Raw genomic sequence first — 288358 nt, 5'->3', positions numbered from 1 at the left:
CAAAACATTCTTGACAGGATAATGACTTGTATATAATCCAAAATAAATAAGAGTTAAAAAATGAGCCTTTAGTTAGGGTTCAAGTTCCCTCCTCTGCACAGGGGGAATCTCGAGCCATCTCCACTGCGGTCTCCCATTTTTCTCCAGCCGCAGTGGAGACGTCGGTCCCAGCATCTGGCTCAGGCAAATACTCTGCATATGGCTGCTGCTGTTCTTCCAGGCTCTGCCATTATAGCTAGTACTGGTCAGCAGCGAGGACTCGCTTCTGGGACTAAGTCCTGCTTTCTCCCTTCTGAGCATGCCCAAAGGAAGACCTCTCGTTGGAGGTCAGGGGTCACACGCTCAGGTCCTGAAGCAACTCCCATTGGTCCTCTAGGAAGGTCATAAAGTTGCTGCAACTATAAAAGGTTTGCATGGCCGCACGGCCATGCGCTAGTATCAAACTTTATCATGAGCTTTGCGCCAGTGTGGTCATGTATGCTTGTGGTCAGGGCCTGGCTGAAATAAGCCACTAGAATACCAGGACCTCCGGTGAGGAGTTAGTTTGCATGCATTCAGGGCCCGGCTGAAATAAGCCACTAGAATACCGGCACCTCCGGTGAGGAATTGTTTGTGTGCTTCTCTGACTGCATGACCACTGACTGCTATCAGCTCAGCAGTTAGCTGTGTACTCCTGTGAGCTTAGCAGGACACAGTGCTTTTCTATCACGGTGACTCTGTGAAGTAACAGAGCTTGCTTATCCCGCCATATAGTGCCATTTGCTAGCAGCAGGTTCTCCTCCTGCATGGTGGACCCCGGGCTGCGAACGCACCAATAATAACATCTATATTTACTCTGTGCATTCCGCCAGCCCTAACACCTTTACACCTTGAGCTATGTTCACACGTATTAATTTTGCTGCATTTTTGCATTGCTTTCAAATGTGAGAAAAACATTCTACAGGAAATATAATTTTAGCATTTTAATACCTTTGTCTGTCCAGGCATTGTGAGACATGATCAGACACATCCTGTTTAATTTAAGAAGAAGGGACTCTGAAAGTCACAAAAAAAATTTTCTCAGGGCCATTTGGAAGCCAGCCAGCCCTCACTAAGCATTTTTGGAGGGCCAGCAGACGGCTATGCAAAGCATATATTGCTACTTTAATAAAATGTATTCAACTGAGGAGGGCAAATTTTCTTCTTCATATTAATACTGTAAAGTTTGAAACTTGGAGGGCCAGCAGGCAGCCCTCACAATTTATAGAGAGACAGCAAGTGGCCCTCACTAATTTTAGAGGGCTAGCAGGCGTCTTGTGGACAGATGAGACCAAGAAAGAGTTTTTTGGTATAACACATCATCCTACTGTTTACTTTAAGTGGAATGAGGCCTACAAATAAAATCACACAGTAGCTACAGTGAAATATGGTGGAGGTTCAAAGATATTTTGTGGTTGTTTTGCTGCCTCTGGCACTGGTTGCTTTGACTGTGTGCAAGGCATCATAAAATGTGAAGATTCCCAAAGGATTTTGGGTCACAATGTAGTGCCCAGGGTCTGAAAGCTGGGTTTGCACCCTATGTTATGAGTCTTCCAGCAGACAATGACCCAAAACATATTTAAAGAAGCACCCAGAAATAGATGGAAACAAAACACTCGAGAGTTCAGAAGTGGTCATTCCAGCTCCAGTAGCGTAAGGTGCCCCACCACTACCTCTTACATACAGATGCTAGAGATAAACTGTGAATGGACACATTAAATCAGTAAATTTTGCCTACTTTGATATATTTCTGAGTATAGAACACTAAAAACTCGAATCGGTCAATGAGTCCATGGAACATAGCAATAGGATGGCTTAGAATTTATAAGGAAATAATTACTGACTAGATGCCTGTCATACGCTATACCTACTGCAATACCTCACCATAAACAAATTGTAGATAAGAGAGGAATTGTTGTAGAATATAGAAGGGATTTGAACTGACCCTGAAAAGATTTTTTGTTGTAGGTGACAGACGCCAACTCTGGAGGAACGCAAGTAACACAGGCAGCTTTGATGAAGTTCTAAGTACAGATCACTGTAAAAACCATGAATCGATCAATGAGTCCATGGAACACAGCAACAGCAAGGCTTAGAATTTATAAGGCAATAATTACTGACTAAACACCTGTCATATGCTATACCTTCTGCCACACATCACTGTAGATGAAGTGCAGAAAAGAGCGGTGTTATTATAACAGAATAGAATCTATTTGAATTAGCCCTGAAAAATTGATCAGTTTCATGTAGCAGTATTAAAGACTGTTATTTCATATACCCTGCTGGGAAATATAGAGGAGCATTTCACATCTACTCAGACTGATATGGAGGAGACCAGGATCTTCTGTACTTTCAGTACAATCTCTTCTCTCCCAGCTGTGTGAGAACTCCCTATGTGACAACCACTTGACATCGCACAACAAGACACTGGATCATAAACTAACAGAACCCACCGGCTTTTTTTGGTTTAAAAATATTTTCCCTCAACTAAAAGGTGGATCCTCAGGAAAGCATTTTTTACCACTAATAAGCAGTGTTCCTCCTAAACTGGTAAAGCGTATGCACTAAATGCAAAGGATGCCAAAAATTAGAAGGCACTCCAATACCCCTTTGAAGAGTTGTAGCGGAGGGCCTCAGAAAACATTTTTTTTTCCATTATTAAGGAATGGGTATCCTAGTATGGTAATGCCCATGCAGTAAGTGCATTGGCTGAAAAACATTTAACCCTGGGGGGTATATATATACATAAAAGAATGTTTGAGACAGGCCTCTAAAAATTATAAATGCAGGCACCATAAACAACCTTAAAAAATTAATAGCAAGGGTAGTATGACCACCCTGTTGATTTGTTGGTGGAGGAGGACGACACAAAAAAGACAAAATCCTCACCCGCTTCCAGCACTTGTGATACCTACATCTCCCAGTTCCACCTCTGCCTCTCTGAGCCAAAACAGTTACCTGATCACAACTCTAGACTATAGACAAGGATTTAGCTGATGATTGCAGGGGTAAAATTATCTTTCTTTCATACTTTGCTATTTTGTAGGGCATAAGGATATTAGCAAGATTGGTCAGCCTCTCACAAAGAGCAGCTTGCATTCCAGTAAAATAAGCTCATCCATTCATTAAATGGGAGTCATCATCAGAAAATGATCTATTGTGTAAATCAGGTTTTTGTGCTGAATGTATTATTAAAAAAGATGGTATGTTTATTTTTCATTTCACAATCTTTTTAAAAAAATTGTAATTTTGCAATTTTCGCATTGTCCATTGGGGCTTTTTTATAGACTCATACTTCCTGTCCTTTTAGTAAGAGTTTACAGAAGTTTTCTTCTCAGCAGAGGCAGAATTACAATGACACCTGCATACATATATGATAACACTGATGTTACACTTGACCCTGCTCCCTCTCCCTTCACAATGATCTTTGCACAGAATCATAAGATACTTTGACACAAAATATAGTATAGGCATCTTCCCATTGCCGTTCTGTACTTGTGTTGTTTCTTGAAACAAAAGATTAGTCTAAAAAAAACCTGAGTGGCCAGTGTGCAAACTACAAGAATTCACACTGTATTGTTAATACATATTGTAATATGCAAAACAATCAAACAAATATTATTAAAAAAAAATAGAAAATACATTTAATACAAAAACATGATTTAATCAATAACTAATTTTTTTATGATGGTGTCCGTTGAAATGGTTGGCTATCCATATCCATAGCTGACATTTAGCACTGCATTCCCCCTACTTAAGAATAATTCCCTTGTAATGTAGTGGTGGTGGAGTGCATAACCCTAAAATGATGGTAATTCCTTATTTTAATCAATATTTTCTCAAGGTTACTCATTGTTGAATGCATGGGGTATTCTACACCAGTGCAATCGGGCCGATGTAGAGTGCACTTCCTAAATTCCATAGTTTGTTTTAAGGGGTAATTCAAGAGTATTTTATTCTTTTCTCACCGGGCTAAGAGATAACAGGCAAGTAGTTGTTAACTACCTGCTTGTTATGTCTGTCACTGTCTCAGAGCAATCACACTCTGATCCAGTCAGTGATTACACTGCTTTATATCATCAGATTAGCTCCTACTCTTCAGGCTGCTGTGTACATGGGGCGTGACTGCCAGCATCATGCTGATTGACAGCCGGCTCCCCGTAGTTATGCAGCAGTAGATTATGTCAATCAACATGATATTCGCAATAACACCCCATAAGTAGAGTACAGCAGAATAGGAGCAGTGGTCTATCAATGTGTCATCACCGGAAGCCACAAAATTGCTGGCAGGAGCACTCTTTGACCTGACTGTACCTGCAAAGAACAGCCCCGGATAAGACAGGCAGGTAGGTAGCAACTACCTGCCTGTAAGTTCTTAGGCCCATAAGGGAAATGAAAAATAGTCCAGGAAAATTCCTTTAAGTAGTGGGATGCTGCAAATTTTTGTTCTCCAATGCAAAATACTAAAGTACCTACTGCATGATGGCATCCAGGTTTCATTTGTACTCCCAAAGTCTTAAAGAAAAAGAAAATTAGAAAAATTCACAAAGATAAAACTTCCATTCTTTGGTTTTCCCTGTGAAAGGGAACCAAAGGAAAGTTAAAAGTCCTTCCATCCTTCCTTAACGGTTAATAACTGCTCTAATAGCGAGTTCGAGTAAATAAAGTAAACCTTTTAAAATAGAAAATATAATTGCTACTATTTCCATGATCTTGGAAGTAAAGACATTTTTGAGCCATTCAATAATCTTGGCCTCTTTACATGTTGCAGTCATAACCTCACTAGTTAAAACCTCTTATTACTTCGGCTCTGTTTAACATCCATATATTTCCCTTTCATTTGTGTATTCATTGCTCACAGTCCATTCGCTGTTTGGATCGTGCTAGTCTATAAAAAATGTCCTCAAACGCTAAGATTCCCTGAAACATTTACAACCTCGTTCCAGCAAATCTGTAATACTATTTGCATGGAAATCCCAACAACAAATCACCTTTAGAAACAGAGTCCTACCTTCATGTCAAGCTCATTTCATCTTGTTCTGCTTTTCCAGCTCTGAAGATTGAGACACTTTCAGAGATAGTTTCTTAAATTTATGGCCAGGCCTAAGAAAAGTCAACTAAACTTCTACTACATTGTAGACCTTTCGGAAGGAAAATAAATCATGGATTAGTGGTAAAGGTTGGGTAGAATCTTTTCTGGCTCTGCAAGGAGTCATTAAGCTTCCCTCAAGGGTGTTTTACTCTAAATTCTGTACTCTGTCAAGAGTTAAGGGGGAATACTGACAAAACAGGCAAGCATTGGAGATTGGCATCCACTGGCCACCCATGAGCTTTGGGTAAATCTTTGCTAGGTCCAGTGCTGTACTATCACATCTCATAGGCTCGAATACAAGTCCCCTCTGTGGAATATGTCAACTGCATAGAAATAAATTATAATTATTATTATTTTCCTATTTATGATTTGCAGATTAGCTCTCCTTCTGATGGAAGAACAGAGTCTTTCTAGTACCATCTATAGATAGCTAACTTCTAAGTCAATGTCCAACCTATCAAAGAGCCTTGAAACATGACTAGGGATACTAGCTAAACCATACTCAATAAAAAATGCCATAGAAAGACCCATATTACAGTGATCATATTGTAGCAGATACCAGTTGTACTCAGGTGCCCTACACACCCTATATGTGAATACAATAAAATAAGTAAAACCCAATAAGTGAATACAAGTTTAAACCTGTGACTCCCAGTTCACAGTCAACTATTGTTCTTCAATATAATAGTGTTATCGACAATGTTTTTCATTTCGAAGAACAAAAAAATAAACTCTTGTAGCTAGTGAGTAGAAAAATTAAGGGATCATTCTTCAAAAATGGTTGATTCAAAACAGCGGAAAATTATTATTGTTGTTTAGTGGCAAATTTGTTGCTATTGTTAGTTGTTTAATTTATGGTTACAACCATGGGCTCAAAAGCAGAGAAGAGGTTAATGACTGCATCTCTAGTGGTCTAGGGAAGTCAACTGATAAATGTCAGTAAAAGGCTATGTTCTCTCTACCAGTATTTGGTCAGTATTTCACATCAGTATTTGTAAGCCAAAACCAGGAGTGGGTGATAAATACAGAAGTGGTGACGTGTTTCTATTATACTTTTTCTCTGATAGTTCATCTCCTGGTTTTTGCTTACAGATACTGATGTTTTTGCTTGCAAATACCTATAAATACATCTTCTCTACCTGATCTATCTATCACAATAAATGAAATCACACTTTCCCCTGTCCTAGAAATCCGCTGCCTCGGAGTAACCCTTGATTCTGCCCTGTCCTTCAAACCGCACATCCAAGCTCTCTCCACCTCCTGTTGGCTCCAGCTCAATAATATTTGCAGAATCCATCCTTTTCTCAACCCTCAATCTACTAAAATTCTTGTGCATGCCCTAATCATCTCCCATCTCTACTGCAACATCCTCCTCTGCGGCCTACCTTCTAACACTCTCGCACCCCTCCAGTCCGTCCTTAACTCTACTGCCCAACTAATTCATCTCTCTCCTCTATACTGCTCCACTTCTCCCCTCTGTAAGTCCCTTCATTGGCTCCCAATTCCCAGTTCAAACTACTAACACTGACCTACAAAGCCATCCATAACCTGTCTTTCCTGTATGTTTCCAAAATAATTTCACAATATCTTCCCTAACGTAATCTCCGGTCCTCCCAAGGTCTCTGTTTCTCCTCCACACTTATTCATTCCTCAGTCAATCACCTCCAATACTTCTCCCGAATATCCCCCATCTTCTGGAAATCTGTGCCCCAACACATCAAATTATCCACCATATTCGGATCCTTCAGAGGGAACTTGAAAACCCATCTCTTCAAGAAAGCTTAAAGCCTGCGATGACCACCCTGCCACCCCAACACCACCGGAGCTGCTGCATCCCCCAACCTGCTGTCTCCTTCCCCATAATCTTGTAGAATGTAAGACCGCAAGGGCAGGGTCCTCTCCCCTCTGTTCCAGTCTGTAATTGTTAGTTTGCTTTCTGTAAGTTATATCTGTATTTTGTATGTAACCCCTTCTCTTTTTCAGCACCATGGAATTAATGGTGCAATATAAATAATAATAATAATAATAATAATGTAAAATACTGACCAAATACTGATAGTCTGACCATAGCATAACTAATGTCTTAGAACATTATCTGCAGTTAATATCTGTATCTCTAGTGGTCTTAAACAGAGAAAGATTTAACCCCTTCATGACCCAGCCTATTTTGACCTTAATGACCTGGCCGTTTTTTGCAATTCTGACCAGTGTCCCTTTATGAGGTAATAACTCAGGAACGCTTTAACAGATCCTAGCGGTTCTGAGACTGTTTTTTCCTGACATATTGGGCTTCATGACAGCGGTAAATTCAGGTCAATAGTTTTTGCATTTATTTTTGAAAAAAATGGAAATTTGGCTAAAATTTTGAAAATTTTGCAATTTTCAAATTTTGAATTTTTATTCTGTTAAACGAGAGAGTTATGTGACACAAAATAGTTAACAAATAACATTACCCACATGTCTACTTTACATCAGCACAATTTTGGAAACAACATTTTTTTTGCTAGGAAGTTATAAGGGTTAAAATTTGACCAGCGATTTCTCATTTTTACAAGAAAATTTACAAAACCATTTTTTTTAGAGACCACCTCACATTTGAAGTCAGTTTGAGGGGTCTATATGGCTGAAAATACCCCAAATTGAAACCATTCTAAAAACTGCACCCCTCAAGGTGCTCAAAACCACATTCAAGAAGTTTATTAACCCTTCAGGTGCTTCACAGCAGCAGAAGCAACATGGAAGGCAAAAATGAACATTTAACTTTTTAGTCACAAAAATGATCTTTTAGCAACAATTTTTTATTTTCCCAAGAGTAAAAAGAGAAACTGGACCATAAAAGTTGTTGTACAATTTGTCCTGAGTATGCCGATACCCAATATGTGGGCGCACGACAGGGCTCGGAAGGGAAGGAGCACCATTTGATAGAGTTGAGCGACTTTTACTTTTTTAGGATCGAGTAGGGTTTCGCGAAACCCGGCTTTATCAAAAGTCGGGTCGGGTGAAATCGGCCGATTATTGCGAAAAGTCGGGGGCCGACTGAAACACGAAACCCAATGCAAGTCAATGGGGAATCAAAGTCGGCAGTGAGTGAAGGACAGGAAAACACCTAGAGTGCCCATTTTAATGCCAAAAACATCAATTCTTATTACTTAAGCTTGTCAATCTTAATTTACTTTATAATAATAGTTACGCATTGAAAACAGGGGGTCATTTGGCAAAAGTTGTGGGGGGTAGGGCTGGCTCAAGATTTTCTTGGGCCCAGGAAACGCGGAATACGTCACGGCGGTGGAGCAGGGAGAGGTAAGTATTTCAACTTTGCAAGTGCTGTGATCCTGAGCAAGCAGGGTGGCCTACTAGTTGGCACTGGCACTGGGCCACTCATAGTACGGTGGTGTGTTTGATGGTGGGTGGCACCTCCCACTGCCAGAGACACTTTTGCGTACTATGAGGGGCCCTGTGGCAGTGCCAACGAGTATGCCCCCCCACCTGATGAAGGAACCTGCACTTTCATCTGCACCTTCCTCTTTGTCCCCGTGAAAGGTGGTATAGTATGCGGGAAGGGGAACCTGACTTTCAGCAGGGTCAGATTCTGGCTGTGTAGAGTGCAAGGGGAATGTAGTGGTCTGAGTTAATGTACCAGCAGACTCATCTAGCAGTGGCTGGGCAATGGGCAGGATGAGGCGGAAACACAGATATAGGCCCAAAATAAAAAAGTAGGCTAAAAGCAGTTAAAAATTGGTAACAGGAGTACACAGGCGGCATAGCTTTGTTCAGTGGAGGACAACTGTAAGGACTGGCTGACACAGTTACTAGGCCCAAATAAGTAAGTAGGCTAAATGCAGTTCAAAATTGGTAACAGGAGTACACAGGCGGCATTGCTTTGTTCAGTGGAGGACAACTGTAAGGAGTGGCACAGACAGACACAGGTAGTAGGGCTAAAATAAAAAAGTAGGCTAAATGCAGTTCAAAATTTGTAACAGGAGTACACAGAAGGCATAGCTTTGTTCAGTGGAGGACAACTGTAAGGACTGGCTGACACAGTTACTAGGCCCAAATAAGTAAGTAGGCTAAATGCAGTTCAAAATTGGTAACAGGATTACACAGGCGGCATTGCTTTGTTCAGCGGAGGACAACTGTAAGGAGTGGCGCAGACAGACACAGGTAGTAGGCCTAAAATAAAAAAGTAGGCTAAATGCAGTTCAAAATTGGTAACAGGAGTACACAGGCGGCATTGCTTTGTTCAGTGGAGGACAACTGTAAAGAGTGGCGCAGACAGACACACGTAGTAGGCCTAAAATAAAAAAGTAGGCTAAATGCCGTTCAAAATTGGTAATAGGAGTACACAGGCGGAATAGCTTTGTTCAGTGGAGGACAACTGTAAGGACTGGCTGACACAGTTACTAGGCCCAAATAAGTAAGTAGGCTAAATGTCTGCCAAAAAAAGTTCCTAAATAAACAGGTGGCATAGCTAGGTACAGGGGTGGGCTCCTCTGCTTAGTAGCAGACAGTGGTAGTTGGCGCAAAGTATTAACTGGTCTAAATGGAGGCCAGGGCCCCTGTATATTTTTACTATCATCTATCATTTCAACAAATTTGTATTGGCAGTGCCATTGAAGGATTTAACTGCACAGACTACACAGTGGTGGAGCAGGGAGAGGTAAGTTTTGCAAGTGATAGAGCACTGTTCGAGCTGGGGGGGAACACTCTCTCGTGGGCGGCGGTACTGGCACAGGGCCCCTCATATTACGACAATGTGTCTGAAGTTGGTTGTGCACCACCACCATCAGAGACACTTCATTGTACTATGAGGGACCCTGTGCCAGTGCCGTCGCCCAAGAGTGGGCACACCCACCTGTCGAGGCAAATGGCACTCGCACGGGAGCTTGCGCTGGGTGGGGACCACGGCCCTGTGGGGGGAGTCAGCCCATTTAGGGTGGTATAAAAATGGCCTATGGTGGACATTCAGCAGCTGCAAATGGAGGAATTGGAGCAGACATTTTTCAGGCAAGCTATGTGTCAGCAGGGGAAGGTGGGGCAAAATAATTTGAAATCCATGATTGGTTCATTTTAATGAAGGTTAGATCATCAACATTTCGGGTAGTCAGACGAGTCCTTTTTTCGGTCAGTATTGAACCAGCAGCACTGAAGACTCTTTCTGATAGCACACTAGCAGCTGGGCAAGCGAGCTCCTGTAATGCATATTCTGCCAATTCAGGCCAGGTGTCTATTTTAGATGGCCAATAATCAAAGGGGAATGACCTGTGAGGGAGAACATCGATAAGGGAGGAAATATAGTTTGTAACCATACTGGACAAAGGCTGTCTCCTGTCACTTTGAATCAATGCAGCAGTACCTGTCGTGTCTGCGGTCATTGCCAAATCACTCCACAACCTGGTCATAAAACCCCTCTGTCCAATGCCACTTCGGATTTGAGCACCTCTAACACCTCTGCCATGTTGCCCCCTACGGCTCGTGTGAGAACCATCACCGCCACTGTGTGCTGGGAATGCCTGAACCAAACGGTCTACAAGAGCTGCTTGTTTGGTAGCCAATATTTGGTCAAGGTTCTCATGTGGCATGATATTTAGTAATTTTCCTTTATATCGTGGATCCAGGAGGCAGGCCAACCAGTGATCGTCATCGGTCGTCATTTTGATAATGCGGAGGTCCCTTTTTAGGATACGCAAGGCATACTCAGCCATGTGGGCCTATGTTCCAGGTGTCAATTCACTGCTTGTGCTGGGTTGAGGAGCACTTTTTTGCAAATCAACATCACTTGTGTCCCGCAAAAACCCTGTACCTGACCTTGCAACGCCACCAGTTTCTATTGCCCCCTGAGAAGCATTCTCCTCCCATAAATATTCATCCCCATCATCCTCCTCCTCTTCGTCCACCACCTTGTCCAGGAGAGTTCCCTGAGCAGACAATGGATGACTGTCATCAAGGCTTCCCTCCTCCTCGGCTGCAGATGCCTGCTCCTTAATGTGCGTCAAACTTTGCATCAGCAGACGCATTAGTGGGATGCTCATGCTTATGATGGCATCGTCTGCACTTACCAGCCGTGTGCATTCCTCAAAACACTGAAGGACTTGACAGAGGTCTTGTAGCTTCGACCACTGCACACCAGACAACTCCATGTCTGCCATCCAACTGCCTGCCCATACATGTGTATCCTCCCACAAATACATTACAGCACGCCTCTGTTTGCACAGCCTCTGAAGCATGTGCAGTGTGGAGTTCCACCTTGTTGCAATGTCGATTATTAGGCGGTGCTGGGGAAGCTTCAGCGATCGCTGATGGTTCAGCATACGGCTGGAGTGTACGGGCGACCGGCTGATGCGTGAGCAAAGTCTTTGCACCTTCAGGAGCAGGGCTGGTAACCCCAGATAATTTTTCAGGAAGCACTGCACCACCAGGTTCAAGGTGTGAGCCAGGCAAGGTATGTGTTTCAGTTCTGAAAGGGCTATGGCAGCCATAAAATTCCTTCCATTATCACTGACTACCTTGCCTGCCTCAAGATGTACACTGCCAAGCCATGACTGAGTTTCATGCTGCAAGAACTCTGCCAGAACTTCCGCGGTGTGTCTTTTGTCGCCCAAACACTTAATTTCCAACACAGCCTGCTGACGCTTACCACTAGCTGTTCCATAATGGGACACCTCGTGTGCAACACTGGCAGCTGCGGATGGAGTGGTCGTGCGACTGCGCTCTGTGGACGAGCTTTCGCTTCTACTGGAGGAGGCGGAGGAGGAGGAGGAGGGGTGGCGAACACCTACAACCAACTGTTTCCTAGACCGTGGGTGTTGTGAATTCCGCTCTTGGGCTCCCTCTGGTGGTTATAAGTAGCATTTTTGTGAGTTCTGCTCTTGGGCTCCACTCTTGGTTTTGAGTGGTATGGCTGCTTCTTGGATTTAGCATCAGCAGCTGTTTTCACTGATCGTCTTTCTGGCTCTGCTATATTAGTCTGGCCTTTTCCCTAATTCAATGCCAGTTGCCAATTGTTGAGCTTGGAGTCATGGCTCTCTGAGGATTTCCCTGTCACTCTGACCATTTCAACAAAGCTAAGTCCTTGCTTGTCTTTTTGCAGTTCACTTGTTGTGGACTTTGTTGTTTCGCACTTTCTATGTTTTGCTCACTTGTTCAGCTTATCAGTATGTATCTAGTCAGCTAAGCTGGAAGCTCTGGGCAGCAGAGTTTGCCCTCCACACCTTTAGTCAGGTGTGGAGATTTTTGCATTTCTCTGCGGTGGACTTTTTCTAGTTTTTTTTACTGACCGCACAGTGTTCTGTCCTGTACTAATTCTTTCTAGCTAGTAGTGGCCTCTTTTGCTAAATCTTGTTTCATACTACGTATGTCATTTCCTTCTCCTCTCACAGTCATTATTTGTGGGGGGCTGTCCTATCCTTTGGGGATTTTCTCTGAGGCAAGATAGCTTTCCTGCTTCTACCTTTAGGGGTAGCTAGATCTCCGGCTGTGACGAGGTGTCCAGGGAGTGACAGGAACATCCCACGGCTACTGCTAGTGTCTGTGTTAAGATCAGGAACTGCGGTCAGTATAGTTACCACCTGCCCAGAGCTAGTCGCATGTCGCTCCTTAATCACCAGACCATAACAGTACAACTGGCCAAAAATGAGCTGAATGCATCTCAAAAGAAGGAAAAGAAAAAGAGTTCTGAGCCATTTTTTTTTTCTTTAGTCTGTTTTGTCTTTTTCCTTCCTCTTAATCTCTGGGTGATTCAGGATTTGGATGTGGGCATGGATGTTCAGGGGTTGTTTTCTCATGTGGATCAGCTTGCTGCAAGAGTACAGAGTATTCAAGATTATGTTGTTCAGACTCCGGCCTTAGAGCCTAGCATTCCTACTCCAGATTTGTTTTATGGGGATAGATCTAAGTTTTTGAACTTTAAAAATAACTGCAAATTGTTTTTTGCTCTGAAACCCCGTTCCTCTGGTGACCCCATTCAGCAAGTAAAAATAGTTATTCCTCTGCTGCGTGGTGACCCTCAGGACTGGGCATTCTCCCCTGAGTCAGGGGATCCGGCATTGCTTAATGTAGATGCATTTTTTCAATCGCTTGGATTATTGTATGACGAACCTAACTCTGTAGAGCATGCTGAGAAAACACTGTTGGCCCTGTGTCAGGGTCAGGAAGCGGCAGAATTATACTGCCAGAAATTTAGAAAATGGTCTGTGCTCACTAAATGGAATGAGGACGCTCTGGCAGCAATTTTCAGAAAGGGTCTTCCTGAAGCTCTTAAAGATGTTATGGTGGGGTTCCCCACGCCTGTTGGTTTGAGCGAATCTATGTCTCTGGCCATTCAGATTGATCGGCGCCTGCGCGAACGCAAAGTGGTGCACCATATGGCAGCGTCCTCGGAGCAGAGTCCTGAGCCTAAGCAATGTGATAGGATTTTGACTAGAGCGGAACAGAGGGGATACAGACATCAGAATGGGCTGTGTTTTTACTGTGGGGATTCTGCTCATGCTATTTCTGATTGCCGTAAGCGTATTAAGAGGGTCGCTAGATCTGTTACCATTAGTACTGTGCAGCCTAAGTTTCTCCTGTCTGTGACCCTGATTTGCTCATTGTCATCTTTTTCTGTCATGGCATTTGTGGATTCGGGCGCTGCTCTGAACCTAATGGACTTAGAATTCGCTAGGCGCTGTGGTTTTTCTTTGCAGCCATTGTAGAGTCCCATACCCTTAAGGGGTATTGATGCTACACCGTTGGCCAAGAATAAACCTCAGTATTGGACTCAGCTGACTATGTGCATGGCTCCAGCACATCAGGAAGATTGACGTTTTCTGGTGTTGCATAATTTACATGATGTTGTTGTACTGGGTTTTCCATGGTTACAAGTACACAATCCAGTGTTGGACTGGAAATCAATGTCTGTGACTAGTTTGGGTTGTCAAGTGGTACATAGTGACGTTCCTTTAATGTCAATTTCCTCTTCCCCCTCTTCTGATGTTCCTGAATTTTTGTCAGATTTCCAGGATGTATTTGATGAGCCCAAGTCCAGTTCCCTTCCTCCACATAGGGACTGTGATTGTGCTATTGACTTGATTCCTGGCTGTAAGTTCCCTAAGGGCCGACTTTTCAACCTGTCTGTGCCTGAACATACCGCCATGCGGAGCTATGTAAAGGAGTCTTTAGAGAAGGGGCATATTCGGCCGTCTTCGTCACCATTGGGAGCGGGATTCTTTTTTGTTGCCAAGAAGGATGGCTCCTTGAGACCCTGTATTGATTATCGCCTTCTTAATAAGATCACGGTCAAATTCCAATACCCTTTACCTTTGCTCTCTGATTTGTTTGTTCGGATTAAGGGGGCTAGTTGGTTTACCAAGATTGACCTTCGAGGGGAATATAATCTTGTTCGTATTAAACAGGGTGACGAATGGAAAACTGCATTTAATACGCCCGAAGGCCATTTTGAATACCTGGTGATGCCTTTCGGGCTTTCTAATGCTCCTTCTGTATTTCAGTCCTTTATGCATGATATTTTCCGCAATTATCTTGACAAATTCTTGATTGTGTATTTGGATGATATTTTGATTTTTTCCAATGATTGGGAGTCTCATGTGAAGCAGGTCAGGATGGTATTCCAGATCCTTCGTGATAATGCTCTATTTGTGAAGGGGTCTAAGTGCCTATTTGGAGTTCAGAAGGTCTCTTTTTTGGGGTTTATTTTTTCTCCTTCGTCTATCGAAATGGATCCTGTTAAGGTCCAAGCCATTCATGACTGGATTCAACCTACATCTGTGAAGAGCCTTCAGAAATTTTTGGGCTTTGCTAATTTTTATCGCCGTTTCATTGCCAATTTCTCTAGTGTGGTTAAACCCCTGACCGATTTGACGAAGAAAGGCACTGATGTGACTAATTGGTCCTCTGAGGCTGTTGAGGCCTTTCAGGAGCTTAAACGCCGATTTACTTCTGCCCCTGTCTTGCGTCAGTTGGATGTTTCTCTTCCTTTTCAGGTTGAGGTTGACGCTTCTGAGATTGGGGCAGGGGCCGTTTTGTCACAGAGGAATTCTGATGGTTCCTTGATGAAGCCATGTGCCTTCTTTTCCCGTAAGTTTTTGCCTGCGGAACGCAATTATGATGTCGGCAATCGGGAGTTGTTGGCTATGAAGTGGGCATTTGAGGAGTGGCGACATTGGCTTGAGGGAGCCAAGCACCGCATTGTGGTCTTGACCGATCATAAGAATCTGATTTACCTCGAGTCGGCCAAGCGGCTGAACCCTAGACAGGCTCGGTGGTCCCTGTTTTTCTCCCGTTTTGATTTTGTGGTCTCATATCTTCCAGGATCTAAGAATGTTAAAGCGGATGCCCTCTCTAGGAGTTTTTTGCCTGATTCTCCTGGAGTCCTTGAGCCGGTTGGCATTCTTAGGGAAGGGGTGATTCTGTCTTCTATCTCCCCTGATTTGCGGCGGGCGCTTCAGGAATTTCAGGCTGATAAACCTGACCGCTGTCCTGTGGGGAAGCTGTTTGTTCCTGATAGATGGACAAGTAAGGTAATTTCTGAGGTCCATTGTTCTGTGTTGGCCGGTCATCCTGGGATTTTTGTTACCAGAGATTTGGTTGCTAGGTCCTTTTGGTGGCCTTCCTTGTCGCGGGATGTGCGTTCTTTTGTGCAGTCCTATGGGACTTGTGCCCGGGCTAAGCCTTGCTGTTCCCACGCTAGTGGGTTGCTTTTGCCTTTGCCTGACCCCGGAGAGGCCTTGGACGCATATTTCCATGGATTTTATTTCGGATCTACCTGTGTCCCAGAGGATGTCTGTTATCTGGGTGGTTTGTGACCGGTTCTCTAAAATGGTCCATTTGGTACCTTTGCCTAAATTGCCTTCCTCCTCTGATTTGGTTCCATTATTTTTTCAGCATGTGGTTCGTTTGCATGGCATTCCAGAGAATATTGTGTCTGACAGAGGTTCCCAGTTTGTTTCCAGGTTTTGGCGGGCCTTTTGTGCTAAGATGGGCATTAATTTGGCTTTTTCTTCGGCGTTCCATCCTCCGACAAATGGCCAAACTGAGCGAACTAACCAAACCTTGGAAACCTATTTGAGATGCTTTATGTCTGCTGATCAGGATGATTGGGTGGCTTTCTTGCCGTTGGCCGAGTTTGCCCTTAATAATCGGGCCAGATCGGCTACTTTGGTTTCGCCTTTCTTTTGTAATTTTGGTTTCCATCCTCATTTTTCTTCAGGGCAGGTTGAGCCTTCTGATTGTCCTGGTGTGGATTCTGTGATGGACAGGTTGCAGCAGTTTTGGACTCATGTGGTAGACAATTTGACGTTGTCTCAGGAAAAGGCTCAGCGGTTTGCTAACCGCTGTCGGTGTGTTGGTCCTCGACTTCATGTGGGGGATTTGGTCTGGTTATCCTCTCGTCATGTTCCTATGAAGGTTTCTTCCCCTAAGTTCAAGCCTCGGTTTATTGGTCCTTATAAGATTTCTGAGATTATCAATCCAGTGTCTTTTCGTTTGGCCCTTCCAGCCTCTTTTGCCATCCACAATGTTTTCCATAGATCTTTTTTGCGGAGATATGTGGTACCCGTTGTTCCATCTGTTGATCCTCCTGCCCCGGTGCTGGTTGAGGGGGAGTTGGAATATGTGGTTGAGAAAACTTTGGATTCTCGTTTTTCGAGGCGGAGGCTTCAGTATCTTGTCAAGTGGAAGGGTTATGGCCAGGAGGATAATTCTTGGGTGGTTGCCTCCGATGTCCATGCCGCCGATTTGGTTCGTGCTTTTCATTTGGCTCGTCCTGATCGGCCTGGGGGCTCTGGTGAGGGTTCGGTGACCCCTCCTCAAGGGGGGGGTACTGTTGTGAATTCCGCTCTTGGGCTCCCTCCAGTGGTTATAAGTAGCATTTTTGTGAGTTCTGCTCTTGGGCTCCCTCCTGTGGTTTTGAGTGGTATGGCTGCTTCTTGGATTTAGCATCAGCAGCTGTTTTCACTGATCGTCTTTCTGGCTCTGCTATATTTGTCTGGCCTTTTCCCTAATTCAATGCCAGTTGCCAATTGTTGAGCTTGGAGTCATGGCTCTCTGAGGATTTCCCTGTCACTCTGACCATTTCAGCAAAGCTAAGTCCTTGCTTGTCTTTTTGCAGTTCACTTGTTGTGGACTTTGTTGTTTCGCACTTTCTATGTTTTGCTCATTTGTCCAGCTTATCAGTATGTATCTAGTCAGCTAAGCTGGAAGCTCTGGGCAGCAGAGTTTGCCCTCCACACCTTTAGTCAGGGGTGGAGATTTTTGCATTTCTCTCCGGTGGACTTTTTCTAGTTTTTTTTACTGACCGCACAGTGTTCTGTCCTGTACTAATTCTTTCAAGCTAGTAGTGGCCTCCTTTGCTAAATCTTGTTTCATACTACGTATGTCATTTCCTTCTCCTCTCACAGTCATTATTTGTGGGGGGCTGTCCTATCCTTTGGGGATTTTCTCTGAGGCAAGATAGCTTTCCTGCTTCTACCTTTAGGGGTAGCTAGATCTCCAGCTGTGACGAGGTGTCCAGGGAGTGACAGGAACATCCCACGGCTACTGCTAGTGTCTGTGTTAAGATCAGGAACTGCGGTCAGTATAGTTACCACCTGCCCAGAGCTAGTCGCATGTCGCTCCTTAATCACCAGACCATAACACGTGGGCTAGGCAGAACTGTCCCACTATGGCTGTCCCCTGTGGACCCTACATCCACCACATTAACCCAGTGCGCCGTGATGGACACGTAACATCCCTAGCCATGCCTACTGGTCCATGCATCTGTTGTGATGTGCCCCTTTCTACTGACTGATTGCCTGAGTGCATGGACAATGCGGTCTTTTACATGCTGGTGGAGGGCTGGGATGGCTTTTCACGCAAAGAAGTGTCGACTGGGTAGGTCATAGCGTGGTACTGCGTAGGCTATCAGGGCTTTTAAAGCTTCGCTTTCAACTAACCAGTAGGGAATCATCTCTAACGAGATTAATCTAGCAATGTGGGCGTTCAAACCCTGTGTACACGGATGAGAAGATGAGTACTTTCTTTTCCTAACGAGAGTCTCTTGTAGGGTGAGCTGGACTGGAGAGCTGCATATGGTGGAACTAGCGGGGGTGGTGGTGGACATTGCAGATTGAGAGAGGGTTGGTGATGGTATTCTTGATGTTGGCCTACATACAGTGTTTCCTACCAAGAACATTGTGATTCCCTCACTGCTTTTGCCTTGCGAAGATACCTCCACATTTTCTGCTGGTGGTGTCCTAACCGGTGGGCTTACAGTGAGGGAAGCAATGTAGCGTTGCTGACTACCTTCATTCTGAGCAGGTGCACCAACGTTACGGGATGTTTGGTAGTTAGTCCAGGCTTGCAAGTGCATGCTGGTTAAATGTCTGCACATGCACATTGTATTTAAATTTTGGAGATTCTTCCCTCTGCGAAAGGTCTTTGAGCATTTCTTACAGATAAATTTTGACTGATCATTCGGATCTTGGTTAAAAAATTGCCAAACTGCACTCCTCCTACTATGGATAACATTTTCAGGCATTGCAGGCTGTTTTACTTTCACTGGATGGCCACGCTGTCCTAAAACTGTTTTTGTTTTTGACAAACGTGTTTGGCCTTATACGGGCCTGCCAGATGACAGCTGTTGCGAAGTAGATGGCTGCTGTGGATCATCCTCCTCCGCTTCTGAGCTACTGGCAGCGGCACCCTCTTCCCCCAATGGCTGCCAATCTGGGTCAACAACTGGGTCATCTATCACCTCCTCTTCAATGTCATGTGCACCTTCCTCTGCGTCACCGTGTAAGGTGCTGTAGCATTCGGGAGGGAGGCACCATAGTCTCATCAGGGTCAGATTCTGGCTCAGTACACTGCGAGGGCAATGTAGTGATCTGAGTGAATGGAACAGCATAATAATGTAGCTGAGGCTGTGCATCTGTGCACTCCATGTCCGATTCATCTTTTAATGGGCTGTTAACAATTTCCCTTTCTAACCCAGGCACGGTATGTGTAAATAGCTCCATGGAGTAAACTGTAGTGTCGCCTGCCGCATCCATCAGTTTTGCTTTTGGTGAAGGACACAAGGAAGCAACTTGTTCCTGACCGGGAGCATCCACTGACGACTCGCTGCTTTTATATTTCGAACTTTTGGAAGAGGAGGCGAAAGAGCTAAAGGCTGAGTCAGCAATGAAAGCCAAAACTTGTTCCTGCTGCTCCGGCTTTAAAAGCAGTTTTCAAACTCCCAGATAAAGGGAGCCTTCGAGGCCTTGTGTAGCCAGACGATAACGCTGGCTCAACAATTCGAGTCTTAGGTGCTATTTTGCTTTTCCCACTACCACCAGATGCTCCACCACCACCATCATTACCAGCTACAATGTAAATGGCAGAACGTGGCAGGCAGATATACGACAAACACAACTGATGCAGATCCACTTAGGGGCAATTTAAATCTCACTTTATTATGTGGGAGACTGCTGCAAAAAACCAGGCCCGCAGTATTACACTACACAATGTAAGTGGCAGAATGTGGCAGGCAGATATACGACAAACAGAACTGACGCAGATCCCCTTAGGGGCAATTTAAATCTCCCTATATTATGTGGGAGACTGCTGCAAAAAAACAGGCCCGCTGTATTACACTACACAATGTAAGTGGCAGAACGTGGAAGGCAGATATACAACAAACAGAACTGACGCAGATCCACTTAGGGGCAATTTAAATCTCCCTTTATTATGTGGGAGACTGCTGCAAAAAACCAGGACCGCTGTATTACACTACACAATGTAAGTGGCAGAACGTGGCAGGCAGATATACAACAAACAGAACTGACGCAGATCCCCTTAGGGGCAATTTAAATGTCCCTATATTATGTGGGAGACTGCTGCAAAAAACCAGGCCCGCTGTATTATACTACACAATGTAAGTGGCAGAACGTGGCAGGCAGATATATGACAAACAGAACTGACGCTGATCCACTTAGGGGCAATTTAAATCTCCCTATATTATGTGGGAGACTGCTGCAAAAAACCAGGCCTGCTGTATTACACTACACAATGTAAGTGGCAGAAAGTGGCAGGCAGATATACGACAAACAGAACTGACGCAGATCCACTTAGGGGCAATTTAAATCTCGCTTTATTATGTGGGAGACTGCTGCAAAAACGAGGCCCGCTGTATTATACTACACAATGTAAGTGGCAGAACGTGGCAGGCAGATATACGAAAAACAGGGAAATAGTTAACAGCCCATTACAAGATGAATCGGACATGGAGTGCACAGATGCACAGCCACACCTAGATTATTATGCTGTTCCATTGACTCAGATCACTACATTGCCCTCGCAGTGTACTGAGCCAGAATCTGACCCTGATGAGACTATGGTGCCCCGTCCCGAACGCTATAGCACCTTACACGGTGACACAGAGGACGGTGCACAGGACATTGAAGAGGAGGTGATAGATGACCCAGTTGTTGACCCAGATTGGCAGCCATTGGGGTAACAGAGTGCCGCTGGCAGTAGCTCTGAAGCGGAGGAGGATGATCCGCAGCAGGCATCAACATCGCAGCAGCTTTCATCTGGCAGGCCCGTATCAGGCCCAAAACGTGTGTCTAAAACAAAAACAGTTTTAGGACAGCGTGGCCATCCGTTGAAAGTAGCACAGCGTGCAATGCCTGAAAAGGTATCCGTTGAAAGTAGCACAGCGTGCAATGCCTGAAAAGGTATTCGATAGTAGGAAGAGTGCAGTCTGGCAATTTTTTAACCAAGATCCGAATGATCAGCTCAAAGTTATCCATAAGAAATGCTCAAAGACCTTTAGCAGAGGGAAGAATTCCCTAAATTTAAATACAACGTGCATGTGTAGACATTTAACCAGCATGCACTTCAAGCCTGGACTAACTACCAAACATCCCGTAACATTGGTGCACCCACTCAGTTTGACGGTAGTCAGCAACGCTACATTGCTTCCCTCAATGTAAGTCCACCGTTTAGGACACCACCTGCAGCAAATGCGGAGGTATCTTTCCAAGGCCAAAGCAGTCAGGGAATGACCAGGTTCTTGGTAGGAAACACTGTATGTAGGCCAACATCCAGAATACCATCACCAACCCTCTCTCAATCTGCCATGTCCACCTCCACCCCCGCTAGTTCCACCATATGCAGCTCTCCAGTCCAGCTCACCCTACAAGAGACTCTCATTAGGAAAAGGAAGTACTCATCCTCTCATCCGCGTACACAGGGTTTGAACGCCCACATTGCTAGACTCATCTCATTAGAGATAATGCACTACCGGTTGGTTGAAAGCGAAGATTTCAAAGCCCTGATGGCCTACGCAGTACCACGCTATGACCTACTCAGTCGACACTTCTTTGCGAGAAAAGCCATCCCAGCCCTCCACCAGCATGTCAAAGACCGCATTGTCCATGCACTCAGGCAATCAGTCAGTAGAAAGGGGCACCTCACAACAGATGCATGGACCAGTAGGTATGGCCAGGGATGTTATGTGTCCATCATGGCACACTGGGTTAATGTGGTGGATGCAGGGTCCACAGGGGACAGCCATAGTGGGACAGTTCTGCCTAGCCCACGGTCTAGGAAATAGTTGGCTGTAGGCATTCGCCACCCCTCCTCCTCCTCCTCCTCCAGCAGAAGTGAAAGCTCATCCACAGAGGGCAGTTGCACGACCACTCCATCCACAGCTGCCAGTGTTGCACACGAGGTGTCCCATTATGGAACAGCTAGTGGTAAGCGTCAGAAGGCTGTGTTGGAAATGAAGTGTTTGGGTGACAAGAGACACACCACGGAAGTTCTGGCAGAGTTCTTGCAGCAAGAAACTCAGTCATGGCTGGGCAGTGTACATCTTGAGGCAGGCAAGGTAGTCAGTGATAACAGAAGGAATTTTATGGCTGCCATAGCCCTTTCAGAACTGAAACACATACCTTGCCTGGCTCACACCTTGAACCTGGTGGTGCAGTGCTTCCTGAAAAGTTATCCGGGGTTACCAGCCCTGCTCGTGAAGGTGCGAAGACTTTGCTCGCACATCCGCCGGTCGCCCGTACACTCCAGCCGTATGCAGAACCATCAGCGATGTTTGAAGCTTCCCCAGCACCGCCTAATAATTGATGTTGCAACAAGGTGGAACTCCACACTGCACATGCTTCAGAGGCTGTGCGAACAGAGGCGTGCTGTAATGTATTTGTGGGAGGATACACATACACGGGCAGGCAGTTGGATGGCAGACATGGAGTTGTCAGGTGTGCAGTGGTCGAAGCTACTGGACCTCTGTAAATTCCTTCAGTGTTTTGAGGAATGCACACGGCTGGTAAGTGCAGACGACGCCATCATAAGCATGAGCATCCCACTAATGTATCTGCTGATGCAAAGTTTGACGCACATTAAGGAGCAGGCGTCTGCAGCCGAGGATGAGGGAAGCCTTGATGACAGTCAGCCATTGTCTGCTCAGGGAACTCTCCTGGACGAGGTGGCGGACGAAGAGGAGGAGAAGGAGGAGGATGATGGGGATGAATATTTATGTGAGGAGGAAGCTTATCAGGGGGCAATAGAAACTGGTGGCGTTGCAAGGTCAGGTACAGGGCTTTTGCGGGAGACAAGTGATGTTGATTTGCCAGAAAGTGCTCCTCAACCCAGCACAAGCAGTGAATTGACACCTGGAACATTGGCCCACATGGCTGATTATGCCTTGCATATCCTAAAAAGGGACCCCCGCATTATCAAAATGATGACTGATGACGATTACTGGTTGGCCTGCCTCCTGGATCCACGCTATAAAGGGAAATTGCTAAATATCATGCCACATGAGAACCTTGAGCAAATATTGGCTACCAAACAAGCAACTCTTGTAGACCGTTTGGTTCAGGCATTCCCAGCACACAGTGGCGGTGATGGTTCTCACACGACCTGCAGGGGGCAACATGGCAGAGGTGTTAGAGGTGCACAAATCAGAAGTGGCGTTGGACAGAGAGGTTTTATGACCAAATTGTGGAGTGATTTCGCAATGACCGCAGACACCACAGGTACTGCTGCATCAATTCAAAGTGACAGGAGACAACATTTGTCCAGTATGGTTACGAACTATTTTTCCTCCCTTATCGATGTTCTCCCTCACACGTCATTCCCCTTTGATTACTGGGCATCTAAAATAGACACCTGGCCTGAATTGGCAGAATATGCATTACAGGAGCTTGCTTGCCCATCTGATAGTGTGCTATCAGAAAGAGTCTTCAGTGCTGCTGGTTCAATACTGACCGAAAAAAGGACTCGTCTGGCTACCCAAAATGTTGATGATCTAACCTTCATTAAAATGAACCAATCATGGATTTCTAATTATTTTGCCCCTCCTTCCCCTGCTGACTAGTGTTGAGCATTCCGATACCACAAGTATCGGGTATCGGCCGATACTTGCGGTATCGGAATTCCGATACCAAGATCCGATACTTTTGTGGTATCGGGAATCGGAATCGGAAGTTTCCAGTGTATGCTTCCCAGGGTCTGAAAGAGAGGAAACTCTCCTTCAGGCCCTGGGATCCATATGAATGTGTAAAATAAAGAATTAAAATAAAAAATATTGATATACTCACCTGTCCGGAGGCCCCTGGACATCACCGCTGGTAACCGGCAGCCTTCTTTGTTTAAAATGAGCGCGTTCAGCACCTTGCATGACGTCACGGCTTCTGATTGGTCGCGTGCCGCTCATGTGACCGCCACGCGACCAATCACAAGCCGCGACGTCATCCCTCAGGTCCTAAATTCCCTTCTAGGAATTTAGGACCTGAGGGATGACGTCACGGCTTCTGATTGGTCGCGTGGCGGTCACATGAGCGGCACGCGACCAATCAGAAGCCGTGACGTCATGGAAGGTGCTGAACGCGCTCATTTTAAGCAAAGAAGGCTGCCGGTTCACAGCGGTAAGGTCCAGGCTGCGTCGGAGAGGTGAGATTATCAATATTTTTTATTTTAATTCTTTATTTTACACATTAATATGGATCCCAGGGCCTGAAGGAGAGTTTCCTCTCCTTCAGACCCTGGGAACCATCAGGGATACCTTCCGATACTTGAGTCCCATTGACTTGTATTGGTATCAGGTATCGGTATCGGATCAGATCCGATACTTTGCCGGTATCGGCCGATACTTTCCGATACCGATACTTTCAAGTATCGGACGGTATCGCTCAACACTACTGCTGACACGTAGCTTGCCTGAAAAATGTCTTGCTTTTGGCCTCCTCTTACTGACTGCTCAAATTCCTCCATTTGCAGCTGCTGAATGTCCACCATAGGCCATTTTTTTACCTCCATAAATGGGCTGACTCCCCCCACAGGGCCATTGTCACCACCTAGCGCAAGTACCCGTGTGAGTGCCGTTTGCCTGGACAGGTGGGTGTGCCCACTCTTGGGCGACGGCACTGGCACAGGGTCCCTCATACTACAATGAAGTGTCTCTGACGGTGGTGGTGCACAACCAACGTCAGACACACCGTCGTAATATGAGGGGCCCTGGGCCAGTACCGCCGCCCACAAGAGAATGTCCCACCCCAGCTCGAACAGTGCTCTACCACTTGCAAAACGTACCTCTCCCGGCTCCACCACTGTGTAGTCTGTGCTGTTAAATCCTTCAATGGCACTGCCAATAAAAATGTGTTGAAATGATAGATGATAGTAAAAATATTCAGGGGCCCTGGCCTCCATTTAGACCAGTTAATACTTTGCGCCAACTACCACTGTCTGCTACTCAGCAGAGGAGGACACCCCTGTACATAGCTATGCCACCTGTTTATTTATGAAAATGTGTTTGGCAGACATTTACCTCACTTTATGATTTTGGCCTACTAACTGTGTCATCCACTCCTTACAATCGTCCTCCACTGAACAAACCATTGCCGCCTGTGTACCCCTGTAACCTATTTTGCACTGCATAGAGCCTACTTTTTTTATTTTAGGCCTACAAAGTCTGTCTGCGCCACTCCTTACAATCGTCCTCCGCTGAAAAAAACAATGCCGCCTGTGTACCCCTGTAACCTATTTTACACTGCATAGAGCCTACTTTTTTATTTTAGGCCTACAAAGTCTGTCTGCGCCACTCTGAGTCCTTACAATCGTCCTCCACTGAACAAACCATTGCCGCCTGTGTACCCCTGTAACCTATTTTGCACTGCATAGAGCCTACTTTTTTAATTTAGGCCTACAAACTCTGTCTGCGCCACTCCTTACAATCGTCCTCCGCTGAAAAAAACAATGCCGCCTGTGTACCCCTGTAACCTATTTTACACTACATAAAGCCTACTTTTTTATTTTAGGCCTACAAAGTCTGTCTGCGCCACTCTGAGTCCTTACAATCGTCCTCCGCTGAACAAACCATTGCCGCCTGCGTACCCCTGTAATCTATTTTGCACTGCATAGAGCCTACTTTTATAATTTAGGCCTACAAAGTCTGTCTGCGCCGCTACTTACAATAGATTGTCTTCCGCTGAACAAACCAATGCCGCCTGTGTACCCCTGTAACCTATTTTACACTGCATAGAGCCTACTTTTTTATTTTAGGCCTACAAAGTCTGTGTGCGCCACTCTTTACAATCGTCCTCCGCTGAACAAACCAATGCCGCCTGTGTACCCCTGTAACCTATTTTGCACTGCATAGAGCCTACTTTTTTATTTTAGGCCTACAAAGTCTGTCTGCTGTTGTGAATTCCGTCTGGGCTCCCTCTGGTGGCCTTTAGCGATACTGCAGGTCTGTAGCAGGGCTCAGCTGCCTCATTTCGTGCTATGCTGGTCCCTATTTAATTCCACCTGGACCTTCACTTGTTGCCTGCTGTCGTTGTACTCAGTACTGGTTCTGACCTCTCCTGGATTTTCCTTGTGACCTGTCTCCTGCTGGAGAAGCTAAGTCTTGCTAGTTCTTTTGCTCATTGTTTCCTTGAAAATGTTTCTCAGTATATGATGAGTTCAGTCCAGCTTGCTTATATGTGATTTTTCGCTTGCTGGTAGCTCTGGGGTGCAGAGTGCGCCTCTCACATCGTGAGTCGGTGTGGAGGTTCTTGCACTTTCTGCGTGGATTGTTTTTGTACTGACCGCACAGACTCCTTGCTATCTTCTGTCTATTTAGTCTTAGCGGGCCTCATTTGCTTAAACCTGTTTTTCATTCCTACGTTTGTATTTTCCCCTTAACTCACCGTTATTATTTGTGGGGGGCTGTCTAAACTTTGGGGTTATTTCTCGGAGGCAAGTGAGGCTTGCCTTCTCTCTAGGGGTAGTTAGTTTCTCGGGCTGTGAAGAGGCGTCTAGGTTTTTAGGTAACGCTCCACGGCTGCCTTTAGTGTGTGTGGATAGGATCAGGATTGCGGTCGGTATAGTTCCCACATCCCCGGAGCTTGTCCTAATATTCAGGTTTACCTATCAGGTCAGTTTGGTGATCCTACCACCGGATCATAACAGTCTGCGCCATTCTGAGTCCTTACAATCATCCTTCGCTGAACAACTCAATGCCGCCTGTGTACCCCTGTAAACTATTTTGCACTGCATAGAGCCTTCTTTTTTATTTTAGGCCTACAAAGTCTGTCTGCGCCATGCCTTACAATCGTCCTCTGCTGAACAAACCAATGCCACCTGTGTACCCCTGTAACCTAGTTTACACTGCATAGAGCCTACTTTTTTATTTTAGGCCTACAAAGTCTGTCTGCGCCACTCCTTACAATCGTCCTCCTCTGAACAAACCAATGCCGCCTGTGTACCCCTGTAACCTATTTTGCACTGCATAGAGCCTACTTTTTTATTTTAGGCCTACAAAGTCTGTCTGCGCCACTCTGAGTCCTTACAATTGTCCTCCACTGAACAAACCAATGCCGCCTGTGTACCCCTGTAACCTATTTTGCACTGCATAGAGCCTACTTTTTTATTTTAGGCCTACAAAGTCTGTCTGCGCCACTCTGAGACCTTCAATAGTCCTCCGCTGAACAAACCAATGCCACCTGTGTACCCCTGTAACCTATTTTGCACTGCATAGAGCCTACTTTTTTATTTTAGGCCTACAAAGTCTGTCTGCGCCACTCCTTACAATTGTCCTCCGCTGAACAAGCCAATGCCGCCTGTGTACCCCTGTAACCTATTTTACACTGCATAGAGCCTACTTTTTTATTTTAGGCCTACAAAGTCTGTCTGCGCCACTCTGAGTCCTTACAATCTTCCTCCGCTGAACAAACCAATGCCGCCTGTGTACCCCTGTAACGTATTTTGCACTGCATAGAGCCTACTTTTTTATTTTAGACCTACAAAGTCTGTCTGCGCCACTCCTTACAATCGTCCTCCGCGGAACAAACCAATGCCGCCTGTGTACCCCTGTAACCTATTTTGCACTGCATAGAGCCTACTTTTTTATTTTAGGCCTACAAAGTCTGTCTGCGCCACTCCTTACAATCGTCCTCCGCTGAACAAACCAATGCCGCCTGTGTACCCCTGTAACCAATTTTGCACTGCATTGAGCCAACTGTTTTATTTTAGGCCTACTACCTGTGTCTGTCTGTGCCACTCAATACAGCTGTCTCCACTGAACAAAGCTGAACTTCAATTTTCAGGCTTTCAGCCTATAGGAAATTTTAAACTGCATTTGGCCAACTTGTTTGGTTGGGCCTACTAACGGTGTCTGCTGCTCCTTGCTTTTCTCCTCCACTGAACAAAGCTGAGCTTCAATTTTCAGGATTTCAGCCTACGTATATCAGATATTAAACTGCATTTGGCCTATTTGGTTGGGCCTACTAACGGTGTCTGCTGCTCCTTGCTTTTCTCCTCCACTGAACAAAGCTGAGCTTCGATTTTCAGGCTTTCAGTCTATAGGAAATTTTAAACTGCATTTGGCCTACTTGTTTGGTTGGGCCTACTAACGGTGTCTGCCGCTCCTTGTTGTTCTCCTCCACTGAACAAAGCTGAGCTTCAATTTTCAGGCTTTCAGCCTATAGGAAATTTTAAACTGCATTTGGCCTACTTGTTTGGTTGGGCCTACTAACGGTGTCTGCCGCTCCTTGTTGTTCTCCTCCACTGAACAAAGCTGAGCTTCAATTTTCAGGCTTTCAGCCTATAGGAAATTTTAAACTGCATTTGGCCTCCTTGTTTGGTTGGGCCTACTAACGGTGTCTGCTGCTCCTTGTTGTTCTCCTCCACTGAACAAAGCTGAGCTTCAATTTTCAGGCTTTCAGCCTATAGGAAATTTTAAACTGCATTTGGCCTACTTGTTTGGTTGGGCCTACTAACGGTGTCTGCCGCTCCTTGTTGTTCTCCTCCACTGAACAAAGCTGAGCTTCAATTTTCAGGCTTTCAGCCTATAGGAAATTTTAAACTGCATTTGGCCTACTTGTTTGGTTGGGCCTACTAACGGTGTCTGCTGCTCCTTGCTTTTCTCCTCCACTGAACAAAGCTGAGCTTCAAATTTCAGGCTTTCAGCCTATATCAGATATTAAACTGCATTTGGCCTACTTGTTTGGTTGGGCCTACTAACGGTGTCTGCTGCTCTTTGCTTTTCTCCTCCACTGAACAAAGCTGAGCTTCAATTTTCAGTCTTTCAGCCTATAGGAAATTTTAAACTGCATTTGGCCTGCTTGTTTGGTTGGGCCTACTAACGGTGTCTGCCGCTCATTACAGTTTTCCTCCACTGAACAAAGCAATGCTGCCTGTTTAGTCCTGTTACCAATTTTGAACTGCATTTAGCCTACTTTATTTTTTGGGCCTATATCTGTGTTTCCTTTTCATCCAGCCCATTGCCCAGCCACTGCTAGATGAGTCTGCTGGTACATTGACCAGACCACTACATTCCCCTTGCACTGTACACAGCCAGTATCTGACCCTGCTGAAAGTTTGTTTCCCCTTCCCGCATACTATACCACCTTACACGGGGACAAAGAGGAAGGTGCAGATGAAAGTGCAGGTTCCTTCATCAGGTGGGGGGGCATACTCGTTGGCGATGTCAATGGCACAGGGCCCCTCACAGTATGCAAAAGTGTCTCTGCCGGTGGGAGGCGCCCCCGCCGTCAAACACAACGCCGTACTTTAAGGGGCCCTGTGCCAGTGCCAATGCGAACGAGTGGGCCACCCTGCTTGCTCAGGATCACAGCACTTGCAAAGTTGAAATACTTACCTCTCCCTGCTCCACCGCCGTGACGTAGTCTGCGTTTCCAGGGCCCACGAAAAACTTGAGCCAGCCCTACCCCCCCACAACTTCAGCCAAATGACCCCCAATTTTCAATGCCTAACTATTATTATAAGGTAAATTAAGATTGACAAGCTTAAGTAACAAGAATGGATGTTTTCGGCATTAAAATGGGCACTGTAGGTGTTTTCCTGTCCTCCACTCACTGCCGACTTTGCTTCCCCATTGACTTGCATTGGGTTTCGTGTTTCAGTCGGATCCCCGACTTTTCGCAATAATCGGCCGATTTCACCCAACCCGACTTTTGACAAAGTCGCGTTTCGCGAAACCCGACTCGATCCTAAAAAAGTAAAAGTCGCTCAGCTCTACTGAGATATATCCACTTTGTGAGAATTTGAATCTCACTTTTTTGGGGGGAGACAACCCAAACTCAGGCCCAGTGTATTTTACAACGCAATGTGAGTGGCAGCAAGTGGCTGGCTTAAACACGAAAAACTAAGAGGACTGAGGTATATCCATTTTGTGAGAATTTGAATCTCACTTTTTTTTGGGGGGAGACTGAACCACAACTCAGGCCCAGTGTATTTTACAACGCAATGTGAGTGGCAGCAAGTGGCTGGCTGATACACGACAAACTGAGAGGACTGAGGTATATCCATTTTGTGAGAATTTGAATCTCACTTTTTTGGGGGGGAGACTGAACCCAAACTCAGGCCCAGTGTATAACACAACACAATGTAAGTGGCAGAACGTGGCTGGCTGATATACGACAAACTAACAGAACTGATGTATATCCACTTTGTGATAATTTGAATCTCCCTTTTTTGGGGGGGAGACTGAACCAAAACTCAGGCCCAGTGTATAAAACAACACAATGTAAGTGGCAGAAAGTGGCTGGAAGATATATGAAAAAATACAAGGACTGTAGTACAATTTCAATCTCCCTACAATGATCTCAGGACAAGTATGGCAGAAACAAAAAGGACTGCTGCACACAAAAGTGTGGACAAATAAAGAAGATAACTGCAGAAAGGAGCAACAGGATTTTTGCTTTTAAAAAAGCAGTTGGTTTGCACAGCAGCGGTGCAAACAGCAATGCAGCTATCAGGGAGCCTTATAAGGCAGCCTAATAAGCTACAGAGCTGATGCACAAAGATATAGCCTCCACTGTCCCTGCAAAACAAAGGTGGTGTTGGACAGTGGAAATCGCTACAGCACAAGCGGTTTGGGGGTTAATCTTCCCTCCATAACTATAGCCCTTCTTCTGACGAAGCTGCAGCAATCTCTCCCTATGCTAAGATCGGCAGAAGTAAGATGGCAGTCGGCGTGCACGCCCCTTTATACCCCCTGTGACGCCGCAGGAAGCAAGCCAATTGCTGTCATGCCCTTCTCTAAGATGGTGGGACCGAGACCTACGTCATCACGCTGCCCACACTCAGCATCCTCCTTCATTGAGAAATGGCGCTGAATGCTTCATACAAAACGTGACTTTGGCGCGCAGATCGCCGACCGCATGGCCGATCCCACACTAGGAAACCCGACTTTGCTGAAAGTCGGCGATTTTTGAATTTGTCCGATCTGTTTCGCTCAACCCTATCATTTGACTTTTTCAATGAAAAATTGGCTCCAATCTTTTAACACCATGTTGCATTTTGAGAGCCTAAACATTGGAGCTCCCCCACAAGTGACCCGATTTTGGAAACTAGACCCCCCAATGAGCTTATCTAGATGCATAGTGAGCACTTTGAACCCCCAGGTGCTTCACAAATTGATCCGTAAATGTGAAAAAGTACTTTTTTTTCACAAAAAATTTCTTTTAGCCTCAATTTTTTTCATTTTCACATTGGCAACAGGATAAAATGGATCCTAAAATGTGTTGGGCAATTTCTCCTGAGTACACCAATACCTCATATGTGGTCACAAACCACTGTTTGTGCACATGGCAAGGCTCGGAAGAGAAGGAGCGCCATTTGACTTTTGAATGAAAAATTAGCTCCAATCGTTAGTGGACACCATGTCGCGTTTGGAGAGCCCCTGTGTGCCTAAACATTGGAGCTCCCCCACTTGTGACCCCATTTTGGAAACTAGACCTCCCATGGAACTAATCTAGATATGTGGTGACCACTTTAATCCCCCAAGTGCTTCACAGAAGTTTATAACGCAGAACCGTGAAAATAAAAAATCATTTTTCTTTCCTCAAAAATTATTTTTTAGCCCGCAATTTTTTATTTTCACAAGAGTAACAGGAGAAATTGGACCCAAAAAGTTGTTATCGAGTTTGTCTTGAGTATGATGGTACCCCATATGTGGGGGGGAACCACTGTTTTGGCACACGTCGGGGCTCGGAAGGGAAGTAATGACGTTTTGGAATGCAGACTTTGATGGAATGGTCTGCAGGCATCACTTTGTGTTTGCAGGGACCCTGATGTGCCTAAACAGTAGAAACCCCCCACAAGTGACCCCATTTTGGAAACTAGACCCCCCAAGGAACTTATCTAGATATGTGGTGAGCACTTTGAACCCCCAAGTGCTTCACAGAAGTTTACAACGCAGAGCCGTGAAAATAAAAAATCATTTTTCTTTCCTCAAAAATGATGTTTTAGCAAGCAATTTTTTATTTTCACAAGGATAACTGGAAAAATTGGAACCCAATATTTGTTGCCCCGTTGGTCCTGAGTATGTTGGTACCCAATATGTCGGGGAAAACCACTGTTTGGGCACACGTCGGGGCTCGGAAGTGAAAGTAGTGAAGTTTTGAAATGCAGGCTTTGATGGAATGGTCTGCGGGCGTCATATTGCTTTTACAGAGCCCCTGATGTCCCTAAACAGTAGAAATCCCCCACAAGTGACCCCATTTTGGAAACTAGACCCCCCAGGAAACTTATCTAGATATGTGGTGAGCATTTTGAACCCCCAAGTGCTTCACAGCAGTTTATAGCGCAGAGCCGTGAAAATAAAAAATAATTTTTCTTTCCTCAAAAATTATGTTTTAGCAAGCAATTTTTTATTTTCACAAGGGTAACAGGAGAAATTGGACCACAATATTTGTTGCCCAGTTTGTCTTGAGTACGCTGATACCCCATATGTGGGGGTAAACCACTGTTTGGGCACACGTCGGGGCTCGGAAGGGAAGGGAAGTAGTGACGTTTTGAAATGCAAACTTTAATGGAATGGTCTGCACGCGTCACGTTGGGTTTGCAGAGCCCCTGATGTGCCTAAACAGTAGAAACCCCCCACAAGTGACCCAATTTTGGAAACTAGACCCCCCAAGAAACTTATCTAGATGTGTGGTGAGCACTTTGAACCCCCAAGTGCTTCACAGAAGTTTATAACGCAGAGCCGTGAAAATAAAAAATAATTTTTCATTCCTCAAAAATTATTTTAGCAAGCAATTTTTTTTTTTTGCAAGGGTAACAGGAGAAATTGGACCCCAAAAGTTGTTGCCCAGTTTGTCCTGAGTATGCTGGTACCCTATATGTGGGGGTAAACCACTGATTGGGCGCACGTCGGGGCTCGGAAGGGAGCATTATTTGACTTTTTGAACGCAAGATTGGCTGGAATCAATGGTGGCGCCATGTTGCGTTTGGAGACCCCTGATGTGCCTAAACAGTGGAAACCCCTTTAATTCTAACTCCAACACTAACCCCAACACACCCCTAACCCTAATCCCAACTCTAGCCATAACCCTAATCACAACCCTAACACACTCCTAACCACAACCCTAACCCCAACACACCCCTAACCCTAATCCCAACCCTAACCCTAATCCTAACCCTAATCCCAACCCTAACCACAACCCTAACCCCAACACACCCCTAATCCTAACCATAACCCTAACCACAAGCCTAATCTTAACCCTATTTCTAACCCTAGCCCTAATTCCAACCCTAACTCTAATTCCAACCCTAACCCTAAGGCTATGTGGCCACGTTGTGGATTCGTGTGAGATTTTTCCGCACCATTTTTGAAAAATCCGCAGGTAAAAGGCACTGCATTTTACCTGCGGATTTACTGCAGATTTCCAGTGTTTTTGTGCAGATTTCACCTGCAGATTCCTATTGAGGAACAGGTGTAAAACGCTGCAGAATCCGCACAAAGAATTTACATGCTGTGGAAAATACAACGCAGCGTTTCCGCGCGGTATTTTCCGCACTATGGGCACAGCGGATTTGGTTGTCCATAGGTTTACATGGTACTGAAAACCTGATGGAAAACTGCTACGAATCTGCAGTGGCCAATCCGCTGCGGATCTGCAGGCAAATCCGCACCATGTGCACATAGCCTAATTCTAACCCTTACCCTAGTTCTAACCCTAATTCTAACCCTAGCTCTAACCCTAGCCCTAACCCTAGCCCTAACCCTAACCCTAACCCTAGCCCTAACCCTAACCCTAGCCCTAACCCTAGTTCTAACCCTAACCATAGTGGAAAAATAAAATTAAATATATTTTCTTTATTTTATTATTTTCCCTACCTATGGGGGTGATAAAGGGGGGTTCATTTACTATTTTTTAATTTTGATCACTGTGATAGGTTTTATCACAGTGATCAATATGTACCTGGAACGAATCTGCCGGCCCGCCATTTTGGAAGATGGCAGCACCCATGGAGAAGACGGACGGACACCAGGAGGCCCGGTAAGTATGAGGGGGTGGGATCACAGCACAGGGGGGTGGATTGGAGCACGGGGGGTGGACAGGAGCGGACCACAGTACGGGACAGAACGGAGGACTGGGGAGGAGATCGGTGGCAGTAGTGGGGGGCAGATCAGGGTTTCCAGCCATGGCCGATGATATTGCAGCATCGGCCATGGCTGGAATGTAATATTTCACCACTTTTCATAGGTGAAATATTACAAATTGCTCTGATTGGCTGTTTCACTTTCAACAGCCAATCAGAGTGATCGCAGCCACAGGGGGGGCGAAGCCACCCCCCCTGGGCTGAAGTACCACTCCCCCCTGTCCCTGCAGATCGGGTGAAATTGGAGTTAACCCTTTCACCCGATCTGCAGGGACGCGATCCCTCCATGATGCCACATAGGCGTCACAGGTCGGATTGGCACCGACTTTCATGACGCCTACATAGCGTCACAGGTCAGGAAGGGGTTAATACTAGATACATAGTGTCCTGAGTTACTTGTCCCTCCAGTTGTGTACCATAAGCAAGTTGGCTGAGAGTGAGACAGTCTCCCAGCCTCACAGACTGCTCCCCATGACATACATGTTACATACTCTGCTTCCAGTGACCTTTTCTCTCATAAAGACTGTTTGCTAATTGACCTTCTCTCACAGCTTTATATACCTTTCTATACCTTCTCATATACTGTAGATTACTGTCAACACTCCTCCTCAAATGCAACTTATATTAATACCTCTCTTGCTTATTCAGATTGTTCCTTATGGCCTCTTCTGTCACATAGATTATTTATAATGCTTCCTTCTTACAGAGTCTGCTCCTGTTTTCCCCTTTAACAAACTGCTCCCATGCCCTCTCCTCTCACATATTACTCTCAATACGCCCTTCTCTAACAAACTTTTTCCTTTACCCTTCACTTTTCCCTTCTGTAAGACGCTACTCTCTATACCCTATTTCTATCAGACTACCCCCTTACAATTTACATAACAGACTGCCCCATACCACCGGTTTAAAAGACTGCCCCCATACCATCTGTCTGACAAACCGCCCCCCATTCCACATGTCTAACAGACTGCTGCACATAATGCCTGTCTAACAGACTGCTCCCCATGTCCTTTTCTGTCACATATCGCTCTCGATACTCCCTTCTCTAACAGAGAGCTCCCAAAACTCCCTCCAACATATTGTGCCCCATACCCTCTCTCCAATAGACTAATCGCCATACCACCTCTAACAGACTTATCCCCACACCCCCTCTCGATCAGACTGCTCCTGATATGCCCTTTCTTACAGACTAATACTCACACCCCCTCTCGGTCAGTCTGCTCCCGATATGCTCATTCTAACAAACTAATCCCCACAACCCCTCTAACAGACTAAACTTCATACCTCCTCTCCAATAGGCTGAGTGAGTGGAAATAGATTAGTCCCTTGCAAATGCCCCCACTTTGTGCGGGGGGAAGTATGATGACTTTCCTTAACATATCAGAAAAATTTGATTCCTTTCTCATTTATCAGCAACTTCTTCCTCTGCGTCCTGAACTTGCTATCCACTCGGAAAAAATGAGCTCAAATACATCTTGCTTAGACACTCTGGTAATGTGACACAGCCCATTATATTTTATGTATAGGGGAGCTGGAAGAAGGAATATGGAGCAGGGAGAGGAAACAGGAAGAGGAAGACAGAAAAATCAAGGTCAACTTTCTAACAAGTTTTTTTCCTCACTGCTTATTCATATCCAGGTATCCAGGACTCAGGAGAGATCATAGGAGCTTGTCTCCAACCATCAGCTCAGAGTGAATTGCAAAGTAGAGATGGAGCCAAAAAAAGGGAAAATTGGTGAAAATGTGGGATGCTACTCATAATGGCCAGATATTGTCTTTTTCCTGATCTACATACATAAGACAGCTTATTGAGAAAAGTTACTTGAAAGTGTGGTTCACTTTTTAAATTATTAAGTGCTTTTCAGGGGCTAATACATTTATTATTTAATTTATTATTTTTTATTCATTTAGCTTACTTATATAGTGTAATTAATTCTGCTGCACTTTACAAACATCTTCATTACTATCCCCATTGGCGCTTACAATCTATATTCCCTATCAGTATTGTCCGGACAACCCCTTTAAAACATTCACATATCCTATTTCAGAATACAACAGCTAAATAACAAACTCTTTCTGCCACATCTGTTTGCAACAAGTGTATGCTTACAAGAAACATTTTTTTTATTTGTGCAACTGTACCTGGTAAACAGTCATATATCGCAACATTTTTGTGTTCTACTATGTTTAAATGAGAAAATTTAGCAGACACCTTCCATAAAACGGCTAAACTCACCAAAACAAGCTATGGGACTTGTGCTGTTAATTAAAGCACTGTTCTGGTAGAGCTTACTGACAAAAACCAGAGGCCTGTATGCCAGCCAAAAAATGGATACTGTAAAAAGTCTGAAAAGGATTTCCAGAATTTACCAGCCAATTTATAGTCTTACACAACCGCCTTTCATTACCTGCAAAAATGTAATATAGCGGAGGAGTCAAAGGAGTAAAAAAAATCTTGATATACTGTTTTGTCATTGTTAAAAGTATAAAAATAGTATAAATATTTAAAGAATAGTAACTCAAAATGAATGAAGAATCAGTTAGAAACCAAAATGATCAGATATTATTTGCTACAAATTAATGTATTGCTCCATCTTGTGCTTGAATTAGTTTGGTACCAAGATTACTTGGTTTACAAATACAATTGTGTTCTGTGAGCACGACGTGTCTGTGCAGATTTTTTTTTCTGAATGTGAACACATCACTGCAGCAACAAGAGATCTTATGCATCTAGTGAGATTCGGTGAAAATATAAAGTTGTAGAACTTTTCAAGATTAAAGTGTATTATTTTCTGCAGGTTTTTTATACTTTCATATAGAGTTTAGAATCAAATGTTGTGTAACATAAAAAGGAAACACATGATCAAATCATAACTTCACATATTACGGTGTAGGAGAATTATTCATTGATTTTTGACATCCATAATAAGTCACCAATTGTCTTATTTTCCCAAGAAGGGAAAGTGCACAGGTTTAACAAATTTTGGGTTTACAAGAGCATGTAGACCCAATATTGTCCTTCGCAGGTAACTTTACCTTGTGCTAAGCATTAACCTGAATATATTTGGACCATATCTTATAAGAGGATAATAACTTAACTCCTTCACCCCCAAGGGTGGTTTGCACGTTAATGACCAGGCCAATTTTTACAATTCTGACCACTGTCCCTTTATGAGGTTATAACTCTAGAACGCTTCAACGGATCCTGGTAATTCTGACACTGTTTTCTCGTGACATATTGTACTTCATGATAGTGGTAAAAATTCTTTGATATTACCTGCGTTTATTTGAGAAAAAAACGGAAATTTGGCAAAAATTTTGAAAATGTCGCAATTTTTCAACTTTGAATTTATATGCAATTAAATCACAGTGATATGTCACACAAAATACTTAATAAGTAACATTTCCCACAAGCCTACTTTACATCAGCACAATTTTGGAACCAAAATTTTTTTTTTAGGGAGTTATAAGGGTTAAAAGTTGACCAGCAATTTCTCATTTTTACAACACCATTTTTTTTTAGGGACCGCATCTCATTTGAAGTCATTTTGAGGGGTCTATATGATAGAAAATACCCAAGTGTTACACCATTCTAAAAACTGCACCCCTCAAGGTGCTCAAAACCACATTCAAGAAGTTTATTAACCCTTCAGGTGTTTCACAGGAATTTTTGGAATGTTTAAGTAAAAATGAACATTTAACTTTTTTTCACACAAAATTTACATCAGCTCCAATTTGTTTTATTTTACCAAGGGTAACAGGAGAAAATGGACCCCAAAAGATGTTGTACAATTTGTCCTCAGTACGCCGATACCCCATATGTGGGGGTAAACCACTGTTTGGGCGCATGACAGAGCTCGGAAGCGAAGGAGTGCCATTTGACTTTTCAATGCAAAATTGACTGGAATTGAGATGGGACGCCATGTTGCGTTTGGAAAGCCCCTGATGTGCCTAAACATTGAAACCCCCCACAAGTGACACCATTTTGGAAAGTAGACCCCCTAAGGAGCTTATCTAGAGGTGTGGTGAGCACTTTGACTCACCAAGTGCTTCACAGAAGTTTATAATGCAGAACCGTAAAAATAAAAAATCATAATTTTTCACAAAAATTATTTTTTCGCCCCCAATTTTTTATTTTCCCAAGGGTAAGAGAAGAAATTGGACCCCAAAAGTTGTTGTACAATTTGTCCTAAGTACGCTGATACCCCATATGTGGGGGTACACCACTGTTTGGGCGCATGGGAGAGCTCGGAAGGGAAGGAGCGCCGTTTGACTTTTCACTGCAAAATTGACAGGAATTGAGATGGGACACCATGTTGCTTTTGAAGAGCCACTGGTGTGCCTAAACATTGAAACCCCCCACAAGTGACACCATTTTGGAAAGTAGACCCCCTAAGGAACTTATCTAGAGGTGTAGTGAGCACTTTGACCCACCAAGTGCTTCACAGAAGTTTATAATGCAGAGCCGTAAAAATAAAACAAAAATTTTTCCCACAAAAATTATTTTTTAGCCCCCAGTTTTGTATTTTCCCGAGGGTAACAGGAGAAATTGGACCCCAAAAGTTGTTGTCCAATTTGTCCTGAGTACGCTGATACCCCATATGTGGGGGGAACCACTGTTTGGGCGCATGGGAGGGCTCAGAAGGGATGGAGCGCCATTTGGAATGCAGACTTAGATGGAATGGTCTGCAGGCATCACATTGCGTTTGCAGAGGCCCTAATGTACCTAAACAGTAGAAACCCCCACAAGTGACACCATTTTGGAAAGTAGACCCCCTAAAGAACTCATTTAGATGTGTTGTGAGAGTTTTGAACTCTCAAGTGTTTCACTACAATTTATAACGCAGAGCCGTGCAAATAAAAAATATTTTATTTTCCACAAAAATTATTTTTTAGCCCCAGTTTTGTTTTTTCCCAAGGGTAACAGGAGAAATTGGACCCCAAAAGTTGTTGTCCAATTTGTCTTGAGTACGCTGATACCCCATATGTGGGGGGGAACCACCGTTTGGGCGCATGGGAGGGCTCGGAAGGGAAGGAGCGCCATTTCGAATGCAGACTTAGATGGAATGGTCTGCAGGCATCACATTGCATTTGCAGAGGCCCTAATGTACCTAAACAGTAGAAACCCCCACAAGTGACACCATTTTGGAAAGTAGACCCCCTAAGGAACTCATTTAGATGTGTTGTGAGAGTTTTGAACTCTCAAGTGTTTCACTACAGTTTATAACGCAGAGCCGTGCAAATAAAAAATATTTTTTTTCCACAAAAATTATTTTTTAGCCCCCAGTTTTGTATTTTCCCAAGGGTAACAGGAGAAATTGGACTCCAAAAGTTGTTCTCCAATGTGTTTCGAGTACGCTGATACCCCTTATGTTGGGGTAAACCCCTGTTTGGGCGCACGGGAGAGCTCGGAAGGGAAGGAGCACTGTTTTACTTTTTCAACGCAGAATTGGCTGAAATTGAGATCGGACGCCATGTCGCGTTTGGAGAGCCCCTGATGTGCATAAACAGTGGAAACCTCCCAATTATAATTGAAACCCTAATCCAAACACACCCCTAACCCTAATCCCAACGGTAACCCTAACCACACCTCTAACCCAGACACACCCCTAACCCTAATCCCAACCCTATTCCCAAACCCTAACCCTAACTTTAGCCCCAACCCTAACCCTAACTTTAGCCCCAACCCTAACTGTAGCCTTAACCCTAGCCCCAACCCTAGCCCCAACCCTAACCCTAACCCTAGCCCCAACCCTAACCCTAACCCTAACCCTAACCCTAACCCTAGCTCTAACCCTAACCCTAGCCCTAACCCTAGCCCTAACCCTAGCCCTAACCCTAACCCTAGCCCTAACCCTAGCCCTAACCCTAGCCCTAACCCTAGCCCTAGCCCTAACCCTAGCCCTAACGGGAAAATGGAAATAAATAAATTTTTAAAATTTTTGAATTTTTCCCTAATTAAGCGGGTGATGAAGGGGGGTTTGATTTACTTTTATAGCGGCTTTTTTAGCGGATTTTTATGATTGGCAGCCGTCACACACTGAAAGACGCTTTTTATTGCAAAAAATATTTTTTGCGTTACCACATATTGAGAGCTATAATTTTTCCATATTTGAGTCCACAGAGTCATGTGAGGTCTTGTTTTTTGTGGGATGATTTGACGTTTTTATTGGTAACATGTTCGGGCATGGGAGATTTTTTTATAGCTTTTTATTCTGTTTTTTGTGAGGCAGAATGACCAAAAACCAGCTATTCATAAATTTATTTTGGGGGGAGGAGTTTATACCGTTCCGCATTTGGTAATATTGATAAAGCAGTTTTATTCTTCGGGTCAGTTCGATTACAACGATACCTCATGTATATCATTTTTTTATGTTTTGGCGCTTTTATACGATAAAAACTATTTTATAGAAAAAATAATTATTTTGGCATCGCTTTATTCTGAGGACTATAACTTTTTAATTTTTTTGCTGATGATGCTGTATCATGGCTCTTTTTTGCGGGACAAGATGACGTTTTCAGCGGTACCATGGTTATTTATGTCCATCTTTTTGATCACGTGTTATTCCACTTTTTGTTTGGCAGTATGAGAATAAAGCATTGTTTTTTACCTCGTTTTTTTTTTAAATTTATTTACGGTGTTCACTGAAGGGGTTAACTAGTGATATAGTTTTATAGGTGGGGTCGTTACAGACACGGCGATACTAAATATGTGTACTTTTATTGTTTGATTTTTTTTTATTTAGATAAAGAAATGTATCTATGGGAATAATATTTTTTTTTTCTTTATTTAGGATTTTTTTTTTCTTTTTTTTTACACATGTGGGAATTTTTTTTCTTACTTTTTTACTTTGTCCCAGGGGGGGACATCACAGATCGATGATCTGACAGTTTGCACAGCACTCTGTCAGATCACTGATCTGACATACAGCGCCTGCACAGCACCCGGAAGTAATCCCTGCAGGACCCGGATGCAGCCCCGCGGCCATTTTGGATCCGGGGCCTGCAGGGATAGGAGGTAAGAGACCCTCGCAGCAACGCGATCACATAGCGTTGCTCCGGGGGTCTCAGGGAAGCCCGCAGGGTGCCCCCTCCCTGCGCGATGCTTCTCTGTACCGCAGGCACACCGCGATCAAGTTTGATCGTGGTGTGCCAGGGGTTAATGTGCCGGGGGCGGTCCGTGACTGCTCCTGGCACATAGTGCCGGATGTCAGCTGAGATAGTCAGCTGACACCCAGCCGCGATCGGCCGCGCTCCCCTGTGAGCGCGGCCGATCGCATATGACGTACTTGTTATGACCCCAATGGCAGAGGGTCTCAAAAGTACATACCAAGTCTGCAAACACAAAAAAACAGCTCATAGGGCAGTGGTAACTGGGCTGACCATATATCTAATCCTAGCACCACAAATAGCAGCAGCCGGGGAACGTGCCTACGTTGGTTCTAGACGTCTCGTGCCAGCCGGAGAACTAACTAACCCTAGAAGGGAAAAGATAGACCTTTCTTGCCTCCAGAGAAAAGACCCCAAAAGTTGGATACAAGCCCCCAACAAATAATAACGGTGAGGTAAGGAGAAAAGACAAACGTAAGAATGAACTAGATATTTAGCAAAGAGAGGCCCACTGACTAATAGCAGAATATAGTAAGATGACTTATATGGTCAGCAAAAACCCTATCAAAATTTCCACGCTGGATATTCAAGAACCCCCGAACCGTCTAACGGCCCGGGGGGAGAACACCAGCCCCCTAGAGCTTCCAGCAAAATCAGGAATCACATTTAGTACAAGCTGGACAAAAATAAGAGCAAAGCAAAAAAAAACAAAAAACAAGGAAGCAGGACTTAGCTTAATTTTGCAAGATCCAAGACCAGCAGACAGGAGCAAACAGAAAGGAACTGATTACAACGATGCCAGGCACTGGACTGAGAAACCAGGAAGTTTATATAGCAACACCCCTGGACTAACGACCCAGGTGGGTGCCAAACTGAGGAAAGACAATCCCAGAGTCATATCACTAATGGCCACAAGAGGGAGCCAAAAAAGTCTAATTCACAACAGTACCCCCCCTTTAAGGAGGGGTCACCGAACCCTCACCAAGACCACCAGGGCGATCAGGATGAGCAGCGTGAAAGGCACGAACTAAATCGGCCGCATGCACATCAGAGGCAACCACCCAGGAATTATGCTCCTGACCATAGCCCTTCCACTTGACCAGATACTGAAGCCTCCGCCTGGAGAGACGAGAATCCAAGATCTTCTCCACCACGTACTCCAACTCACCCTCAACCAACACCGGAGCAGGAGGCTCAACAGAAGGAACCACAGGTACAACGTACCGCCGCAACAAAGACCTATGGAACACGTTGTGAATGGCAAACGACACCGGAAGATCCAAGCGAAAGGACACAGGATTAAGGATTTCCAATATCTTGTAAGGACCGATGAAGCGAGGCTTAAATTTAGGAGAGGAGACCTTCATAGGAACAAATCGAGAAGACAGCCATACCAAATCCCCAACACGAAGTCGGGGACCCACACCGCGGCTGCAGTTGGCAAAACGCTGAGCCTTCTCCTGTGACAACTTCAAGTTGTCCACCACATGATTCCAGATCCGCTGCAACCTATCCACCACGGAATCTACCCCAGGACAGTCAGAAGGCTCCACATGTCCCGAGGAAAAACGAGGATGGAAACCAGAGTTGCAAAAAAATGGCGAAACCAAAGTAGCGGAACTAGCCCGATTATTAAGGGCAAACTCAGCCAACGGCAAGAAGGTCACCCAATCATCCTGATCTGCAGAAACAAAACACCTCAAATAAGCCTCCAGAGTCTGATTAGTTCGCTCCGTTTGTCCATTAGTCTGAGGATGAAAGGCAGACGAAAATGACAAATCAATGCCCATCTTAGCACAAAAGGATCGCCAGAACCTGGAAACAAACTGGGATCCTCTGTCAGACACAATATTCTCAGGAATGCCGTGTAAACGAACCACATTCTGAAAGAACAAAGGAACCAGATCGGAAGAGGAAGGCAGCTTAGGCAAAGATACCAAATGGACCATCTTGGAAAAGCGATCACATACCACCCAGATGACAGACATGCCCTGAGACACCGGAAGATCTGAAATGAAATCCATGGAAATGTGTGTCCAAGGCCTCTTCGGGACAGGCAAGGGCAAGAGCAACCCGCTGGCACGAGAACAGCAAGGCTTAGCTCGAGCACAAGTCCCACAGGACTGCACAAATGACCGCACATCCCGTGACAAGGAAGGCCACCAAAAGGACCTAGCCACCAGATCTCTGGTGCCAAAAATTCACGGATGCCCTGCCAACACCGAGGAATGAACCTCGGAAATGACTCTGCTGGTCCACTTATCAGGAACAAACAGTCTGTCAGGTGGACAAGAGTCAGGTCTACCAGCCTGAAATCTCTGCAACACACGTCGCAAATCCGGAGAAATGGCTGACAGGATAACTCCCTCTTTGAGAATACCAACTGGTTCTGCGACTCCAGGAGAGTCAGGCACAAAGCTCCTTGAAAGAGCATCAGCCTTCACATTCTTTGAACCTGGTAAATACGAGACCACAAAGTCAAAACGGGAGAAAAACAATGACCAGCGGGCCTGTCTAGGATTCAGGCGTTTAGCAGACTCGAGATACATCAGATTTTTGTGATCAGTCAAGACCACCACACGATGCTTAGCACCCTCGAGCCAATGACGCCACTCCTCAAATGCCCACTTCATGGCTAACAACTCCCGATTGCCAACATCATAATTCCGCTCAGCAGGCGAAAACTTCCTAGAGAAAAAAGCACATGGTCGCATTACAGAGCAACCAGGGCTTCTCTGCGACAAAACGGCCCCTGCCCCAATCTTAGAAGCATCCACTTCAACCTGAAAGGGAGGTGAGACATCAGGCTGGCACAAAACAGGCGCCGAAGTAAACCGGCGCTTCAACTCTTGAAAGGCTTCCACGGCTGCAGGAGCCCAGTTAGCAACATCAGAACCTTTCTTGGTCAGATCCGTCAAAGGTTTAACAACGCTAGAAAAATTAGCGATAAAACGACGGTAGAAGTTAGCAAAACCCAAGAACTTCTGAAGACTCTTAACTGACGTGGGTTGAGTCCAATCATGAATAGCTTGGACCTTGACTGGGTCCATCTCCACTGCAGAAGGGGAAAAAATAAAACCCAAAAAGGGAACCTTCTGTACTCCAAAGAGACACTTTGAGCCCTTAACAAACAAAGCATTCTCACGCAAAACCTGAAACACCATCTTGACCTGCTCTACATGCGAGTCCCAATCATCAGAAAAAACCAGAATATCATCCAGATAAATAATCATAAATTTATCCAGATACTTCTGGAAAATATCATGCATAAAGGACTGAAACACTGAAGGAGCATTAGAGAGCCCGAAAGGCATCACCAAGTACTCAAAATGACCTTCGGGCGTATTAAATGCAGTTTTCCATTCATCTCCTTGCTTAATGCGCACAAGGTTGTACGCACCACGAAGATCTATCTTGGTGAACCACTTGGCACCTTTAATCCGGGCAAACAAGTCCGACAACAGAGGCAAAGGATACTGAAATTTAACAGTGATTTTATTCAGAAGCCGATAGTCAATACAAGGTCTCAAAGATCCGTCCTTCTTGGCCACAAAAAAGAATCCCGCACCAAGAGGGGAAGAGGATGGACGGATATGCCCCTTCTCCAGAGATTCCTTGATATACGAACGCATTGCGGTATGCTCAGGTACAGACAGATTAAATAATCTTCCCTTAGGAAATTTACTACCTGGAATCAAATCTATAGCGCAGTCACAGTCCCTATGAGGAGGAAGAGCACTGGACCTGGACTCGCTGAATACATCCTGGTAATCGGACAAATACTCAGGAACTTCCGAAGGAGTAGAGGAAGCAATAGACACCGGCGGGGAATCACCATGAATTCCCTGACAGCCCCAACTTGACACAGACATTGCCTTCCAATCCAAGACTGGATTATGGGTCTGTAACCATGGCAGACCCAAAACAACCAAATCATGCATTTTATGCAGAACAAGAAAACGAATCACCTCCCGATGTTCAGGAGTCATGCACATGGTTACCTGTGTCCAAAACTGCGGTTTATTTTCCGCCAATGGCGTAGCATCAATACCTCTAAGAGGGATAGGATTTACCAACGGCTCAAGAACAAAACCACAGCGCTTGGCAAACGACAGATCCATAAGACTCAGGGCAGCACCTGAATCAACAAACGCCATAACAGAGTAGGAGGACAATGAGCAAATTAAAGTCACAGATAAAATAAATTTAGGTTGTAAATTACCAATGGCGACAGGACTAACAACCCTAGTTAGGCGTTTAGAGCATGCTGATATAACATGTGTAGAATCACCACAGTAAAAACACAACCCATTCTGACGTCTATGATTTTTCCGTTCATTTCTAGTCTGAATTCTACCACATTGCATTAAATCAGGTGTTTGTTCAGACAACACCACCAGAGGATTCGCGGCTTTGCGCTCCCGCAAACGCCGGTCAATTTGAATAGCCAGCGCCATGGAATCATTCAGACCTGTAGGAATGGAGAAACCCACCATCACATTCTTAATGGCTTCAGAAAGGCCATTTCTGAAATTTGCGGCCAGAGCACACTCATTCCACTGAGTAAGCACGGACCATTTCCGAAATTTTTGGCAATACACTTCAGCTTCATCCTGACCCTGAGAAATAGCCAGCAAGGCTTTTTCTGCCTGAATTTCAAGATTGGGTTCCTCGTAAAGCAATCCGAGCGCCAGAAAAAACGCATCAATATTTGCCAATGCCGGATCTCCTGGCGCTAGCAAGAAGGCCCAATCCTGAGGGTCGCCCCGTAAGAAAGAGATAACAATTTTTACTTGCTGAGCTGAGTCTCCAGATGAACGGGGTCTCAGAGATAGAAACAATTTACAATTATTCCTGAAATTCCTAAACTTAAATCGGTCTCCAGAGAACAGTTCAGGAATAGGTATTTTAGGTTCAGACATTGGACTACTGGTAACAAAATCTTGTATGCCCTGCACACGAGCAGCAAGCTGATCCACACTTGTAATCAAAGTCTGGACATTCATGTCTGCAGCAAGCACAAGCCACTCAGAGGTAAAGGGGAGGAAAAAAGAGAGGAAAGAAAAAAAAAAAAAAACTCAGACTTTCCTTTCTTGTAATCCCACTTCTGCAATGCATTAAACATTCAAACTTGGCCTGGCATACTGTTATGACCCCAATGGCAGAGGGTCTCAAAAGTACATACCAAGTCTGCAAACACAAAAAACCAGCTCATAGGGCAGTGGTAACTGGGCTGACCATATATCTAATCCTAGCACCACAAATAGCAGCAGCCGGGGAACGTGCCTACGTTGGTTCTAGACGTCTCGCGCCAGCCTGAGAACTAACTAACCCTAGAAGGGAAAAGATAGACCTTTCTTGCCTCCAGAGAAAAGACCCCAAAAGTTGGATACAAGCCCCCAACAAATAATAACGGTGAGGTAAGGAGAAAAGACAAACGTAAGAATGAACTAGATATTTAGCAAAGAGAGGCCCACTGACTAATAGCAGAATATAGTAAGATGACTTATATGGTCAGCAAAAACCCTATCAAAATTTCCACGCTGGATATTCAAGAACCCCCGAACCGTCTAACGGCCCGGGGGGAGAACACCAGCCCCCTAGAGCTTCCAGCAAAATCAGGAATCACATTTAGTACAAGCTGGACAAAAATAAGAGCAAAGCAAAAAAAAACAAAAAACAAGGAAGCAGGACTTAGCTTAATTTTGCAAGATCCAAGACCAGCAGACAGGAGCAAACAGAAAGGAACTGATTACAACGATGCCAGGCACTGGACTGAGAAACCAGGAAGTTTATATAGCAACACCCCTGGACTAACGACCCAGGTGGGTGCCAAACTGAGGAAAGACAATCCCAGAGTCATATCACTAGTGGCCACAAGAGGGAGCCAAAAAAGTCTAATTCACAACAGTACTATCCCGTCACTAGGAATTAAGTCCCAGGTCACCTTGAAGGGATAGTACGTCTGCTGGACGTACTCTTCCGTCCTTGGGAATTTTGGCCCACCCCACATGGGCGGAATAGTATGTCCAATGGCAGAAAGGGGTTAAAGGGAACCGGTCATCAGTTTTGGCCGATATAAGTTATGACCATAATCTTTCAGGGTTGATATACGGCATTCTAGAATGCTGTATATCATCCGTGAAAGGTGGTGGCCATAACTTATATTGGCCAAAACTAGTGTTGAGCGATACCTTCCGATATTCGAAAGTATCGGTATCGGATTGGATCAGCCGATACCGGCAAAATATCGGATCTCGCCGATACCGATACCCGATACCAATACAAGTCAATGGGACACAAATATCGGAAGGTATCCTGGATGGTTCCCAGGGTCTGAAGGAGAGGAGACTCTCCTTCAGGCCCTGGGATCCATATTCATGTAAAAAATAAAGAATAAAAATAAAAAATATGGATATACTCACCCCTCCGGCGGCCCCTGGACCTTAGCGATGTAACCGGCAGCCTCCGTTCCTAAGAATGCAGAGTGAAGGACCTTCGATGACGTCGTGGCTTGTGATTGGTCGCGTGACCACTCATGTGACCGCTCACGCGACCAATCACAAGCCGCGACGTCATCGCAGGTCCTAAACTCACTGCATTCTTAGGAACGGAGGCTGCCGGTTACATCGCTAAGGTCCAGGGTCCGCCGGAGGGGTGAGTATATCTATATTTTTATTTTAATTCTTTATTTTTTACATGAATATGGATCCCAGGGCCTGAAGGAGAGTCTCCTCTCCTCCAGACCCTGGGAACCATACACTGGGAACTTCCGATTCCGATTTCCGATATCACAAAAATATCGGAACTCGGTATCGGAATTCCGATACAGCAAATATCGGTCGATACCCGATACTTGCGGTATCGGAATGCTCAACACTAGCCAAAACTGATGACAGGTTTCCTTTAGAGATAAATCCTGTCTATATAAACCATTATGGCCTTCCAACCTCCCGGAAATGGGACCACCCTTTACAAGCTAAAGTGGAGATTTTTTTCCCATTATTAAGGAGTGGGTATCCTAGGTTGGTAATGCACATGCAGTATGTGCTCTGTGGAACATCATAAACAGAAATGTAAACAGCTCTTCGGAGTGTCCAAGTGTGGGATCACTTGTTTCCGAGTACTTGGCATGGTGAGAGGAAGGAGAATCAGGGTGAGGATTATGTGGTCCAGAATCACGGCATTTGAGACTGGACTGTGTGGAAGACTGAGTGGTGCTAGCAAACGAACTGGATACATTATCTGCTATCCATCTAACAACCTTTTCACAGTAGTCTGGCTTCAAGAGTGGTGTTCTGTGCACCCCTATAAAGTGGGACAGGAAACTAGGATGACATGATGTGTGTTTGTTGTGCTCCTGCAGCAGGCACAGTTTCATGTTAGAAAAGAAAAAAACTTGTTCCAGCTCGATATTCGTAAAATTCAAACTTGGTACTTTATTGATCCATTAAAAACAAGTTTTTTTTCTTTCCTCACATGTGACTATGTGAATCAACACGGAGTTCCGTGCACCTGCGGTAGTTGTTCGGTGAGCTGGCTTTATTTATTTGTCTATGTTTCAACAGTTTCATGTTGCCCACAGCCTCGGCCTCTGTGCTCACCAACAGCTTCACATCGACTTCCCTGTCCTTTACCAGGATTAGTATCACAGGAAAATGTACCCACCTCAGATGGACTTGTTACCGTGCATGAGCAATATAGCGATGAAATTGTTAACCAACCAAGTCTATCTGTATGCTTTTGATGCACAACTTGTGCAGTATAAATTCCGTATAATATTTCCCTGCTTAAAAACCTTTGCAGGAATACTATCGCAGGAAATTTGTCCACCACAGATAGAATGGTTACAGTGCAAGAGCAATATAGCAATGGTAGTGTAACCAACAAAGTATGGCTGTACGCTTTTGATGCACAACTGGTGGGGTATAAATGATGTATAATATGTTCCTGCTATGGGGCTACCATTTTATTTTGCATTCTCACATGGGTAATCATTGGTAAGATGACCGTGTCATGACTTAATCTCACTTTCACTTTATTTATGTATGTGGCTCCCTTTTGTATACTTTGGCATTGGAACAATATACATCATACCACCTACATAATTTTGAATTACTCTTAATATGGAGACTACTTGATGTACAGTGGGTACGGAAAGTATTCAGACCCCTTTAAATTTTTCACTCTTTGTTTCATTGCAGCCATTTGGTAAATTCAAAAAAGTTCATTTTTTTCTCATTAATGTACACTCTGCAACCCATCTTGACTGAAAAAAACAGAAATGTAAAATTTTTGCAAATTTATTAAAAAAGGAAAACTGAAATATCACATGGTCATAAGTATTCAGACCCTTTGCTCAGTATTGAGTAGAAGCACCTTTTGAGCTAGTACAGCCATGAGTCTCCTTGGGAATGATGCAACAATTTTTTCACTCCTGGATTTGGGGATCCTCTGTCATTCTTCCTTGCAGATCCTCTCCAGTTTCATCAGGTTGGATGGTGAGTGTTGGTGGACAGCCATTTTCAGGTCTCTCCAGAGATGCTTAATTGGGTTAAGGTCAGAGCTCTGGCTGGGCCAGTCAAGAATGGTCACAGAGTTGTTCTTAAGCCACTCCTTTGCTATTTTAGCTGTGTGCTTAGGGTCATTGTCTTGTTGGAAGGTGAACCTTGGGCCAAGTCTGAGGTCCAGTGCACTCTGGAAGAAGTTTTCATCCATGATATCTTTGTACTTGGCCACATTCATGTTTCCTTCAATGGCAAATAGTCATCCTGTCCCTGAAGCTGAAAATCACCCCCATAGCATGATGCTGCCACCACCATGTTTCACTGTTGGGATTTTATTGGGCAGGTGATGAGCAGTGCTTGGGTTTCTCCACACATACTGCTTAGAATTGTCACCAAAAAGGTCTATCTTCATCTCATCAGACCAGGGAATCTTGTTTCTTATAGTCTAAGAGTCCTTCATGTGTTTTTTAGCAAGCTCTATGTGGGCTTTCATATGTCTTGCACTGAGGAGAGGCTTCTGTAGGGCCATTCTGCCATAAAGGCCCGACTAGTGGAGGGCTGCAGTGATAGTTGACTTTGTGAAACTTTCTTCCATCTCCCTACTGTACCTCTGGAGCTCAGCCACAGTGATCTTGGGGTTCTTCTTTACCTCTCTCACCAAGGCTCTTCTCCTATGATTGCTCAGTTTGGCTGGACAGCCAGGTCTAGGAAGACTTCTGTTGGTCCCAAACTTCTTCCATTTAAGGATTACGGAGGCCACTGTGCTCTTAGGAACATTGAGTACTGCATAAATTATTTTGTAACTTTTGCCAGATCTGTGCCTTGCCACAATTTTGTCTCTGAGCTCCTTGGCCAGTTCCTTTGACCTCATGATTGTCATTTGGTCTGACATGCACTGTGAGCTGTGAGGTCTTATATAGACAGGTGTGTGCCTTTCCAAATCAAGTCCTATCAGTTTAATTAAACACAGCTGGACTCCAATGAAGGAGTAAAACCATCTCAAGGAGGATCACAAGGAAATGGACAGCATGTGACTTAAATATGAGTGTCTGAGCAAAGGGTCTGAATACTTATGACCATGTGATATTTCAGTTCTTCTTTTTTATAACATTTGCAAAACAATTCTACATTTCTGGGTTTTTTTCAGTCAAGATGGGGCGCAGAGTGTACATTAATGAGAAAAAAATGAACCCTTTTGAATTTACTAAATGGCTGCAATGAAACAAAGAGTGAAAAATGTAAAAGGGTCTGAATACTTTCCATACCCACTGTATGTGTAGAGTAACTAATACAGTAATTAAACTTCTAAATAGGTCATTATTGTGTGATGCTATCTGTTATTCTTATGGAGACATGCTTGTATTGTGGACACTATTTTTACCAATGTGGCTATTTCTTGAAATACCATAAATTGATTACCTACCTCTTTAATATGCTTTTGGTTTGGATGTTTTTGATTAGGCTTTTGGTATGACTTGCAGCAAAAAGGATGTGCTATTAACCCTATCCTGTCCTACTTTATCCTTTGAGCACAATCTCTCCTTAAGTGCTGCTATCAGCAGTATGAATATTGATTATAATTAGCCCAAATAAGAGCTGTTATTACAATTGAAAGAAATATTACTCTGTCCCTTGCTCAGCAGTGCAGCACCTCTCCCTGTTCTGCTAGTGTCCGTTGGTACACTGTGCCGAGCATGGCATCACGGATCTTATTAAGACCCGATATACAAATTAGATCAGGCGCACAACACTAATTAATGCAATTTGAGGGAGGTGCAAAGAGCTGGTAGTAAATGGAAATCTATTAAAGAACAAAAAGGAAAGAACTACGGTAATGCCTGCATACTACACCACACAAGTATAATGTAAAAAACTTTATTGGCACACAATAGCAAAAAACATAAAACATAAGTAAAACCATATGGGAACCCCACTCATAGACCCCCTACAGAAAAACATGCATATATGTAGGATGCCACAAGATCAATCAAATAAATACAAAACACATAAGTGCATAATAATACAAAAAACATATATATATATCCAATGCACCCAAGACAATATAGAAATATGAAAATATGGTGGACAGCCCCAAATGACACTGGACAAGCTAAGGGCAGGATATAACACCGGCTGGTAGGAAATTCCTACATGAGTATGACCTAAATAGCGAAGGTGCCCAGACCTGGCCAAAAATGCTGCAAATGCATATAGATGAAAGTAGCCAAAAAAAGTAAATAACAGCCACAATAATTATGTGGTCAAAGAGGATCTCAAATAAAGGCAAACAATCACAGTGTTGAAAATCAAGCTTGCCAGAATGAAACGGAGCGTCCAACCTAGGGGGGAAACAAAACAAGAAGGAAAAAAGGAGTGGGGCGCCCCTGAAGAAGCCCAACGCGTATCGCCATAACCTGTACGGCTTCGTCAGCGGAAGTGAAGTCTTATAAAGACCCGATGAAGCTATGCGACCAACCGATTACAGAAATGCCACAACCATGATGTCTATGGCATTACAGTAACTGGCAAATAATGAAAAGAGCAACTTCTGTGCATGCAAAAAACACTGGAGAGATGCCTGTTTGAGCCTGAAGACCCATTCCAAGGTGAAGAAGGAGAAAGAAGATGCTCACGTGACAGGTGAGTGGTGAGGTAGGCATTATTACTTGTTTTTTAATATTTCATGGGCCCTGTACAGTTCAGTAAATTGAGGCCTCACCTTGCAGTTATATTGCTGATTAAACAGGGAACGAACTGCAAAAATTCCATATTCTGGATTATATTCATTTGTATAACATTCAAGTACAATTCAATTCCACTTGAATAAATTAGTTAAAAGGCTTGTCCACTAGGGTTGAGCGAAACGGATTGGACAAATTAAAAAATCGCCGACTTTCGGCAAAGTCGAGTTTCATGAAACCCGACCCGATCTTAGTGTGGGATCGTCCGTGATGTCGGCGATCTCCGCGCCAAAGTCGCGTTTCATATGACGCTTTCACCACCATTTTTCAGCCAATGAAGGAGGACGCAGAGTGTGGGCAGCGTGATGACATAGGTCTTGGTCCCCACCATCTTAGAGAAGGGCATGACAGTGATTGGCTTGCTTTCTGCGGCATCACAGGGGGTATAAAGGGGCGTGCACGCCGACCGCCATCTTACTTCTGCCGATCTTAGCATAGGGAGAGGTTGCTGCAGCTTCATCCGAAGAAGGGATATAGTTAGGGAGGGAAGATTAACCCCCAAACTGCTTGTGCTGTAGCGATTTCCACTGTCCAACACCACCTTTTTTTGCAGGGACAGTGGAGGCTATATTTTTGTGCATCAGCTCTGTAGCTATTAGGCTGCCTTATAAGGCTCCCTGATAGCTGCATTGCTGTTTGCACCACTGCTGTGCAAACCAACTGCTTTTTTAAAAGCAAAAATCCTGTTGCTCCTTTCTGCACAGTTATCTTGTTTATTTGTCCACAGTGCACTTTTGTGTGCAGCAGTCCTTTTTATTGCTGCCATACTTGTCCTGAGATCATTGTAGGGAGATTGAAATTGTACTACAGTCCTTGTATTTTTTCATTTATCTTCCAGCCACTTTCTGCCACTTACATTGTGCTGTTTTATACACTGGGCCTGAGTTTTGGTTCAGTCTCCAAAAAAAAAAATTGAGATTCAAATACTCACAAAGTGGTTATACTTCAGTCCTGTTAGTTTGTCGTATATCAGCCAGCCACTTTCTGCCACTTACATTGTGTTGTTTTATACATTGGGCCTGAGTTTTGGTTCAGTCTCCCCCCAAAAAAAGGAAGATTCAAATTCTCACAAAGTGGCTATACTACAGTCCTGTTAGTTTGTCGTATATCAGCCAGCCACTTTCTGCCACTTACATTGTGTTGAAAACAAAAAGACCTTTAGGACAATTTGGTATATGATAAATATAAATATCGGTGACCGCAAGCCTATATATCCCGGCCACCACAGGCATTAGCCATGGAAACACTCCACCCAGATATGTTTAACAAAAAGAAGAAAATTTGGAGTGACAAAATCCACCAAGGTTGCTAAAATCCAGAAAAGTTTATTTTAATAAACAATTACATATATGGCACTTTAAAATATATATAACATCATAAAAAAGGACCTAAGCTATATTGAAGCAGAGACTCAGATGCAGCACCACATGCGGACCGACCAAACACCACGGTAAGAGACAACAATTAAAAATAAGTGAATAAAGTGCTTGTGCAATGAAACAATTAATACTTTAGCGTGCTAATACCAGGGATAGCCATAAAAGAAGTCATGATGACTATCAATACCAAGCTATGCTATCAATGCCCTCCCATGGTAAGCATACATGAAAGTTCAATAAAGTGATTAGTTCTCACCCATTCCGTGTCAGGTCGGCCGCACATGTACCCCTACGCGCGTTTCGCGTGGGCTTCTTCAAGGGGGGGCTGTGATGGTGTGAGTACGTCCCTATCTCTTTTATATATATCCGGACTCCCCGTCCAGCTGTAATGGATCTCTCTAAGCGGCGCATGACCAATCAACTCTCCCTGATACAACAATCTAAAAATAAGCAAAAAGTGTATATATATATATATATATATATATATATATATATATATATATATATAAAAAATAATAATAACTCCCAAAATTACAAAGTGCTGCAATCATATAGTGATAATAATAATATGTCAAAAGTGCAATTACTACAATAAATATCATACATAATCGTGATCATTGGATGCAATTGTTAATCTTGTTTTCTCCACTGCAGAATTTCATCTTGGGCAACCATACAGTTTATCATCCCATCATAGAGAGTCCATACCGGAGAAGTTCAGATACCCTTATTGATAGCGAATAACTTACTAAAATGAAAGGACACAAAACACACATATTAAAAATCCAATATTATTTACTTTAAAAATTTATAAAAAGGAGGAAAAACTTAATTGTTCATTTAAACCCGCCGGAGCCACTGTTCCCAGGACAGTGATCCAACGACACTCTTTTTGTGTAAGAAGTCTTATGGCATCACCTCCTCTCACCCCCATGTGAACTCGGTCAATCCCAAAAATCTTTAGACTAGCCGGATTGCAGTTATGTTTTAATTTAAAGTGTCGTGGCAATGACTTAAGGCTTCCCACATCCTCTATGTCATGGGCATCCCTTATATCCCTCACGTGCTCTCGTGTTCGCACTCGTAGTTCACGTGAGGTCAGACCTACATAAACCTTATTACAACCACATCTCGCGTAGTATACTACGTGGGTTGTTGTACAGGTAATATACTCATTGATATTAAAACTTTTTTGGCCTTCCACTGACATAAAGGATGTTGCCCGAACATGGTTCTTACATCCCATACAATTCTGGCATGGAAAGAATCCTCTCCTCTTTTTGTCATTACCAAACATGCCAGGTGGTTTAGCAACATAGTGGCTTTTCACAAGCATATCCTTTAAATTCCGGCTTCTCCGGGCTGTCATCAGTGGTTCCACTGGTAATTCCCTACCCAAAGTGGAATCAGTCCTTAATACTGGCCAATGTTTTTGGAGGATAGTTCTCATAGTTCCCCAATGTTGATTTAATGTAGAAATAAACCTTACTCCTACATTGCTTGATTTCTCCCTATTTTGTGGACAGAGAAGTTGCCCCCTCTCAGACCTCTTAGCTCTTGAATATCCTCTTCTTATACTACGCCCACTATAACCTCGGGCCCTAAACCTGTGCCTAAGATCAGACGCCTGCTCCTCAAATAATTCATCTGAGGAGCATATCCTGCGGGCCCGTAAAAATTGCCCCACTGGAATTGCCTTAATGGTCGAATCCAAATGTGCAGAGGATGCATGCAACAATGTATTAACTGATGTTTCTTTACGATATAAGTCTGTCATAATCAAACCATCCCTCTGCACCTGTGTCTGAAGAAAAAAACGATCTTTAAAAGTAAAAAAGTTGTGGATGAGGATGAATCGCAACAAGTCCAATACCAATTCCCTTAGGTCAGCATCCATATTGCTTGACTCTAAATAAAATTCTATGGCCCTAATACCATCATCGTGGCAGATGCTGGTATATAATGCTTCTACGTCTGCTACTACGAGATGCATGTCTGGTTCCAAAAATAAGCCGTCCATGCGCCTCAGTACGTCCGTGGTGTCCCTGACATAGGAGGGCAATGTCTCCACTTGGGGCTTAAGGTAATGCTCAATGAATTTACATATTGGGTCACAGAGCCCCCCTATGCCAGACACAATCGGACGCCCCGGAGGTGAAATTGGATCCTTGTGGACCTTAGGCAACAGGTAGAATGTAGGTACCACGGGGCATTTAACCATCAGTCCATCCAGGATTTTTTTGGAAATTATCCCTCTCTCCAATGCAATCTCCAAAATTGACCTAAGAGTACTATTATAAGAGACAAGTGGATTAGCTGGCAATTGAATATATGTATCCTTATTCCTAAGTTGCTTAAAAGCCTCTTTTTCGTATTTTTGTACAGGCCAAATCACCACGTTCCCCCCTTGTCAGCTGCTTTGATGACCACATCATCAATTTGATTCAACTCATTCAGCGCTTTCCGCTGTCCATGAGTAAGATTATCTCTTCTAACATTATTTTCAATCTTTTTAAAGTCCTCAGTTACTAAACGTGTAAATATCTCAACTTGAGGACAGCATGACAAGGGGGGAAACGTGATAGACCTTAAGGTGATTGGAGGCAAAAACGTACCTCTAACACCTGTCTCAGATTCTTTCTCCAGCTCTTCCAATGCCTTTAATGCCTCTTGTTCAGTTGTTATATCATCCATCGCAGTAGGCGATTTTGAGTGTAACTTTTTTAGGACCAATTTTCGAGAAAACAAATGCAAGTCCTTCACGGCTGTAAAGAAATTAAAATTATTACATGGAGAGAAGGATAATCCAAGTTCAAGAACCTCAATCTGGGCCTCAGTGAGGACATGTGAAGACAGATTAATTACCTGAAGCGTATTTGTTCTTGCCTTTTTATCACTGGACGGAGATGAGGGGGTCTTACGCTTTTGATTGTGTCTAAAACCCCCCGAACGGTGACCTCTTTGAAATTCCTTTCTATCCCACATGGGTCTGGTATGATCACCATTTTGGGGTCTTTCATCAATGGAAGAAACTGATGAAAGGGAGACAGATCTTGTCCTTGATCGTGGTCTCGACCTCTGACCACTCTTACTCCATTTATAAACCCGACCATTCTGTAGGTCCGCCAAATCCCGTTGGTACTTTTTAGTCTTATTGGACACAATCTCCTTCTCCCACTTCTGTGATTCTCCATCAAGCTCATTTTTATATTTCAACACTTCCTCTGGGGTAAGCTGTCTATTCATCTCATCCTGAATATTTTTAAGTTCACCATCTATTTCATCCATTTTTGTCTGGTTAGATACAGTTAATAACTCCATGAACCTTTTAGAACAAGATGAAGCAGCTTCTTCCCATGACTCTATAAAATCCTCCTCATTGACAGGAAAAGAGGGAAATACCTGCACCCTCAGGCCCCTTGGAATTAAACCACAAGCAATATATTTTTCTAGGAATGCCTTGTTCCACCAAAGGCGGGCTCTCTTCAGCAGTAATTCTTTAAACCTCTTAAAAAGTTCTCCCCCATTATTGGATTTAAAATCACTATTGACACCTGGACCCTCCTCAAACACTTTATCCAATTGTGTGCGCCACGCCTTTTCGCGCTCGCGGAAATCCATCTGTCCACAGGACACAGCTGTGAAAAACACAGAATATAGCAGAAAACAAAAAGACCTTTAGGACAATTTGGTATATGATAAATATAAATATCGGTGACCGCAAGCCTATATATCCCGGCCACCACAGGCATTAGCCATGGAAACACTCCACCCAGATATGTTTAACAAAAAGAAGAAAATTTGGAGTGACAAAATCCACCAAGGTTGCTAAAATCCAGAAAAGTTTATTTTAATAAACAATTACATATATGGCACTTTAAAATATATATAACATCATAAAAAAGGACCTAAGCTATATTGAAGCAGAGACTCAGATGCAGCACCACATGCGGACCGACCAAACACCACGGTAAGAGACAACAATTAAAAATAAGTGAATAAAGTGCTCGTGCAATGAAACAATTAATACTTTAGCGTGCTAATACCAGGGATAGCCATAAAAGAAGTCATGATGACTATCAATACAAAGCTATGCTATCAATGCCCTCCCATGGTAAGCATACATGAAAGTTCAATAAAGTGATTAGTTCTCACCCATTCCGTGTCAGGTCGGCCGCACATGTACCCCTACGCGCGTTTCGCGTGGGCTTCTTCAAGGGGGGGGGCTGTGATGGTGTGAGTACGTCCCTATCTCTTTTATATATATCCGGACTCCCCGTCCAGCTGTAATGGATCTCTCTAAGCGGCGCATGTCTTCCGCATCCGCGCCCGGAGTTCGCGTCACAGTAAGGCGCCAAGATGGCGGTGCGGGTCACCGGACCTAGCCGGAGAACGTCACTGACCCGCACACGTCATCGTACTGCGCCAAAACAACGCGCCGGGAATTCCCGTGCAGTTGACATGCGCACAAGAGACGTCAGAGTAAGTATACCAATTAAATCCTGCTGCGGATCCACCACTATTTCTATTGCATCCTATCTCTTATTATGTGAAACAACCTTACAACAACAGAAGGGGAAAGAAGACCAATCAACTCTCCCTGATACAACAATCTAAAAATAAGCAAAAAGTGTATATATATATATATATATATATATATATATATATATATATATATAAAAAATAATAATAACTCCCAAAATTACAAAGTGCTGCAATCATATAGTGATAATAATAATATGTCAAAAGTGCAATTACTACAATAAATATCATACATAATCGTGATCATTGGATGCAATTGTTAATCTTGGTTTAAATGAACAATTAAGTTTTTCCTCCTTTTTATAAATATTTAAAGTAAATAATATTGGATTTTTAATATGTGTGTTTTGTGTCCTTTCATTTTAGTAAGTTATTCGCTATCAATAAGGGTATCTGAACTTCTCCGGTATGGACTCTCTATGATGGGATGATAAACTGTATGGTTGCCCAAGATGAAATTCTGCAGTGGAGAAAACAAGATTAACAATTGCATCCAATGATCACGATTATGTATGATATTTATTGTAGTAATTGCACTTTTGACATATTATTATTATCACTATATGATTGCAGCACTTTGTAATTTTGGGAGTTATTATTATTTTATATATATATATATATATATATATATATATATATATATATATATATATATATATATATATATATACACTTTTTGCTTATTTTTAGATTGTTGTATCAGGGAGAGTTGATTGGTCTTCTTTCCCCTTCTGTTGTTGTAAGGTTGTTTCACATAATAAGAGATAGGATGCAATAGAAATAGTGGTGGATCCGCAGCAGGATTTAATTGGTATACTTACTCTGACGTCTCTTGTGCGCATGTCAACTGCACGGGAATTCCCGGCGCGTTGTTTTGGCGCAGTACGATGACGTGTGCGGGTCAGTGACGTTCTCCGGCTAGGTCCGGTGACCCGCACCGCCATCTTGGTGCCTTACTGTGACGCGAACTCGGGGCCCGGATGCGGAAGACATGCGCCGCTTAGAGAGATCCATTACAGCTGGACGGGGAGTCCGGATATATATAAAAGAGATAGGGACGTATTCACACCATCACAGCCCCCCCCTTGAAGAAGCCCACGCGAAACGCGCGTAGGGGTACATGTGCGGCCGACCTGACACGGAATGGGTGAGAACTAATCACTTTATTGAACTTTCATGTATGCTTACCATGGGAGGGCATTGATAGCATAGCTTGGTATTGATAGTCATCATGACTTCTTTTATGGCTATCCCTGGTATTAGCACGCTAAAGTATTAATTGTTTCATTGCACGAGCACTTTATTCACTTATTTTTAATTGTTGTCTCTTACCGTGGTGTTTGGTCGGTCCGCATGTGGTGCTGCATCTGAGTCTCTGCTTCAATATAGCTTAGGTCCTTTTTTATGATGTTATATATATTTTAAAGTGCCATATATGTAATTGTTTATTAAAATAAACTTTTCTGGATTTTAGCAACCTTGGTGGATTTTGTCACTCCAAATTTTCTTCTTTTTGTTAAACACTTACATTGTGTTGTTTTATGCACTGGGCCTGAGTTTTGGTTCAGTCTCCCCCCAAAAAAGGGAGATTTAAATTCTCAACAAGTTCATATACACCTTCTACCTTGTTTTACAGTACCATATAATGGTTGTTATTTTGGTAAGATTTTCCAAATAATGAGGAAGTCTGGTGGAAGAGCCCATGGCTGGTCATTGACAGCTGGTACTGATGGTGGTGGTGGTGGTGGTGCGTCTGATGGTAGTGGGAAAAGCACAATAGCACCTAAGGCTAGAGGTTGAGCCAGCATCATCATCTGGCTACACAAGGCCTCGAAGGCTCCCTTATCTGGGAGTAGGAAAACAGCTTTTAAAGCCGGAGCAGCAGGAAAAATTTGTGGCTTTCCTTGCTGACTCAGCCTCTAGCTCTTTCGCCTCCTCTTCAGAAAGTTCCAAATATAAAAGCAGCGAGTCGTCAGTGGATGCTCCCGGTCAGGAACAAGACGTTTCCTTGTGTCCTTCACCCAAACCAAAAGTGAAGGATGCGTCAGGCGACACTACAGGTTACTCTATGGAGGTCTTTACACATACGGTGCCTGGGTTAGAAAGGGAAATTGTTAACTGCCCATTACAAGATGAATCGGACATGGAGTGCACTGATGCACAGCCACAGCTAAATTATTATGCTGTTCCATTGACTCAGATCACTACATTGCCCTTGCAGTGTACTGAGCCTGAATCTAACCCTGATGAGACTATGGTGTCCCGTCCCGAACGCTATAGCACCTTACACGGTGACACAGAGGAAGGTGCACAAGACATTGAAGAGGAGGTTATAGATGACCCAGTTGTTGACCCAGATTGGCAGCCATTGGGGGAAGATGGTGCCACTGCCAGTAGCTCAGAAGCGGAGGAGGAGGATCTGCAGCAGCCATCTACATCGCAACAGCTGTCATCTGGCAGGACCGTATCAGGCCAAAAACGTTTGTCAAAAACAAAAACAGTTTTAGGACAGCGTGGCCATCCAGTGAAAGTAGCACAGCGTGCAATGCCTGAAAAGGTATTCCATAGTAGGAAGAGTGCAGTGTGGCAATTTTTTAACCAAGATCCGAATGATCAGTCAAAAGTTACCTGTAAGAAATGCTCAAAGACCTTTAGCAGAGGGAAGAATCTTCAAAATTTAAAAACAACATGCATGCTTAGACATTTAACCAGCATGCACTTGCAAGCCTGGACTAACTACCAAACGTCCTGTACCATTGGTGCACCTGCTAAGAATGAAGGTAGTCAGCAATGCTACATTGCTTCCCTCACTCTAAGCCCACCGGTTAGGACACCACCAGCAGCAAATGTGGAGGTATCGTCGCAAGGCCAAAGCAGTCAGGGAATCACAAGGTTATTGGTAGGAAACACTGTATGTAGGCCAACATCAAGAATACCATCACCAACCCTCTGTCAATCCTCCATGTCCACCATAACCACTGCTAGTTCCACCATATGCAGCTCTCCAGTCCAGCTCACCCTACAAGAGACTCTCCTTAGGAAAAGAAAGTACTCATCCTCTCATCCGTGTACACAGGGTTTGAACACCCACATTGCTATACTAATCTCGTTAGAGATGATGCCCTACCGGTTAGTTGAATGCGAAGCTTTCAAAGCCCTAATGGCCTACGCAGTACCACGCTATGACATACCCAGTCGACAATTCTTTGCGAGAAAAGCCATCCCAGCCCTTCACCAGCATGTCAAAGACCGCATTGTCTATGCACTAAGGCAATCAGTCAGGGGAAAGGTGCATCTCACAACAGATGCATAGACCATGGCTAGGGACGTTACATGTCCATCACGGCGCACTGGGTTAATGTGGTGGATGCAGGGTCCACAGGGGACAGCCATAGTGGGACAGTTCTGCCTAGCCCACGGTCTAGGAAATAGTTGGCTGTAGGCATTCGCCACCCCTCCTCCTCCTCCTCCAGTAGGGAAAGCTCATCCACAGAGCGCAGTCGCACGACCACTCCATCCACAACTGTCAGTGTTGCACACGAGGTGTCCCATTATCGAACAGCTAGTGGTAAGCGTCAGCAGGCTGTGTTACAAATGAAGTGTTTGGGCAACAACAGACACACCGCGGAAGTACTGGCCGAGTACTTGCAGCAAGAAACTAAGTCATGGCTGGGCAATGTACATCTTGAGGCAGACAAGGTAGTCAGTGATAACAGAAGGAATTTTATGGCTGCCATAGCCCTTTCAGAACTGAAACACATACCTTGCCTGGCTCACACCTTGAACCTGGTGGTGCAGTGCTTCCTGAAAAATTATCCGGGGTTACCAGCCCTGCTCCTGAAGGAGCGAAGACTTTGCTCGCACATCCGCCGGTCGACCGTACACTCCAGCCGTATGCTGAACCATGAGCGATCGCTGAATCTTCCCCAGCACCACCTAATAATCGACTTTGAAACAAGGTGGAACTCCACACTGCACATGGTTCAGAGGCTGTGCGAACAGAGGCATGCTGTAATTAATTTGTGGGAGGATACACATACACGGGCAGGCACTTGGATGGCAGACATAGAGTTGTCTGGTGTGCAGTGGTCGAAGCTACAAGACCTCTGTCAAGTCCTTCAGTGTTTTGAGGAATGCACACGGCTGGTAAGTGCAGACGACGCCATCATAAGCATGAGCATCCCACTAATGCTTCTGCTGATGCAAAGTTTGACGCACATTAAGGAGCAGGCGTCTGCAGCTGAAGAGGAGGGAAGCCTTGATGACAGTCAGTCATTGTCTGCTCAGGGAACTGTCCTGGACAAGGTGGCGGATGAAGAGGAGGAGGAGGAGGATGATGGGGATGAATATTTATGGGAGGAGGATGCTTCTCAGGGGGCAATAGAAACTGGTGGCGTTACAAGGTCAGGTACTGGGTTTTTGCGGGACACAAGTGATGCGATTTGAAAGAAAGTGCTCCTCAACCCAGCACAAGCAGTGAATTGACACCTGGAACATTGGCCCACATGGCTGAGTATGCCTTGCATATCCTAAAAAGGGACCCCCGCATTATGAAAATGATGACTGATGACTAGTGTTGAGCATTCCAATACCGCAAGTATCAGGTATCGACCGATATTTGCTGTATCGTAATTCCGATACCGAGTTCCGATATTTGTGTGATATCGGAAATCGGAATCGGAAGTTCCCAGGGAATTTAGGACCTGAGGGATGACGTCGCAGCTTGTGATTGGTTGCGTGGCGGTCACATGAGCGGCACGCGACCAATCAGAAGCCGTGATGTCATGGAAGGTGCTGAGCGCGCTCATTTTAAACAAAGAAGGCTGCCGGTTACCAGCGGTGATGTCCAGGGGCCTCCGGACAGGTGAGTATATCAATATTTTTTATTTTAATTCTTTATTTTACACATTCATATGGATCCCAGGGCCTGAAGGAGAGTTTCCTCTCCTTCAGACCCTGGGAACCATACACTGGAAACTTCTGATTCCGATTCCCAATACTACAAAAGTATCGGATCTCGGTATCGGAATTCCGATACCGCAAGTATCGGCCGATACCCGATACTTGCGGTATCGGAATGCTCAACACTGATTACAGGAGCTCGCTTTCCCTGCTGCTAGTGTGCTATCAGAAAGAGTCTTCAGTGCTGCTGGTTCAATACTGACCGAAAAAAGGACACGTCTGGCTACCAGAAATATTGATGATCTAACCTTCATTAAAATGAACCAATCGTGGATTTCAAATTATTTGGCCTTACCTTCCCCTGCTGACATGTAGCTTACCTGAAAAATGTTTTGCTTTTGGCCTTCTCTTACTGACTGCTCCAATTCCTCCATTTGCAGCTGCTGAATGTCCACCATAGGCCATTTTTATATCTCCCTAAATGGGCTGACTCCCCCCACAGGGCCGTGGTCACCACCTGGCGCAAGCACCCGTGCGAGTGCTGTTTGCCTGGACAGGTGGGTGTGCCCACTCTTGGGCGACGGCACTGGCACAGGGTCCCTCATAGTACAATGAAGTGTCTCTGACGGTGGTGGTGCACAACCAACATCACACACACTGTCGTAATATGAGGGGCCCTGTGCCAGTACCGCCGCCCACGAGAGAGTGTTCCCCCCCAGCTCCAACAGTGCTCTACCACTTGCAATTCTTACCTCTCCATGCTCCACCACTGTGTAGTCTGGGCTGTAAAATCCTTCAATGGCACTGCCAATAAAAATGTGTTGAAATGATAGATGATAGTTAAAATATACACTGGCCCTGGCCTCCATTTAGACCAGTTAATACTTTGCGCCTAATACCACAGTTTGCTACTCAGCAGAGGAGCCCCCCCCTGTACCTAGCTATGCCACCTGTTTATTTATGAACAATTTTTTGATAGACATTTAGCCCACTTTATTATTTGGGCCTACTAACTGTGTCTGCCACTCATTACAGTTGTCCTCCACTGAACAAAGCAATGCCGCCTGTTTAGTCCTGTTACATTTGAACTGCATTTAGCCCACTTTATTATTTGGGCCTACTAACTGTGTCTGCCACTCATTACAGTTGTCCTCCACTGAACAAAGCAATGCCGCCTGTTTAGTCCTGTTACCACATTTCAACTGCATTTAGCCCACTTTATTATTTGGGCCTACTAACTGTGTCTGCCGCTGATTACAGTTGTCCTCCACTAAACAAAGCAATGCCGCCTGTTTAGTCCTGTTACCAATTTTGAACTGTATTTAGCCTACTTTATTATTTGGGACTACAAACTGTGTCTTCCACTCATTACAGTTGTCCTCCACTGAACAAAGCAATGCCGCCTGTTTAGTCCTGTTACCAATTTTGAACTGCATTTAGCCTACTTTATTATTTGGGACTACTAACTGTGTCTGCCACTCATTATAGTTGTCCTCCACTGAACAATGCAATGCCGCCTGTTTAGTCCTGTTACCACATTTGAACTGCATTTAGCCCACTTTATTATTTGTGCCTACTAACTGTGTCTGCCACTCATTACAGTTGTCCTCCACTGAACAAAGCAATGCCGCTGTCAGGACTCTGAACATTTTTTACCTTTTGTGCATTACTCACCTTTTCCAAGATGGAGTCTTTGGTCTCATGTGCACTGTGTCTCCTGCTATAAAACTCCAACCCAGCCTTCAGTCTGTGCAAGAGTATTCTGCCTTGCATCCAGCTCCTGACCTCTGATTACTCCCTGGCTATACACCTGCTCCTGTGAACCTGTGTGGTTATCCTGCTACTCTGCTCTGAGTTCCTGCTGCATACACCAGTTCCAGTAATCCTCCTTCATCTGCTGCTCGTATTTACTTCCATCTGCATTTGCTGGTCATGTAAGCTGTTGCTGCTTTGTAATAACCTGAGACTATTAACCAGGCCTCCCTGGTTGAGCTAAGATATGATTTGAACTGCCTAATAAGCATATCTATCTGTGCCTGGACTAAGACAAGGATTTATTCGTGTCAAGTATCCTCAAGAATAACTGTGCTTCATAGATATTCTGCTTGATTGAATTTTCCTCTGAAGTTTCCTATAGACTGCTAAGCTGCATTTATTATTTGCACCAAGTGTTGTGGACTTGAGTTTCTCACTGCACCTGTTTGAATCACCTTGTAATAACATAGACTTTACCACTTATAAAACTGTGTCCTGTAGTTGTCTTGTTCCATACAAAGAGTCTCCTGAGTTATCCCCTATAGCTATTACAGGATACTCTAGCCTAAAAAAAAAGGAGACTGCTGGAACAATGACTGCAGAAAGCATATTAGAGCAGGTGTTTTCCATAATTAGATCACTGCAGAAAGATGTGGAAGGTCTGAAAAAGAAGTTTGGAAGCTTTGAACACAATCAACAAGTGTTTGGACAAACTTTGCAGGACTTGAGCAACCGCATGGCAGCCCAGGAAAACAAACTTGCTGGCATAGAGTCCCAGTATGGACGAGCTTTTCAGGACATAAGCACGCAAATAGCTGCACAAGTGACTTTACCCTCTGGGCAACCGCCACCAGCGGGCCCACCTAAGTTGCCCCCATTCAGATTTAATGGTGATCGCGACAAGTTTCGTGGCTTTGTGAATCAGTGCATGCTATATTTTGATGTGAATGCTGACCGTTTTCCTACTGATAGATCCAAAGTATTGTGTGTAATAATGCTACTGACCTCACGAGCGCTCGCCTGGGCGAATACGATGATTGAGTCTCGTGACCCACGGTTAAATGACTTGGATGATTTCTTGGCCGCTATGGCATTAATGTTTGATGACACTAATCGCCGTGCAACCGCTGAATCTGCTTTGTTGTCTTTACGCCAGGCTAAACGTTCTGTTATTGAGTATGCCACTGAATTCAGGAGATTGGCGGTAGATACCAAATGGGACAGTTATGCACAGTTGTCTATTTTTAAAAGGGGTCTGTCTAGAATTGTAAAAGATGAACTTGCCCGTTCTGAGTCACTACAAGAGCTAGAGACATTTATACAGCATTGTGTGCACATAGACATTCGCCTTACTGAATGTAGGCAGGAGAAATTTGCTGCATATAACCGTGTTTCTAACTTTTCCCTTCCTTCCAAAGAGCCTGCAGGTAAAACCTGTCGGGAGGTGGAGGAGGCGCCCATGCAAATTGATTCCGTTCAGAGGCGTGAGATCAATGAGCGCCGGGAGCATCGCCTGCGTGAAAGTCTGTTTCTACTGCAGCCAGTCTGACCACTTCTTGATCAATTGTCCTAAGTGTCCTAGACGGCCTAACAGGGTGCTAGCAGCAGTAGGGGAGTATGACAACTGTGATGATGAATCTGACATCTCTGAATGTAGCCTGCCTTTAAACGCTGTATTCCATTCACTTTCTATGACTTCACCCCCCAAGGAGCTGAAGGAAAAGAACTCTCACTGTTCTCTCCCTATTAAGATCCTGTGTTCAGGACAGTGGATTTCCAGTTCAGCTATGATTGACTCTGGTGCAGGTGGCAATTTCATGGATATCGCATTTGCCAAGGAACATGGTATTAAAACTCAGCAAAGAGCCTCTCCAATTACCATGGAAACAGTGGATGGGTCACCTTTAATCTCTGGGCCTGTGGATCAGGAGACCGTACCCCTTGAAATTTTGTTGGAGCCTAAGCATCAGGAGCAACTTTATTTCTTGCTAATTTCTTCTCCTCATTTTCCTGTGATTTTAGGCATTCCTTGGTTGCGTTCTCAGAACCCAATTATCAACTGGGAGACCAAGGGGATTATCTTCCCAACAAGGAGCAACTCAGCGTTAACAGAAGCTGTCCCTGAGTCCACGGCTACGGAACCACATGTACAGGTATTTTCTTTACCTCCAGTTTATAAAGAGTTCTCTGACATCTGTGGCAAGAAGAATGCAGATCAGCTTCCTCCACACAGGCATTATGACTGTCCCATTGAGCTGCTTCCCGTGGCAGCCATTCCTTTTGGTAACGTATACCCTTTGGCGGCACCTGAGCTTCAAGCCTTAAAAGAGTATATTGATGAAAATCTGGCCAAAGGCTTCATACGTCCTTCTTCCTCAACAGCAGGGGCACCTATCTTTTTTGTAAAGAAGAAGGATGGGACCCTGAGACCCTGTGTTGACTATTGAGAACTCAATAAGGTAACCGTACGAAACCGTTACCCTTTGCCTCTGATTCCCGAATTACTGGAAAGAGTCCGCCATGCTAAGGTGTTCTCTAAACTGGATCTTCATGGGGCTTATAATTTGGTGCGTATTCGTCCAGGGGATGAGTGGAAGACAGCATTCAGATGCCGGTATGGACACTTTGAATCTCTTGTGATGCCCTTTGGGCTTTGTAACGCCCCTGCAACATTTCAACACCTTGCTAATGACATTTTCAGAGATTTGTTGGACCAGTTTGTAGTGATCTCTTTGGACGATATACTCATCTTTTCTGACTCTCTACAGGAACATGAAGGACATGTCAATACTGCTTTAAGACGTCTGAAAGAGAACCATCTGTATATTAAGCCGGAGAAATGCGAGTTCCATCATTCTGAGATACAGTTCATAGGTTATATCATCTCTCCCCAGGGGCTGAACATGGAATCTGGTAAGATTCAGGCTATCCTTGACTGGCCGGTACCCAAGAACGTTAAGGAGGTCCAACGTTTTATTGAATTTGCAAATTTCTACAGACGCTTCATTCGAAATTTTTCTGATATTGTCCGTCCCATTTCTTCCTTGACAAAGAAGGAAAAGCCCTTTAAGTGGTCATCACAGGCTCAAGAAGCTTTTGATCAGCTTAAGATCTGTTTCACATCAGCACCACTGTTGATACACCCAGATCCAACACTTCCTTTCATTGTGGAGGTGGACGCTTCTGATAATGCTTTGGGGGCTATTCTCTCCCAAAGAACTGGAGAGAAGGGTCTGCTACATCCTTGTGCTTTCTTTTCCCGTAGACTAACCTCAGCAGAGAAGAATTACGACGTGGGAGACAAGGAATTGCTTTCTATTATTGGGACTTTCAAAGAATGGAGGCATCATCTGCAAGGAGCTGCACAACAGATCATAGTGCTAACTGACCATCGAAATCTAGAGTTCCTTAGATCTGCTAGATGTCTTTCTCCTCGTCAGGCTCGTTGGAACTTATTTTTAAATCAATTTAACTTTGTTATCTCGTACCGTCCAGGTTCTCGTAATGGGAAGGCTGATGCTTTATCCCGAATCCATGCTGCGGATTCCGTACCTGGAGCCCCGTCCAAGACCATTCTATCTGATGCCAATTTAATCGGAGTTATCCACGATCAGGACTTGTGGAAGGAGTGCAGGGAGGCCTATGAAGGTGATGTATTTCTGGCCAACCCACCTGTGGATATTAATCTTGTCTTTAAGGGTGGCATGTGGTTCAGAGATCGACGTATCTACGTCCTGTAGGTCGTCCGTTTGCAGATCCTCAAGTTGGTACATGACTCCAAGTTGGCTGGTCACAGGGGGGTACAGAAGACACAAGAGTTCCTGAGCCAATTCTTCTGGTGGCCAACTTGCCTGAAGGATACCAATGACTATGTTCTCTCTTGCGAGGTATGTGCCCGTTACAAGACTCCTCATGTGGCACCTTTGGATCTTCTACAACCATTACTTGTTCTGTCCCGCCCTTGGGGGTCTATATCAATAGACTTTATTGTGGAGCTGCCTACATCGGGGGGCATGAATACAATCATGGTGGTAGTTGATCGCCTGACTAAAGATGCTCATTTTGTTCCATGCACCGGCCTCCCCTCAGCTAAAGATACAGTGAACTTGGTTATACAGAATGTCTTTCGGTTGCACGGGGTTCCGGATGAGATCATCTCTGACGGTGGAATACAGTTCACTTCAAGATTCTGGAAGGGGTTTTGCTCTGCACTCAATATTAATGTCTGTCTCTCTTCTGCTTACCATCCCCAGACAAATGGTCAGACTGAGCGTACAAACCAGACGCTGGAACAATATCTAAGATGTTATGTCAGTAGTGTTGAGCATTCCGATACCGCAAGTATCGGGTATCGGCCGATACTTAGCGGTATCGGAATTCCGATACTGAGATCTGATACTTGCCGCGTATCGGATACCGGAATCGGAAGTTAAAAGGATTCAAACTGCACAAATTTGCACGAATTCAGCCAATGAGAATGATTCCAAGTGTGGGCACATCCTGTTCAGCATGGAGGGCATGAAACTACTGGCAAGGCTGTGATTGGCTGCTGAAATGATGTCATGCTGCAGTTTAAAAGTCTCTGGCGCCATTTTGCGCTCACTCTGCTGTGAATTCAGTTAGTGACAGGACGCTGTTTGCTGACTGAGGGCCAGTTTAGAGATAGCGATTTGCTTCATTGTTCTTTTCCAAGGCTAATTTAGCAACCGCTGTGTTCACCTACTAATCACCTTGCTTTTGCCTTGCAGCGCTGTTTTCACAGCGATCTGCAAGGTCTGTGTGTGTGTGTGTGTGAGTGCAGCCCACTCTCTAGTCTGTGTGCAGCCAATAGGCCATAGCTGGTTGTATTCAGTTCAGGGAGGGTGGTTCATTGCCTCATACTGTTCTATTTTTTTATTTTTTTTTTCAAGTAGTGTAGTCTGCTGCACATTTTTTCAAAAAATTCCTATTAGTGTCTTTCCACCCTTATCCAGGTAACTTGTGGAAAAACACTACATAGGATAACGTAGAGGAGGGTTTTTGGGCCTTGCAGCGCCGTTTACGGCTGTCTGCACGGTCTCCGTGTGACTTCAGCTCGCCCTGTAGTCTGTGAGCAGCCATAGCCTGGTTGTATCCAGCTCAGGGTTCTTCACTGCGTCATACCGTAAAATCAATTTTCCTTTTGTTTTAAGTAGTGCAGGCTGCTGCACATTTTTTTAAAAAACTCCTATTAGTGTCTTTCCACCTGTATCCAGCTAACTTGTGGAAAAACACTACATAGGATAAAGTAGAGGAGGGTTTTTGGGCCTTGCAGCGCCGTTTACGGCTGTCTGCACGGTCTCCGTGTGACTGCAGCTCGCCCTGTAGTCTGTGAGCAGCCATAGCCTGTTTGTATCCAGCTCAGGGTTCTTCACTGCGTCATACCGTAAAATCAATTTTCCTTTTGTTTTAAGTAGTGCAGGCTGCTGCACATTTTTTTAAAAAATTCCTATTAGTGTCTTTCCACCCGTATCCAGCTAACTTGTGGAAAAACACTACATAGGATAAAGTAGAGGAGGGTTTTTGGGCCTTGCAGCGCCGTTTACGGCTGTCTGCACGGTCTCCGTGTGACTGCAGCTCACCCTGTAGTCTGTGAGCAGCCATAGCCTGGTTGTATCCAGCTCAGGGTTCTTCACTGCGTCATACCGTAAAATCAATTTTACCTTTGTTTTAAGTAATGCAGGCTGCTGCACATTTTTTCAAAAAATTCCTATTAGTGTCTTTCCACCCGTATCCAGCTAACTTGTGGAAAAACACTACATAGGATAACGTAGAGGAGGGGTTTTGGGCCTTGCAGCGCCGTTTACGGCTGTCTGCACGGTCTCCGTGTGAGTGCAGCTCTCTCTGTTGTCAGTTCAGCCCCCCAAAAATAAATAAATAATAAAGTTCACCAAACACACCACTTTACATTTCTGTAGGCCACATTAGCTCATATTAAAGTCTAGTCCACACTTTAGAAAATTAGTGTTTCTTATACCTGTTAGGACTCGGAGCTGTTCAGGAATAAGCACACAAAGCCGTTAGTACTTTTCTGCTTATCTTTATCAGTCAACCAAGATGAAGAAGGCAGGGAGTAAGGCACGTGGGCGTGGGCGCGGAGCAGGGAGAGGACGTGGGGATTCTGTGCCTGCTGCGGGCACCGGTGACTCCTCAGCACCCAGTTTCACCAGGGAACAGTCCTTCATGCGCAGCTTTGTCACAGAGCGCCGTACACCGCTGCTGCGTGAAGAACAAATTGAAACCGTTGTCGGATGGATGGCAGCTAACGCATCGACTTCAATTAGTGCCACATCCTCTCAGACACAGAGCACTGGAGAGCAGCCATCTGTCTCTTCACCACCTGCCAAATTGCCCAGGCAGACAGAGAGCCCAGGACAGGAGCCGTCTCTACTTCTGTTCTCTGAATCTCTTGGCTTGGAAACAGGGGGCCAGCCAAGCAGCATTGGAGAAATGGAAGAAGAGGCAGGGTGCAGTGATGCCCAACCGCTTTTTCTCTCTTCCTCTGAAGAGTAGGGTGGGCCAGTGCCTCCAGTCACCACATCGCAGGACACATCCGCTGATGACACTCAGTTGCCACTTGCTGGTGCGTGCTCTGCTGCTGAGACTACCCAGGAGGAGCAGTTGGTGGCAGAGGGTAGTGTAGATGATGAGGTCCTTGACCCATCTTGGCGTGAGGGACAGGTGGTGGGAGCAGCTCTGAGGAAGAGATTCCCCGAATGGGCCAAAGAGGCAGAGGGAGGGGGAAGACTGCGGATCCTGCAGCCTCCGCTTTGGCACCCGTTCGGAGCATGTCTCTTCCAAAAGCCAAAAAGGGCACTCCCAAGACTTGCAGTGCCTGGTCCTTTTTTGACACAGTTGCAGATGACATTTGCTATGTCAAATGCAAGGTATGTCATCACAAAGTCAAAAGAGGTCGAAATGTCAGCAACCTCAATACCTCCAACATGTGGAAACATGTGCGGACCAGGCACCTGGCGGAGTTAGAAAAACACACTGAAGAGCTAGGCCAACCAACAGCGGCAGCTACCACCTCTTCAGCTCGTGTTGCCTCTTCCTCCAGCTCACACGCAGCTGGTTCGGCTTCCTCCCAGGATCGCCGTGGAAGAACCTCTGGCCCTGTTGTCCAGAGACCCACTGTAATTCCACCCGCAGCACCACGTTCCCAGTCATCCACACTCTCCCAGCCCAGTCTACAGCCATCGGTAGTACAGGCATGGGAGAAAAGGCGGCCTTTCTCGTCAAACCACCCACGAGCACAGGCCCTGACTGCAGGCATTGCCAAACTTCTGTCACTGGAAATGCTGTCATTCAGGCTGGTGGAGACTGACAGCTTCCGTGACTTGATGTCATTGGCAGTCCCACAGTACAATGTGCCCAGCCGCTTTTACTTCAGCAGGCAAGCTGTCCCTGCCCTGCACAAGCATGTGGAGGGACACATAAAACACGCGCTACTGAACGCCGTCAGTAGCAAGGTCCACCTCACCACCGATGCGTGGACCAGTCAACATGGACAGGGGTGATACCTTTCCCTCACTGCCCATTGGGTTAATATTGTTGAGCCGGGTACAGATCGTGCGAGTGGCGCAGGACGTGTCCTGCCCACTCCAAGGATTGCAGGAATCCATTCTGTACGCATTGACTCCTCCTCTTACACAAGTTCCTCAGAATCATCGCTGCAGGAGCCGTCACAGTCCACCTCCACATGGACCCATGATGAACGTTTACCTGTTACGACCGACATGAGCACAGCCGTGGCCAAACGTCAACAGGCCGTCTTGAAATTAATTTCTTTGGGGAATCGAAGCCACACAGCGCAGGAGCTCTGGAATGCCATCAAGCAGGAGAGCGATGTGTGGTTTGTGCCAGCGAATCTCCAGCCAGGCATGGTAGTGTGTGATAATGGCTGAAATCTGGTGGCAGCTCTGGGCCTCGGCAACGTCACTCACATCCCATGTCTGGCACATGTGCTCAATTTGGTCGTGCAGAGTTTTTTGAGGGACTATCCGGATCTTGATGCACTGGCGCAAAGAAGTCGCACTCAGTGCCATTCAGACTTCACAACCACAGAGTGGGCCACTATGAAGGACGTCTGCCAGGTTTTGCGTCCCTTCGGTTATTCCACGTGGATGGCGAGTGCAGATGATGCACTAGTCAGGATGACTGTCCCCCTTATCTGCCTGCTTATAAAATCACTGCAAGCGCTAAGGGATGATGTTGTGGAAGAGGTGGAGGATGAGGATTCACCATTTCCATCATCTTCTGGACAGTCAGCCCCACGTGGTTCCTCACAAACGCGTAGGCAGGGGACACTTTGTGAGGAGGATGAGGAGGAGTCAATGGAGGAGGAAGACATCCGTCCAGAGGAGGGAGTTACACAATTGTCCAGTACTCAGTGTGTACAGCGAGGGTGGGGTGATGACGAGCGGGCAGAGATCACGCCTCCAGCAGGGGACAGCGTTTCTTGGCCAGTTGGCAGTCTGCAGCACATGGTGGATTACATGCTGCAGTGCCTGAGAAACGACCGCCGCATCGCCCACATTCTCAACATGTCTGATTATTGGGTGTTCACCCTCCTCGATCCTCGCTACCGGGACAACGTAGAAAGCCTCATCACACCGTTGAACCGGGAGCGAAAAATGCGGGAGTACCAAGACACACTGGTGAATTCCATCATCTTCTCCATTCCAACTGAGAGAAGTGCTGCTAGTGCATTACAAAGCAGCTCAGTGCGTCCAGGCAGTGGAGGAGGCTCTGCACAAAGAGGGAGCAGAAGCAGTGCCTCTGCCCAAGGCAAGACCAGTATGGCCCAACTGTGGCACAGTTTTGTGTGCCCGCCACAAAAGTCTACACCATCACAGACGGCTCCAGTCAGCAGGAGGCAACGGTTCCATCAGATGGTGACAGACTACATGTCTTGCCCTCTTGCTGTACTCCCAGACGGCTCTTCCCCTTTCAAGTTTTGGGTCTCAAAGCTGGATACATGGCCAGAGCTAAGCCAGTATGCATTGGAGGTGCTGGCTTGCCCTGCGGCTAGTGTATTATCGGAACGCATCTTTAGTGCTGCAGGTGGTGTACTAACTGACCGTCGCATGCGACTATCCTCCGATAACGTTGACCGGCTTACTTTCCTGAAAATGAACAAGGCCTGGATCTCGCAGGAATTTGCCACTCCCCTTCCTGATTAAATAATTAGGTGACTGTCTACAGTATCCAGGTCTCCTGTTGTGTTCATCTTTCTACCACCTGAACTTAAATTCCTGGGCTCCAACACCGCCAGTTGAGGCTCAGAAGTGCCGTCTGCACAGTCAAAACATACGACCCAGTGTTATTGGGTTTCAGTAACGTCAGCTGATCCCCAGCTGTGTAGCCGGCAATGTGTCATGCGACCGCCACGCTGACACAACAACTGAAATGTAAGGGAATCTGTCCCCCCCCCCCAAGGCGTTTGTTACTGAAAGAGCCACCTTGTGCAGCAGTAATGCTGCACAAGGAAAAGGTAGCTATTTTTGTTTTGCTCCTTGCACGCGCAAAGCTTAACACTTATAAAATGTGTCCACTGATACCGTAAAACCGTCCCGGAGGTGGGACTTTCCTTCGTAATGTGACGCAGCACAGCCGTCATTCTTACCCCCCCGGCGAAGTGCGCCGGCTCCTCAGCGTTGTTTGATTCTGTCTCGAAGCCTGCGCTGTTATGTTATCCCTTGGCCAGGCACACTTAGCTCTGCCCGTCTTCTGACATCATTTGGTGTCAGGCTGGCTGCGCCTGTGCGGCCGCACTGGCCGAGATCCTGCCTCGCAGTGTCTTCTGATTTAATCCCACTGCAGGCCTGAGATCCATGGACATGCGCAGTGCATATCTGAACCTCCGCCTCTCACTGATCCCTAATAGCATGCCACGGCCGTGACGCCGCACAGTCTGAAGAAGCCGTAGGGAGGGGAGTGAGAGGCGAGGATATGCACTGCGCATGGCCACGGATCCCAGGCCCGCGGTTGGATTATATTAGATGACACTGCGAGGCGGGCTCTCGGCCAGCGCGTCCGCACAGGCGCAGCCAGACTGACACCAAATGATGTCAGAAGATGGGCAGCGCTAAGTGTGCCTGGCCAAGTGATAACATAACAGCGCAGGCTCTGGGACAACAACGCTGAGAAGCCGACGCACGGTGCCAAGGGGGTAGGAATGACGGCTGTGCTGCATCATATTACGAAGGAAAGTCCCACCTCTGGGACGGTCTCACGGTATCAGGGGACACATTTTATAATATGTGTTTAGTTCTGTGTTTGCAAGGAGCATAATGAAAATAGCCACCTTTTCCTTTTGCATCCTTTGTGCTGCACAAGCTGGCTCTTTCAGCTACAAACGCCTTGGGGGGGGGGTTAAAGGTTCCCTTTCGACTTTCTCCAATCGGGCTTCGGCCTACACTGTGTTCCTCTGCTCCTCCTGCTGTCCCTGGGCTCCAACACTGCTAGTTGTTGTCTGGAAGTGCTGTCCACACAGTCAACAGTCGCTCCTCTGTTATTGGGGTTCAGTAACGTCAGCTGTTCCCCAGCTGTGTGTGTGGCAATCCCTCCTATCTCCTCCACCTCCTCCTCCTCCTCCTGCTGTCCCTGGGCTCCAACACCGCTAGTTGTTGTCTGGAAGTGCTGTCCGCACAGTCAACAGTCGCTCCTCTGTTATTGGGGTTCAGTAACGTCAGCTGTTCCCCAGCTGTGTGTGTGGCAATCCCTCCTATCTCCTCCACCTCCTCCTCCTCCTCCTGCTGTCCCTGGGCTCCAACACCGCTAGTTGTTGTCTGGAAGTGCTGTCCGCACAGTCAACAGTCGCTCCTCTGTTATTGGGGTTCAGTAACGTCAGCTGTTCCCCAGCTGTGTGTGTGGCAATCCCTCCTATCTCCTCCACCTCCTCCTCCTCTTCCTGCTGTCCCTGGGCTCCAACACCGCTAGTTGTTGTCTGGAAGTGCTGTCCGCACAGTCAACAGTCGCTCCTCTGTTATTGGGGTTCAGTAACGTCAGCTGTTCCCCAGCTGTGTGTGTGGCAATCCCTCCTATCTTCTCCACCTCCTCCTCCTCCTGCTGTCCCTGGGCTCCAACACCGCTAGTTGTTGTCTGGAAGTGCTGTCCGCACAGTCAACAGTCGCTCCTCTGTTATTGGGGTTCAGTAACGTCAGCTGTTCCCCAGCTGTGTGTGTGGCAATCCCTCCTATCTCCTCCACCTCCTCCTCCTCCTCCTGCTGTCCCTGGGCTCCAACACCGCTAGTTGTTGTCTGGAAGTGCTGTCCGCACAGAGCCAAACACCTTGCCAATGTGTTAGTGGGGTTCAGTAATGCCTGCTGCTCCCCTGCTGTGTAGCCGGCAACGTGTCCTGCAACAGCCACGCAGACACAACAACTTAAATTTAAGGGAACCTGGAAGCCACCCCCCCCCCAGGCGTTTGTTACTGAAAGAGCCACCTTGTGCAGCAGTAATAATGATGCAAAAGGGAAAAGTGGCTCTTTTTGTGGTGCTCCTTGCACACGCTGAACTTGACACTTATGAAATGTGTCCCCTCACACCGTTAAACCGTCCAGTCGGAGGGACTTTCCTTTGTCATGTGACGCAGCACAGCTGTCATTCTTACCCCCTTAGCGCCGTGCGCCGCCTCCTCAGCGTTGTTTGAATCTGTCCCAGAGCCTGCGCTGTTATGTTAGCCCTTGTCCATGCACACACTTTGCGCTGCCCATCTTCTGACATCATTTGGTGTCAGGCTGGCTGCGCCTGTGCGGCCGCGCTGGACGAGATCCCGCCTCGTAGTGTCTTCTGATTTAATCCCACTGCGGGCCTGTGATCCATGGACATGCGCAGTGCATATCTTAACCTCCGCCTCTCTCTCATCTCCCTCAGCCTTCTTCAGACTGTGCGCCGTCAGCTGATCCCTAATAGCATGCCACGGCCATGACGCCGCACAGTCTGACGAAGCTGGAAGGAGGGGAGTGAGAGGCAAGGATATGCACTGCGCATGCCCATGGACCACAGGTCCGCAGAGTGATTACATTAGATGACACAGCGAGGCGGGATCTTGGCCAGCGCAGCCGCACAGGCGCAGCCAGCCTGACACCAAAGGATGTCAGAAGATGGGCAGCGCAAAATGTGTGCATGGACAAGGGCTAACATAACAGCGCAGGCTCCAGGACAGATTCAAACAACGCTGAGGAGGCAGCGCACGGCGCCAAGGTGGTAAGAATGACAGCTTTGCTGCGTCACATGACAAAGGAAAGTCCCTCCGACCGGACGATTTAACGGTGTGAGGGGACACATTTCATAAGTGTCAAGTTCAGCGTTTGCAAGGACCATAATTAAAAGAGCTAGGTTTACCTTTTCCAGCATTAGTGCTGTACAATATGGCTCTTTCAGCTACAAACCCCTGGGGGGGGGTTAAAGGTTCCCTTTCAACTTGCTCCAGTGCAGGCTTCGGCCTACACTATGCTCCTCCTGCTGACCCTGGGCTCTAACACCGCCAGTTGGCGCCCAGATGTGCTAGCTGCACAGAGAAAAACACCAGCCAATGTGTCAGTGGGGTTCAGCAATGCCAGCTGTACCCCTGCTGTGTAGCCGGCAACGTGTCCTGCAACTGCAACGCAGACACAACAGACCTAAAGCTGCCGCCAGTGCAGGCTTCGGCCTACACTCTGCTTCCTCTACTCCTCCTGCTGACCCTGGGCTCTAACACCGCCAGTTGGGGCCCAGAAGTGCTGGCTGCACAGAGCCAAACACACGCCACTCTGTCAGTGGGGTTCAGCACCGCCAGCTGTTCCCCTGCTGTGTAGCCGGCATCGTGTCCTGCAACAGCCACGCAGACACAAGAACTGTACTTGAAGGGAACCTGTCCCCCCTCCCCCAGGTGTTTGTATGTTTTACAGCCACCTTGTACAGCAGTAATGCTGCATGTGTGCAAGGTGGCTCATAAACTTATTCTCCTTGCACACGTGGAACAGAACACGTCTACAATGTGTCCCCTGAGACCATTAAAACGTCCCTGAGGTGTGACTTTCCTTTGTAATGACACGCAACAACCCCCTTGGTAGCGCTGCCCGTCTTCTGGCATCATTGTTTGGCTGGCTGCGCCTCTGCGGCCACCCTGGCCCACACAACGCCCCTCGGTGTCTTATTTATTTTGACTGCGAGGGTGTGATTAATGGGCATGAGCAGTGCATATGTTCGCCTGTCCCTCATCTCCTTCGGCCTTCTTCAGACTGTGCGGCTTCATGGCCGTGGCATGCGACAAAGGATCAGCTGACGCCGCACAGTCTGAAGCAGGTGTAAGGACCCGAGTGTGAGAGGCGAACATATATACTGCGCCAGGCCATGAATCCCAGCCCCGCAGTGTTTTAACAATGTAAAGACACTGCGGGGCTGGGATTCATGGTCATCGCGAACCGCACCGGCCAACATTAAATGATGTCAGAAGATGGGCAGCACTAACAGCGCAAGGCCAAGGGATAACATGACAGCGCAGACTCCTGTGCAGCAAATAACGACGCTCAGGAGGCCGCGCCCAGCACCAAGGTGGGATTTTTGACAGCTGTGCTGCGTCTCATTACAAAGGGAACTCACGCCTCCAAAACAGTTTGACTGCTTAAGGGCCTAAATGTTATACGTGTTTTTTTCTGCGTGTGCAAGGAGCAAAATTAAAAGAGCAACCTTTGACTTGTGCAGCATTACTGCTGCCCAAGCTGTGGCTCTTGTAGTTTGTAACCCCTGAGGGGGGGTTAAAAGTTACCTGCCGCCAGTGCAGGCTTCGGCCTACACTCTGCTCCCTCTCCTCCTGCTGACCCTGGGCTCTAACAACGCCACTTGGTGCCCGGTACTGCTAGCTGCACAGAGAAAAACACCTCGCCAATGTGTCAGTGGGGTTCAGCACCGCCAGCTGTTCCCCTGCTGTGTAGCCGGCATCGTGTCCTGCAAAAGCCACGCAGACACAAGAACTGAAATTGAAGGGATCCTGTCGCCCCACCCCCAGGTGTTTGTATGTTTTACTGCCACCTTGTACAGCAGTAATGCTGCATGTGTGCAAGGTGGCTCATAAACTTATTCTCCTTGCACACGTGGAACTGAACACGTCTATAATGTGTCCCCTGAGACCATTAAAACGTCCCTGAGGTGTGGGCATCGCGAACCGCACCAGCCGACATGAAATGATGTCAGAAGACGGGCAGCGCATGGCCAAGGGATAACGCAACAACGCAGACTCCTGTACATCAAAATGCGATGCTCAGGAGGCCACACCAAGCACCAAGGTGGTATTTTTGCCAGCTGTGCTGCGTCTCATTACGAAGGGAACTCCCGCCTCCAAGACAGATTGACTGTATAAGGGCCAAAATGTTGTACGTGTTTCATTCAGCTTGTGCAAGGAACAAAATTAAAAGAGCAACCTTTGACTTGTGCAGCACTACTACTGCATAAGGCGTGGCTCTTCTAGTTTGTAACACCTGAGGGGGGGTTAAAGGTTACCTTTAAAATTGGTTCAATTAGGCTTTGGCCTACACTATGCTCCCCCTGCAGAGCCTGGGCTCCAACACCGCCAGTTGGTGCCCCGAAGTGCTGGCTGCACAGAGAAAAACACCTCGCCAATGTGTCAGTAGGGTTCAGCACCGCCAGCTGTTCCCCTGCTGTGTAGCCGGCAACGTGTCCTGCAACAGCCACGCAGACACAACAGACCTACAAATGCCTCCAGTGCAGGCTTCGGCCTACACTCTGCTCCCCCTGCTGACCCTTTGCTCCAACACCGCTAGTTGGGGCTCTAGGAAGATAAGCTTGAATAGGTCGCCATCCTGGTTCCAGCACCGTCAGCTGGTTCCGGGCAGAGCCTTTGGCTTAGGTGCCTCCTTCTGGGTATCCGAGTTCCACCAATGTCAGGTGGTCCTTGGTAGTGCTTTCAGGCACGGGTACCTCCTGCTTAGTAACCGGGTTCCAGTAATGTCAGCTGGTCCTCGGTAGTTCCATTGGCTCTTGGACCTTCGGCTACCCATCCGGGTTCCAGTACCGTCAGCTGGTTCTCGGCAGTGTCTTTTGCTCTTGTACCTTCTGCTCCCCATCCTGGTTCCAGTACCGTCAGCTGGTTCCGGGCAGAGCCTTTGGCTTAGGTGCCTTCTTCTGGGTATCCGAGTTCCACCAACGTCAGGTGGTCCTTGGTAGTGCTTTCAGGCACGGGTACCTCCTGCTTAGTAACCGGGTTCCAGTAACGTCAGCTGGTCCTCGGTAGTTCCATTGGCTCTTGGACCTTCGGCTACCCATCCGGGTTCCAGTACCATCAGCTGGTTCTCGGCAGTGTCTTTTGCTCTTGTACCTTCTGCTCCCCATCCTGGTTCCAGTACCGTCAGCTGGTTCCGGGCAGAGCCTTTGGCTTAGGTGCCTCCCTCTGGGTATCCGAGTTCCACCAACGTCAGGTGGTCCTTGGTAGTGCTTTCAGGCACGGGTACCTCCTGCTTAGTAACCGGGTTCCAGTAACGTCAGCTGGTCCTCGGTAGTTCCATTGGCTCTTGGACCTTCGGGTAGCCATCTGAGTTCCAGTTCCATCAGCTGTTTCTCGGCATTTTCTCAGCCTTCTTGTACCTTCTGCTACATTTCCAAGTTCAAGACCCTAAAGACGACGACCCGGAAGACCACCCCTAAGATGACGACGACACCAGAGACGACAACCACTGAGATGACGACGACCCTGGAGACGATGACCCTGAAGACCACCCCGATGACGACGACCCCGGAGACGACGACCCTGGAGACGACGACCCTGGAGACGACGACGACATGGGAGACCGAGAAGCAGAAGAACAAGAGACTGCAGAACAAAGAGCAGAAGAACATTAAGCATAACACTAAATATCAGAGCAAAAGATATTATCTAAATTATAAGCAGAAGAAGACTTAGCAGTGTATGGGGGTGAGTCCGTTCCTCCTTGTGGTGCCCCTGGATAAAGCCTGATGCTGCAGGCCAAACTGAACGCGGACAAATGTAACTCTTTTGTGACAGGCAGAACGGAAGGTGTAATCTTCAAACTTTTATAGATAACAACTACGGGAATGCCTGTCACAAATAAGAATATGATGAAGCAGTTGAATATGAAGCAGATAATAGTAAAATAAAAAGAATATGAACAATGTAACCAAAAAAATAATAGGTAGAAGATGAAGAAGAAGATGAATAAGGTGAAGAAGTTGATGTCAAAGAAGCTGATGATGAGGATAATGAAGAAGAAAGTGTGGGAGAAGTAAAAAAGAAGGTGAAGGGCGTGGAAGTAGTGAAACATCAATATCTGCCAAAATAAAAAAAAATTAACATAGTCAAAATCTTTCTAACGCCGAACGTCATAAAAAAGAAAAATCCTGCTATTCTATTTGATTGGGCTAAACCTCTGTGCCTTTAATGTCTCCGCCACCTCCCCCAATACATCCTACATTATTCTTAGTTGTTTTCCTTCATGTAGAATGAACCTACAAGGAAAGAAAGGGTTTATTTTAATTCCGATATTTTCGTCCCATTGACTTGCATTGGGATCGGGGATCGGTATCGGATTAGATCCGATACTTTGACGGTATCGGCCGATACTTTCCGATACCGATACTTTCCGATATCGGAAGGTATCGCTCAACACTATATGTCAGCCATCTCCAGGATGATTGGTTGGAGTTGTTGCCGTTAGCCGAATTTTCATATAATAATTCTCAGAGCGCATCCACTAAATTTACAACTTTCTTTGCCAATCTGGGTTATCATCCGTGTATTTTACCTAGGTCTCCAATTAATTCTCCTGTTCCGGCAGTGGAGGAAAGGCTGACTGCGATGAGACAGAATCTGGAGGTGCTGAAGGAATCCCTGACCACAGCTCAAGAACGTTATAAGAGATTGGCTGATAGATTCCGTAAACCTGCCCCCATGTTCAAGGTAGGAGATTCTGTGTGGTTAGCAACTAAGAATCTGAAGTTAAACGTACCTTCACAAAAACTTGGACAGAAATTCATTGGCCCTTTCAAGATCAATGGTATTGTGAGCTCTGTGGCCTGCCGGCTGAAGCTGCATAGGACAATGAAAGTACACCCAGTTTTTCATGTATCTTTACTAAAGCCTGTATCTCCTAATACCTTCCAGGGACGTGTTGTGCCACCTCCGCAGCCTGTGGTGATTGATGGGCAAGAACAATTTGTGGTGGAGGAAATTATTGATTTCAGGATTCGCAGGAATCGGCTCCAATATCTGATAAGATGGCAGGGATATCCCCCTGAGGAAGACTCTTGGGAAACTGTGGAAAACATCAATGCCCAACAGAAGATTTCTCGTTTTCATCAGAGATTCCCTGAGAAACCAGGTAAAGGATCGTCCTGAGGCCGCTTCTAAGGAGGGAGTAATGTCAGGACTCTGAACATTTTTTACCTTTTGTGCATTACTGCAATTTTCCAAAATGGTGTCTTTAGTCTCATGTAAACTGTGTCTCCTGCTATAAAACTCCACCCCAGCCTTCAGTCTGTGCAAGAGTATTCTGCCTTGCATCCAGCTCCTGACCTCTGATTACTCCCTGGCTATACACCTGCTCCTGTGAACCTGTGTGGTGATCCTGCTACTCTGCTCTGAGTTCCTGCTGCATACACCAGTTCCAGTAATCCTCCTTCATCTGCTGCTCGTATTTACTTCCATCTGCATTTGCTGGTCCTGTAAGCTGTTGCTGCTTTGCAATAACCTGAGACTATTAACCAGGCCTCCCTGGTTGAGCTAAGATATGATTTGCCTAATAAGCATATCTATCTGTGCCTGGACTAAGACAAGGATTTATTCATGTCAAGTATCCTCAAGAATAACAGTGCTTCATAGACTTTCTGCTTGATTGCATTTTCCTCTGAAGTTTCCTATAGACTGCTAAGCTGCGTTTATTATTTGCACCAAGTGTTGTGGACTTGAGTTTCTCTCTGCACCTGTTTGAATCACCGTGTGATAATATAGACTTTACCATTTATATAACTGTGTCCTGTAGTTGTCTTGCTCCATGCAAAGAGTCTCCTGAGTTATCCCCTATAATTATTATAGCTGCCTGTTTAGTCCTGTTACCACATTTGAACTGCATTTAGCCCACTTTATTACTTGGGCCTACTAACTGGGTCTGCCGCTCATTACAGTTGTCCTCCACTGAACAAAGAAATGCCGCCTGTTTAGTCCTGTTACCACATTTGAACTGCATTTAGCCTACTTTATTATTTGGGCCTACTAACTGTGTCTGCCACTCATTACAGTTGTCCTCCACTGAACAAAGCAATGCCGCCTGTTTAGTCCTGTTACCAATCTTGAACTGGATTTTGCCTACTTTATAATTTGGGCCTATTAACTGTGTCTGCCACTCATTACAGTTGTCCGCCACTGAACAAAGCAATGCTGCCTGTTTAGTCCTGTTACCACATTTGAACTGCATTTAGCCCACTTTATTATTTGGACCTACTAACTGTGTCTGCCACTCATTACAGTTGTCCTCCACTGAGCAAAGCAATGCCGCCTATTTAGTCCTGTTACCACATCGGAACTGCATTCAGCCCACTTTATTATTTGGGCCTACTAACTGTGTCTGCTGCTCAATACAGTTGTCCCCCACTGAACAAAGCAATGCCGCCTGTTTAGTCCTGTTACCAATTTTGAACTGCATTTAGCCTACTTTATTATTTGGGCCTACTAACTATGTCTGCCCCTCATTACAGTTGTCCAGCACTGAACAAAGCAATGCCGCCTGTTTAGTCCTGTTACCAATTTTGAACTGCATTTAGGCTACTTTATTATTTGGGCCTACTAACTGTGTCTGCCGCTCATTACAGTTGTTCTCCACTGAACAAAGCAACGCCGCCTGTTTAGTCCTGTTACCACATTACTGTACCTGCACTGTAACATGATGCAGTACCACATTACTGCATCCTGTTACTGCATTTAGCCCACTTTATTATTTGGGCCTATATCTGTGTTTCCTCCTCATCCTGCCCATTGCCCATCCACTGCTAGATGAGTCTGCTGGTACATTGAGCCAGACCACTACATTCCCCTTGCACTCTACACAACCAGAATCTGTTCCTGCAGAAAGTCAGGTTCCCCTTCCCGCATACTATACCACTTTTCACGGGGACAAAGAGGAAGGTGCAGATGAAAGTACAGGTTCTTTCTTCAGGTGGGGGGGCATACTCGTTGGCACTAGCACAGGGCCCCTCATAGTACGCAAAAGTGTCTCTGCCGGTGGGAGGCGCCACCCACCGTCAAACAGACCGCCATACTATAAGGGGCCCTGTGCCAGTGCCAATGCCAACGAGTGGGCCCCCACTGCTTGCTCAGGATCACAGCACTTGCAAAGTTGAAATACTTACCTCTCCCTGCTCCACCGCCGTGACGTATTCCGCGTTTCCTAGGCCCTCGAAAATCTTGAGCCAGCCCTACCACCCCACATCTTTAGCCAAATGACCCCCAGTTTTCAATGCCTAACTGTTGTGAACTCTGTTTTTGGGCTCCCTCTTGTGGTCACAACTGGTACTGTGTGAGTGCTGTCTTTGGGCTCCCTCTGGTGGCTCTTTGTGTCATTCTGCAGGTCTGAGGCTTGATCAGCTGTCTCGTTATCTGTTAGCTGGTTTCCTATTTAGTTCACCTGGACTCTCAGTTGTTGCCTGCTGTCAATGTCTTCAGTGCTATTTTGGAGCTCTCCTGCAGTCCTTCGTTATCAGTCTCTTCAAGAGAAGCTAAGTTTCTGTTTGTTCATTTTTTGATCATCAGTGTTCAATATGTTTCTTGGTTTATTATCTGTCCTTGTCCAGCTTGCTAATATGTGATTTCCTCGCTTGCTGGTAGCTCTAGGGGGCTGAGTTTCTCCCCTCACACCGTTAGTTGGTGTGGGGATTCTTGAATTCTCAGCGTGGATATTTTGTATAGGGTTTTCTACTGACCGCACAATTTCCTATCTGTCTTCTGCTATCTAGTATTAGCGGGCCTCATTTGCTGAATCTGTTTCATTTCTACGTTTGTATTTTCCCCTTACCTCACCGTTATTATTTGTTGGGGGCTTTCTATATCTTTGGGGTTATTTCTCTGAGGCAAGTGAGGTCTTACTTTCTTTCTCTCTAGGGGTAGCTAGTTTCTCAGGCTGCGTCGAGACGTCTAGGAATTTAGACACGTTCACCGGCTACCTTTAGTGTGTTTGGTTAGGATCAGGTTTTGCGGTCAGTCCAGTTACCACCTCCCTAGAGCTCGTGTCTATGTTCATAAACTTAGCTAGTCCGTTTTGTGATCCTCAGCCACTAGGATCATAACACCTAACTATTATTATAAAGTAAATTAAGATTGACAAGCTTAAGTAATAAGAATTGATGTTTTTGGCATTAAAATGGGCACTGTAGGTGTTTTCCTGTCCTCCACTCACTGCCCACTTTGATTCCCCATTGACTTGCATTGGGTTTCGTGTTTCAGTCGGCCCCCAACTTTTCGCAATAATCGGCCAATTTCACCCGACCCGAATGTTGACAAAGTCGGGTTTCGCGAAACCTGACTCGATCCGAAAAAAGTAAAAGTCGCTCAACTCTAGCGTGTACATGAGATTTCATGGATCTCATTCACTTCACTTGTACTGTAAAACCTTACATATATTCCGTGTGCACATAGCCTTACAGGTAATTGGGGAGAGTCACAGACTGAATAATTTATATTATTTGGAGTCAGAGATTAAAGTTAATGGGGGGCACAGCGCTGCTTGCCACTTTATATTTTTAATGGTGCGTGGCTAATAGTATATTAATGATGGAGTACATACAGGATAGGACTGGGGTGTCTGGGGCCCACCAGGGGAATGGACGCTAGGGGCCCACCCTACAGCTTTATGCAAATATCAGTCATTATAGTGGAGCATCGGCTGTAAAACACCGGCAGTTGCTGCACATCTACCGTGTGCCCCAATAACTGGGATGTATAATTACGGTAGTTTACATTAATGGGGTTCTTGGTTAAAACAAGTTATCACCGATCCATGGGCTCCACAGGATAGGAGATTGCTTAGGTCCGACCATTAGAAACTGCACCGATCGGAAGAATGGGGAAGTTTTATCCCTGACAGGACACTTTTATCACTATTTTAAAATGCAGCGGCAGGTGGGATGTCTGACCGCAGCTCCATTCATTCTCTTTGGGGCTTCCAGAAAAAAACAAGTGCAGCCACTGAGGGAATGAATGGATCAGTGATCTAGTCGGACATGCCACTCCAGTCTAATGGGGATAAAAAGTTCCACATTTTGCTGAATGGGTCCAAGCAGTCAGACCCCCACCAATCAATATGTTATCACTTATCCTGTGGAGAGGTAATTACTTTTTTCCACAGGAAACCCCCTGTAAGTGCATCTCCGCCGCTGTGTACAAAGCATTAAAACTCTAATGGAAATAAAGAATCTTTTCCTAATTAATATCAGAGAGAACAAATGACCGCCATACACAACACAATCCACTATACCAAGATCAATATTACCACATACAGGAAGAAATACCACCGCACTATGACCAGACCACATAGTGACCGAATAATACTACATACAAGGGACAAATACCGCCACACCATAAACAGATCACATATTACCACCACATAGTGACCGAATAATATGACATATTAGGGCAGCATGGTTCAGAGGTTGGCACTGCAGCCTTGCAGCGCTGGAGTCCTGGGTTCAAATCCCACCAAGGGCAACATCTGCAATGAGATTGTATGTTCTCCCCGTGTTTGCGTGAGTTTCCTCTGGGTACTCTGGTTTCCTCCCACATTTACAAAGACATACTGCTAGGGAATTTAGATTGTGAGCCCCATTGGGGACAGTGGCAATAATGTCTGTAAAGCGCTGTGAAATTAATAGCGCTATATAAATGAGTAAAAATAAATAAAAATAAATATTACCAGCATATAGGGACCAAATTATACCACATACAAGGAGAAATACTGCCACGCCGTGACCAGAACACAAATTACCAACACATAGTGCCCGAATACTACAATATTGATTATGAATACAAACCACAATACTAACAACACTGTTATTACCATCAGTGACAATGTACACAGTACCTCTGTATATAGTGTCAGTGTACAGGTAATATAGTGATCACCAGTGACATTATACACAGAAGCTCTGTATATATTGTTTAGTGTACGGGTAACACAGTGATCACCAGTGACATTATACACACGAGCTCTGTATATAGTGTCAGTGTACACATAATACAGTAATCACCAGTGACATTATACAAAGGAGCTCTGTACACAGTATATAGTGTAAGTGTACAAGCAACACACTGACTCACCAGTGACATCTGTAGTTGAGGTCTTTTTTCTTCATCCAGTGCTGACCGCCATTACTTCTTCCAGCAAAGACTCATCTCTGCAGAAAATAACACAGTTAGCTATAGCTTCCAGAGCACATTCCCCACTATTTTCCTTGACTTCTATACTGTGTCAGATGAAGAAAAAAAGACATAGTGCCACCCTGCTCAGTAGCAGGACCCTTTTGTTCTCCCAATGGAATACAGTAAGATCAAAAGTAAATTACAGCAGTAATAATGTCCCCTGATTGGCCCCTACAGCAATTATGTCCCAATTTGCCACCATAAACCAATAATGTGTAATAATTATAGGGGATAACTCAGGAGAATCTTTGCGTGGAACAAGACAACTACAGGACACAGTTTTATAAGTGGTAAAGTCTATATTATCACACGGTGATTCAAACAGGTGCAGAGAGAAACTCAAGTCCACAACACTTGGTGCAAATAATGAACGCAGCTTAGCAGTCTATAGGAAACTTCAGAGGAAAATGCAATCAAGCAGAAAGTCTGTGAAGCACAGTTATTCTTGAGGATACTTGACACAAATAAATCCTTGTCTTAGTCCAGGCACAGATAGATATGCTTATTAGGCAGTTCAAATCATATCTTAGCTCAACCAGGGAGGCCTGGTTAATAGTCTCAGGTTATTGCAAAGCAGCAACAGCTTACATGACCAGCAAATGCAGATGGAAGTAAACACGAACAGCAGATGAAGGAGGATTACTGGAAACTTGTGTATGCAGCAGGAACTCAGAGCAGAGTAGCAGGATTACCACACAGGTTCACAGGAGCAGGTGTATAGCCAGGGAGTAATCAGAGGTCAGGAGCTGGATGCAAGGCAGAATACTCTTGCACAGACTGAAGGCTGGGGTGGAGTTTTATAGCAGGAGACACAGTGCACATGAGACTAAAGATGCCATCTTGGAAAAGGGCAGTAATGCAGAAAAGGTAAAAAATGTTCAGAGTCCTGACATAATGTATTTTCCTCATTCTGACCTCAATACGGTAATTATGTCACCCCTTTATTTAATAAGGTGCCAGATCCTTGGTCCCTTTATTTAATGTCTCTATCTTGGACCCCAATGTCCACCTTAACCCCTTAATCCCATATGACGTACTATCCCGTCAAGGTGACCTGGGACTTAATTCCCAGTGACGGGATAGTACGTCATATGCGATCGGCCGCGCTCACGGGGGGAGCACGGCCGATCGCGGCTGGGTGTCAGCTGACTATCGCAGCTGACATCCGGCAATATGTGCCAGGAGCGGTCACGGACTGCCCCGGCACATTAACCCCAGGCACACTGCGATCAAACATGATCGCAGTGTACTGGCGGTACAGGGAAGCATCGCGCAGGGAGGGGGCTCCCTGCGCGCTTCCCTGAGACGATTGGTACAAGGCGATGTACTCACCTTGTACCGAGCGTCTCCTCCCTGCAGTCCCCGGATCCAAAATGGCCGCGGGGCTGCATCCGGGTACTGCAGGGAGTACTTCCGGGTCCACAGCAGGCGCTGGTAAGTCTTGCAGTGCTGTCAGTCAGAACGCTGATCTGACAGAGTGCTGTGCAACCTGTCAGATCAGCGATCTGTGATGTCCCCCCGGGACAAAGTAAAAAAGTTTAAAAAAAAAATTCCACATGTGTAAACAAAAAACAAAACAAAAAAAATTCCTAAATAAAGAAAAAAAAATATTATTCCCATAAATACATTTCTTTATCAAAATAAAAAAAAACTATAAAAGTACACATATTTAGTATCGCCACGTCCATAACGACCCAACCTATAAAACTGTCCCACTAATTAACCCCTTCAGTGAACACCGTAAGAAAAAAAAAACCGAGCCAAAAAACAACGCTTTATTATCATACCGCTGAACAAAAAGTGGAATAACACGTGATCAAAAAGATGGATATAAATAACCATGGTACCGCTGAAAACGTCATCTTGTCCTGCAAAAAACAAGCTGCCATACAGCATCATAAGCAAAAAAAGGAAAAAAAGTTATAAACCTCAGAATAAAGCGATGCCAAAATAATTATTTTTTCCTATAAAATAGCTTTTATCGTATAAACGCGCCAAAACATGAAAAAATGATATAAATCAGGTATCGCTGTAATCGTACTGACCCGATGAATGAAACTGCTTTATCAATTTTACCAAACGTGGAACGGTATAAACGCCTCCCCCAAAAGAAATTCATGAATAGCTGGTTTTTGGTCATTCTGCCTCACAAAAATCGGAATAAAAATCGATCAAAAAATGTCATGTGCCCGAAAATGTTACCAATAAAAACGTCAACTCGTCCCACAAAAAACAAGACCTTACATGACTCTGTGGGCCAAAATATGGAAAAATTATAGGTCTCAAAATGTGGAGACGCAAAAACTTTTTTGCTATAAAAAGCGTTTTTTAGTGTATGACAGCTGCCAATCATAAAAATCCGATATAAAAAAACTCTATAAAAGTAAATTAAACCCCCCTTCAAAACCCCCTTAGTTAGGGAAAAATAATAAAATAAAAAAATGTATTTATTTTCATTTTCCCATTAGGATTAGGGTTAGGGTTAGGGTTAGGGCTAGGGTTAGGGTTAGGGCTTGGGTTAGGGCTTGGGTTAGGGTTAGGGCTAGGGATAGGGTTAGGGCTAGGGTTATGGCTAGGGTTAGGGCTAGGGTTAGGGCTAGGGTTAGGGCTAGGGTTGGAGCTAAAGTTAGGGTTTGGGTTGGGGCTAAAGTTAGGGTTAGGGTTGGGGCTAAAGTTAGGGTTAAGGTTGTGGCTAAAGTTAGGGTTAGGGTTTGGATTACATTTACGGTTGGGATTAGGGTTAGGGGTGTGTCAGGGTTAGGGGTGTGGTTAGGGTTACCATTGGGATTAGGGTTAGGGGTGTGTTTGGATTAGGGTTTCAGGAAGAATTGGGGAGTTTCCACTGTTCAGGCACATCAGGGGCTCTCCAAACACGACATGGCGTCCAATCTCAATTTCAGTCAATTCTGCGTTGAAAAAGTAAAACAGTGCTCCTTCCCTTCCGAGCTCTCCCGTGCATCCAAACAGGGGTTTACCCCAACATATGGGGTATCACCATACTCAGGACAAATTGGACAACAACTTTTGCAGTCCAAGTTCTTTTGTTATCCTTGGGAAAATAAAAATTTGGGGGGCTAAAAATCATTTTTGTGGGAAAAAAAGATTTTTTATTTTCACGGCTCTGCGTTGTAAACTGTAGTGAAACACTTGGGGGTTCAAAGTTTTCACAACATTTCTAGATAAGTTCCTTGGGAGGTCTAGTTTCCAATATGGGGTCACTTGTGGGGGGTTTCTACTGTTTGGGTACATCAGGGGCTCTACAAATGCAACATGACGCCTGCAGACCAATCCATCTAAGTCTGCATTCCAAATGGCGCGCCTTCCCTTCCGAGCTCTGCCATGCGCCCAAACAGTGGTTCCCCCCCACATACGGGGTATCAGCGTACTCAGGACAAATTGTACAACAACTTTTGGGGTCCAATTTATCCTGTTACCCTTGGGAAAATACAAAACTGGGGGCTAATAAATAATTTGTGTGGAAAAAAAATTTTTTTTAATTTTCACGGCTCTGCATTATAAATTGTAGTGAAACACTTGGGGGTTTAAAGTTCTCACAACACATCTAGATAAGTTCCTTGGGAGGTCTAGTTTCCAATACGGGGTCACTTCTTGGGGGTTTCTACTGTTTGGGTACATCAGGGGCTCTGCAAATGCAACGTGACTCTTGCGGACCAATCCATCTAAGTCTGCATTCCAAATGGCGCTCCTTCCCTTCCGAGCTCTGCCATGCACCCAAACAGTGGTTCCCCCCACATACGGGGTATCAGCGTACTCAGGACAAATTGGACAACAAATTTTGGGGTCCAATTTCTCTTGTTACCCTTGGGAAAATACAAAACTGGGGGCTAATAAATCATTTTTGTGAAAAAAATAATAATTTTTATTTTCACAGCTCTGCGTTATAAACTGTAGTGAAACACTTGGGAGTTCAAAGCTCTCAAAACACATCTAGATAAGTTCCTTAGGGGGTCTACTTTCCAAAATGATGTCGCTTGTGGGGGGTTTTAATATTTAGGCACATCAGGGGCTCTCCAAACGCGACATGGTGTCCCATCTCAATTCCAGTCAATTTTGCATTGAAAAGTCAAATGGCGCTCCTTCCCTTCCGAGCTCTGCCATGCGCCCAAACAGTCATTTACCCCCACATATAGGGTATCAGCGTACTCAGGACAAATTGCACAACAACTTTTTGGGTCCAATTTCTTCTCTTACACTTGGGAAAATAAAAAATTGGGGCGAAAATATCATTTTTGTGAAAAAATATGATTTTTTTATTTTTACGGCTCTGCATTATAAACTTCTGTGAAGCACTTGTTGGGTCAAAGTGCTCACCACACATCTAGATAAGTTCCTTAAGGGGTCTACTTTCCAAAATGGTGTCACTTGTGGGGGGTTTCAATGTTTAGGCACATCAGGGGCTCTCCAAACGCAACATGGCGTCCCATCTCAATTCCAGTCAATTTTGCATTGAAAAGTCAAATGGCGCTCCTTCCCTTCCGAGCTCTGCCATGCGCCCAAACAATGGTATACACCCACATATGGGGCATCAGCGTACTCAGGACAAATTGCACAACAATTTTTGGGGTCCAATTTCTTCTCTTACCCTTGGGAAAATAAATAATTGGGGGCAAAAATATAATTTTTGTGAAAAAATATGATTTTTTATTTTTACGGCTCTGCATTATAAACTTCTGTGAAGCACTTGGTGGGTCAAAGTGCTCACCACACATCTAGATAAGTTCCTTAGGGGGTCTACCTTCCAAAATGGTGTCACTTGTGGGGGTTTCAATGTTTACGCACATCAGGGGCTCTCCAAACGCAACATGGTGTCCCATCTCAATTCCAGTCAATTTTGCATTGAAAAGTAAAATGGCACTCCTTTCCTTCCGAGCTCTGCCATGCACCCAAACAGTGGTTTACCTCCACATTTGGGGTATCAGCGTACTCAGTACAAATTTTACAACAAATTTTGGGGTCCATTTTCTCCTGTTACCCTTGGTAAAATAAGACAAATTGGAGCTGAATTAAATTTTGTGTGAAAAAAAGTTAAATGTTCATTTTTATTTAAACATTCCAAAAATTCCTGTGAAACACCTGAAGGGTTAATAAACTTCTTGAATGTGGTTTTGAGCACCTTGAGGGGTGCAGTTTTTCGAATGGTGTCACACTTGGGTATTTTCTATCATATAGACCCCTCAAAATGACTTCAAATGAGATATGGTCCCTAAAAAAAATGGTGTTGTAAAAATGAGAAATTTCTGGTCAACTTTTAACCCTTATAACTCCCTAACAAAAAAAATTTTGGTTCCAAAATTGTGCTGATGTAAAGTAGACATGTGGGAAATGTTACTTATTAAGTATTTTGCGTGACATATCTCTGTGATTTAAGGGCATAAAAATTCAAAGTTGGAAAATTGCGAAATGTTCAAAATTTTCGCCAAATTTCCATTTTTTTCACAAATAAACGCAAGTTATATCAAATCAATTTTACCACTATCATGAAGTACAATATGTCACGAGAAAATAGTGTCAGAATTGCCAAGATCCGTTGAAACGTTCCAGAGTTATAACCTCATAAAGGGACAGTGGTCAGAATTGTAAAAATTGGCCCGGTCATTAACGTGCAAACCACCCTCGGGGCTTAAGGGGTTAATAAGGTCCCTATCCTGTGCCCCTTCCAGTAGTAATGTCCTCATCCTGGGCCCCTTTATTTAATGTAGCCTCCCTGGGCCCCTATGTCCGTCCCTACGGCCACTGCCTTGCCCAACTACAGAGGGGGGGATTCTTCTCACCTTCTTGCGCTCCCCAGCATCCTCTTTTGGCTTCATATTCGGCGTGGTCTTTACAATGGCTGCCGACTGCAGCTGTGACAGGGCACTCTGCTCTGTGACAGGCCACGCACTGACGTCACATAGCAGTAACATTGAAAGGCTGCCGGACTATCAAAGGCTGCAGCAGTCATTTAACAAAACTGCTATGTGACTTCAACACATGGCCTGTCACAGAGCAGAGCGCTCTGTCACAGTAGCAGCCGGTATTCATCTTGATGTGCGTTGTTGCCAGGGTCGGCTCCAGGTTTTCATGGGCCCCTTTAACACATGCCACAATTCCTGATGCACAGATAAAAAAACAGATATAGTACAAAATATAGGCACTACACAGTGCGCCATACAGTATTACGGGCACCTCTAGTCCGCCATACAGTATTATGGTCAACCACATAGTGCTCCATACAGTATTATGGGCACCTCATAGTCCGCCATACAGTATTATGGGCAACCACATAGTTCTCCATAAAATATTATGGTCAACCACATAGTCCTCCATACAGTATTATGGTCAACCACATAGTCCTTCATACAGTATTATGGGCACCTCATAGTCCGCCATACAGTATTATGGTCAACACATAGTCCTCCATACAGTATTATTGGCCCCATATAATGCTCCTCCATACAGTATTATTGGCCCCATATAATGTTCCTCCATACAATATTATTGGCCCCATATAATGCTCCTCTATACAGTATTATGGGCACCTCATAGTCCTCCATATAGTATTATGGGCCCCATATAATGCTCCTCCATACAGCACATCATGGGCCCCGTGCTCCTACATACAGTATTGTGGGCCCCGTGCTTCTCCACACAGTATTATGCCCCCCAGCTCCTCCACACAGTATTATGCCCCAGCTCCTCCATACAGTATTATGGGCTTCCCGCTCCTCCACACAGTATTACACCCCCCCCAGCTCCTCCACACAGTGTTATGTCCCAGCTCCTCCATACAGTATTATGGGCTCCTAGCTCCTCCACACAGTATTATGCCCCCCGCAAAGTATTATGCCCCGCACAGTATTTTCCCCCCAGCTCCTCCACACAGTATTATGCCCCCACACAGTATTCCCCCCAACTCCTCCACACAGTATTATGCCCCAGGCTCCGCACAGTATTTCCCCTCCAGCTCCTCCACACAGTAATATGGCCCCGCACAGTATTTCCCCCCAGCTCCTCCACACATTATTATGCCCCCCCGCACAGTATTATGCCCACCCCCTGCACAGTATTATGCCCCCGCACAGTATTATTGCCCCCTGCACAGTATTATGCCCCGCACAGTATTTTCCCCCCCAGCTCCTCCACACAGTATTTCCCCTCAGCTCCACCACACAGTATTATGCCCCCACACAGTATTCCCCCCAGCTCCTCCACACAGTATTATTCCCCCCACACAGTATTATTCCCCCCTCCCCCTGCACAGTATTATGCCCCCCTCCCCCTGCACAGTGTCATGCCTGGGGTGGGCAATAATACTGTGCGGGGTGCACAGTATTATTGCCCCCCCCCCGCTCCTCCATAAATTATTATGGGCCCCAGTCAGACATAAAGAAAAAAAAAATCCTCACCTCTCCCGTTCCCAGCGCAGGTCCGGTGCACTCGGCGTCTCTCCGGCTCTGCAACGCTCAGGTCAGAGAGGCTGAGTGCGCAGTGAGATGTCATCGCACCCTCTGCCCTGAGACGTCGCAGAGTCAGAGGGCGCTGAAGACACTGCAGCTGCCGCAGGAACCAGGAGAGGTGAGTATTAGAAGGGGGGCCCGATGCCAGCGCTGGCACCAGGGGGGCCCCTGGTCGTGGCAGCGGTCGGCACCTCCCCGCGCCGCCTGAAGATTTAAAGGGCCCGCGTCTCTTTTTTTTTTTTTTTCTTCTTCTTCCTCCTCCTTTTCCTTCTCCTCCTCCCTGGGTTGGGGCCCACCGGGCATTTCACCGGTATCCCGGTGGGCCAGTCCGACCCTGGGTACATATCTGTATTCGGGGGGAGATACATGTATGTATACAATGTGTGTGACCTTCTTATTTTCAGGGCTGCGAAGATTATCGTGACAAGATGAGCCGTGGCTGGGAGATGTCGACATGAAGGTCTGATCAGATGGAGAATAAACAGGAGAAAGCGCCTCTAATCAGACGAGATGTCAGCGGTAAGTGCCTGGATGTAGATATTAATCTGTGTCTGCACTGTGTGACGTGGAGAGATGTTATCTGTAAAATCCCTTATTCTACATTCTCACATTTGTATGAAATGTCTGTGTGCTTCCAGTTTTTTTTATCGGATTTGTTGAGTTTTATAGGTTTATTCACACATACAAAAAATCATGGATCTGAGAATGAGATCCGTGAGGGTCAGAGAATATTCTGTTCTCATCCGATTTTGAGGATAAGAATAGGACATGCCCAATGAGTCTGTAAAAGCGGGTAGCACACCATCACTGCACACAGAGATTAAAGTGCTCTATATAATCCGATATGTAAGGGACTGTGCTGTACATAACAAGAGGGGGCACTGTGAAATAAGGAATGGCAATATACATAATAAAGCAGGCTATGTAATATCCCTATATACATGTATGTGTGTGTGTGGATATATATATATATATATTGTAGTGCAGCGGTATCCACACTGTGCAGTGATGAGGCAGTGGCCCAGTAAAGTTCAAAGCAAAACAAGTTTTAGTGTCCAGCTCACAAAAAATACACATTTTGCCGTGGGCGACTGCACCGCCGTGTACGTTGAGGGAGCCAGGCCTTTTGGCTCCACTTGCCTGTGTTGCCTCACACAGGTGGAGTTCTGCAGAGCCTTCTGCTTTGCATGAATGCAAAACCAAACTGACACACCCAACCCTCTGCTTCAGGGTTTTTTACAAGGAACCTGTGGCCGCAGTCCACATGGAAAACCTCGCCGGGAAGGAAACGGACTGCCCCACTACCATCCTGTAGTCCGTTAAAAAAAAAAGCCCAGAGCAGGTTTCCTTAAATCTGCTTTGGGCAAATAGCTTGCCTAAGACCAACACTTAATCTTATTTTGCATTGCAATCACAGCTGTATTTGTGATTGCAATACACTCCCATGGCCTCAATACACCTTCGTGGGCATCCTGGGGGGGACACATAGCGACCCTCGCTTGTGACACCGATCACTGTCTCACAATATATATATACAGTACAGACCAAAAGTTTGGACACACTTTCTTATTTACAGGTTTTCGCTTCACAGGTGTGCCCTGTCAGGTTTAATAAGTGGGATTTATTTCCTTATAAATGGAGTTGGGACCATCAGTTGTGTTGTGCAGAAGTCTGGTGGATACACAGCTGATAGTCCTACTGAATAGACTGTTAGAATTTGTATTATGGCAAGAAAAAAGCAGCTAAGTAAAGAAAAATTAGTGGCCATCATTACTTTAAGAAATGAAGGTCAGTCAGTCCGAAAAATTGGGAAAACTTTGAAAGTGTCCCCAAGTGCAGTGGCAAAAACCATCAAGCGCTACAAAGAAACTGGCTCATATGAGGATCGCCCCAGGAAAGGAAGACCAAGAGTCACCTCTGCCTCTGAGGATAAGTTTATCCAAGTCACCAGACTCAGAAATCGCAGGTTAACAGCAGCTCAGATTAGAGACGAGGTCAAGGCCACACAGAGCTCTAGCAGCAGACACATCTCTACAACAACTGTTAAGAGGAGACATTGTGCAGCAGGCCTTCATGGTAAAATAGCTGCTAAGAAACCACTGCTAAGGACATGCAACAAGCTGAAGAGACTTGTTTGTGCTAAAGAACACAAGGAATGGACATTAGACCAGTGGAAATCTGTGCTTTGGTCTGATGAGTCCAAATTTGAGATCTTTGGTTCCAACCAAATGGAATGGGCATAAGGTGAATATAACTTTGTTTTTTATTTTTAAATAATAAAGTAAAATGGTGTGTATTTTTTTCTTTTTATTCTGGGTGTTTTTTATTTACAATCTGACTATGGGGTTAGTAATGGATAGGTATCTTATAGACGCCTCTCCATTACTATTCTGTGGGCTTGATGTCACCTGACAATACAAAGGTGACATCAACTCCTCAAATATTAAACACACTTGTCTGATGAGTCCAAATTTGAGATCTTTGGTTCCAACCACCGTGTCTTTGTGCGACGCAGAAAAGGTGAACGGATGGACTCTACATGCCTGGTTCCCACCGTGAAACATGGAGGAGGAGGTGTGATGGTGTGGGGGTGATTTGCTGGTGACACTGTTGGGGATTTCTTCAAAATTGAAGGCATACTGAACCAGCATGGCTACCACAGCATCTTGCAGCGGCATGCTATTCCATCCGGTTTGCGTTTAGTTGAACCATCATTTATTTTTCAACAGAACAATGACCCCAAACACACCTCCAGGCTGTGTAAGGGCTATTTGACCAAGAAGGAGAGTGATGGGGTGCTACACCAGATGACCTGGCCTCCACAGTCACCAGACCTGAACACAATCGAGATGGTTTGGGGTGAGCTGGACCGCAGAGTGAAGGCAAAAGGGCCAACAAGTGCTAAGCATCTCTGGGAACTCCTTCAAGATTGTTGGAAGACCATTCCCGGTGACTACCTCTTGAAGCTCATCAAGAGAATGCCAAGAGTGTGCAAAGCAGTCATCAAAGCAAAAGGTGGCTACTTTGAAAAACCTAGAATATAAGACATTTTTCATTTGTTTCAAACTTTTTTGTTAAGTATATAATTCCACATGTGTCAACTCATAGTTTTGATGCCTTCAGTGTGAATGTACAATTTTCATAGTCATGAAAATACAGAAAAATCTTTAATCTTTTTTTCTGTACTGTATATATATATATATATATATATAAATAAATAAATATATATATATATATATATATATATATATATATATATATACTAGATGGCAGCCCGATTCTAAAGAATCGAGAGTCTAGAATCCATATATACTTTATTTATTCAAATGTAAGAATAATACAATTAATAAATAATAGTAAGAAAGAACAAAAAATGGCTGCACTCACCAGCTCTTGACAATTCTTGACAGTACGGCACATTTCTGATTGGTCGCTCGCGGCAGGCGGCAACCAATCAGAAAAGTGCCGCGCACCACGAAGGCATATATCTTTGTCCACCCTGAGCGGGTGTAGGACGCTGGTGATGTCACTTATCTCCGGACATTATCTCCGGACAAAGCCACGGAAGTTGGCACAAATTGCCGGAAGTAGTATTCTAGGCAATTATATATTAGATTTTAATGTTATCAGTGTTTACCTTTGAACGTTTATATTGTATTGTCCTGTCACCAGCCATGTGTACGATTATCGGCCGAAAGCCTCTCTGGAACCAATAACCACCCCATGTAAAGGTATCTTTATAAGTTAAAGATTCAGAATACTATGACTTTTATCATATCCTGAACAGTCAAGTTTTTTATGAACCGTTAAGGTTTTCTGGTTGAAGTAAAAAAAACTCTGAGTGTTTACAGTTTGAAACCATAAAATGTTGAAAAATTATGTCATTCTTGAGTATATCACTCAATGGTGCTCATAAACGTGTCAAATTTGATCTATAATATACTTTAATATACGTTACTTTAATCTTTAATATACTTAAGAACAGGGCCCCAGACATCACACAGGGGGTCTGAAACACAGCACAGTGGTCCAAAATATCGCTGTGCTCTGCCTGGGGCCCCATATGCTGCCTGGGGCCCCTGTGCTCTGCCTGGGGCCCCTGTGCTCTGCCTGGGGCCCCATGTTCTGCCTGGGGCCCCTGTGCTCTGCCTGGGGCCACTGTGCTCTGCCTGGGGCCCCATATGCTGCCTGGGGCCACAGGGGCCCCAGGCAGCATATGGGGCCCCAGGCAGAGCACAGTGGTCCCAGGCAGAGCACAGGGGCCCCAGGCAGCCTATGGGGCCCAAGGCAGAGCACAGTGGCCCCAGGCAGAACATGGGGCCCCAGGCAGAGCACAGGGGCCCCAGGCAGAGCACAGGGGCCCCAGGCAGCATATGGGGCCCCAGGCAGAGCACAGTGGTCCCAGGTAGAGCACAGGGGCCCCAGGTAGCCTATGGGGCCCCAGGCAGAGCACAGGGGCCCCAGGCAGCATATGGGGCCCCAGGCAGAGCACAGGGGCCCCAGGCAGCATATGGGGCCTCTGCCTGGTGCCACTGTGCTCTGCCTGGGGCCCCATATGCTGCCTGGGGCCCCTGTGCTCTGCCTGGGGCCCCCATGTTCTGCCTGGGGCCCCTGTGCTCTGCCTGGGGCCACTGTGCTCTGCCTGGGGCCTCATGTTCTGCCTGGGGCCACTGTGCTCTGCCTGGGGCCCCATAAGCTGCCTGGGGCCCCTGTGCTCTGCCTGGGACCATTGTGCTCTGCCTGAGGCCCCATATGCTGCCTGGGGCCCCTGTGCTCTGCCTGGGGCCACTGTGCTCTGCCTGGGGCCCCATATGCTGCCTGGGGCCACTGTGCTCTGCCTGGGGCCCCATATGCTGCCTGGGGCCCCTGTGCTCTGCCTGGGGCCCCATATGCTGCCTGGGGCCCCTGTGCTCTGCCTGGGGCCCCTGTGCTCTGCCTGGGGCCCCATGTTCTGCCTGGGGCCCCTGTGCTCTGCCTGGGGCCACTGTGCTCTGCCTGGGGCCTCATATGCTGCCTGGGGCCCCTGTGCTCTGCCTGGGGCCCCATATGCTGCCTGGGGCCCCTGTGCTCTGCCTGGGGCCCCTGTGCTCTGCCTGGGGCCCCATAGGCTGCCTGGGGCCCCTGTGCTCTGCCTGGGGCCACTGTGCTCTGCCTGGGGCCCCATATGCTGCCTGGGGCCCCTGTGCTCTGCCTGGGGCCCCATATGCTGCCTGGGGCCCCTGTGCTCTGCCTGGGGCCCCATATGCTGCCTGGGGCCCCTGTGCTCTGCCTGGGGCCCCATATGCTGCCTGGGGCCCCTGTGCTCTGCCTGGGTGTAGGACACTGGTGACGTCACTTACAGTGGGGCAAAAAAGTATTTAGTCAGTCAGCAATAGTGCAAGTTCCACCACTTAAAAAGATGAGAGGCGTCTGTAATTTACGTCATAGGTAGACCTCAACTATGGGAGACAAACTGAGAAAAAAAAATCCAGAAAATCACATTTTCTGTTTTTTTATCATTTTATTTGCATATTATGGTGGAAAATAAGTATTTGGTCAGAAAAAAACAATCAAGATTTCTGGCTCTCACAGACCTGTAACTTCTTCTTTAAGAGTCTCCTCTTTCCTCCACTCATTACCTGTAGTAATGGCACCTGTTTAAACTTGTTATCAGTATAAAAAGACACCTGTGCACACCCTCAAACAGTCTGACTCCAAACTCCACTATGGTGAAGACCAAAGAGCTGTCAAAGGACACCAGAAACAAAATTGTAGCCCTGCACCAGGCTGGGAAGACTAAATCTGCAATAGCCAACCAGCTTGGAGTGAAGAAATCAACAGTGGGAGCAATAATTAGAAAATGGAAGACATTCAAGACCACTGATAATCTCCCTCGATCTGGGGCTCCATGCAAAATCCCACCCCGTGGGGTCAGAATGATCACAAGAACGGTGAGCAAAAATCCCAGAACCACACAGGGGGACCTAGTGAATGAACTGCAGAGAGCTGGGACCAATGTAACAAGGCCTACCATAAGTAACACACTACGCCACCATGGACTCAGATCCTGCAGTGCCAGACGTGTCCCACTGCTTAAGCCAGTACATGTCCGGGCCCGTCTGAAGTTTGCTAGAGAGCATTTGGATGATCCAGAGGAGTTTTGGGAGAATGTCCTATGGTCTGATGAAACCAAACTGGAACTGTTTGGTAGAAACACAACTTGTCATGTTTGGAGGAAAAAGAATACTGAGTTGCATCCATCCAACACCATACCTACTGTAAAGCATGGTGGTGGAAACATCATGCTTTGGGGCTGTTTCTCTGCAAAGGGGCCAGGACGACTGATCCGGGTACATGAAAGAATGAATGGGGCCATGTATCGTGAGATTTTGAGTGCAAACCTCCTTCCATCAGCAAGGGCATTGAAGATGAAATGTGGCTGGGTCTTTCAACATGACAATGATCCAAAGCACACCGCCAGGGCAACGAAGGAGTGGCTTCGTAAGAAGCATTTCAAGGTCCTGGAGTGGCCTAGCCAGTCTCCAGATCTCAACCCTATAGAAAACCTTTGGAGGGAGTTGAAAGTCCGTGTTGCCAAGCGAAAAGCCAAAAACATCACTGCTCTAGAGGAGATCTGCATGGAGGAATGGGCCAACATACCAACAACAGTGTGTGGCAACCTTGTGAAGACTTACAGAAAACGTTTGACCTCTGTCATTGCCAACAAAGGATATATTACAAAGTATTGAGATGAAATTTTGTTTCTGACCAAATACTTTTTTTCCACCATAATATGCAAATAAAATGATAAAAAAACAGAAAATGTGATTTTCTGGATTTTTTTTTCTCCGTTTGTCTCCCATAGTTGAGGTCTACCTATGACGTAAATTACAGACGCCTCTCATCTTTTTAAGTGGTGGAACTTGCACTATTGCTGACTGACTAAATACTTTTTTGCCCCACTGTATCTCCGGATATTAGCTCCGGACATTAGCTCCGGACATTATCTCCGGACATTAGCTCCGGACAAAGCCACGGAAGTTGGCACAAATTGCAGGAAGTAGTATTCTAGGCAATTATATATATATATATATATATATATATATATATATATATATATATATATATATATACACAGCTTTGTCACCATAAAAGAGGGGGAGACACATTTCTTGCACAGGGCCCACAAGTTGTCAGTGTACGCCCCTGGTAGGGACTGCTGTACATGCACTGATCCCAGCACCACTCAGATGCCACTCACAATAGTGACAGTGGCCTATGAACAGTTAGTCAAAGGGATTGTGCCCCTTTTGTCAGTCCATTAACTGCGCGATCACAGGGTGCTGATGGGTTAGTATGGCAATCCAAGTTTTAACAATGGCCTCTTTTTTTCGGTAAGGCTAAGTCTTTCAGATCACACCAGAGGAAGGGTCTGATAGGTTAACTGTCAGTCAAACACTAAAAGGTCAGATAATGCAATGTACAGTTTTGTGATTTTATGATGTATTCAATGTGATCAAGGGATCGCGTTTTCAAGTCCACTTGTGAAAATCATAAATATTGTAAAAAAAAATGTCAAATGTTCTAAAAAATAATAATATTAACTATAAAACAATTGTTTACTTGTGGAAAAAACAACCCTATGCAAAAATGATATTTGGTATCACAGCATTAGAAACGACCCATACTGTAAACCTATATTATCATCCCATGTGGGGAAGAGCATAAAAAATTCTGAGGATATACAGTATATCCTAAGTGCTGTTATTATTGGAGTGAAGTTCGTGGTGCATACTGAATATCTATCGTATGGGCATGGACCCCGAACACGTACTTCTTCAGGAGGTCCATTTTACTGTTCGGATTTGGCACTCCGAACATCGGGTGTTTCCCACACTGTCATCTGCATGACAGCACAAGAAACACTGGCGGCTCTGATCGGCGGTAAGATAACTGCCACCAGTTAGAGTGTTGTCACTGTCATGCTGCTAGATGACAGCGTGAGCCAGCAGTTGTGACTGGTGGTAAAAGGTTTACCTCCAGTCACAGGTATCGGCTGATGGGAAAGTACCTTCAGCCTACGCCTGCTGTTGCTGATAACAACGAGAGCAGGTGCCGGCTGATGGGAGTATTCATCAGTCGACGCTTGTGCTAAATAAATAAAAAAAATCCGTGTGGTCTCTCCTATTTTTTATAACCAGCATGGCAACACTGAAAGTTTTGGGCTGCAACCCTCATCTGTCAGCTTTATTATGGCTAGTTATCAAGACTAAAAGGGTCTCCATGCCATTTTTTTAAAAAAATATTTAAATAAATAATTTAAAACAATGGCATGGGGACCCCCCCATTTTTGACAAACAGCCAAGCTAAAGCAGACTCTGCTGGGACTCTGCTGTAGTAAAATATTGATTGACTGAGGTATGATGACTTATGTCAGAGCCAGTATTTACAGTACTATATATATAAACTGTATAGTCCATCTGCATATGCATATAGGGGTTTTTATACCCTCTTACTTGCATTGGTCACAGCAAAATCCTTTTGAATATATTTCTCTTTGTTATATATTGCCTATTACTTAAGAGATGTTGACATTTACTGTACCAGGACCTTGGGTCTTTTATTGGGCTAGATTATTTAATATCTACTATTGGCACAATCTTGTTTTATTTTACCTAGTGTTAGTAATATAATATATATTTTTCTCAATATTCAATTTTTATCTGGCGTAACCATTCATTTTTATTTGTATTGTGGGGTACACCCTTTTGTGTTAGTGTTACCATTTGCCATGTATGTTTTATGAATAAAGGCATTTTTATGTAATTTTACTGTCCCCATATTCTTTGTGACCTTATGTTCGGTTCTTTTTGATTGGTGCACTTAAGTCTTCCGAATGGTCTGCCATTTAATTTGGGGATATATACTACATACACTATAACTGATTATCTATCATTTTAGGTCGGAGTGTGTATATATTTTTACTAAGCAACACCCTGCAAGTGTTTTAAGCGAAAACCACTTATCACAGACATGGATTACGGCGTGGGACACTATGTTAGACAGGTGAGGGATATGGTTGTTTTTTATTTTATTCCTTTACAGGAGACTAGGTCTTCGATGGAATGGGCATTAGGTGAGTACTATGGTTGTTTATTATTTTCTGTTTTTTACAGAGGACGAGAGCTTGAATGGAATGGGCATAAGGTGAATATAACTTTGTTTTTATTTTTAAATAATAAAGTAAAATGGTGTGTATTTTTTTCTTTTTATTCTGGGTGTTTTTTATTTACAATCTGACTATGGGGTTAGTAATGGATAGGTATCTTATAGACACCTCTCCATTACTATTCTGTGGGCTTGATGTCACCTGACAATACAAAGGTGACATCAACTCCTCAAATATTAAACACACTTGCCACCGCCACAGGGCAAGTGGAAAGAGTCGGGAAAAGCAACAGAATTGTCGCATCTAATAGATTCACCTTTTCTGGGCGGCAGCAGGCTGCTTTTTTTAGGCTGGGGGCAATATCCATGTCCTCTTACCAGCCAGCCAGAGAATACCAGCCCCCAGCTGTCTGGTTTAACTTGGCTGGATGTCAAAAATGGGGGGATCCTCATATAACTATGTCCCTAAAAAAATCTACAGTTCAAACCAGCTTTGTAATTGTGTCGGAACATCAGTCTTAAGGATCACACCATTCCCTGTATACGGAACTCAGAGTCAGAGGACGGGCGAGCTCCTGAAGATTACTCCTGACGCAGGTTACTTTTCAGAATATTTCTCAGGGGTCCCAGCTCTTATCCTCATCTGTGTTGTTTTATTTAATTATTAATATTTATATGTTATTGTTCTTGTTTTTATATTTGAATAAAACTATTTCATTAGGTTATTTTCTGGATTACATTTTTCCTATTGTAGATGCTGTATGCAAAAAGTCGGGTTGGGTGAAATCGGCCGATTATTGCAAAAAGTTGGGGGCCGACTGAAACACGAAATCCAATGCAAGTCAATGGGGAATCAAAGTCGGCAGAGAGTGGAGGATAGGAAAACACCTACAGTGCCCATTTTAATGCCAAAAACATCAATTCTTATTACTGAAGCTTGTCAATCTTAATTTACTTTATAATAATAGTTAGGCATTGAAAACTGGGGGTCATTTGGCTAAAGTTGTGGGGGGGTAGGGCTGGCTCAAGTTTTTCGTGGGCCCAGGAAACGAGGAATACGTCACGGCGGTGGAGCAGGGAGAGGTAAGTATTTCAACTTTGGAAGTGCTGTGATCCTGAGCAAGCAGTGGGGGCCCACTCGTTGGCATTGGCACTGGCACAGGGCCCCTCTTAGTACGGCGGTGTATTTGACGGCGGGTGGCGCCTCCCACTGGCAGAGACACTTTTGTGTACTATGAGGGGCCCTGTGCCAGTGATGTCGCCAACGACTATGCCCCCCCACCTGAAGAAAGAACCTGTACTTTCATCTGCACCTTCCTCTTTGTCCCCGTGTAAGGTGGTATAGTATGCGGGAAGGGGAACCTGACTTTCAGCAGGGTCAGATTCTGGCTGTGTAGAGTGCAAGGGGAATGTAGTGGTCTGGGTCAATGTACCAGCAGACTCATCTGGCAGTGGCTGGGCAATGGGCAGAATGAGGAGGAAACACAGATATAGGCCCAAATAATAAAGTGGGCTAAATGCAGTTCAAAATTGGTAACAGGACTAAACAGGCAGCATTGCTTTGTTCAGTGGAGGACAACTGTAATGAGTGGCAGACACAGTTAGTAGGCCCAAATAATAAAGTGGGCTAAATGCAGTTCAAATGTGGTAACAGGACTAAACAGGCGGCATTGCTTTGATCAGTGGAGGACAACTGTAATGAGCGGCAGACACAGTTAGTAGGCCCAAATAATAAAGTAGGCTAAATGCAGTTCAAAATTGGTAACAGGACTAAACAGGCGGCATTGCTTTGTTCGGTGGAGGACAACTGTAATGAGTGGCAGACACAGTTAGTAGGCCCAAATAATAAAGTGGGCTAAATGCAGTTCAAATGTGGTAACAGGACTAAATAGGCGGCATTGCTTTGTTCAGTGGAGTACAACTGTAATGAGCGGCAGACACAGTTAGTAGGCCCAAATAATAAAGTGGGCTAAATGTCTGTCAAAAAATTGTTCACAAATAAACAGGTGGCATAGCTAGGTACAGGGGTGGGCTCTTCTGCTGAGTAGCAGACAGTGGTAGTAGGCGCAAAGTATTAACTGGTCTAAATGGAGGCCAGGGCCCCTGTATATTGTAACTATTATCTATCATTTCAACAAATTTGTATTGGCAGTGCCATTGAAGGATTTAACAGCCCAGACTACACAGTGGTGGAGCAGGGAGAGGTAAGTATTGCAAGTGGTAGAGCACTGTTCGAGCTGGGGGGGAACACTCTTTCATGGGCGGCGGTACTGGCACAGGGCCCCTCATATTACGACGGTGTGTCTGACATTGGTTGTGCACCACCACCGTCAGAGACACTTCATTGTACCATGAGGGACCCTGTGCCAGTGCCGTTGCCCAAGAGTGGGCACACCCACCTGTCCAGGCAAACGGCACTTGCACGGGTGCTTGAGCCAGGTGGTGACCACGGCCCTGTGGGGGGAGTCAGCCCATTTAGGGAGGTATAAAAATGGCCTATGGTGGACATTCAGCAGCTGCAAATGGAGGAATTGGAGCAGTCAGTAAGAGGAGGCCAAAAGCAAGACATTTTTCAGGCAAGCTACGTGTCAGCAGGGGAAGGTGGGGCAAAATAATTTGAAATCCATGATTGGTTCATTTTAATGAAGGTTAGATCATCCACATTTCGGGTAGCCAGACGTGTCCTTTTTTCGGTCAGTATTGAACCAGCAGCACTGAAGACTCTTTCTGATATCACACTAGCAGCAGGGCAAGCGAGCTCCTGTAATGCATATTCTGCCAATTCAGGCCAGGTGTCTATTTTATATGCCCACTAATCAAAGGGGAATGACCTGTGAGGGAGTACATCGATAAGGGAGGAAAAGTAGTTCGTAACCATACTGGAGAAATGCTGTCTCCTGTCACTTTGAATCGATGCAGCAGTACCTGTCGTGTCAGCGGTCATTGCGAAATCACTCCACAACCTGGTCATAAAACCCCTCTGTCCAATGCCACTTCGGATTTGTGCACCTCTAACACCTCTGCCATGTTGCCCCCTACGGCTCGTGTGAGAACCATCACCACCGCTGTGTGCTGGGAATGCCTGATCCAAATGGTCTACAAGAGTTGCTTGTTTGGTAGCCAATATTTGGTCAAGGTTCTCATGTGGCATATTTTGTAATTTTCCTTTATATCGTGGATCCAGGAGGCAGGCCAACCAGTAATCGTCATCGGTCATCATTTTGATAATGCGGGGGTCCCTTTTTTGGATACGCAAGGCATACTCAGCCTTGTGGGGGAATGTTTCAGGTGTCAACTCACTGCTTGTGCTGGGTTGAGGAGCACTTTCTTGCAAATCAACATCACTTGTGTCCCGCAAAAACCCTGTACCAGATCTTGCAACGCCACGAGTTTCTATTGCCCCCTGAGAAGCATCCTCCTCACATAAATATTCATCCCCATCATCCTCCTCCTCCCCCTCTTCATCCACCACCTCGTCCAGGACAGTTCCCTGGCTGACTGTCATCAAGGCTTCCCTCCTCCTTGGCTGCAGATGCCTGCTCCTTAATGTGCGTCAAACTTTGCATCAGCAGACGCATTAGTGGGATGCTCATGCTTATGATGGCGTCGTCTGCACTTACCAGCCGTGTGCATTTCTCAAAACACTGAAGGACTTGACAGAGGTCTTGTAGCTTCGACCACTGCACACCAGACAACTTCATGTCTGCCATCCAAGTGCCTGCATGTGTATGTGTATACTCCCACAAATAAATTACAGCACGCCTCTGTTCGCACAGCCTATGAACCATGTGCAGTGTGGAGTTCCACCTTGTTGCAACGTCGATTACTAGGCAGTGCTGGGGAAGATTCAGCGATCGCTGATGGTTCAGCATACGGCTGGAGTGTACGGGCGACCGGCGGATGTGTGAGCAAAGTCTTCGCACCTTCAGGAGCAGGGCTGGTAACCCCAGATAATTTTTCAGGAAGCACTGCACCACCAGGTTCAAGGTGTGAGCCAGGCAAGGTATGTGTTTCAGTTCTGAAAGGGCTATGGCAGCCTTAAAATTCCTTCCGTTATCACTGACTACCTTGCCTGCCTCAAGATGTACACTGCGCAGCCATGACTGAGTGTCTTGCTGCAAGTACTCAGCCAGTACTTCCGCGGTGTGTCTGTTGTCGCCCAAACACTTCATTTGTAACACAGCCTGCTGATACTAACCACTAGCTGTTCAATAATTGGGCACCTCGTGTGCTACACTGGCAGCTGCAGATGGAGTGGCCGTGTGACTGCGCTCTGTGGATGAGCTTTTGCTTCTGGAGGAGAAGGAGGCCTACAGCCAACTGTTTCCTAGACCGTGGGCTAGGCACAACTGTCCCACTATGGCTGTCCCCTGTGGACCCTGCATCCACCACATTAACCCAGTGCACCGTGATGGACACGTAATGTCCCTGGCCATGCCTACTGGTCCATGCATCTGATGTGAGATGCACCTTTCCACTGACTGATTGTCTCAGTGCACGGACAATGCGGTCTTTGACATGCTGGTGGAGGGCTGGGATGGCTTTTCTCACAAAGAAGTGCCGACTGGGTAGGTCATAGCATGGTACTGCGTAGGCCATAAGGTCTTTGAAAGCTTCGCTTTCAACCAACCGGTAGGGCATCATCTCTAACGAGATTAGTATAGCAATGTGGGCGTTCAAACCCTGTGTACGCGGATGGAAGGATGAGTACTTTCTTTTCCTAACGAGAGTCTCTTGTAGGGTGAGCTGGACTGGAGGGCTGCATATGGTGGAACTAGCGGTGGTGGTGGTGGTGGACATGGCAGATTGAGAAAGGGTTGGTGATGGTATTCTTGATGTTGGCCTACATACAGTGTTTCCTACCAAAAACCTTGTGATTCCCTGACTGCTTTGGCCGTGCACAATACCTCCACATTTGCTACTGGTGGTGTCCTAACCGGTGGGCTTACAGTGAGGGAAGCAATGTAGCGTTGCTGACTACCTTCATTCTGAGCAGGTGCGCCAATGGTACGGGACATTTGGTAGTTAGTCCAGGCTTGCAATTGCATGCTGGATAAATGTCTAAGCATGCACGTTGTATTTAAATTTTGAAGATTCTTCCCTCTGCTAAAGGTCTTTGAGCATTTCTTACAGATAACTTTTGACTGATCATTCGGATCTTGGTTAAAAAATTGCCACACTGCACTCTTCCTACTATGGAATACCTTTTTCAGGCATTGCACGCTGTGCTACTTTCACCGGATGGCCACGCTGTCCTAAAACTGTTTTTGTTTTTGACAAACGTTTTTGGCCTGATACGGGCCTGCCAGATGACAGCTGTTGCGATGTAGATGGCTGCTGCGGATTATCCTCCTCCGCTTCTGAGCTACTGGCAGTGGCACCCTCTTCCCCCAATGGCTGCCAATCTGGGTCAACAACTGGGTCATCTATCACCTCCTCTTCAATGTCATGTGCATCTTCCTCTGTGTCACCGTGTAAGGTGCTATAGCGTTCGGGATGGGGCAGCATAGTCTCATCAGGATCAGATTCAGGCTCAGTACACTGCAAGGGCAATGCAGTGATTTGAGTCAATGGAACAGCATAATAATCTAGCTGTGGCTGTGCATCAGTGCACTCCATGTCCGATTCATCTTGTAATGGGCAGTTAACAATTTCCCTTTCTAACCCAGGCACGGTATGTGTAAAAAGCTCCATGGAGTAACCTGTATTGTCGCCTGACACATCCTTCACTTTTGGTTTGGGTGAAGGACACAAGGAAACGTCTTGTTCCTGACCAGGACCATCCACTGACGACTCGCTGCTTTTATATTTGGAACTTTCTGAAGAGGAGGCGAAAGAGCTAGAGGCTGAGTCAGCAAGGAAAGCCAAAACTTTTTCCTAAAATAACAACTGTTATATGGTACTGTAAAACAAGGTAGAAGGTGCATATAAACTTGTTTAGAATTTAAATCTCCCTTTTTTTGGGAGACTGAACCAAAACTCAGGCCCTGTGCATAAAACAACACAATGTAAGTGGCAGAAAGTGGCTGGCTGATATACGACAAACTAACAGGACTGTAGTATATCCACTTTGTGAGAATTTGAATCTCACTTTTTTTTGGGAGACTGAACCAAAACTCAGGCCCAGTGTATAAAACAACACAATGTAAATGGCAGAAAGTGGCTGGCTGATATACGACAAACTAACAGGACTGTAGTATATCCACTTTGTAAGAATTTGAATCTCACTTTTTTTGGGGGGAGACTGAACCAAAACTCATTCCCAGTGTATAAAACAACACAATGTAAGTGGCAGAAAGTGGCTGGCTGATATACGACAAACTAACAGGACTGTAGTATATCCACTTTGTGAGAATTTGAATCTCCCTTTTGTGGGGGGAGACTTAACCAAAACTCAGGCCCAGTTGTCATGATCTCTGCAGGCAGAGATCATAGCAAGCCTATAGAGGGACAAGCTCTCGGAAGATGGAACTATACTGACCATGAACTAAGCCTGCCGCGCAACTAGAAATAGCCAGGTAGCATTTCCTATTTATCGCTAGATGCCCAGCTCTGGCCTAAGACCTAAATAGCTAGCAGAGGGAAATATAAGACCTGGCTCACCTCTAGAGAAATATTCCAAAGAAGACAGTAGCCCCCCACATATAATGACGGTGAGTTCAGATGAAACAACAAACGCAGCAGGAAAATAGTCTTAGCAAATTTGAGGTCCGCTTACTAGATAGCAGAAGACAGATAGTATACTTTCATGGTCAGCAGAAAAACACTAACAAAACACCATCCAGAGATTACCTTAAACTCTGGCATTAACTCATAACGCCAGAGTAGCAATCCCTGATCAACGAGAGCTTTCCAGACACAGTAACAAAACTTCAGCTGTGAACTGGAACAAATAGGCAAAACAAAACATGGACAAAAGTCCAACTTATCTAGTAGTTGTCTAGAAGCAGGAACAAGCACTGAGAGGCATCAGATAACATTGTTGACCGGCAAGAAACCACCAGAGAAATGAGCTTAAATAGCGACACCCACTACTGATGGAACCAGGTGAAACAGGAAGGAGGATGACAAGTCCAATTCCACAAGCGGCCACCGGGGGAGCCCAGAATCCAAATTCACAACAGTACCCCCCCCTCAAGGAGGGGGCACCGAACCCTCACCAGATCCACCAGGGCGACCAGGATGAGCCCTATGGAAGGCACGAACAAGATCAGAAGCATGAACATCAGATGCATTGACCCAAGAATTATCCTCCTGGCCGTAACCCTTCCAGTTGACCAGATACTGGAGTCTCCGTCTGGAAACACGAGAGTCCAAAATTTTCTCCACAACGTACTCCAACTCACCCTCAACCAACACCGGAGCAGGAGGCTCAACTGAAGGTACAGCAGGTACCTCATACCTGCGCAATAACGACCGATGAAAAACGTTATGAATGGAAAAGGACGCAGGGAGGTCCAAACGGAAAGAAACAGGATTAAGAATCTCCAATATTCTATAAGGGCCGATGAACCGAGGTTTAAACTTAGGAGAAGAGACCCTCATAGGGACAAAACGAGAAGACAACCACACCAAATCTCCAACACAAAGCCGAGAACCAACACGACGATGACGGTTGGCAAAACGCTGAGTCTTCTCCTGGGACAACTTCAAATTGTCCATAACCTGCCCCCAGATGTGATGCAATCTCTCCACCACCGCATCCACTCCAGGACAATCCGAGGATTCCACCTGACCGGAGGAAAATCGAGGGTGAAACCCCGAATTACAGAAAAACGGGGACACCAAGGTGGAAGAGCTGGCCCGATTATTGAGGGCGAACTCTGCCAATGGCAAAAAAGCAACCCAATCATCCTGGTCAGCAGAGACAAAACACCTCAGATATGTCTCAAGGGTCTGATTAGTCCGCTCGGTCTGGCCATTAGTCTGAGGGTGAAAAGCAGATGAAAAAGACAAATCTATGCCCATCCTAGCACAGAATGCCCGCCAAAATCTAGACACAAATTGGGTACCTCTGTCAGAAACAATATTCTCAGGAATACCGTGCAATCGGACAACATTCTGAAAAAACAGAGGAACCAACTCAGAAGAAGAAGGCAACTTGGGCAGAGGAACCAAATGGACCATTTTAGAGAAACGGTCACAGACCACCCAGATGACAGACATCTTCTGGGAAACAGGCAGATCTGAAATAAAATCCATCGAGATGTGTGTCCAAGGCCTCTTAGGAATAGGCAAGGGCAACAGCAGTCCGCTAGCCCGAGAACTACAAGACTTGGCCCGAGCACAAACGTCACATGACTGCACAAAGACTCGCACATCTCGTGACAGGGAAGGCCACCAGAAGGATCTTGCCACCAAATCCCTGGTACCAAAAATTCCGGGATGACCTGCCAATGCAGAAGAATGTACCTCAGAGATGACTCTGCTGGTCCAATCATCCGGAACAAACAGTCTATCAGGCGGACAACGATCCGGTCTATCCGCCTGAAACTCTTGCAAGGACCGCCGCAGATCAGGAGAAACGGCCGACAAAATTACTCCCTCCCTAAGGATACCTGTGGGTTCAGAATTACCAGGAGAGTCCGGGTCAAAACTCCTAGAAAGGGCATCTGCCTTAACATTCTTAGAACCCGGTAGGTATGACACCACAAAATTAAAGCGAGAAAAAAATAAAGACCAGCGCGCCTGTCTAGGATTCAGGCGTCTGGCAGTCTCAAGATAAATCAAATTTTTGTGGTCAGTCAATACCACCACCTGATGCCTAGCCCCCTCGAGCCAATGGCGCCACTCCTCAAACGCCCACTTCATGGCCAAAAGCTCCCGATTCCCAACATCATAATTCCGCTCTGCGGGCGAAAATTTGCGAGAAAAGAAGGCACAAGGCCTAATGACGGAGCAGTCGGAACCTTTCTGCGACAACACTGCCCCAGCTCCGATCTCCGAAGCGTCAACCTCAACCTGAAAAGGCAGATTCACATCAGGCTGACGCAACACAGGGGCAGAGGCAAAACGGCGCTTAAGCTCCTGAAAGGCCTCTACAGCATGAGGGGACCAATTAGCAACATCAGCGCCTTGTCTGGTCAAATCAGTCAGTGGTTTAACGACATCCGAAAAACCAGCAATAAATCGGCGGTAAAAGTTGGCAAAGCCCAAAAATCTCTGAAGACCCTTAAGAGAGGAGGGCTGAGTCCAGTCACAAATAGCTTGCACCTTGACGGGATCCATCTCAATGGAAGAGGGAGAAAAAATATACCCCAAAAAGGAAATTTTCTGGACCCCAAAATCGCACTTAGACCCCTTCACACATAAAGAATTAGACCGCAGAACCTGAAAAACTCTCCTGACCTGCTGGACATGAGAGTCCCAGTCATCAGAAAAAATCAGAATATCATCCAGATATATTATCATAAATTTATCCAGAAAATCGCGGAAAATATCATGCATAAAAGACTGGAAAACTGAAGGGGCATTAGAAAGACCAAAAGGCATGACCAAATACTCAAAGTGGCCCTCGGGCGTATTAAATGCGGTCTTCCACTCATCCCCCTGCCTGATCCGCACCAAATTATACGCCCCACGAAGATCAATTTTAGAGAACCACTTAGCACCTTCTATACGAGCAAACAAATCAGTAAGCAATGGCAATGGGTATTGATACTTAACAGTGATCTTATTCAGAAGCCGATAATCAATACATGGTCTCAAAGAGCCGTCTTTTTTTGAGACAAAGAAAAACCCAGCTCCCAAGGGAGAAGAAGATGGACGAATATGTCCCTTTTCCAAAGACTCCTTTATATATTCCCGCATAGCAGCATGTTCCGGCACAGACAGATTAAACAAACGACCCTTTGGATATTTACAACCCGGTATCAAATCTATGGCACAATCACACTCACGGTGCGGAGGTAACGACCCAAGCTTGGGTTCGTCAAAGACGTCTTGATAATCAGAGAGGAACTCAGGGACTTCAGAGGGAATGGACGACGAAATAGAAACCAAAGGTAAGTCCCCATGAATACCCTTACATCCCCAGCTCAACACAGACATTGCTCTCCAGTCCAAGACTGGGTTGTGAGACTGCAACCATGGCAATCCCAGTACCAAATCGTCATGTAAATTATACAGTACCAGGAAACGAATAATCTCCTGGTGATCCGGATAGATACGCATGGTAACTTGTGTCCAGTATTGTGGTTTATTATTAGCCAATGGGGTGGAGTCAATCCCCTTCAGAGGAATAAGAGTCTCCAAAGGCTCTAAATCAAAACCACAACGATTGGCAAAGGACCAATCCATAAGACTCAGAGCGGCGCCAGAGTCAACATAGGCGTCAGTGGCAATGGATGACAAAGAGCAAATCAGGGTTACAGACAAAATAAACTTAGACTGAATGGTGCCAATGGAAACAGACTTATCAAGCTTCTTTGTACGCCTAGAGCATGCTGATATAACATGAGTAGAATCCCCACAATAGAAACACAATCCATTCTTCCGTCTAAAATTCTGTCGCTCGCTCCTGGACAGAATTCTATCACACTGCATACTTTCTGGCGTCTTTTCCATAGACACCGCCAGATGGTGCACCGGTTTGCGCTCCCGCAGACGCCTATCAATCTGAATAGCCATTGTCATGGACTCATTCAGACCTGCAGGCACAGGGAACCCCACCATAACATCCTTAACGGCATCAGAGAGACCTTCTCTGAAAGTTGCCGCCAAGGCGCACTCATTCCACTGAGTAAGCACAGACCATTTACGGAATTTTTGGCAGAAAACTTCAGCTTCGTCTTGCCCCTGAGATAGTGCCATCAAAGTTTTTTCTGCCTGAAGTTCCAAATGAGGTTCCTCATAAAGCAAGCCCAAGGCCAGAAAAAACGCATCCACATCGCGTAACGCAGGATCCCCTGCTGGCAATGAGAAGGCCCAATCTTGAGGGTCACCCCTGAGCAAGGAAATCACAATCCTAACCTGCTGAGCAGGGTCTCCAGCTGAACGAGACTTCAGGGACAAATAAAGCTTACAATTATTTCGGAAATTCTGGAAGCTAGCTCTATTCCCTGTGAAGAACTCCGGCAAAGGAATTCTCGGCTCAGATACCGGAGCATGTACCACAAAATCTTGTAAATTTTGTACTTTCGTGATGAGATTATTCAAACCCGCAGTTACACTCTGGAGATCCATTATTGTCAGGTGCACACAGAGCCATACAGAGATTAGGAGGAGAGAGAGAAAAAAGACTGCAGCAAGGCAGACTGGAGGAAAAAAAAAAAAAAAAAAAAATTCCAGCAGACTTCTTATAACTCTCCTTTCTCAACCTGGGTCTTTAACACTTTAATGGCCGGTCAAACTGTCATGATCTCTGCAGGCAGAGATCATAGCAAGCCTATAGAGGGACAAGCTCTCGGAAGATGGAACTATACTGACCATGAACTAAGCCTGCCGCGCAACTAGAAATAGCCAGGTAGCATTTCCTATTTATCGCTAGATGCCCAGCTCTGGCCTAAGACCTAAATAGCTAGCAGAGGGAAATATAAGACCTGGCTCACCTCTAGAGAAATATTCCAAAGAAGACAGTAGCCCCCCACATATAATGACGGTGAGTTCAGATGAAACAACAAACGCAGCAGGAAAATAGTCTTAGCAAATTTGAGGTCCGCTTACTAGATAGCAGAAGACAGATAGTATACTTTCATGGTCAGCAGAAAAACACTAACAAAACACCATCCAGAGATTACCTTAAACTCTGGCATTAACTCATAACGCCAGAGTAGCAATCCCTGATCAACGAGAGCTTTCCAGACACAGTAACAAAACTTCAGCTGTGAACTGGAACAAATAGGCAAAACAAAACATGGACAAAAGTCCAACTTATCTAGTAGTTGTCTAGAAGCAGGAACAAGCACTGAGAGGCATCAGATAACATTGTTGACCGGCAAGAAACCACCAGAGAAATGAGCTTAAATAGCGACACCCACTACTGATGGAACCAGGTGAAACAGGAAGGAGGATGACAAGTCCAATTCCACAAGCGGCCACCGGGGGAGCCCAGAATCCAAATTCACAACACCCAGTGTATAAAACAACATAATGTAAGTGGCAGAAAGTGGCTCGCTGATATACGCCAAACAAACAGGACTGTAGTATATCCACTTTGTGAGAATGTAAATCTCCCTTTTTTGGGGGGAGACTGAACCAAAACTCAGGCCCAGTGTATAAAACAACACAATGTAAGTGGCAGAAAGTGGCTGGCTGATATACGACAAACTAACAGGACTGTAGTATATCCAATTTGTGAGAATTTGAATCTCACTTTTTTTGGGGGGAGACTGAACCAAAACTCATTCCCAGTGTATAAAACAACACAATGTAAGTGGCAGAAAGTGGCTGGCTGATATACGACAAACTAACAGGACTGTAATATATCCACTTTGTGAGAATTTGAATCTCCCTTTTTTGGGGGGAGACTGAACCAAAACTCAGGCACAGTGTATAAAACAACACAATGTAAGTGGCAGAAAGTGGCTCGCTGATATACGCCAAACAAACAGGACTGTAGTATATCTACTTTGTGAGAATTTGAATCTCCCTTTTTTGGGGGAGACTGAACCAAAACTCAGGCCCAGTGTATAAAACAACACAATGTAAGTGGCAGAAAGTGGCTGGCTGATATACGACAAACTAACAGGACTGTAGTATATCCACTTTGTGAGAATTTGAATCTCACATTTTTTTTGGAGACTGAGCCAAAATTCAGGCCCAGTATATAAAACAACAAAATGTAAGTGGCAGAAAGTGGCTGGCTGATATACGACAAACTAACAGGACTGTAGTATATCCACTTTGTGAGAATTTGAATCTCCTTTTTTTGGGGGAAGACTGAATCAAAACTCAGGCCCAGTGTATAAAACAACACAATGTACGTGGCAGAAAGTGGCTGGCTGATATACGACAAACTAACAGGACTGTAGTATATCCACTTTGTGAGAATTTGAATCTCCCTTTTTTGGGGGGAGACTGAACCAAAACTCAGGCCCAGTGTATAAAACAACACAATGTAAGTGGCAGAAAGTGGCTGGCTAATATACGACAAACTAACAGGACAGAAGAATATCCACTTTGTGAGAACTTGAATCTCACTTTTTTTTTGGAGACTGAACCAAAACTCAGGCCCAGTTTATAAAACAGCACAATATAAGTGGCAGAAAGTGGCTGGAAGATATATGAAAAAATACAAGGACTGTAGTACTGTTTCTATCTCCCTACAATGATCTCAGGACAAGTATGGCAGCAATAATAAGGACTGCTGCACACAAAAGTGTGGACAAATAAACAAGATAACTGCTGAAAGGAGCAACAGGATTTTTGCTTTTAAAAAGCAGTTGGTTTGCACAGCAGCGTGCAAACAGCAATGCAGCTATCAGGGAGCCTTATAAGGCAGCCTAATAAGCTACAGAGCTGATGCACAGAAATCTAGCCTCCACTGTCCCTGCAAAAAAAGGTGGTGTTGGACAGTGGAAATCGCTACAGCACAAGCGGTTTGGGGGTTAATCTTCCCTCCCTAACTATAGCCCTTCTTCTGATGAAGCTGCAGCAACCTCTCCCTATGCTAAGATCGGCAGAAGTAAGATGGCGGTCGGCGTGCACGCCCCTTTATACCCCCTGTGACGCCGCAGAAAGCAAGCCAATCACTGTCGTGCCCTTCTCTAAGATGGTGGGGACCGAGACCTATGTCATCACGCTGCCCACACTCTGCGTCCTCCTTCATTGGCTGAAAAATGGCGGTGAAAGCGTCATATGAAACACAACTTTGGCGCGGAGATCGGCGACCTCACGGACGATCCCACACCAGGATCGGGTCGGGTTTCATGAAACCCGACTTTGCCGAAAGTCGGCGATTTTTTAATTTGTCCGATCCGTTTCGCTCAACCCTAGTACACGCTGCTTATTTTTTCCTTGCAGATTTGCAGCAGATTAAAATTTGTATAATGTCAATTCTTGCAGCGTATTTCACCCGTACTAATGGGGGAAAATATGTAACAAAAGCATGTCAAAAATATGGAAAATAACTGTATTTTATGCAGCGTTCTTCCTCCCAACACCTTAGGATATGCAGCAGAATTTTCTGCTGCAAATCCTGAACATTTGCACACAGCCTTAGGCCCTGTCCTGTGTCCCCATCATTCACTATAAGTCCTTGATAGTATCATAATGAATTTGGAAATGGGGGAAGACGCCAAGAGATACTGAGCATCCTCCGCCACCACCCAATTCATTACAAGTCCCTGACGGCGTCTTCTCCCACCTTTCAGATCATTATAAAGTGTCCTATGCTCCTTACCCCCTCCTCTCCCACTCCTCAATATATTTTAAGTCCCCGATAGCATCACAAATACAATGAATTGTGAGATGGGGGGAGGACAATCCAGATCAGAATGGCTGTAAATCCCTTTTAAAAGTTAATACTCAATCTTCACATATCTAGTCGCATTGACGGCTCCTCAGTGTGCATCCTCCCTGCTGCTGATGAAATGTCTCACTGCTCAGTACAAGCTGCAGCTGATGGTCAGGCGGGATGGGTGAAGATGGCCTACAAATTAGACTCCTGGGCTTTCTTACTTTATAGATGGACTCATATAATCTCATCCTAATATCAGGAGTATACAGCCATTCTGACTTGGATTTCCATAGTAAATACACCAGCCTCATCTAGTCTAAGAGATGTTTTAAATAACATATGCAATTTGAATGGGTAAATCTTTAATTCACATAATGTTGCTTAAACTGAATACAGTTGTACTAAACTCCATTTTTACTCTCTGATTAGGAAGACGAAGGAGGAAATTGAGTGGAGTAGCATTACAAGGATCCGACTCCTACACAGATGGTTTGCTTGTAATCATGGTGATGCATGTGGAGAAGGTGTCTAAGGGTATGTGTCCACGTTCAGGATTGCATCAGGATTTGGTCAGGATTTTTCATCAGTATTTGTAAGCCAAAACCAGGAGTGGGTGATAAATGCAGAAGTGGGGCATATGTTTCTATTATACTTTTCCTCTAATTGTTCCACTCCTGGTTTTGGCTTACAAATACTGATGAAAAATCCTGACCAAATCCTGATGCAATCCTGAACGTGGACACATACCCTAATTGTCCATCATACCTGTAAGCCCTGGGAACCCTTGGAAGGGTTCTCCATAAATGGATCCGACAGATTAGAAGCTGTACTATAGAAACAGACAAAATGCTCAGTTTTCCTAATTTCATTCCATTTTCAGCTGTACCTTCCATGGGTAAGAAGGTCAATTTTTCTACATATCTGGAAAATCTGGTGAGGTTTGTTCTTCCTTCAGCAAGCTTGTAAATGGATACATCTCGGTTCTGCATGTTGAGGTTGCATAGCTCTGTACGGTTTACAAACCTGCCAAAATAAGCATTTTTCCTGGTTGGGATGTTTAAAGAATTCAGCAACGCTAAATGTTCCTGGTTCCCAAACAAGACATTGAGCGTTACAGACCTTAATTCAAGAGCCCGTGTCTTTGTGCAGCAGAGTTCAGGCCTGGATTAATCTTGACAGTTTTGTAGCGATTGTGGTTCGGAATTATTTTCCAAAGTTTAATAAAATTGAGTTTTATACTTCTTGAGACACAAAGTCTTAGCAAAACAAATTAGTGCCAAAATTAACATTTTTAATGCACGTTTTAAGGAAAAATTACTGAATGAACATTAACCGCAATTCACGGAGCAAAAAAGGACAAATCAGCGCAGATGCTATTCTATAGGTCGGGGTTTCAAGTGCGAAACATTCTATACTTTAATGTGTGATTTGTTTTACACTGAGGTTTCAGTTCTTGGGTTAAAAATCTATATGTTACAAAATTCAATTTCTTGGAGATTGTGATATTTTTCTACATTTCAACATGTTTTTTTTTCATACTTGCAAATGTCAAAGGGGTAGGATTAAGGGGATCCTGTAAAACTACCTGGAAAGACTAGTCCATTTATTGAAACCCAAATCCTTATGATATCATTTTGCTTTCTGAAGACCATTCTTGATGGAAATCACTTTAAGGGATGACCAATCAATGGCAGCAAATCAAAGGCAGAAAGCAAGATTGTAGACTGCAGCAGATACAGTATACTTTAGCTTTTATACTCCTAGTAATATACCATTACATTTTGAGAATGGAATACTCCGTTGGATCTAAATAAAGGGCTATTTCCATTTTTTAAAATAATGCCATGCCTCTAGGATATAATACCACATTACGATAACTTGGTGTTTGACCTCTCGGCTGCAGTGCTCCTCCTGCTCGGGAGGAACAGAGCAGTTGGGTCAGGAGGTGGAGAGGAGGATGATAAATGCAGGGAAAAGAGACTTCCTGTTTCTACATAGATCATAGTTAACAGAAGAATTAGCTGGGTAGAAAGGCAAAATGAGCAATTGTAAGTACACAGTGCCATATAATATGATGATTGCAATATATTAAGAGGATACAAACTTTGATGGGAGTGTTTCTTTAAAGAAGCATTACTATTACAGTTTTTGTTCCTTAATTCTGTGTAAATGTAAGTGCATATTACTGTATGTTAGTATACTCATCGATGACCATCTTCTATGGTTTCCAGCGTTGTTTTGCTCCTGTTCTGACTCCTAGTTACATGCCGTCTCCTCCAACTAAGACGCTCACACTGGGGTCTATGTGTGAGCCAGAAGTCACTTTTAAACTGTAAGCCTATGGAGTGTCAGAACAGGGCTCCATTATCTTACATTGTAAAAATGATTTCCACCTCACACGAAGAGTGCAGTATGATCCATGGAGTTAAGATCACGTGACTTGGAAGAGGAGTTAATTAGTGCTGGATACCAGAGAAGAAGGCAAATGGTGAGTATATTAGTACACCAACATTTCACTGCATATATATTTAAGCCGGTTTAAGTAAAAAAAAATAATAACTGGAGTGCATGTTTAACCCCTTTACGACATATGACGTAAACGTACGTCATATGCTGTGTCCTTGCCTTTGATAGGGGCTCACAAGCCAAGCCCGTACCTTCTCCCCCACATGACGGTTGATTTAATCAGCTATCATGTGCCTCTAACAGCTGCTGGTGGAGAGGAGCGGAAATCACTCAGTTATTAACCTGTTAAATCTCGCTGTCAATCTCTGACAACAGCATTTAACAGCCACCGACAGGGCTGCGCGTCATTCCACGCTCCAATCGGGGCACCAATGGGTTGTCATGATAGCTGAAGGGCTGCTGAAGACCTCCATGCCTGGCATTATGAACCTCCTGTGAAAGCCAGCGTTTTCACTAATGAATTAAAATATGACTATTAAATTGGACAATATTAGACACATATTTAAAAGGAATCTGTCAACCGTTTTTTGATATGTAATCTGACAGCAGCATGATGTAAAGGCTGTGACCCTAATTCCAGCGATGTGTCAATTAGTTTACTGTGCGCAGCTGTTGTGAAAGAATTACAGTTTTCTCTGCTACAGATTTAGCAGAGCTCAAATGTTAAGCCCCACCCACACCACTGTCAGACTTCTCTGAACAATGTATATAGACAGAGAGCTGTCAATCAGTGGTGGGGTGTAAAGGGATGAACAAGTGAGTAGACATACACAGTAATTCCTAAACCGAGTGCATGCAAATGAACATCACCTTCTGCTGACCAAAGATGAAAATAGAAGAGAAAAAGGAGAAAATTACACTAGTAAGAACTGAAGAACGAGCTGCACGTTCCCTGAGGGAAAAAATTAGAGGAGACACCAGGTCAGGTCAGGGCCGGTTTTAGACAAAGTGGGGCCCTAGGCAAAAGTTTAAAATGAGGCCCCCAATGCTCACATACATATTGCACCATGACGCTCAAACATTTTGGTTGCATTTACATGCGTTGAGTTCAGACCGTTCGATGCGTGCGATTGACAACATTGAAGTCGTTTGGCTCTTGTTTCTCGGCCTCTTTACATCGTCTGAGGACGAATCGAATGATGGGGACAGAACACTAGTAGATCAATCTGTCCCCATATAGTATCATGCTATAAGTAGCAGGGCTGTGTGTGTGTGTGTGTGTGTGTGTGTGTGTGTGTGTGTGTGTGTGTGTGTCTATATATATATATATATATATATATATATATATATATATATATATATATATATATATATATATATATACACACTCTAGTCTGTTCAACCATTATTTTAAAATGTGCATGGAACACACACACTATCATTGTATGTTTATATAGAATAATGCAAAAAATTATATATATATACACACACACACAATTAAACACACACGCACATGACACATGCTTATACACACACACTTATGCACACATTCATACATGTACATGGCACGCACGTATACACACATACACGGCACACACTTATATACACACACATATATATGGCATGCACTTATCCACAGACACATACATAGCATTCTTATACATACACACATACATAGCGCATATATATATATATATATATATATATATATATATATATATATTACACACACATAAACACACACATGGCACGCACTTATACACACAAATATATACATGGCACGTACTTATACACACACATATATACATGGCACGCATTTATACACACATACATACACACACATTATATATATATATATATATATATACACACGGCAAGCAAAGACACACTTATACACACACACATACATGGCACACACATGCAGCACAACAAATGCTCATTTGATACATGTGATTCACATAAGCACACACTACACATGACACACTATACACACCACACACACACACACACACACACACACCTTTATGCTGGAGGGAATGAGATGATGCACACTATCAGATGCAGCTCCTCCTGCTCCCAGCAGACACCTTTCTGCCCTCTCCTCTGCTGGGACTGCCGACAAGAGCAGGAGTTGCTGACAGCAGGACAGGAGCCATCGTCCCCAGGAGCAGCACACACAGTGGGACGGTGCTCTTTACTTATCTGCCGGCTCAGGTTGTTACTGGTGCTGGGTCTCTCTCCCTTCCCCTCAGAGGCTCCGTACAGCAGGACAGGGCGCTGGCCAATGAGCACTTCTATCACGCTGATGGGGGAGGTTCAGTGGCCGCTGCTCCTGTGCTTCACTGCAGGCTCCTATTTTACTGCTACAAACATTCCCAGAGTACATGGCCTGTGGTGACATCACGGTCACATGGCAGGTCACCTGATCGTGATGTCACTACAGGTCCTTAACCAGTCTCTACTCGGAAGCTTCACTGATAATGCTATTATCAGTGAAGCTTCTGCTGTAGATGCTGGGGGCCCCCAAGGGAGTGGGGGCCCCAGGCAGCTGCCTAGTCTGCCTGGCCCTAACGCCGGCCCTGGGTCAGGTGACAGCTGTGTAACAGTTAATAATTATATAGAACCCGGGAAGGCAAGGAAGGGGAGGAGCCAGTGCCTGGACCCATAGCAGAACAGATGTGTGAGTAGCAGAGTTAGCTTTTAGTCGCCATCACAAGAAACCAGACACGAGTGAAGACCTGTGAGACCAGACCTGAGTGAAAACCCGAGAGACTGGACCCAAGTAAAGACCCGAGAGATCAAACCCGAAGATGAGGGACCCGAGTAGGGAGATTGGAGTCGTGTGAGTAGAGTCAAAACCGGAAGAGGCGACCGGGCTACAGAAGAGGAACAAGACATTGTTGAAGGCAACAGTTGCTTAATGGTGATTATAGAACGACAGCCTGTGTAAATAATGTGTAAAAAAAATTGTGTAAATATCCTGTTTAAGCCGTATTACCATGTTCTCAGTTTGCCATAATTCACTGTATTGTCGCTGTTCACTATTACCTTTAATATTGTGCCACATGCACTAAGTATACAGACATGGCCGAATGCCTTGACACCCTTGAAATTGTTCCAGAAAATGAAGTATTACTCCCAGAAAATGATTGCAATCACACACGTTTTGTTATATACACGTTTATTTCCATTGTGTGTATTGGAACAACAGAGAAAAACAGAAAAAAAATAAAATAATAAATAAATAAATAAATAATTGCAGTTAATTGCTTTCTATAATCATGAACAAGCTTCTTACATCTCTCAACTGGAATTGTTGACCACTCTTCTTTTGCAAAAACCTCCAGGTCTCTCATATTTGAGCGCACCTTCTCCCAACAGCAATTCTTTCCACAGATCTTTCCACAGGAGTTGAATGGGATTTAGATCTGGACTCATTGCTGCCAATTCAGAACTCTCCAGCGCTTTGTTTCCAATAATTTCTGGGTGGTTTCTTAAAGTATGTTTGGAGTCATTGTCCTGCTGGAAGATCCATGACATACGACACAAACCCAGCTTTCTGACACTGGGCATTACATTGAGACTAGTGATGAGCGAGTAGGCTTGTCACTAGGGTTGAGCGACTTTGACTTTTTTAGGGTCGAGTCATGTTTCGCGAAACCCGACTTTTTGAAAAGTCGAGCCGGGCGAAATCGGCCGATCACTGCGAAAAGTCGAGGATCGGCCGGAACACGAAACCCTATGCACGTCAATGGGGAATTTTTTTATTTTTTTTTTCTCTCTCTCTCTCTCTCTCTCTCTCTCTCTCCGCTCCGTCCCAGCACAGAAAATCTCGTGTTACACATTGCAAATCCCTACTGTGCACAAGCGATAAAATGATGACAGACGTGCACGCCCCTAACCCCTATGTCATCACTCTGCCCACGCTCCTTCATTGGCTGAAAAAATGGCGCTAAACGCGTCATACGAAACGCAACTTTGGTGCCAAGATCGCGTACCGCATGGCCGACCCCACACAGGGATCGGGTCGGGTTTCATGAGACGCCGACTTTGCCAAAAGTCGGCGACTTATGAAAATGACTGATCCGTTTAGCTCAACCCTACTTGTCACTACTCATTACTTATTACTAGCTTGAGCATCAGTGTGTTCAGAACGCTCGTTACTCGGCGAGTATGCTTTGAATGTTCGAGCTGGGGCTCAAGTCCTTGTCTCGTGTGTTTGGCGCTTTGTAGACAGCCAATGAATTTGTTGGGATTGCCTGACAGTCACTGTAATGCCATAGCCATCTTGTTTGCAGCATTACTGTGATTGGCTGGCCACATAGCACCATCAGGTCTATGTAAGAACCGTGAGGCCATGCTGGACACACTGTATCCCAGACATAGGTAGTGTAGGGAGAGGTGCTGATAAGAGAGGTACAGAATTGTAGCTGCGTATTAACCAGGGAATCAACAACATCTACATTTCTGTGAAGTACAACAACTACCCTTCTTACAGCTAATTATAGGATAGGGGAATTGTACGTTCTTTATGCTGCGGCCTGCAACTGATACTAAAACCTGTTTTCATGGCTAATAATATTCTTTTTGCTCTTAATCCTGCAAATTGTTCTGAGCAGGGAAATATTATACACCATTTTTGCTGTGGCAGTTGTGCATCAAAAGCATACAGCCAGACTTGGTTGGATCTCAATAGCATTGCTATATTAATATTGCAGTGTCATACGTCCACCTCAATTAAGCAAATTTGCTTTTTTTGAGCAGTGAAATTTTATGCAGCATTTATTGTGCTACAGTTCACCCTCAAAATCCCCCAGAAAAGAAAATTGCATTGCTATATTTATACTGCAGTCTGATACGTCCATCTGAGATGTGCAAATTTGCCTAGCATTGTAATACAGCCTTCTTTTTTAGCTGTGAAATTTTATATGGCATTTAGCATGCTACAGGTGTGCCTCAAACCCCCCCCAAAAAGAAATTGTTAAAAAAATTGCATTGCTATACTTATACTTCAGTCTGATATGTCCGTCTGATGTGTGCCTGGCATTGTATTACAGCCTTTTTTTTGAGCTATGAAATTTTATATGGCATTTAGCGCACTACAGTTGGGCCTTAAATACCCCAAAAAAAGAAATTGCTTAAAAAAATCGCATTGCTATATTTATACTGCAGTCTGATATGTTTGTCTGAGGTGTTCAAATTTGATGCATTGTGATACAGTCTTTTCTTTGAGCTGTGAAATTTTACACCACTTTTTCACCAGTGACATTTTATATGGCATTTATCGTGCTAGAGCTGAGCCTCAAAACACACACAAAAAATAAACTTTGGTTACAAATAGCATTGCCATATTGATACTACAGTCTTATACGTCCATCTGTAGTGGCAAAATTTTGCTGGATTGTAATACTGTCTGCAACTTTTTCTTAACATGGATATATCATTCATAATTTAAAATGGTAAAGGTGCGTGGTAAGAGATGGGGAAGCGGATGAGATGCTGATGGTAAGTACAGAGGCTGAGGACGTGGGCAAAGGGGTGACTGTGCCTGACTCAGGAGCACAACAAACACACACATCATGCAGTCACTCACACTAGAAGGTGACAATGTGAAAATGCAATTACTGTAGTAAGAGCTTGATGATGATGATGATGAGACCCAATGCCAACAAGTGGTGTTGTTGCATCAGCAAGTCAGAAGGAGGACCAGGGTGCGGAAGTGAAAGAAGAGGTGGTGGACGATGAAGCCACTGACCCAATTTGGAAAGTTGACATCAGAGCAAGGACAGCAGCTCACAGGGGGAGGGATTCACACCACCACCATAGGCAGGAGGAGGCAGTGGGGTGGCCAGAGACTCAAGGCGGACAACTGATCCCAAAAGCACCAACACGGGTGCAGTTGCCAAGCCAAGGGTTAGGTGTTCCCAAGTCTGGCATTTTTTAAAGACAGTCCAGTTAACCACAAAATGGCCATATGAAACATTTGCCATGCCAGCTTCAGCATGAGCAACACAACTACCAGCCTGACCACTACCAGCATGCTCAAGCACATGCAAACAAAGCACCCAAATACTTTGGCTGAACACCAGTGTCCAGAAATAATGTCTGCATGTGACACCACTGCTTCTTCCACTGTTATACGTGCACGCCAATCCCCTGTTCATGACATAGACAAAGATGCCTCCCACCCTACACCTGTCAATGCACACTGGCAACCACTGTCAGCAACCACGTCCTTGTCCCAGCACAGCGTTCAGTTGTCCCTACCCCAGTCCTTGGAACACAAGCATAAATATGCAGCCACCCACCCACAGGCAACAATGCTAAATGGCCACATCTTCAAACTGGCTGCCCTGGAAATGTTGCTGTTCAAGCTTGTGGAGATAGAATCTTTTTGCTCAACCTCCTGGCGGCTGCTGTCCCTTGGTCCCAACCGCTGCTATTTCTCCCAATGTACCGCCCCACGTTACACAACCACATGTCCATTACATTAGCCATGCCCTGACCAATGCTGTTACTGGGAAGGTGCACTTAACCACGGACACCTGGACAAGTGCTTGTGGTAAGGGATGCTACATTTACCTTACAGCACACTTGGTGATCATTGTGGAAGCTGAGACCCAGTAGGATCCTGTGACGGAATACATGTTATCAACACTGAGGATTGCGGGCTTTGGATTAATCAGGGTTTCCCCAACCTTCTACAGCAGTTCCTGCACCTCCTCCTCCTCCCAACCCTCCATCTCACAAAAGTCAAACATTAGTCACAAGCTGGAAGCACTTCAGCAATGAGTCGGCCAAGCAACAACAAGCTGTGCTGAAGCTTATATGCTTAGGTGACAAAGTGCACATTGCCGCAGAGATGTTGAAAGGTCTAACAGACCAGACTTGTCTGTGGCTTTCACCCCTGAAACTACAACAAGGCATGGTCGTGTGTGACAATGCCTGTAACCTGGTGGCAGCTCTGAAGCTTGGTAACCTTGCACACGTACCATGCCTGGCCCTCGTGCTCAACTTAGTGGTTCAGCAGTTTCTCAAAACCTATCCAGATCTTCCTGAGCTACTTGTGAAAGTACACCATGTGTGTTCCCATTTTCACAAGTCGGCTACAGCTGCCACCGCTCTGGCAGTGCTGCAGCAGCAAATGCAACTTCCAGCTCAGCAACTGGTGTGTGTGACGGAGGGACTGGTATGAACAAGGCTGGAACACAGGAACGGGCAGGGCGCTGGAAAGACGGAGACAAAAAACAAAAGTCAGAGAGGATGAAAAATGCACAGAGACAATGGGCAGCCTAGGGCATAGAATGCACAAACAACCATAGGCACAGGAGAGAGGAAGAGGCGGGCATATATATCAGAGCTGTGCATTACCTCCGGGTGAGAGTCCTCCAGGACAATAGAGAGGACTGAGCAGGAAGCGCAGGAGGGAGACTAGAAGTGCGCACGCACGGAACTGAACCTGGCATGCATGCACACTTGACGAGCAGCAGGGGGCAGAAGCAGACGCCGAAGGGAAGACGCTGCAGAGAAGGAGCCGCACCGGGACTCCGAGGACAGGTAAGTATGAGAGGATGCGGTGAGCGGTGGTGGCAGCAGCGGCGTGACAGTACCCCGTCTTTATGCCCCCTCTTTTTAAGGTTGGACAGAAACCTAGCCAGAATTCGGGGAGCCTGAATGTTCTCCAAGGGCTCCCAGGACCTCTCCTCAGGACCAAACCCCTTCCAGTCAACCAGAAATAAAGTTCTACCCCTAAGTTTTTTCATAGCAAGAATGTCTTTTACCTCAAAGACATCATCCGTGGAAATAGGTGAAGGAGAGGAAAGAGTTGAAGCATGAAACTGATTAAAAACTACAGGCTTAAGGAGAGACACATGAAAAGCATTGGGAATGCGAAGAGAGACGGGTAACTTAAGCTTAGAAGAAACATCATTAATGCGAGTCAACACCTCAAAAGGACCTATATAGCGGGGACCCAACTTATGCGAAGGGATTTTAAGGTGAATAAATTTTGAAGAAAGCCAGACCTTATCCCCTGGATGGTATATAGGAGAATCCAGATGCCTTTTATCCGCATGTTTTTTTCATCCTAAGTTGGGCTAGCTCAAGTGCGGACTTGGTCTCCTGCCAAACCCCGGAGAAATCACTAGACAGAAGATCAGCCGCTGGTACGGTAGAGACAGGAGGAACCGGAAGAGGAAGACCAGGATGTTGACCATAGACGATAAAAAATGGAGACTTGTTGGAAGCTTCACTGGGATGATTATTGTAAGAAAATTCGGCCCACGGTAGTAAATCAGACCAATCATTCTGATGGGCATTAGAAAAATTGGGGAGATAGGTCACCAAAGTCTGGTTAGTGCGCTCCACTTGGACGTTGGATTGTGGATGATAAGCTGAAGAATAGTCAAGTGAGATGTTCATAGACTTACAGAGCGATCTCCAGAATCAGGCGGTGAACTGAACTCCTCGGTCAGAAACAATATGTTGGGGTAAACCCGTGAGCACGAAAAATATGATGGATAAAAATCTTCGCCAATTCAGGAGCTGAAGGTAGACCAGGATGAGCAATGAAATGAGCCATTTTAGAAAAGCAGTCCATGACCACAAAAATAACAGTGCAACCAGAAGAACGAGGCAGGTCTGTGATGAAATCCATAGATAAATGTTGCCATGGAGAGTAGGGCACTGGAAGAAGATGTAGAAGTGCAGAAGGTAAATGCCTAGGAATCTTATTCTTGGCACAGGAAGGACAAGAGGCAACAAAACTTCGGACATCCTTAGACAAAGTTGACCACCAATAGTAGCGAGAAATCAAATGAAAAGTCTTTTTAATACCAGCATGTCTAGCCAGCTTGGAGGCATGACCCCAAAGTAGGACGCGTCTCCTGTCTCCCTCGGAAACTAACGTTTTTCCCGGAGGCAAAGGGGAGAGAGAGATTGGGGCCACCGTGATGACTCTGGCTGGATCAATGATGTGCGTAGGCTTCACCTTCAACCTCCACCGAATGGAATGACCTATATAGGGCATCGGCTCTGGAGTTTTTTGACCTGGCTGGAAACGAAGCTCAAAGTTGAACCGGGTGAAGAACAAACCCCAACTGGCCTGCCGAGGTTTTAATCTACGAGCAGAACGAATGTATGCCAAGTTCTTGTGATCCGTGTAAATTCAAAATGATGTAAGGCTCCCTCTAGGACATACCACAACTCTTCCAGTGCCAATCTGATAACCAAAAGTTCCTTGTCTCCGATGGAATAATTTTTCTCAGAGGAAGAGAAGATCTTGGAGAAAAAGCCACAGGGCACAAGATGACCAGAAGAGGATCTTTGAGAAAGCACAGCTCCAGCTCCGATAGCAGAAGCATCAACCTCCAGGATAAAGGGTTTGTTGGCTACAGGACGTTGAAGTACTGGAGTGGAGGAAAAAGCTTGCTTGAGGGATCGGAAAGCCTCTTCAGCCTCAAAAGACCATTGATGAGGATTAGCACCCTTACGAATCATAGAAGAGATGGGAGCTGATAAAGAGGAAAAATGAGGAATAAATTGCCAATAGTAATTTGCAAATCCCAGGAAACATTGAATAGCTTTAACTCCGAGTGGACGCGGCCAGTTGAGCACAGCAGAAACTTTTTCTGGATCCATACGCAGACCAGCATCAGAAATGATGAAACCCAAGAAAGGTAGAGATGACTGCTCAAAGACGCACTTTTCAAGTTTCGCGTATAGTCGATTCTCCCTCAGACGTAGAAGTACTTGCCGGACATCTCTCCTATGGGAAGACAAATCTGGTGAGAACACAAGAATATCATCCAAGTATACTACAACGCAGGAGTAAATTAAATCCCGAAAGACATCATTCACCAGTTCCTGGAAGACTGCGGGTGCATTACATAAGCCGAAGGGCATAACCAAATATTCGTAATGGCCGTCTCTGGTGTTAAACGCAGTCTTCCACTCATCTCCAGAATGGATACGAATCAAGTTATAGGCTCCTCTGAGATCCAACTTGGTGAAAATTCGTGCTCCTCGCAGACGATCAAAAAGTTCAGGAATGAGAGGGAGAGGATACTTGTTTTTGATTGTGATACTATTGAGGCCTCAGTAGTCAATGCATGGACGCAGAGAACCATCCTTCTTTTTAATGAAACAAAAAACAGCTCCAACAGGAGAGGAAGACTTTCGGATGAAGCCTCTGGCTAGATTCTCTTGGACATATTCGGACATGGCTTGCGTCTCGGTAGGGGATAGAGGGTAAATACGACCTCTTGGAGGAGTAGAGCCGGGGACTAGGTCTATGGGACAGTCATACGGACGACGTGGTGGTAAAACCTCCACCTCCTTCTTGTTGAAAACGTCCGAAAAGGAGCGATAGGCCAACAGAATGTTCTGAGAGACTGGAGTAGACTGATAGGAACTTGCAGGCTTGATGGAGAGTAGGCACCTATTCAGACATGACTGTCCCCAATGTAAAACGTCCCCTGTGTGCGCCAGTCCAGAGTGGGCTCGTGATTTCTGAGCCAGGGGAGCCCCAAAAGAAACAGATGAGACGGAGAAGGCAAAGCAAAAAAAGACAATTTCTCACGGTGAAGGGCTCCAATCTAAAAATCAACCTACTCCATGACCAGGCTGACTATCTCCCGCAAAGGTTGACCATCGACAGAAGCTATTTTTCTAGGAGTTTCCAAGGGTCTAACAGGAATCCCAAGTTTGTTAACAATCTCTAGTTGAATAAAATTTCCAGCCGCTCCCGAATCAATATAGGCCTCCAAAGAAAAGCTACTAGAACCCAAATGCAAAATAACTGATAGAATCAGGGGTGGAGAGGAATCACAACTACCTAGGGAGGCCTCTCTTACCTGACCTAGGTGGAGGCGTTTCCCGGCTTCAAAGGACAAGAACATAGGAGATGAGAGGCACTGCCGCAATAAAAGCAAAGACCCTGTGCGAGTCTCTCCTTGCGGCGTTGCTTGGCAGACTTGAGACGATCAACCTGCATAGGTTCTGGAGAAGATGTGGAGGCAGCCAACACGGCTTGAGAGAAAGACGCACCCCGTGTGGTAGTAGACAGACGAAGAGGTCTCTTCTCTCTGACAACCTCATGAGAGTGCTCCTGGAAGCGTAAGTCTATGCGTATCGCCAAGGAGATAAGTTCATCCAAGGCGGTAGGAGTATTCCGTCCTGCTAGCTCGTCCTTAATCCAAGAGGACAAACCACGCCAAAACGCACCAACCAAAGCCTCGTTGTTCCAGCCTAAATCTGAGGACCACGTCCGGAAACGAATGGCGTACTGGGCTACAGAAAGAGTACCCTGGTGAAGGTTGAAAAGGGACTCAGTGGTAGAAACCAACCGACCAGGCTCGTCAAATACCTTGCGAAAGGTATCTAAGAAAGAGTTAAGTTGGGTGACCAAAGGATCGTCTCGCTCCCAGAGGGGATTAACCCACGCCAAAGCCTCACCCTCCAAATGGGATACCACAAAGGCTACCTTAGCTCGATTGGTGGGGTAAAGTAGTGGCGACAATTCGAAATGCAATTAGCACTGATTTAGGAAACCGTGGCATAACTTGGAATCTCCACTATACCGAGGAGGCCTGGCAAGGCAGGGCGAGGGCTGTGGAGCAGATGCCTGGATAGGAACTGAGGTGGCACCCTGGAGTGACAGGAGCCGAGCATCCACAGAGGCCAAAAAATTCAAAATATGAGACTGAGTGTCCCCTTGTTGGCTAAGCTCTTGCTGAAGAGCAGCCAACTGTGAGGTGTTGCCAGGATCAGAGGACTGTAAAGCCGCTAAGCGAGACTCCATATTCTTTAGAAAAGACATGATCCTGGTTTGGTTCTTGCGCAAAAAAAGCAACTCTTTCTGAGTAGCAGAAACCCCAGCGGGGTCCATGGCCTATGGTACTCTGACGCTTAGGGTGAAAAAGTGGACCCTCTGGACCGCGACAACGAACCCCTCATGGGCGAGCTGACCAGATGGACCACCCCCTATACAGGGAGAGTTAGGGGGAGGCCGGTGAGGGACTATCGCCACGGGAGCTGAAGGACCAGGGCGGAAAAGAAGGGACGCTAGGCTGACGGAAGCGACAGTGGCTAGGGAAGTGGCAAGGACCTAATAGCAAGCACAAGAGATGCAAGAACACAAAGACTTATAGGAGTACCGCAGAGACACAGGAGCAGACAGGTACACCGCAGGGACTCAGGACTAGGCAGGGTACTGCAGATGTAGAGGCTGGCAGGAACAAGGCAGGAACACAGGAACAGACGGGGTACAGGAGAGACGGAGGGACTGGCAGGAACAAGGCTGGAACACAGGAACGGGCAGGGCACTGGAAAGATGGAGACAAAAACCAAAAGTCAGAGAGGATGAAAAATGCACAGAGACAATGGGCCATAGGCACAGGAGAGAGGAAGAGGCGGGTATATATACCAGCGCTGCGCATTACCTCCGGGTGAGAGTCCTCCAGGACGATAGAGAGGACTGAACAGGAAGCGCAGGAGGGAGACTAGAAGTGCGCACGTGCAGAACTGAACCTGGCGTGCGTGTGCACTCGACGAGCAGCAGGGGGCGGAAGCGGACGCCTAAGGGAAGACGCTGCAGAGGTGGATCCGCGCCAGGATGCCGAGGACAGGTAAGTATGAGAGGACGTGGCGAGCGGCAGCGGCAGCAGCGGCGTGACAGTGTGCAATGTCAGCACCACACTTTGCTACTCAATGTTACCTAAGTGTGCAAAACTTTGTGAGCAGCAGAGGGCAGTAGTTGAATATCAGTGACACCATGCACGTTGGTCATCGAGTCAGCTTCCGCACATAAAAGCTGATGAGCAGGAATGGATGTCTGACATTCATGTGGTTTTCCAAAACTTTGAGATTTTGATAAAGATGGTAAGCGATGATCACGCCATAATTAGAGTCACGATCCCACTTCTCTGTCTACTGAAACGCTTGCTGCTCACAAATAAAGACGAGGCTTTGCAGGCAAAGCAAGTTGACATGGAGCAAGAAGCTATACTTGGGGATACTACATAGCCACATCTCATCTTCTCATGGCGTATTGGGTGATAATGAGGACAAGGAGGTACAGGAGCTGGTTGCCTGCACTACAGGCGATAGTACCCATACCATCTTCATCCTGTCTGTTCAGTGTGGATGGCCTGAAGACAAGGAAGTGGAGGATGAGAAGGATAGCATGGGCAATGGCTTTCTTGGTGAGTACAGGGAAGTCTTTGCTATTGGCAGTCCAGCATACAAGGCTGAGTTTATGTTCGGCGGATTTTCCGGTAACCCTCACGTTGTATGCATTTTGGCCACGCTAATCACTGGTTGGTCACCCTTCAAGACCCATGTACAAAGGAGGACTTTACATCTCTGCTTCCCCCTGGAGAAGAGAGGTCTAATAAAATGTTGCAGTACCAGAAGGCCCTAGGTGAAGAATTATTCAAAAAATTCCTATCTGACAACACTGGCGGCAGAGGTCACATTTCCTTGGACAACCATAGAGTATGAGACTATGGAAACACACCAGTTGCAACAGAGGCAGTGGAATACTCTCAAAGGTCTGGGACAGTTTTCTCAGACCCTCTCAGCGCCCAGGCCCTGATGCGTGGGGTATTCTTACAAGGAGGGAAAAGTTTTGGAAGATGCTGAAAGAGTACCTTGCTGACCGTACCAGAATCCTCCGTGAATCATCTGTGCCTTACAACTATCACTCTATGTCTTGGAGGTCCTGGCCTGCCCTGCAGCTAGCGTTTTGTCACAGCGGGTTTTTTGTGCTGCCGGGGGTATTATAACCAATAGGCGTATCTGCCTGTCAACTGAAAATGCTGACAGGCTGACTCTTATCAAAATGAACAAGGGGTAAATTGGGCCAGACTTCTGAACACCACCGGATTACAGCAGCGGAACATAAACTCAAATCTAGTGTTTTTATTTTTTATGGTCTATTTGCATGCACCAGTTCCCACCCAAACATGGGGATAGGCTTCTGGATTTTGTCTTTTTTGTGTCATCCTCCTACTCCACCACCATATCAACAGGATGATCATGCTACCCTTGCTATAATTTTTTAAGGTGTTTATGATGCCTGCATTAATAATATTTATAGGCCTACCTCAAACATTCTTTTATATATGTGTACACCCCCCCAGGGTTAAATGTTTTTCAGCCCATGCACGTGCATGGTCATTACTAGTCTAGGATACCCACTACTTAATAATGGGAAAAAAAACATTTCTGAGGCCCTCCACTATTTCTGTTCAAAGGGGTATTGGAGTACCTCCTTCTAATTTTTGGCATCCCTTGCATTTAGTGCATACGCTTTACCAGTGTAGGAGACCCACTCCTTAGTAATGGGAAAAAAAGCTTTTCTGTGGATCTACTTTCTAGTTGAGGGAACTTTTTTTAAACCAAAAGAGCCAATAGGTTCTATTAATATATGATCCATTGCCTTGTTGTGGTCATCACTAGGGTTGAGCGACCTCAACTTTTATAGGATCGGGTCGGGTTTCACGAAACCCGACTTTCTCAAGTCGGGTCGAGTGAAATCGGCCGATCCTATAAAAAAGTTGGGGTCGGGGTCGGCCGAAACACGAAACCCAATGCACTGCAATGGGATACTATGGTTCCCAGGGTCTGAAGGAGAGGAAACTCTCCTTCAGGCCCTGGGATCCATATTTAAGTGTAAAATAAAGAATGAAAATAAAAAATATTGATATACTCACCTGTCCGGCGGCCCCTGCAACTTACCGAGGGAACCGGCGGCCTGCTTTGGTTAAAATGAGCGCGTCCAGGGCCTTCCGTGACGTCACGGCTTTGTGATTGGTCGCGACGGCCCATGTGACCGCCACGCGACCAATCACAAGCCGCGGACGTCATTCTCAGGTCCTAAAGGAAAAAGAAGAAGCAGGGCGCGTCCGAGGGTGAGTATATTCCTATTAGGTATATACTCACCCTCGGCTTCTTTCCGGCAGCCTTCCTTCCTAAGAATCAGCGCGTGAAGGACCTTAAGATGACGTCACGGCTTTGCGATTGGTCGCGACGGGCCATGTGACCGTCACGCGACCAATCACAAGCCGCGGACGTCATTCTCAGGTCCTAAATTCCTAGAATTAGGAATTTAGGACCTGAGAATGACGTCCGCGGCTTGTGATTGGTCGCGTGGCGGTCACATGGGCCGTCGCGACCAATCACAAAGCCGTGACGTCACGGAAGGCCCTGGACGCGCTCATTTTAACCAAAGCAGGCCGCCGGCTCCCTCGGTAAGTTGCAGAGGCCGCCGGACAGGTGAGTATATCAATATTTTTTATTTTAATTCTTTATTTTACACTTAAATATGGATTCCGATACCGATTCCCGATATCGCAAACATATCGGAACTCGGTATCGGAATTCCGATCCCAGATTCAGAAGATCACCGACCTCATGGCCGACCCCACACAGGGGTCGGGTCGGGTTTCATGAAACCCGACTTTGCCAAAAGTCGGCGACTTCTGAAAATGGCCGACCCGTTTCGCTCAACCCTAGTCATCACATAAGGAGTTCTCACACTAAATACAGGATTTCACAGCCAGGAAAGAAGTATTTTTATCAGGCTAAGTAGATGCGAGACACTCCTCTATATTCCCCACAGGGTTTATGAAATAACAGTCCTTTATGCTGCTACATTAAACTAATCGCTTTTTTCAGGGCTAATTCAAATAGATTCTATTCTCTTATTATAATGCTCTTCATCTACAGTGAGGTGTTGCATTAGGTATAGAGTATGACAGGCATCTAGTCAGGGATTATTGCTTTATAAATTCTAAGCCATACTGCTGTTGCATGTACTGATATTTATTTTCTACATTCATTTGTACTCAGAAATTTATAAAAGCTGGCAGTGTTACTAGCGTTACTCCACAGTTTGTTTTTGCCACGTAAAAGAAAAAAAAATCAGGGCTGATTCAAATCCTTTCTATATTCTGCAAAAATACCGCTATTATCTGCAATTTCTCAATAGTGAGGTGTGGCAGCAGGTATAGCGTATAACAGCTATCTAGTCAGGGTTATTGCCTTAGAAATTGTAAGCCTTACTGCTGTTACATGCACTAATTGACTGATATATGTTTTTTTACATTAATTTGTACTGAGAAATTCATAAAAGCTGGCAGTATTACTAGCGTTACTCCACAGTTTCTTTCTGCCACGTACAAGAAAAAAAAAATTGGCGTTGATGCAAATACCTCCTATGTTCTATAATAATTGTACTCTTATCTGCAATTCATCTACGGTGAGGTGTAGCAGTAGGAATAGTGTTGCTGCTGTTTTTTTCACACACTCATTGACCGATTCATGTTTTTCACTGTGTTCTGTACTCAGCAATTCAAATCAGGCAAAAGTAAATGATTTAATGTGACCATCCACAGTTTGTCTATAGCATCTGTATATAAGAGGTAGTGGTGAGAGACTTTAAGCTACTGGAGATGGAATTACCACTTCTGAAATCTTCAGTGCTTTGTTTCCATCTATTTCTGGGTTCTTCTTGAAGTATGTTTGAGGTCATTGTCCTGCTGGAAGAACCAGCAATGCAAACCCAGCTTTCTGACCCCTGACACTACATTACAACTCAAAATGCTTTGGGAGTCAACACATTTCAAAATGCCCAGGACCACAGGAAGCAAAAAAGACCAAAATATCTTTGAACCTCCATCATATTTGACTCTAACTGCTGCGTTCTTTTATTTGTAGGCCTCATTCCATTTACACTAACAGTAGAACTATGTGCTTTACCAAAAAACTCAATCTTGGTCTCATTTATTGAGATCAGGGTTCTGTGGGACTATATCATCACTTTCAGGACTCCTTGTTCTTCTTTACACTGAACATAGATCTTACTAACATTGACTGGATGTTTGGGGTCATTATCCTGCTTCAGAATTAATTTGGAGCCAATCAGACTGATCCTTGAAGGGAGAACACAAAAGAGTGCCCTAAGTATAAACATGGAGGACCGTGAGAACAGAAGGAACCTATACAAAGGATAAGTCCTCCAACAAATTTCCACATAAAATATACATTCTATTGAGACATTTAAAAAAAAAATTTTCTTAAAAAGGGAGATCACAATACACAGGACAAAAAATGAAAAAACAAGCCAACACTGAGCAGAGCGATAAAGTCCAAAGTTATATACGAAAAATACCTAAGCAAAACCTGGTTAAGTCCTATTTACCTATGTCCCAATTCACTTTCATTTAGTACTTCATCCCACATTATTTGAGCATATTGGCTTTTACATATGAACGTAATGATTATTACTGCATGTCTGTGTATTTTTCGTATATAACTTTGGACTGTATCGCTCTGCTCAGTGTTGGCTTGTTTTTTCATTTTTTTTGTCCTGTGTATTGTTATCTCCCTAACTTAAGAAAAACATTTTTTTAAATGTCTCAATCAGTCTCAATATCGGTCAGACGCCTCTCACTCAGCCAAACCAGATCTCCACTTTGCACTGACAAGGGGCAGTACCCCAAAACGCAGTGTCTGCAAATTGAGATTCTGGTTTGGCTTTTATCCTAAGTAATGTGACAAGGCTCGTTAAAGGGTCGACATTGACTTTTAGGATTGCTACTTCCAATAGGTGGCACTAGAGTGCTAGTCCTCTTCCTCTCTGCGGAGACAATTTAAATGTCTCAATAAAATTTATATTTGATCCTTGAAGGGATTGTATGATTGATAAATATATACCTGTATCTCTCAGATTTGAGAACATCATTAACCCTGACAAAGTCCATAACTACATTTGTTGAAATGTGGCTCAAAATTTGGCAGGAACATTCACCATGCTTCACTGTTGTCTGCATACACTCTTTATTGCATAGCCCTCCAGTCTTATTTAGAAGGGAAATAAACATGTACACTAAGTTTCCATGACTGACCACTGTGTCTATAGTCTTCAATATTGTCCATTTCTTGATATCTTAAAACTTAACATTTAATATTAATCGTTAAAATGTCATGACACAATACATAGAATCAAAACTCCCAAATGAAGCAGCCAGACAAAGTTGTGCCAAAACCGAGGGCTGATTATAATCCTAAAAAGGCTACCAGTACAACTGGCAATGCAAATAAAGAAATCTAATTAGACATGGGGGAAGCTTTAAACCTATCAGTCCAACTGATTCATTTACCCCTCTATGTATCACACTGCCCAAAGGAAATGCCCAAAGGAAATTCATTTGAAAGAAATTTGGAACAATCTCACCAGATCCATAGATGACCCTAAAGGGGGTGGAGTCTCAAAAGGGGCGGTGACCCAAAAAGGGGTGGAGTCCCAAAAGGGGCAGTATCCAAAAAAGGGAATAGTTACCCAGAAGGGGTGGAGTCCTGGGGTAATGTTCAACCCCACAGACAAATGTTCAACCCCTCAAGATTGAACAGAGGGGGGGATATGTGATGCAGAGAGCCCTGTTACAGCTAGGGGGCACTACATGTTCTCCTCAGAATACACACGGAGAAGTATGGAGGCCATGGGAATGCATGACAGGTGCAGGCACAACTATGATGGTGATACATCTGGCATTATTGTAAATGGCCTGTATGTGTCGCAGAGGAGATCCTCTGCGCTGTAAGCCAGTATTGTGGTCCTGGGACCTGTAGTCCCACAAGTATTGTTGTGCAGCTTTAAAGAGAGGCTTACAGGGTTAGTCGGAGAGCTGGGCTGGTCCGACTAACCACACACCTCCCACCTGTGGGAGTGGTTACAGATATATAATGTGACTGAGACTGGTCACATGCTGGAGAATGTATTGACCTGATTGGTCCAATGTAAGGTCTTAGATGGCCTGTGTGTTGGATGGTCCCGGGTGCAGATGGACGTCCTGAAGAGCAAATGGTGAGTCCTTGGATCTGGTGGCCTGAGTGTTGGATGGTTCCAAGTGGGGATGGATGTCCTGAACAGCACACAGAGAGGCCGTATGTGCACAGTCTGTGACGGCACTGCAATGGGGAAGCTATCATTTCTTCTGCGGGTCTGGATTGTCATGAGTGCCCTGGTCACAAGGACGGTGATCCCAGTAAGACAGCTTCCCCAAGAAACAGGACTGACAGGAGGTCAGTGTGTGGAGCAGGAGCTCCAGGAAGGTACCCCAAGTTGGGGGACCATGTGTACTGATGAGGGTCAGTTAATGAACTGTGCGGTCACCCATGGTAACTGGACGGAGTAAGGTCCACCATGTTTAGTGACAGCAACTTAATGTCATGTTCCGATACAGTGTGTAATGGACTGTTCGTGGTACGGTTTATGACTGTATAATAAACGGCATAGACTGTGTAAAGTGGAAATTGTTCCTCCTGTGTGCCCTAAATCTTGCTGCCAAGTGAGTATTCCCTAACCCGCTAGTGATTGCAGCATCAATATATATATATATATATATATATATATATATATATATATATATATATATATATACACATGCAGTGTATATATATATTTATTTAATAAAATGGTGCTGCATTAAACATTCTTTAGACTAAATGGAAAACACAGAACATTGTGCCTAATGTTTGATTTTATTTTAAATAGTACATTAATAATAATGTATTGGATTCAAAATGAACTCCTGCCATGTAAAACATATTTTCTTTTTAGTGAGTGTGTTAAATTTGTATGGCGCATAATCTTTCTATTAGGGAAGTCTGCTTTAAAAAGACTAAATAATAATTAGTCACTTACAGTGACCCTTTATGTGAAACACTTTGGAAACACATGAAATTCACAGTCACCAAAACAAGTGGTTTAGCAGTCTGAAAAGACCTTTGCAATATTACAACCAAAAATAAATCAGATTACACGGCGCTAACTGTTACTTCCCAAACAATATTTTTCCATCTGCAGTGTGTGCAAAGCAAAGGGAAGCAAAAGATGGTCAGTTCTAATGAAATAGCTGGACTAGGACTTCTGTCCATCACAATATTGTAGTCTTAAAGTCACATAATATAGTTTTTAGGGTGCAGTCAGATGGCCGTATAACACGGACGATGATCACATAGTAATACTCGGATGGGCTGGCAATGTATGTATTTCTATGCTGCTGTCACACTCTGGTCAGGAAAGCTGACGGCTATACTGAGCATTACGATGCGATCATCTTCTGAGTTATACGGCCGTCTGATTGTGCCCTTAAGTCAACTATTCTTGGCTGAAAAGTGTTTTAATATACCTTTATAGTGACCCAATTTAATTTGTTTTATATGAAACTCCTCTGAACAGGTATGGCATTCCCCCTTAACAAAAGAACAGCTGATTAAATGATAGTCAAGCACAAATCTACTTCACAAATGTAGAAATAAGACCGATGTAGGCAAAGTTCAAAGAAGCAGTCCAAACACTTCCATAAGAATAAAGTAGTAAATTGCATTTTACCTCAAACAATATGTAAAATGTCCTCCAGAATTCCTCTCCACTAACACATTTACTGTACATGTAGATGGAAAACAAAGACCTCGGTGTGATAGGAATGCAACCCTCCTTCACTTCCAATCGGTGCAGGTGACCTCAGTAAACAAGACCAAATATAGGGCAGCCCAGCCCGGTAATAAATGTCCAAGAAAGGGTTTTATTATACACACAGGAGCAACATGATAAAATTGCAATGAAATACAAGAAGAGAGACACGTGGCATGACAATCCTAGCTCAAAAACAATAAGAGACAAGTGGTGCACCAATCCTAGCCTGAAAACAATAAGAAAAGAGATATGTGGCCCATCAATACTAGCCCAAAAACAATCATAAGAGAGAAAAATGTCATGCCAATTCTAGCCCAAAAGCAGTAAGAAGAGAGACACGTGGCAAGCCAATCCTAGCCCAAAGCAATAAGAATAGGCTCATGTGGCACAGCAATCCTAGCTTGAAGACATTAAGAGAGACACATTGCATGCCAATTCTAGCTTGAAAACAATATGTAGAGAGACACACGGCATGCCAATCCTAGCCCAAAAACAATGAGAAGAGAGACATGTGGAACATCCAATCTATCCTGGAAACAATAAGAAGAGAGACATGTGCAACCCAATCCTAGACCAAAAACAATAAGAAGAGAGATATGTGGAATGCCCAACCGAGCTTGAAAACAATAAGAAGAGAGACAAGGGGCACGCCAATCCTAGCCCAAAAATAATAATAATAAAGACATGTGGCATGCCAGTCCCAGCAGGAAATCAATAAGAAGAGAGATACGCAGCACACCAACACTAGCCCCCAAAAAATAAGAAGAGAGACATGCAGTGCACCAATTCTAGCACACAAAAAAAATAAGAAGAAAGACATGCGGCGTGCCAATCCTGGCCCAAAAAGAGTAAGAAAAGAGTCCCACAACATACCAATCTTAGCCTGAAAACAATAAGAGACAGACAGATGACATACCAATCCGCCTGAAAACAAAAAGAAGAGAGACACTCGGTAAATCAAACCTAGCCTGACAACAATAAGAAGAGAGGCTCGTGGCACTCCAATCCTAGCCCAAAATCAATAAGAAGAGAAACACACACACACACATGGCACGACGGGACACGTAGCATGCCAATCCGAGCCTGAAAATAAGAAGAAGAGAGACATACGAAACACCAATCCTAGTCCGACAACAATAAGAAAGACACGTGGAACACCAATATACCAATCTTAGCATAAAAATCAATAAGAAGAGAGACACATGGCACACATGTTAGAGTGGTGAGGATGGCATTCATATGTGAGGTAGTTAAACTGCTTGTTGTTAATACGTAAGGCCAAAGTAAAAAAAATAGTCTTGGATAACTTCTTTAATCCCTTTACGACACGGCCAATTTCCATTTATTGCATTTTTGTTTTTTTCAAACATTGTTCTCAGAGCCATAACTTAACTTTTGAATTTTTCTGCCACATAGACATATGAGGGTTTGTTTTTCGGTAAGAGTTGGGCTGTGTGCACACGTTGCAGATTTGGGTGCAGAATTTTCTGCACAAAATCTGCATCTCCTGGCAGAAAACGCAGATGCATTTTTTATGCGCTTTTTATGCAGTTTTTGGTGCGGTTTTTCTGAGTTTTTTGTGTGGTTTTTGTGCATTTTTTAATGCGTTTTTGTATGCTAAATAAAGATGTATTATTGAACAAAAAAAAAAGATTTGTAATGTCATTATTGTCCAACCTCCTCTTTTACATTTGTCCAACACACACTCTATTACACACACAGATAGACTGATAGATAGATAGATAGATAGACAGAAAGACAGATTCCACGTTCAGGATTACATCCGGCTTAGCTGCGGATTGGATGCTGCGTACAACCGCAGCGTTCAACCCACAGCTTCCAGATGTTACAGCATAGTGGAGGGGATTTCATGAAATCCTGTCTCCACTATGCGTGCGAACACGCATCCGGTGGCCCTGCGTTTACGGACATGCGGCGCGTCTTTTTAGAACGCAGCATGTCTGTTTACACGCCGCAAGGTAAATCACAGGGTCCTATGTATGGGGTGCGGAGATTCCGGATGTGTGCAATGAACACATCTGGAATCACGGCACGTACAGAAGGGGGTGGCGCTTTGAGCAGAGCGAGTTTTCCGCTCCATCCAAAGCACCGGCAATCCAGCCCGTGGACACATACCCTATAGATATATGGATAGATATAGATAGACCGATGTTTATTAATGAATTTAAAAAAAAAGGTAAAAAAATGGTGTGGGCTACCGCACAATTTTCTGCGCAAGAGGAGGAAAGCTGAAGGCCGGGGGCCAATATTTGTAGCCTGTGAAGGGGGTAATACCCATGGCCCCTCCCAGGCTATGAATACCAGCCCAAGCTGTCTGCGTAGCCTTTACTGGCTATTAAAATAGAGGGACCCCCCAAAAAAAGATGTGGGGTCCCCCTATATTTTATAGCCAGAAAGGCTATGCAGAGAGCTGCGGGCTGATATTCATAGCCTAGAGAGGGGCCATGGAAATTGCCCCCTCCCACTACAAATACCAGCCCGCAGCCACCCCAGAAATGGTGCATCTCTAAGATGCACCAATTCCGGCACTTAGCCCTCTCTTCCCACTCCCTTGTAGTGGTGGGATATGGGGTAATAAGGGGTTAATGTCACCTTGCTAATGAAAGGTGACATTAAGCCCGTTTAATAATGGATAGGCATCAATAAGATGCCTATCCATTATTAATCCTAGAGAAGTGAAAGAGTGAAAAAAAATAAAGACACAACCAGAAAAAAGTATTTTAATATTCTTAATTTAACCATACTTACCATACTTGATCACCTGCAAAATTTAAAAATAAACTGTATACTCCCTGTCCGACGCAGTCCAATTAATAACGAGTGTCCCACGATGATCTCCCCTATAGAACAGTGACATCGGGTGATGTCACTGCTCTATAGGACCTCCACTGACACACTGACCGGAGACAATGGCTCCGGCAGTGCATTACTGAGGTTACCTTAGTTCAGGGCTCACTTTATTGCATTGTTGTGTGGGAATTTTCCCACACAGCAGTGCCACAAGTGAGACTAGGGACTATTTTTTACAGCGGCGGAGGAATACATTGCGGAAGGATACCTTCCGTCATTGTATTCCTGGAGCCCCTGGAGAGCGGTCGCATCATCTGATGCTGCTGCTCTCCATGGGAGATCGTCGTGGGACAATCGTATTAATTGGATATCTGCAGACACAGGGAATATAGTGTTTGTTTATTATTTTAATATTTTTTACAGGTGACATTGGCTTCGGGGATCAAGGTGACAAGGTGATGGTGAGTATGTACTCTATGTTATATTTACTCTATGTTATATGCACTGTATGTTTATATGTATGTATTGTATGTATGTGCGGTATGTACAGTATGTACTGTATGTGGCATGTTGCATGTTGTATGTTGCATGTTGCGTGTTGTATGTTGCATGTTGTATGTTGTATGTTGCGTGTTGTATGTTGCATGTTGTATTTTGTATGTTGTGTGTTGCATGTTGTATGTTGCATGTTGTATGTTGCATGGTGTATGTTGTATGTTGCGTGTTGCATATTGCATGTTGTATGTTGTTTGCTGCATGTTGTATGTTGCATATTGTATGTTGTGCGTTGCATGTTGTATGTTGCATATTGTATGTTGCATGTTGCGTGTTGTATGTTGCGTGTTGTATGTTACATGTTGTGTGTAGTATGTTGCATGTATTATGTTGCATGTTGCATGTTGTATGTTGCATGTTGTGTGTTGTTTGTTGCATGTTGTGTGTTGTATGTTGCATGTTGTATGTTGTATTTTGAATGTTGCGTGTTGTATGTTGCATGTTGTATTTTGTGTATTGTATGTTGCATGATGTATGTTGCGTGTTGCATGTTGTGTGTTGCATGTTGTATGTTGCATGTTGTATGTTGTGTTTTGCATGTTGTATGTTGCGTGCTGTATGCTGCATGTTGCATGTTGCCGTTGTATGTTGCATGTTGTGTGTTGTATGTTGCATGTTGCATGTTGTATGTTGCGTGTTGTACGTTGCATGTTGTATGTTGTGTGTTGTATGTTGTGTGTTGTATGTTGTGTGTTGCATGTTGTGTGTTGCATGTTGTGTGTTGTGTTGTGTATGTTGCATGCTGCATGGTGAATGTTGCATGTTGTATGTTGTATGTTGCGTGTTGCATGTTTTATGTTGCCTGTTGTATTTTGCCTGTTGTATGTTGTATGTTGCGTATTGTATGATGCATGGTGTATGTTGCATGTTGCGTGTTGTGTGTTGCGCGTTGTGTGTTGCGTGTTGTGTGTTGCGTGTTGTGTGTTGCATGTTGTATGTTGTGTGTTGCGTGTTGCATGTTGTATGTTGTATGTTGTGTGTTGTATGTTGCATGTTGTATGTTGTGTGTTGTATGTTGTGTGTTGCATGTTGTGTGTTGCGTGTTGCATGTTGTGTGTTGTGTGTTGTGTGTTGTATGTTGCGTGTTGTATGTTGTGTTGTGTATGTTGCATGCTGCATGGTGTATATTGCATGTTGTATGTTGTATGGTGTATGTTGCATGTTGCATGTTGTATGTTGCATGTTGCATGTTGCATGTTTTATGTTGCCTGTTGTATGTTGCCTGTTGTATGTTGCATGTTGTATGTTGTGTGTTGCATGTTGCATGTTGCATGATGTACTGTATGTTGCATGTTGCGTGTTGTATGTTGTGTGTTGTGTGTTGCGTGTTGTGTGTTGCATGTTGTATGTTGCATGTTGTATGTTGCCTGTTGGGTATGTTGCCTGTTGTATGTTGCATGTTGCGTGTTGTATGTTGTGTGTTGCATGTTGCGTGTTGTATGTTGCATGGTGTATGTTGCATGTTGTGTGTTGTATGTTGCATGTTGTGTGTTGCCTGTTGGGTATGTTGCCTGTTGTATGTTGCATGTTGCGTGTTGTATGTTGCATGTTGTATGTTGCTTGTTGCATGTTGTATGTTGTATGTACTGTACATGTGTATATGTTTTTTTAACATTCAACACATTAGCCAGATGATGGGACTACTACTGTCCCATCATTGGCTAATGTGTCAATCACTGTCACTGTAGCAGGCATAGCCCAATAGGACTTGTATTTCTAACGGATGATGCCTGCACACATACACCCAAAGACACCCGCACAGCCCCGCACACACCCAGACAGCCCCGCACACACCCGTACACACCCGTACACACCCGAACAGTCCCGCACAGACCTGGACATCCCCGCACACACCCATACAGTCCCGCACACACCCGGACAGCCCTGCACACACCCGGACAGCCCTGCACACACCCGCACAACCCCACACACACCCGAACAGCCCTGCACACACCCACACAGTCCCTCACAGTCCCGGACAGCCCCGCACAAATCCGAACAGTCCCGCACAGCGCCACACACATCCGCACGCACTTGAACAGCCCGCAGACCCCACCCACACACACATGCACACAGTCACTGCCCAAACTCCGCCCACACACTTCCCTCCTCCCGAACTGCAGGGTTTCTCAGACCCACATCTGCAGCAAAACTGCAGATCTTTTTTACATCTGCAGTTTTGCTGCGGAAGTGCCCGACTCAATGCAAGTCTATGGGTGCAGAAACGCTATGGGTAAACATCTATGGGTGCAGCATATCACAAAAGAAGTGACATGCTGCAGGAAAAACTGTACAGGACTTGAAGCTGATACTGTCTAAATGCTTGTGCTTTTAAGAGCAATGCCACAGCATTGCTGTATATAGTAAACATCATGGTCTCCTTTGAAGCCCGGTCACATGATGGGAGCTCCATAATTATAAGAATGGATATCTTCAACAGACCCCCACTGTCATAGCAATCCATCAGCGATACGCGATCATGGCACCGGCGCGACAATGGGACTGTGAAATGACGTGCAGCCATGCCAACGCATGTTCAATACCGCTGTCAGAGTTTGACAGCAGCACTTAACAGGATAAAAAGTGCAGGTGGCGCTTCGTGACACCCGCAATTGTGAGAGGCAGGTCCTGGCTGTAGCGCACAGTCATTACCTACTGGCTACGGGGCGAGCTTTTCAGCTTCATACATCTGCTTCCAACTTGTACCATACATGTACAGATGTTGCAAATGGGTTAAGTTATACAGTGGGGGAAATAAATATTTGATACCTTACCGATTTTGTAAGTTTGCCCACTGACAAAGACAAGAACAGTCTATCATTTTAAGGGTAGGTTAATTTTAACATTGAGAGATAAAATATCAAAAATAAAATCCAGAAAATCACATTGTACAAAGTTATTTGCATTTTGCAGTGAAAAATAAGTATTTGATCCACTACAACCATCAAGATTTCTGGCTCCTACAGACCAGTTAGACGCTCCTAATCAACTAGTTACCTGCATTAAAGACAGCCTTCTTACATAGTCACCTTTATAAAGACTCCTGTCCAGAGTCTCAATTAATCAGTCGGACTCTAACCTCTACAACATGGGCAAAGCCAAAGAGCTTTATAAGGATGTCAGGGACAAGATCATAACATAAAGATAAACAGTCGCACTCAAAAAATCATATCTTTAGTAAAGAAAAAGATTTATTACAATCACAAAAAGTGCTATAAATTCACCGCAGTCAGATCAAATGAGGAAGGCAAAGGTAACGTTTCAACCCTATCTTGGGTATTTTTCAAACCTTGCTCATATGGAAGGTCATGAAGAGAAATTGTGCACAAATGGTACAAGAATCCCGTTAGGGGCTTGCGATATGCGTTGAGGTAGACAGCTGCGGTGGAGTGAATTTATTGCACTTTTTTGTGTTTGAAATAAATCTTTTTCTTTATTAAAGATATGATTTTTTGAGTGTGACTGTTTATCTTTATGATGTTGTTTGTGGATTAAATCCACGTCCAGCCTGCACCTCCATTATAGCAAGAGTGCGCGTCTTTCTCTCCCTAGGGACAAGATCATAGACCTGCACAAAGCTGGAAAGGGCTGCAAAACCATAAGTAAGATGCTGGGTGAGAAGCAGACAACTGTTGGTACAATAGTAAGAAAATAGAAGTAATACAAAATGACTGTCAATTGACATCGATCTGGGGCACCGTGCAAAATCTCACCTCATGGGGTATGCTTGATCATGAGGAAGGTGAGAGATCAGCCTAAAACTACTAGTTAATGATCTCAAGGCAGCAGGGACCACAGTCACCAAGAAAACCATTGGTAAAACATTATGCCGTAAAGGTGTAAAATCCTGCACTGCCCCCAACCTGCTGAAGAAGGCATATGTGGAGGCCCGTCTGAAGTTTGTCAATGAACACCTGAATGATTTTTTGAGTGATTGGGAGAAGGTGTTGTGATCAGATGAGACAAAAATGTCTTTGGCATTAACTCAACTCGCCGTGTTTGGAGGAAGAGAAATGCTGCCTATGACCCAAAGAACACCGTCCCCACCGTCAAGCATGTAGGTGGAAACTTTATGTTTTTGGGAGTGTTTCTCTGCTAAGGGCACAGGACTACTTCACTGTATCAATGGGAGAACGGATGGAGCCATGTACCGTAAAATCCTGAGTGACAACCTCCTTCCCTCCACCAGAACAATAAAAATGGGTCCTGGCTGGGTCTTCAAGCAAGACAATAACCTAAAACATACAGCCAAGGCAACAAAGGAGTGGCTCAAAAAGATGCACATTAAGGTCATCGATTGACCTAGCCAGTCTCCAGAACTTAATCCCATAGAAAACTTATGAAGGGAGTTGAAGCTCTGAGTTGCCAAGCAGAAGCCTCAAAATCTTAATGATTTAGAGATGATCTGCAAAGAGGAGTGGGCCAAAATTCCTCATGACATGTGCGCAAACCTCATCATCAACTACAAAAAAGGTTTGACTGCTGTGCTTGCCAACAAGAGTTGGTATTAAGTCTTGTTTGCCAGAGGGATCAAATACTTATTTCTCACTGCATAATGCAAAGAAATTTATATAATTTATTAAATTTGATTTTCTAGATTTTATTTTTGATATTCTATCTCTCAATGTTAAAATTAACCCACCCTTAAAATTATAGACTATTCATGTCTTTGTCAGTGGGCAAACTTACAAAATCAACAAGGGATCAAATACTTATTTCTCCCACTGTATAACTTGCTAATTAAGCCATTCTTAAGTCATTTTTGGTCCAGTGCCCCCATCAGTGGCTTCACTTCCGATCCTGTGCTGAAGATGGCACAACATTTCCTGCTTATGTAAGGGACCATAGCAGTGTGTGAAAAAGTGTTAGCTATTAGAATGAGAAGCCAGCTAGCCCCTTTTACAAACAGCTCAGACCACACGCTGATACCAGTGTTAAGAACAGGTCCAGAAGCAGCCAAGGATCGAGCAGCTATCTGATAATAGGACCATATCACCTAATGGAAATAAATGTGTACGTTATATAACTTACTATTCAAAAAACTGTGTGCCTAGAAGGATTGATGCTGTTTTGAAGGCAAAGTGCGGTCACACCAAATACTCTTAAATTTCTCTTTTGTTAATTAAATTTGCATTCGTTAATTGATAAAAATAAACTATTAAATGGAACCTGTCAACATATTCATGCTGCCCAAACCACAGGCAGCATGAATCAGTACCTGGCTGCATGATAACATAGTTTGACGATATAGCCGGGGAAGAAGCTGGCGGCAAAACGCGCGTCGGGGTGAGGAGATGCCAGGAGCACTCTCTCCACAGGCTATTAATTTTGATTTATGGCATTTACTTGGCCTTTGAAGATATGGACACAATTATATTGGACTTATAGTTTATTTGGGTTGGCTAACTACAGCCTATACAGTCGGCTCCAGTTTCACCTTAGTTAGGAGCACCATACCTTGATTTTTACGTTAATATTTACTCTGATTCCATTGTTGTCTATATTACCCTGGCAGTTGCACATTCATGCTGTCTAGATTCTATTAATCCTGTGGTTATTCTATTTTCATAAAGGGCTTATTGTCAGCAGTTTTTTATTACATTCATGTATATTGATTTATACTACGGCTGCATATTACAGGTTATTGTTGGATCAATATCCAATTGATATAGTTCCTCTTTGTGCTGCTATTTTTGGCCCTCTTATTTTTGACATTATGCTTGGCATCACCTATAACGACATTCTTGCTTTTCTCATTTTAATTTTTGTCTTTTAAATAATGTTTAATAAAATTATTGGTTTTATCTTTAATTCATGGGATCTCTACTTTGCCCTATATGCACTTATATGGGACAAGTTGTTGTGATATAGCTGGGGACCACAGGGAGAGACCTGATTAGTCTAGCACCGCCCCCGTCTGGCTTCTCAAGGTTGATTGACAGGTCTCTCCCTATGTGCACACATGGCAGATACTGTAGCTGTCATTGAACTAGCATTTCAGAATGTTTCAGAGAAAAACATAACAGGCTGCAATTTGGCAGCCATGCTCTGATTTATATTGCCCCAGGTTTAGGCAGCATGAATTGACTATCTGGTTCCCTTTTGAGGCCTATGTGTCTTTATATTTATAATAATTATTATCATTTTCTGGGCTCAAATCTGATCAACCGAATGTTTCCTGTTTAATACAAATTGGCACTTCCTTTCTTATGTATAATTTTGAGAGCTAGTAATGTTTTGTCAATCTGAGTTATAGCAACTACACCTTTTTCTCAAAAAAGCCTTTAATTGGCATGTTCCTTTCTAAATGCTAATTCCCACCGCCCTTCATAATAGTATGTGGGTGGATTTTATTACCTAACTTTAAGATAATAATTCTATAAAAGACGAACAAGGGAATTAAAGCGGAGGAGTGGCCATTACTAAATGGAAGCAGTTGACTGGCCACAGAACATAGAATTCACCTCAATAAACCTTTCTTCTTCATTGATACCTACTCAAGCGGCCAATTTTCTGTGAATAGCATTTTTTTTAAGCAAAGACATAACTTATGCGCAAGGAAATCTGATCTAACTCACCATGACCATAGAGCCAATGGTTTGAGGTCAAATTTGAAACATCCTTTGTACCTTTCTGACTGGCAGGGTCTTGGAAGTCGGGATTAAACAAGCAATGGTATTTATGAATGATTAATTTACTGCTTGTATTTTTCTTTTGCTGATTTCATTTGTGTTTTGGGTTTTCTCCAGAAATGAAAAAATGTGCATTTATAACAGGTTCCAAATGGGTTTCTATCTGCCCTATTTTTCCAGTTGAGTAAGGAACTCTACCTTATTGGTATGAAAGGGATATAGTGAAAATTTTTATCAGATGTCCATTAGTTCTACTTGCCCGCTTGATGCTCCCTGGTAAAAGGTTGGGTAAAAAAAAACAGGTTCATAATAATGTTGGCACAATGTTTTTCTATGTAAGTTATCTGGAAGGTTGCTATTATTAATTTATTAATTGTAAACCAAATCTTAGACCACATAAATGTTAACTTTTATTGGTTTTGTCTCCATAAGTTCCTTGACTGCCAGAAAGATTTTGTAATGTAAGATATTTCAGAATACAGGTAACTTATTGTCATCTTTAATATGCAAAAAGTCTTGTGCTCTGTAAAAGACTTATCAATAGACATCTGATCAGTTCATTATATAAGGACCAAATGCAGGTTTGATTGGAATATTCCAAATTCCATCTCGTATGGTCAACTTGAGGTGGTTTATAAACGATCAAGGGAAGAGTTTTCCAATTTTATGTAAATAAATCTTTATCGTAATTTGTAAAGGAGAAGTTACACAACTTCTGAATATTCTGTCTGTAAAATATTAAAATTTGAGAGTCCTCAGTGGGTGATACCTTTTAATAGCTAATTGAAAAGATAGTAACAAATTGCAAGCTTTCGAGACTAGTCAGGTCTCTTCATCTTTTCATTTAGCCATTAAAAGGTATCGGCCACTGAGGACTCTCAAATTTTAATATTTTCTATCTACTGGCTAACATGGTACAAAGATATATATTTTTATAAACAGTTGTGCTCAAAAGTTTACATACCCCGGCAGAATTTTTTCTTTCTTGCCCTTTTTTCAGAGAATATGAAGGATAACACCAAAACTTTTTCTCCACTCATGGATAGTGGTTGGATGAAGCCATTTATGGTCAAATTACTGTGTTTTCTCTTTTTAAATCATAATGACAACCCAAAACATCCAAATGACCCTGATCAAAAGTTCACATATCCCATTTTTTAATACCGAGTATTGCCCCCTCTAACATCAATGACAGCTTGAAGTCTTTTGTGGTAGTTGTGGAAGAGGTTCTTTATTTTCTCAGATGGTAAAGTTGTCCACTCTTCTTGGCAAAAAGCCTCTAGTTCCTGTTAATTCCTGGGGAAACTTTTATATAAAAGACATCTGAAAAACATGAATGGTTTCTTCCAAAAATAGAGCCAATCTTAAATTAGGCTGAGCTGCAAAATCAAGCACAAGAGTGAACAAAGAAGAAATATGGTCAGTATACCGCAAAGATTATTTTTTAGATTTTAAACCATTTTAATATCTTTGGAAACCTGACAAACCTTCCTTTATCAACTTTTTGGGATTTCTTAAAACAGACCCAAGGGCATAACTATCTCTGCGACCATGACAGGCTCGTGCCGGAGGGGGGCCTGCACTTCCTAGTCAGAGGCCAGCAGTGTGCCAGTCATGAGCGGTGCACCCTGAAGTCAGCTACAGAAAATGATGCCACAAGTCATGAAAGCAGATGAATGTAAAAAGGTTAATATATTTTACATTATACAAAGAAAGGGCCCAGGATGGGGGATATTTTACCAGGATGGGGTCATTCTACCAGATAGTGGCCCAGGATGGAGAACATTATAGCAGGATGGAGATCATAATACCAGAATGGAGCCTAGGATAGGGGTCATTATAGCAGGAAGGGGCCAAGGATGGGGGACAGTATACCCTGATAGGGGATATTGTTAAAATATTTGGGACATTATCCCCTTCATGACCTTGGGATTTTTCGTTTTTCCGTGTTCGTTTTTCACTCCCCTCCGTCCCAGAGCCATAACTTTTTTATTTTTCCGTCAATATGGCTATGTGAGGGCTTATTTTTTGCGGGACGAGTTGTACTTTTGAATGACATCATTGGTTTTACCATGTCGTGTACTAGAAAACGGGAAAAAAATTCCAAGTGCGGTGACATTGCAAAAAAAGTGCAATCCCACACTTGTTTTTTGTTTGGCTTTTTTGCTAGGTTCACTAAATGCTAAATCTGACCTGCCATTTTGATTCTCCAGGTCACTACGAGTTCATAGACACCTAACATGACTAGGTTATTTTTTACCTAAGTGGTGAAAAAAAATTCCAAACTTTGCTAAAAAAAAAACAAATTGCGCCATTTTCCAATACTCGTAGCATCTCCATTTTTCATGATCTGGGGTTGGTTAAGGGCTTATTTTTTGCGTGCTGAGCTGGCATTTTTAATTATTCCAATTCGGTGCAGATATGTTCTTTTGATCGCCCGTTATTGCATTTTAATGCAATGTCGCGGCGACCAAAAAAACGTAATTCTGGCGTTTCAATTTTTTTCTCGTTACGCCGTTTAGCGATCAGGGTAATGCTTTTTTTATTGATAGATCGGGCGATACCAAATATGTGTAGCTTTGATTTTTTTTTATTGATTTATTTTGATTGGGGCGAAAGGGGGGTGATTTAAACTTTTATATTTTTTTTATTTTTTTAACTTTTTTTTAACTTTTTTTTAACTTTTGCATTGCTTCAATAGCCTCCATGGGAGGCTAGAAGCAGGCACAGCACGATCGCCTCTGCTACATAGCAACGATCTGATGTTCGCTGCTATGTAGTAGAAAATCAGGTGTGCTGTAAGCGCCGACCACAGGGTGGCGCTCACAGCTGCCGGGGATCAGTAACCATAGAGGTCTCAAGGACCTCTATGGTTACAATGGAGAAGCATCGCCGACCTCCGATCATGTGACGGGGGTCGGCGATGCGCTCATATCCGGCCGCCCGGCCGGATGCGGTAGTTAAATGCCGCTGTCTGCGTTTGACAGCGGCATTTAACTAGTTAATAGCGGCGGGTGAATCGCGATTTCACCCGCCGCTATTGCGGGCACATGTCAGCTGTTCAAAACAGCTGACATGTCCCGGCTTTGATGCGGGCTCACCGCGGAGCCCTGCATCCAAGCAGGGGAGCTGACCTCGGACGTACTATCCCGTCTGAGGTCAGTAAGGGGTTAAACCAGGAAGGGTCCAAGGATAGGCAACATTGTTATAGAAAAGGGCCAGGATGGGGGACATCATTACAGTAAGGAGCCCAGGACAGGGTACATTATACTCGAAAAGGCTCACGATGTGTGACATTATACCAGAAAAGGGCCAAGAATAGGGAATATTGTTACCGAAAAGGGTCAGGATGCGGGACATTATTACAGTAAGGGGCCCAGGACAGGGTACATTATACCAGAAAAGGGCCCATGATGGGTGACATTATACCAGAAAAGGGCCAAGGATAGTGAACATTGTTATAGAAAAGGGCCAGGATGGGGGGACATTATTACAGTAAGGGGAACAGGACTGGGTACATTATACTAGGAAGGAGCCCAAAATGGGGGACACTAATTCTGGAAGGGGCTCAGAATGGGGGGACATTATACCAGAAATTGTTAAGCAAATTAATGTACCATTAGTACCAATACTCCTTTAGGGTAACACTTCCAGTACCAAAGTCTAACACTCTGAGTGTTATTCTCTCAGGTTCCTTTTAAAGGTTTCCACATTATTACAGGATGTGGGGGAGATTATTACAGAAAACAGCTAGGACTTGGGACACTATTACCTGGGGTGAACATGCATGCCATTATAAGATATAGAATGCTACAAGGGCCCATGCATCTGACCAACATGCAGTTGGGGACCCAGGGCCATATATTGCACCAGGGTCCCTCAAATTCTTGTTATGCCACTGAACATGCCGACCAATATTTGATAATGGAGATTCATAAAACATATGTATTAAGCAAGATCCAAACCAGACCCCCCTAAAAAATACAAACCCCAGAATGAATCGCTAAATAAATACAGACCCTGGACAATACCTGCTAAACAAGTAGGGCTCCAAGTATGGAATGAAGAGGACTAAATTAGCGAAAAGAGGTATCTTGTCTAGTGTTGAGCGATACCGTCCGATACTTGAAAGTATCGGTATCGGAAAGTATCGGCCGATACCGGCAAAGTATCGGATCTAATCCGATACCGATACCCGATACCAATACAAGTCAATGGGACTCATGTATCGGACGGTATTCCTGATGGTTCCCAGGGTCTGAAGGAGAGGAAACTCTCCTTCAGGCCCTGGGAACCATATTAATGTGTAAAATAAAGAATTAAAATAAAAAATATTGCTATACTCACCTCTCTGATGCAGCCTGCACCTTACCGAGGGAACCGGCAGCGTCGTTTGCTTAAAATTCGCGCTTTAACTTCCTTACGTGAAGTCCCGGCTTGTGATTGGTCGCGCGCCGCCCATGTGGCCGCGACGCGACCAATCACAGCAAGCCGTGACGTCATTTCAGGTCCTTCAGGATTTTAAAATTATGTTCCGGCTTTGTGATTGGTCGCGTCGCGGTCACATGGGCGACGCGACCAATCACAAGCCGTGACGTCACGGGAGGCTGGACACGCGCGCGTCTCCTGCCTCCCGTGACGTCACGGCTTGTGATTGGTCGCGTCGCCCATGTGACCGCGACGCGACCAATCACAACGCCAGAACGTAATTTTAAAATACTGAAGGACCTAAAATTACGTCACGGCTTGCTGTGATTGGTTGCGTCGCAGCCACATGGGCGGCACGCGACCAATCAGAAGCCGTGACGTCACGGAAGGAAGGAAAAGTGCGCATTTTAAGCAAAGAACGCTGCCGGTTCCCTCGGTAAGGTGCAGGCTGCGTCGGAGAGGTGAGTATAGCAATATTTTTTATTTTAATTCTTTCTTTTACACATTAATGTTGCTTCGATACCGATACCCGATACCACAAAAGTATCGGATCTCGGTATCGGAATTCCGATACCCGCAAGTATCGGCCGATACCCGATACTTGCGGTATCGGAATGCTCAACACTAATCTTGTCACAATGTAGGGTGCCTGAGAGAGTTTTCTGCTTTTCGGGGAAACAAGTGAGGTTTGTCTATTCCTGACATCTCCAAGATATTCGGAGAGAATTGCAAATTTTACCTTCAAAACGTAGCACAAATACAAATCAACAGAAACCTCTTCAGATGACATGTGGCGGTTTTTATCATTTTTTATTTTTAATATACAGAATTTTAGCATTTCAGATCACAAAAAAACTAGTTTGGTCTAGCAGTATTTAAAGGATTGTAGTTATGATAGTGGGATATGTTGAGATTTGTAGTTCCCCAGAAGCTGCTTAATCCAGATAAGTAACCAAGCAAGTTAGCATTGATAATATACAGAAGGCAAAGATTTGTCTGTACTAGTGCAAGCATTTATGATAGGATTATACACCTCTCAGAAAAGGCAGCGTTCAGGCTGGTAACAATTCATTTAAGCAGAGGAAATAGGTTGATCCAGTGAAAAATCCGATTTAACGTTATAGGGTCAGAAAGTTATGTCGGCCCTTTAAGGCAAACTGGTGTTTTCTGTTTAGACAAAGGAAGAAGATTAAGAAGTTTGATAGTTTGATGAAAGTATCTTGTTGTCTTAGCATTGGAAGCAATATTTAAGACAGGCGCGCAGTAAGAATGTAGGGGAAATTCTTCTAATCCGGCATCTGATAATTCATCATGGTCCAGAAGCAACAGACCACGCAAAGATGATTAGTTTGATTCTTTTGTTACTTTCTTAGACGTTCTCTACTTTACAAGAAACTTTTATATACTTTTCTATAGCTATATGATAATGCAGCACAGACACAAACTAGGTCCCATAAATGCTAGATTAAATGAATATTATTTAATAATAGTAAAGGCTCGTTTAGAAACAGAAAGTCTCTTTTTCCTGTATAAGTCATGAGTCACTGCAAACCTCCCTGGAAGAGGGAGGAGAGAGCAGCTGGGTCAGGAGATGAAGAGGGGAATGATAAATGCAGGTACAAGAAATTTCCGATTTCTACATAGAGCAGAGAAAAGAGAAGAATTATCTGGGTAGAAAAGCAAAATGAGCAATTGTAAGTACACAGTGCTCTATTATATGATGATTGCAATAAATTAGGATAAAAACTTTGATGAGTGGAGGAGGAGTGCTTCTTTAATATTATTTTTAAGTGAATTAAATACAATTATCTTTTTAATAGTACATTATTTCGTTGTGTCTTCTAAAAATGATAAGAACTGATTATACAATTTTTCTGTGATGTATTTCCTATCACATGGTCTTGGGCATCCAATCAGCAAAGACTGTCACAGACACAATATAAAATGAGGGCCAAACAAGCAGCACCATCTTAGGACTTTATAGTCTAGTGATAGATGTCAGATTGCACAGTACAGTCATAGTGCAGACATAAGCTTAGAAAAATGGCTATATCTAATTGTTTTCTACTACTGCAGCATTAAAGCACATTGAAAATGGGAGTGGTAGTCTCAGTCTGTGATTGATAATCGAAAGATTCTAGTGATATTTAGAGAATTGCTGGACCTGCATATGCAAATTGCCTCTTCTGAGAAAAAGAGGACTTAAACTCTATAGCGCGACCTGTTGGAAGTAGAGATCCTACAAGTCGCAATCAACCGTTTAACGAGTCGTGCAATATGACTTAATAAAAGATAAAAGCCAAATCAGTATCTCAATTCGCAGACACGGCGTTTGTCAGGACTCTGAACATTTTTTACCTTTTTTGCATTACTGCCCTTTTCCAACATGGCGTCTTTGGTCTCATGTGCACTTGTCTTCCTGCTATAAAACTCCACCCCAGCCTTCAGTCTGTGCTAGGTTATTCTGCCTTGCATCCAGCTCCTGACCTCTGATTACTCCATGGCTATACACCTGCTCCTGTGAACCTGTGTGGTGATCCTGCTACTCTGCTGAGTTCCTGCTGCATACACAAGTCTCCAGTAATCCTCCTTTATCTGCTGCTCGTGTTTACTTTATCTGCATTTGCTGGACATGTAAGCTGCTGCTGCTGCTGCAATAACCTGAGACTATTAACTAGGCCTCCCTGGTTGAGCTAAGATAAGATATGGTTTGTAGGGTCTGCTACATCCTTGTGCTTTCTTTTCTCGTAGACTAAACTCAGCAGAGAAGTTTTACGATTTGGGAGACAAGGAATTGCTGGCTACTATAGCGGCTTTCAAAGAATGGAGGCATCATCTGCAAGGAGCTGCACAACAGATCATAGTGCTAACTGACCATCGCAATCTAGAGTTCCTTATATCTGCTAGATGTCTTTCTCCTCGTCAGGCTCATTGGAACTTATTTTTAAATCAATTTAACTTTGTTATCTCGTACCGTCCAGGTTCTCGTAATGGGAAGGCTGATGCTTTATCCCGAATCCATGCTGCGGATTCCGTACCTGGAGCCCCGTCCAAGACCATTCTATCTGATGCCAATTTCATCGGAGTTATTCACGATCAGGACTTGTGGAAGGAGTGCAGGGAGGCCTATGATGGTGATGTATTTCTGGCCAACCCATCTGTGGATATTAATCTTGTCTTTAAGGGTGGCATGTGGTTCAGAGATCGATGTATCTACGTCCCGGAGGTCGTCCGTCTGCAGTTCCTCAAGTTGGTACATGACTCAGAGTTGGCTGGTCACAGGGGGGTACAGAAGGCACAAGAGTTCCTGAGCCGATTCTTCTGGTGGCCAACTTGCCTGAACGATACCAAGGACTATGTTCTCTCTTGTGAGGTATGTGCCCATTACAAGACTCCTCATGTGGCACCTACGGGTCTTCTACAACCATTACCTGTTCCGTCCCGCCCTTGGGGGTCTATATCAATGGACTTTATTGTGGAGCTGCCTACATCGGGGGGGCATGAATACAATCATGGTGGTAGTTGATTGCCTGACTAAAGCTGCTCATTTTGTTCCATGCACCGGCCTCCCCTCAGCTAAAGATACAGTGAACTTGGTTATACAGAATGTCTTTCGGTTGCATGGGGTGCCGGATGAGATCATCTCTGACCGTGGAGTACAGTTCACTTCAAGATTCTGGAAGGGGTTTTGCTCTGCACTCAATATTAATGTCTGTCTCTCTTCCGCTTACCATCCCCAGACAAATGGTCAGACTGAGCGTACCAACCAGACGCTGGAACAATATCTAAGATGCTATGTCAGCCATCTCAAGGATGATTGGTTGGAGTTGTTGCCGTTAGCCGAATTTTCATATAATAATTCTCAGAGCGCCTCCACTAAATTTACAACTTTCTTTGCCAATCTGGGTTATCATCCGTGTATCTTACCTAGGTCTCCAATTAATTCTTCGGTTCCAGCAGTGGAGGAAAGGCTGACTGCGATGAGACAAAATCTGGAGGTTCTGAAGGAATCCCTGACCACAGCTCAAGAACGTTATAAGAGATCGGCTGATAGATTCCTTAAACCTGCACCCATGTTCAAGGTAGGAGATTCCGTGTGGTTAGCAACTAAGAATCTGAAATTAAACGTTCCTTCACAAAAACTTGGACAGAAATTCATTGGCCCTTTCAAGATCAACGGTATTGTGAGCTCCGTGGCCTGCCGGCTGAAGCTACCAAGGACAATGAAGGTACACCCAGTTTTTCATGTATCTTTACTAAAGCCTGTATCTCCTAATACCTTCCAGGGACGTGTTGTGCCACCTCCGCAGCCTGTGGTGATTCATGGGCAAGAACAATTTGTGGTGGAGGAAATTATTGATTCCAGGATTTGCAGGAATCGGCTCCAATATCTGATAAGATGGCAGGGATATCCCCCTGAGGAAGACTCTTGGGAACCTGTGAAGAACATCAATGCCCAACAGAAGATTTCTCGTTTTCATCAGAGATTCCCTGAGAAACCAGGGCCAGAATCATCCTGAGGCCGCTTCTAAGGAGGGAGTAATGTCAGGACTCTGAACATTTTTTATCTTTTTAGCATTACTGCCCTTTTCCAACATGGCGTCTTTGGTCTCATGTGCATTTGTCTTCCTGCTATAAAACTCCACCCCAGCCTTCAGTCTGTGCTAGATTATTCTGCCTTGCATCCAGCTCCTGACCTCTGATTACTCCCTGGCTATACACCTGCTCCTGTGAACCTGTGTGGTGATCCTGCTACTCTGCTCTGAGTTCCTGCTGCATACACAAGTCTCCAGTAATCCTCCTTCATCTGCTGCTCGTGTTTACTTTATTTGCATTTGATGGACATGTAAGCTGCTGATGCTGCTGCAATAACCTGAGACTATTAACCAGGCCTCCCTGGTTGAGCTAAGATATGGTTTGTACTTCCTTATAAGCATATCTATCTGTGTCTGGACTAAGTCAAGGATTGATTCGTGTCAAGTATCCTCAAGAATAACTGTGCTTCATAGACTTCTTGCTTGATTGCTTGTTTCTCTGAAGTTTCCTATAGACTGCTAAGCTGCGTTTATTAATTGCACCAAGTGTTGTGGACTTGAGCTTCTCTCTGCACCTGTTTGAATCACCGTGTGACAATATAGACTTTACCACTTATAAAACTGTGTCCTGTAGTTGTATTGTTCCATGCAAAGAGTCTCCTGAGTTATCCCTTATAATTATTACAGTGTTTCGGGTTGTTGGCCCTCGTCAGTGCGAAGCATGAGAACTGATTTGGCTAGGTGAGAGGCTCTGGACTGGGGTCTAAGGGGTATCGTTTCTCCTTATGGAGAGTGACATACCATCTCTGGCTTGTCAAGGTAAGGAGGCTTATTCAACGTGCAATGCTCCTCTGGGAAATATAATATGCAAATTGCCTCTTCCAGAGGAGCATTGCACGGCGAATAAGCCTCCTTACCTTGACAAGCCAGAGATGGTAAGTCACTCTCCATAAGGAGAAAAGATACCCCTTAGACCCCAGTCCAGAGCCTCTCACCTAGCCAAATCAGTTCTCATGCTTCGCACTGACGAGGGCCAACAGCCCGAAACACCGTGTCTGCGAATTGAGATACTGATTTGGCTTTTATCCTAAGTCATATTGCACGACTCATTAAAGGGTTGATTGTGACTTGTAGGATCGCTACTTCCAACAGGTGGCGCTATAGAGTTTAAGTCCTCTTTTTCTCAGAAGAGGCAATTTGCATATTATATTTCCCAGAGGAGCATTGCACGGCGAATAAGCCTCCTTACCTTGACAAGCCAGAGATGGTATATCACTCTCCATAAGGAGAAACGATACCCCTTAGACCCCTGGACCTGCATAGTCACTTAGTGTGTGACTGTGAATTGATTCACTGTCCTAATTTTGATTCTAAGGAAAAATTCTGAAACCAAGGCTTGGGTGTCACAGAAAGTATGCTTCCTGCCAGCCATAATGCATGTATTAATTTAATTTTACACAACTGTCTACTTCAAACATTATGCATATTGTAAAAAAAATAATTTTGCACACCTCCTTATTGTATAGTCTAATATTAGGCCCATACAAGTCATCCGAATAGTGCTGTTGGTTAGCACCGGCTACCATCCGTTTTCCTCTAAACTGATAGATTTATGTTAAAGAACTCAAAAGTGGTTCAATACAGTCCTAGAAGACCTAAAAATGTTACACACATCTTGTTCAGGCAGATAGAGACTTTGCAGTATTGAGATTCACAGCAAATTACTTTTGAGAAAAATTTGGCAAAGATGGCAAATTTGAATTTCAAAAGATCCTCTAATTTCTAATAAATTCTGCCTCAATTCTCCTCATGTGTAGTTCAGTACCATTTTTTTTTTCCTGTTGTAGTCTCCTGTTCCAAGGTCCTTGCATTTATGTGACTAATAAAATTACATCATGGAAGGTCATGCAGCTGATTAAGATCTTTACAGGTCCCCTTCTGTTTCCTCTTCTACACAGTGTGAAGCAGGGAGCGATAGACCTGTGCAGCTCTCTCCCTGCACAAATATTTCTCTACCTGTCTACCATTTTGCAACCGGGCCCCATAGCTGCTGCTGTGACTTTTGCAGCCATAGTTCCATCCCTGATTGTTTCATGTACTTGTAAGGAGATGGACATACTGCCTGCATTCCCTTGAAGAGCAAGTGTAATGTGGATTGTATTAATAATGTTGGTATTATGTATTGTTCAACAGTAGGGAGAGCTAGAGTTAAAGTTTGGGACTAACACATAGTGAAGGGATAGAGACAGTTCCTGTAAGAACATCAGATAGGGCCCTGTGTGCATAGAAGCAGACCTAATGTCTGGGTAGTAAGCAGTGCCTCATGACGTTGACGTTCCAAAGTAAGGAGATACGGTGGTTAGCATGAAGCGGAGTAGAGAGAAAAGGAGAAGTGATCGATTGGAGACGGGTCATGAGAGATGACGCCCAGCAGTATGGCCCAGAGTTTGTAACTCAGAGAAGTAACAGGCCAACACGGGACAGAGAAAGCAAGATGAAGAGAGTTCCTCTGGCAGAAGTTCCAAGGCGTCAGCAAAGTAGCAGAGAAGATAAGTACCATCCATTCTGGCAAAACAGTAATCTTAGCGAGGAAAGAAGACATGGGGCTGGGGGTTGAGAACAGGACTCTTGCTAACTGGATGTAGTACTGAGCTGGGTAGTGGTGAAGTAAAGTGGAACAATGAATATAGAGAAGCAAGAGTGTAAAGAGAAATGAACAGAGACTGTGTGTCAAGAATGCTCCGTATTGCGAAGGAAAGGTTCATAAAGATGTCTACCTACTGGATATGATTCCCACAAATGTATCCTTTAGTAAAGAGTTTATTTCAACTGGTGGTCTCAATGGCTGAAGTAATCAACATCTGGTCCTGGCCAGCCCAAGTCATGAGCAACATGTGGCCTGTATGGGCGTAGCATCCCCATAGAACAAGTCTACACACTCAGCCAAGTCTACACACTCACAATGCTAAATACAACTTGTGTAAATAAAGTTACTTGTATATGCCCTGATCCTATATCACCTGGAATATTTCATACAGCAGTCAGAAAAATCCAGCTAAATACATCATGTTCAAAGATGTTTTTGCACTGATTTTTGCTCCTCCTAGTGAACCACTTAGTGAATGGAGTGAAGTTGGGACTTTTTATTTGACTTTGTAAAATGTTGCAAATAATACACAAAGCAAAACCAATCACTTAAATAATGCCATGGCTCCTTTCTAAGATATAAATCTAAACTGATGGAAAACTGAACAAAAGAAATAGAATTGTGCTAATAGTTGAAAATCGTCACAAAAAAATAACTCCAAAACAGACAAAACACTCTAAATAAATACAGTAATTTTCTGACTATAAGACGCGTCTTACAGTCCGGATGCACCTGCTCTGGCTGGTTAGTTTGTTTCAAAAACTTTCAAAAACTACTTATGAATGAGGGTCATTGTTTTTGCTTGGCTTAGGACTTACTCTTACATATGTAAAAAATGTTCCAAGTATCAATGTTTAGGAGCCAAATTTTGTCAGTGTTGGGTCAGTGTCAGTTTTTACTATCAGTACTATCTGTGAGTTTCATGTATGGAAAATTATTAAAGTCAATGACAAATCTTGTATACATTGCAATGTTAATGACCAACATCACACAGATTGTACACAGATGGCTCTGCGTGCTGTATGTGATTTCCCCAGACCCTTACACTTGTATGAGTGATTTTATCTTTGACTCCCAAATATAATGTACATGTCTATGATCTGTTGGCGGACACAATCAGCAAAAAAACAGGGACATGTGAACAGCCCCATAGACTAGTAAAATGGGTGCATTTTCTATCCTTGAAAACCTGAATGTGGCCATAAATGTATTATATATTTGATGGCTGCTAAGAGTTTATTCACAATTCCATGATCATTGGTCCAGTCTTGTATCTCAGTGCACGGACTCACCGCGTGTCTCCTGACTGAGCATAGCAGCTTCATATATTTCAATGAGGCAGTCACTCTCAGGGTCAGGAGACGTGCTATCAGTCCATGCATTGAGATCCGAGATTGGACCGATGATTATGAATGTCTGAAAGAGCCCTTTGGGTCATGAATATTATCTCCTGAGGGCTCCAGACCCCTCTCAGTCCATCCTTGTTTCACTAGCCCTTTGTGTAATAATTATAGGGGATAACTCAGGAGACTCTTTGCGTGGAACAAGACAACTACACGACACAGTTTTATAAGTGGTAAAGTCTATATTATCACACGGTGATTCAAACAGGTGCAGAGAGAAACTCAAGTCCACAACACTTGGTGCAAATAATAAACGCAGCTTAGCAGTCTATAGGAAACTTCAGAGGAAAATGCAATCAAGCGGAAAGTCTATGAAGCACAGTTATTCTTGAGGATACTTGACACGAATAAATCCTTGTCTTAGTCCAGTCACAGATAGATATGCTTATTAGGCAGTTCAAATCATATCTTAGCTCAACCAGGGAGGCCTGGTTAATAGTCTCAGGTTATTGCAAAGCAGAAACAGCTTACATGTCCAGCAAATGCAGATGGAAGTAAACACGAACAGCAGATGAAGGAGGATTACTGGAAACTTGTGCATGCAGCAGGAACTCAGAGCAGAGTAGCAGGATCACCACACAGGTTCACAGGAGCAGGTGTATAGTCAGGGAGTAATCAGAGGTCAGGAGCTGGATGCAAGGCAGAATACTCTAGCACAGACTGAAGGCTGGTGTGGAGTTTTATAGCAGGAAGACACAGTGCACATGAGACCAAAGACGCCATCTTGGAAAAGGGCAGTAATGCACAAAAGGTAAAAAATGTTCAGAGTCCTGACACTTTGGGTCATGAATATTATACCCTGAGGGCTTCAGACCCCTCGCACTCCATCCTTGTTTCACTAGCCCCTTGGGTCATGAATATTATACCCTGAGGGCTTCAGACCCCTCGCAGTCCATCCTTGTTTCACTAGCCCCTTGGGTCATGAATATTATGCCCTGAGGCTTCCAAACCACTCTCAGTCCATCCTTGCTTCACTACTACATTTTCAACACATATTTTGCCAAGTGTCTATAGAAACCGGCGAACTCTTTTAAGAAGTGTAGGTACACAGCTCTTCAGTGTGCGGCACCAATACAGTTCATCTGAATACATTTTTATTCTACGAAATGTAATAATTAAATCATCCCCTGCTCCTCCTATTAACTTTTAAAATATGCTTTTAGCGAAACCCACATTTGTTTAATGACTGTCATGTAGAATTAGAGCTATGGATAACTTACATACAATTGTGACTATGTCCTCATGTCTAACGGCATGAAAAAAAAATACCCTTATAAAACATGGCATAGTCCATCGTACCAAAGTGCTTGTTACTTCTTCAGCCAAGAGCTGAAAGAATTTGCTGGTCAGGATTCAGCTGGAATAGACATTGTGAAAGAACACCTTGTTTTTTTCTGCTAAAAAAAAAAGATATATAAAATTTTTTGAAAAAAGACTGCGGTTTAGGTAGAGAAGCCAAGAAAGAGGTTTACATCAACACTGTAGCTGTGGAGGTCACACATAGGGCACAAAGTGATGTTCCATAATTTGGGAAATAGAAAAAACAACATTTCGATGGAGTACTTCTTGCTTATGGAAAAAGGGACCAGATCTATCGTCTTTGCCAGTTCAAATATTGACTCTTTTTTTTTTTACACTTAAGGAGCAACAATTACAAGTATTGAAAAGCCTAGTCACAAGCATTCAGTCCTTACCTTCATATTCTAAATTCAATTAAAATGTAAATCTGGATATCCCGTGTGTGCCTCTATAAAAGCTTTAATGTATCATTACAGGGGAAAGAGGGACAATGCGGCTTTACATTCTGAGTTGGGTTCAATGGGTGTCAACGAACACAGGGGTTTAAATAAATTGATGAGGGAATAAATAATGGCTCCCTGTGTCTCATTGCTGGATAAAGATGCTTTAATGTGTCCAAGAGAAAGTCTGCAGCATCTCATCACTGTCAATGGAAAGTTATAATGACAACACCATGAAAAAAGAAAAATGACCAAAACATACTTTCCAATAAAAGACAATTGTAATCTTTTGGGGCTAACATTCACGTACCTATATGAGGATGTATTATACAGTAATTATATTCTGAGAGCAGCAGTAATATTGTAGTTATACTCTTGTACATAGAGGGCAGTATTATAGTAGTTATATTCTTGTACATAGAGGGCAGTATTATAGTAGTTATATTCTTGTACATAAGGGCAGTATTATAGTAGTTATATTCTTGTACATAGATGGCAGTATCATAGTAGTTATATTCTTGTACATAGGAGCAGTATTATAGTACTTATATTCTTGTACATAGGAGCAGTATTATAGTAGATATATTCTTGTACATATGGGCAGTATTATAGTAGTTATATTCTTGTATATACGAGCAGCATTATAGTAGTTATATTCTTGTACATAGGGGCAGTATTATAGTAGTTATGTTCTTCTACATAGGGGCAGTATTATAGTAGTTATATTCTTGTATATAAGAGCAGTATTATAGTAGTTATATTCTTGTAAATAGGGGTAGGATTATAGTAGTTAGATTCTTGTATATAAGAGCAGTATTATAGTAGTTATAGTCTTGTATATAGGATCAGTATTATAGTAGTTATATTCTTGTATATAGGGGCAGTATTATAGTAGTTATATTCTTGTATATAGGGGCAGTATTATAGTAGTTATATTCTTGTAAATGGGGATCAGTATTTTAGCAGTTACATTCTTGTACATAGGGGCAGGATCACATTAGTTTTATTCTTGCACATAGGAACAGTATTATATTAGTTATATTCTTGTACGAAGGGGACAGTATTATAGTAATTATGTTTTGATATATAAAGGCAGTATTATAGTAGTGATATTCTTGTACATAGGAGCAGGAATATAATAATTATATTGCAGTAAATGTGGGGCAGCATTATAGTAGTTATATTCTTGCACATTGTGACATTTTATATTAGTTATATTATTGTACCTAGGAGCAGTATAATAGTAGCTATATTCTTATACATAGGGTGCAGTATTATAATAGTTATATTATTGTACATAGGGGCAGTATTATAGCAGTTCTATTCTTGTCTATATAAGGGGTAGCATAATAGTAGTGATATTCTTATACATATGGGGCAGTATTATAATAGTTATATTGTTGAACATAGGGGACAGTTTTATAGCAGTTATATTATTGTACATAGGAGCAGTATTAGGCTACTTTCACACTAGCATTTTTTGCAATCCGTCGCAATGCGTTGTTTGGCCGAAAAAACGCATCCTGCAAAAGTGCTTGCAGGATGCGTTTTTTCCCCATAGACTAACATTAAGCGACGTATTGCGACGGATTGACACACGTCGCAACCGTCGTGCGACGGTTGCGCCATGTTGTGGCGGACCGTCGGCACAAAAAAAAGCTACATGTAACATTTTTTGCCGCCGACGGTCCCCTTTTTCCAACCGCGCATGCGCGGCCGGAACTCCGCCCCCACTTTCCCGCACTTCCCCGCACCTCACAATGGGGCAGCGGATGCGCTGGAAAAATGCATCCACTGCCCCCGTTGTGCGGCGTATACAACGCTAGCGTCGATAACCTCAGCCCGATGCACTGCGACGGGCCGAGCCCGACGCTAGTGTGAAAGAAGCCTTATAGTAGTTATATTGCAGTACAAGTGGGGCAGTTTTATGGAAGTTATATACTTGTACATAGGGCCAGTATTATGGTGGTTCTATTCTTGTACATAGGGGCAGTATTATAGTAGTTATATTCTTATACATACAGGCAGATTTATAGTAGTATTATAGTAGTTATATTCTTGCACATAGGGACATTATTATTGTAGTTATATTCTTGTACATATTAGGCAGCATTATAGTAGCTATATTCATATTATATAAATGACCTGCACAGTGTCACAGTAAGTTATCTACATGGGCATGTAAAAGTTTGGGCACCCCTGGTCAACACTACTGTTATTGTGAACAGGTAAGCAAGTTGAAGATAACACATTTCCTTTGTCTTCAAGGCAAATATATATATACAGTATATATATATATATATATATATATATATATATATATATATATATATATATATACACTGCTCAAAAAATAAAGGGAACACTAAAATCCAACATCCTAGATATCACTGAATGAAATATTTAATTTGTAAATCTTTATTCATTACATAGTGGAATGTGTTTAGAACAATAAAACCTAAAAATGATCAACGTAAATTACTACTAATATCCCACGGAGGTCTGGAGTTGGATTGATGCTCACAATCAAAGTGGAAAATGAAGTTACAGGCTGATGCTCAGTAGTGTGTGTGGCCTCCACGTGCCTGTATGACCTCCCTACAATGCCTGGGCATGCTCCTCATGAGGCAGCGGATGGTCTCCTGAGGGATCTCCTCCCAGACCTGGAATAAAGTATCCGCCAACTGCTGGACAGTCTGTGGTGCAGCGTGACGTTGGTGGATGGTGTGAGACATGATGTCCCAGTGTCAGGACTCTGAACATTTTTATTACCTTTTGTGCATTACTGCCCTTTTCCAAAATGACGTCTTTGGTCTCATGTGCACTGTGTTTTCCTGCTATAAAACTCCACCCCAGCCTTCAGTCTGTGCTAGAGTATTCTGCCTTGCATCCAGCTCCTCAGGCTGGTGACTCCCTGGCTATATACCTGCTCCTGTGAACCTGTGTGGTTATCCTGCTACTCTGCTCTGAGTTCCTGCTGCATACACCAGTTCCAGTAATCCTCTTTCATCTGCTGCTCGTGTTTGCTTCCATCTGCATTTGCTGGACATATAAGCTGTTTCTGCTCTGCAAGAACCTGAGACTATTACCCAGACCTCCCTGGTTGAGCTAAGATATTATTTGAACTGCCTTATAAGCATATCTATCTGTGTATCCTCAAGAATAATTGTGCTTCATAGACTTTCTGCGTGATTGCATATTCCTCTGAAGTTTCCTATAGACTGCTGAGCTGCATTTGATATTTGCACCAAGTGTTGTGGACTTGAGTTTCTCTCTGCACCTGTTTGAATCACCGTGAGATAATATAGACTTTACCACTTATAAAACTGTGTCCTGTAGTTGTCTTGTTCCACGCAAAGAGTCTCCTGAGTTATCCCCTATAATTATTACAGGATACTCTAGCCTAAAAAAAAAGGGAGACTGCTGGAACAATGACTGCAGAAAGTAGACTAGAGCAGGTGTTTTCCATAATTAGATCACTGCAGAAAGATGTGGAAGGTCTGCAAAAGAAGTTTGGAAGCTTTGAACTCAATCAACAAGTGTTTGGACAGACTTTGCAGGACTTAAGCACCTGCATGGCAGCCCAGGAAAACAAACTTGCTGGCATAGAGTCCCAGTATGGACGGGCTTTTCAGGACATAAGCACGCAAATAGCTGCACAAGCGACTTTTCCCTCTGGGCAACTGCCACCAGCTAGCACACCTAAGTTGCCCCCATTCAGATTTAATGGTGATCGCGACAAATTTCGTGGCTTTGTGAATCAATGTATGCTATATTTTGATGTGCATGCTGACCGTTTTCCTAATGATAGATCCAAAGTATTGTGTGTAATAATGCTGCCCGCACGAGCGCTCGCCTGGGCAAATCCGATGATTGAGTCTCGTGACCCACGGTTAAATAACTTGGATGATTTCTTGGCCGCTATGGCATTAATGTTTGATGATCCTAATCGCCCTGCAACCGATGAATCTGCTTTATTGTCTTTGCGCCAGGCAAAACGTTCTGTTATTGAGTATGCTACTGAATTCAGGAGATTAGCGGTAGATACCAGTTGGGACAGTTATGCACAATTGCCTATTTTTAAAAGGGGTCTGTCTAGTATTGTAAAAGATGAACAAGAGCTAGAGACATTTATACAGCATTGTGTGCGCATTGACATTCGCCTTACTAAGCGTAGGCAGGAGAAGTTTGCTGCATATAACCGTATTTCTAACTTTTCCCTTCCTTCCAAAGAGCCTGCAGGTAAAACATCTCGGGAGGTGGAGGAGGTGCCCATGCAAATTGATTCCGTTCAGAGGCGCGAGATCAATAGCGCCGGGAGCATCGCCTTCGTGAAAGTCTATGTTTCTACTGCGGCCAGTCTGAACACTTCTTGATCAATTGTCCTAAGTGTCCTAGACGGCCTAACAAGGTGCTAGCAGCAGTAGGGGAGTATGACAACTGTGATGATGAATCTGACATCTCTGAATGCAGCCTGCCTTAAAACGCTGTGTTCCATTCACTTTCTATGACTTCACCCCCCAAGGAGCTTAAGGAAAATAACTCTCACTGTTCTCTCCCTATTAAGATCCTGTGTTCAGGACAGTGGATTTCCAGCGCAGCTATGATTGACTCTGGTGCAGGTGGCAATTTCATGGATATCGCATTTGCCAAGGAACATGGTATTGAAATTCAGCAAAGAGCCTCTCCAATTACCATGGAAACAGTGGATGGGTCACCTTTAATCTCTGGGCCTGTGGATCAGGAGACCGTACCCCTTGAAATTTTGTTGGAGCCTAATCATCAGGAACAACTTTCTTTCTTGCTAATTTCTTCTCATTTTCCTGTGATTATAGGCATTCCTTGGTTGCGTTCTCAGAACCCAATTATCAACTGGGAGACCAAGGAGATTATCTTTCCAACAAGGAGCAACTCAGCATTAACAGAAGCTGTCCCTGAGTCCACGGCTACGGAACCACATGTACAGGTATTTTCTTTACCTCCAGCATATAAAGAGTTCTCTGACATCTGTGACAAGAAGAATGCAGATCAGCTTCCTCCACACAGGCATTATGACTGTCCCATTGAGCTTCTTCCTGGGGCAGCTATTCCTTTTGGTAACGTATACCCTTTGGCAACACCTGAGCTTCAAGCCTTAAAGGAGTATATTGATGAAAATCTGGCCAAAGGATTCATATGTCCTTCTTCCTCACCAGCAGGGGCACCTATCTTTTTTGTAAAGAAGAAGGATGGGACCCTGAGACCCTGTGTTGACTATCGTGAACTCAATAAGGTAACCGTACGAAACCGGTACCCTTTGCCTCTGATTCCCGAATTACTGGAAAGAGTCCGCCATGCTAAGGTGTTCTCTAAGCTGGATCTTCGTGGGGCTTATAATTTGGTGCATATTCGTCCAGGGGATGAGTGGAAGACAGCATTCAGATGCCGGTATGGACACTTTGAATCTCTTGTGATGCCCTTCGGGCTTTGTAACACCCCTGCAACGTTTCAACACCTTGCTAATGACATTTTCAGAGATTTGTTGGACCAGTTTGTAGTGATCTATTTGGACGATATACTAATCTTTTCTGACTCTCTACAGGAACATGAAGAACATGTCAAAACTGTTTTAAGATGTCTGAAAGAGAACCATCTGTCTAATAAGCCGGAGAAATGCGAGTTCCATCGTTCTGAAATACAGTTCTTAGGTTATATCATCTCTCCCCAGGGGCTGAACATGGAATCTGGTAAGATTCAGGCTATCCTTGACTGGCCGGTACCCAAGAATGTTAAGGAGGTCCAACATTTTATTGGTTTTGCAAATTTCTACAGATGCTTCATTCAAAATTTTTCTGATATTGTCCGTCCCATTACTTCCTTGTCAATGAAGGAAAAGCCCTTTAAGTGGTCATTACAGGCTCAAGAAGCTTTTGATCAGCTTAAGATCTGTTTCACATCAGCACCGCTGTTGATACACCCAGATCCAACACTTTCTTTCATTTTGGAGGTGGACGCTTCTGATAATGCTTTGGGGGCTATTCTCTCCCAAAGAACTGGAGAGAAGGGTCTGCTACATCCTTGTGCTTTCTTTTCCCGTAGACTAACCTCAGTACAGAAGAATTACGATGTGGGAGACAAGGAATTGCTGGCTATTATTGCGGCTTTCAAAGAATGGAGGCATCATCTGCAAGGAGCTGCACAACAGATCATAGTGCTAACTGACCATCGCAATTTAGAGTTCCTTAGATCCGCTAGATGTCTTTCTCCTCATCAGGCTCGTTGGAACTTATTTTTAAATCAATTTAACTTTGTTATCTCGTACCGTCCAGGTTCTCGTAATGGGAAGGCTGATGCTTTATCCCGAATCCATGCTGCGGATTCCATACCTGGAGCCCCATCCAAGACCATTCTATCTGATGCCAATTTTATCGGAGTTATCCACGATCAGGACTTGTGGAAGGAGTGCAGGGAGGCCTATGATGGTGATGTATTTCTGGCCAACCCACCTGTGGATATTAATCTTGTCTTTAAGGGTGGCATGTGGTTCAGAGATCGACGTATCTACGTCCCTGAGGCCGTCCGTCTGCAGATCCTCAAGTTGGTACATGACTCCAAGTTGGCTGGTCACAGGGGGGTACAAAAGACACAAGAGTTCCTGAGCCGATTCTTCTGGTGGCCAACTTGCCTGAAGGATACCAAGGACTATGTTCTCTCTTGCAAAGTATGTGATCATTACAAGACTCCTCATGTGGCACCTACGGGTCTTCTACAACCATTACCTGTTCCGTCCCGCCCTTGGGGCTCTATATCAATGGACTTTATTGTGGAGCTGCCTACATCGGGGGGCATGAATACAATCATGGTGGTAATTGATAGCCTGACTAAAGCTGCTCATTTTGTTCCATGCACCGGCCTCCCCTCAGCTAAAGATACAGTGAACTTGGTTATACAGAATGTCTTTCGGTTGCATGGGGTTCCGGATGAGATCATCTCTGACCGTCGAGTGCAGTTCACTTCAAGATTCTGGAAGGGGTTTTGCTCTGCACCCAATATTAATGTCTGTCTCTCTTCCACTTACCATCCCCAGACAAATGGTCAGACTGAGCGTACCAACCAGATGCTGGAACAATATCTAAGATGCTATGTCATCCATCTCCAGGATGATTGGTTGGAGTTGCTGCCGTTAGCCGAATTTTCATATAACAATTCTCAGAGCGCCTCCACTAAATTTACACCTTTCTTTGCCAATCTGGGTTATCATCCGTGTATCTTACCTAGGTCTGCAAATAATTCTCCGGTTCCGGCAGTGGAGGAAAGGCTGACTGCGATGAGTCAAAATCTGGAGGTTCTGAAGGAATCCCTGACCACAGCTCAAGAACGTTATAAGAGATCGGCTGATAGATTCCGTAAACCTGCAACCATGTTCAAGGTAGGAGATTCCATGTGGTTAGCAACTAAGAATCTGAAGTTAAACATTCCTTCACAAAAACTTGGACAGAAATTCATTGGCCCTTTCAAGATCAACGGTATATCACAATCCCTTTTTGAAAAAGCTCACGCGAAACGCGCGTCAAGGGGTGGATCCGGTCCCTGGGCACTGCATCACACCCACCATGGGTAAGCTCCTGTTTCATGAAGAAGTGTCAATATTTACTTTACTCTTCTCAGCGATGGCACTGATCTATACGATAATCTGAGGGGATTTCTTGGTACTGATGACACGTAGTTCCAGGAGTAATACTGACAGGCATGTTAATCATGCTATAATTTATGCTGGATGCACTGGTAGTTCATATGATCGATAATGATACACTATTAATACCATGGTGGTGTTTAGTGATGCTTATGCCCAGGTTTCACTTGTTTTTTTACTAGGGTCTCTTTTTTGTTTCTTTGTTTGTTAATTTAGGATTGACTATTTATGTATATTTACAATAAACTTTATATAACTTTTACTTGGTGTATGGAACTCCATTTTTTGGTGTTGTAAATATGTATTGGGAGTATACACTTACTTTTTCAGTACTTTATGGGTGGATATATTGAACCACTGGGATATTACTTACCATATAAAACCCATATTTTGTCTGTGAGTTTGAGTTTATTAAGAATCTGAAGTTAAACGTTCCTTCACAAAAACTTGGACAGAAATTCATTGGCCCTTTCAAGATCAACGGTATTGTGAGCTCTGTGGCCTGACGGCTGAAGCTGCCTAGGACTATGAAAGTACACCCAGTTTTTCATGTATCTTTACTAAAGCCTGTATCTCCTAATACCTTCCAGGGACGTGTTGTGCCACCTCCACAGCCTGTGGTGATTGATGGGCAAGAACAATTTGTGGTGGAGGAAATTGTTGATTCCAGGATTCGCAGGAAGCGGCTCCAATATCTGATAAGATGGCAGGGATATCCCCCTGAGGAAGACTCTTGGGAACCTGTGGAAAACATCAATGCCCAAGAGAAGATTTCTCGTTTTCATCAGAGATTCCATGAGAAACCAGGTCCAGGATAGTCCTGAGGCTGCTTCTAAGGAGGGAGTAAAGTCAGGACTCTGAATATTTATATTATTTCCTTTTTGTGCATTACTGCCCTTTTTCCAAGATGGCGTCTTTGGTCTCATGTGCACTGTGTCTTCCAGCTATAAAACTCCACCCCAGCCTTCAGTCTGTGCTAGAGTATTCTGCCTTGCATCCAGCTCCTGACCTCTGGTGACTACCTGGCTATATACCTGCTCCTGTGAACCTCCTGAGTTCCTGCTGCATCCCCCAGTTCCAGTAATCCTCCTTCATCTGCTGCTCGTGTTTGCTTCCATCTGCATTTGCTGGACATGTAAGCTGTTTCTGCTCTGCAAAAACCTGTGACTATTATCCAGGCCTCCCAGGTTGTGCTAAGATAGTATTTGAACTGCCTTTTAAGCATATCTATCTGTGTTTTGGACTAAGGAAGGACTTATTCATGTCAAGTATCCTCAAGAATAATTGTGCTTCATAGACTTTCTGCATGATTGCATATTCCTCTGAAGTTTCCTATAGACTGCTGAGCTGCATTTGATATTTGCACCAAGTGTTGTGGACTTGAGTTTCTCTCTGCACCTGTTTGAATCACCGTGTGATAATATAGACTTTACCACTTATAAAACTGTGTCCTGTAGTTGTCTTGTTCCACGCAAAGAGTCTCCTGAGTGATCCCCTATAATTATTACAGTATCCTCAAGAATAATTGTGCTTCATAGACTTTCTGCATGATTGCATTTTCCTCTGAAGTTCCCTATAGACTGCTAAGCTGCGTTTAATATTTACACCAAGTGTTGTGGACTTGAGTTTCTCTCTGCACCTGTTTGAATCACTGTGTGATAATAAAGACTTTACCACTTATAAAACGGTGTCCTGTAGTTGTCTTGTTCCATGCAAAGAGTCTCCTGAGTTATCCCCTATAATTATTACACCCAGATGTGTTCAATCAGATTCAGGTCTGGGGAATGGGCAGGCCAGTCCATACCTTCAATGCCTTCATCTTGCAGGAACTGCTGACACACTCCAGCAACATGAGGTCTGGCTTTGTCCTGCATTAGGAGGAACCCAGTGCCAACCGCACCAGCATATGGTCTCACAAGGGGTCTGAGGATCTCATCTTGGTACCTAATGGCAGTCAGGCTACCTCTGGGGAGCACATGGAGGGCTGTGAGACTCTCGAGAGAAATACCACCCCACACCATTACTGACCCACTGCCAAACCGGTCATGCTGAAGGATGTTGTAGGCAGCAGATCACTCTCCATGGCATCTCCAGACTGTCACGTCTGTCACATGTGCTCAGTGTGAACCTGCTTTCATCTGTGAAGAGCACAGGGCGCCAGTGGCGAATTTGCCAATTCTGGTGTTCTGTGGCAAATGCCAAGCATCCTGCATGGTGTTGGGCTGTGAGCACAACCCCATCTGTGGATGTCGGGCACTCAGACCATCCTCATGGAGTCGGTTTCTAACCATTTGTGCAGACACATGTACATTTGTGGCCTGCTGGAGGTCATTTTGCAGGGCTCTGGCAGTGCTCCTCCTGTTCCTTCTTGGACAAAGGCTGAGGTATCGGTCCTGCTGCTGGGTTGTTGCCCTCCTATGGCCCCCTCCACATCGCCTGGTGTACTGGCCACTTGTATGGGTTGTAGAGCCCGTCTCATGCTACCACGATTGTGAAAGCACAACCAACATTCAAAAGTGACCAATATATCAGCCAGAAAGCATCGGTATTGAGATGTGGTCTGTGGTCCCCACCTGCAGAACCACTCCTTTATTGAGTGTGTCTTGATAACTGCCAATAATTTCCATCTGTTGTCTATTCCATTTGCACAACAGCATGTGAAATTGATTGTCAAACAGTGTTGCTTCCTAAGTGGACAGTTTGATTTCACAGTAGCTTGATTTACTTGGGGTTATATTCTGTTGTTTAAGTGTTCCTTTTATTTATTTGAGCAGTGTATATATATATACACTCACCGGCCACTTTATTAGGTACACCATGCTAGTAACGGGTTGGACCCCCTTTTGCCTTCAGAACTGCCTCAATTCTTCGTGGCATAGATTCAACAAGGTGCTGGAAGCATTCCTCAGATATTTTGGTCCATATTGACATGATGGCATCACACAGTTGCCGCAGATTTGCGGCTGCACATCCCAAAGATGCTCCATACAAGGCAGGATGGATCCATGCTTTCATGTTGTTTACGCCAAATTCTGACCCTACCATCCGAATGTCGCAGCAGAAATCGAGACTCATCAGACCAAGCAACGTTTTTCCAATCTTCTACTGTCCAATTTCGATGAGCTTGTACAAATTGTAGCCTCAGTTTCCTGTTCTTAGCTGAAAGGAGTGGTACCCGGTGTGGTCTTCTGCTGCTGTAGCCCATCTGCCTCAAAGTTCGACGCACTGTGCGTTCAGAGATGCTCTTAGGCCTACCTTGGTTGTAACGGGTGGCGATTTGAGTCACTGTTGCCTTTCTATCAACTCGAACCAGTCTGCCCATTCTCCTCTGACCTCTGGCATCAACAAGGCATTTCCGCCCACAGAACTGCCACTCACTGGATTTTTTTTCTTTTTCGGACCATTCTCTGTAAACCCTAGAGATGGTTGTGCGTGAAAATCCCAGTAGATCAGCAGTTTCTGAAATACTCAGACCAGCCCTTCTGGCACCAACAACCATGCCATGTTCAAAGGCACTCAAATCACCTTTCTTCCCCATACTGATGCTCGGTTTGAACTGCAGGAGATTGTCTTGACATGCCTAAATGCACTGAGTTGCCGCCATGTGATTGGCTGATTAGAAATTAAGTGTTAACAAGAAGTTGGACAAGTGTACCTAATAAAGTGGCCGGTGAGTGTGTATATATATATATATATATATATATATATATATATATATATATATATATATATATATATTCGTCTTTTACATTCCAAAAATTACAAAAGGGAAAATGGTCCAATGCAAACATTTGGCACCCTGCATGGTTAGTACCTAGTAGCACCCACTTTTGTATGTATCACCACTTGTAAATGCTTTTTGTAACCTGACAATTCTTGTTTGAGGGATTTTCATCCATTCTTCCTTGGAAAATTCTTCCAGCTCTGTGAGGTTCCTGGGTCGTCTGGCATGCTCTGCTATTTTGAGGTCTAGCCACAGATTTTCAATGATGTTCAGATCAGAAGACTGTGAGGGCCATTATAAAACCTCCAGCTTGCGCCCTTTGAGGTACTTTATTGTGGATTTTGATATGTGTTTATGTGTCCTCTTTTCAACTTCAGCTTTCTTACAAATGGTGTTATGTTTGCATCAAGAATTTGTTGAAATTTCATTTAATCCATTCTTCCCTCTACCTGTGAAAATGTTCACCGTGCAATTGGCTGCAACATAGTCCCAAAGCATGATTGATCCACCTCCATGCTTAATGTTTGGTGACATGTTCTTTTCCTGAATATTTGTGCCCTTTTCTCTCCACACATACCTTTGGTCCTTGTGGCCAAAGAGTTCTATTTAACCTCCTCGGTCCACAGGACTTGTTTCCAAAATACATCAGACTTGTTTAGATGATCTTTTGCATACATCTGATGTTGAATTTTATGATGAAGATGCAGGAGAGGTTTTTTTCTGATGACTCTTCCATGAAAGCCATATTTTTGCAGGTGTCTCTGAACAGTAGAACAATGTACCACGACTCCAGATTGCTAAATCTTTCTGAAGGTCTTTTGCAGTCATGTGGGGGTTCTAATTTACTTCTCTAGCAATCCTACGAGCAGCTCTCAATGAAATTTAGCTTCAGACCTTATCTTGACCTACACTATTCCTGCTAACTGCCTTTTCTTAATTGCATTTCAAACTAAGGAAAGTGAAAAACGCAACTTGAAATAGTTTTGCTGTCTTCTTATAGCTTTCTTCTGCTTTGTGGACCTTCACCATTTTCATTTTCAGAGTACTAGGCAGCTGCTTAGAAGAACCCATGGCTGCTGTTTTTGGCACAAGGTTAGAGGAAGCTGGGTTTTTATAAAGCTGGGAAATTTGCATCACCTGGCCTTTACTAAAAAAGATAGTGAACAGGCCATAACCCTAACAGGCTAATTAAGGTCTGAATCCTTGGTCAAAGTTATCTGAGCACACAAATCTCCAAGAGTTCCCAAACTTTTTCAACTGCTCATTTTCCTTTTTGCTATTTGTAAAATGTAAAAAATGACCATTTTTTTAGCCTAAAATACAAAGGAAATATGTCATCTTTATTTTTAGCCCTTTTAGAGATCATTTCATCTTCAACTTGCTTAACTGTCCACAATAACAGTAACGTTGACCAGGAATGCCCACATTTTTACATGCCACTGTAAATGGCTTCAGTTGTGTAGCCACATGACACTATTAGCATTGGTTGAGAGTGCAGTTGGCTACACCTTTGAGCTATTGGTCATATGAAGGATTGACAAGGTGAACAGGAAAAATTTCCATGAGCTACCGGTTGAAATCTTTTGTGTTGCTGTCAGCAATTTATTTTTTATTTGGATATAGTTTATTCTGACCAAACTGCATTAATATTTATGACAAGTTCTAAAGAAGGAATATAATAGATGACCCTAGTTATAGAGCCTTCAAAGCACATTACCAATAAAAGTGTAAATACTTTGTACTACAGGCACCGCAGTTTTCCTGTTTTTGGCCAGTAATATTGCACTGTTCAGTTACGATTATTTAACTGTGTAAGAATCACTAGAATCAAATAAATTCAGGTTCTATATGACTACCGTCATTTCAAAACATATCACTCTGAATGGGTTCCATATGTGGCTATAATAAAACAGTCTTACTTTATCTCTGTTATTTTTGCAAGGTTCTTGTAGGCAATATACATGTCAAAGCTTGTGTGCGTGTTTTTTTCAGAAGCCACATATGTAGACATGAAAAAATGACTTCATAATTTATTTTTATATAAAGCTATGAGGAATTCCCAAGCCCGAAACTGCTTCCAGTTGGCATAGTCACAAACTTCAGCATTAAAATCACAACAGTGAAGTTTGTAAATCTTCTAGAGTTGCTGATGGGAATTGAACAAAATCAAAATGGTTTTCTCTGCAGAGACGATGCAGCCACTTGCCATAGGGGAGAAGTTAGCGCTCCTTTACTGTGGGTTTAAAAGGGGGTATGAACTCATTTTTAGCATATAGAACAATCAGATATAACTATGATTTTAGCTGGAAAGATTCATTCTCTTGTCTATAGACTGAGTTTTCTAGTAGTTACATGCTGATGAGTATGTAAAAAGATTTGTTAAAGATGAAGATTCTAGTGCCTCCCATTGGACGTTGCAATGCCATAAGTCGATATTGATACTTTAATCCCTTGGCATCACAGCCAGTTTTGACCTTGAAGACAGACTTTTTTTCCACTTAGGTATATTATTGCATTCCAAGAGAATTTACTAATTCATTTTCTTTACTACATAGTTATTTGAGGGCTTGCATTTGTCAGTGGCATCATTTTTGGTACATAAAACTTAGGAACAAACTTTTATTACCTCTTCACGTGAAGGTACAGGTGCTTCTCACAAAATTAGAATATCATCAAAATGTTAATTTATTTCAGTTCTTCAAGCCAAAAAGTGAAAGTCATATATTATATAGAGTCATACAAACAGAGTGATCTATTTCAAGTGTTTATTTTCGTTAATGTTGATGATTATGGCTTACAGCCAATGAAAACCCAAAAGTCATTATCTCAGTAAATTAGAATACTTTATAACACCAGCTTGAAAAATGTTTTTAAAATCCGAAATGTTGGCCTACTGAAATGTATGTTCAGTAAATGCACTCCATACTTGGCGGGGCTCCTTTTATGCAAAAACTGCAATTATGGCATAGTTTTCATGTTTTCATGTCCTTCACTGCGCAGGATAAATAATAATAGAGATTTAAAGTATCGTCATTATGAATGTGGTGTTTTCAAAGGTGTTTTATTTTTATAGACATTTGTATTTTGCACAAATAAACCATTTTTTATTATATAAATTGGGATTTGGAGGTCTTACATTTTATTTTTTACATTTAAAGAGCTTTTTTTTTACAATACTTAAGAGTCCCACAAAGGGATTTGGACATGCATCATTTGATGGCATCATTAATTTACTGCATTATTAATTAATACTGCAATGCATTACCTAACCTCAAAACCCCCAACAGGAGGAAAAAACCTCCACTAATCTGGAAAAAACACCACAAAAAACAGGCAAAGGTGCTTACCTGTCTAGGCCTCAAGTCGAATGCACTATCATGGTGCAGCGGGTCCAAGTAAAGATGGCGACTACACAGGTAATACCAAATAAGACAGCCAGCCTACAATCAGGGATTGGCCGCTTAGCACACCAGTGCAAACAGATAATCTGCAGCAATGTTCACAAAGAGTATGCAAAGCATCTGGATCATAGCCTATTTGTAACGCTCTGTGGCGGGCTGCCCAGTGCTAACTGTGACGCGTCCCGTATGAACAGAGGCCACAACTTACAAAGCCATCAGGGCCCAACTCGACCTGAAAAAGTAAAAGTAAAAATAGTGCACAAGAACATATCAAAATATGTAAGGTATTAGTTCAAATTATGGCCACAATGCGTAAGCTGGCAACCCACATCACGGGTCCTCACACTTGCCAGTCCTACTCTAACAGCAAAACCCACAACAGGAGGAAAAAAAGGAGGAAGAAACCTCCACTATTCTGGAGAAAACACCACAAAAAACAGGCAAAGGTGCTTTCCTGTATAGGCCTCAATTCAAATGCACTATCATGGTGCAGCCGGGCCAAGTAAAGATGGCGACTACACAGGTGCGGTAATACCAAATGAGACAGCCAGCCTACAATCAGGGATTGGCCGCTTGGCACACCAGTGCAAACAGATAATCTGCAGCAATGTTCACACAGAGTATGCACAGCATCAGGATCATAGCCTATTAGTAACGCCCTGTGGCGGGCTGCCCAGTGCTAACTGTGATGCATCCCGTGTGAACAGAGGCCACAATTCACAAAGCCATCAGGGCCCAACTGCACCTCAAAAAGTAAAAGTAAAAATAGTGCACAAGAACATATCAAAATATGTAAGGTATTAGTTCAAATTATGGCCACAATGCGTAAGCTGGCAACCCACATCACGGGTCCTCACACTTGCCAGTCCTACTCTAACAGCAAAACCCACAACAGGAGGAAAAAAAGGAGGAAGAAACCTCCACTATTCTGGAGAAAACACCACAAAAAACAGGCAAAGGTGCTTTCCTGTATAGGCCTCAATTCAAATGCACTATCATGGTGCAGCCGGGCCAAGTAAAGATGGCGACTACACAGGTGCGGTAATACCAAATGAGACAGCCAGCCTACAATCAGGGATTGGCCGCTTGGCACACCAGTGCAAACAGATAATCTGCAGCAATGTTCACACAGAGTATGCACAGCATCAGGATCATAGCCTATTAGTAACGCCCTGTGGCGGGCTGCCCAGTGCTAACTGTGATGCGTCCCGTGTGAACAGAGGCCACAATTCACAAAGCCATCAGGGCCCAACTGCACCTCAAAAAGTAAAAGTAAAAATAGTGCACAAGAACATATCAAAATATGTTAACAAACAGGCAATCCCCACACGTATTCAAGCTGTCTAGCAGCCGCCAAACATGCAGCTGCATCAACATAATCTAAATCTCCGAGCACGCCAAAATACTCGGAGACCACCCGAGCATGCTCGGAGAAACTCGAGTAATGAGCATACTCGCTCATCACTACTTACAATCAATGAAAAAGTACAGGAGACAAGAAAGGTAAATGGTAAAATGTGCTTATATTGCATGGTCCAACCATAATATACTAAATAAGGTATGCACATAACATTGCATGAACCGGTCACCAACCAGTATGTACCAGAGGGCTGCTAATTGCATGGTGGGTATGTGAACAGATGCTACGAGGGTCCTGATTTTGAGGAAAATATTGTATGGGCAAAACAGGGATAGATAGATAAGCGAGGCAAGGTGATAGGCCAGTCTAAAGAAATGCATTTTTTGGCCATGCTTAAAGCTGTGGGTGTTGAGAATTAACCAAATTGTCCTGGGTAGTGCATTCCAAAGAATAGGCGCAGCACAGGAGAAGTCTTGGAGATAAGAATTGGAGGTTTGGATTATTGAGGATTTTAGTTTAAAGTCATTAGCAAAACAGAGGGCATGGGTAGGTTGTTAGACTGAGACTAGGGCAGACTTGTCGGGTGGTGCTCAACCATTGAGCGCCTTGTAGGTGAGAGTGATAACTTTATATTGAACTCTGTAGAAAACGAGCAACCAGAGCCGCGACTAACACAGGGAAGAGGCATCCGAGTAGTAGTTGGAAAGTAATATGACCTTGGCTGCTGCATTCAGAACCGATTGGAGAGGGGAGAGTTTAGTAAGGGGGAGACTGATTAGTAAAGAGTTGCAATTGTCCAGACGAGAATGAATAAGTGCAACAGTAAGAATTTTTGTAGAGTCAAAAGTAAGAAAAGGTCAAATTCTACAGATGCCTTTGTGGTGTAGGTAACATGTGCGACAGAGTGATTGGATGTGGAGAATGAAGGAGAGATCTGAATCAAATATGACACCAAGACAGCGGACATGTTGCTTGGGAGTAATGATGGAACCACACACTGAAATGGCAATATCGGCCATAGGTAGGTTCGCGGAGGGAGAAAATCAAAGGAGTTAATTTTTTAAAAGATTCAATTTAGATAGAGGGAGGACATAATGTTAAAGAAGTTTAAGAACTTGAAAATAAGTTGGAAAAAACAAGAACATTTCTTCAGAGAACACATTATCATTCACAAAGACATTTTATAATCAGGTTTACAATTTTTTTTCTTCCCTTGGTTTGTAAAAAGAAGTAAAGTCATGTCTCTCGAGTAGGGACTGTTTTGAGCACGCTTAGCAAATACTAAAGGAAAAATAAAATCCCATTAGCATTTGTGATGAAAAGAAATGAGAAATTGGTTGTGGCATACAAGCACACAGACTGAAAGGGTCCTATCCATAGGCATCCACTTATGAAGTTGAGGTAGGACTGTGTCTTCCCTAGACTCCATATCTTTCAACTGCATCTTTTATTTTCTTAATGAATACTTTATACAAGCATGATCATACATCATGTTAGATATCCATTCCAACTGAGCGTGCCAAGTGCCAGTGGCTACAGTGTGAAAATAAGGGGAGGAGAACAAATAAACTAGAAGCTAGCAGAAGCTGCATTTTTTCATACAGTATTTTTAAGGGAAGGATATGACGGTAAGGCGAAGACAGTTGGGAACCTGGTGCACATTTTGCTTTGATGACACTAGAATTTTATGCTAATTTTCTACTTAAAGCATACCTGTAGTTACAGACAATGGCTCACAAAAAAATAGGACAAAGGACGGTGAGATAGAAGCTTTTTACAACCACTGATATCTTATCTTATCTTTTTCAGCTCTATGAGGCTGTGTGCACACATAGCAGATTTTTTGCGTTTTTTTCGCGGTTTTTCGCTATAAAAACGCTATAAAACCGCGAAAAAAATGCTAACATTAAGCATCCTATGTAACAGAATGCAATCCGCATTTTTTGTGCACATGCTGCATTTTTTTCCTGAGCGGAATCGCAATCCAGAAAAAAACGCAGCATGTTCATTAAAATTGCGGAATCGCGGCGATTCTGCACACATAGGAGTGCATTAATCTGCTTACTTCCCGCATGGGGCTGTGCACACCATGCGGGAAGTAAGCAGATCAAGTGCGGTTGGTACCCAGGGTGGAGGAGAGGAGACTCCTCCACGGACTGGGCACCATATAAGTGGAAAAAAAAAAGAATTAAAATAAAAAATAGCGATATACTCACCCTCTGGTGGCCCGACCTCCTCAACGGCTTCTGTGGTGTGTGTGAAGGACCTGCGATGACGTCACGGTCACATGACCGCGGGTCACGTGACCGCTACGTCAATGGAAGGTCCTGAACACACAGCATTAGGAATGGATGCCACTGAGGTGAGTATAACCTTTTTTTTTATTTTTTTTAATTATTTTTAACATTCTACCTTTTACTATAGATGCTGCATAGGCTGCATCTATAGTAAAAAGTTGGTCACACTTGTCAAACACTATGTTTGACAAGTGTGACCAACCTGTCAAACAGTTTTCCAAGCGATGCTACAGATCGCTTGGGAAACGCTAGCATTCTGCAAGCTAATTATGCTTGCAAAACGCTAGTTTTCTGCGGGTATATGCATGCAAATTCTGCATGCGATATACCCGCGGCAGGAGGCGCAGAATTGCCGCGGAAATTTCCGCAGCAATTCTGCTACGTGTGCACATAGCCTGAGAGCTCTGTAGTGAGGGGAAGCAAATGCAATACTGATATATCTATTTACCTTGGTGATTATATGATGATTGCCACTACATGGGGAACTAAAGGTTCCCTGTGTACCTTCACACTACACGACGCTGCAGCGATATCGACAACGATGCCGATCGCTGCAGCGTCGCTGTTTGGTCGCTGGAGAGCTGTCACACAGACAGCTCTCCAGCGACCAACGATGCCGAAGTCCCCGGGTAACCAGGGTAAACATCGGGTTGCTAAGCGCAGGGCCGCGCTTAGTAACCCGATGTTTACCCTGGTTACTAGTGTAAATGTAAAAAAACAAACACTACATACTTACATTCGCGTCCCCCGGCGTCCGCTTCCCTGCACTGTGTGAGCGCCGGCCCTAACAGCAGAGCGGTGACGTCACCGCTGTGCTTTGCTTTCCGGCCGGCACTGACACACTCAGTGCAGGAAGCTCTGAGCAGCAGAGCGGACGCCGGGGGACGTGACAGACATCAGAGGGTGAGTATGTACTGTTTTTTTTTTTACTTTTACAATGGTAACCAGGGTAAATATCGGGTTACTAAGCGCGGCCCTGTGCTTAGTAACACGATATTTACCCTGGTTACCATTGTAAAACATCGCTGGCATCGTTGCTTTTGCTGTCAAACACGATGATACACGCCGATCTGACGACCAAATAAAGTTCTGGCCTTCTAGCTCCGACCAGCGATATCACAGCAGGATCCAGATCGCTGCTGCGTGTCAAACACAACGATATCGCTATCCAGGACGCTGCAACGTCACGGATCGCTATCGTTATCGCTGCAGTCGTTTAGTGTGAAGGTACCTTAAGAGGAGAGGTAAATATTGTATATTTTTTTTGGATCAATGAGTACATTGTGGTGGCCATAATACTGTATGGAGGACTACGGGGAGTGCATTTTACTGTATGGAGTACTATGGAGATTTCACTATAGTGTATGTGTAGGGAGGTGGCGGAGAACTGGAGCGCCCCCACACCGCCGCAGGGCCGAGGGGTACCCGGAGCCGGGCCTCTAGGTCTCAGTCCCGGGGTTGTCACGGTGGCTAGACCCGGTCCGTGGCCCTGTCTGTCAATGGGGGACGTCCGGTGCAATAAGTGGTGTGGTAACGGTGCAGGTCGCGGTAAATAACGAGGACACCAGTTTGCAGTCTCTTTACCTCTTTACTGAAGATGTTGGAGACCTCAGTCCAGAGCGCTGTTAACTGGGTTTTCAGAGACCGGCCGGTCCAACGACACATCAGGAGTTCTCCTCACAGGTGGGAATCAGTATCTACCTTCTAGCGCTGTGTGTTGTAGTTCTTCCCTGCTGAGCTCCCGGGATAGTCCTCACAACTGTTTCTTTCTGTCTCTACTGTTCGTTCTCCGTCCTCCAGGTGATATGGTAGGACGCACCCGTATGACGGGGTAGGCCTGGAGTTCTTCCGGGACTCTAGAGTCGCCCCTCTCCCACAGCTGCCTCCGTTGTCTGCTTAGGTGTTAAGTGAGACAGCCAACCTGTAATTAGCTGTCCTGCCGTGGTTTGCAATGTACTTAAAGTCTCTTACTTGCTCGGCGTTCCGGCCACCGATTGTTTGCGCCTCAGCAAGGTGCTGCCTCTTTCAACACAACCCCTGCTGGTATCCTCCTTTTCTGTATTCCCGTTGTTTGCTGGTTAGTTCTGCTCTGAGGAGTCTGCCAGGATCCCCATCCCTGACAGGTCCTCTCACTAGCTCTTCCCAGCTACTTCTCCCTGTCTTCCTGTCCAACCCCCAGTTTTACCAGAGTTGTGAGGAGTGGCCTACTAGATAGGACCACCCCCCCTGGTGGCCGGAGTGTGAAGTGTGGTGGAATGTACCTGGTCAGAGAAACTCCTTAGTGCAATCAGACGTACCATAGCTCCCCATAGTGGCGGAGCCACAGTACTGCAACAACCAGGACTCTGGGGTGCTGCAGAACCTCATTGCCTCCCTTTTCTCCTATGTGCTGGTCCCGTGCACAATATGCGGTACCCGGATGGTGTACCTGTGTTTCAATGTTGTACTGTGAAATGTATGTGTATTATTGATGTGCTCTGTTTGCATTGTTTGACTATGTAGAGTTCCCCTTTAATTGTCTTGTAATGTACTGTATGTGCTGTGATGTCTCTTGTGTTTGCACTGTTATGAACCTGTATTGAGTAATGCTAGGTTAGGGACAGCAAAGGGTTAGAAAGGGGGCTGGCCTTGCAGCCTCAAGGGAGCAGGAGGCTCCTTCTTCCTGGTCAGAGCTCAGCAGCATGGCCTAAGGTAAGAGGTCTGTCTGTGTCTTGGGCATATATGTGTCCCCGTCTGGGCCCGGGACTGCTGCCCTGGACCCACGGGCAGTGAAGCAGGCACCGGGATCATGTGGTGCTCTGCCAAAGGGACTTCAAGTGTCCAGATTCCAGCCTATGGAGCAGCGAAGTGGGCACAGGACTGTGCAAGTGCCCCGCTGAAGGGACTAGAAGCATCCAGATTCCGACTAGTGAAGCTTCACTACTTTTGCTTGAGAATTGTGACCGCTGCTGTGGCTGATGCTGACACTGCAGTGACTAGCAATAGGGACAGATCAGGAACTTTTTGGGATTTACTGCAACTACTTTTCCTACACTTTTCTACCTCGTTTGTTCACAAAAAAATAATGTCCCTGTTGGATCATAACTGTGCTTCTGGATCCTGATTGCCTGGACTGCAGTGACCGAGGAGAAGAGGTAAATCCCCTGGGGTTGCACCCGTCCTGTTTATTTCATGTACAAGGTCCCGGGATGTATACTGACTGTGGTTTAGTTGACTTGGCTGGGACTACTGCCCAGAGCCAACTTTGCAACTCTGAGGGTAATGGAAGAAATGGCTGGAACCTGTGATTTTGAACTTGGGACTTGTGTTCTATTGCCCGCCGTGACAGCATTGCAGACGGCAGCTGCCGGAGACTTTGAAATGTTGACCGCTATGGAAAAGAGAACAAAGATTGCACTGACCGCTGCTGAAAAGATGGTGGCCGTTGACGTGAAAAGGATGAGGCTGTCTGTCGTGCGAGTCAAAGAAGCATCTTTGTGCCATAAAGAAGAAAGCCACATCCGTTTGCAAAGAATGCCCGCCCTAAATGGGTGCGGGCAAAGAAAGAGTTCCTACCTGTACAGCAGAACATAAGGAAATGGGTGGAACAGCTAAGTGTGGTCCTGCCCTCAAATGGGTGGAACCCAAAGAGACCAGACAGCACGCTTGCAAGAAAGACACCATTACCTGCTGATGTGGAGTGGCATTTATGTCGGCGGTCGGACGGGCAGCCAGTGGAAAGTGAGGAACCCATGAGACTGAAGGAGCCAGAACCAGAAGGAGCCTGTTGTGAATTCTGCTTTTGGGCCCCCTCTGGTGGTTGTAGGTGGTAATGCAGTTGCCCCTGAGTTGCAGTCCTGGTCAGGTGTATCTGCTGATTGCAGTTCTGACTGGGGTATTTAGGTGTGCAGGATTTATTAGCCCTTGCAAGTTGTCCATGGTTGTTGGGAGGTTTTGGTCCTGGTTTGGTTCCTTCTGCCTTCTGCCAAATCAGCAAAGATAAGTGTCTGGTTTTGTTTCTGTGGCACACATGCTGTGTGCTTAATAATTCTGTGCTATTCAGTGTTTTTTGTCCAGCTTAGATTGTGTCAGTATTTTCTCAGTCTTGTTGGATTCTCTGGAGTGGCAGATATACATTCCATGTCTTTAGTTAGATTGTGGAACTTTTTGTATTATCTGCTGTGGATATTTTTGGAAGGGTTTTAATACTGACCGCTTAGTATTCTGTCCTATCTTTCCCTATTTAGCTAGAGTGGCCTCTTTTGCTGAATCCTGTTTTCTGCCTGCGTGTGTCTTTCCTCTCCTACTCACAGTCAATATTCGTGGGGGGCTGCCTATCCTTTGGGGTTCTGCTCTGAGGCAAGGTAGTATTCCTATTTCTATCTATAGGGGTATTTAGTCCTCCGGCTGTGTCGAGGTGTCTAGGGTTTGTTAGGCACACCCCACGGCTACTTCTAGTTGCGGTGTTAGTTCAGGTTTTGCGGTCAGTACAGTTTCCACCTACTCCAGAGAAAGTTCATGCGGCTCCAAAGTCACCGGATCATAACAGGAGCCTGGAGGACATTAGAGGCTGCGCTGAGAAGAATTGTTGTGGCCGCCATCCCTGGTTTCCGCAGCAGCACAGGACTGTCACCAGACGCAGAGGCGGGGAGTAGAAAATGTCCGTCCAAATGGCCTACACCCCAGCTGCTGCTGTTTCCCCTCCTGTGGCCCCTACAACATCTCCGGTCGTGCCTCGACCCCCATCTCTACCTTTGTCCCCAGTGTCGGCGGCACCAGCGACCTCCTGGCCTGCACCTGTCCTGGCCAGTGCCTGTGCTGAATATGTGGAGGAGCCCCCGATGCCCATCTCAGGCGAGGCCCAGTGGATCTGGAGCATGATCCGAGAGAAGAAGCGCCGAGAATGCCGCGTTGTTAAAGAATTGCAGCGCCCCATAGGGGGAACTGCAGCTGGCCAGATGACCAGCGGCCGTGCATAGACTGAAGTGGCCTCTTTAAAAATTTGTGCGGTGCTGGTTGCACCTGTGGAAAGGTACCAGGGACTGTTCTGCATTCCTGAGGAGGGCAGGAAGCCCTGTATGGTGCCCCAAAGGACGGAACCGTCAGTGGTGGCTGATGCAGTCACAATGGACCAAAGTTAACTCTCCCCTCCTCCCTGTTTTCAGTTGCACTTGTTGCGCCTTCCCTGCTGGACCACGGGGCTGTAACCCTATGAGGTTTAATTGCGGTGGGTGCTGTGTGCAGCTGTGGAACTGGACTGTGTTGCCCTGGACTTGCCCCATGTTGTATGCAGCCCACCACCGTCAAAGACTCATGGCCCACTTAAAGGAGGGAGGAGGAGAATGCCATCAGGAGGACCTGAGGATCGAGCTGGGTTAAGAACTGTGTAATAAGTTGGTCATCAGGCCACTATGAAGGACACTTTTATGGACTGCAAGTTTTAAGGACTGTGTTTCTTTTAGGAACTTTTATTGGATTTACTGCAACTACTTATCCTACCCTTTTCTACCTCGTTTGTACACAAATAAATAACTTCCCTGTTGGATCATAACTGTGCTTCTGGATCCTGATTGCCTGGACTGCAGTGACCGAGGAGAAGAGGTAAATCCCCTAGAGTTGTATCCATCCTGTTTATTTCATGTACAACATCTCGGGGTGTATACTGACTGTGGCTTAGTTGAGGAAGATTTAGGATTCACCGCACACTCTAAGGTAGCATAAATTATAATGGAAATTTATTGTATACACAATCTGGGAGCGGAACAGAATATACAGTTTATGCGATCTTTATACAACGTTTCGGCTCAACCAGAGCCTTTATCACGTGATCGCTGTGAAAAAAAGAAACATATACAGAACAAAACAAAAGACAAAAATCAATATATACAGGTAATGCAAAGCATTGAAATAAGCAAAACAACATAGTACAAAAACATCAGTGAAAACGATCCTGGATTTAGTGCTCGGCCGAGTGGTCTTCCTTGAAAACCAGGACGGAGAAAGCTTTGACGGAACACCAGAAAGTTCTTCAGGAGCGGAAACGCCAGAAGTTCCAGAGGGATTCCGAGGATTACGCCAACAACAGGGTCTATAAATGGACCGACTCCTCTTCCTCCGCCTGGCACCGCCCACGATACCCGCGAAGAAATGGATCGTACAGCTCGGAAAGCGACTCTTCAACTACCTCCAACCGCCAATGTTTTTTATCGAAGGGACGCAGAGGAGGACATCATCAAGGAGACCCACAAGGTGATCCAAACGAAAGAATGACTACACGATCACAGGTGAGACTACCAATCTGGTGATCAATATATCGGACCATCTTCTCTCCCCTGCGGAATTTTCAGTTTTGCAGAAAGGACTTTCGTTCTGCCCTACACCTGCTTGGGACGCTTTCCAGTTGAAAAAGGACCTCGAACGCTTCTATCGGGTGGTCAGATTAAAAACTCATTTTGGCCTGAATAAAGCAGATACTCGTGAGTCGGCAACCCCCATAGAGGGTGGCACAGTTTCCTCACTTTCCATCTCTTCTCTTGGTCTCTTTAACCGGAGTAATTTCTGTCCACCACGGACATATCACGCCACTGAAATGTTTATCTCCCTGGTAGATCGGGAGATTAATTCATTAACTCACCAACAACGTCTTGGTCTTTTTCCTTCGCATTCCAATACTTCTCCTACGGAGAAGCAAGCACTTTCTTCCCTTCACGCCAATGATTCCATCATTGTAAAACCGGAAGACAAAGGGGGAGCGATCGTTGTTATGAACCATGCACAGTACATGGATGAGATTAATCGCCAGTTGTCAGACTCCAACACCTATGGGGTTTTACCAAGGGATCCAGTCAACAGTATTGGTCTTAAGATCCGCAGGGTTGTTGACATGTACTTGGCACAGCATACCATTGATCAAAAAACGGCCACCTTCCTCATTAATCCTCACCCAGTCACACCGGTCTTTTACGTTTTACCGAAAATTCATAAGTCACTCCTAAATCCACCTGGCAGGCCAATCGTGGTCTCGACGGACTCTGTCTTGTCTCCGCTTTCGGTCTTTCTGGAAAAAGTTCTGACACCACTGATCAGATCAACTCGGTCTTTTCTCTTAAGGTACCGTCACATTAAGCGACGCTGCAGCGATAGCGACAACGATGCCGATCGCTGCAGCGTCGCTGTTTGATCGCTGGAGAGCTGTCATACAGACCGCTCTCCAGCGACCAACGATGCCGAGGTCCCCGGGTAACCAGGGTAAACATCGGGTTGCTAAGCGCAGGGCCGCGCTTAGTAACCCGATGTTTACCCTGGTTACCAGCGTAAAAGTAAAAAAAACAAACAGTACATACTCACCCAGCGTCCCCCAGCTTTTGCTTCCTGACACTGACTGAGCGCCGGCCCTAACAGCACTGCTGTGCTTTCACTTTCACTTTAGGGCCGGCGCTCAGTCAGTGTCAGGAAGCAGACGCTGGGGGAGGTATGACGCAGGTGAGTATGTACTGTTTGTTTTTTTTACTTTTACGCTGGTAACCAGGGTAAACATTGGGTTACTAAGCGCGGCCCTGCGCTTGGTAACCCGATGTTTACCCTGGTTACCAGTGTAAAACATCGCTGGTATCGTTGCTTTTGCTGTCAAACACAACGATACACGGCGATCGGACGACCAAATAAAGTTCTGGACTTTATTCAGCGACCAGCGACATCACAGCAGGATCCTGATCGCTGCTGCGTGTCAAACTAAACGATATCGCTAGCGAGGACGCTGCAACGTCACGGATCGCTAGCGATATCGTTTAGTGTGACGGTACCTTTAGACACTGGGCACTTCCTGAGTTTAATTAAACAACTTGGCATGATTCCACCCGATAGCACCCTTGTTACTCTTGATGTAAACAGTCTCTATACGTCTATTCAGCACACGAAGGGAATAGAGGCCACAAGGTACCTGCTTAGTCAATCCTCTATGTCGGAAGATGCTATCCAACTCTGCCTAGACTTATTGCATCTGGTACTCTTTGAGAATTATTTTCTATACAGGGATATGTTCTACATTCAAAAGTGTGGCACCGCAATGGGTTCGAATGTCGCACCGGCATATGCTAACGCATTTATGAACTATTTCGAGATCACCCATGTATTTACTAACAGTCTCTTTTCTCACTACGCGGTAGGATATCGTCGCTATATTGATGACATCTTTTTTGTCTGGACGGGCACCTCTGACACGCTCACATCTTTCCATGCCTATTTGAACTCGATTTTTCCTGAATTGCAATTTACCATCCATCACGACACGGTATCGGTACCCTTTTTAGACACCATGGTCTTTAAGGATACCTTGGGGGGCCTATCCACAGATGTCTATTGTAAACCGACTGACTGTAACAGTCTTTTACAATACACCAGTTGCCATCCTCAGGCGATGAAGAACAGTTTGCCACGATCTCAATTTGACAGGGTTGCCCGGATTGTCTCCGACACCAGTACCTTGAGTAACAGGTTGGACACCATGACACAGAAATTTCAGACTAGAGGCTATCCAACTGTTTTGCAGACCCATGCACATTTGTGGCCTGCTGGAGGTCATTTTGCAGGGCTCTGGCAGTGCTCCTCCTGTTCCTCCTTGCACAAAGGCCGAGTTAGTGGTCCTGCTGCTGGGTTGTTGCCCTCCTACGGCCCCCTCCACGTCTCCTGGTGTACTGGCCCATCTCCTGGTAGTGCCTCTAGCCTCTGGACACTATGCTGACAGACACAGCAAACCTTCTTGCCACAGCTTGCATTGATGTGCCATCCTGGATGAGCTGCACTCCCTGAGCCACTTGTGTGGGTTGTAGAGTCCATCTCATGCTACAACAAGTGTAAAAGCACAACCAACATTCAAAAGTGACCAAAACATCAGCCAGAAAGCATTGGTACTGAGATGTGGTCTGTGGTCCCCACCTGCAGAACCACTCCTTTATTGAGGGTGTCTTGATAATTGCCAATAATTTCCATCTGTTGTTTATTCCATTTGCAGAAAAGCATGTGAAATTGATTGTCAATCAGTGTTGCTTCCTAAGTGGACAGTTTGATTTCACAGAAGTTCGATTTACTTGGAGTTAGATTCTGTTCTTTAAGTGTTCCCTTTATTTTTTTGAGCAGTGTATATTGAGGACTATGGGGAGTGCATTATACTGAAAGAGAAATTATGGGGAGTGCATTATATTATTTGGAGGACTATTGAGAGTGCATTATGCTATATGGAGGACTATGGAGTGTATTATACTGTATCGCGAACTATGCGGAGTGTAATATACTACATGTTGGACTATGGGCAGTGCATTATTGCTGTGTGGGGGCCATTATAATATTTGGAGGGCCTTTATACTTGATAGAGGGCTATGTGGGTGCCACAGTACTGTATGTAAGCAACTATAAAGTGTGAAGATTTGTGTGGGGTACATCATATTGTGTGGAGGGCTGTGTGGGGGTCATTATACTGGTTGGAGTGCTAGTGGGAGCCATTATGCAGTGCGGTGAGGTGTGGGGCCATTATACTGTATATAGTCCCATTATACTGCATAGAGGGCTGAGAGAGGGTCACAGTTGGGGGATCATGCTGTGTTGGGGTCACCATAATTTGCTGGGAGAGTTGAGGATGGGTACAGTAGGGTTATCATACTGTGCATGTAGAGGGTACAATGGAGGAATTCACTGTGGGGATATCATACAGCATTTGTGTGGCACTTTTGTTGGCATAATACTTTATGTGTCCAATGGAAAGGGAATCTAGGGCTTCAATAGGGAGAAAATTACTTTGTAAGAACTGCAAAGTTGTGGATTATGCTATTCTGTGATCCAATTAAATATATACAGGGTAGTCCAAAAGTAGGTGGACAGTATGTGTATTAGGGTTATGAAGGGGGAGATTTATCAAACATGGTGCAAAGTGAAACTGACTCAGTTGTCTTTCGCAACCAATCAGATTCCACTTTTCATTCTTCGAAAACCAAAAAAGTGTCAGTGATTTGAAAAATTACATAAGAGATGCATTTCAAGAAATTAATACCCAAAGAGACTTGTCCAAAAATGTTTGGCGAAGCGTAAGAGGCAGACTTCAAAGCTGTGCAAATTGTGATGGAAAACAATGTGAGCACTTGCATTGATAAAATTTAAGGGCTTTTGCATTATTGTTCAGAATAAAATGTAATTGTCAATGTTATGCTTGGGTTAGTAAATATAATTTTATATATAAATCAAAATAAATGTTATTATTTCCTGTCCACCTACTTTTGGACCACCCTGTATATATTTTTTGTCGGGGGTGCCCTATTAAAATTTCTGCTATTGGCCCCCATGATTTCGATGTACACCCCTGCACATGCCTAATGGGTAAGCTAATACTAATACCTCTGATATTAAGTTAACCTTCATTTATCAAGTGCAACAATTGAAAGTCACTCTACAAAAGTGAGTGAAGTTAAATCCCATCGGCACATGTTAGATAGTAGATTTTATGAATGGCTTATTTAAAATTTCAAATGGCTACACAAGTAACCCAAGGGTGACCTAGGAAAGGCATAGAGTCGGTAATGTATCTTGAGTAGAGAACCTTTCTAAAAAAAAAAAAGCTTTATTAATGGCGTATTCATAAAATTTATTAAAACAAACATATTATACAGTAGAATACATTTTATTTTTTATGTTGTGGAAACATTCTAAACCAACTTACAAGTATGGAGTCTGGATTTCTGTGTGGAAGGTATACAATTTTCAGGCCTTTTATAGGATGGGAAAACACACACCAGCTGTGCAATTAACTGGAAGGTGAAGTCAAGGTGATTATTGCACACGTCTACGGAGCTGTTATCATGCCATTACTTCCCCCAAAAAATGAATATTACTACTGCTGTGCCAAGTAATGCAAATTGAACGAAAAACGTTAATGACATGTTTATAGCAGCTCGAATAGACTCAATATAGATTGCATTTTCCTATTGCAGCCCTACTGGAATTATACACTTTGGTCATTTTTTTTCACCAGTGTATTCGAATCAAGCCAATTAAATTATATCTGTCAGTAAAAAGAGAAAAAAAATGCTCATATGAATGGGGCATTTCACTGACTGATTGGTTTTCTTGAGGTTTAGGAAATAAGAAGCCGCAGCTAAATTTAGCCTTCTGGCTTTCAATATAATATAATGTAAGTTGTCACCCACTAAACTCCCAATATATGGCAAACGTTCATATCCACTAAATGGACAAAAGTATTGGGACACGCGTCTTCATCATTGAATTCAGGTTTTTCACTCAGTCTCATTTTCACATGTCTGTAAACTCCAGCCCCTCACCAAGCGGTCTATCTTTCCAAATAAAGAGCTCACTGAATAAGAGAATGGCCCTGAAAAAAAGTATTTGATACACTGCCCATTTTGCAAGTTTTCCCACCTACAAAAAATGGAGAAGTCTGTAATTTTTATCGTAGGTACACTTCAACGGTAAGAGACAGAATCTAAAGGTAGAAACAGGAAAATGAGCCGGAAGTCACTTTTACAATGTAAGTCTATGGAACTTTGTTCTGACACTCTATAAGCTCACATTGTAAAAGCGACTTCCAGCTCTCGTATAGACCCCAGTGTGATCTAGCAACTTGGAATTGCAGTCATCTGAGTGAGAAGACAACTGGAGCAGTGCTAGAAACTAGGGAAGAAGATGGGTGAGTACAGTAGCACAAATACAATAGATTACATACACATTTACTTATGGGACATAAAAAGTTTCTTGGGAGTGCTTCTGTAATATTAGCCACTGTGTGTAGGGAGGAAAGCCAGGCTAACGGTCCCTCTTGTGTGTCTGGGCTGGAACTATTGGGGCTGTCACCATTATTCCGGGGGGAAGAGATTTCTGACCAGAGCAGTTCAGGACACCTGACTGATGGGGGCGAGTCCGATTTAAAGAACTGTGTGCGCGGGAAGATGGGGCTTTTGGCGGGGAATGAGCGTGAGAACACAGAGACGGTTGACTCCCTCTCGACTTACCCACTCCAGCTATCTGTGCCTTCTGTTGTGAAATTGGATTTTGGGCTCCCCCGGTGGCCACTGGTGGAATTGAACTTGTGTGCATCATCCCCTCTGTTCACCTGTTCCCATCAGGATGTGGGAGTCGCTATTTAACCTTGCTCCTCTGTCACTTCCATGCCGGTCAACATTGTAATCAGAAGCCTTTCTGTGCATGTTCCTGCTACCAGACAACTTCCAGCTAAGTCGGACTTTTGTCCTTGTTTGTTTTTTGCATTTTGTTCCAGTTCACAGCTGCAGTTTCGTTTCTGTGTCTGGAAAGCTCTTGTGATCTGAAATTGCCACTCTGATGTTATGAGTTAATACTAGAGTCTTAAAGTAATTTCAGGATGGTGTATTGATAGGGTTTTCAGCTGACCATGAAAGTACCCTTTCTGTCTTCCTGCTATCTAGTAAGCGGACCTCGATTTTGCTAAACCTATTTTCATACTACGTTTGTCATTTTCATCTTAAATCACCGCCAATATATGTGGGGGCCTCTGTCTGCCTTTCGGGGAAATTTCTCTAGAGGTGAGCCAGGACTATATTTTCCTCTGCCAGGATTAGTTAGTCCTCCGGCCGGCGCTGGGCGTCTAGGGATAAAACGCAGGCTACGCTACCCGGCTACTGTTAGTTGTGCGGCAGGTTTAGTTCATGGTCAGTTTAAGTTTCCATCCTTCCAAGAGCTAGTTCCTATGTATGCTGGGCTATGTTCTCTTGCCATTGAGAACCATAACAGCCTTCTCACCCAGTAAGCAGTGCTATCTCGACTGATGGCTTAGGGCCAAGAGAGACTTCAGAGCATCGTTCCACTCACCACCGCAGAGGCACCACTCAGTTCTATCCCTGTGGTGCCTACTGAGTGCCAGCCTGTTCCTGTGGCCGTGACCACTGGACTGCATACTACTCCTGCGGCCTTGTCTGCTGAACTGTTTGCTACGTCTGCTGTGCCGCGGACCAACACCTCCACAACATCTCGTGCCCCGACCAGGAGACCACGTGCTGAAGGAACTGGAGGATTCACCACCGCAAGGAGCCAGCGCATCACCTATTTTTGGGACCGGATTGGAGACTTCTTGCACTGCCTGCGGCGCCCCCGAGGGATCTTCCAGCCACCTCCTACTAAGGCCCAGAGACTGATAAGTTGAACTGTTGTTACCTTTACTATAATACCCCCCTGCTTAATTTATTATTGAGTTACATAAAATCCCTGTTAACCCTTGCTCTGACTCCTGTGTGTCACTGCATCCTACGCACCTGTTAGCATCCTACATGTGCACCATAATAATATGAATTATAGGGGCTTTCTCATCATCATAAATAAGTAAAATTTTAGTTAATCCTCAATTGAGTAGGGTTTGGACACGATGACCCTGGAGGTTCCTTCCAACTCTAACATTCTAGGATTCTACGAAAAAATTGAAAATTGCTTGTAAAAACAAGAAATTTTGAAATTCACCTTTGATTAAAAGTGTTCTATAGCTGCAAGAATGGAGGGATTTTTACTTTTTTGTACACTTCTTGTTGCCTAAGTTAAAGTTACTGGCCACCTATAAAGTCTGTTAGTGATGGCCTGTTTTCTACAGAGCTTGTAAGTGCTGCTATAAAGGATTGCCAGCCTTAGTGTACTCGTGGTCTTTCGATGCTGAAAAGGCACATGTTGCAGCTCCAAACTGTCAGTCATCAAGAGTAGAAAGCAAGTGAACGGTGAACAATTAAAAAGACCTTTACTGGAACTGGGAGAATATTTAACTGAAAATACGTACAACGCGGCTGCCACAAAAGCAACAAATCCAGGGGCCCCAACCAATAATCCAACACCATGAAAAATGCAACACTGATCCTCAGACTAGATCCTCAAATCCAGCAGGGTAGGCAAGACAACACTATACCACATGGCAACTGGTCCCCAATCTCTAATAGTCCATACACGGGCACCAGGACCTGGACGCAGCAGCAGATCCTCGCCCTACACAAGGTGGAGCATCACTCCTGGAAATCAATAATGAGAACAACCCTTTAATGATCAGCACGATGCTTCCTTCATTTGCTACAAATTAATTAGCCATTCCCCCCTACCCAAAAATATATAAAGCATTCCTTATGAGCCAACCATTAAAAGTATAAATTCTGTGCCCATCATGCTCCCACCAATTCATTACCCACTGTACCACCACTCAATTATCCATTGCGCTTCCCCTGTTCATTACCAACTGTCCTCTCTCCCCAATATATTACTCACTGTGCCTTTCTAACGCCATTCAGGTCATTATCAAACCTTCATAACCTGTCCCACAAACTTTTCCCATATCCATACAAGGTCCACTAGGACAATATTTAAATTGTAACACATTATGGTGTCCAAATGACAGTACAACATATTGGCCAAATTACATTTCCACACAGTTAAAGGGGCTGTCCCATGTGCGGAAATGGCTAAAAGTGCCAAGTGCTTATAAAAACCAACGCCTTTGCAATTGACTTTTGGCTAAAAAATGTTTCTGCTCTCAAGATGGAGGGATTTTAAATTTTTCTGTTTACAGTTGATTGCCTAGTTTCTCAGACTTTGCATAAAAACCAGGTTTATTTTAATCAATTTCGAAAATTTTATCATAACTGAAATGAAAATATTATTTTATGGAAATGTACTTCTTGAAACAGAAGAATGTGCTGAGACAACCGAATTAGATTAAACAAAATCAAATGACAACTATCTTTCACTGTGAAGGAATCTGCAGCAAACTATTAGTGAATCCACTCTTATTGGGAAGGTACGGGGTGACTCAATTACATATTAGATTTTTGAAGGAAATTGGGAGGAGATATGAGAATGTTCTTGGAAAATTGTTTTGGAGCAAGACTTTCTACAGACCGAAAATGTCATGTAATAGAGGATTTGGTTTCCTCTCCTCTAAAAATGTTTGAATGAAATATGTCGGGCATGAGCGTTCAATGATCGTTGTGTTTTGGCACATGTATTCTCTTACAAGAAAAGTATCCAACTTTATTATTCATCATGGATAGCTTTTCCAAATTTAATTTCTTCTTACTTATATCTGTTTGGGGGACAGCTGAGGAAAGTCATAATCTATATAAGGATATACTGTATGAATGCATAATTAGGTAATTTAGGAGGGTTATATGGATAAAAGAATTGGGATACCTACGTACTTTTATGGCATACAATTCTAAATCCAAAGCAGTTGAAGGAGTCTGTGGGAATCTTTGACTATTCATCCAGAAGTGCATTTGTGAGGTCAGACATAGATGTTGGATGGGAAGGCCTGGCACGCAATCTCCATTCTAGTTCACTGCAAAGGTGTTGAGGTCAAGGCTTTGTGCAAGACTGTAAAGTGGTGCACTGTCAGTGGAAGACTGGCAGTTCTTAAAAGTGCTTCCACAGAAAGGCTTTTCACTAGCTACTCCATCTGGTATATTCAAAACCTTGGCTTTCACCATTTAATTACTATACAGGGATCTGAATTTATACAGGGCCCCCTGGATTACATGAACAAAGAGACTGCTGGCCTGTGGAGCGGGTTGGCAGTGAATGGTCAAAAATGACAAATCAAAATTGGGAGGTTAAAGACAAGACAAAATCGAGAGTTAGCCGATTAGCTAAAAACACAGGCCAGGGACAAGGGCAGGTACAAACTATAGTTAATGTAACCTATAGCTCAGGGGTGGACACTGACAGCTTGGGGCCCCAGTGCAAGAAATATGTCTGGGAACCCCCTCCCTGCCTGGCAGGTTGTAAATAATGAGGACAAACTGGCCATGGACCCCCCCGGAGCCTTGGCTCTGAGCAACAGGCCAGATTGCCCTCATTATCATCGCCGTGCAAGCAGGGGCGTGCATAGAGTTCACAGGGCACTAAAAGCAAAAGTTCTATTTGGGCCTCCCCACACCTCAAAAAATATATATACAGTATATATTTACATTTTTTTATTGAGATGAAGATATATATCTCCGCTAGGATTCGGTTCTGCTGAGTCCAACTATGTATATATTATATTAAATTATATGTCTGGTATCCATACCATTTGGTATCTGATAAAGGTTTGAGGGGCAGAGCCAGGGCCATAGTCGTGGCTAAGTATATCTGGTTAGGTTTGCCCTGGCCTCCCGACACATAGAAACAATGTCCCTTTCCTTGCATACCTTCTGCTGCACCGTCAGTATCCCATCGGGGCTGCTGAAGTTTGGCTGCTGGTGTTGTTGAGCACAAAGAGACAGAGTCCAATTCAAACTTTAAACAAAGAACTTTACTGGATTCCAAGCACAGCACATCCACATCAGTTACAGCATCAACACAAAGTACGACATCTTTCAGATCCTTTACTTTCCCTGTGTCTTCACTTATTCCTCCCAGGGTTTCCCCGGGATGTACCAAACCGCTCGGTACTGCAGCGTCCTCCTTGTCCAGCATGACTCTTATGAGTTCCCTCATCTGTTTCGCAACAGACAGAAGGGCTTTAGCCCATATACATAGCTGCCACATTTTTGGAGCAACCTGCGTCTTTATCCTGCTGCAATTCTTTAACTGTACTTTCTGACACACTGGCACTGGACGGTTGGGCCCCCTTCATAGAACGTTGCATAGCTGCTGCGCTGTCTCGGGCTCTTAAGCCACTCGGGACGTCGAGGGCTCCCTGGCCCTCTGAGCTGTCTCAGCTCCCAGTCTTCACTGAACTCTGATCAGGAAATACTCTTGTCTTACCCACGACTGGCCCCTCCTATGAGTGATCTGTACACTAAGGTGCCCTATCTAGTGTCCACCCTGGGGTACTGCACTTACCCTAAATTACGGTACTACTCTTTCCCTGTAACAAAGTAATCTACAATGTACAACAGCACACAAAGTGGCATCAACATAGCAGCACAAAAGAACATATCAGTATTGTTATAACATCCACATGTTTCAATGAGAACCAGGTTAGATCTTAAAGGGGCGAGGCGAGCAACAGTCCTTAGAGCCCCTTACAAAGGGTTATTCCCCAAATAAATCAAGTTATTCCCAATCCCAATGATAAGGGATAACTTACTGACTTTTGAGGGACTGACCCCTAGGAACCCCAGAAATCCGGAGAACAGGACCCTGCAGCTCAGCCTCAGCCATGAATGGATTGGAGGGTCGCATGCTTGACTTCTGCTCTATTCATTGGCTCAGCAGCATAATAGATAATGAAGAGAGCAGAGGCCGAGCATGCACAACTCTGCTCCATTCAGGACAAGACTGCAGACCTCAGTTCTCAGATTCTCTGTAGAAGGGGGCTGTGATTGGATCCTATGGATCAGAGATAACTTGATTACTTGGTGAATGGTGAATAATCCTTTAAACAGCTAGGTTGATTTTCCTATTCTTTACAATTACAGTATTAAACATGAAGAAAAAACAAATATGTTCACACATACACAAAAACACACACATACTGTGTACATACATACATGCACACACATACATACTGTAAGGAGGCTAATGGCCGCGTAATCAATGGAACGTATGTGTCACAACAGATGGCTGCTCTCTGTGATGTAACCTGGAGTATTTTCTTTAGTGCACGTAAGCACTAAGGGTACTGTCACACAGTGCCATTTTGATCGCTACGACGGCACGATCCGTGACGTCGCAGCGATCGTATGATTATCGCTCCAGCGTCGTAGACTGCGGTCACACGTTGCAATCACGGCGCTGGAACGATGCCGAAGTCCCCGGGTAACCAGGGTAAACATCGGGTTACTAAGCGCAGGGCCGCGCTTAGTAACCCGATGTTTACCCTGGTTACCAGCGTAAACGTAAAAAAAACAAACAGTACATACTTACATTCCGGTGTCTGTCCCCCGGCGTCTCAGCTTCTCTGCACTGTGTAAGCACAGCGGCCGGAAAGCAGAGCGGTGACGTCAGACGTCACCGCTGTGCTCGCTTTCCGGCCGGCAGGCGCTCACAGTGCAGAGAAGCTGAGACGCCGGAGAACAGACACCGGAATGTAAGTATGTACTGTTTGGTTTTTTTACGTTTACGCTGGTAACCACGGTAAACATCGGGTTACTAAGCGCGGCCCTGCGCTTAGTTACCCGATGTTTACCCTGGTTACAAGCAAACACATCGCTGGATCGCTGTCACACACAACGATCCAGCGATGTCAGCGGGAGATCAAGCGACGAAAGAAAGTTCCAAACGATCTGCTACGACGTACGATTCTCAGCAGGATCCCTGATCGCTGCTGCGTGTCAGACACTGCGATATTGTAACGATATCGCTAGAACGTCACGAATCGTACCGTCGTAGCGATCAAAATGGCACTGTGTGACAGTACCCTAAGATGTCATTTGGTGCACCTGGATCCAGGTTGCGGGTAGTTATGAGAGATGGGGGGTCTGGCTACCCACATACCTCACCTCTGGGTGTGGTTACTGCTTATGTAATGGAGGCTGTTGTTTGGCACATGGTCTGTGAGTTGGGAGGAAGAAGGACTCCTGTGTGTGTGGCTCCAGACCAAGCCTGCGTGCTGGACATTACCCCCAGCCTGTGTACCCACAGGCCTTGCTGAGCAGAGACCTACTAAAGACATTTATGCTTTGTTTTTGCCTGCTCTACAAGCTGTTTACCTTTTTGTTGGTGCTTCTGGGTTTATGAAGCAATTAAATCCACATGAACTTATTAACTTATTAACATATTTATTAATGACCTTGTAGGGGGCATTCAGAGTAGAATTTCAATATTTGCAGATGACACTAAACTCTGCAGGGTAATCAATACAGGGGAGGACAATTTTATATTACAGAATGATTTATGTAAACTAGAAGCTTGGGCTGATAAATGGCAAATGAGCTTTAATGGGGATAAATGTAAGGTCATGCACTTGGGTAGAAGTAATAAGATGTATAACTATGTGCTTAATTCTAAAACTCTGGGCAAAACCGTCAATGAAAAAGACCTGGGTGTATGGGTGGATGACAAACTCATATTCAGTGGCCAGTGTCAGACAGCTGCTACAAAGGCAAATAAAATAATGGGATGCATTAAAAGAGGCATAGATGCTCATGAGGAGAACATAATTTTACCTCTATACAAGTCACTAGTGTGACCACACTTAGAATACTGTGCACAGTTCTGGTCTCCGGTGTATAAGAAAGACATAGCTGAACTAGAGCAGGTGCAGAGAAGAGCGACCAAGGTTATTAGAGGACTGGGGGGTCTGCAATACCAAGATAGGTTATTACACTTGGGGCTATTTAGTTTGGAAAAACGAAGGCTAAGGGGTGATCTTATTTTAATGTATAAATATATGAGGGAACAGTACAAAGACCTTTCTGATGATCTTTTTACTCATAGACCTGAGACAGGGACAAGGGGGCATCCTCTACGTCTGGAGGAAAAAAGGTTTAAGCATAATAACAGACGCGGATTCTTTACTGTAAGAGCAGTGAGACTATGGAACTCTCTGCCGTATGATGTTGTAATGAGTGATTCATTACTTAAATTTAAGAGGGGACTGGAGACCTTTCTGGAAAAGTATAATGTTACAGGGTATATACAGTAGATTCCTTGATAGGGCGTTGATCCAGGGAACTAGTCTGATTGCCGTATGTGGAGTCGGGAAATAATTTTTTTCCCCAAGGTGGAGTTACTCTTTGCCACATGGTGTTTTTTTGCCTTCCTCTGGATCAACATGTTAGGGCATGTTAGGTTAGGCTATGGGTTGAACTAGATGGACTTAAAGTCTTCCTTCAACCTTAATAACTATGTAACTATGTAACTTTGAAAGGAACATGCCTCCTGTTTTCTTCCCATCACACCTGAGTGGGTACAACTCCTACAATACACTCATATACACATAGGTACATACACATACATAAACACATACATACACACACATGCATAAACACATACCCATATTTTTCGGATTATAAGACACACCTGAAATTTTGAGGAGAAAAATAATAAAAAAATATTTTTTAATAAAATGGTGGTGCTTCTTATAATTCTTGCGTCTTATTGCTTACTGGGGGGGTGGTGGCTGCGGTGAAGCGGGGTCTCAGGTTAGCTGCTGGAGAAGGCAAGAGTGGGGTGATGCTGCAGGCCACAGGCAGGGATGAGTGGGGGCTCCGATGTGCGGCCTGCTGCTGCGGGGGTCTTGTGCTGCTTCCAGGTGTCTCCGGGTGCCTGGTGGTTGCTGGCCGGTGCTGCGAGTGTCTCCGGTGCCCAGCAGTGCTGCGTGGATGACTGGCGCTGCCTGGGGCTCTGCCGACATTTTGCAACAGGCCAGAGCCCCGGCACTTCCACGGCTCCATGTGCACTGGTCTCCAGGAATATGGCCGCTGCCGGGGGGCAGCACATGAGCAAATGGTGATCTCGGGATCAAGATCTCGAGAGATGAGATCTCAGCGCTAAAATCTCATCTCTCGAGATCTTGATCCCGAGATCACCATCTTCACATGCGCTGCCCCCCAGTGGCAGCCAAATATACCACCACCCGAGCTGCCACCTCACAACCACCCGAGCTGCCGCACCCCTGACCTTCTGTCTTTTCCCCATTATTTCATAGAATGTAAGTCCACAAGGACAGGTCCTCTCCCCTCTGTACTAGTCTGTCATTGTAAATTTGTTTACTGTAAACGATATCTATAACTCTGTATGTAACCCCTTTCTCATGTAGCTCACCATGGAATTAATGGTGCTATATAAATAAATAATAATATCAATAATACATACACACGCAAACACACATACATACACATGCATAAACACATACATACAAACACACATGCAAACACACACATGCATACATACACATGTATAAATACACGTACACATGCACACAGGACCTGCTCCAGGTTTTCGTGGGCCCTGGGCGAAAGAGTCTCAGTGGGCCCCTTTAACACATATGACGATTCATGATGCACAGATACAGCAGAGAAACATAGATATAGTACAATGCCAAAGATTTCACTTCTTACTTTACATGAGTGATATCTATTGTAAATTCTACAATACCATACAGCAGAGGGGATTCAGGTGATCGAGAGTCCATAGGTTTGAGTTCCTGTAGTATTAGAGGTAAACGGGATATTGATAAATGTACTCTTCCAGTACAAACTGTCCTCAGCAGTGGACCTTTTACAAAAGTCAATTTACTCCTATAAAGTTCTCCATACAGTATTCTTGGCACCACATTGTCTTCCATACAGTATAATGGGCCCCATACATTGCACCATACAGTATTATGGGCACCACATAGGCCTCCATACAGTATTATCAACCCCATATATTGCTCCATTCAGTATAATGTGCCCCATATATTGCTCCATACAGTATAATGAACCCCATATCTAATCTTTCTATTTTTTATCATTCTAATTCAAAACTTTTCTATTATTTATAGGTCTATTTATATACTATTTTCATTGCTATGTTGTAAGCATTGTCATTGATAAATAGATTTTATATTCATTGGATCAGTCTTCTGCCAGATGAGACAGATTTCAATAAAGATAATTTGGGATGATTGGGGGGCAGGCTAGGCATTGTGGACATGACTGACAGACCCCACACTACACATGGAGGACAGGTAGAGAGTTACAGACCCCACACTACACGTATGCAAGGGGGTCATAAAACCAGTCTTGTGCCCTTAACACATCCCGGTTAACTGTATATATATATTGCTGTTTTGTAATGTGGTTAAACCATTTATTTATTGTTGCATTTAACATGCCGTGTCTAGTGCTGCTATTTGTACATCATTGATAGGGAAAGTGCAGTACCTCAGTTAGGTCACTAGATGGGGATACAGTAGTGTGTATAGGTTTATAGAAGGCGCCGTGGTTAAGATAGAGGGTCTTTCCCTATTACAGGGAGAAGAACTACAGAGCACATACTGGGTGGATGGCTCCATAGTATTGGGAAGCCCTGCCATCCATGGCCCTGCGGCCAGAAGTACAGCAGCATAGGAACACAGGTCTCTCAAAAATTTGGCAACTTACTACTTGGGTAGATGCCCTCCTGTCTGGTGCGAAACGGACAAGAGAACTCCTGAACGTAGTGAAGCTGAACAGGGAGGACGCTGCAGTACCGGTCGAGATGGAATGACCGGGTTACCAACAGAAGGACATAGGGTAGAGCCCAGGGAAAGTGAAGGATATGAACTGTGCTGAACTCTGTGTTGATGCTGTAACTGATGTGGACGTGCTGCGATTAGAAACAAGTAAAGTTTTATGTTTAAAGTTGGAATTGGACTCTGTCTATGTATGTGAAGAAGTGTCTGTGCGTCTAAGGGAGGCGTCTGAGAAACAGGTGAGACAGTTGGACTCTATGTATGTGATGTGGGTGGCAAGGGCACGCTACATCAGACATCTGTGCGAACTATGACTATGGCCCTGGTTGCCGCTTACACATATTGGACAGGTAAAAATATTACAAACCTCACACTACACATGAAGGATAGGTTCAGAGTGACAGACCCCACATTACACATGGAGGATAGGTAAAAAATGACAGACCCTACACTACACATGGAGGAAAAGTAAAAAATGACAGACCCTACACTACAAATGGAGGATAGGTAAAAAATGACAGAACCTACACTACAGATGGAGGGTAGGAAGAGAGTGACAGACCTCGCATTACACATGGAGTACAGGTAGACAGTGACAGACCACACACTACACATTGTGGGTCTATGTGATGTTAGTCATTGAAAGTTTGAGCATTTCTGCAACAGAAGCATGTTTGCAGGATGGCATCTCCAAAATGTTGACTCTGATTTTCTCTTTTAGTAGCAAAAGGTGTATGTTAAGTACAGTTACACTATATCAGCAAGATACAGCAGACATTGAGTGAAGATTAGTGATGAGCGAGTATACTCATTGCTCGGGTTTTCCCAAGCATGCTCAGGTGGTCTCCGAGTATTTATGACTGCTCAGAGATTTAGTTTTCCTTGCCTCAGCTGGATGATTTATGGCTGCAAGCCAGGCTGAGTACATGTGGGTGTTGCCTGGTTGCTAGGGAATCCCCACATGTAATCAAGCTGTCTAGTAGCCGCAAATCATCCAGCTGCGGCAAGGAAAGCTAAATCTCCGAGCAGTCACAAATACTCAGAGATCACCCGAGCTCGGGAAAACCAGAGCAATGAGTATACTCGCTCATCACTAGTCGAGATGAATAGGTGTGCAGGTTTGGAGCTACAACTTTTCAGTGAATTTTGGCTGGTGGTACTATACTTTTAAAAGCCCCCATTCTCACTTATTTAGCACCATTAAGTCCTCATCACCGTACAGACATTATCAGCGCTGTCCCGATTGGGGCTCATTAATCTAGATTCCCTATCAGGATGTCTTTGGAATATGGGTGGAAACCGGAGAACCTAAAGGAAACCCACGCAAATACGGGGAGAACATACAAACTCCTGCCAGATATTGTCCTTGATGGGATTTAACTGAGGACCCCAGTGCTGTAAAGCAGCAGTGCTAACCACTGAGCAACCCTGTGATTTATTCTGCATTATATTGTGCATAATTAGTATTATAATTGTCCTTTGACATATAGGCCTGAGGCTGTCCAGCGTCCTTAGCTTAGAACAAGAACTCCCAGAATGCCTCACCAGAAGTAAACAGGGCATTCTGTCACTTGCCGTTTCATAACTGAAGGGGGCTGTCTGTTATGATCCGGTGACCTTGGAGCCGCATGAGACTTTCTCTGGAGTAGGTGGTACCTGTACTGACCGCAAACCCTAAACTGACACCACAACTAGAAGTAGCCGTGGGGTGTACCTAACACGTCCTAGATAGTGTTGAGCGATACCGTCCGATACTTGAAAGTATCGGTATCGGAAAGTATCGGCCGATACCGGCAAAGTATCGGATCCAATCCGATACCGATACCCGATACCAATACAAGTCAATGGGACTCAAGTATCGGACGGTATCCCTGATGGTTCCCAGGGTCTGAAGGACAGGAAACTATCCTTCAGGCCCTGGGATCCATATTAATGTGCAAAAGAAAGAATTAAAATAAAAAATATTGCTATACTCACCTCTCCGACGCAGCCTGGACCTCACCGAGGGAACCGGCAGCGTTCTTTGCTTAAAATTCGCGCGTTTACTTCCTTCCGTGAAGTCCCGGCTTGTGATTGGTCGAGTGCCGCCCATGTGGCCGCGACGCGACCAATCACAGCAAGCCGTGACGTAATTTCAGGTCCTTCAGGATTTTAAAATTAAGTTCTGGCTTGTGATTGGTCGCGTCGCGGTCACATGGGCGACGCGACCAATCACAAGCCGTGACGTCACGGGAGGCAGGAAACGCGCGCATTTTAAAATGCGCGCGTGTCCTGCCTCCCGTGACGTCCCGGCTTGTGATTGGTCGCGTCGCCCATGTGGCCGCGACGCGACCAATCACAGCAAGCCATGACGTAATTTCAGGTCCTTCAGGATTTTAAAATTACGTTCTGGCTTGTGATTGGTCGCGTCGCGGTCACATGGGCGACGCGACCAATCACAAGCCGTGATGTCATGGGAGGCAGGACACGCACGCATTTTAAAATGCGCGCGTGTCCTGCCTCCCGTGACGTCACGGCTTGTGATTGGTCGCGTCGCCCATGTGACCGCGACGCGACCAATCACAAGCCAGAACGTAATTTTAAAATCCTGAAGGACCTGAAATTACGTCACGGCTTGCTGTGATTGGTCGCGTCGCGGCCACATGGGCGGCACGCGACCAATCACAAGCCGGGACTTCACGGAAGGAAGTAAACGCGCGAATTTTAAGCAAAGAACGCTGCCGGTTCCCTCGGTGAGGTCCAGGCTGCGTCGGAGAGGTGAGTATAGCAATATTTTTTATTTTAATTCTTTCTTTTACACATTATTACATTAATGTTGTTTCGATACCGATACCCGATACCACAAAAGTATCGGATCTCGGTATCGGAATTCTGATACCCGCAAGTATCGGCCGATACCCGATACTTGCGGTATCGGAATGCTCAACACTAGTCCTAGACACCTCGACACAGCCGGAGGACTAAATACCCCTATAGATGGAAATGGGAATTTCTATCTTGCCTCAGAGCAGAACCCCAAAGGATAGGCAGCCCCCCACAAATATTGACTGAGTATAAGAGGAAAGACACACGCAGGCAGAAAACAGGATTTAGCAAAAGAGGCACTTCTAGCTAAATAGAAAAGGATAGGACAGAATTCTAAGCGGTCAGTATTAAAACCCTAAAAATATCCACAGCAGATAATGAAAATATTCTACATCTAACTAAAGACATAGAATGTATATCTGCATCTCCAGAGAATCCAGCATGACTGAAAAATCCAAACAAAGTCTAAGCTGGACAAAAACACAATGAATTGCACTGAAATGTAAAGCACACTGCATGTGTGCTGCAGAGACAAAAACCAGACACTTAATTTAGCTGAATTGACAGCAGGGCATGAGGAGCCAGACAGAGATGCAATCCCTCCAAGAACAATGGACAACTGGCAAGGACTAATGGATCCTGCACACCTAAATACCTAGTAGAGCTGCAATCAGCAGAAACACCTGCCCTGGATTACAACCCAGAGACAACTGCACTACCACCAACAACCACCGGAGGGAGCCCAAGAGCAGAATTCACAACAGCTGTCATGACCATATGATTCCACTCTTAGGCTACTTTCACACATCAGTTTTTCGCCATCAGGCAGGATCCGGCGAATTGTTAAAAAACGGATCCGTTGCAAATTGTCCTATCCTGGAACTCGTCATACCTAACTGACCGGACATTCAGTGTCTCCCACTCACATACCACCTCCTTACCTCGCCCCCTATCTGTCGGAGTCCCACAAGGTTCAGTTCTAGGGCCCCTGCTCTTCTCCATCTACACCTTTGGCCTGGGACAGCTTATGGAATCTCACGGTTTTCAGTATCATCTCTATGTTGACAACACACAGAGCTTCATCTCTGGACCAGATATCACTACCCAACTAACCAGAATCCCTCAATTTCTGTCCGCTATTTCATCCTTCTTCTCCTCTAGATTTCTAAAACTTAACATAGACAAAACAGAATTCATCGTCTTTCCCCCATCTCACGCGACCCCCCCCCAACGAACCTATCCATTACAGTAAATGGCTGCCCACTCTACGCAGTCCCACAAGCTCGCTGTCTTGGGGTAATCTTTGACACTGATCTCTCCTGCAAACCACATATCCAAGCCCTTTCTACTTCCTGCCACCTTCAACTCAAAAATATTTCACGGATCCTAAACCAAGAATCTGCAAAAACCCTAGTCCATGCCCTCATCATCTCCCACCTCAACTACTCTAACCTCCTGCTCTGTGGCCTCCCCTCTAACACTCTCTCACCCCTCCAATATATTATAACTCTGCTGCCCGACTAATCCACCTGTCCCCCCACTATTCCCCGTCCTCTCCCCTCTGTCAATCCCTTCACTGGTTCCCCATTACCCAGAGACTCCAGTATAAAAGCCTAATTATGACATACAAAGCCATCCACAACCTGTCTCCTCCATACATCTGTGACCTCGTCTCCCGGTACTTTCCTGCACGCAACCTCCGATACTCACAAGATCTCCTTCTCTACTCCCCTCTTATCTCCTCTTCCCACACTCGCATACAAGATTTCTCTTGCGCATCACCCCTACTCTGGAACTCTCTATCACAACATGTCAGACTCTCACCTACCATCGTAACCTTCAAAAAGAACCTGAAGACCCACCTCTTCCGACAAGCCTACAACCTGCAGTAACCACCGATCGACCAAACCGCTGCACGACCAGCTCTACCCTCACCTACTGTATACTCACCCACCCTTGTAGATTGTGAGCCCTCGCGGGCAGGGTCCTCTCTCCTTCTGTACCAGTTGTGACTTGTATTGTTCAAGATTATTGTACTTGTTTTTATTATGTATACCGCTCCTCACATGTAAAACGCCATGGAATAAATGGCGCTATAATAATACATAATAATAATAATAATAATAATAAAATTGTGAAAAACCTGATGCAATGGATCTGTTTTTTTTGCTGGATCTATTTTTTATTATTAACCCGGGGATGGACTTCCTGTTCCAGGGAAAGGAGCGAGAGAGAGAGAGAGAGAGAGAGACCAGAACGGAAAATGTGCATGATTTGAATGGAGAATGCATGGAAAACCGGATTCATCATTTCACATCTCCGTTTCATACGTTTTTGACTGGATCAGTCACTGGGTGTTTTTTTGCCGGACAGAAAAAAACCTTCCTCTGTACGTTTTCTCCGTCCGCCGCAAACAACTTTTTTGACGGATCCGGCAAAAAACGGATGAAACGTGTGGCCATCAGGCACAATCCGGCGCTAATGCTACTCTATGAGAAAAAAGCGGATCCGGTGAAAAAAAAACGGATCTGTTTTTTTCAAAACTCGCCGGATTGTGCCTGACGGCAAAAGCCTGATGTGTGAAAGTAGCCTTAGTGGGTCGCAAGCCACAGAGTAAAGTCGCATTCCTTCTGTCAGAGTGTGATCACAATTTTGGCTGCAAAATAATGGATGACTATGAGTCTGATGGACTAAGTCAGAGACAAGAGACGAGAGGGTGAGAGTAGGAATTAGTCTAGGGTCTGAAATAGGTTTTGTGGGCTTTTATATCAACCGGACCCATCAATCAAGCCTGTTTTATTTTTGCTGTGACCTGCTGCTCACATGTTCCCCTGTACAGAGCTCACCCATACTCACAACTCTGATTTTTGTATCACAATTTCGATAAATAAGGTTAAAACGTAGGGTTGAGCGACCTTTACTTTTATAGGATCGGGTCGGGTTTCACGAAACCCGACTTTTTCAAAAGTCGGGTCGAGTGAAATCGGCCGATCCTATAAAAAAGTCGGGGTCGGGGTCGGCCGAAACTCGAAACCCAATGCAGTGTGTTATGATCCCAATGGCAGAGGATCTCTGATATTCCGGCAAGATAGCAAAAATATAAATACTGCTCTAGGGAGGTGGAAACTGGGCTAACCACATACCTGATCCTGACACAAACAACTAAAAGTAGCCGGTGAACGTGCCTACGTTGGTTCTAGACGTCTCGAGCCAGCCGGAGAACTGACTACCCCTAGAGGGAAAAAATAAGACCTAGCTTGCCTCCAGAGAAATTGAACCCCAAAGATATAGAAAGCCCCCAACAAATAATAACGGTGAGGCAAGAGGAAAACACAAACGTAGAGATGAACTAGATTCAGCAAAGTGAGGCCCAATAGTCTAGATAGCAGAAAATAGATAGTGGACTATGCGGTTAGCAGAAAACCCTACAAAACATCCACGCTGAACATTCAAGAACCCCCACACCGACTGACGGTGTGGAGGGAGAATATCAGCCCCCTAGAGCTTCCAGCGAGTCAAAAATCAAATGTAAAGCAAGCTGGACAAAAACACTGAATAATGCAAACGATCCAAATTGTACAAAACAGACTTAGCTTTTCTTGCATGAGGCAGACTGAAAGGAATCCGGAGGAGACCAAATAGGTCTGGATACAACGATGCCTGTCATGTTCCCAATGGCAGGGAATTAAACACATAACACGGGCAAAAACAGGACGAGCTCTAGGGTGATGGAACCTGAGCTGACCGCGATCCTGAACCTCAACACTCAACTAACAGCAGCCGGGGAACGTTCCTGGGGGGACTCTAGACGTCTCGCGCCAGCCGGAGATCTAGCTACCCCTATCAGAAGAATCACAGACCTATCTTGCCTCCAGAGAAATATTCCCACAGAAATAGCAGCCCCCCACATATAATGACGGTGAAATGAGAGGAAGGCACAAACGTAGTTATGAAAACAGATTCAGCAAAATGAGGCCCACTTAAGCTAGATAGCAGAGGATACAAAAGGTGAACTGCGCGGTCAGCTTAAAACCCTTCAAAATACCATCCTGAAATTACTTGAACTCATGTGCCAACTCATGGTACATGAGTGGTAATTTCAGCCCACTAGAGCAACCAGCCGCAGAGAATTACATATCTGCAAGCTGGACTAAAAACATGAAAGCAAACATGAAACAGGGAAATCCAGACTTAGCTTGTCTTGAAGGCCTAGGAGCAGGTAGCAAAGGTAACAGAGACACACTGATACATTGATAGCCGGCAAGGGAATGACAGGAAAGCCAGGTTAAATAGGAAACACCCAGCCTCTGATGGACAGGTGGAAACCAGAGACCGCAACCCACCAAAGTCACCCAGTACCAGCTGTAACCACCAGAGGGAGCCCAAAAACAGAATCCACAACAGTACCCCCCCCTTGAGGAGGGGTCACCGAACCCTCACGAGAACCCCCAGGGCGATCAGGATGAGCTCTATGGAAGGCGCGGACCAAATCAGTCGCATGAACATCAGAGGCGACCACCCAGGAATTATCCTCCTGACCATAACCCTTCCACTTAACCAAATACTGGAGTTTACGTCTGGAAACACGAGAATCCAAGATCTTCTCAACAACATACTCCAATTCTCCCTCCACCAGCACCGGAGCAGGAGGCTCAACCGAAGGAACAACGGGCACCTCATACCTCCGCAATAACGACCGATGGAACACATTATGAATAGCAAACGATGCTGGGAGATCCAAACGAAAAGATACTGGGTTAAGAATCTCCAAGATCTTATAAGGACCGATGAACCGAGGCTTGAACTTAGGAGAAGAGACCTTCATAGGGACAAAACGAGAAGACAACCACACCAAGTCCCCAACAAGAAGTCGGGGACCCACGCGGCGACGGCGATTAGCAAACTGCTGAGTCTTCTCCTGAGACAACTTCAAATTGTCCACCACCTGATTCCAAATCTGATGTAGCCTGTCCACCACCACGTCCACTCCAGGACAATCCGAAGGCTCCACCTGACCAGAGGAAAAACGAGGATGAAACCCCGAATTACAAAAGAAAGGAGAAACCAAAGTAGCAGAACTAGCCCGATTATTAAGGGCAAATTCGGCCAGTGGCAAAAAGGCAACCCAGTCATCTTGATCAGCAGAAACAAAACACCTTAAATAAGTTTCCAAGGTCTGATTAGTTCGCTCCGTCTGGCCATTCGTCTGAGGATGGAATGCAGACGAGAAAGACAAATCAATGCCCATCTTAGCACAAAACGTCCGCCAAAATCTAGACACAAACTGGGATCCCCTGTCAGAAACGATATTCTCCGGAATCCCATGCAAACGAACCACGTTCTGAAAAAATAAAGGGACCAACTCAGAGGAGGAAGGCAACTTAGGCAAGGGTACCAAATGAACCATCTTAGAAAAGCGGTCACACACAACCCAGATAACGGACATTTTCTGTGAGACAGGGAGATCTGAAATAAAATCCATGGAAATGTGCATCCAAGGCCTCTTCGGGATAGGCAAGGATAACAATAACCCACTGGCCCGAGAACAGCAAGGCTTAGCCCGAGCACACACTTCACAAGACTGCACAAAGGTGCGCACATCCCTTGACAAGGAAGGCCACCAAAAAGACCTGGCCACCAAATCTCTAGTACCAAATATTCCAGGATGACCAGCCAACACAGAAGAATGGACCTCGAAGATGACTCTACTGGTCCAATCATCCGGAACAAACAGTCTTTCTGGTGGACAACGATCAGGTTTATCCGCCTGAAACTCCTGCAATGCACGTCGCAAGTCTGGGGAGACGGCGGACAATATTACCCCATCCCTAAGGATACCAGTAGGCCCAGAGTCTCAAGGAGAGTCAGGCACAAAACTCCTGGAAAGAGCATCTGCCTTCACATTCTTTGAACCTGGCAGGTATGAAACCATAAAATTGAAACGAGAAAAAAACAACGACCAACGAGCCTGTCTAGGATTCAGACGCCTGGCAGACTCAAGGTAAATCAGATTTTTGTGATCAGTCAAGACCACCACACGATGTCTAGCACCCTCAAGCCAATGACGCCACTCCTCAAATGCCCACTTCATGGCCAAAAGCTCCCGATTACCCACATCATAATTGCGCTCAGCGGGCGAGAATTTTCTAGAAAAGAACGAACATGGCTTCATCACCGAGCCATCGGAACTTCTCTGTGACAAAACCGCCCCCGCTCCAATCTCGGAAGCATCAACCTCAACCTGAAAAGGAAGTGAAACATCTGGTTGACATAACACAGGAGCAGAAGAAAACCGGCGCTTCAGTTCCTGAAAGGCCTCCACAGCCGTAGGAGACCAATTAGCAACATCAGCACCCTTTTTAGTCAAATCAGTCAAAGGTTTAACAACACTGGAAAAATTAGTAATGAACCGACGATAAAAATTAGCAAAACCCAAGAACTTCTGAAGACTCTTAACAGATGTAGGTTGTGTCCAGTCACAAATCGCCTGAACCTTGACGGGATCCATCTCAATAGTAGAAGGAGAAAAAATGTACCCCAAAAAAGAAATCTTCTGGACTCCGAAGAGACATTTTGAGCCCTTCACAAACAGAGAATTGGCCCGCAGGACTTGAAACACCTTCCTGACCTGTAGAACATGAGACTCCCAGTCATCAGAAAACACCAAAATATCATCCAAATACACAATCATAAACTTATCCAGATATTCACGGAAAATATTGTGCATAAAGGACTGAAAGACTGAAGGAGCATTAGAAAGTCCAAAAGGCATTACCAAATACTCAAAATGGCCCTCAGGCGTATTAAATGCGGTTTTCCACTCATCACCCTGCTTTATCCGCACAAGATTATACGCACCGCGAAGATCTATCTTAGTGAACCACCTAGCCCCCTTAATGCGAGCAAACAAATCAGTCAATAATGGCAATGGATACTGATATTTGACTGTAATCTTATTCAGAAGGCGATAATCTATACAAGGCCTCAGGGAACCATCTTTTTTTGCCACGAAAAAAAAACCTGCTCCCAGAGGGGACGAAGATGGACGAATATGTCCCTTTTCCAAGGACTCCTTAATATAATTCCGCATAGCAGTATGCTCTGGCACTGACAGATTAAATAAACGACCCTTAGGGAACTTACTGCCAGGAATTAATTCTATAGCACAGTCACAATCCCTATGAGGAGGGAGCGAATTGAGCTTAGGCTCCTCAAAAACATCCCGATAGTCAGACAAAAACGCAGGGACCTCAGAAGGAGTAGATGAAGCGATTGAAATCAGAGGTGCATCATCATGAACCCCCTGACATCCCCAGCTTAACACAGACATTGTTTTCCAATCCAGGACTGGATTATGAGTTTGTAACCATGGCAGACCAAGCACTAGTACATCATGTAAATTATACAGTACAAGGAAGCGAATCACCTCCTGATGAACGGGAGTCATGCGCATGGTCACTTGTGTCCAGTACTGCGGTTTATTCATAGCCAATGGTGTAGAGTCAATTCCCTTCAAAGGAATAGGAACTTCCAGAGGCTCCAGACTAAAACCGCAGCGTTTGGCAAATGACCAATCCATAAGACTCAGGGCAGCGCCCGAATCCACATAGGCATCGACGGAATTGGATGACAGTGAACAAATCAGAGTTACAGACAAAATGAACTTAGACTGCAGAGTACTAATGGCAAAAGATTTATCAACCTTTTTTGTGCGTTTAGAGCATGCTGATATAACATGAGCTGAATCACCACAATAAAAACACAATCCATTTTTCCGCCTATAATTTTGCCGTTCACTTCTGGACTGAATTCTATCACATTGCATAGTCTCAGGTGCCTGTTCAGAAGACACCGCCAACTGGTGCACAGGTTTGCGCTCCCGTAAACGCCGATCAATCTGAATGGCCATAGCCATAGACTCATTCAGACCTGTAGGCGCAGGGAACCCCACCATAATATCCTTAATGGCCTCAGAAAGACCATCTCTGAAGTTTGCAGCCAGGGCGCACTCATTCCACTGAGTAAGCACCGACCATTTCCGAAATTTTTGACAATATACTTCCGCTTCATCATGCCCCTGAGAGAGGGCTAATAAAGCCTTTTCAGCCTGAATCTCCAGGTTAGGTTCCTCATAGAGCAATCCCAGTGCCAGAAAAAACGCATCCACACTGAGCAATGCAGGATCCCCTGGTGCCAATGCAAATGCCCAATTCTGAGGGTCGCCCCGCAGGAAAGATATTACAATCTTGACCTGCTGAGCAGGGTCTCCAGAGGAGCGAGATTTCAAAGAAAGAAACAATTTGCAATTGTTCCTGAAATTCAGGAAGGTAGATCTATCTCCAGAAAAAAACTCTGGAATAGGAATTCTAGGTTCAGACATAGGAGTGTGAACAACAAAATTCTGTATGTTTTGAACTTTTGCAGCAAGATTATTCAGGCTGGAAGCCAAACTCTGGACATCCATGTTAAACAGCTAAGGTCAGAGCCATTCAAGGGTTAAGAGGAGGTAAGAAGCAGCTAGACAGCAATTAAGGGCTAGGCAGCAAAACTGAGGGGAAAAAAAAAAAAATTTCCCTTCAACACTTCTTTTTCTCCTGCTTCAGCCCAAACAATTAACACTTTGTGGGCCGGCTATACTGTCATGTTCCCAATGGCAGGGAATTAAACACATAACACGGGCAAAAACAGGACGAGCTCTAGGGTGATGGAACCTGAGCTGACCGCGATCCTGAACCTCAACACTCAACTAACAGCAGCCGGGGAACGTTCCTGGGGGGACTCTAGACGTCTCGCGCCAGCCGGAGATCTAGCTACCCCTATCAGAAGAATCACAGACCTATCTTGCCTCCAGAGAAATATTCCCACAGAAATAGCAGCCCCCCACATATAATAACGGTGAAATGAGAGGAAGGCACAAACGTAGTTATGAAAACAGATTCAGCAAAATGAGGCCCGCTTAAGCTAGATAGCAGAGGATACAAAAGGTGAACTGCGCGGTCAGCTTAAAACCCTTCAAAATACCATCCTGAAATTACTTGAACTCATGTGCCAACTCATGGTACATGAGTGGTAATTTCAGCCCACTAGAGCAACCAGCCGCAGAGAATTACATATCTGCAAGCTGGACTAAAAACATGAAAGCAAACATGAAACAGGGAAATCCAGACTTAGCTTGTCTTGAAGGCCTAGGAGCAGGTAGCAAAGGTAACAGAGACACACTGATACATTGATAGCCGGCAAGGGAATGACAGGAAAGCCAGGTTAAATAGGAAACACCCAGCCTCTGATGGACAGGTGGAAACCAGAGACCGCAACCCACCAAAGTCACCCAGTACCAGCTGTAACCACCAGAGGGAGCCCAAAAACAGAATCCACAACAGATGCCAGGCAAGAGACTGAGGCCAGAGGAGACTCAAATAGGAAACACCCGCTGCTTAATGACACAGCTGGAGCTCAGGCCTGCAACAAGACATACCTAACACAATACCGTTAGTGACCACCAGAGGGAGCCCAGAAACACAGTTCACAACAGCAGTGCATTGGGTTTCCAATGGTTCCCAGGGTCTGAAGGAGCGGAAACTCTCCTTCAGGCCCTGGGATCCATATTTAAGTGTAAAATAAAGAATTAAAATAAAAAATATCGCTATACTTACCCTCTGACGGGCCCTGGTACTAACCGGGAACCTTCCTTCCTTAGAATCAGCCTTCCAGGACCTTGCGGTGACGTCGCGGTGACGTCGCGGCTTGTGATTGGTCGCGCGGCCGCCCATGTGACCGCTCGCGCGACCAATCACAAGCCGCGACGTCACCGTGACGTCACCGAAGGTCCTGGAAGGGCTGATTCTTAGGAAGGAAGGCTGCCGGAAAGAAGCAGGGCGTGTCCGAGGGTGAGTATATACCTAATAGGAATATACTCACCCTCGGCTTCGTTCCGATTCCAGATTCAGAAGATCGCCGACTTCATGGCCGACCCCACACAGGGGTCGGGTCGAGTTTCATGAAACCCGACTTTGCCAAAAGTCGGCGACTTCTGAAAATTGCCGACCCGTTTCGCTCAACCCTATTAAAACATACTTAAATGCAATAGTGTTGTTTACAGAGCTTAATAAAGTTTTGTTTTAAAAAAAAGTTTTGCTGCGATTTGACAACCAATTAGATTTAAGCTCTCATTTTTCAATATCTGGTCAAAACATGAAAGCAATCATATGATTGGTTCATATCTTGCTTGTGCTGCTTAGCTGCAGGTTGTATTACTGTCCTTCCACTGACTTTTAAGCTCAGAATATTTTTGAGTAAAAATTGAGAAGAAATCTCTGTAAAATGCAACTATTGTCCCAGTATTCTACAATGTGAGGTTCATCAATGCACACAATTCGGCTACATCGCCACACACTGAACTGCAACATCAATATGTACATTCAGTGCCTTTGAAAAGTATTCGTACCCCGTGAACTTTTCCACATTTTTCAAGTTACACCCACAAACTTATCTCTGTTTTTTGGAGGATTTTATGTGATATACCAACACAAAGTGACACGTGTTTGTACAGTGTAAAGGAAATGATGCAAGGTTTTCTAATTATTTAAAAAAAATACAAATCTGGAAATGTGTATTAGGGGTCGAGTTCCCGCCTCTGCACAGGGGGAATCTCGGTTAACCCTGTGGTCTACCGTCTGGCCCTTCCTCCACGCTTGGGTATCACTGACACCTTTCATGTGTCCCTCTTAAAGCTCGTATACATGTCCCAGTTTTCTGAGTCATCTGCCGGGACATCGGGTTCATCTTCGGATGATTACGAGGTGAAGGCTATCTTGGGGTGCAAGGTGGTATGTGTCAAAAAACTTTATTTGGTGGAGTTATGGTCCAGAGAGCCTGTTGAGCACATTCGGGCTCTGCAGCTCATTGCCGTCTTTGAGCGTAGCGAGGACCAAGGAGAGGGGGTATTGTTAGGGGTCGAGTTCCCGCCTCTGCACAGGGGGAATCTCAGGCCATCTCCGCTGCAGTCTCTCATTCTTCTCCTGCCGCAGTGGAGCCTGCTCAGCGGAGATGTCGGTCCCAGCATCTTGCTCAGTCCCACTCTGTACAAATAGTTACTGCTGCTTTTCCTGCTTCTGCCATTGGTCAGTGCTGGGCAGCGGCGAGCAGACGCTTCTGGGACTAAGTCCTGCTTTTCTCATTCTGAGCATGCCCTGAGTAAGATCTCTCAATGGGGATCGAGGGTCACATGGTCAGATACTGCAGCTAAGTCCATTGGTCCTTTCAGGAAGGTCCTGTAGGTGCTAGGACTAAGTCCTGCTCTGCACACACTGAGCATGCCCAGGGCAAGATCTCTCAGTGGAGATCTAGGGTCACATGCTCAGGTATGGCAGTCTCTCATTGGTCCTTCTAGGAAGGTCTTTTACTTGCTGCAGCTATATAAGGCTCGCATGGCCGCACGGCCATGCGCTAGTATCAAATCTGTTATGTGCATGCACCAGTGTGGTCACATTTATGTGTGTTCAGGGACTCGGCTGAAATAAGCCCCTAGAATGCCGGCACCTCCGGCGAGGAGATTGTGTGCGTGGATTTAGGGCCCCGGCTGAAATAAGCCCCTAGAATACCGGCTCCTCCGGTGAGGAGATTGTATGTTTGCGTGACCACAGACTGCCTTCAGCTCGGCAGTTAGCTGTGAACTCCTTTGGGGTTAACAGGGCACAGCGTCTTGTTTCCGTGTGACTCTGTGAAGTAACAGAGTTCGCTTAAACCGCCATATAGTGCCGTCATTTGCTAGCAGCAGGTTCCTCCTGCACGGTGGACCCCGGGCTGCGAACGCACCAATAAAAACATCTATATTTAATCAGTGCATTCCGCTAGCCCTAACATAATACTAGCGCCAGGGTCTGGCTAGCAATGGCGGACAAACAGCAATCTTTGCAGTACATCCAGCAGCTGGAGGGTAGGTTGGCGGCTCTCGAGTGCACAACCTCAGCTGTGGATGTTACCGCAGTAGCTGTTCAGGCTGCTAGCATGGCTGCAGCAGCTTTGTCCACTGCCACTCCTGTTCCGACCCTGTCTCGCCTCCTGCTGCCAGAAAAATTCTCTGGTGATGGCAAATCATGTTGGGGTTTCGTGAGCCAGTGCTCTATACACCTCGAGCTCTTGGCTGCACGTTTCCCTACAGAGCAGGCAAAGGTGGGATTCATTATGTCTCTCCTGTCGGACAGGGCGTTGGAGTGGGCTACGCCGCTGTGGGAGCGTGGTGATCATGTGGTGCAGAGTGCTCCACTGTTTCTGAGCACTCTGAAACAGGTCTTTTTAGGACCTCGAGTCACCCATGATACAGCGCTCCAACTGTTGGCATTGACTCAGGGCTCGTCCTTGGTCAGCCATTTTGCCGTCCACTTCCGCACCTTAGCATCTGAGCTGGAGTGGTCGGATAAAGCCCTCATCCCTATATTTTGGAGGGGGCTGGCTGACCATGTTAAGGACGCTCTGGCCACTAGGGAGATTCCCGCCACACTGGAGGAGTTAATAGCTGTGTCTACTCGTATTGACCTCCATTTTAACGATCGGAGGTTAGAGCGAGCCCAGTGTAGGCAGAGGTTTCGGCTGGCTCCCACCTTCGCCAAACCTTTGGAATCTCCGGTCCAGGCACCCGAGTCACATGAGGCCATGGAGGTGCTACGAGTGGGACCTAAGTCCCGGACCGCTCGTGCACTTAGGGTCTGTCATGTTTGCTGGCAGTCAGGACATCTTGCCACCAGATGTCCTCAGTGGTCGGGGAAACGTCAGCGTCTAGTGGTAGTAGGTGGAGGTTCACTAGACATGGCGACGTTTGCCTCCAAATTGTCCTTTAAGGGGACAATTACCATTGGCCCATCCACTCATTCGGTAGAGCTTTGCGTGGATTCTGGGGCGGAGGGCAATTTTATGTCTTCTGCCTTTGCCCAACGACACGCAATACCTCTGGTGATTCTCGCCCAACCAGTGACCGTACGAGTGGTGAATGGGTCGACACTGCCCTCACAGATTACACACCAGACCATCCCATTTACTCTGTCCATGTCGCCATCTCATCAGGAGATAATATCTCTGCTCGTCATTCCTGAGGGAATTGATGAGGTCCTCTTAGGGATACCTTGGCTACGGTACCACTCTCTTCATATTGAGTGGTCCACAGGCAGGATTTTGGGATGGAGTGAATCTTGTGGGGGTAGATGTCAGAGGGAATGCGTTCAGGCTGCTACTACAGAGGTACCCGCAGATCTCTCCTCTCTCCCCAAGCAATATTGGCCCTATGCAGACGTGTTCTCCAAAAAGGCTGCGGAGACTCTTCCGCCTCACCGCCCCTATGACTGTCCTATTGACCTCTTGCCTGGTGCTGAGCCTCCCTGGGGTCGAGTCTACCCATTGTCTCTCCCAGAGATGGAGGCAATGTCTCAGTACATCCAGGAGAATCTGGCAAGGGGATTCATTAGGGAGTCTGTGTCACCTGCAGGGGATGGTTTCTTCTTCGTGCAGAAGAAGATCGGAGAATTACGTTCATGCATAGATTACAGGGGTCTTAACGCCATCACCGTTAAGAACAAGTACCCTCTGCCCCTGATATCTGAGCTTTTTGACAGGCTTCGGGGAGCAAGAGTGTTTACTGTTGTGAACTCTGTTTTTGGGCTCCCTCTTGTGGTCACAACTGGTACTGTGTGAGTGCTGTCTTTGGGCTCCCTCTGGTGGCTCTTTGTGTCATTCTGCAGGTCTGAGGCTTGATCAGCTGTCTCGTTATCTGTTAGCTGGTTTCCTCTTTAGTTCACCTGGACTCTCAGTTGTTGCCTGCTGTCAATGTCTTCAGTGCTATTTTGGAGCTCTCCTGCAGTCCTTCGTTATCAGTCTCTTCAAGAGAAGCTAAGTTTTGCTTGGTTCATTTTTTGACCATCAGTGGTCATATGTTTCTTGGTTTATTTTTGTTTCTTGTCCAGCTTGCTAATATGTGATTTCCTTGCTTGCTGGTAGCTCTAGGGGGCTGAGTTTCTCCCCTCACACTGTTAGTTGGTGTGGGGGTTCTTGTATTCTCAGCGTGGATATTTTGCATAGGGTTTTTTACTGACTGCACAGTTCCCTATCTGTCTTCTGCTATCTAGTATTAGCGGGCCTCATTTGCTGTATCTGTTTTCATTTCTACGTTTGTGTTTTCCCCTTACCTCACCGTTATTATTTGTTGGGGGCTTCCTATATCTTTGGGGTGATTTCTCTTGAGGCAAGTGAGGTCTTACTTTCCCTCCAGGAGTAGATAGTTTCTCAGGCTGCGTCGAGACGTCCAGGATTTTAGGCACGTTCACCGGCTACCTTTAGTGTGTTGGTTAGGATCAGGTTTGCGGTCAGTCTAGTTACCACCTCCCTAGAGCTCGTGTCTATGTTCATAAACTTAGCTAGTCCTTTTTGTGATCCTCAGCCACTAGGATCATAACAGTACAGCAGGCTGAAAAGTTTTTAATGCATCGCAGAAGTGGGATAAGAGAAGCCCTGAGTACAATTTTTTTTTTTCCTCTCTATCTTTGCTGCAGTCTGTCCAGCTTCTCTCATCCCCTTAATCTCTGGGTGGTTTTGTGTTCAGCTGCAGACATGGATATTCAGAGTCTGACTTCTAGTGTGGATCATCTTGCTGCAAGGGTGCAAAGCATTCAGGATTTTGTTGTTCATAGCCCTATGTCAGAGCCTAAAATACCTATTCCTGAGTTGTTTTCTGGAGATAGATCTAGGTTTCTGAATTTTAAGAATAAATGTAAATTATTTCTATCTTTGAGACCTCGTTCCTCTGATGATTCCGCTCAGCAAGTTAAAATTGTTATCTCCTTGTTACGTGGCGACCCTCAAGATTGGGCTTTCTCTCTGGTGCCAGGAGATCCTGCATTGCTGAATGTGGATGCGTTTTTTCTGGCGCTTGGACTGCTTTATGAGGAACCTAATCTTGAGAACCGGGCAGAAAAGGCCTTGCTGGCTCTTTCTCAGGGCCAGGATGAAGCTGAGGTGTATTGTCAAAAATTTCAGAAATGGTCGGTGCTTACTCAATGGAATGAGTGTGCCCTGGCTGCAAATTTCAGAGAAGGTCTTTCTGAAGCCATTAAGAATGTTATGGTGGGGTTCCCCACGCCTGCAAGTCTGAATGACTCAATGGCTTTGGCCATTCAGATTGATCAGCGTTTGCGGGAGCGCAAATCTGCGCACCATCTGGAGGTGTTTTCTGAACAGAGACCTGAGTCTATGCAATGTGACCGAGTTCTGACCTGAATTGAGCGGCAAAATCAAAGACGTCAAAATGGGTTGTGCTTTTACTGTGGTGATTCAACTCATGTTATCTCAGCATGCTCTAAGCGCGTTAAAAAAATCGCTAAACCTGTCACCATTGGTACTATACAGCCTAAATTCATTTTGTCTGTTACTTTAATTTGTTCTTTGTCATCCTACTCGGTTATGGCTTTTGTGGATTCAGGTGCTGCCCTGAATCTGATGGATTTGTCGTTTGCCAGGCGCTGTGGTTTTGTCCTGGAGCCTTTGGAATTCCCTATTCCACTGAGGGGAATTGATGCTACACCATTGGCTGAGAATAAGCCTCAATATTGGACTCAAGTGACCATGTGCATGACTCCTGTGCATCAGGAGGTGATTCGCTTTCTTGTGCTGCATAATTTGCATGATGTTGTTGTGTTGGGTCTGCCATGGCTGCAGGCCCATAATCCAGTTCTGGATTGGAAAGCTATGTCTGTGTCAAGTTGGGGTTGCCAGGGGATTCATGGCGATGCTCCTTTGGTATCAATTGCTTCGTCCACTCCTTCTGAGGTCCCTGAGTTTTTGTCGGACTACCAGGATGTATTTGATGAGCCCAGATCCGGTGCCCTGCCTCCTCACAGGGATTGTGATTGTGCTATAAATTTGATTCCTGGTAGTAAGTTCCCTAAAGGACGACTTTTTAATTTGTCTGTACCAGAACATGCCGCAATGCGGAGCTATATAAAGGAGTCTTTAGAGAAGGGACATATTCGCCCGTCCTCCTCCCCTCTTGGTGCAGGATTCTTTTTTGTGTCCAAGAAGGATGGTTCTCTGAGACCTTGTATAGATTATCGTCTTCTAAATAAAATCACGGTCAAATTTCAGTATCCTTTGCCATTGTTGTCAGATCTGTTTGCTCGGATTAAGGGGTCCAGTTGGTTCACCAAGATAGATCTTCGTGGTGCGTATAACCTTGTGCGCATTAAGCAGGGGGATGAATGGAAAACAGCATTTAATACGCCCGAACGCCATTTTGAGTACTTGGTGATGCCTTTTGGACTCTCTAATGCTCCTTCTGTGTTCCAGTCCTTCATGCATGACATCTTCCGAGAATATCTGGATAAATTTATGATTGTGTATCTGGATGACATTTTGGTCTTTTCTGAGGACTGGGAGTCCCATGTGAAGCAGGTCAGGATGGTATTTCAGGTCCTGCGTGCTAATGCCTTATTTGTGAAGGGCTCAAAATGTATCTTCGGAGTACAGAAGGTTTCCTTTTTGGGTTTTATTTTTTCTCCTTCTACTATTGAGATGGACCCAGTCAAGGTCCAGGCTATTCATGACTGGACTCAGCCTACATCTGTTAAGAGTCTTCAGAAGTTCTTGGGTTTTGCTAATTTTTACCGTCGCTTCATTGCTAATTTTTCTGGCGTGGTTAAACCTTTGACGGATTTGACCAAGAAGGGTTCTGATGTGACTAATTGGTCTCCTGCGGCCGTGGAAGCCTTTCGGGAGCTGAAGCGCCGGTTTTCTTCGGCTCCAGTTTTGTGTCAGCCTGATGTCTCTCTTCCTTTTCAGGTCGAGGTTGATGCTTCTGAGATTGGAGCAGGGGCTGTTTTGTCGCAGAGAAGCTCTGATTGCTCTGTGATGAAGCCTTGTGCTTTCTTTTCAAGAAAGTTTTCGCCTGCCGAGCGGAATTATGATGTTGGTAATCGGGAGTTGTTGGCTATGAAGTGGGCATTTGAGGAGTGGCGACATTGGCTCGAGGGAGCTAAGCATCGTGTAGTGGTCTTAACTGATCACAAAAATCTGATTTATCTCGAGTCTGCCAAGCGGCTGAATCCTAGACAGGCTCGTTGGTCGTTGTTTTTCTCCCGTTTCGATTTCGTGGTCTCGTACCTGCCTGGTTCGAAGAACGTGAAGGCTGATGCTCTTTCTAGGAGTTTTGTGCCTGACTCTCCGGGAGTTTCAGAGCCGGCTGGTATCCTCAGAGAGGGAGTGATTTTGTCTGCCATTTCCCCAGATTTGCGACGAGTGCTGCAGAAATTTCAGGCGGATAGACCGGACCGTTGCCCATCAGAGAGACTGTTTGTCCCAGATAGATGGACCAGCAGAGTTATTTCCGAGGTTCATTCTTCGGTGTTGGCAGGCCATCCTGGGATTTTTGGTACCAGAGATTTGGTGGCTAGGTCCTTCTGGTAGCCTTCCTTGTCGCGGGATGTGCGTTCCTTTGTGCAGTCCTGTGGGATTTGTGCTCGGGCTAAGCCTTGCTGTTCTTGTGCCAGCGGTTTGCTTTTGCCTTTGCCTGTCCCGAAGAGGCCTTGGACGCACATTTCCATGGATTTTATTTCGGATCTTCCAGTCTCTCAGAGAATGTCTGTCATCTGGGTGGTGTGTGATCGTTTTTCCAAAATGGTCCATTTGGTGCCCTTGCCTAAGTTGCCTTCCTCCTCCGATTTGGTTCCTCTATTTTTTCAGAATGTGTTTCGCTTGCACGTCATCCCTGAAAATATTGTGTCTGACAGAGGATCCCAGTTTGTGTCCAGATTTTGGCGGATCTTTTGTGCTAAGATGGGCATTGATTTGTCTTTTTCGTCGGCCTTCCATCCTCAGACGAATGGCCAAACCGAGCGAACTAATCAGACCTTGGAAACTTATTTAAGATGTTTTGTTTCTGCTGATCAGGATGATTGGGTGACTTTTTTGCCATTGGCCGAGTTTGCCCTTAATAATCGGGCTAGTTCTGCTACTTTGGTTTCGCCTTTTTTCTGCAATTCTGGTTTTCATCCTCGTTTTTCCTCGGGTCAGGTTGAGCCTTCTGACTGTCCTGGGGTGGATTCTGTGGTGGATAGGTTGCAACAGATTTGGAACCATGTGGTGGACAATTTGAAGTTGTCACAGGAGAAGGCTCAGCGCTTTGCCAACCGCCGTCGCGGTGTGGGTCCCCGACTTCTTGTTGGGGATTTGGTATGGCTGTCTTCTCGGTATGTTCCTATGAAGGTTTCCTCTCCTAAATTCAAGCCTCGCTTCATCGGTCCTTATAAGATTTTGGAAATCCTTAACCCGGTGTCATTTCGTTTGGACCTCCCAGCGTCGTTTGCCATTCATAACGTGTTCCATAGGTCTTTGTTGCAGAGGTATGTGGTGCCTGTGGTTCCTTCTGTTGAACCCCCTGCCCCGGTGCTGGTTGAGGGCGAATTGGAGTATGTGGTGGAGAAGATCTTGGATTCTCGTATTTCTAGACGGAGGCTTCAGTATTTGGTTAAGTGGAAGGGCTATGGTCAGGAGGATAATTCCTGGGTTGTCGCCTCTGATGTTCATGCGGCCGATTTGGTTCATGCCTTCCATGTGGCTCATCCTGATCGCCCTGGGGGTTTTGATGAGGGTTCGGTGACCCCTCCTCAAGGGGGGGGTACTGTTGTGAACTCTGTTTTTGGGCTCCCTCTTGTGGTCACAACGGGTACTGTGTGAGTGCTGTCTTTGGGCTCCCTCTGGTGGCTCTTTGTGTCATTCTGCAGGTCTGAGGCTTGATCAGCTGTCTCGTTATCTGTTAGCTGGTTTCCTATTTAGTTCACCTGGACTCTCAGTTGTTGCCTGCTGTCAATGTCTTCAGTGCTATTTTGGAGCTCTCCTGCAGTCCTTCGTTATCAGTCTCTTCAAGAGAAGCTGTTTTGCTTGGTTCATTTTTTGACCATCAGTGGTCATATGTTTCTTGGTTTATTTTTGTTTCTTGTCCAGCTTGCTAATATGTGATTTCCTTGCTTGCTGGTAGCTCTAGGGGGCTGAGTTTCTCCCCTCACACCGTTAGTTGGTGTGGGGGTTCTTGTATTCTCAGCGTGGATATTTTGCATAGGGTTTTTTACTGACCGCACAGTTCCCTATCTGTCTTCTGCTATCTAGTATTAGCGGGCCTCATTTGCTGTATCTGTTTTCATTTCTACGTTTGTGTTTTCCCCTTACCTCACCATTATTATTTGTTGGGGGCTTCCTATATCTTTGGAGTGATTTCTCTTGAGGCAAGTGAGGTCTTACTTTCCCTCCAGGAGTAGATAGTTTCTCAGGCTGCGTCGAGACGTCCAGGATTTTAGGCACGTTCACCAGCTACCTTTAGTGTGTTGGTTAGGATCAGGTTTGCGGTCAGTCCAGTTACCACCTCCCTAGAGCTCGTGTCTATGTTCATAAACTTAGCTGGTCCGTTTTGTGATCCTCAGCCACTAGGATCATAACAGTTTACTAAATTAGATCTGCGGGGTGCTTACAACCTGATTCGCATCCGAGAGGGGGACGAATGGAAGACGGCTTTTAACACCAGGGATGGGCACTATGAATATCTGGTGATGCCCTTTGGGCTTTGTAATGCCCCCGCCGTTTTCCAAGACTTTGTAAACGATATCTTCCGTGATATGCTCTCCACCTCGGTTGTAGTCTACCTGGATGATATTCTCATCTACTCTCCAGATATAGCTTCCCACAGGAGAGATGTGTGCAAAGTCTTCAACCTCCTACAGGCAAATTCCCTCTATGCCAAGTTGGAGAAGTGTGTGTTTGAGCAGGAGTCTTTGCCTTTCCTGGGCTATATCATCTCGGCCCAAGGATTGGCTATGGATCCTGCCAAGCTACAGGCTGTGATGTACTGGCAAGAACCCCATTCTCTCAAAGTGGTGCAGCACTTTATGGGGTTCATTAATTACTATCGCCAGTTCATTCCCCACTTCTCAACTTCGGTAGCTCCTTTGGTTTCCCTCACCAAAAAGGGAGCAAATCCCAAGTTGTGGTCAGAAGAGGTCTCCAAGGCCTTCCTCTCCATTAAGTCCCACTTTGCTGGTGCTCCCATTCTACATCGCCCCCGATGTAGATAAACCTTTCATAATGGAGGTGGATGCCTCATCAGTCGGTGCTGGAGCAGTCCTATTCCTAAAGGATGCTCAAGGTCGGAAGCATCCCTGCTTCTTTTTCTCTAAGACCTTCACACCGGCAGAGAGGAATTATTCCATCGGGGACAGGGAGTTGCTAGCTATGAAGTTGGCATTCTCGGAGTGGAGACTTCTCTTGGAGGGGGCTCGTTTTCCCTTCCAAGTTTTCACCAACCACAAGAACTTGGTCTATATTCAGACTGCCCAGCGGCTAAATTCTCGCTAGGCCAGATGGTCCCTGTTCTTCTCCTGGTTCCATTTCACCCTCCATTTTCTCTCCGGGAAGAAGAACATTCGTGCTGATGCTCTCTCCCACTCCGTAGTGCCATCAGCGGAGGAGGAGGAACCTCGGCTTATTGTCCCATCTGAGAGTCTGAGGACCGTGGCTCCAGTTTCGCTAGAGTCTGTGCCCCCGGGTAAGACTTTTGTGCCAGCAAATTTGCGACCGGAGATTCCCTCTTGGGCTCACTCGTCCAGGGTGGGTGGACACTTTGGGACCAAAAGGACATCTGAGCTTCTGGGGAGGACGTACTGGTGGCCGCATATGGCCCGTGACATCGGAGACTATATTCGGGCGTGTGTCTCCTGCGCCAAAAATAAGTCTCCTCGACAATGGCCAGCTGGCTTACTTTATCCCATGCCGGTGGCAGACAGGCCCTGGGAGATGGTCGGGATGGACTTTGTGGTGGGCTTACCCAAGTCCCGTGGCTGCACCATTATTTGGGTGATCACCGACCATTTTTCCAAAATGGTGCATTTGGTGCCTCTTCCACGGCTACCTTCTGGACGGGTTCTGGCAGCGTTGTTTATTAAACATGTCTTTCGCCTACACGGTATGCCGGACAAAATTGTCAGTGACTGGGGTCCCGAGTTTGCGTCTCGTTTCTGGAGAGAGCTTTGTCATCTACTCAGCATTGAGTTGAATCTCTCTTCAGCATATCATGAATGGGTTGGTAGAGAGGGCCAACCAGACTCTGGTCACATATCTGCAACATTTTGTTTCTGCTAGGCAGGATGACTGGGCATCCTTGCTACCGTGGGCGGAGTTTGCGCTTAACAACGCCGTAGCCGACTCCACTGGTCAGACTCCATTCCTTCTTAATTACGGTCAGCATCCATGGGTTCCTGTGCCTATGCCCATGTCTTCTGCTGACTCCAGGGTGGCAGACTGGGCTGTGGAGGTACGGGACATTTGGGACCGCACTCAGGATGCCATCCAGGCCTCCAAGGAGAGAATGAGGTCCTCCGCCGATGCACATCGGCGCCCCGCTCCGATCTTTGCTCCTGGCGACTTAGTGTGGGTCTCCGCCCGTAACATCAGGCTGCGAGTTGAGTCCACTAAGTTTGCACCTCGCTACTTGGGTCCCTTCAAGGTCCTCGAACAGGTTAACCCTGTGGTCTACCGTCTGGCCCTTCCTCCATGCCTGGGTTTCACTGACACCTTTCATGTGTCCCTCTTAAAGCCCATATACATGTCCCAGTTTTCTGAGTCATCTGCCGGGACATCGGGTTCATCTTCGGATGATTACGAGGTGAACGCTATCTTGGGGTGCAAGGTGGTACGTGTCAAAAAAATTTATTTGGTGGATTGGAGGGGTTATGGTCCAGAGGACAGGTCCTGGGAGCCTGTTGAGCACATTCGGGCTCCACAGCTCATTGCCGCCTTTGAGCATAGCGAGGACCAAGGAGGGGGGGCAATGTTAGGGGTCAAGTTCCCGCCTCTGCACAGGGGGAATCTCGGGCCATCTCCGCTGCGGTCTCCCATTCTTCTCCTGCCGCAGTGGAGCCTGCTCAGCGGAGACGTCGGTCCCAGCGTCTTGCTCAGTCCCACTCTGTACAAAGAGTTACTGCTGCTTTTCCTGCTTCTGCCATTGAAGTCAGTGCTGGGCAGCGGCGAGCAGACGCTTCTGGGACTAAAGTCCTGCTTTTCTCGTTCTGAGCATGCCCTGAGTAAGATCTCTCAGTGGGGATCGAGGGTCACATGGTCAGATACTGCAGCTAAGTCCATTGGTCCTTTCAGGAAGGTCCTGTAGGTGCTAGGACTAAGTCCTGCTCTGCACACACTGAGCATGCCCAGGGCAAGATCTCTCAGTGGAGATCTAGGGTCACATGCTCAGGTATGGCAGTCTCTCATTGGTCCTTCTAGGAAGGTCTTTTACTTGCTGCAGCTATATAAGTCTCGCATGGCCGCACTAGTATCAAATCTGTTATGTGCATGCGCCAGTGTGGTCACATTTATGTGTGTTCAGGGACTCGGCTGAAATAAGCCCCTAGAATGCCGGCACCTCCGGCGAGGAGATTGTGTGCGTGGATTTAGGGCCCTGGCTGAAATAAGCCCCTAGAATACCGGCTCCTCCGGTGAGGAGATTGTATGTTTGCGTGACCACAGACTGCCTTCAGCTCGGCAGTTAGCTGTGAACTCCTGTGGGGTTAGCAGGGCACAGCGTCTTGTTTCCGTGCGACTCTGTGAAGTAACAGAGTTCGCTTAAACCGCCATATAGTGCCGTCATTTGCTAGCAGCAGGTTCCTCCTACACGGTGGACCCGGGGCTGCGAACGCACCAATAAAAACATCTATATTTAATCAGTGCGTTCCGCTAGCCCTAACAATGTGTTGGTGTAACTTGAAAAAATGTGGAAAACTTCAAGGGGTATGAATACTTTTTCAAGGCACTTTAGATGCATATGCTAGAATGCGCACCACCAAGAACCATAGATTAAAAAGTATACAACTTTATTACAAGATAAATATGTAAAATTACAAGTGATGTAACAGGGGTTAGCCAAAACAAGGTGGAGAAACACAGAGAAACCAGGCAAGCAACAGGTATGTATCTTTACAGATTAATGAGATTGCTCCATAGTGTGTCAATTACTAATTATATAACCCAAAATATAGGTGCACACCTCAGAACAAACATGGGCAACAAAGGGGCTGTAAACCTCCTCTGAGATCACCACCAAAAGGTATAAGGTTTAAATCAACCGGTCATACTGTATTACCTGAATTAGCCTGGAGCCCTGTGTAGCCCACCGTCCCCTACGCGCGTTTCGGCGCTCAAGCCTTCTTCTGGGGGAGTCTATAGAGCACTATGGAGCAATCTCATTAATCTGTAAAGAATAAGATACATACCTGTTGCTTGCCTTGTTTTGGCTAACCCCTGTTACATCCCTTGTAATTTTACATATTTATCTTGTAATAAAGTTGTATACTTTTTAATCTATGGTTCTTGGTGGTGTGCATTCTTTGTTTGAGTTCCGTCTATTTTTGCACTGAATCCTATCCTTATTGTTTCCATATTTATTATTTTGATGTGGATATTGGCCTTGTGTTATAGGCTCTACCAATATGCATATACTGTAGATGTGCTACATCAAAACACACAGCTCTGCTACATAATCACACACATTTTTGCTCTACACCAATATGCATATATATGTGCTACATCAAAGCACACAGCTCTACTGCATCACCACTACACAACTTTGCTCTACACCATTACACAGATAGATGTGCTGCATCAAAACACACATCTCTGCTAGTGCTATATCAATACACACACATCTCTGCTTCATCATCATCACACACAACTTTGCACTACACCAATATGCATATAGATGTGCTACATCAAAACACACAGCTCTGCTACATCATCACTACACAACTTTGCTCTAACACCAATATGCATATAGATGGGCTACATCAAAACACACAGCTCTGCTATATAAATACACACACAGCTTTGCAACATAAATACACACAACTCTGCTACATCAACACACACAGGTCTGCAACATCAAAGCTCATATAGCTCCATCTTGGTTCTTCTATGAATCTTATAGGAGATCGCTAATTACCACAGTATTGGAGTGTTATTGTACAAGCGAAGAGATCAAGTGTTCAAGTACCCTAGGGAACTAAAATGTACAGTAAAAAATAATTAGAAACACTGATTATTTAAAAAATATTAGAATTTAAATCACCTCCCTCTTCTCAATTCCAAAACAAAAATATGGAAAAAAATAAAAATACAAACATTTGTCATTGTTTTTTCTGTAAAAATGCCAAAGTATCAAAATGAAAAATCAATTAAGCTCTGTAAATGCTGCAAAGAGAAAGAAATGGAAGCACCAGAATTGGGTGGGGTTTTTTTGTCTCTCCCCTTCCTACAACAAAAAAATGGAATAAAATGCGATCAAAACGTATGTATCTCCAAAAAGTATCAATAAGAAATACAGCTCACTATCCCCAGCTCTATCAACAGAAAAATAACAAAGTCACGAATGTCAGAAAATGACAAAATAAACCATTTTTTTATCAAAGAACAGAATTTATTTTTTACTAATCCAAGTAATTTTTATCTCTCATTGAAGACTGTAAAGAACAAAATCCCCCCAAAATTTAGAGACTACAGGGATTTTATTCACCATTTCATCCCACTAGGAATTTTCTCATTTTTTTGGTACATTATATCGTAAAATTAAAGGCAACGTTTAACTTTATTAATTCTCCACGTGCAGCATCAATCTGAACCTGACTGCGCAATTGCAGCCAGGTATGTTTTTCATGACTATGGGGAGAGAACTTACTAGTCCTCAGCCAGCTTCTCCATGCCCCACTTCCGTTGATAGACAGTTGCCTCCCATATGTGTACATAGCTAGACACTTGCTGGAGTGGGGGGGAGAGAAGCCGGACGGGAACCACACTGGATCAGTAAGGTCTCTCCCTATAGTCCCTGGCCGTCTTTTTATACTATTTTTTCCCTGAAATGCCAATAGAATAAAACATACCGGGCTGCAGACACTCAGCCAGCCTCTGATTCATGCTTTCCATGGTTCATAGCAGCTTGAATCAGTTGACAGGCTCCTTTTAATGGTGTCATTTAAAACTACACCTCGTTCTGCTAAAAAACTAACCCTAAGTTGACACATGAAAAATGTTATAGCTTTTGGAAGAAGAGCAAGAAAAAACAAAAGTTTAAAAACAAAAATTGACATGAAAAATTAACATTCTCGTGTTCCTGAGGTCTTTTTCAAATGCCTCTACCATATAGTGCCTGTTCGAGATACCACTTTTAGTATATTCCCTATTATCCTCTTTTACAGACTGTCCTGGATACCTCTTACTCAATTTTCGTCTTTTTGTGTCTATCTTAGATAGCCCCTTTCATATCGTATTCAATTTTCTCATTTTAGTTCCTCCCTTTGGTATCACCTTTAGCGCTGCTTCACATGCTCCCTTTTACCATCTTCCCCAGATGCCCCTTTACTGTCTGCCTTTTATTGTATCCCTCTGATACCTTCTTTAATGCCAGCTGCTGATGCCTCACGTTTAATGGTCCTTTTGCAATCTTCAGGATGTGACCTCAAAGTCAAAAACTGTCATCTTCTCTTCATTTCCATTTTGGCAAGAGGATCATTTCCACTGGTACTTTCCACTTAATCCTAATATTGCAGTTCTGTTTTTACTAGCCTTTCTGGATTATCATATCCTGAAGATTATGACCACTGTCTAGCATTAGTTCATCGTTACATCTCCACCCAGATTATGGGTATCGTCATGGTAGGGTCATTTGTGCAACCACGTCAGGTCTTCCAAATTCTTTTTGTAGTGAATCATATGACTATTATTATGAGCATTAACATTTCTGCCAATTTTTTAAGAGGTATAACAGGGAACTGTCAGAGGAGTAGTCTACAACTCTTGCAGCAAACCACAGATTTGTCACTGATCCATTGTGGGGGAAATCTATAAGCCGCGATCTTCACACCTTTACAATAAATAATCGACACTCAGATTACATAACCTGACCACACAGGCTGTTCCTTTAATTTGATCTGAAGTAGAAACACTCACAAAAGGGATATTTTATCCAAGTAATCTCTTCCTAGTGAGAATTTATGGCATTTGGTTGAATTCCATTTAAATAACAGGCCTATATATGGGTTTTAAATAAGACATTTATTTGTAGAATTTCATTAAGCAAATATACTGTTCTTCTACCGTGGAGCCGATTACCCTCAAAAATAAAAAATCTGAAAGGATGTATAGTATGATATATTATTCAGCACAGACTTCACTTTCTTTGGAAGATGTTAGGATTAAAGGGATTATCCAGGACATTTTTTTTTTTTTGCTATGGGACTAAGAACTAACAGGCAGGTAGTTGCTACCTACCTGCCTGTTGTGCAGAGTAGTCACAGACCGCTCCTGCCAGCGATTCAGTGGCTTCTGATCTGCTCTGTAGATGGGGCATGACTGCTGACATCATCCTGATTGACAGCCTGCTCCCCACTGCCTAACAGCGGGGAGCTGGCTATCAATCAGCATATGATATCAGCTGTCATGCCCTGTCGACTAAGCAGACAAGAAGAACTGATTTGTTGACGTAGAAGAGCTGAATTGCAGGCAGGAGCGGTCAGTGACTACTGTAAGCCAGTGTCAGGTACAATAGGAAGATAGTTGCCTCTGTTAGCAACAACCTGCCTGATAGTTTTTAGGTCCATAATAAACCTTATTCACATGACAGATACAACATGATATTGTATGATGCATGTCATCATTAACACCTTTCAAATACCTGACGAAAGTTAATGTAGCAGGAACATATGAGTATGGCTCAGAATAACTGTTCATATCATGAACAGAGGCCAGAACACCCTTGGGCAGGCCTAAAACTAAAGTGCACCTTCCCACCTACTTGTTTTGCCTCTATCTCTACCCCCCAATTCTTTGATTGACAGCTCAGAATTTATAGAAAAAGGGAAGGACTGAGATAGATGAAAACAACTAGGTGGAAAGGTGTACTTAAAGCAAACCTGTCACCAGGTTTGGCCTACATAACATACGGCTACCGCCTTACAGAGCTTATCTACCCCTGATCCAACCTGAAAGATAAGAATAAAAAGTTTTATTATACCCACCTGCAGGGCGGTCCGGTCCGATGGATGTCGCAGGTCCGGGTCTGACACCTCCCATCTTCTTGAGATGCCACCCTCCTGCTTGCTTCATGGCTCCCTGACATCATGCTCCTGTGCAGGTGTACTTATCTGCCCTGTTGAGGGCAGAGGAAAGTACTGCAGTGCGCAGGAGCTGGGAAAGGTCAGAGAGGCCCAGTACCTGTGCACTGCAGTACTTTCCTCTGCCCTCGGGAGGGCAGATAAGAATGCCGGTGCAGGAGCACAATGCCAGGAGCAATGACGCAAGCAGGAGGGCGGCGATCATAAGAAGATGGGAGGTACCGGATCCGGACCTGCGACACCCATCGGGTCAGACCGCCCCTCGGGTGAGTATAATAAAAAAAAATTCTTATCTTTCAGGATGGATCTGGGGCTTATTTTCAGCATTATAGAATGCTGTAGATAAGCCCTGAAAGGCAGTGGCTGTATCTTTGTGACGGTTGTAAAACAAGAAGTGGACCCTCTGGACCGTGGCGAGCAACCCCCCACGGGCGAGCTGACCAGATGGACCACCCCCCCTATACAGGGAGTTAGGGGCAGGCCCATGAGGGACTATCGCCACGGCAGCTGGAGGACCAGGACGGGAAAAAGACCAGAGACAGGCGGGAGGGATGGAGCACGGAATAGGAGGACACTGAAGAAAAAATCAGAACAGGCAGATATGACGGGAAAAAAAAGGACTAAACAGGAACACTGAACAGACAGACAGAAACACTACAGGAACACCGGGACTGACGGGAGATGGCAGCGGCACGAGGACCGAGTGGGAAATGCAGCGGCACAGGGACACTGAGAAGGTAATGCCGAGGAATAGGAACAAACTAGATACTGCAGCGGCACGAGAGCGGACAGGAGTACTGCGGGAACTCAGGGGCAGCAGGGTACAATAGGAACACGGCAACTGGTGAGGCACTGCAGAAAAACAAAGACAAGCCGAAGTCAAAAGATAGATAGCACACAAATAGCTCAGGCGGCCAAGAGCACTAGTAAGCACAAGTGATCATAAGGCACTGAGAGACTGCAGGAAGTGGATTAAATACCTGATGCAGTACAGTACTTCCGGGTACAAGTCCTCCTGGAGCATAGAGAGGAGGATAAGGAGCGCCGGCCAAAGGTTAGAAGTGCGAACGTGCAGCTTTGAACCTAGCGTGCACGAGCAGCAGAGACCGGGAGCGAGCGCTGGGAAGAAGACGCAGAGGAAGGAGAGGAATGCCGGGATGCTGAAGACAGGTAAGTATGACAGGACGAGGCGGACGGCAGCGGCGGCATGACAGTACCCCCGTCTTTACAACCCTCCCTCCTCTTTAGGCCAGAGAAAAACCTAGCTAAGATTCGAGGAGCCTGAATGTTCTCCCGAGGCTCCCATGATCTCTCCTCAGGACTGAAACCCTTCCAGTCGACCAAAAACAAGGTTCTACCTTTAACTTTTTTCGTGGCCAAAATGTCCCTAACCTCAAAAACATTGTCCGTGGAAACAGATGGAGGCAAAGAAGAGGTTGAGGTATGAAACTGATTAAACACTACAGGCTTAAGGAGAGATACATGAAAAGAATTAGGAATACGAAGGGAGGGAGGTAACTTAAGTTTGTAACAGACGTTGTTAATACGTGCCAATATCTCAAAAGGACCAACGTAGCGGGGACCCAGTTTATGCGAAGGGATTTTAAGGCGAATAAATCTAGAAGGAAGCCAGACCTTGTCCCCAGGATTGGAATACAGGAGAATCAAGACTCCTTTTATCCGCATGCCTTTTCATCCTAAGTTGAGCTAGTTCAAGAGCGGACTTGGTCTCCTGCCAGACCCTGGAGAATTCTCTAGCCAGAAGATCTGCCGCAGGCACAGTAGAGTTGGGAGGAACCGGTAGAGGAAGACCAGGATGTTGTCCATAGATGACAAAAAATGGAGTTTTGGTAGAGGCTTCGCTGGTATGATTATTATAAGCAAACTCGGCCCATGGAAGTAAGTCAGTCCAATCATTCTGATGAGCGTTGGAGAAATGCCGGAGATAAGAAACCAGAATCTGATTAGTACGCTCCACTTGGCCGTTGGATTTTGGGTGATAGGCCGAAGAGAAGTCAAGCGAGATGTTCAACGATTTACAGAGTGATCTCCAAAACCGGGCGGCGAACTGAACTCCTCGGTCAGAAACAATATGCTGTGGAAGACCATGAATACGAAAAATATGTTGAACAAAAATCTTCGCCAGCTCAGGAGCTGAAGGTAGACCAGGAAGAGCAATGAAATGAGCCATTTTAGAAAAACGGTCCACGACCACGAGGATGACGGTGCAACCACAAGAACGAGGCAGGTCAGTTATGAAATCCATTGCAATATGTTGCCACGGAGTAGTAGGCACTGGTAGAGGATGTAGAAGGCCGGAAGGTAACTGCCTAGGAACTTTATTCTTGGCACAGGACGGACAGGAGACAACAAAATCTCGGACATCCTTCACAAGAGTCGGCCACCAGTAGTAGCGAGAAATTAAATCAAGAGTTTTCTTGAAACCAACATGACCTGCTAGCTTGGAAGCATGTCCCCAGAGTAAAACAGTTCTCTTGTTACATTCAGAAACAAAAGCTTTACCCGGAGGTAAAGAGGTCATAGAGACCGGAACAAGTGTGATGACTCTGGAGTAGTGTTGAGCATTCCGATACCGCAAGTATCGGGTATCGGCCGATACTTGCGGTATCGGAATTCCGATACCGAGATCCGATACTTTTGTGGTATCGGGAATCGGAATCGGAAGTTCCCAGTGTATGTTTCCCAGGGTCTGAAGGAGAGGAAACTCTCCTTCAGGCCCTGGGATCCATATCCATGTAAAAAATAAAGAATTAAAATAAAAAATAGGGATATACTCACCCTCTGACGCGCCCTGGTAGTGACCGGCAGCCTGCTTTACTTAAAATGAGCGCGTTCAGCACCTTCCATGACGTCACGGCTTCTAGGAATTTAGGACCTGAGAATGACGTCACGGCTTGTGATTGGTCGCGTGGCGGTCACATGAGCGGCATGCGACCAATCAGAAGCCGTGACGTCATGGAAGGCCCTAAGCGTGCTCATTTTAAGCAAAGAAGGCTGCCGGTTAACAGCGGTGAGGTGCAGGGGCCTCCGGAGAGGTGAGTATATCAATATTTTTTATTTTAATTCTTTATTTTACACATTAATATGGATCCCAGGGCCTGAAGGAGAGTTTCCTCTCCTTCAGACCCTGGGAACCATCAGGATACCTTCCGATACTTGGTGTCCCATTGACTTGTATTGGTATCGGGTATCGGTATCGGCGATATCCGATACTTTTCGGGTATCGGCCGATACTATCCGATACCGATACTTTCAAGTATCGGACGGTATCGCTCAACACTACTCTGGAGGGATCAATGATGTGCGAAGACCTCTCCTCAGCATCTACCGATAAAAAGCACCTGGAGAGAGCATCATCCTTGAAGTTCTTATCTCCAGGCAGGAAGCGAAGTTCGAAGTCAAATCGGGCGAAGAACAAGGCCCACCTGGCCTGCCGTGGATTCAGTCGGTGTGCAGAATGAATATACGCCAAATTTTTGTGATCCGTATAGATGATAAAGGGATGTAAAGCTCCTTCCAACAAATACCTCCACTGTTCCAATGCCAATTTGATGGCCAACAGTTCTTTGTCACCAATGGAGTAGTTTCTTTCAAAAGATGAAAACATTTTGAAAAAGAAGCCAAAAGGCACAAGATGACCTGATAGAGACCTCTGAGAAAGCACAGCTCTGGCTCCGATGGCTGAGGCATCAACTTCTAGGAAGAAGGGTTTATTAGCTTCAGGGCGATGAAGTATAGGAGCGGTGGTGAATGCTTCTTTGAGAGACTGGAATGCCTTCTTGGCTTCTGCTGGCCAGAGATGAGAGTTGGCGCCCTTCTTAATCAGGGAGGAGATGGGAGCAGACAATGAAGAGAGGTGAGGAATAAACTGCAGATAATAATTCGCGAATCCTAGAAAATGCTGAATTGCCTTAACACCTAGCAGGCGAGGCCAGTTGAGCACGGCAGAAACTTTACCCGGATCCCTACTCAGACCAGAATCAGAGATGATGAAACTCAAGAATGGCAGGGAGGACTGTTCAATAGGGTTGAGCGAAACGGGTCGGCAATTTTCAGAAGTCGCCGACTTTTGGCAAAGTCGGGTTTCATGAAACCCGACCCGACCCCTGTGTGGGGTTGGCCATGAAGTCGGCGATCTTCTGAATCTGGAATCGGAATTCCGATACCGATTCCCGATATGTTTAAGATATCGGGAATTGGTATCGGAATTCAGATTTAAGTGTAAAATAAAGAATTAAAATAAAAAATATCGCTATACTTACCCTCTGACGGGCCCTGGTACTAACCGGGAACCTTCCTTCCTTAGAATCAGCCTTCCAGGGCCTTGCGGTGACGTCGCGGTGACGTCGCGGCTTGTGATTGGTCGCGCGGCCCCCATGTGACCGCTCGCGCGACCAATCACAAGCCGCGACGTCACCGTGACGTCACCGAAGGCCCTGGAAGGGCTGATTCTTAGGAAGGAAGGCTGTCGGAAAGACGCAGGGCGTGTCCGAGGGTGAGTATATACCTAATAGGAATATACTCACCCTCGGCTTCGTTCCGGCAGCCTTCCTTCCTAAGAATCAGCCCTTCCAGGGCCTTCGGTGACGTCACGGAGACGTCGCGGCTTGTGATTGGTCGCGCGAGCGGTCACATGGGGGCTGCGCGACCAATCAAAAGCCGCGACGTCACCGCAGGTCTTGGAAGGCTGATTCTAAGGAAGGAAGGTTCCCGGTTAGTACCAGGGCCCGTCAGAGTGTAAGTATAGCGATATTTTTTATTTTAATTCTTTATTTTACACTTAAATATGGATCCCAGGGCCTGAAGGAGAGTTTCCGCTCCTTCAGACCCTGGGAACCATTGGAAACCCAATGCACTGCATTGGGTTTCGAGTTTCGGCCGACTCCGACCCCGACTTTTTTATAGGATCGGCCGATTTCACTCGACCCGACTTTTGAAAAAGTCGGGTTTCGTGAAACCCGACCCGATCCTATAAAAGTAAAGGTCGCTCAACCCTACTGTTCAACGGCACACTTCTCAAGTTTTGCATAAAGACGATTCTCTCTCAAACGAAGAAAAACTTGCCGCACATCTCTTCTATGAGAAAGCAGATCCGGTGAAAACACAAGGATGTCATCCAAATACACCACAACACAGGTATAAAGTAGGTCCCGAAAAACATCATTCACCAACTCTTGAAAAACTGCAGGGGCATTATATAAACCAAAGGGCATCACCAAATACTCATAATGACCGTCCCTGGTGTTAAACGCAGTCTTCCATTCGTCTCCTGCATGAATTCGGATCAAATTGTAAGCTCCCCTGAGATCCAGTTTAGTGAAGACTCGTGCTCCTCGTAGACGATCAAAGAGTTCTGGGATGAGAGGAAGTGGATACTTGTTTTTAATGGTGATATTATTGCGGCCACGGTAATCAATGCAGGGACGAAGAGAACCATCCTTCTTCTTAACAAAGAAAAAAACAGCTCCTGCAGGTGATGAGGACTTCCGAATAAAACCTCTGGCCAGATTCTCTTGGACATACTCAGACATGGCTCCAGACTCGGAGGGAGACAGAGGGTAAATGCGACCTCTGGGAGGAGTAGAACCAGAAATTAAATCAATGGGACAGTCGTATGGACGATGCGGAGGTAAGACCTCAGCCTCTCTTTTGCTGAAGACGTCCGAGAAAGAGTGATACACTGCAGTAAGATTCGCTAGTTCAGGAGCCAGAGAAGGTAAACTAGCAGGCTTGACGGGAAGTAGGCATCTATCTTGACAAAACTGTCCCCAAGATGTCCTATCTCGTCCTGTCTCCGGTACACGAGTTCAGAGTAGGTTCATGATTCCTTAACCAGGGGAGACCCAAAAGAAAAGTATGAGACAAAGATGGTAAAACATAAAAAGCCAACTTCTTATGATGTAGAGCTCCAATTTGAATCTCAACCTCCTCGGTGACAGCAGTAACAACCTCCCGCAAAGGCTGACCATCAACAGATGCTAATTGCCGAGGAACCTCTAAGGATCTGACAGGAATCCCAAGTCTCTCAACCTGCTCAAGTTAAACAAAATTCCCTGCCGCTCCGGAATCAACATAAGCCTCAAGTCTCTCGACTAGCTCAAGTTGAACAAAATTCCCTGCCGCTCCAGAATCAACATAAGCCTCAAGAGAAAAATGAGTGGAACCCAAGTGCAAAATAACAGACAAAGTCAGGGGTGGAGAGGAATCATAGCTACCTAGGGAGGCCTCTCTTACCTGTCCTAGGCAGAGGCATTTCCCAGCTTCAGAGGGCAGGAACGCAGAAGATGAGAGGCGCTGCCGCAATAGAAGTATAAACCTTGTGCGAGTCTCTCCTTTCGACGTTGTTCGGCAGGCTTGAGGCGATCTACCTGCATGGGCTCAGGAGAAGATGAAGAAAGTGCAGTGGTTTGGGAAACAGAAGCTCCTCGTATAACTGGGGATAGAGGAGGAGACCTCCTCTCCCTGACAACCTCATGAGAACGCTCCTGAAAGCATAAGTCAATGCGAATCGCTAAAGAAATAAGGTCGTCCAAAGCAGTAGGAGTATCATGTTCCACCAGATCATCCTTTATATGGGAAGACAGACCTCGCCAAAATGCTCCTACCAACGCCTCGTTGTTCCAACCTAAATCAGAAGACAAGGTCCGAAAACGGATGACATATTGAGCAACAGATAGGGTACCCTGATAAAGGTTGAAAAGGGACTCCGTAGTGGAAACCAAACGACTGGGTTCATCAAACACCTTGCGGAAGGTATCCAAAAAAATATTGAGTTGAGACACTACCGGATCGTCTTGCTCCCAGAGAGGGTTCACCCAGGCCAAAGCCTCGCCCTCCAAATGGGAGACCACAAAAGCTATTTTAGCTTGGTCTGTAGGGTATAGTAACGGGGACAACTCGAAATGTAGAAGACACTGATTGAGAAACCCGCGGCATAATTTTGAATCCCCACCATACCGAGGAGGTCTGGCTAAACGGGGCGAGGGTTGCGGGGAGGAGGCCTGAATAGGAACAGGAATGGCATTTTGAAGGGAGAGAAGACGATTATCCACAGAGGCCATAAAAGTCAAAATATGGGACTGAATGTCCCACTGTTGAGCCAACACCTGCTGTAGAGCCACCAACTGAGAAGCGTTCCCAGGATCAGTAGACTGTAAAGCCGCGAGACGAGACTCCATGTTTTTCAGGAAGGACATGATTCTGGTCTGATTCTCTCGTAAAAAAAAGTAATTCCTTCTGGGTGGCTGAGACACCAGCGGGATCCATGGCCTTATGATACTGTGACGGTTGTAAAACAAGAAGTGGACCCTCTGGACCGTGGCGACCAACCCCCCACAGGCGAGCTGACCAGATGGACCACCCCCTATACAGGGAGAGTTAGGGGCAGGCCCGTGAGGGACTATCGCCACGGCAGCTGTAGGACCAGGATGGGAAAAAGACCAGGGACAGGTGGGAGGGATGGAGCACGGAATAGGAGGACACTGAAGAAAAAACGGAACAGGCAGATATGACGGGGAAAAAAAGACTAAACAGGAACACTGAAGAGACAGATGGAAACACTACAGGAACACCAGGACTGACGGGAGATGGCAGCGGCACCAGGACCGAGTGGAAAATGCAGCGGCACAGGGACTGAGAAGGTAATGCCGAGGAATAGGAACAAACTAGATACTGCAGCGGCACGAGAGTGGACAGGAATACTGCGTGAACTCAGGGGCAGCGGGGTACAGTAGGAACATGGTAACTGGCGAGGCATTGCAGAAAAACAAAGACAAGCCGAAGTCAAAAGATAGATAGCACACAAAAAGCTCAGGCGGCCAAGAGCACTAGTAAGCACAAGTGAGGGTACGAGTCCTCCTGGAGCATAGAGAGGACGATAAGGAGATAAGGAGCACCGGCCGAAGATTAGAAGTGCGCACGCGCAGCTTTGAACCTAGCGTGCGCGCGTGTGCGAGCAGCATAGATCGGTAGCGAGCACTGGGAAGAAGACACAAGGGAAGGAGAGGAACGCCGGGATGCTGAAGACAGGTAAGTATGACAGGACGAGGTGGACGGCAGCGGCGGCATGACAATCGTATATCGGCCAATCCTGGTGACAGGTTCTCTTTAAATGTTAGGTCATCCCAATGGTATATGGTGCTGTCTGTTATGACCCCAGTGGACAGGGTCTCAGAGGAACGTGTAAGTCTGCAAGATACAAAAATCCAGCTCATAGGGCTGTGGTAACTGGGTTGACCAAATAGCTACTCCTAACGCCAACACTAGAAGTAGCCGGGGATCATGCCTACGGTGATCGCTAGATGACTCGCGCCAGCCGGAGAATCTAACTACCCCTAGGAGAAGAAAACAAAGACCTCTCTTGCCTCCAGAGAAAGGGACCCCAAAGCAAGATACAAGCCCCCCACAAATAATAACGGTGAGGTAAGAGGAAATGACAAACACAGAAATGAACCAGGTTCAGCAAAGAGAGGCCAGCTTACTAATAGCAGAATATAGCAAGATAACTTATCTGGTCAACAAAAACCCTATAAAAATCCACGCTGGAGATTCAAGAACCCCCGAACCGTCTAACGGTCCGGGGGGAGAACACCAGCCCCCTAGAGCTTCCAGCAAAGGTCAGGATACAGATAGGAACAAGCTGGACAAAAACAAAAAAGCCAAACAAAACAAAAGCAAAAAGCAAAGAAGCAGACTTAGCTTGAAAAACAGGAACCAGGATCAGAGGACAAGAGCACAACAGATTAGCTCTGATTTCAACGATGCCAGGCATTGAACTGAAGGTCCAGGGAGCTTATATAGCAACGCCCCTGAACTAACGGCCCAGGTGAGGATATAGAAAAAGACAGACGCTCCAGAGTCAAATCACTAATGACCACTAGAGGGAGCAAAAAGCAAAATCACAACAGTACCCCCCCCTTAGTGAGGGGTCACCGAACCCTCACCACGACCACCAGGGCGATCAGGATGAGCGGCGTGAAAGGCACGAACTAAATCGGCCGCATGAACATCAGAGGCGACCACCCAGGAATTATCTTCCTGACCATAGCCCTTCCACTTGACCAGGTACTGAAGCCTCCGCCTGGAGAGACGAGAATCCAAGATCTTCTCCACCACGTACTCCAACTCGCCTTCAACCAACACCGGAGCAGGAGGCTCAGCAGAAGGAACCACAGGCACAACGTACCACCGCAACAAGGACCTATGAAACACGTTGTGGATAGCAAACGACACAGGAAGATCCAGGCGAAAGGATACAGGATTAAGAATTTCCAATATCTTGTAAGGACCAATAAAACGAGGTTTAAATTTGGGAGAGGAAACCTTCATAGGAACAAAGCGGGAAGAAAGCCACACCAAATCCCCAACACGTAGTCGGGGACCCACACCGCGGCGGCGGTTGGCAAAGCGCTGAGCCCTCTCCTGTGACAACTTCAAGTTGTCCACCACAAGATTCCAGATCCGCTGCAACCTATCCACCACAGAATCCACCCCAGGGCAGTCAGAAGGTTCCACATGACCCGAAGAAAAACGAGGGTGGAAACCAGAGTTGCAGAAAAACGGCGAAACCAAGGTGGCGGAACTAGCCCGATTATTAAGGGCAAACTCAGCTAACGGCAAGAAGGTCACCCAATCGTCCTGATCAGCAGAGACAAAACACCTCAAATAAGCCTCCAAAGTCTGATTAGTTCGCTCCGTCTGTCCATTAGTCTGAGGATGGAAAGCAGACGAAAACGACAAGTCAATGCCCATCCTACTACAAAAGGATCGCCAGAATCTGGAAACGAACTGGGATCCTCTGTCTGACACAATATTCTCAGGGATGCCGTGCAAACGAACCACGTTCTGGAAAAACACAGGAACCATATCGGAAGAGGAAGGCAGCTTAGGCAAAGGAACCAAATGGATCATCTTGGAGAAGCGATCACATATCACCCAGATAACAGACATGCCCTGAGACACCGGAAGATCAGAAATGAAATCCATGGAGATATGTGTCCAAGGTCTCTTAGGGACAGGCAAGGGCAAGAGCAACCCGCTGGCACGAGAACAGCAAGGCTTAGCTCGAGCACAAGTCCCACAGGACTGTACAAATGACCGCACATCCCTAGACAAGGAAGGCCACCAAAAGGATCTGGCCACCAGATCTCTGGTGCCAAAAATTCCTGGGTGACCTGCCAACACCGAGGAATGAACCTCAGAAATGACTCTGCTGGTCCACTTATCAGGCACAAACAGTCTGTCAGGTGGACAAGAATCAGGCCTATCAGCCTGAAATCTCTGCAACACACGTCGCAGATCTGGAGAAATAGCTGACAAGATAATACCATCCTTAAGAATACCAACAGGTTCAGCGACTCCAGGAGCATCAGGCACAAAGCTCCTGGAAAGAGCATCGGCCTTCACATTTTTTGAACCTGGTAAATACGAGACAACAAAGTCAAAACGGGAGAAAAACAATGACCAGCGGGCCTGTCTAGGATTCAGGCGTTTAGCAGACTCGAGATACATCAGATTTTTGTGATCAGTCAAGACCACCACACGATGCTTAGCACCCTCGAGCCAATGACGCCACTCCTCAAATGCCCATTTCATGGCCAACAACTCCCGATTGCCCACATCATAATTTCGCTCCGCAGGCGAAAACTTCCTAGAGAAAAAGGCGCAAGGTCTCATAACAGAGCAACCAGGGCCTCTCTGCGACAAAACGGCCCCTGCTCCAATCTCTGAAGCATCCACCTCAACTTGAAAGGGAAGTGAGACATCAGGCTGGCACAAAACAGGCGCCAAAGTAAACCGACGTTTCAACTCCTGGAAAGCCTCCACGGCAGCAGGAGCCCAATTAACCACATCGGAGCCCTTCTTGGTCATATCCGTCAAAGGTTTCACAATGCTAGAAAAGTTAGCGATAAAACGACGGTAGAAGTTAGCGAAACCCAAGAACTTCTGAAGACTCTTAACTGACGAGGGCTGAGTCCAATCAAGAATATCTCGGACCTTGACTGGGTCCATCTCCACAGCAGAAGGGGAAAAAATGAACCCCAAAAAGGGAACCTTCTGTACACCAAAAAGACACTTTGAGCCCTTGACAAACAAAGAATTTTCACGCAAAATTTTAAAGACCATCCTGACCTGCTCCACATGCGAGTCCCAATTATCAGAAAAAACCAGAATATCATCCAGATAAACGATCAGAAATTTATCCAGATAGTTCCGGAAAATGTCATGCATAAAGGACTGAAAAACTGAAGGGGCATTAGAGAGCCCAAAAGGCATCACCAAGTACTCAAAATGACCTTCGGGCGTATTGAATGCGGTTTTCCATTCATCCCCTTGCTTAATGCGCACAAGGTTGTACGCACCACGAAGGTCTATCTTGGTAAACCACTTGGCACCTTTAATCCGGGCAAACAAGTCAGACAACAGCGGCAAAGGATACTGAAATTTGACAGTGATCTTATTTAAAAGCCGATAGTCAATACAAGGCCTCAAAGATCCGTCCTTTTTAGCCACAAAAAAGAATCCCGCACCAAGAGGGGAAGAAGACGGACGGATGTGTCCTTTCTCCAGAGACTCCTTGATATATGAACGCATAGCGGTATGTTCAGGTATCGACAGATTAAACAGTCTTCCCTTAGGAAATTTACTGCCTGGAATCAAATCTATTGCACATTCCCTATGAGGAGGCAATGCACTGGACCTGGACTCGCTAAAGACATCCTGATAATCAGACAAGTACTCCGGAACTTCCGAAGGCATAGAAGAAGCAATAGACACAGGCAGGGAATCCTCATGAATACCACGACAGCCCCAACTAGACACTGACATAGCCTTCCAGTCAAGGACTGGATTATGGGTCTGTAACCATGGCAGCCCCAAAACAACCAAATCATGCATTTTATGTAGAATGAGAAAACGTATCACCTCGCGGTGTTCAGGAGTCATGCACATGGTAACCTGTGTCCAATACTGCGGCTTATTTTCTGCCAATGGCGTAGCATCAATACCCCTAAGAGGAATAGGATTTTCTAATGGTTCAAGAATAAAACCACAGCGCTTAGCAAATGAGAGATCCATAAGACTCAGGGCAGCACCTGAATCTACAAACGCCATGACAGGATAAGATGACAGTGAGCAAATCAAAGTTACAGACAGAATAAACTTAGGATGCAAATTACCAACGGTGACAGGACTAACAACCTTAGATATACGTTTAGAGCATGCTGAGATAACATGTGTAGAATCACCACAGTAGTAGCACAAGCCATTCTGGCGTCTATGAATTTTCCTCTCATTTCTAGTCAGGATTCTATCACATTGCATCAAATCAGGTGTCCGTTCAGACAACACCATGAGGGAATTTGCGGTTTTTCTATCACATTGCATCACATCAGGTGTCTGTTCAGACAACAACATGAGGGAATTTGCGGTTTTGCGCTCCCGCAACCGCCGGTCAATTTGAATAGCCAGGGACATGGTATCATTCAGACCTGTGGGAATGGGAAAACCCACCATAACATTCTTAATGGCCTCAGAAAGGCCATTTCTAAAATTAGCGGCCAGTGCACACTCGTTCCAATGTGTCAGCACGGACCATTTCCGAAATTTTTGGCAATACACCTCAGCCTCGTCCTGGCCCTGAGACATAGCCAGCAAGGCTTTCTCTGCCTGAATCTCAAGATTGGGTTCCTCATAAAGTAAACCGAGCGCCAGAAAAAACGCATCAATATCAGCCAATGCCGGATCTCCTGGCGCCAACGAAAAAGCCCAATCCTGAGGGTCACCCCGTAAGAATGAAATAACAATTTTTACTTGTTGAGCAGAGTCTCCAGACGAACAAGGTTTCAGGGACAAAAATAATTTACAATTATTCCTGAAATTCCTAAACTTAAATCGGTCTCCTGAAAACAGTTCAGGAATCGGAATCTTGGGTTCAGACCTAGGATTTCTGGTAACATAATCTTGTATACCCTGCACACGAGCGGCAAGCTGGTCCACACTTGTAATCAAGGTCTGGACATTCATGTCTGCAGCAAGCTTAAGCCACTCTGAGGTAAAGGGGACAAGAAAAAAAAAAAAAAAAATGAGAGAGGGAAAAAAAAAAAAACTCAAAATTTTCTTTCTTATAATCCCACTTCTGCAATGCATTAAACATTTAATACTGGCCTGGCATACTGTTATGACCCCAGTGGACAGGGTCTCTGAGGAACGTGTAAGTCTGCAAGATACAAAAATCCAGCTCATAGGGCTGTGGTAACTGGGTTGACCAAATAGCTACTCCTAACGCCAACACTAGAAGTAGCCGGGGATCATGCCTACGGTGATCGCTAGATGACTCGCGCCAGCCGGAGAATCTAACTACCCCTAGGAGAAGAAAACAAAGACCTCTCTTGCCTCCAGAGAAAGGGACCCCAAAGCAAGATACAAGCCCCCCACAAATAATAACGGTGAGGTAAGAGGAAATGACAAACACAGAAATGAACCAGGTTCAGCAAAGAGAGGCCAGCTTACTAATAGCAGAATATAGCAAGATAACTTATCTGGTCAACAAAAACCCTATAAAAATCCACGCTGGAGATTCAAGAACCCCCGAACCGTCTAACGGTCCGGGGGGAGAACACCAGCCCCCTAGAGCTTCCAGCAAAGGTCAGGATACAGATAGGAACAAGCTGGACAAAAATACCAAACAAAACAAAAGCAAAAAGCAAAGAAGCAGACTTAGCTTGAAAAACAGGAACCAGGATCAGAGGACAAGAGCACAACAGATTAGCTCTGATTTCAACGATGCCAGGCATTGAACTGAAGGTCCAGGGAGCTTATATAGCAACGCCCCTGAACTAACGGCCCAGGTGAGGATATAGAAAAAGACAGACGCTCCAGAGTCAAATCACTAATGACCACTAGAGGGAGCAAAAAGCAAAATCACAACAACTGTCATGTCGGACACTGTTCAGACCAGGTCGTCTGACAGACAGCGGTAATTCCACGTTTGACCACTGTTTGCTCATTGGCGTCAGCTAGTTTTCGTCTGGCTGCTCCGGGGTTAATTTATCTGATCCTCGGATTGGAAGCTGGGCCATGCCCATTTCCTTTAAATGGTTCTCCTGATCTTTGGGCGTCGCCGATTATAGCTTCTGTCTTATCCGTAGTTATCTCGGTCCGGAGTGGAGAGCTGGTTGTTGGAGAATCGTTGCTGGTGGTGTATTTTCCTTTGTCTTATTTACTCCTTCCTATATTTGTATTTGTTTTGCCCTGCACCTTTATAGTGTATTCCTGATTGACTGCGGCGTGGTGTATATTTTCCTTTATCCTTGTTTGTTATAACTGTGGGTATTGGTCTATTGCATTCACTGGGTGGTGGGCAGTGGTGTTCAGTCTAGGGCTGAATCAGGAGTCAGGGTGAGGGTGGAGGCCTGAACATGCACACCTTCAGTGTAAACTTCAGGTAGAGGGTCAGACAGGGTTTCCCTAGCCTGAGGGAAATTGCAGGGGCCCGGGTTATTAGCTCTCACCCTCCTCGTATCCCCGTGACTTTATAATCGGCCTAACAACAACAAAAAAAAAAAAAAAGAAAAGGGGTTCCTTTTTTTTTTTTTTCTTCTCTGTGTTTTGTCATGGATCCCATGACTTCCATAACCCGCCAGTTGGAGGCACTGTCACTACAGGTCACTGAGTTGAGGGGTGCAGTGCAGCAACAGGGACTAGCAGTATCTAATATACAGGCTGGAGCGACAGGAGGAGTTAATGAGCCCAAGTTTTCTTTGCCTGAAAAATTTGCTGGGGAACGCAGTAAATTTGTTTCTTTTCGTGAAGCTTGCAAACTGTATTTCCGTATGCGCCCGATCTCCTCTGGTAATGAGGCTCAGCGTGTGGGCCTGGTGTTGTCATTATTAAGCGGGGATCCCCAACCATGGGCATTTTCGTTGCCGTCTGATTCTGCTGCATTTTACTCAGTGGAATGAGCCAGCATTGCGGAGTCACTTTATTCATGGAGTTTCTAATAGGGTTAAAAAAGCCCTCCTGATGTACGAGACTCCTGCTTCACTAGATTCTGCTATGAGTCTTGTTGTCCGCATTGATCGCCGTTTGCGTCAGGGGAATCATGAGACGCCGCCTGTGGGTGAAGGTTTAGGTTCACGTGAGGTTGCTGCAGGTGAGCCCACGGAATCTATGCAAATCGGAGGGGTGTCACATGTTAAGAATCGTACCCCTGTACTCAGGAAGCAGGGAGCCTGTTTTTTCTGCGGTAAAACTGGTCATTTTATTAATATCTGTCCTCTGCTGTTAAAGAAAAATGCAACGGCGGAAAACTTCTGAGCTCAGAGGGTGTGGAGGAGTCCAATCTGAGCTTATGTATATCCTCCATGATGATTTCTCAGTGCATGCTCCCTGCCAAAGTTGTTGTCGCTGGCAGAGAGATACCAATCACTATTTTTGTGGATAGTGGTTCCGCCACAAATCTCATTGATGAGGAGTTTGCGCGCACTGCTGTGTTATGACCCCAATGGCAGAGGGTCTCAGGAATAAATACAAAGTCTGCAAACACAAAAAACCAGCTCATAGGGCAGTGGTAACTGGGCTGACCATATATCTAATCTTAGCACCACAAATAGAAGTAGCCGGGGAACGTGCCTACGTTGGTTCTAGACGTCTCGCGCCAGCCGGAGAACTAACTAACCCTAGAAGGGAAAAGAAAGACCTTTCTTGCCTCCAGAGAAAAGACCCCAAAAAGTTGGATACAAGCCCCCAACAAATAATAACGGTGAGGTAAGAGGAAAAGACAAACATAAGAATGAGCTAGGTATTTAGCAAAGAGAGGCCCACTAGCTAATAGCAGAATATAGTAAGATGACTTATATGGTCAGCAAAAACCCTATTAAAATATCCACGCTGGATATTCAAGAACCCCCGAACCGTCTAACGGCCGGGGGGAGAACACCAGCCCCCTAGAGCTTCCAGCAAGGTCAGAAATCACATTTAGTACAAGCTGGACAAAAATAGTAGCAAAGCAAGTAACTCAAAAAACAAAGAAGCAAGACTTAGCTTAATTTTGCAAGAGCCAGGACCAGCAGACAGGAGCAACAGAAGGATCTGATTACAACGATGCCAGGCACTGGACAAGGATCCAGGAAGTTAATATAGCGACACCCCTGGACTAACGACCCAGGTGAGTGCCAAACAGAAAAAAGACAATCCCAGAGTCATACCACTAGTGACCACAAGAGGGAGCCAAAAAGTCTAATTCACAACAGTACCCCCCCCTTAAGGAGTGGTCACTGAACCCTCACCAAGACCACCAGGGCGATCAGGATGAGCAGCGTGAAAGGCACGAACTAAATCGGCCGCATGCACATCAGAGGCAACCACCCAGGAATTATCTTCCTGACCATAGCCCTTCCACTTGACCAGATACTGAAGCCTCCACCTGGAGAGACGAGAATCCAAGATCTTCTCCACCACGTACTCCAACTCGCCCTCAACCAACACCGGAGCAGGAGGCTCAACAGAAGGAACCACAGGTACAACGTACCGCCGCAACAAAGACCTATGGAACACGTTGTGAATGGCAAACGACACAGGAAGATCCAAGCGAAAGGACACAGGATTAAGGATTTCCAATATCTTGTAAGGACCCATGAAGTGAGGCTTAAATTTAGGAGAGGAGACCTTCATAGGAACAAATCGAGAAGACAGCCATACCAAATCCCCAACACGAAGTCGGGGACCCACACCGCGGCGGCGGTTGGCAAAACGCTGAGCCTTCTCTTGTAACAACTTTAAGTTGTCCACCACATGATTAGAGATCTGCTGCAACCTATCCACCACAGAATCTACCCCAGGACAGTCAGAAGGCTCCACATGTCCCGAGGAAAAACGAGGATGGAAACCAGAGTTGCAGAAAAATGGCGAAACCAATGTAGCGGAACTAGCCCGATTATTAAGGGCAAACTCAGCCAACGGCAAGAAGGTCACCCAATCATCCTGATCCGCAGAAACAAAACACCTCAAATAAGCCTCCAGAGTCTGATTAGTTCGCTCCGTTTGTCCATTAGTCTGAGGATGAAAGGCAGACGAAAACGACAACTCAATGCCCATCCTAGCACAAAAGGATCGCCAGAACCTGGAAACAAACTGGGATCCTCTGTCAGACACAATATTCTCAGGAATGCCGTGTAAACGAACCACATTCTGAAAGAACACAGGAACCAGATCGGAAGAGGAAGGCAGCTTAGGCAAAGGTACCAAATGGACCATCTTAGAAAAGCGATCACATACCACCCAGATGACAGACATGCCCTGAGACACCGGGAGATCTGAAATGAAATCCATGGAAATGTGTGTCCAAGGCCTCTTCGGGACAGGCAAGGGCAAGAGCAACCCGCTGGCACGCGAACAGCAAGGCTTAGCTCGAGCACAAGTCCCACAGGACTGCACAAACGACCGCACATCCCATGACAAGGAAGGCCACCAAAAGGACCTAGCCACCAGATCTCTGGTGCCAAAAATTCCCGGATGCCCTGCCAACACCGAGGAATGAACCTCGGAAATGACTCTGCTGGTCCACTTATCAGGAACAAACAGTCTGTCAGGTGGACAAGAGTCAGGTCTACCAGCCTGAAATCTCTGCAACACACGTCGCAAATCCGGAGAAATGGCTGACAAGATAACTCCCTCTTTAAGAATACCAACTGGTTCTGCGACTCCCGGAGAGTCAGGCACAAACCTCTTTGAAAGAGCATCAGCCTTCACATTCTTTGAACCTGGTAAATATGAGACCACAAAGTCAAAACGGGAAAAAAACAATGACCAGCGGGCCTGTCTAGGATTCAGGCTTTTAGCAGACTCGAGATACATCAAATTTTTGTGATCAGTCAAGACCACCACACGATGCTTAGCACCCTCGAGCCAATGACGCCACTCCTCAAATGCCCACTTCATGGCCAACAACTCCCGATTGCCAACATCATAATTCCGCTCAGCAGGCGAAAACTTCCTCGAGAAAAAGGCACAAGGTCTCATCACAGAGCAACCAGGGCCTCTCTGCGACAAAACGGCCCCTGCCCCAATCTCAGAAGCATCCACTTCAACCTGAAAGGGAAGTGAGACATCAGGCTGGCACAAAACAGGCGCCGAAGTAAACCGGCGCTTCAACTCCTGGAAAGCCTCCACGGCTGCAGGAGCCCAGTTAGCAACATCAGAACCTTTCTTGGTCATATCCGTCAAAGGTTTAGCAATGCTAGAAAAATTAGCAATAAAACGACGGTAGAAGTTAGCAAAACCCAAGAACTTCTGAAGACTCTTAACTGACGTGGGTTGAGTCCAATCATGAATAGCACGGACCTTGACTGGGTCCATCTCCACCACAGAAGGGGAAAAAATAAACCCCAAAAAGGGAACCTTCTGTACTCCAAAGAGACACTTTGAGCCCTTAACAAATAAAGCATTCTCACGCAAAACCTGAAACAGCATCCTGACCTGCTCTACATGCGAGTCCCAGTCATCAGAAAAAAACAGAATATCATCCAGATAAACAATCATAAATTTATCCAGATACTTCCGGAAAATATCATGCATAAAGGACTGAAACACTGAAGGAGCATTAGAGAGCCCAAAAGGCATCACCAAGTACTCAAAATGACCTTCAGGCGTATTAAACGCGGTTTTCCATTCATCTCCTCGCTTAATGCGCACAAGGTTGTACGCACCACGAAGATCTATCTTGGTGAACCACTTGGCACCTTTAATTTGGGCAAACAAGTCTGACAACAGAGGCAAAGGATACTGAAATTTAACAGTGATTTTATTCAAAAGCCGATAGTCAATACAAGGTCTCAAAGATCCGTCCTTCTTGGCCACAAAAAAGAATCCCGCACCAAGAGGGGAAGAGGAAGGATGGATATGCCCCTTCTCCAGAGATTCCTTGATATACGAACGCATTGCGGTATGCTCAGGTACAGACAGATTAAATAGTCTTCCCTTAGGAAATTTGCTACCTGGAATCAAATCTATGGCACAGTCACAGTCCCTATGAGGAGGCAGAACACTGGACCTGGACTCGCTGAACACATCCTGATAATCAGACAAATACTCAGGAACTTCCAAAGGAGTAGAGGAAGCAATAGACACCGGTCGGGGAATCACCATGAATACCCTGACAGCCCCAACTTGACACAGACATTGCCTTCCAATCCAAGACTGGATTATGAGTCTGTAACCATGGCAACCCCAAAATGACCAAATCATGCATTTTATGCAGAACAAGAAAACGAATCACCTCCCGATGTTCAGGAGTCATGCACATGGTTACCTGTGTCCAAAACTGCGGTTTATTTTTCGCCAATGGCGTAGCATCAATACCCCTCAGAGGGATAGGATTAACCAATGGCTCAAGAACAAAACCACAGCGCTTGGCAAATGACAGATCCATAAGACTCAGGGCAGCACCTGAATCCACAAACGCCATAACAGGGTAAGAGGACAATGAGCAAATTAAAGTCACAGACAAAATAAATTTAGGTTGCAAATTACCAATGGCGACAGGACTAACAACCCTTGTTAGGCGTTTAGAGCATGCTGATATAACATGTGTAGAATCACCACAGTAAAAACACAACCCATTCTGACGTCTATGATTTTTCCGCTCATTTCTGGTCTGAATTCTATCACATTGCATCAAATCAGGTGTTTGTTTAGACAACACCACCAGAGGATTAGCGGTTTTGCGCTCCCGCAAACGCCGGTCAATTTGAATAGCCAGCGCCATGGAATCATTCAGACTTGTAGGAATGGAGAAACCCACCATCACATTCTTAATGGCTTCAGAAAGGCCATTTCTGAAGTTTGCGGCCAGAGCACACTCATTCCACTGAGTAAGCACGGACCATTTCCGAAATTTTTGGCAATACACTTCAGCTTCATCCTGGCCCTGAGAAATAGCCAGCAAGGCTTTTTCTGCCTGAACCTCAAGATTGGGTTCCTCATAAAGCAATCCGAGCGCCAGAAAAAACGCATCAATATTTGCCAATGCCGGATCTCCTGGCGCTAGCGAGAAAGCCCAATCCTGAGGGTCGCCCCGTAAAAAAGAGATAACAATTTTAACTTGCTGAACTGAGTCTCCAGATGAACGGGGTCTCAGGGATAGAAACAATTTACAATTATCCCTGAAATTCCTAAACTTAAATCGGTCTCCAGAAAACAGTTCAGGAATAGGTATTTTAGGTTCAGACATAGGACTACTGGTAACAAAATCTTGTATGCTTTGCACACGAGCAGCAAGCTGGTCCACACTTGTAATCAAGGTCTGGACATTCATGTCTGCAGCAAGCTCAAGCCACTCAGAGGTAAAGGGGAGGAACAGAGGGAAAAAAAAAAATTTCAGAATTTCCTTTCTTATATCCCACTCCTGCAATGCATTAAACATTCAATGTAGGCCTGGCATACTGTTATGACCCCAATGGCAGAGGGTCTCAGGAATAAATACAAAGTCTGCAAACACAAAAAACCAGCTCATAGGGCAGTGGTAACTGGGCTGACCATATATCTAATCTTAGCACCACAAATAGAAGTAGCCGGGGAATGTGCCTACGTTGGTTCTAGACGTCTCGCGCCAGCCGGAGAACTAACTAACCCTAGAAGGGAAAAGAAAGACCTTTCTTGCCTCCAGAGAAAAGACCCCAAAAAGTTGGATACAAGCCCCCAACAAATAATAACGGTGAGGTAAGAGGAAAAGACAAACATAAGAATGAGCTAGGTATTTAGCAAAGAGAGGCCCACTAGCTAATAGCAGAATATAGTAAGATGACTTATATGGTCAGCAAAAACCCTATTAAAATATCCACGCTGGATATTCAAGAACCCCCGAACCGTCTAACGGCCGGGGGGAGAACACCAGCCCCCTAGAGCTTCCAGCAAGGTCAGAAATCACATTTAGTACAAGCTGGACAAAAATAGTAGCAAAGCAAGTAACTCAAAAAACAAAGAAGCAAGACTTAGCTTAATTTTGCAAGAGCCAGGACCAGCAGACAGGAGCAACAGAAGGATCTGATTACAACGATGCCAGGCACTGGACAAGGATCCAGGAAGTTAATATAGCGACACCCCTGGACTAACGACCCAGGTGAGTGCCAAACAGAAAAAAGACAATCCCAGAGTCATACCACTAGTGACCACAAGAGGGAGCCAAAAAGTCTAATTCACAACAGTACCCCCCCCTTAAGGAGTGGTCACCGAACCCTCACCAAGACCACCAGGGCGATCAGGATGAGCAGCGTGAAAGGCACGAACTAAATCGGCCGCATGCACATCAGAGGCAACCACCCAGGAATTATCTTCCTGACCATAGCCCTTCCACTTGACCAGATACTGAAGCCTCCGCCTGGAGAGACGAGAATCCAAGATCTTCTCCACCACGTACTCCAACTCTCCCTCAACCAACACCGGAGCAGGAGGCTCAACAGAAGGAACCACAGGTACAACGTACCGCCGCAACAAAGACCTATGGAACACGTTGTGAATGGCAAACGACACAGGAAGATCCAAGCGAAAGGACACAGGATTAAGGATTTCCAATATCTTGTAAGGACCCATGAAGTGAGGCTTAAATTTAGGAGAGGAGACCTTCATAGGAACAAATCGAGAAGACAGCCATACCAAATCCCCAACACGAAGTCGGGGACCCACACCGCGGCGGCGGTTGGCAAAACGCTGAGCCTTCTCTTGTGACAACTTTAAGTTGTCCACCACATGATTAGAGATCTGCTGCAACCTATCCACCACAGAATCTACCCCAGGACAGTCAGAAGGCTCCACATGTCCCGAGGAAAAACGAGGATGGAAACCAGAGTTGCAGAAAAATGGCGAAACCAATGTAGCGGAACTAGCCCGATTATTAAGGGCAAACTCAGCCAACGGCAAGAAGGTCACCCAATCATCCTGATCCGCAGAAACAAAACACCTCAAATAAGCCTCCAGAGTCTGATTAGTTCGCTCCGTTTGTCCATTAGTCTGAGGATGAAAGGCAGACGAAAACGACAACTCAATGCCCATCCTAGCACAAAAGGATCGCCAGAACCTGGAAACAAACTGGGATCCTCTGTCAGACACAATATTCTCAGGAATGCCATGTAAACGAACCACATTCTGAAAGAACACAGGAACCAGATCGGAAGAGGAAGGCAGCTTAGGCAAAGGTACCAAATGGAACATCTTAGAAAAGCGATCACATACCACCCAGATGACAGACATGCCCTGAGACACCGGGAGATCTGAAATGAAATCCATGGAAATGTGTGTCCAAGGCCTCTTCGGGACAGGCAAGGGCAAGAGCAACCCGCTGGCACGCGAACAGCAAGGCTTAGCTCGAGCACAAGTCCCACAGGACTGCACAAACGACCGCACATCCCATGACAAGGAAGGCCACCAAAAGGACCTAGCCACCAGATCTCTGGTGCCAAAAATTCCCGGATGCCCTGCCAACACCGAGGAATGAACCTCGGAAATGACTCTGCTGGTCCACTTATCAGGAACAAACAGTCTGTCAGGTGGACAAGAGTCAGGTCTACCAGCCTGAAATCTCTGCAACACACGTCGCAAATCCGGAGAAATGGCTGACAAGATAACTCCCTCTTTAAGAATACCAACTGGTTCTGCGACTCCCGGAGAGTCAGGCACAAACCTCTTTGAAAGAGCATCAGCCTTCACATTCTTTGAACCTGGTAAATATGAGACCACAAAGTCAAAACGGGAAAAAAACAATGACCAGCGGGCCTGTCTAGGATTCAGGCGTTTAGCAGACTCGAGATACATCAAATTTTTGTGATCAGTCAAGACCACCACACGATGCTTAGCACCCTCGAGCCAATGACGCCACTCCTCAAATGCCCACTTCATGGCCAACAACTCCCGATTGCCAACATCATAATTCCACTCAGCAGGCGAAAACTTCCTCGAGAAAAAGGCACAAGGTCTCATCACAGAGCAACCAGGGCCTCTCTGCGACAAAACGGCCCCTGCCCCAATCTCAGAAGCATCCACTTCAACCTGAAAGGGAAGTGAGACATCAGGCTGGCACAAAACAGGCGCCGAAGTAAACCGGCGCTTCAACTCCTGGAAAGCCTCCACGGCTGCAGGAGCCCAGTTAGCAACATCCAGGGCCGGACTGGCCATAGGGCACTTCTGGCAAATGCCAGAAGGGCCGGTGCCAGTGGTGGGCCGCTCAATCCGCCGCCCCCGCCGTCGCATTCAACTATACCGGCGTATAGACGCCGGTATACAGTTGAATGCAATGATGGAGGAGAGAGCGTCTACAGACGCTCCTCTCCCATCATTCCCCGCTCTGCCTCTGACACTGCGGGTGCGCGATGATGTCATATCATCGCGCACCTGCTGTGTCCCGGGCAGACTGCAGCTGCTGAGACAGGAGCAGGAACCAGGAAGCAACGCTGGGCACGAGGAGAGGTGAGGAGAGTTTTTTTTTTTCTGGACTGTGGGGCCATTCTCGGAGGAGGTGAGGGGAGGAAGAGAAGAGATGTGGGCTGTATATAGTTCTCTGTGGGCTGTGCTCTGTGCTGTATACTACTGTGGGCTGTATATAGTTCTCTGTGGGCTGTGCTCTGTGCTGTATACTGCTGTGGGCTGTATATAGTTCTCTGTGGGCTGTGCTCTGTGCTGTATACTGCTGTGGGCTGTATATAGTTCTCTGTGGGCTGTGCTCTGTGCTGTATACTGCTGTGGGCTGTATATAGTTCTCTGTGGGCTGTGCTCTGTGCTGTATACTGCTGTGGGCTGTATATTGTTCTCTGTGGGCTGTGCTATGTGCTGTATACTGCTGTGGGCTGTATATAGTTCTCTGTGGGCTGTGCTCTGTGCTGTATACTGCTGTGGGCTGTATATAGTTCTCTGTGCGCTGTGCTCTGTGCTGTATACTACTGTGGGCTGTATATAGTTCTCTGTGGGCTGTGCTCTGTGCTGTATACTGCTGTGGGCTGTATATAGTTCTCTGTGGGCTGTGCTCTGTGCTGTATACTGCTGTGGGCTGTATATAGCTCTCTGTGGGCTGTGCTCTGTGCTGTATACTACTGTGGGCTGTATATAGCTCTCTGTGGGCTGTGCTCTGTGCTGTATACTGCTGTGGGCTGTATATAGTTCTCTGTGGGCTGTGCTCTGTGCTGTATACTGCTGTGGGCTGTATATAGTTCTCTGTGGGCTGTGCTCTGTGCTGTATACTGCTGTGGGCTGTATATTGTTCTCTGTGGGCTGTGCTATGTGCTGTATACTGCTGTGGGCTGTATATAGTTCTCTGTGGGCTGTGCTCTGTGCTGTATACTGCTGTGGGCTGTATATAGTTCTCTGTGCGCTGTGCTCTGTGCTGTATACTACTGTGGGCTGTATATAGTTCTCTGTGGGCTGTGCTCTGTGCTGTATACTGCTGTGGGCTGTATATAGTTCTCTGTGGGCTGTGCTCTGTGCTGTATACTGCTGTGGGCTGTATATAGCTCTCTGTGGGCTGTGCTCTGTGCTGTATACTACTGTGGGCTGTATATAGCTCTCTGTGGGCTGTGCTCTGTGCTGTATACTACTGTGTGCTCTGTGCTATATATAGTACTCTGGGCTGTGCTCTGTGCTGTATACTACCGTGGGCTGTGTGCTATATATAGTACTCTGTGGGCTGTGCTCTGTGCTGTATACTACTGTGTGCTGTATATAGCTCTCTGTGGGCTGTGCTCTGTGCTGTATACTACTGTGTGCTGTATATAGTACTCTGTGGGCTGTGCTCTGTGCTGTATACTACTGTGGGCTGTATATAGTACTCTGTGGGCTGTGCTCTGTGCTGTATACTGCTGTGGGCTGTATATAGCTCTCTGTGGGCTGTGCTCTGTGCTGTATACTACTGTGTGCTCTGTGCTATATATAGTTCTCTGTGGGCTGTGCTCTGTGCTGTATACTGCTGTGGGCTGTATATAGTTCTCTGTGGGCTGTGCTCTGTGCTGTATACTGCTGTGGGCTGTATATAGCTCTCTGTGGGCTGTGCTCTGTGCTGTATACTACTGTGGGCTGTATATAGCTCTCTGTGGGCTGTGCTCTGTGCTGTATACTACTGTGGGCTGTATATAGTTCTCTGTGGGCTGTGCTCTGTGCTGTATACTGCTGTGGGCTGTATATAGTTCTCTGTGGGCTGTGCTCTGTGCTGTATACTACTGTGGGCTGTATATAGCTCTCTGTGGGCTGTGCTCTGTGCTGTATACTACCGTGGGCTGTATATAGTTCTCTGTGGGCTGTGCTCTGTGCTGTATACTACTGTGGGCTGTATATAGTTCTCTGTGGGCTGTGCTCTGTGCTGTATACTACTGTGGGCTGTATATAGTTCTCTGTGGGCTGTGCTCTGTGCTGTATACTACTGTGTGCTGTATATAGTTCTCTGTGGGCTGTGCTGTATATAGTACTCTGTGGGCTGTGCTGTATATAGTACTCTGTGGGCTGTGCTGTATATAGTACTCTGTGGGCTGTGCTGTATATAGTACTCTGTGGGCTGTGCTGTATATAGTACTCTGTGGGCTGTGCTGTGTATAGTACTCTGTGGGCTGTGCTGTATATAGTACTCTGTGGGCTGTGCTGTATATAGTATCTCTGGGCTGTGCTGTATATAGTACTCTCTGGGCTGTGCTGTATATAGTACTCTGGGCTGTGCTTTATATAGTACTCTGGGCTGTGCTGTATATAGTACTCTGGGCTGTGCTTTATATAGTTCTCTGTGGGCTGTGCTGTATATAGTTCTCTGTGGGCTGTGCTGTATATATTACTTTGTGGGCTGTGCTGTATATATTACTTTGTGGGCTGTGCTGTATATATTACTCTGTGGGCTGTGCTGTATACTACTGTGTGGACTGTGCTGTATACTTCTACGTGGGCTGTGCTGTATACTACTGTGTGGTCTGTGCTGTATACTACTGTGTGGTCTGTGCTGAATACTGCTGTGTGGGCTGTGTTATCTACTACGCGAGCTGTGCTATAGTATGCAGGCTGTGCTGTATACTATGCGGTTTGTGCTATATAATATGCGGGCTTTGCTATATACTATGGGGAGTATATTATATTCTATGGGGGAGGCCATGTTATGTACTATGTGGCTGTGTTATATACTATTGTGGGGGTATATTATATTCTATGGGGGAGGCTGCGTTATATACTATGGGGGGCTGCATTATATTCTATGGGGGGCTACATTATATATTATGGGGAGGTGGGCTGTATTATATTCTATGGGGGTTACATACTCTGGGGTGGCTGCATTATACTCTGTGGGGTGGCTGCATTATACTCTGGGGTGGCTGCATTATACTCTGGGGTGGCTGCATTATACTCTGGGGTGGCTGCATTATACTATATGTGGGCTGCATTATACTGTATCGAGGACTATGGGGAATACGTTATACTATATGAAGAACTATGGGGTGCATTATACTATGGGAAGTGAATTGTACTACATGGATGACTGTGGCGGTGCATTATACTATATGGAGCACTATGAGGATTGTATTATGCTATATGGAGGACTATGAGGATTGTATTATGCTATATGGAGGACTATGAGGAGTGTATTATACTATGTGGAGGACTGAGCAGTGTATTTTAATATATGGAGGACTATAGGGAGTGTATTATACTATATGGAGGACTATGGAGCACATTATAATATATGGAGGACTATGGGGTGTATTTTACTAAACAAGTAAAATGCTGCATATTCGGATTGTTTTTGCTGGAACAAAAAGCCTTGTTGTCAGCAGCACATTGCCAGTGTAAACTGTAGATGTGCTGCTGAAAACATGATACTGTATGGTGATCTATTAGTGATCGTTCTGTCTCATCATTATTCCTCAGCTGGTGGAAAGAGGCCGGGAAACAAGCGTTGAACAACTTCATTATTGTCGATCAAACTCGTTTAGCGGCCTGAACTCAGCGCACGTAAATACAACAGAAAGGCTTCTGTGTGATGTGCAATATGTTAGCATTTGGGGACCCATTTTAAACTTTGCCTAGGGCCCCACTTTGCCTAAAACCGGCCCTGCCTACAAGTGTACAAAGATATTATACAGTCACCATGTGACAAGTGGGCCTGTGTAACTTCAAATGCCAGGGCTGAATTTTAGTCCCAGTCCGGCCCTGGCAACATCAGAACCTTTCTTGGTCATATCCGTCAAAGGTTTAGCAATGCTAGAAAAATTAGCAATAAAACGACGGTAGAAGTTAGCAAAACCCAAGAACTTCTGAAGACTCTTAACTGACGTGGGTTGAGTCCAATCATGAATAGCACGGACCTTGACTGGGTCCATCTCCACCACAGAAGGGGAAAAAATAAACCCCAAAAAGGGAACCTTCTGTACTCCAAAGAGACACTTTGAGCCCTTAACAAATAAAGCATTCTCACGCAAAACCTGAAACAGCATCCTGACCTGCTCTACATGCGAGTCCCAGTCATCAGAAAAAAACAGAATATCATCCAGATAAACAATCATAAATTTATCCAGATACTTCCGGAAAATATCATGCATAAAGGACTGAAACACTGAAGGAGCATTAGAGAGCCCAAAAGGCATCACCAAGTACTCAAAATGACCTTCAGGCGTATTAACCCCTTCACCCCCAAGGGTGGTTTGCACGTTAATGACCGGGCCAATTTTTACAATTCTGACCACTGTCCCTTTATGAGACTATAACTCTGGAACGCTTTGACGGATGTTGGCGATTCTGACATTGTTTTCTCGTGACATATTGTACTTCATGTTAGTGGTAAAATTTATTCGATATAACTTGCGTTTATTTGTGAAAAAAATTGAAATTTGGCGAAAATTATGAAAATTTTGCAATTTTCCAACTTTGAATTTTTATGCCCTTAAATCACAGACATATGTCACGCAAAATACTTAATAAGTAACATTTCCCACATGTCTACTTTACATCAGTACAATTTTGGAACCAAAATTTTTTTTTGTGACGGAGTTATAAGGGTTAAAAGTTGACCAGCAATTTCTCATTTTTACAACACCATTTTTTTTTTAGGGACCACATCTCATTTGAAGTCATTTTGAGGGGTCTATATGATAGAAAATACTCAAGTGTGACACCATTCTAAAAACTGCACCCCTCAAGGTGCTCAAAACCACATTCAAGAAGTTTATTAACCCTTCAGGTGTTTCACAGGAATTTTTGGAATGTTTAAATAAAAATGAACATTTAACTTTTTTTCACACAAAATTTATTTCAGCTCCAATTTGTTTTATTTTACCAAGGGTAACAGGAGAAAATGGACCCCCAAAGTTGTTGTATAATTTGTCCTGAGTACGCTGATACCCCATATGTGGGGGTAAACCATTGTTTGGGCGCATGGCAGAGCTTGGAAGGGAAGGAGCGCCATTTGACTTTTCAATGCAAAATTGACTGGAATTGAGATGGGACGCCATGTTGCGTTTGGAGAGCCCCTGATGTGCCTAAACATTGAAACTCCCTACAAGTGACACCATTTTGGAAAGTAGACCCCCTAAGGAACTTATCTAGATGTGTGGTGAGCACTTTGACCCACCAAGTGCTTCACAGAAGTTTATAATGCAGAGCCGTAAAAATAAAAAATCATATTTTTTCACACAAATGATCTTTTCGCCCCCAATTTTTTATTTTCCCAAGGGTAAGAGAAGAAATTGGACCCCAAAAAATGTTGTGCAATTTGTCCTGAGTACGCTGATACCCCATATGTGGGTGTAAACCATTGTTTGGGCGCATGGCAGAGCTTGGAAGGGAAGGAGCGCCATTTGACTTTTCAATGCAAAATTGACTGGAATTGAGATGGGACGCCATGTTGCGTTTGGAGAGCCCCTGATGTGCCTAAACATTGAAACTCCCTACAAGTGACACCATTTTGGAAAGTAGACCCCCTAAGGAACTTATCTAGATGTGTTTTGAGAGCTTTGAACCCCCAAGTGTTTCACTACAGATTATAACGCAGAGCCGTGAAAATAATTTTTTTTTTTTTTTCTCAAAAATGATTTTTTAGCCCCCAGCTTTGTATTTTTACAAGGGTAACAGAATAAATTGGACCCCAAAATTTGTTTTCCAATTTGTCCTGAGTACGCTGATACCCCATATGTGGGGGGGAACCACTGTTTGGGCGCATGACAGAGCTCGGAAGGGAAGGAGCGCCATTTGGAATGCAGACTTAAATGGATTGGTCAGCAGCCGTCACGTTGCATTTGCAGAGCCCCTGATGTACCCAAACAGTACAAACCCCCCACAAGTGACCCCATATTGGAAACTAGACCTCCCAAGGAACTTATCTAGATGTGTTTTGAGAACTTTGAACCCCCAAGTGTTTCACTAAAGTTTATAGCGCAAATCCGTGAAAATAAAAATTCTTTTTTTTTTTCACAAAAATGATTTTTTAGCCCCCAGTTTTGTATTTTCACAAGGGTAACAGGATAAATTGGACCCCAAAAGTTGTTGTCCAATTTGTCCTGAGTACGCTGATACCCCATATGTGGGGGGGAACCACTGTTTGGGTGCATGACAGAGCTCGGAAGGGAAGGAGCACCATTTGGAATGCAGCCTTAAATGGATTGGTCTGCAGGCGTCACGTTGCATTTGCAGAGCCCCTGATGTACCCAAACAGTACAAACCCCCCACAAGTGACCCCATATTGGAAACTAGACCTCCCAAGGAACTTATCTAGATGTGTTGTGAGAACTTTGAACCCCCAAGTGTTTCACTACAGTTTATAACGCAGAGCCGTGAAAATAAAACATCTTTTTTTTCCCACAAAAATGATTTTTAGCCCCCCAAATTTTTATTTTCCTAAGGATAACAAGAGAGCTTGGACCCCAGAAGTTGTTGTTCAATTTGTCCCGAGTACGCTGATAACACATATGTTGGGGTAAACCCCTTTTTGGGCGCACGGGAGAGCTCGGAAGGGAAGGAGCACTGTTTTACTTTTTCAACGCAGAATTGGCTGGAATTGAGATTGGACGCCATGTCGCGCTTGGAGAGCCCCTGATGTGCCTGGACAGTGGAAACTCCCCAATTCTACCTGAAACCCTAACCCAAACACACCCCTAACCCTAATCCCAACGGTAACCCTAACCACACCCCTAGCCCTGACACACCCATAATTCTAATCCCAACCCTAATCCAAACGTAAATGTAATCCAAACCCTAACCCTAACTTTAGCCCCAACCTTAACTTTAGCCCCAACCCTAACTTTAGCCCCAACCCTAACTTTACCTCCAACCCTAGCCCTAACCCTAACCCTACCCCTACCCCTAACCCTAAACGTGACTGAAATACGTGGCACTGAAATACGTGGCACTGAAATACGTGGCACTGAAATACGTGGCACTGAAATACGTGGCACTGAAATACGTGGCACTATGACTGTCAGAAAATGTTCATTAAACGGTTAGGGGTGAGGTTAGGGGTAGAGTTAGGGTTAGGGTTTGGATCCCTTTATCACAATGATGGTGGTGGGTGGCTTTTCAGTGTGTTTTCTGTTTTTTTTTCGATAAAAATGCATGCGTTTTTAACGCAAACAAACGCATGTGCTTAAAAACGCAAGAAAATACTGCAGGTTGTATTTCCGAAAATTAACGCATGCAGAAAAAAACCGCATGCGTTTGAAAACGCGACCAAACGTGTACAAAAAAAACGCATGCGTTTTCAATGTTAAATATAGGGAAAAAACGCATGCGTTTTTTTGTGCAAAAAACGCTGCAGACAAAAACGCAAGTGTGAAACCAGCGACGCTTTTTATAGCAAAAAAGTTTTTGCGTCTCCACATTTTGAGAGCTATAATTTTTCCACATTTTGCTCCACAGAGTCATGTGAGGTCTTGTTTTTTGCGGGACGAGTTGACGTTTTTATTGGTAACATTTTCGGACACGTGACCGTTTTTGATCGCTTTTTATTCCGATTTTTGTGAGGCAGAATGACCAAAAACCAGCAATTCCTGAATTTCTTTTGGGAGAGGCGTTTATACCGTTCCGCGTTTGGTAAAATTGATAAAGCAGTTTTATTCTTCGGGTCAGTACGATTACAGCGATATCTCATTTATATCATTTTTTTATGTTTTGGCGCTTTTATACGATAAAAACTATTTTATAGAAAAAATAATTATTTTGGTATCGCTTTATTCTCAGGACTATAACTTTTTTATTTTTTTGCTGATGATGCTGTGTGGCAGCTCGTTATTTGCGGGACAAGATGACGTTTTCAGTGGTACCATGGTTATTTATATATGTCTTTTTGATCGCGTGTTGTTCCACTTTTTGTTCGGCGGTATGGTAATAAAGCGTTGTTTTTTGCCTCGTTTTTTTTTTTTTTTTCTTACGGTGTTTACTGAAGGGGTTAACTAGTGGGGCAGTTTTATAGGTGGGGTCGTTACGGATGCGGCGATACTAAACATGTGTACTTTTATTGTTTTTTTTTATTATTTAGATAAAGAAATGTATTTATGGGAATAATATATATATTTTTTTTTTCATTATTTTGGAATATTTTTTTTTATTTTTTTTTACACATTTGGAAATTTTTTTTTTTACTTTTTTACTTTGCCCCAGGGGGGGACAATACAGATCGGTGATCTGTCAGTTTGCATAGCACTCTGACAGATCACCGATCTGCGAGAGGTGCAGGCTGCTTCTGAAGCCACCTCCCTCCCTGCAGGACCCGGATCTGCGGCCATCTTGGATCCGGGTCTGGAGCAGGCAGGGAGGGAGGTAAGACCCTCGCAGCAACGCGATCACATCGCGTTGCTGCGGGGGGCTCAGGGAAGCCCGCAGGGAGCCCCCTCCCTGCGCGATGCTTCCCTGCACCGCCGGCACATCGCGATCATGTTTGATCGCGGTGTGCCGGGGGTTAATGTGCCGGGAGCGGTCCGTGACCGCTCCTGGCACATAGTGCCGGATGTCAGCTGCGATATGCAGCCGACACCCGGCCGCGATCGGCCGCGCTCCCCCCGTGAGCGCGGCCAATCGGCTATGACGTACTATCCCGTCGGCGGTCATGGGGGCCCACCCCACCTCGACGGGATAGTACGTCGGATGTCAGGAAGGGGTTAAACGCGGTTTTCCATTCATCTCCTCGCTTAATGCGCACAAGGTTGTACGCACCACGAAGATCTATCTTGGTGAACCACTTGGCACCTTTAATTTGGGCAAACAAGTCTGACAACAGAGGCAAAGGATACTGAAATTTAACAGTGATTTTATTCAAAAGCCGATAGTCAATACAAGGTCTCAAAGATCCGTCCTTCTTGGCCACAAAAAAGAATCCCGCACCAAGAGGGGAAGAGGAAGGATGGATATGCCCCTTCTCCAGAGATTCCTTGATATACGAACGCATTGCGGTATGCTCAGGTACAGACAGATTAAATAGTCTTCCCTTAGGAAATTTGCTACCTGGAATCAAATCTATGGCACAGTCACAGTCCCTATGAGGAGGCAGAACACTGGACCTGGACTCGCTGAACACATCCTGATAATCAGACAAATACTCAGGAACTTCCAAAGGAGTAGAGGAAGCAATAGACACCGGTCGGGGAATCACCATGAATACCCTGACAGCCCCAACTTGACACAGACATTGCCTTCCAATCCAAGACTGGATTATGAGTCTGTAACCATGGCAACCCCAAAATGACCAAATCATGCATTTTATGCAGAACAAGAAAACGAATCACCTCCCGATGTTCAGGAGTCATGCACATGGTTACCTGTGTCCAAAACTGCGGTTTATTTTTCGCCAATGGCGTAGCATCAATACCCCTCAGAGGGATAGGATTAACCAACGGCTCAAGAACAAAACCACAGCGCTTGGCAAATGACATATCCATAAGACTCAGGGCAGCACCTGAATCCACAAACGCCATAACAGGGTAAGAGGACAATGAGCAAATTAAAGTCACAGACAAAATAAATTTAGGTTGCAAATTACCAATGGCGACAGGACTAACAACCCTTGTTAGGCGTTTAGAGCATGCTGATATAACATGTGTAGAATCACCACAGTAAAAACACAACCCATTCTGACGTCTATGATTTTTCCGCTCATTTCTGGTCTGAATTCTATCACATTGCATCAAATCAGGTGTTTGTTTAGACAACACCACCAGAGGATTAGCGGTTTTGCGCTCCCGCAAACGCCGGTCAATTTGAATAGCCAGCGCCATGGAATCATTCAGACTTGTAGGAATGGAGAAACCCACCATCACATTCTTAATGGCTTCAGAAAGGCCATTTCTGAAGTTTGCGGCCAGAGCACACTCATTCCACTGAGTAAGCACGGACCATTTCCGAAATTTTTGGCAATACACTTCAGCTTCATCCTGGCCCTGAGAAATAGCCAGCAAGGCTTTTTCTGCCTGAACCTCAAGATTGGGTTCCTCGTAAAGCAATCCGAGCGCCAGAAAAAACGCATCAATATTTGCCAATGCCGGATCTCCTGGCGCTAGCGAGAAAGCCCAATCCTGAGGGTCGCCCCGTAAAAAAGAGATAACAATTTTAACTTGCTGAACTGAGTCTCCAGATGAACGGGGTCTCAGGGATAGAAACAATTTACAATTATCCCTGAAATTCCTAAACTTAAATCGGTCTCCAGAAAACAGTTCAGGAATAGGTATTTTAGGTTCAGACATAGGACTACTGGTAACAAAATCTTGTATGCTTTGCACACGAGCAGCAAGCTGGTCCACACTTGTAATCAAGGTCTGGACATTCATGTCTGCAGCAAGCTCAAGCCACTCAGAGGTAAAGGGGAGGAAGAGAGGGAAAAAAAAAAAAAATTTCAGAATTTCCTTTCTTATATCCCACTTCTGCAATGCATTAAACATTCAATGTAGGCCTGGCATACTGTTATGACCCCAATGGCAGAGGGTCTCAGGAATAAATACAAAGTCTGCAAACACAAAAAACCAGCTCATAGGGCAGTGGTAACTGGGCTGACCATATATCTAATCTTAGCACCACAAATAGAAGTAGCCGGGGAACGTGCCTACGTTGGTTCTAGACGTCTCGCGCCAGCCGGAGAACTAACTAACCCTAGAAGGGAAAAGAAAGACCTTTCTTGCCTCCAGAGAAAAGACCCCAAAAAGTTGGATACAAGCCCCCAACAAATAATAACGGTGAGGTAAGAGGAAAAGACAAACATAAGAATGAGCTAGGTATTTAGCAAAGAGAGGCCCACTAGCTAATAGCAGAATATAGTAAGATGACTTATATGGTCAGCAAAAACCCTATTAAAATATCCACGCTGGATATTCAAGAACCCCCGAACCGTCTAACGGCCGGGGGGAGAACACCAGCCCCCTAGAGCTTCCAGCAAGGTCAGAAATCACATTTAGTACAAGCTGGACAAAAATAGTAGCAAAGCAAGTAACTCAAAAAACAAAGAAGCAAGACTTAGCTTAATTTTGCAAGAGCCAGGACCAGCAGACAGGAGCAACAGAAGGATCTGATTACAACGATGCCAGGCACTGGACAAGGATCCAGGAAGTTAATATAGCGACACCCCTGGACTAACGACCCAGGTGAGTGCCAAACAGAAAAGACAATCCCAGAGTCATACCACTAGTGACCACAAGAGGGAGCCAAAAAGTCTAATTCACAACACTGCTGGTTTTAAGATTGAAAAACTGCCTCATCCTATCCATGTGGTCACCATCAATTCTGCTCCTCTTCCACAGGGGGAGATTACTGAGTTCGTGGCTGAGGTTAAACTCCACATTGGGGTTCTTCATTTCGAGCAGGTCACATGTAAGGTGCTCAAGAGTCTTCCGGCACAATTGGTTCTGGGGTTTCCGTGGTTGTCTACACACAACCCGGTGATTGACTGGAAAACTCAGGACATAATCCAGTGGAGTGATTTCTGTCAGGAGAATTGCCTGGCCACATGTGTGTCCGCTGTGACTTCAAGCGTTCCTGAGTCACTTCAGGATTATGCGGATGTGTTCTCTGAGAAGGGTTGTTCAGAGTTGCCGCCACACCACTCCTATGACTGTTCTATCAGGTTTAAACCAGGGGCCAAGTTGCCTAAAGCAAGGATGTTCAACATCTCCGGTCCGGAGACACAAGCGCTCAAGGATTACATTTCTGAAAGTTTGAGCAAAGGGCACATCAGGCCGTCATCCTCGCCGGTGGCAGCAGGGTTCTTCTTCGTTAAGAAGAAAGATGGCGGATTACGCCCGTGTTTGGATTTCAGGGAGTTGAACCAGATTACGGTTCTTGATCTATACCCTATGCCACTGATACCTGACTTGTTCAACCAGGTGGCAGGTGCTAAGTGGTTTATCAAGCTTGACCTCAGGGGGGCGTACAACCTCATAAGAGTCCGTCAAGGTGATGAGTGGAAGACAGCTTTTAATATCCCTGAGGGTCATTTTGAAAACTTGGTGATGCCTTTTGGGTTAACTAACGCACCTGCAGTGTTCCAACATTTCATCAATGATGTGTTCTCGCATGTTTTGGGGAAATTCATTATCGTGTACCTAGATGACATCCTCATATATTCTTGCGACCGTGATGCTCATTTAGATCATGTCAGGCAGGTGTTACAGCTTCTCAGATAGAATAAGCTGTATGCGAAACTTGAGAAATGTGTATTTTTTGCTCAAGAGTTGCCGTTCTTGGGTTATATTGTGTCTGCTTCTGGTTTTAAAATGGAAGCCGCTAAGGTGCAAGCGGTGCTGCATTGGGAACGTCCTGATAACCTGAAAGCACTTCAGCGGTTCCTTGGGTTTTCTAACTACTATAGGAAATTTATCAAGGATTTTTCTATCATTGCTAAACCGCTAACTGACATGACTAAAAAGGGTACCAATTTCTCCGTTTGGCCTGAGGCTGCTATTCACGCATTTGAATTTCTCAAGAACAGTTTTGTTTCAGCCCCCATTCTTGTGCAGCCAGACGTATCTAAACCCTTTGTTGTGGAAGTCGATGCGTCTGAGGTTGGTGTGGGGGCGGTACTATCTCAAGGCTCATCCTTGAGTGGTTTGCGTCCGTGCGCCTATTTCTCAAAAAAACTGTCGTCCGCTGAACGTAACTACGATATCGGCAACAGGGAGTTGTTGGCTATTAAATTGGCCTTTGAGGAATGGCGACACTTCTTGGAGGGGTCGGTACATCAGGTCACTGTTATTACTGACCATAAGAATCTGCTGTATTTGGAGTCTGCCAAGCGTCTGTCTCCCAGGCAGGCTCACTGGGCATTGTTTTCACGCGGTTCAACTTTGTTGTCACTTACAGACCAGGGTCTAAAAACACTAAGGCGGATGCTCTGTCCAGGTGTTTTCCGGGGGGAGAACCTCGGGAAGACCCAGTACCCATTCTCCAAAAGGGTGTTGTGGTTTCAGCCCTCACTACCGAGGTTGAGGCTGAGATTGCTGAGGCTCAGGAGGAGGTACCATCTGAGCTTCCCATCAACAAATCTTTTGTACCGCTTCATCTCCGCCTAAAGGTGTTGGCGGAGCATCATAATACTGTCCTGGCTGGCCACCCAGGGTTTAGAGGTACTTTGGATTTGGTGTCACGTCAGTTTTGGTGGCCCAAAATCCGACAGGACGTGGTCTCATATGTGTCAGCTTGCACCACGTGCGCTAGGGCGAAGACGCCCCGCTCCCTTCCTGTTGGCACACTACTTCCTCTGGAGGTACCTAGTAAGCCATGGATGGAAATCTCCATGGATTTCATCACTGATTTGCCTCCCTCGGCTGGGAACACTGTCATTTTGGTGATTGTGGATCGGTTTTCAAAAATGTCGCACTTTGTGTCTTTGCCTTCTTTACCTAACGCTAAGACTCTTGCTCAGGTGTTTGTGCAGGAGGTGGTCAGGCTTCATGGAGTTCCGTCTGACATCGTGTCAGATAGGGGTACTCAGTTTGTAGCAAAATTTTGGAAAGCATTTTGCTCACGGCTGGGGATCAAGTTGTCTTATTCGTCTGCGTTTCATCCCCAGTCAAATAGTCAGACCGAGCGTATGAACCAAAATTTGGAGCAGTACTTGCGCTGCTTTGTCTCTGATAACCAGGAGGAGTGGTCTACCTTTCTTCCTTTGGCTGAGTTTGCCATCAATATTCACCGCCAGGAGTCGTCTGGGGAGTCTCCATTTTTTTGTGTTTACGGGCTACAACCTCAGTTTTGCACGTTGAGTCAGAGAGGCTCTTCCGGCGTTCCAGAGGAAGACCAGTTAAGAACACAATTTTCATCAGTCTGGAGGAGAGTGAAACAGCGCCTGTTGAGTGTGGGTGCTAGGTACAAACGTGTGGCTGACAGTAGGCGTGTGCCAGGTCTGGACCTGAGTGTGGATGACTGGGTGTGGTTATCCACAAAAAACATAAGACTCAAGATACCATCCCTTAAATTGGGTCCACGGTTTATTGGTCCATTTAGGGTCACCGCCGTCATTAACCCAGTAGCGTACCGACTGGAGCTCCCTACGGTGTATAAAATACACAACGTGTTCCACAGGTCTCTTCTTAAGAAGATGGTGGGTTCTGTGGACGCGGCGCCTATGCCACCTCCAGTCTTGGTGGATGGTAACCTAGAATTTGAAGTCTCCAGGGTGGTTGACTCTCGTGTGGTGCGCCGCACTTTACAATATTTGGTACACTGGCGTGGTTATGGGCCTGAGGAGAGGTCCTGGATACCAGCCTCGGACATTCATGCAGATCGGCTGGTCAGGTGTTTTCATCCTCGCCATCCGGAAAAGCCGGGTCCTATAAGCCGTGAGGACCCTGGGGTCCCTCGTAGAAGGCGGGGTACTGTAATGTCGGACACTGTTCAGACCAGGTCATCTGACAGACAGCGGTAATTCCGCGTTTGACCACTGTTTGCTCATTGGCGTCGGCTAGTTTTCGTCTGGCTGCTCCGGGGTTAATTTATCTGATCCTCGGATTGGAAGCTGGGCCATGCCCATTTCCTTTAAATGGTTCTCCTGATCTTTGGGCGTCGCCGATTATAGCTTCTGTCTTATCCGTAGTTATCTCGGTCCGGAGTGGAGAGCTGGTTGTTGGAGAATCGTTGCTGGTGGTGTATTTTCCTTTGACTTATTTACTCCTTCCTATATTTGTATTTATTTTGCCCTGCACCTTTATAGTGTATTCCTGATTGACTGCGGCGTGGTGTATATTTTCCTTTATCCTTGTTTGATATAACTGTGGGTATTGGTCTATTGCATTCACTGGGTGGTGGGCAGTGGTGTTCAGTCTAGGGCTGAATCAGGAGTCAGGGTGAGGGTGGAGGCCTGAACATGCACACCTTCAGTGTAAACTTCAGGTAGAGGGTCAGACAGGGTTTCCCTAGTCTGAGGGAAATTGCAGGGGCCCGGGTTATTAGCTCTCGCCCTCCTTGTATCCCCGTGACAGGTGCTCCTGTGTTTGGTTTGAACAGTCATTCTGTGCTGACAGAGTCCCTTTAAATTTTATTTTGCCTAACGGCCTTCGGCTCGATCTCAAGAGATGGTGACTTGATGGATGAAAGTTATGAAGGAAGAACAATCTTGTGCAAGCCTAGATAGGTCCACCAGGGTCTTCTCTGCCATTTTCTTGATAATATCAAGCCATCGGGTTGCTGGTCTTCCTCTTCATCTTGTAAGCCTCACTTATTTTTTAAAGGCCTCTGACTCGATCTTGAGTCATGGTGACTTGATGGATGATCGATCTGTAGGAAGAATGATCTTGTGCAAGCCTAGATAGGTCCACCAGGGTCTTCTCTGTCGTTATCTTGATAATATCAAGCCATCAGGTTGCTGGTCTTCCTCTTCGCCTTGTTTGTTCTATTGTTCCGATCATGTTGTCCATCTCCGGTGATTGCTCTCTTTGTATGATGTGCCCAAAATAGGCAAGTCGTAGCTTGGTGATCCTTGCTTTGAGTGTCATGTCAGGCTTGATTTATTCCAAAATTGATTTGTTCTTTACTCTCTTTAAATCACCACTAATATTAACCACGTTAATGGAGCATCTCCATAGTCAGTCCAGTCAATTTTTACCTATTATTGCTCACAGCACATTGATAAATCTACCATTTTTAAAGTCTAAGTCCACTTTTTATTGAATAAATCCAGACCAAATAAAACACTTTTGATATTTGGATGCCCAATAAATACATCACAATAAATATATATCTTAGGCAGTCTCTTTCGAGAGGACACTCCTGAATGCAACTATACCCAAAGAAAAAAGGAGTACTCCGTCCCAAATTCCGTAAAAATGTATGTAACTTTATTAAATAGTCAATTGATAACATACAACATTAATATGACAAACGTATATAGGGAGGGATTAGGTCAGCCACAGGTGTACCAGCAAAGTGTAATGGAAACGTAAAGTGCCTAGTGCTCATGATTAGTATGGGAAGCATCCACAATAAACCCCACAATGGGATACATTGACCAAATATGTATTCATTGCTCAATTCATTGGGGCAAGACACGGGTCCGGCACCACACCAATATATGGGTAAGCATTCTTAATAAGTACTGCCATATACTAAATAGCTGCCACTGAGCAATGAATACATATTTGGTCAATGTATCCCATTGTGGGGTTTATTGTGGATGCTTCCCATACTAATCATGAGCACTAGGCACTTTACGTTTCCATGACACTTTGCTGGTACACCTGTGGCTGACCTAATCCCTCCCTATATACGTTTGTCATATTAATGTTGTATGTTATCAATTGACTATTTAATAAAGTTATATACATTTTTACGGAATTTGGGACTGAGTACTCCTTTTTTCTTTGGGTATATTTTTATTGAATCAATTGTAACACATAGAATTTTATATTACATGTAGGCTGCACAAGAGGTTTATTAAGTCTGGAATCCCAGACATATTTCGAATAGCAATTATAAAAAAAAAAAATCAGGTTCATTTTAGCTGTGTTCTGATATTTGGCACAATTCACAAAAGAGATACTAGTGTTTTGGAATAGTAAAAACCTGTGCAAAAGGTGAGGATCAGAGGAGACAGCTTTTAAGTTAAGACGTACTGAATATTAGACATTTCTTCTGCAAACTCGACAACTTAATGGTATGAACTCATATTAAGATATAATTTTCCATTATTAACTATGAGAGTGAAGTAGGTCTTATTACTATTGTCATTTTTATCCACAAATTGTTTTTATATTATTTGCTTCACTGTTTTCACGTGTTGGGTCAAATGTCCATTCCACACCTGCTGATTAATTACGTTGGAAATGGAGTATGCGGAAGGTGCGGGATGGTTTGGAAAACCTTATTCACAGGGATTTTTTGTATGGGTAAGGCATCTATGATTAAGGATTGATATTCCGAAACACATAGGTGGTATTGAAGACCGCATGGTATGTCATTTGTGCACATGGATTTCCAATGAAGGATTGAACCAAGGAAAACAGAAGACAACTTTCTTCAGCTGTTATAAGTCCACTTTTGCTTCCATATTTTTTTATTTCCTACTGTGTATAAAGTGAAAACGACCAATAATCTTGAAATATGTAGAGATAGACCAGAGGTCACAACCTCTTATGACGGAGAAATCACATTCAACTTTCAGTAACAAAGGTCACAACATTGTAGACTACGAAGCAGTCCATAATGTTTTTTCATAGTTACATATCATGGTCATTGCATAGATCACGAACAATGAACAAACACTACCATGGTTCTTTTGAAGAGAACCTATCACCAATCGTCCAGCCCTTGTATAAAAGTTGTTATAGTGTCGGCCATTACTACCTCTTGTGGTCGGCATTCCACAGTCTGACTGCTCTAACTGTAAAGAACCCTTTCCTAGTTAGCTGCCAGAATCACCTTTCTTCCACACGTTCTGAATGTCCCTTGATCATTTGTAAGGTTCTCGGAAGGAATAAGTCATGCGCCAGTTCTTTGTATTGACCACATACTGTATATGTATATATATATAAATAAGTTCTCCTCTGAGGAGTATTTTTTAAAGCTAAACAAGTCCATTTTTTCCAACCTCTCATCATACGAGATGCCTTCTAAACCTTGTAATAATCTAGTTGCCGCCTTTGAACTGACAGTAACTTTCCAATATCCTTTTTAAAATGTGGAGCCCAAAACTGGATTCCATATTCTAGATGAGGCCTCACCAGTGATGTATAGAGGGGTAGCAATACGTTGTGATTGCAGGGTTTTATCTCTCTTTTTATACACCCTAAAATATTGTTTGCTTTTGCGGCTGCTGCCTGACATTGAGCACTGCTGCCAAGCTTAGTTGAAACTAAGAATACTGAAGTCCTTCTTCTCTTCTGTAATCCCTAGTATATTTCTAATCAATTTGTACACAGTAGACTGGCACTTTATTCTCAAACCCATCCACAAGATTGACCTTGCTTCAAAAAAGTCTAAGAACATGAGTTACAGTGGTATTTCACTTACTGAGCTCAGCTCCCTCAATATCCGTGGATGAATGGGGCTTTGTCAATATTTGCTCAGTTGTAGCAGTACTTCTTGTGTAAGTTTGTTCTCACGTGAAAAATCGCTTCTCCTCCACTGTCTTTTTTCTGTAGGTATCACCACCAAAATACACATTAACAAACAGCTCTTAAGGCCCCGTCTCACATAGCGAGATCGCTAGCGAGATCGCTGCTGAGTCACAAGTTTTGTGACGCAACAGCGACCTCCATAGCGATCTCGCTATGTGTGACACGTACCAGCGATCAGGCCCCTGCTGCGAGATCGCTGGTCGTGTCGGAATGGCCTGGACCTTTTTTTGGTCGTTGAGGTCCCGCTGACATTGCTGAATCGGTGTGTGTGACACCGATCCAGCGATGTCTTCACTGGTAACCAGGGTAAACATCGGGTTACTAAGCGCAGGGCCGCGCTTAGTAACCCGATGTTTACCCTGGTTACCAGCGTAAATGTAAAAAAAAACAAACAATACATACTCGCCTTCTGATGTCCGTCAGGTCCCTTGCCGTCTGCTTCCTGCTCTCACTGACTGCCGGCCGTACAGTGAGAAGTGAGAGCACAGCAGTGACGTCACCGCTGCGCTCTGCTCTCAGTGTACGGCGGCTCAGTCAGTCAGAGCAGGAAGCAGACGGCAAGGGACCTGGACACCGAAAGGCGAGTATGTACTGTTTGTTTTTTTGGTAACCAGGGTAAACATCGGGTTACTAAGCGCGGCCCTGCGCTTAGTAACCCGATGTTTACCCTGGTTACCCGGGTGCTGCAGGGGGACTTCGGCATCGTTGAAGACAGTTTCAACGATGCCGAACTCGTTCCCCTGATCGTTGGTCGCTGGGGAGAGCGGTCTGTGTGACAGCTCCCCAGCGACCACACAGCGACTTACCAACGATCACGGCCAGGTCATATCGCTGGTCGTGATCGTTGGTAAATTGATAAGTGAGACGGGGCCTTTAGGCTATGTTCCCACGATGAGCTTTTGGTGAGTTTTTGATGTTGCAGATTTTCTTCACCACTCCTGCACCCATTAAGTAAAATAGGTTAACTATGTTATTACTAATATGCAGCGTAAAAAACTCACCAAAAACTCATTGTGGGAACATACCCTTGCATTTTTTGATGCATCTTTTTGATGCATTCTCACCTTTTTTATGTGTTTTTGGTGCAGATTTGAAGTGCGGCATCCCATGGTCCTGGTTGTCGCAGTGGTATTGCTTTCCTCTCGGGGAGAGTGATGCTACGTTTGGAGGCAAAGAAGGATAACTGCATCCAGGTATCACAAACATGCACAATATTTCACACTCCAGGCCACCAGGGGGATCTCCTGCTCCTATTTATTAGGTCACTCCCCACATAGGTAAAACTGGTCACCTGTAGGGAAAGTTAGTCAGTTGCTGGCTGAGCTCAGCTCAGTTAGTTGGTCCCTGACGGGGTGGGATCCTGTCAGTGAATGAAGGGGAAAGGACACAGAGCTGTGCATGTCCTCAGAGCTGCAGCTCCTAGGAAGAGACACACAGAAGGCAGAACTGTATTGCAGCGAGCGTACAAGGAAGTCGTAGCAAAGGAGAGGATGCCAGAAGGGGACCAGCCCTACACAGGCTGCCTCCTTCTGAGGCACAGAAGCCCAGTAGCCAGAACACCGAGGGAGTAAGGACCTTTATGCTTTGCTCCAGAGACCGGCAGGACAGCTAATTGCAAGTTACCTGTCCGCCCTACACCCAGGAGGCACGGTGGCAACCTTTGAAGGCCGGGGCGTGCTAGAGTCCCTATAAACAGCCTCAAGTCACCAGTCATACGGGTTTGTCCTATTCTATATGGGGGACAGCAAGAAAGACATTACATCTGTGAGGACCTTATGTGAAGCCTTAGGCAGTAAGGAACTACAACACTGCAGCGCAAGGGAAGGCTACAGATTTCCACCTGGACAAGGGGACTCTGGACTTGCCTCCAAACCAGCCGGACTCTGCCTGCCTTGCGATCTGGTGCCCTGGACTGTGGAAGCTATAGTCTTCAGTAAAGGTAAAGAGACTGCAACGCTATGTCCTCGTTCTTCTCTGCGCAACTCACCATCCACCATCTACACACCGGGAAGCCCTGAGGACATACTGCACCTGTGGGAAGGTATACCATCTAGCTGCCATAACATCACCCCAGCGGACCCCTTAAAGCAGCGTCGGTCACCCTGACTGAATACCACAGGTGGCGTCATGAACATAAACTTTATCCCTTTAAAGACCTATCCCTTTTACACGGATGTCCCAGGGCCATGGGCCGGATCAGCCACCGTGACATCCCCCTGTGAACCGAAGGACCCGGTACCGAGTACCCCACAGCCCCATGGGGGCGATCCAGAAGCAGTGTTTTTAATGTGTTTTTTAATGCTGGGTACATACAATAGATATCACCCGCAAGGAAAAAAGTTCTGAGTAATGTGTTTTTGTGCAGATATGAGTATTTTAGTATAATAATGTGCTTTTAGCAACATACAGACAGTAGTATCTATCCATAGTACCTACAAGGAAAAAAATCAGAGAGTGTAGAGAAGTAATGTGCTTGTAACAATGCTGTATATGTAATACAGTATGTAGAGGAAGTGAACACGGCCATGAAGTCAGCACATAATTAGACTCTATATATCACCCAGGTCATGCCTTTATGTACACAAATATTACATAGTGGATGAAACTGCTTGCTCGATGATATTATTGCTGAACTGATTTATGAAGGAAACAATGCTTTACAGCAAGGCTGGGACTGACCCCGAAAAACATTATTATTATTTAACCCATTTGTGACCATATGGTTTCAGGGAAATTCTTTTTCACCTTCCCCGTGAGCTTCAGGCCAACACATAATGCAAGGGGAATAATGAAGAACAAGCCCGCCACTCCCCAACACACACATTCACCACTTCCATATATCCCATGCACCAGTCCTCTGCTAAATTAAAGATCACCTCCATGTCACCTAACACCCCATAATTCCCCCCTTAAATCGCTGTATTCGCTTCTTCAGGACTTAAAGGGAAAAGAAAAAAAATCTGTTGTGCTATAAATGAGTAAAACCTGTGTGAGATTCATGAATACCTGTTGGTAGCCATTTAAACTGTCTGCAGACGGAGCAAGAGCCTAACAGGGCCGACTGGTAATTGAAGACAGAAATCTGACTTATATTACACCCTTCTACTGACTATATACAGGTCCATTGTATGAGCATGGCATGGGATACATATATAGATAGAAAAATATATGATAGATAGATAGATAGATAGATAGATAGATAGATAGATAGATAGATAGATAGATAGATAGATAGAAATATAGATAATTGATGGATAGATAGATAGATAGATAGATAGATAGATAGATAGATAGATTGATAATAGATAGATAGATAATAATATATAAATAGGTAGATAGATAGATAGATAGATAGATAGATAGATAGATAGATAGATAGATAGATAGATAGATAGATAGATAGATAGATAGATATAAGTGGAAAGATAAATATGAAATGGATAATTGTGAGATAGATGGATACAGTCATGGCCGAGCTTGTTGGCACTCTTGCAATTATTCTAGTCAATGAGGTATTTCTCCCAGAAAATTATTGCAATTACCCATGTTTTGCTTTTCACATTTATTTCCTTTGTGTGTATTGGAACAGCAGAAAAAAAACAGAGAAAAAAGGGCAAATTGGACATCATTTCACACAAAACCCCCAAAATGGCCCACACAAAATTGTTGGCACCTTTCCAAAATTGTTAATAAACAACTTTATTTCAAGCACTCCCTCGCAACCTACTAATCCTGCCCTCTTTGTGTTGGAGTCCCTCAAGGCTCTGTCCTAGGACCCCTGCTCTTCTCCATCTATACCCTTGGCCTGGGACAACTCATAAAGTCCCATGGCTTCCAGTACCATCCATATGCTGATGTCACTCAGATCTACCTCTCTGGCCCAGATGTCCCTTCTCTGCTGTCCAGAATCCCAGAGTGTCTAGCTGCCATATTCTCCTTCTTCTCCTCTCACTACCTCATACTTAATGTGGACAAATCTTAACTCATCATCTTTCCTTCATCACACGTATCTTCCCTACCTGATTTATCTATCACAATAAACAGCATCCAATTCATCTCTCTCTCCTCCGCTTCCCCCCTCTGCAAATCTCTTCACTGGCTCCCATTCCCTCAGCGTATACAGTTCAAACTACTGATCCTGACCTACAAAGCCATCCATAACCTGTCTCCTCCATATATCTCTGAACTAATCTCCCGATATCTTCCCTCACGTAATCTCCGGTCCTCCCAAGACCTCCTTCTCTAATCCACACTTATTCATTCCTCACCCAATCACCTCCAAGACTTCTCCTGAACATCCCCCACCTTCTGGAATTCTCTGCTTCAACATGTCCGATTATCCACTGCATTTGGATCCTACAGACGGAACTTGAAAATCCACCTCTTCAAGAAAGCCTGCAAGTTACAATCTGCAATGACCACGCTGCTTCCTCACCACCACCCAAGCTACCGCCTCCCCAACATCGGAGCTGCTGCAACCCCCCAACCTACTGTCTCCTTCTCCACCATCCTGTAGAATGTAAGCCTGCAAGGACAGGGTCCTCTCCCCTCTGTACCAGTCTGTCATTGTTAGTTTGTTTACTCTAAGCTATAGCTTTATTTTGTATGGAACCCCTTCTAATATACAGCACCGTGGAATCAATGGTGCTATATAAATAAATAATAAAAATAATAAAAAGCATGTGATGCTCGCTCAAACTCACCTGTGACAAGTAACAGGTATAGGCAATATGAAAATCACAAAAAAGAGGAGAAATTGACTCAGCCTTTGCATTGTGTTTCTGTGCGCCACACTAAGCATGGAGAACAGAAAGAGAAGAGAACTGTCTAAGGACTTGAGAACCAACATTTTTGAAAAATATCAACAATCTCAAGGTTACAAGTCAAACTCCAAAGATCTTGATGTTCCTTTGTCCAAGGTGCGAAACATAATCAAGAAGTTTTCAACCCATGGCACTGTAGGTAGTCTCCCTGGACGTGGATGGCAGAGAAAAATTGATGAAAGGTTGGAACACAGGATAGTCCAGATGGTGGATAAGCAGCCCCAATCAAGTTCCAAAGACATTCAAGCTGCCCTGCAGGCTCAGGGTGCATCACTGTCAGCGTGAACTATCCTTTGACATCTGAATGAAATGAAACACTATGGCAGGAGACTGGGAGGACCCCATTGCTGACATAGAGACATAAAAAAGCTAAAAATCAGTTTGCCAAAGTGTACGTGAGTAAGCCAAAATCCTCTGGGGACAGCGACAGATGAGGTCAAGATAGAGCTTTTTGGCAAAAACACATCATTCTACTGTTCACCAAAAAGGAATGAGGCTTGCAAAGAAAAGAACACAGTACCAACAGACAAATATGGTGGTGATTCAAAGGTGTTTTGAGGTGGTTTTGCTGCCTCTGGCACTAGGTACCTTGAATATGTACAAGGCATCTTGAAATCTGAAGATTAGAAATGGATTTTGGGTAATAATATATAGTGCCCACGGTCAGAAAGCTAGGTGTGTGTCCTAGGTCATGGGTCCTTCAGCAGGACAATGGCCCCAAACATACTTCAAGAAGCCCCCAGAAATGGATGGAAACAAAGTACTGGAGAGTTCTGAAGTGGCAGCAATGAGTCTGAATCTAAATCTCATTGAACACCCATGTAGAGATCCTAAAATTGCTGTTAGGAGAAGGCGCCTTCACATATGAGAGACCTGAAGCGGTTTGCGAAAGAAGAGTGGACCAAAATTCCAGGTGAGAGGTCCAAGAAGCTTGTTGATGGTTATAGGAAGTGATTGATTGCAGTTATTTACTCCAAAGGGTGTGTAACCAAATATTAAGTTGAGGGTCCCAACAATTTTATCCCACCCATTTTTGGTTTTTTTTTGTGTGAAATGATGTCCAATTTGCCTTTTTTCTCTGTTTTTTGTGCTGTTCAAATACACACAAAGGAAAGGGTGCCAACACTTTGGCCATCATTGTATATAGACAGACAGACAGACAGACAGACAGACAGACAGACAGATAGATAGATAGATAGATAGATAGATAGATAGATAGATAGATAGATAGATAGATAGATAGATAGATGAAACTGGAGAAACTTGTACAAAATTTTGTGATTGTAGTTATCATCATTTCACAGTTCCCAGTAAATTCTTCTACGGTCTTCGGGCAGCAACAAAGGTTGTACAGCCAACAATTGCTCTGTGCACTTGCCATGCTGCAGATAATGCAGGTGAATAGTCCCACGGTGGAGACAAGTCTAAAAAATCCAACTGGCTCTGAAATTTTGCAACAAGGGGTCGACACTGATGGACACAGAGAGAAGAGGCCCCCATGCAAGAACAATATATGGGCCACTTGCAGTCCAATAGATCATCATAATGCCCAGCTCCACCTGCTTTGGGGGTAATAGTAGCCCCCTTACCTCTTGGGCCCCTATGCGACTGCACAGGATGAACCAATGATATATCTGTCCCTGGGGGTTGCAATGTGACCCCATTTTCCTGCATTACCTTGTGATTAGAGATGAGCGAATCCAAATTTAAGGTTCGGGGTTCGTACCGGACGGTTAGTGTCCGGTGCTAAACTCCGAACACAGACTTTTTCTGTAAGTCCGTTGTCACGTTCGGCGTTCCGGGGGAAGTCCAGACGAGAGAGATATTTTTCCAGCCAAGTTCGGGTCCCCATTGTTTTCAATGGGGTTCAAGTTTGAGTCAGGTACAGTTTTGGTACCCAAACCCAACTTTGGAATAAAGTTTGGGTCGGGTACCAGAAACTCGAAGTTCTACGGGTCCGCTCATCCCTACTTGTGATGTAACGACCTACGTCACAGCCCAAGTTTGCCATATTTCTCCAACCTTATAGATTTATATTTACACACAAAGATTTCCCCCTTTTTTTTTCCTCGAGCTAATTTTCTTTTTTGCATCTTATGTCGCATCATTGCTTGTTTTATGCAGTTTGGGGAAGTCACAATCAGCCGTTCTTGGTTTGCATTATTTAACACTTGTGATGCTTCCCTCCCAATGCAGGAATTTCGTCTCAATCTGCTTCGTCCTTTACAGCTTTTTTACATAGGAGAAGAACTGTGAGAGCTTTTTAATGGCAGAGGACATACTGAGCCGGAGGCTAAGCCTACCTGGGCACACACCAGATCAATTTCATGCAAATTAACTGCAAGCTGTAATCAACGCACACCTATTATAATTGAGGGTACAGGAAACATGCCTCACAAGCACTGACCATGGCCATAGATGCTTCATTATGGCTGGAGGCGGAGGGGGGCAATGTAGAGGAAAGTTATTTTGGGCAAACTTCTGAGGCCCAAATTGTTTTTCAAAGTTACTAATCTACAAGGGAAAAAATGTTTTGGATTATATTCCAACATTTCACTCCTGACTGATGCCAGCTTTATAACATAAGCGCACAAATCTTTCAACAGTAAGTTGCCCGCAATGCACAGTGAGGATCACAAGTTGCTTAATAACTTTTTGGGGTTATTTTTTTTTTTATGGCTCAGTTCATACACAGCAGTTTTCTGAAATTTCGATGGCGTTTATTATTCCTTAAAAAAAAAAAAAGTACACTGCTACACATGTTACTTACAAAATATTGTAAAGGCTTCTTACAGAACATTTTGGTTTTTGACATTTCCAAGCCCTTAGATATTCCATTTTTCCTGGCATAGACTTTTCAAAGTCCCAGAAGTGGTGTCTGTCTGCACAAAATGACAAAAAAATAAATGTTTCTTTAAAGCTAAAAAAAAAATATTAGGAGACATTTATCATATTGTTTGCGCCATATTTTTTTATTTATCATTGTTGTAAATGTCTAAGCCAAATATATTAATGTCCTATATAACTTATTACACTATTTTGGGAGGTAAAAATTACAAACAAAATGGGCACCCTTAACCTTTTGGTATGAAGTTTGGCATATCTACAGTATGGTTGCATTTCTACAGAAAAGTCTCAAAAAAGTCAAATATTCTAGGTCTTGGAAATAAAAGACTGAATACATTCATGTCACAGCCATTTTTCAGTAGTATAAAGAGTTACAATTTGTCCAGAATGCTAAATTTGGCACATTGGTCTACTTCTCTTTTCTAGTATTTGATGTAACCCCTTCTCATGTACAGCACCATGGAATTAATGGTGCTATATAAATAAATAAATAATAATAATAATAAGTGTACCAATTAACATGGTAACAATTTGCATAAAACAAAGTTTTGACTTGCAACATTTGACACATTGGTCTCGTGTTCTTCTTATATAACATTCTGAAGTGCTTAAAAGTGCATTATAGAAATGTATAAAAAAAGTTTACACCAAACTTATTATTAAGGTGTGACATTTGATAACTGTGGAGTGGCAGAGGTGAAATGAGTGCGGTTTTTTTATAAGTTTGGGCAAGAAGTAGAACTTATTTATTTCATTCAATACCTTAAGGTTGGATTCAAACGATCAAATGAAAAATCATCTATTTTTCATCTGTATGTTCTGTATGTGTGATCTTTTTTTTTTCATTTGTGCATCCATAGACTTAAACAGGAAAATCTCTTACGAAAAAATGACAGGGACTTGTGCTTGCTGCGTTTTTTTTCTTGCAGACACTTGTTACATATAATATGTTCATCTGAATGAGCCCTTAAGTGAAGAAACATTCTATAGAGGTAACTTTTATGTAAGTTCACGCTGGGTGTTTTTTCAGCATTTTCTTTTCTGAAGCAAAACCTGATCTCTTGGCAGGAAAGAATCTGCAGGACAAAAATCATGTTTTCCTTGTTTTTTTTATGCGTTTTTTGCGGCATGCTAGATTTGTCTCTTGTGCATGCTGATAAAGTTTAGTGTTTAAAAAAAAGTCATATTCTATAGAATCAGGTTTTGGCACAAAACACCTGATACCTGTGATTTTTCAGCATTTTTTCATCACCCATTCAAGTCAATGGGTGAAAAACGCTGAAAGAAGTGACACGTTCTATGTCCAAAAAACCATGCAAAGCACAAAATACTGATAACAAAAAAAATCAATGTGTGTGCGTGAGATTTCTGAGATCTCATAGACTGTGCTGGTACTGTAAATTAGCATAAAATGCATTAAAAAAGCAGCAAAAACGCCCAGTGTGCACTTAGCCTTATTGAAGTTTTATATAAAGGAGAAAAAAATTATAATCAATTGTCTTAGAGTTCCAGCACTTTCACATTCCAGCATTTTCATCAATTATTAGTTGGGTCCAAAACAGCAAAATGTTTCCATGATTCTTTTTTTTCTTAAGAATACACTCCTGCTTTATTGATGTACACTATTGATTATTGTGAAAATGGCCTTTAGTGTTTATTATATTATCAAAAGATACAATTTTGTAATTATTATACTTTTAATTACCATCTTCATTGTGTACTAACAATAGATACAAATCTGTTCTGATCATGAAATGGATGCAAGACACAGTTCTGATAACTGTACAGAGGAGAAAGGAGACTGTGTCCATTACATGATCAGGAAAGACATGTATCTGCTGGAATCAAAGAGTAAAAATCTACATTCAGATCTGCAAGCAGAGATCTTGCAGATCTTTTTAACATAAATCAAATATTTAATAAAAATTGACAAATGTATTGCAATAGGAAACAACAATTCTGGAAAGAGTTGACCTTGATGGAACTCAATCTTTTTTTGCAGCTTATATAACTATGGAAGTGTGGGAATTGTAGTGTCACAACAGCTGATGAGCCACAGGTTGGGGATAACTAAAAGGATCCCAGATCCCCTGCACTTTGGCCACATAGCTCATTCAAATCATTACTCAGTTTCTATATTTTGTGGATATATATATATATATATATATATATATATATTTATCTAATTTTTTGGGTGATGTGGATGAGGGAACTGAGGTTTACAGGTTGTAATCAGGAAAAGGACACCAGATTTGCTTCTTTGCAGCATATTCCTATTCATCTGCTTGCATTAATTGTCTTTCTAAATATTACACATTGTAAGTGCAGACATTTCTGCTTCACTTGGCTGTGAAGTAAATCCTCTTTTTCTGCCCAGTTCCTCTCCTTTTTTTTGTTTTATTCTATAGTCGATCTCTGGAAGAGAAAAAAACCAATAGACCCAGCAGTTCTTTAAAAAAAAAAAAAAGGTCTCCCAGTGGCTTAGACTTCTCTCCATCTGAATCCTTTCTCCTGAAACAAAACCCAGGAGCCAGCACAATACCTGCCAGTGCCCCCCTCGACCACCAAATCCCCTTAATTGAAATCATACTTTTTGGCAGGCGTCCAAACAATTTTTGCAATTGTGAGCAAAAAAAAAAAAGAAGGAAACCTGATGTGATTAA

Source organism: Ranitomeya variabilis, chromosome 4, assembly GCF_051348905.1.
Source record: "Ranitomeya variabilis isolate aRanVar5 chromosome 4, aRanVar5.hap1, whole genome shotgun sequence".
NCBI classification, from domain to species: domain Eukaryota; kingdom Metazoa; phylum Chordata; class Amphibia; order Anura; family Dendrobatidae; genus Ranitomeya; species Ranitomeya variabilis.
Note: the sequence above shows the minus strand (reverse complement) of the source record.